General features: G+C 39.3%; 1 protein-coding gene and 2 pseudogenes across 4 annotated transcripts; 2 read left to right on the top strand and 1 right to left on the bottom strand.

Annotated features, from left to right (window-relative positions):
- Nucleotides 1-52,195: 52,195 nt before the first annotated feature.
- MAN2A1 (mannosidase alpha class 2A member 1) lies at nt 52,196-211,906 on the bottom strand. Of its 4 annotated transcripts, none has more exons than XM_059693933.1 (22): nt 211,254-211,899; nt 188,011-188,268; nt 185,116-185,260; nt 168,777-168,948; nt 157,060-157,187; nt 142,052-142,225; nt 139,230-139,416; nt 135,520-135,697; nt 128,824-129,026; nt 125,052-125,234; nt 122,420-122,534; nt 121,111-121,178; nt 101,455-101,620; nt 99,975-100,190; nt 98,897-99,019; nt 96,157-96,271; nt 81,671-81,804; nt 78,309-78,450; nt 74,852-74,985; nt 67,029-67,223; nt 56,752-56,862; nt 52,196-54,898 (listed from the first exon to the last, which is right to left on the bottom strand). In XM_059693933.1, exons 1-22 carry the CDS (start codon nt 211,386-211,388, stop codon nt 54,746-54,748), a joined length of 3,435 nt encoding a protein of 1,144 aa, XP_059549916.1. In that variant the 5' UTR covers nt 211,389-211,899; the 3' UTR covers nt 52,196-54,745. The 4 variants fall into 4 exon arrangements, with proteins under 4 accessions (XP_059549916.1, XP_059549919.1, XP_059549918.1 ...); XM_059693934.1 differs by lacking the exon at nt 52,196-54,898 and adding an exon at nt 56,500-56,634 and having other exon boundaries at nt 211,254-211,906; XM_059693936.1 differs by lacking the exon at nt 142,052-142,225 and having other exon boundaries at nt 211,254-211,904.
- LOC132234033 (U2 spliceosomal RNA) lies at nt 176,645-176,753 on the top strand (annotated as a pseudogene).
- LOC132233373 (small ribosomal subunit protein eS27-like) lies at nt 201,294-201,630 on the top strand (annotated as a pseudogene).
- Nucleotides 211,907-288,358: the final 76,452 nt, after the last annotated feature.

The raw sequence follows: 288,358 nt of genomic DNA on the forward strand, positions 1-288,358 counted from the left end.
TACTCCCTGTTGGTTTAATGCATACTTCTGGGTGTTTTCATAATATATTGACCCAATTAATTCTATTCTCTTAATGAGAAAACTGCAGCTTCAGGAGATTTTAAATTTACTTGTCCCAACACTCATGGACAATCCAGGACTTAGAAGAAACGTTCTAGTTCTAAACCCCAGTTTTCTGATGCCCACTGGATGGCATCTGTTATGGGTTCCCTGAAAATATTATAACCAGATAATTCACCATCAAAACTGTGACAATTTTTAGAGGGAAAGAAGCATTATTCATAATTATGCTGGGACAAGAAGCATAAGTTTGGACCAGCCAGGGAAAACGTGGAATAGCCATCCTAAGGTGCGAAAGGTACAAGATGTAATCAAGGGCCTCCTACAGTCCATCACACATATAACCATGTGTGTGAGGAATGTGTCAAAAACAAATAAAAAGTTGTCAGCTAAATAGAAGTCACTGAACCATTTTTGTGTCCTGAGAAATCATTCCTAAAGAACATGGGCAGAGACAATTCAACCAGTGTGGTCATTCAAAAGAATCATGCTTGAAAGGAAATTATACTCTTGGGATATCATTAAAGACAGAAAATCTTGAAATTGACTTTTAAGATCTCCAAATGGAGGATCAGGCTCCCACCAAGCATAGAGGTCCCTGTCTTATAAAGCAATTTCTTAGTTAAGATGTAAATGCTAGCAAAGTAATCCTTTTGTGCAAATGGCATGTAACAATGCAACACTTCTATTTGCTTCCTTCTCTTCTCCATCATTCCCATCTGAAAGCATAGTGGAATCAGGTGAAAAACAATTCACAAACATTTCTGTTTCTACTGGCAGAAGCTGAGGAGAGGCCCAAGCCAATGGTTCCATTTCAAAGGAAAATTTGCTGGACATCCCCATCAGCACATCAAAGGACCTGGAATCAGCTAGACTTTTAATTAAGCTTGGACAGTATCCACAAATATAAAATCAAAATGTCCCTCCATATTGCCCTAATCAAGGCTGAGTACGGTGTAAGTCTGGGCTAACACAGAAACAGCACAGGTCAGCTTTGAAGTAAATGGGTATCTCAAGGAAACCCTCCAATGCTCAGTGCTCAAAGGAATGCAGGGTCCATCAACTGCCCCCAACCATGGCCTCTGAGCCAAGTGGGTTTTGCTCTCTAGCAAACGAGCCAAATGAGGTTCAGGTAGAAACAGTCCCAGATGGCACTCAGAGACAAATAACCACTGCTTATCGGTAGAAAAGGGACTGAAGCTGTGACAAGGGACAGCCATAGAAGATAAAGAAAAGGCAAGATATCCAAAATGCCCAAGAGAAGGTGAGAGATTCAGGGAAGCATATTTCTTATCAGAGTTTAAAATTACCAGTCTTTTGCAAAGTCTTTTTGCAGAATCAAAACCAATAATCCATGTTAAAGTGGAAATCTCTAGTAGGATCTGCTGGGACTTAGCAAATTGATTGGGTTGTATTTAAATCTATATGTATTCTGGTTCCTGAACAGTAGCTGTGTGCAGTCACTATCTCATCTCCGGAATAGCTGGTGCCAGTTCACTGAGCACCGATGGGCTTATTCTTATGCTTTCTCTCATCACACCCATAAGAGTGCATCAGAAGGAGGCAACATCACACCTGAAAGGCCTGGAGTCTGAACTCAGAGTTCATGATTACAAGTCCCAGTTCCACCACTCCTTAAATTGTGAATTTGCAGGGGTTACTTAATTGCTCTAAGCTTCCATTTTCTCTCCTATAAAAGGGAAGAAAGGGGTAATAATGATGCTTAACTCATGGGGGTGTTAGAGAATTAAGTGAGTCAATATATGTGATATATATGATAGAACAGTGCCTGGCAAATGGTACATACAGTATGAGTGTAGATTATCATTATTAATAATAGAGACACATTGATTGCTCTTGACAATTGGACAAATTGTTCACGCTTCTTGTTGTTTGAGTCCCTTTTGTCCTAGAAAGAATGTGAGGCAGTAATAAGATAAGTAAAATACAGTACTAACAAAAACAAAATACAGTAGGGTGGCATAATTTTCAAGTGAAAGCAAAAGAAATAAAAGCAACTGTGGAGCTAAAATTAGGCTAGGCTGTTTGTTGTTTGTAAATATTTTGTTGTTGTGGATTGACCTTTCCAAAGGAGAAACAATAGCTAGAAGAAGACATGGGGAAGGTGAATCCTCATGTATGATATGCCTTATAGATGTTCCAGCTCGTTCTCAAATAATTTTCAGATTGATGTCTCATTATTCTTTCCTTTGAAGTCAGTATCTTTCCTGATTTTGTTCTCTATCCTTTGCGTTCTGATCCTTAAGGCTCATGCCAGCAATGTATAGCAGAAATGAGGAGCCAAAGAGAAGAGGGAGAGAAGAGAGTGGAGGTGAAAACTAAGAACAAAGGCAGACAGAGCAAAAGGGAAGGAAGAGGATCAGGATGTCTCAGGGGATTAGAACACTCCCAGCCCCGTTCTAGAAAGATGTGCCCTATGGATGTGAGTCCTCTGGTGCTCCTTGGATCTACAGGGAACTCCCAGCCAGACCTCTGCTTCCAATTAATGCTGCCCATTAACATTTTCATGAGGTGATGCATTTGTCTTCTGAATATGATAATGATCTCAGAGTTAGTTCTTCCTTGTCTTGGGAGAATTTATTCATCCTAAGTCTCTGCTCCAAAAACCAATTAGGAGAGTACTGTCTTGAATTTTACAGTGGTTTCAACAGCAGGATTAACTTCAGTGTAGGTCATGTTTATGGGTCACATAAATAAAGATGTCATTGGTGTTCTGGAACTAAATGATTACAATAACAACTCACATTTAGATTCATGAACCTAGAGGGGACCTGTTAGAAATCACTGAATCCTGTTTCCTCCATCCACCCACCCCATTCTTATTACAGTAAGAGCAGATGCCGAAAAGTAAAATATTTGAAAAAATGAGATCAATGGAACACAATGCATGATTTTCTTCTTTTTTCAGTTTTATCAGTGTGTGAGCAAACGGTTGCCTCAGGGCTGGGTGTGTCAGGATAGTGGGCCATTCGGGACCTTCTATTGATTTCTTCCTGGCTTTCCAGCTGCCATCTGTTGGTGTGGCTGTTTTATTTCCCTTGAGAATCAACTATGATTGAAGAAGAGTTGCCACTTAAGAGAAACCATATCACCAAGATTATTATATTGGAAAGCATAATTTAATTCAAAATTTAGTCAGCAAATTCTAACTGGAAGGCCAGAAGGTAATCCCATACTATGTGCTTGAGCTTTATGCCACCTATTTTTTCTCACTTCCTAGATATATGGTGGCAAAGGAGTGTAGTGTCCCCTGGAAACAGACTGCCTTGGTTATCAGCTATATAACCTCAGGCCAACCTCTGTAAGCCTCAGTTTCCTCGTATGTGAATTGGAGACCCTAATAATAGTACCTATGACATATGGTTATTGCAAGATGTAACTGAGATAACCTGTAGGCATTAAATAAAGCAAAAGAAGTATCTCAAGGCTAGGAAGTAAAAGGACACTCACTCAGCCTAATAAAGTAATGAGAGGAGATGCCATGCCGTCGGATTAGTCTTTGTAACTCAAGACACCTGATGTGTGTTTTAGCTGTTCCCCTCTGCGGACAGATCTCTGAGGGGCTTCTTCTCCTTCCCTCCCTCTATACTCATGACTTGATAGGTTCACAGGTTCCTCTTATCCCATACACTGCATTTGAAGGGAAAAAAAATGAGTAGAGCAGAAAATCACTGATCTCCCACGCTTTAAGGCTGGACAAAGAAAATAGAAGAAATATGAGAGATAGAAAGCAAAATGGTTAAAAGCACTCACACACTCTAGAAGTTGGCATAAAGAAGAAGGAGGGAAAGACATTCATGAATATGAGAGCCCCAAGAATTTAGAATATAACTTATGGGAAAAATAAGTAGATTAAGGAATCTATTTCTACTTGAATGACCAAGTATGGGGACAGAAAGAAATTCAGGTTCTTTTTCCACATCCCCACCTCTAATTTCTAGCAAATGCTTGGAATTTACATTTGAAAGTAGGGAGGTAGAGAGAAATAGGTACAGCATTTGACAATCATAATAGTAATAACTAATTTAGAAAAGATTATCAAAGGACGACATAAATAGATGAACAAACATAGAACCAGAGTCATAGAAGCATTGAACAGACTGTACAATCTATGAGGGAAGGTGAGGTGTGAGGAGGTAAGAGATCAACCAAAGGACTTATATGCATGCATGTGAGCATAACCAATGGACACAGACAGGGTGGTGGTGAGGGCATGTGCTGAGGGGTGGGGCAATTGGGGAGAGGTCAATGGGTGGGGGGGGGAAGGAGACTTATGTAATACTTTAAAAAATAAAGAATTTAAATTAAAAAAAATCTTGAGCGAAGGTTTGATGGGAAACGGGATACTGTATAAGTGTCCGAATGTTAAATACTAAAAAGTAAATGGTAACTTTACAGTGGATAACCACACAGTCTAAGGTAACATCACCAGTAATGGGACAAACTGACGCCAGGTGTCAACTGGAGTGATGCATGGAGATGGACACAATATTATGTATGTAATATCCCTACCAAAAGTAAATGAGTGATGCTAGATCAAGAGAAAAGTGATATAAATGATATTAATGAAATGATATCTAAATATGAACTGTATATCAGAGAATATTATTATATCAATGTGAACTTCCCTGAGTATGTAAAAGAATATTTTTGTTTTTAACCCTACCAAACCGCTGTACCAATTTTTCGGTAATTTCCACACAAAGGTGGAATATTGGCGCTAGATGAAAGGTAGATGAAAGGTAGACCTATTTTGTACAATGTCTCCCAGTTCCATCGTATTCTAACCACCTGTTTGCATGTAACTAACATTTTTCTATATCATGTTGGTTCTTTCTCTTTAATGCTCAGGAGCCCAGGTATAGGTGACAGTTAGGTTGAGGGCCTCAGGTCTGGTAGGATTAAGAGATGCACACAGAAGTATTTAGGGGCAAAATTCATGATATCTGCAACACTCAAATCATTTAGAAAGTTTAATAATAAGAAGAAAGAGGGGAAGGAAGAGGAGAGACCGGAGAAAGACAAGGAGCAGAAGGAGTAGGGAAGGGGAAGGAGAAGAAAGAGAGTTGTGTGCATAGTATAAAAAGAGAAAGAGAAACAAAGCAGCAATTGCAAAATTAACATTGGTGAATCTAGGTAAAGAGTATATGGAAGTTCATTATATTATACTTATAACTTGCTTTCGGTTTAAAATTTTTTCAAGATAAACTTTTTTTTGCAAAAATACTACCCAGAGAAAAAGAGAGCAAGAGCTATGTGTAAGAAAAACAGTTAGCACTAGCCGGTTTGGCTCAGTGGATAAAGCGTTGGCCTGCGGACTAAAAGGTCCCAGGTTCAATTCCGGTCAAGGGCACACGCCTGGGTTGCGGCCCGATCCCCAGTGTGCAGGAGGCAGTTGATCATTGATTCTCTCTCATCATTGATGTTTCTATCTCTCTCTTCCTCTCCATTCCTCTCTGAAATCAATAAAAATATATTTTAAAAAATAAATTAAAGGCACTGGCTCTTCAAGGGGGTATCTTTAAAACAAACAAACAGCTGATTGCAAGACAGATGTATTATTGTGGGCACCATCCCCCTTCCATTGGACACACGCTGCCTGGGTCACGTTTCATTTGGGGGTGCTTGGCTAAACTCTCAGATTGTAGCAGTTTCCAGGGTTGTGACCACCTATCATGTGCTTTCACTGCAAAAATATACTGCGTATTTCATGTGGCTTAATTCTTTTTGAATTTCTTAAATTTGTTTTTCGTAGAACTCTTCTTATGCTACCTACTAATCAGTAAAAATAGTTGACTGTATAAAGTTTATCAAAGCAGGAAACCATTTTCAAGAATTATAACATATATAGTTTAAATATTTCTTTCCTTTTGCAACTTTAAGTGTACTTTCTTTGAGTGGGCATTTGCCAATTGGAGCTGCATATTGTCTTTCTTGCATTAAGCACACTCATACAACCCATACATCAGCAATTATTCCCAGATTTAGTTTATTTAAAGTTGAAAGGGCATTGCTTTTAGGTGTTTACTTCTTTTCGATCATTTATGGGTGTCTCACCCACTAATTTAACATACACTTTTAAGCACCTGATTTTATTCAGTTCCATCAAAGCAATAGTCTAATTTTTCATAGAAAAAAATTTCTTTTCTTACATGTATTATCAGTTTGTGTTATATTTCATTTAATTCTATAATTACAATCTAAGGACAGGCCTACAGATAACCAAGGGAGCAAACCATAGGCGTCATGTTGAGTGGCTGACTGGCTATATGCATCCAGTGTGCTGTGAGCTTCAGTCACCACATGTTAGAGAAGAAACAGAAGAGCACCAGTTAATTCCATGTGGAATTAATTAGGTGACTGTTAAGTAGAGGTCATTATGAGATCCTCTGTATTTACCTATTTTCAGCCAGCAGAAAAGATTTACTCTCCTCCAAGTGTGAAAACATCCCTTCTGGTGATAAACATCAATTTTCTGTAATTTACCAGCTATCAAAGAAACTAAAACTAGGAGTGGTGATTCGGTTAACATACAGCAGTTGAACACCTACTATGTGTCAGGCACTGTTCTGGGAACTGGGGTACAGATGCATCTATGGAGCCTGTGTCTGAGTGGGTCTTGTTTTGGGCTTGATCCTGTTTTTCTCCTTCCACAGGGTTCACAAAGACTGTCTGCTTACCTCAGTAAGAAATTAATTCAAGGCCGTCCTTTTTCTCTTCTGAAAGACTCGAAAGATAAAAAAAAAAAGAGAGAATTTTTTTGCCCTGTGCCGAGTTAAATGATGTTATCATTTGCCACATGTACAACATGTTGTTTATGGTACAGTCAATTGATCATGACGCCTCAAACCAAGTGATAGATGGGACATAGTTGTAGTAGAAGCAGAAAAACAAGAGGAAAAATCACCGTAATTAACATATGGAGGCACACTGATGTAATTTTGTATCTCCTTTTATTTAAGCAATTTTCTAAATTTGAGATGATTCCTTTAATTAATCATAGAGCCAAGGCTTTTTAGTTTTCGGTATTTATCTCTGCCTTCAAATTACTTTTAAAAGTCTGCTGCTGCTTTTAGTAGAAAGAACCTTGCCTTAAAGTGGGGAAGTGACTAGGAAGATTCCTGAAATATTTGCGTTAAAGAACGTAGCTGTAGGTCCAAGTGTTGCACTCTGCATTGCCTGCCCCCTACCTGATTCTGTCCATCTCTTTGCCTATAATCTGTACGCACTCCCCTCCTTCCTTGGCTCCCATGCCCAGGAGGCGGGCCATCTCCTCTGCATACACCCACCCACCTCTAGGCCCAAGACATTGCAAGTTTCCCTGCCAAGAGTGGCTGCCTCCTTCTGCTCTATGAATTAACTCTTGTACTTTGCTAAGTACTCAAATCAAGGTTCCCCTCCTCTAAGCAATTTTCTGTCCCTAGTTCTGCTCCATAAATACATAAAAGTGTATTTCATGACTACTCTTTAGCAATGACCAAGTTTAAACTCTTTTATTAATGAGAAAACTCAGACTGGGAGAGGATGAATTGTAAAGCCACTGTCATATGGGGGAACTGGAACAAAACCCAAGGCCTCCTCTCTCCCAGCTAAGGGCTCTTTCCACTCTGTCACACCCTCCTATTTTTATTTAGTATTTTACCACTTACTCACACAGCCGCTCCCTAGCTGTCCTGAATCTGCTTTCCGTCAGAATCCATCTGATCCAGATATGTTGAGTTGCCCACTCCATTAGCATGCAGGTTCCTTGAAGACAGGGACTGCGCCTTTCATGTCCTCAGCATGCAGAGTGAGAAGGCACTGACTAAAGGATAAAGGACTGGTGACTTTAATTAGCCAAATCTCAGGTCAGGCAGCACCAGATCCTTCCTCCAGCAGCCTCCCTGTCCTCCAACAATCTCAGCCAGCGCGCGTCTTCTGATTGCATTCCCATCCCCCCGCACCCCCACCCGCTTTTGATTAACTTCTGTACTTTTCAGCCTTTGCATTGCAGAAGCATCCATTTTGTGTCCCCAGGTGGGATATAGAGCTGTAGGTAACAGGCAGTTAATAAGCTTAACAGGTAGGGACAGAGGCTCATTAATGGTTGCTCTGTGATTTGTGGCCTGCTCCCCCAGCACCTAAATCTTGAAATAAATATATTCAGAGACTCCGTTATCCCGGAAGAGGACATGGATCATTTTTCTTTCATTAACAATGGAGCTGCTACAGCAACGTTTTTTATTTATGTGCACATTTCAGGCCTAAAAGCTTGTCCCTTTAAACCTGCTAGCACTAAATTTTGATCAGCCTGTGATGAAACTTATGGATCAGAGACAACCTGGTAACCATCTGTGCCCAATGCATATTAACGAAAATGTAAATTCACAAACGGCTCCCCAGCATATATCAGCATATCCACCCTGGGAAGCCAGGAGATGATTAGATAATCTGGGACCAAATCTCAGGATTCATGAGGGCCATGCTAATAAGCAATTTTGCTGAGGTGCACAATAGGAGGGTGCCTTCAAAAATTTTTTTCTAGATAAAAGGTAAGTCCAACTTTCCCCTCTCTGGTTATCTATCTGAAGTTTTAAACGCCTTTGGAGGTTTCTACCCCACCATAAGCGCCCCCTGCTCCCCCTGCTCCCACAGTTCAGATAGCTAAGTTCATACTCTATGACCTTCTCTCTACTACCCATTCTTCTTCCCTCCCCTGCCACCCGAGGACCATAGCTTTGTTGCTGCTCTACACCCAGGCTCCTAGGCATATCCCATGATCAGAACTCAGGGAATCACCACACTTCTCCCTCCAAACCCTTAAATCTGCTTTCACTTACTCTTAACTAATCAGATTCCTTTCTCTGACTTTGGAATTGTCCCTGAGAGGACCAGTTAGACTGTTTGCCTGAACTGAGGACTTTGTAAAATTAGGAGCTAAGAGGTGGCCATCTTCTGCCATGTGCTTCAAGAAATAGCCAAGGTTGGTGCAGTGAGAGACAAATAAAGCAGATACACAGCCACACGTGGAGAGTCAGAGCCTGGCAAGCCCCAGAGCAAGACAGAGGGAGAGAAACCGTGTTGCTCTCTGAATGGTTTCCAGCCAGCCCTGGGCCCAGGAGTCACACATGCTTCCCTCATGTTTCAGTCAATAGCCCCATTTTCTTAGCATCCGTTCTCCATTCTGCTTGGTTTGTGTGCAATCAAAAAGAACGTTGAGGAAGACCTCTGGCCCACTGAGGACAGGCCCATCCCAGACCGGAGGCCAGCCCTCTGCAAAGCCATGCTGGGCTGGAGTGTGCCCACTGCCTGGCCTGACCACGCCTGGCCCCATCCAGAACAGGTCCTCATGGTGGCTCTGGAAAAAAAAAATGCTTTTGAACAGCTCTGTCCTAACCACAGGCATGTGGAGCTAGAAGACAAAGGTGCCAGGATGGGGGGGGGGGGATCTCTGGCAGAAATGAGAATAAAACCCAGGATAGCTTTTGATAACTATCACCCCCTGGCTATTCTCAAACTGTTGCCTACAGGGGCTCCCCTGAAGTGTCCCTAAATTCTGCCCTGGGGTTGGGGACAAAGGAGCATGCTCACTACAATGGGCAGTTGGCCACACCTGAAAGCCACAGGCTTGAGTGGCTTTGGCAGGAGCACAGTCCTCCTGCCACAAAGCCTGAAGGAAAGATTAGGTGGGCAACACCCTTCCTCCCACCCCTCTGAAAGCCCGTCCTGTCCTTTCTTTCAGAGACATTGTGTACATTATGCCAATTTAACTAAAAGCTCAATATCCAACTGGTCAAAGTTCTGCCTTTTCTTAACTCTAACATGCGTCCTAGGTGTCTAATTACTGGACTGAAATCAGTGCCCAAAAATTTCACCTCCCACAGACAAAGCCAACCATGTCCAGCCACAGCTCCTTCCATTCCCCACCTGCCCCATCTTCCCTCCACCATTCTTCCTTGCTAAGCCTCCCCATTCGTTCTGCGGATTGGCTGAGCCAGAGGGAGTAATTGAGTAACGCCAGGGATACCTTATCCTTGGAGTGCTAAACACAAGTTAAGATTCGTGACTCTTTACAGCTTTAATCATGTACCAATTGCTCTGATAAAGTCACTCCAGATTTCTATTCAGCTCAGACAGACCTTTGGCATCAGGCCTTGGAGCTGTTCCGGGCAGGGCTGTGCAGCACCTCCTGTGATCTGAGCTCAGGCAGTCATCACATCCCTCCCACTTCCACAACCCACCCCCCCCCCCCCCGCCGCCACACACACACACACACACACACACACACACACACACACACGCTTTGTTGTGATTATTTTAAAGTCCTGCCAAACCCATTAAGGCTAATGCTCAGCTGAAAGCAGCCAGGACCTCCTGTCAGCATTTGGCACTGTGGGGCATCAGTGACAAGAAGGAGGAGGCCAGCACCCTCTGTTTCCAAAGGGTGTGTGTGTCTGTGGATTGGAGGAGGGGGAGGGTGGGTGGGAGGGAAAGCTCCCCTCCCCCTACCTCTCAGGCCACAGCAATCTGAAGAATATGAGCAGATGCAGAAGCAACAGCAACTTCACCATTCAGAAAGTCCCACCAGCCGCTCTCTAAATTTGTAATCAAAACAAAAGTGCACCTGTGTTTTGGCAAGCTTCAAAGGGCTTATGAGTGGGAGCAAATGCAAACGTGGTTAAGAGAGAAGTGCTTTGAGCCTACATACACCACAGCATTCTGGACCATGGCTGCTCAGTGACCTTGAGAGGTCACTTAGCGTATCCTGGACCTGTGAGTGAGTCACAGTGATTTGCCTTGAACAAGTGCCCTCAGGAACTTAGTCCACAGTTAAAAACCCTGACAGACTGGTGTGTACTGCTTTTCTTTACCATCCCATAGCCTCCCCTTTGTTCTTGGCTCCTAGAATGTCCTCCTCCCTCCTTCCCCAGTGCTTTCTCCTACTCAAATCTGGCACATTCTTTAACACCCAGCTTTAGTTACTTTCTCTCAAAGCCTTTCTTGGCTACCTACCATAGCCCTCAAGGCTCCTCCTACAACCCTTTCAAACAGTTGCACACAATTCTGCAGTCATTTAGACTCCTTTCTATTGTTCCAATTACTATGTCTGTGCTAATATTGTGTCCCTCGATAATGTAAGTTCCTAGAGCCCAAGTAATTTTAGCACATTCTTGGATTGCATGATTGATTAGAAGGGGTGGAGGGGTGGGGGTGGGAAATAACAAAATAGTCACAATGCACATGCTGGGCATGGCTTCCCAGCCGCTCTGCCTTAGCATTCAGGCTAGGAGTCAGGAGAACACAGCACTGTAATTTCCAAAGGTCAGAAAAAGGTGATTGTGGTCAGCCAATAAAGGTCTGGAGAGCCATGTCCATCTGGATGTCCCTGCTGTCTGTTTCTGTGTAATCCACCCCTCAGTGAGAGAGCCAGTCATGCAGATGGTGGTGGCTTCCAGTCCATAATTGCAGCATCTTTCCTTTAGTCCCAAATGTGGAGCAGTTCCGGGTCCCAGTCTTGGTAGCCAAAGGCCTTATCCAGCCCTCACCAACTGAGAGAGGTGGTGACAGGACCATGAGCCTCCAACAGCAACAGGGACAAACCACAGGTGACCAGTAACCACCCAACTGGCCAAAGTGCTCTACCTGCTTTTTTCACCTTGAGTGTTCTTGGAGAACCAGGTCTGGTTGAGAGAGGAGCTGGGGAAATTGGAAATGAAGCTTTGCAATGAGAGGCTAAGTACAGCTAGGTCTGTAGACGCTCATGGGTAAAAAGTCCCCAACAACAGAAAGACAGCAATCCCATCCCCACCACATTTCCAGGACCCACACAGACAGGCCCCTGGCTAGGGCCTACTGACTAGTCCTACCTTCCATATGGCCCAGGAGGCAAGGGGCAGGGCACCCATGTAGGCCTTGGAGACCCTGATCACTCTCAAAAATTCATTCAAGGTCAGGTTCTAGCAGAGTCCAAATAAGAGGACTTTTTTTTAAAAAGTCCACTTAGGAAGATCTAGGAACTCACTCATTGGCTCACTCCTGTGCACCCAATCCATCATGGGCAATAAATGTTTGGCTCAAGCGTCTCTAGATCAGCGTATGAAATGAGGGAAATATTGTACTTTTATTTTGCCCTGAGGTGGAGAAGCCAATTCCTAGGGCCAACATTGTTGAGGAAGAAGAGCATAATCATTTTTTTTAATGAGGTGGGAAAAAATAGAAATGAATGCATCCAAAAGTGCCTCTAAGACTTCAGATTACATCTCTGGGGTTCTCTGACTGAGCTACATTTGCCTCTTTGACGTGGGTATGTCCTGTTCTCTGCTCATCGCTTCCCTCACATACCACACTCCAGTGCTTCTGTAGATGCTAGCTCCTCACTACTCCCACACCAGCCCGGCAGCTCCGCGGTTGTCAGGAGAATTGCCTGTTATCAGGTTTATGTGAGATTAAATTTAGTCATTATCTTGGAAGAGAGTTATCTCATGTTGACAAAATCCCTCAGAGTTCACTGTAGAGAACTTTAATTTCCACATTCAAATGAGATTTGAATTTGATCAGGCATCAATTAAACACTGTGCACTACGCAGGGATCTAACTTCGGAGAGGAGGCTGCCTCCACTGTGCTTGTGCAGCTCCAGGATTTTGTTTCCTCCTAAAACCATCATCTCAGGTGATGGGTCAGACTCGGAAATAACCGGCAATACATTTACAATAACACACATGGGTTTGATTTCAGCTTTTAAAAGGAGCCATAACATTCTAAATTACAGGCTCACTTTCCTAGGTCAGCTCAGGCTCGATGAGGACAGCACCGTGTGACAGTGATGGGCAACCGGACAGGCCTGGTGACTCATGTGTTGGAGGCCTTATCCATCTACAAATACCCCAGAGTAATTCGGAGTGCCATATCTTACCAAATCTTACTCCATCACTTTGAACCATGTCAGATTAGACAAGGTGATAACCTGTCCAAGCTCAGCTTCCTCATCTATAACATGAGAAATCACAGTGAGACAAGAACTATAAAAAGCCTAGTACAGAATAAGCCCCCAGTAAATGACAGCTACCACATACAGTACCTCTGTTTGGAAAATAATACTTTTCTACATTTAATTATTTGTTTCTTTATTCAATCACCAAATATTTGTTGAGAACCTTTGGAGGAAGATAATGGGGATAGAGAAATAAAAATATGTGGGTTTTGCTCTCAAAGTGCATGTAGATATGGAGTGAGACCTTAATATCCCCTATTAATTTCTCTGGAGAACCATACTTGCAAGCAGCAGATGCCTAATGAATGTTACCTGAATGACATTAATGAATGAAACATCCCAGGATTACTGTCTTACTTTCAGGAATCAGATCAAATTTTCAGGGGAAAGAGACCGGAATGGGGATAATAGGAGTTCCATTATAAATCTGGTCTAAAGCCTTTGTATTTTCCATCCAGAAAGCCCCAGGACTCTTTTAATCAACTCACACATGTTAGATTATGGGACATACCTGAATACACTTCTCCAGCTCTGTGACTATCATCTGATCAGTGTATATATACTCAGGTAGCATTGGCTCTCTCAGAACACCATCCTTTCCACCCCCAAAGCAGGGAGCACATACTGTCTGGTTTGGGTGTAAGTCAATTTCTCTTGTAGAACAACCCAAACACTTTTCAAAACAAAGGGTTTAGACATATGGTTTAGAAATTCAGAAGAGCCAGAGCCAGTCCCCGCATCTGCAAGCACATCTGATGTGAGAGCAAAAGCAGGGCTGGGCTGGTGGGGTGGGGGATGGAGGAGATCATGAGGGAAAAAAAGCCTTCTGCCAGGTTCCTCGGCCCTAGAGTCTAGGGAAAGGGAAGTAGCACAGACCCAGGTATTTGCCCTCACCTCCTAAACACTGCACTGCTTTCTTATTTCACTACATCCATCATGCATGTCCCTCTGGGCAGAAATATTACCTAAATGTATGTTCTGCACTTTGCTTATTGTTGGCACTCAATACTGAATAATGATGAAAACCTTGCCTATATAAGCACCATAGGGTTGGCTAATAAAGGGAGAGACATAATGCCACACAGAAGGGGCCTTATGAGGTGCCAGTTTTCGAGATTCATCCACATAATCCCTGGTTGTGCAAGATCACACAGTAAATCAGAAAGCGTGAACAACATGCTTTCCATATTCATTGCTTTTGGTAAGCACTGAAAAGTAACTTTAGGATCTAGGTCAGGGGTGGGCAAACTTTTTGACTCGAGGGCCACAATGGGTTCTTAAACTGGACTGGAGGGCCGGAACAAAAGCATGGATGGAGTGTTTGTGTGAACTAATATAAATTCAAAGTAAACATCATTACATAAAAGGGTACAGTCTTTTTTTTTTAGTTTTATTCATTTCAAACGAGCCAGATCCGGCCCGCGGGCCGTAGTTTGCCCACAGCTGATCTAGGTGAACAGGTGAGGTAAGGTGGATGACTCTAAGGGTTCAGGGGGACATAACCTTCTTCATTACGCGGGTGAAGAGCAAGAGTGCTTTGCTCAGTGGGGTGCAGGGCTTGTCAAGATCTCTTTCCCAGAGAAAGGGCAATTTGAATGCTGTTTCCATTGATTTTATTTTGCCTCTCTCAAGGTGAAAAGGATTCTGAACAGAAATTAACCTCAAGGGGAAAGTAGCAGCATTGGCAATACCTTTTTCCCTATAATTTCATTTATATTTTGTCCTTTCTCTGACCTTTGGCATGAATTAGAAGGAGAGAGCAGCAGACGGAAGTACATTTTGAAAGCTGGAGAGTCCTTTGTTGTTCACTTGAAAGAGTTAAGTAGTTAAGTCTGGATCTCCCAGGCTGAACAGATCACCCTGCCTGGGCTCCATAAAATAGCCGGGCTGCCTCTGTCTGCGAAATGACCATTTTTGCCCCTCAACGACGCTCCTTTTTCCTCTGAAAGGTCTCCCTGGCACTGTTAGCATGCATGTGAACTCTTATTCTCACATGTTGGTCAAGACCACGCTTGTTAATTAGATTTCACGGTGGCTTGGGTGAGTGGTCAAAATCACTTTGCATTTGTCTCATTAACAACTTCACACTTTATGGCAGGCCTCCTGTGAGCCACAGCTGCCGGCAGAGTGTAATCTAGAACAATCAGATAGGATCCACTACTCTTGTCCAAAGATTATCTGCACTACCCGGAACCTACAGAGCCAGAAATTGTGCCATTTTCAGTTTGATTTTTGCAGTTAGCTTAACCCTTTCAAGTTCTGTGTTCTGTATTCAGCAAACATATATTAAGCACCCTTCATGCACAGGCATTGGCTGGAGACACAACAGTACCGTACCTTATACTGTATAGAGTCTACATGAAAGATAGCTATGTATTGGTAACCATAATCTAGGATAAAAACTTTAAATGTCTTCAGAGAGTTTCAGATAAAATGCTGTGGGAATTCAAAAGAGGAAGTTGTTGATCACTTCTAACTCTAGGATCAGTTGGCATTTGAGCCATGCCTTAAAGGGTGGTATGATTTGGACCCACCTGGAAGGCATTTTGAAGGCACTGAAATTTGCAAGCTTTTTCCCTATGTTTTTAACAGTAAATATTCAAAATAAAGAAGTAATTTTGTTTTTCTATGACAAGAGAGGTCTGGGACCAGCAAGTGTTTCAAGTATCACACAAAGTGCTTCCAAGAAAAGGGCACCAAAACAGTGGGGAAACACAGGCTGGAGCAATGAACATTTGTATTCACATTTTTACCTACAACAGGCAGAACTTTCATATGTGATAGAAACTGGTGGTTTCAGTAGCTCCTTTGGGGGATATGTGCTCAATGGAGATAAGTTCAAACCCCTCCCCCAGCGAAGTACAAAACCCTCTTTAGGGGTGGGGTCAGGGCTTGGGGAGGGACTGCCCTCAGGCTAGAAGTATACGTAGGAAAGGTGGACTAGCTATGGGCAACAGTCCAGCTCTCCAGAGTCAGTCCAGAGACAGGTATGTTGTGTAAGGGAATCTGGGGTACAAGGTCAAATCTGGCAGTTCCTTAAAATACCGAGATGGGTCACAGAGACCTTTTATTTTTTAAAAAATTTTCTAATTGTGGTCAAACATACCAACATAAAATTCCCCCACCTTAATTATTTTTAAGTGTACCGTTCAATAGTGTGACACACATTCACATTGTTGTACTCCGGACTTCTACTCATCTTGAGAAACAAACTTTATACCCATTAAACAACCACTTCCCATTTCCTCCTACCCTTAGCCCCTGGAAATCACCATCCTACTTTCTGTCTTGATAAATTTGACTACTCTAAGTACCTCATGTGAATGGAGTCATACAGTATTTGTCCTTCTTGTGACTGGCTCATTTTACTTAGCATAATGTCCTCAAGTTTCCTCCATGCTATAGCATAAGTCAGAATTTCCTTACTTCTTAAGGCTGTATAATACTGCTTGTACGCATATACCGCATTTTGTTTATTTGTTTGTCAACGGACTCTTGGGTTGCTTCCATTTTTTTGGCTATTGTGCATAATGCTGCTGTGAACATGGATGTACATGTAATGCTTCAAGACCCTGATTTCTTTTTTTTTCTTTATTTGTTTTGTAGCCTCAACTGTTTTTAATGAATTTGAACATGGTCCTTATAATATTTAAGCTCATGGTGTAATGGGGAAAACGGATGCAAAAGCTAGGCATTTGACACACTGTATAAGATATTATGAGACAATAGAGAGAAAAATAAGAAGATGTCTGATGGAGTTGGAGAATGTTTCACAACCAGAATAATGTTTGAAGTGGGTTCAAGACCCTAATTTCAATTCTTTTGAGTTTATATCCAGAAGTGGAATTACTAGACATACAGTAATTTTATTTTTAACTTTTTGAGGAATGACCATACTGTTTTCCATAGCAATTGTACCATTTGACATTGCCACCAACAGTGCACAAATGTTCTAATTTCTCTCTATCCTGCCAGCTCTTATTTTCTGTTTTTTGTTGTTTTTAAGTAGCCATTCTAATGGGTGGCATAGGGACCTATATTGTGCCCAGTGGACAAGCCTGCCTGGGCAAGGAGGGAGCTATGACATGTGAGAGCTGGTATTGTTGCAGTCACCTAAAAGAGCAATGCTTCCCAGCAAGCCTGAAAAATAAGGCTCCCAATGAAGGGTCAGACAAACTGGGTCCACTCTGAAACTCCTAAAATATTCATGTGCCACCTGAAGTCTGAAACTATTGTCCTGCAACTCAACGAAATAGTTTCAGCAGGTAAGGCCTGCATTTGGCAGCATAGTGGAAGGGGAAAATATTGCGCAAAAAAGCAGTTGTTAGGAGGTGAAGGGGAAATGCCCAACCCCTCCTCGGAGGCCTGCTGTCCAAGCAGAGGGCAGTACCATCACCATTGCCAAAGAATTCCCAACCAGTGACTAAGGTGAGCTGGTTCTATTTTGAGCCTAAAATAATCTGTAGGTCATAGAACCAAAACTTTCTTAGTTGTACTGGATAATACAATGAACCTGTCATATTATACTACAAACTTAAAAGGAGTAAGGTACTGTACATTTATTAGAACACTGCTATGAGTATTTCTGAAGGGGACAAAACTAGTGTTAAACTGCTTTTCTGGCCCATTTAAAGAAATCCCCAGGATTCTGAGTAAAAGCTCCAACGAACAGATGCATGACTCCTTTGAATGTAGCCAGGTTGTTGTTTTTTTGTTGGCATCTCTAACCCTAAGACCACACTGAAATTTCCCCCAAAGGTCACTGCTCTGCTAAACAGGCCACTATCTCTCAGCCAACTTGTACTCAGTCTACTGGTGGCCTCAGCGTCCAGATGCTAGGTTCCATCAGTGTAATCAGAAATCACAAGCTCCCAAGCAATTCTTCCCCTGGTTCATAATGATATTTTGGAACACAATCTGCTATTTAAAACAGCTGCTGTTGATTTACTTGGGACACATGCTGATTTTATGTCAAACAGAATGTCACGCAAACTTCTCCAAGGAGTTGTAGGGAAAAAAGAACATAGAAGATTAGAGGAGCATTTATAAATGTTTACCTACATTCAAATCTTCTGTATTCAAGTCTTCAGACACTCTTGGAAATAATGTGTCTATTCAATTAACTTCAGATTTCCTATGTCATCATCCGTGCTTCCATGCTGATGTAAGTCAAAGAGAAAAAGGAAAAAAAAATCCCCCTATTAACAATGAAGCATTAGCTATATCAATTGATGAAGGCTTTGAGGATAAAATAATAATGAAAAAATAAGAATTCTTTATTTTCAAGGAGATAGCCTACATCCTTAAGTCTTTTTTGTTCAACCTACCTTCCATTTGTCCCCTAACCTCTACCACTTTCCATAATCTTTATCTTTCCTAAAATTAAACCAAGTTTATTTTATTTCAAAAACATTTCTTCTGCACATAGGTTTATTGAGCACAGACAATACATCAGGCTTTAAGCACTTGGAGGACATGGGATGGGTCTTTTAGCTTCCTCTCAGAAAGATTGCAGATGTGGACACTTAATAATTTCTAAAAATTAAGTCCAATAAAGAATGTGGTTAGAGCTCCACAAAGACTTATCTGTGAGTCTCTCTGAGTAAAAGTTTGTCCCTCCTTTACCACTGTCCCCTCCCTTCTGCTGACAGCTATGCACTTCTGTGGCTCAGCCCTGTGGCCATCTCCCTCATCTTGCCATTGTCCATCAGTAGTCTCCCACCTTTTAGCCAGAGGGCCTCTTTGCTTTGACTTGAGGTATCCTGTCACTCTGTGCACTGGGCTCTCAGTTATGCTTTCTTTAATGTGCTGGGACCACCCCCTGACCTGGCTTACTCTTTTGCCAGCTCACTCTCCTCCAATCTCAAGCCCAATTGCATCAACCCACAGTCCCCAAATTGATACATCTGTGTTTCAGAAAGGTAAACAAAAAAACCCCAGATTTTTTTATGGTTTTACCAAAACCCAATTCCAAAGCCCATCCAAGTAGTTCCCTTAATATCTATGAATCACTGACATACTTAGGGAGGAAAAAAAAATCACACAGGAATTATAAAGAATCAGCCATAAACAAACACTACTACTCCACATCACTATGAGAATGAAAAATAGCACATTGGAGTTCGCCAATACAGTAGACATTCACTCCATAAAGAAGACCTGGTTTCCTTGTGCATCAAAGGTTAAAAATGCTAAATAAATTTAAAAGGTGTGGTGGATTAATACGATGCAAAATGAATGAATGAATGAATGAATGAATGAATGAATGAATGAATGAAGGCACTATGGAGCATGTCTTAATACTTTCAAGCTGCTGTAACAAAATACAACAGACTGGGTAGCTTGCAAACAACAGAAATTTTTTTCTCACAGATCTGGAAGCTGGAAATCACTGTCTTGGTTGCGTTCTGGTGACAGCCCTCTTCCTCATTCATAGCCAGCACCTTCTTGTTATGTCCTCATATGGTGGAAGGGGTGGGGGAGCTCTGTGGGAACTATGAAGAGGACTTTAGAGGGTATTCCCATTATCCTATTCATGACGTCTCCACCCTCCTGACATAATCACCTTTAAAGGCCTCACCTGCTAATCCTAACATTTTTTAGGGTTATGATACCAACATATGAATTTAGGGAGTGGGGTGGAGACACAGTCTGGCATTATAGAGTATCTATTGCATGCCAGATCCAACCGCAAACTTAGAAAGTCCTTGTCTTTCAGGACTTTACATTTATTTAGGAAGACAGAGAAAAGCAAGTAAAAACAACAAAAGTACCAAAAGATGTAACTTTAGATACTAATAAATGCTCTGAAGAAAATGTAATCAGGTTAAAGGATTGTGGTCAGACAGTGTAAAGCAAGGACTATTTTAGACAGGATGGTTGGGGAAAGACTCTTCATGCAAAGTCTTTCAAAGACCTGCAAGAGCCCAGCCTGCATGGCTCAGTGGTAGAGCATAGACCTATGAACCAGGAGGTCACAGGTTGCCTGGATTGCCAGCTCGATCCCCAATGTGGGGTGTGCAGGAGGCAGTGATCAGTGATTCTCTCTCATCATTAATGTTTCTCTCTCTCTCTCCCTTTCCCTTCCTCTCTGAAATAAATAAAAAATATATTTTAAAAGAAGATCTGCAAGAAACAGTTCAGACTCAGGAAAGAGTAATTGCAAGACTCCTGAGGAGTAAATAGGCCTGCCTTTTCACAGAACCTAAGAAAGCTCATCTGATCACTGATCATCACAGAGTATGTAAAGAGGACAAAATGGGAAATTAGATTAGATAAATATGTAGAAGCCAAATCATATGGAACTTGTTGGTTATAATAAAGGAGTTGGATATTACTACAGGCATGATGACAACATATTGGAAATTTTGAGTGAAAAGGAACAGAATCTGACTTAGGTTTAAAAAAGAGTGAGACTGCTGAGTGGAGATTGGATTTGGAGCAGTTTCAAGTAGAAGCAAGAAGAGCCATGAGGAGGCTTCTGCATTATCCTAATGAGAAATGATGGTGATACAATAGACAGTAGTTTTAAAATTGAGGCGTCATCAAATGTGAGGTGTAATTTGAAGAATGAATAAGATTTGCTGATGGATGATTTCTAGGAAATGAATGAAGCAAGAAAATAAAAGGTGACTTCTATAATTCTGACCTAAATAACTGAGTAGATTTATTTAATACACTAAGTTTGAGAAGTTTATTAGACTTGGAGATGCCAACAAGACACATGGATGTGAGTTTCGAGTCCAGAGGCGGTATTGAGCCTGGAGACATAGGATACACATAATATTGAAAGACATGAAACTAGATGGTATAACCTGAGGATATAGAGAGGACAGAGATCTGATACATGAAACCCCAGAGCATCCTAACATAGTGGTCATAAAGAAGAGATGAAACAAGCAGAGAAGCTTGAGAAGGAGGTGAGGATGAAGAATGAATATCAAAACATTGTGATGGCCTAGAAGCCAACCAAAGAGCATTTCATAAACAAGAGGTGAAAATTTATGTTGAATGATGCTGAGAGTTCATGAAAGATGAGGACTGTAAGTTGATCACTAGATTTGGCAATAGGGAAGTAATTGATGGCTTTATCAGGATGGTTTCAAAAGAGTGGTGATAACAAAACCCAAGGAAATGAGTTAGAAAGGAATTCAAAGATGAGCATGTAGCAGAATGCAGACAACTCTACTGGAGTATTTTGTCATTAAGATGAAGAGTGCAAGTAAACAGTAGGTGGAGGGAGAAATGAGACTAAGGGTCAAAGAAGTTTTTTGTCTTTGTATTTTGTTTTAAGATGGGAAATATTGAGCATACATGCCAGGATCCAGTAGAGAGGAGAAAACTAATAGATGTTATGGGCTGAATGTTCGTGTGTCTCCAAAAGTCACATGCTGAAGCCCTAATCTCCCAATGCGATAGTATTTGGAGGTGGCCCTCTGGGAGGTAATTGAGTCATAAGGGTAGAGCCCTTCTGAATGGGATTAATGTTTCTCCTATGAGAAGAGACAGGAGAGAAATGATCTCTCTCAGCCATATGAGGACACAGCAGGGAGGCATCCATCTGCAAACCAGAAAAGCTCTTAGCAGGAGTCGAATCTTCCCTGATCTCCGACATCACAGCCTCCGGGCTATGAGAAACAGACATGTGTTGTTTAAGCCACCCAGTCTATGGTATTTTTGTTATAGCATCCCAAACTGACTATAACAATACTGGATGGAAAATGAAGAATTGCTAGAGTTTATGTAAAAAAGGATAAACTCCAGTTGCTAAATGTATAGAGGAGTTGGCTTTGATAGGACTAATTTGTCAAAACTAAGTGCTTTTCTTCCAGAATAAATGTACTAATTGCTTCCTTTTTTTTTTCTTTTTAAATAGAGACAACCCTGTGGGCTATATATGAAAGATAGGTATTAATCCTTTTCTCCTTTACATACCAGGAAACTGAGACAATATGTTAAGCAACATGTCTGAAGTCAAACAGCTAATATCAGTATCAGAGCCAGGACGTGTGCGATGAGATTCAGAGGCCCCACTGTGGTTCTCTCTGCCTTTCTACACAGTGCATGTGTCAATGACATGCAATGCAAATGCATTCCCAGGGGGCCAATTTAAAGCCACTGGTTTAGTATCTTGTGGAAATTAAGTAAGGCAAACTTTTGACAAATTCATTTAAAGCAAGTATTCTCAACTTTGATCTGCACCTGTCTTTTCCCCGATCAGCCTCGCCCAGAGACTCAGAGTAACAGATGGTCGCAAAGGCTTATCAAGGGAGCACTCTTATCCCTTCTTTTCTGCCAGTCCTTCTGGATGCGTTTCTTCTCAAATGACAGTCTTATCAAGGTTATAGTTCATTCTGCTAGAAAATAGCCAAGGGACAGGCTACAAACATATTAGACAGCAGAGGAAAGATGGTCTGGAATTACCAATTTGTTGGTCCTAACGCTCACATGCATAATTAACTGTGACAACTGTTCTGGGTTGGGCACAGTCCCCGCATGGTCAGATCAAGGCATACTGGTAGTCTACAATACTTAAATCTGGATATTTGCAAATCTTCTCCCCTTGATATAAATTAGGAAGTTGGAAGCTTTCTCTCTTAAACAGATTTTTTCTTTCTTTCTCCCCCCCCCCCCCCCGCCCATTTCTACCACCACCTGACTTGCCCTTTAAAAATATGCTCAGATTCTTCCAAGGATAAAACCAGAGTGAGAGACAAAGAAGATATGAATCTGAAAGGTGGTCTTTGCTATTTTGTCGCATCTGCTTGAAATTCCACAGCTAGCACAGAATCCTAGAGCTTACCAGAATGACTAATGAGTCACACGGCCCCCAGTCTTAAATGTGCTTGTGAAAATGTTCAGGGATTTGACCACAACTTTCCAAAATCAAGAATGAGAGGTGTGAGAGCTCCCAGACATCAGCTTTTGCCAGGTCTGGATTTCCCCTTCTGGGTAAGATTCTAGCAGATGCTTTAGCTGGTCTTGTTTTAAATATCTCAAATGATGCGCTCCCTCCTCTCTTCACTGAAAGACTATTTCAGTTTTTCAGTGGATCTCAAACTGTGTGTTCCAGAAAGTTGCCTGAAATTCATCTTTTGTTAATTTCTTAACATAACTCACATTTACTCACTTTGGCAACTCACCTGCGACTCAGCCTCTCTCTCTCATTGGCAACTAAGCAAGTAAATTTACAAATGAAAGACCGTCAGCCAACTGCTCCCTTCTAGTCCTTTTTCCTGCTGGATAGATCAGCATGCTGAGAAGTGTTGGGCACTGAAGACCCAGTGGTTGTGCCTTTTCCTCTGTCTCTTCAATTATCACCTCATTACTCTCAGCCATTGCCGGGACTGTTTCCATCCACCAGGCTTGTCAGGGAACTCAATCCCGGGACTCAGTCATCAACACAATATCCTTATTAGCACTGATCCCTCCTTGGCCCAGACCACACCTGGATTCTGAACAAATTCCACTGTCACTGGTTACAGAGTGGGGGCAGTCAGCAGAAGGTAGACACTGCAAAGACAGCCAAGGAAGAAGACTCCCCCCACCTCCCTCAAGTGGCTCCCCGTTCCCACTGAGGCAGTGCCTCGTCCATTCTCCTGCCAGCTCCTCTCTACCCAGACTCACGAAGGCTTTCTCCCAGCCCACCCTCCTCAGTCTCATGGCTACATTTGCCCCCTTTGCCCTTTACTTCCAAATTTTCTCTCAACCTTCTTCTCTCCCTCTTTCTATCTCACAACTCTCACTTGGACCCTTGCTGCATATTTCTCCATCTGAAATGTAGTAATCACTTTCATCTTTGTTTTTCTTTGATAAAGACATCCCATGGGCTGCTTGAGACAGTGTTTCTTTCACCTTTTTGTTATGTCCAGATTTCAAGATCCCCCAAAGGACATCACCAGGGAGCCCGAGTCCGATGCAAAAGCATAGAGTCTTTATTCAAGCCCGGGACTTGGTCCCTCTGCCTCCCCTACCGACGCAGCGATAGGGTGCGAGAGAGCCCAGAGTTCCAAGAGAACAAAGAATTTATAGGGCTTGGGGTCGGGGGGGAGGGGGGTGGGAGCACATTCTGACCACTGATTTGGCCGATTCCGGTTGGTTGAGTGAGGGCCGGGGGCTAGTGACTCAAGGGCAGGGTGCAGCTAGGGTCTGGTTACACAAAGACAGGGGGGTGGCTAGCATACTTTTGGCCTTGGGCTAGTTTCCCCCGCTTTCCCATTGGCTGAGATAAGGGCAGGCTGAGTAACTGTACATTCTGCAGCTTTTTCGTGGAAGAGGGGTTAGGGACACAGCTATCAGTCCTGTTCTGTCCTTTCATTTTCACACGCTGGGAAACTAAGACAGCATGGTCAAGTGGCTTGTCTGGAGTCAAGCAGCTAATCTCAGTATCAGAGCAGGACTCATCCCTGAGCCTCTGACACCCCAGATGTGATTCTTTCTGCATTTCTACCCAGTGTGCATGTCAGTGACACACAATGGGAGCAGGCTTTGCTATTGATTCTTCCATTTCCCTAGGAGGTGCTTCATACCTAAATACACTTATTTTATACACCATAAAGGATCAGCCTTCCAACATTCCTCTTTGTAAGGATTGTGTATCTTGGATGTTATTTTAAATGATTAAAAACAAAGGAACAATTTCTTGCAAGTTAGATTTTTTTTCCCTTTGCATTTGGGCTAAAAGTGTTTCACTGTCTAGAAATGGTTTAAGTACATTCTATGATGACTGAAAAGCAATTTAATCAAATTTACATCTTGAATCCAAGAAAATTCCATTAGGCTAAAGATTTATAAAGACAACGTTTAGTTTGCTCAGTTCTTGTTTGAACTAAACACCCACCCAGCCACAATCAAAGAAAAAGGTTCTTTGTCTTCATGAACTGATGTCACTTGAGTTATTCTGTTTAGAATCCACAGGACTCAAGCAAAAAAAAAAATAAATCAGTAACTGGAAAGTGAACAAGATCAGGAAGATGTGACTAACATACCTGCATACTGCTTACTAAAATTGCTTTGAATTTCCATAAAACATAAACTATGGTCTGCTTTAATTTCCACACTGTACTTTAAGAGTTTTTTGCTTCACTACTCTGGTTTAATTTGTTTAAAAAAACACACACACACAAAAAAAACGCAGGGTTTCACAGTTATGGCCAACTGCTTATGCCAGGCAAATTAAATTAAGCCCCTGGCATGCAACTAAAAGATTGTCCCGCTTAATTGAGTAGCTAATAGATATGGATGAATTTGAGGTATAGATAAAAATATTGTTTTCAAAAAGCCTTTTTGATTAGCATGCTCTGAAATGGGCAAAGGAAAACATTTATGCAGCCATTTTCATAAGCATGTTCAAATCCATTTGGTAAGCTATAGTAACGATGTCAGGCTTAGTCTTATTTCTATATGAGGTGATGTGCTCATTGCAAATGAGAGCTAAACCCCTTCACCAAAGACATTCCAACATTCTGCTGTATCAACACTCCGCCATCTTTAATACTGCCTGTGCAAAATGTGCTTTTCCCTGACAGCTTCTGTCTTCACTCAAAGACCGAGTGGGTCTTCATTCTGATGAAACGTCATTGTTTCATCTAATAAATGTCCTCGTCTAATAAATGGCCCTCCATCACTGTGCCATTTAATCAACAGTTAGCGAGATGGGGCAGCAAAAAAACAAATAGCTGAGGAAGAGTCCCTGAAATATTAACATTCCAGAATTTGTTGCATTAGTTCCCTATCATTTTGCTGTGTTTGCTTTTGTCTAAATGTCAGGGCTGATGGTCATTTCTCCTTATGAATCTACTTCTTCAATATTGTGTCCTTTAAATATGCTGTCATTAACAGCAACATAGTAGTAATATATGTATTATTTTCCACATCCTACAATAATAATAAAGCCAAAAGAAACAATGCTTATCTAATTCACATGCCATTTTAAAGTTAAAAAAAATGAAACTTTAAAGATAGCTATTTTAATAGACAGCTATATTGTGACAGCTCTGCCTCAAATTTAATCTATTATTTCTGTGCCTATACAAGCTCTGAGGGTCTTATGTCTGTTGGTTTACTTTATATTTGGCTTTATTTATTTATTTATTTTATATCTCCTGCCCATTTATAATGGAATAGTGTGGGTAGAGATGAGGATAACTTGAGGCACACCGTATTCTGTAATGTCACATGAAGTTATATTCCCTAAAAACTGAAATTGGGTTATTGGGAGGATAATTCTCCTGCTGGCCCTCCATGCATTTACTTCATTTGGTACATAGGTGAACTTGTCATATCACATTTACATATAAAAACAAATCTTAATGTTTCAGGGAATTTCTGAATCTTTGGTGAGCTCCTACTAGAAGTGTTCTGGACCCAAATCATGTTTTTTTCATATCTGTGTCGAGAAATGATTGTCAGAGACACAAAAATGACTATCTTTGTATAATTTGCCCCACCCCCACTTTTTTTGTTAAGCCAGGAGGATAGCATCTAGGAAAGATTTTCAAGTATCAAAACTCTTATGAAATTCAGTTGAATTGTATCTCCCACCCCCACCCAAATTCCTAACCCCCAGTGTCTCAGAATGTGACCATATATGGAGACAGGATCTTTACAGAGATAATCAACTCAAATGTGGTCCTGAGTGTGGGCCCTAATCCACTATGGCTGGTGTCCTTAAAGAAAGGGGAAACTTGGAAACAAATACACACAGAGGAAGGCAATGTGAAGACAGAGGGAAAAGACAGGCATCTCCAAGCCAAGGAGAGAGGCCTGGAACAGCTCCTTCCCTCGCCGCCCTCAGAAGGAACTTAGTCTATCAACATCTTGATTTTAGAATTTCCAGCTTCCAGAACTGTGAGACAATAAATTTATGTTTTTTAAGCCATTTTTTGGTACTTGGTTAGGGCAGCTCTAGAAAACGAATACAGATGTTCATGTAATTATCCATTTCCCATACTCATTCAATAAATAATGAAGACTGACCTGAAAGGCTTCCACATCCACAGTAAAAATCCCTCACTCTGGCTATTGAGCTCTATTTAAAAAAGAAATTCTAGTTTTTCTAGGCTGCTCATCAGTCTGCCTCAGATTAAATTCATTCTTATTCCTGGCTTGAGCAGAGCAATTTCCCTTTTGTTTGCCACTTTAAGACTGTAGAACTTTCTTTCTACAAGCTAATGTTAGCCCAGCAAGTAATCTCTCTCCACATTGAGTTCAAGATTCCAATTACATTCTCTTCTCAGTACAAAAGTAACAGATGCTATTTGTCCATCATTTTGTTGTTCAGTTACTATGTAAAAATGCATAGCAAATATAAGCTTTCCTTAAATAACACATGTAAAACCATGAGCCATGTGCACACACATGTACACACATATATGTCAATCTACTTTTCCCCTTTCCACAAATTCTACCTCTGTACTCTGAAGTGGTCCACCCTGGAGGTAACAAGTAGAGTTCTCACCTGGCATGGGGTGGGAATAGGCATTGAAGAGTGGCGGGAACTTAATACATATTTACCAGCTACTATATGTACATAAAGTTAACACATATATTATCTTAATATGACCACCCTGTGAGGTATGTATTATAACTTTTTCAGAAAAAAGAAAATGAACTCAAAGTGGTAACAGTCTCTCACATTTGAGTGTCCTGGCCAGGACAGACACCTTCCTTTTCCCCATCTTTACTGCAATCCCATCATGCACATATATCCAGGTTTCCTTCTCAATCAGAGGAAACTTCTGAAAGATCCAGAAAAAAACACTGTTCAGTCCTCATGACCACAGCAGAGCCTCCTCATTGAAAGTTTACATGGCATTGCCATTAATTGGGGCCAGGAGCACCTGGAGGCGGGAGATCTTTTCTCCCTACCTGTCAGGACTCAACCCACACACCATCCATCTCACAGGCCCAGGGAGTGTTTAATGAAGCCGATTTGGATCAATGGAGATCGGTGTTTAGGCCTTTCTCCAAGATCTCTAAAATGGCTGGGAAATGTGCCCATTTTTGGCCAGGAGTCCAGTGCTTATTGTGGTTCTATTTTTAAAGAAATCTAACGTTTTTTAGGTGTCTGATCTATTGAAAACTTTTTCAATTATTCAAATCAATTCAATAAGAATTTATTGAGCACCTATTCTGTGCCAGGAATATAAAAAGCAGGAATATAAAAAGTAAGCTACTGCTCCACGTATTTGAAAAATAAGGAGGATGCAATAAACCCATAAATAATTTGAAGAGGAGAGGCAAAGAATAGAACTATGAAGGAGTACAGCTAAAGAGCCTCAGAAATTCAGACAAAGGAGACATCACTTTTGGTTGGGAAAAATCAGAAAAGACACCTTAGATAAGGAGCTAGCACTTGATATAGATCTTTAATAATTCATTCAGTCAGTCATTCTGTCAATCAGTATTTGAAAAACATCTACCAGGTGCCATGAATGTGCATTAGAGATACAAGAGGGACACAATCTCTGCCCTCAAGGAATATGCATTCTAGTGATGAATTAGACAATGAGCAAATAAACAAATTAATTAATTATAGCTTTTTATGAACACTGCGAATTGAATGAGTAAACTCTGTCCTGTTTGTGAGAAAGAAGCAATATTTCCTATTCATATTTCATAAAACATTTAACATAGTGTTTTAGATATAGTAGGTGCACAGAAAAAGAAAGTGACCATTCTCCCTTAAAGTTAGGGAAGTTAAAGAAGTCTATCTGGAAACAGAATGAGCAAATTATGGGGAAACTCCAGTACCCTGTAAAACTATAAAGTGGATGATGCCTAGTTCTCCAAGAATAAAATAAGGGAGGGCTTCGAAGGAGAGGGTAAGAAAGAGCACGGGAATAGGAAGGAGAGGATGTGGGTAGATAAAGCATAGGACCTTAAAAGGAATGGAGTGGCTTAGAGAGGAACAGGAGAGTGTAGAAAGTGTCTAGTGTGTTGCCTGCTGTATTAGTCAGGGTTCTTCAAAGAAATAGCACCAATGGAATAATAATGTAAAGATATTTATAATAATGTTATTATGGAGACCAGCTAGTTCCAAGATCCGCAGAGGGAGTCAGCAATCTAGAGACGGAGGAGAGCCAATGAAATAGTGCCAGTCCATGTTTGAAGGCCTGAGAGCAGAAAAACCACTTATATAGGTTCCAATCAAAAGGCCAGCAGGCTCGAGACCTAGGAAGAACTGATGTTTTAGTTTGAGTCCAAAAGCAGGAAAAAACCAATGTCCCAGTTCAAAGGCATTCAGGTAAAGATAATTCTCTCTTCCTTGGGGTAGTATCAGTCTTTTTTTCTATTCAGGCTTTTAACCAATTGGATGAGGCCCATATATATTAGAAAGAGCAACCTGCTTTGCATAGTCTACCAATTTACATATTAATCTCACTCAAAGACACCCTCCCAGAAACTTCCAGAATAATGTTTGACCAAATATCTGGGCATCCCATGACTATGTCAGGTGAACACATAAAATTAACTGTTACACCTGTCTAACATCCATTTCTTCCTATTTTAACTCCATGACTCAATTTTCCTATAGGGAACACCCCTTGTCCACACTCAATCTATGTAGTTGGGCCAAGGCTGATCCCAATCCTGAATTTCTAGGAATGGGCAATGAGACCATTCCAACTCCTGGAAAGAATGACTATTCCAAGACAGACCAATGAGCTTCAGATCCTAGAACAGCCGTGGGCAAACTACGGCCCACGGGCCGAATCCGGCCCGTTTGAAATGAATAAAACTAAAAAAAAAAAGACCGTACCCTTTTATGTAATGATGTTTACTTTGAATTTATATTAGTTCACACAAACACTCCATCCATGCTTTTGTTCTGGCCCTCCGGTCCAGTTTAAGAACCCATTGTGGCCCTCGAGTCAAAAAGTTTGCCCACCCCTGGACTTTTGCTATAAAACTGTTAGGAAAGAGGAAAATAAAATGAAAAGAGAAACTTTCTGATGGGGTTAATATGTTGGCAGGATATAGGGCAGGAACTTCGGGGGACCACTCTTGGAAAGGCCCTAACTAAGAGTAATGCCAATATAGAACAGAGCTGAGAGATGAGGGGAGAGAGAGAGATAGAGGGAGAGAGAGAGAGAGAGAGAGAGAGAGAGAGAGAGAGAGAGAGAGAGATGGAATCCTGGTGATGTGGTTTAATTTGAGCCCCTAACTCAACTTTACCTGGACTTTTTAGTTGTATGAATTTTGTGCTTAAGCTGATTTAAGGTAAGTCCTCTTCTTAAGTTCTCCCTCTCCCTTCCTCCTTGAAATCAATAAAAATATATTTAAAAAACAAAAAACACCGCACCCCTGGTACCATGCCATATGATCAGGAGGGAACCCCCAGCTCCATGTTACTCCCTAAGGAGCAAAGGAGTTGGACCACACAGCTAGTGTGCCAACTTTTCTGAGTGCTGTCCAAGGGACTGGCTTGTATCTTGCCTTTCTCAAAGAGTTGACAGGGCCGGCATTTGCTAGTCCCAGGGATCCTTATAATAGTGACACAAAAGTGCCTTGGAAGCACAGGGAGAGCGTGACTCATTTGCCATTTGTAGGGATGTAATCAAGGATGTTTTCCACCACTTTAGGTCTCAGTATTAGAGGAGCAGTACGTCTCCTAAAAAAATTTCTATTGCTTAAATTTGGAATCTTGTAATTGGTCATTTTTCTTCTTTGCTTTGACCAATAGAATGCTTAGAACCAATATGTAGTCTATTCTAGTTCATTATGACAATCATTTCATATCTAACTTGAGCCCTGAATTTATCTTATTGTTTTAAAATTTCTCATTTTCATTCTATTATGTTGTGTCACCTTGTCTAAAATATTCCAAAATCTTTGGTAATGAAATATGCATAAGTAAATTATGTACAAAAAAATAGTAACTTTTTACTTAAAATAAATTTTAAAAAAAGGATAATTCAAGCATAGATAGTAATTTTTTATAGTAACCCTATGATTCTTGTTTAAATAATCAAAGTAGTATGTACTACTTCAAGAAATTATAGGTAAATCAATAAGACAAAAAAAGTAACCAAGAAACCAATCCTAGTATATATAATAATTTAGTATAAGACAAATATAATATCATGACATAATGGGGAAAAGAATAAATATTCAATAGATAGTGCTGGGATAATTAGATCACTATTTTGAAAAAAAGTTTGCCTTAATCTAATAAAATTTCTGATAGCTTAAAGAGTGAAATGTTAAAAATGAACCTCAAACAAATGAGAAGAAAATATTTATCAGGTCTTGATATTTGTAATGCCTTTTAAAGAATTAACCAATGCAAGAATCAAAACAGAAAAGGGCAGCTCTGTCTGGTGTCAGTTGATTCTAACATCCATGTCTCTCTCTTTGTCTCTTCCTCTTTCTCTTTCTCTTTCTCTTTGTCTCTTTCTCTTTCTCTTTCTCTTTCTCTTTCTCTTTCTCTTTCTCTTTCTCTTTCTCTTTCTCTTTCTCTCCCTTCCTAAAAAAACAAAACAAACAAAAAAAAAATCAATAATAAAAAAAGACCAGAAAAGGACGGTAGAACAGTAGAATTGGTTATAAAATAAAACTTTTCTATATGAAAAAATAATAACCCCATAATCTTAAATGGCAAATGGAAAACAATATACTGGGAGATATTTGAATGAAATATGCTAGTTACACGTTTAACATGTAAAGAAAAAAATAACAAAAGAGCGAAAAGTAGGCCAGGAGCTGTAACAAACAATTCAGAAAAAGAAAAGATACAAAAGGTCATTAAGTACAATATACTAATACTCTCAACTTTGTAATCTCAGTTTTTAGGATTTTACCTGAGGAAAAAGCCAGTGCTGAGTTAGAGATTCATGTTATCAGGATTTAGATGGAGCATCAGGCATGTGAATGGTGAAAACTGGAAATACCCTACATGTCTAATAATAAATGAAAAAATGGACAATTTCAGAGATAATGTAATAAAATGGGAAAAACTCATAAAACTGTTTAAAAAATAACTTTAAAAAACAATAATTTTCAAACGAATTTAAAATTCTGAAAAGTACGATTCCAAGACTATATATGTAAAGACATATAATAAAATAATAGGTAGTAGGAATGTAAATAATTTGTAAAGTGACTTTTTTTTTCTCAGTCATCTACAATGAGTATGTGTTAATTTTACAGGTAACACCAACAATCTTTAAATGGAGAAGGATTTTAAATAAAAATAAAAATATTAATTTTTTTTTATACTTCACTGATCTTCAGAGAGAAATAAGCAGAGGAAAAAATACATCTAAGAGGAGTGTATTTAAGCCTCCCATTTTCTGCCTTTCATTTAGGAGCTCAGCCATTGAACTGGCTCTTAGGCAGCCTGCCTGGTCTTCTGCAGCAGCTTGAGGTAGGGGGGAGGGCAGCAACAACCTTTTCATTGCAGAGGCTCACTTCCCAGGTCTTGCAACCTTTGCCAGCCAGGTCAACCTCATAGAACGAGCGAGGGCCCGAGGTTATATATAAAGGTCAGACTAGATACCGAGGCGCTGGCTACATGTGGGCCTGCACAGCATCTACAGAGGACAGAGCCTGTGCTTTGGCATCTTACAAGTCTGGGTGCCCTTCAGGTTCCCTCTCCTCCCTGTATCCTAGTGGAGTAGCCATAGCCAAATGGCTCCACCTCCTTGAGTCTCAGTTCCCTCAGCTGTACAATAGAGATTGTAAACTCTACCCCACAGCGCTATGTGTGAGCAGCACTTCCATCCAGGCGGCACACACTGCAACAGTTGTATGGATGGTTAAAATATGGAAATTCCTTAGGAAGCTGGCAAATAATCATTGCCCAAGACCCTGCAGGGTTCCCTGTGGCCCCCTACTCATGACTCTCCCTGATTCTCCAATTAAGACACAGCGGGCCTCGGGGGGCCCTGCCTCAGCACTATTCCAGGTTGCCACTTAAAGCATCCATGAAGGTGCCTTATTCCTTGTTAAATGTTTTGAATATCATCCCTGGTTGTGCGGGAATTAAATATGAATGAGGTGGATCACATGGGGGAGATTATGGACTGTAAAGATTTGGAGCTTTTTTTCAAGAAGCATATGCTTGCAGTAACCTACCCAGGTCAATAGGATATTTTTAAGCCTGGCACCAAAGGTAAGAAAGGCTGGAGGAGAGGGTAAAAGAGCAGTGAGTAGTATGACCCAAAAGCAACTCTCTTGACCTTTAAGCATGGCCTCTGCCATGTGCAGAGGAATGGGCAAGCTCATTACGCCTCATTATGCAAGTGCCAGAAGTGACCTTCCTTAGCCTCATTACTTGCATATGAAGAACAGAACTAGCTTTTTTTTTTCTTTTCAATAAAAATAGTTTTTTTCTGACGAGAAAGTACATGGCCTGAGATTTTAATAGGTTATTTGAGAGTTTTTGACACTAAAAGTTTAAGAATCAAACTTCTGGCCTATATTGCTTTAGGGCTGGACTGCCAACTTTTCAAACAGCAGAGGCTCTAAGACAAAAAAGCTTTAATTTTTGATTCAGGTCTTTTCTTGAGGGCATTTTGTCCATTCCTTAGAAAAAACAGGCCTAGGACAGTCTGCTCAGAGATATTTCCTGGGAACGATCACTAATTCTGGTAGCCGCCCTCATAAAGGACAATCACCACTCTTACTCTTCTCCAAAACTTTTCTTTTGCCTTTTTTAAAAATAATATTAAGAAACCTCTAGATGCTGATCATCTGACACAAATTTGTTAAGAAAAAAAAATCACCTAAGTATTCTAGAAATATGCACTTTAATGGTACTAATGTGAATACAACTTATAGAAGAATTACTTTTTTCTTGTTCTTGAATAAAGTGCTACAAAAAATAACATGTAATATCAAAATGGGGCAGTTTCCAGGGGCATTGTGGTTGGAGTGAGAATTATATTAATCTGAGTACATTTAAGTGGGCTAGAATTCAATTACTTTTTCTCACATACTAGATTTCCTATTTAAAAAATATGACTGTCTTAACACTGATGATCTATTCATGCTCAGTCCTTATACAGTCTTGGGGAAAAGAGAAAAATCAAAATTCTTATTCCCAAGTGTTTTTGTTTGTTTGTTGTTGTTTTGGCAGTTAATTTGAACACCTGTTATACAGATTTGGGAACCTAATACTCACAAGGCTTTGGTGCCTCTAAAGACATGAACTATTATTGTTTTTGTTTTCCTCCAGGATCAGAAAACCTTCTGAACCCCACAACCAGACTTTGGATGAGGGCAACTTAGCTCTTTTCACAGGTGTTCTTGTTTGTGACAAAGGACAAATTAAGTCTTCAAAAAGACTCATCTGCTAGCTTTTTCTGATGACTTCTATTTCAAGGTCTTCTCTCTCTCTAATTAGCTTCCCCAAATGGACTGTTTAATGCATAAGTAATCTTGAACTTGCTCTTTTCCCTGACTGAAGAGAAAATTGCGCTTCGTTTTGTTGAGCTATGGTGCTCATGTTGCACATTTATCAAAGAGTGATATTTTAGAATTCTAGATGGCAGCTGTTCAGAGTTTCCTCATTGGCAATATTCGATTGGGAATTACTAATGGTGAATATATAAACTCTCTTTAATATGCAGTCTAATCAAAATTGTTCTAAATATTTAGCTTCTTAAATTCAAATTATTTTCCAAAGAATATTAGTCTAATGTGAACAAGAAAGATTCTTTTTAGGATCAAGAGGAAAGTTGAAAACACTCATAACATATATCATGTAGCCAAATAAAGCACGGAAACAATGCAGTATTTTGATTTTACTATCTTCTAGCTCTGCACCTACATCACCTAAGTGTACAGATCTGTCTCCACTGAATGAATCAGGAAGGTGACTGGGACTTGGTCTCATTTTAGGCTGAGGCGCTAAGACAACAGGGAGAAACTGCTCCCAGGTTCCAAAATTATTCACAAGACACCTACCTCTGCAAGACTCCTAATGGACATGGTCCAAATCCAGTTTTTCCTTTCTCAAAAGTAGGATATAAAATGGTTGAAATTAAATATCTGGAAAATAGCAATTAGAAAAAAAATTTTTTTTTGAGAAAGATTTGTCACCACGCTAACTCTCTTTCTTTCCTCTACTTCATACCTTTCCCAACCCCAAGAAGTTCTCCATGTAGTTAAGAATATTGGTGTAGATGGTTCAAAAGTTATACACTCTGACAAAAAAAAATCTTTCTTTATTCTCTGTCTATTTGCTATCTAGAGATGCCGGGGTCTGGATATTTCAAATTTGGCCTCCCTTTAAGTATTGTCCTATCCTCATTTCTTCACCTCATCTTGCTCAAGTTAGCATCTGGACATAAAGTGCATTTGCAGGTGACACATACAGCCATTTATTATCCTCTGTGTCCTTGCTGGTCTCTGATATGCTATAGCCTGTTTGATCTGGTGCCCAGGTGATGGTGGTGGCAACCACTGACGTGTGCTTTTCCTCATCTGGTTTCTTGAAACGCCATGCTGGCACCCTCTGCTGAAGTCATGGCTCTACTGTAAGGGCTCACTGTGACATCTTCCTTCTAACTTTAGACCTCTTTCTGGCCACTGCTTATTTCATTCCCATTCCTTCCAGGGATATAGCATACGGTAGGATCTGAAGAAATAGGGTGATATCTAAAGCTCAGCTCTCTAGACACCTCCCTCAGCCATTTCTACAGTCCTCTCTGACATCATGTTAGGTGTAAGTCATGCCAATGGACGGATGGCTCTAAAATATATATTAGGATGACCCACTGTTTTGGAATGTATTTCTACCACATACTCCAGCAAAGTACAACTGTAAGGATGTCAGACAGCTGGGATATTCCTGTCTGATGACTTGTGTTTCTTCTACAGCCAGAAATATAAGGAAAGGGTCTGTTCCTCTCAGGTGGAAATGTCTCTATACCAGTGTTTCTCAACCTTCCTAATGCCTTGACCCTTTAATGCAGTTCCTCATGTTGTGGTGACCCCCAACCATAAAATTATTTTTGTTGCTACTTCATAACTGTAATTTTGCTACTGTTATGAATCGTAATGTAAATATCTGATATGCAGGATGTATTTTCATTGTTACAAATTGAACATAATTAAAGCATAGTGATTAATCACAAAAACAATATGTAATTATATATGTGTTTTCTGATGGTCTTAGGCGACCCCTGTGAAAGGGTCATTTGACCCCCAAAGGGATCACGACCCACAGGTTGAGAACCGCTGCTCTATAGCATATATCAGTCCTCTCTGGTTATAATAAAATCCAGTGATCCAGTTTTACTAGGCTTAGCATTTGATTTATAGGAAGAATTTTGGCAAATTTAAACAGCCTTTTTGCCCCCTCTCAACAAAACCTGGATTCTAATACCATGGTCTCACCGTGAATTTTTTTAAAATATGGTTTTTCACTGATGGCCAACAAATGCTTTCTCTGTTTCAAACTTCTGTGAAGTGAAGAAGTCCATTGATTTAATAAGTGCAGAGCCACACAGCAACATGATTTCTGGGAAGGAAAAACAATCAGTTTAATGTTTGCAAAAATATATTCCTGTAACAATCATAATCTAGATAGATCTGCCTTTTGGAAACTGAAAGCTAAGAAAATAATTTATGCAAGTGTAACCATTACATCTAGGGTCATAGATGGTAAATTGCTTAAGACCAAATATTGCTGAGTTTCTCTGCTTTTGGGTCTCTTGCAGATGTTGGAATCACAGAAACATGGGGAGTACAAGACTCCATAGATCATTACAGATAAATCTTGCATAATGAAAAATGACTTTTCCTAGGAAACCAAAATTAATAGTATCCGTTCTTTTACAACCTGACCTCTGTGTAGCACTCCACCCTCATTTCCCACTCCTCACCTGTGTCAACCGTCTCTTCCAACATGTGGACCTTCAGACCCAATGATTGTATTCCTGTATCTGTCTTTGCTCTCACAGTCTCCTCAATTGGAAGACCCTGTAGTTAGGCCTTTAAAGAGTAATCAGCAAATCAATTAGGTTTAAGTGAGCCTCAAAATCTTGCCTCCTGCTTATGTTTCCAAAGCAAGGTGATATATTACAAGAATGGAAGTGCCATATTTAGTTAGGTTCCTTCGACAAAAGAGGAGGAGGAGGAGAAGGAAGTGGAGGAGGAGGAAGATGAGGAGGAGGAGGAGGAGGAGGAGGAGGAGGAGGAGGAGGAGGAGGAGGAGGGAGGGGGAGAACAGGAAGAACCATAGTGCTATCTTTCTTTGAAGAGAAAAAGAGATTATGTCCAATGTCCATCTGCTATGATTTGTATATTCTTTTCTTTTCAAAAAACTTCAGAGTGGGAGTCATAAAGCGAAGTCTGGCTCTGAGAAGAGGGGGAAAATGGGAGAATAAACACTGAGCAGGAAGCAGGGAGACCACGGTTGTTACCATAGTGATGAACATCCAGGCTGGATGGTGCTGTTGCCAGTGTGTGCTAGTGAGTGGGAGAAAACCACCTTCCTTATGGACTAGTGTAGCTGAGGACAGAAAAATCGGAGATGACCAATTTAACTTTCTACTTGAGAGCTTAAAGGGTAGACATAATCAGTGTTTATTAAGCATCTAAGTGGTTGGCAATGCACTGGGTAGATTAGAGGATTTAAAGTATGGAAACCCAGAAAGTTGGGGACTGACATCCCCATTTTAAATATGAAACAAGTAAGGTTTCAAGAGGGTAAATACTTTGCTCTTTAATGACCTCGCTAGTAAAAGGACAGGGCCAAGATTTAAATCCAGATCTTTCATTTATTTCAGTCTAATTTATTTTCAACGTGTACTTAATTTCTGTCAAAGCCCGTGGCAGGAAAGTCACATCCCTTTGAATAATGCAAACTTAGGGAATCCGTAGTGGTTATCTCAAGCTTTGACATTTTATGGTTTTGCCTGTGTTGCAGTTTTCTAGAAAAATAATTGATGTTAAAGCCTTTTTCCTTCATTTATATACTGAATTGGTTTTCTGATAATAGTTTAATTAATTAAGAAATGATCCTAAATGACATCTTTAAATGTATTCTTCATTAATGTGACAGTACCAACAATTTACTGACTGTAAACATTGTCTGATAGGTAGGCAAAGGTCATGGGATTATCTCATACAGGTTTTTTTTCTCCCAAAATAGAAATACCTTTGAATTTTTAACAGCAACCAAATATTACCAGTAAACACAGTAAACAATATCAAAAAATTTAAAGGCCCCTATTCTCATCCCTGCTGTAAAATAATAACTGTTGGTTGTGGGGAGCCGATATAGGGTTAAGCCTCGGACTGACCTGTTGGCAAAGTCACAAACGAGTCTTCTTCTGAGTCTTAAACAACCCAATCCTAGAGGTGGCTGCTGATTTACACATGCTGTCATTTAAAAAATAAAAATGGGGGAATTTGCCAGAATCTGATCCACCCTTGCTGCTTGACACAGTCGCTGCAGGGAAGAAACATCTGCACAGCTTATGTTTCAAAGGACCTGGCGTATAAGGCATATGTTTGCTCCCCTTCTTAGCGTTATGTGTTTTAATGAAGGTCACCTCTCCAAGAAAGGTTGTTTCCCCAGGTGGGAATTTTTTTCCCTGGACTTAGGAATTAACAGGACTAAGGAAGGGAATAAATCTGTAAAATTCCTTAACTAAGTGCCATGCAGGTAGTTAATCATTTTAACTACAAACAATCACCCTTAAACTACATAATCTTTACTTAGGATAATCTCCTTCAGTTACTTCCTTGTAGCTTGATAGAACAATAGAGTAACCTTGGAATGGAGATAAGAAACGCCCTAACCTTTGGAATAGAATGGATAGGATTAAAATCAACTGGTATAAATACAGATGTAACAGGACAATAAAAATAGAACCTGGCTGGAGAACCTGATTAGAGAACCTGGACAGAGCTGGCTGGAGAACTTCACTATGCTGATCAACTGAACGCTGTCTCCATGTCATTCTTTCTTCACCTACTCCGTCCACACTTTTGGGAACCCCTGGACCTGCTGGGGCTGGACCCCAACAGTTGGTATTTGTACTTTTTGAACATTTATGCAGAGTGTCATGGTTAAGAGCATGGATTCATATTTCAGCTTTGTGATTTATTAGCTGTGTGACAAGGAAAATTAACCTCCTGGCCCCCGATTTCTTATCTGTAAAATGGGAATAATAATACTACCTACCACATGTGAATGTTATATGGCATAAATGGAATGAGATAAATTATATTAAGTAGTTAGTTCTGTACTTAGCATACTGTAGCACTTTATAATTGGTTGCATACATATGAATGTTTTTCTCTTTATATATTGTTTACATAAAGGGATCATATTATACATATGGAGCTATAATTTTCACTTAACAAAATATCTTCAGACATATTCCCATGTGTCTATGTAAAATCTACCCTATCAATTGCTGTATAATATTCTATAATATGCTATGTCCTCACACAGCCTTTCTGCAGTGTGTGCCTGTGGAGAGAGAGAGAGCCAGCTCTCTGGTGTCTCTTTTTATAGGGGCACTAATCCCAACCTGGGGTTCATAATCTCATCTAACACTAATTACCTCCCAAAGGCCTACCTCCAAATACCATCACGTTGTGGGTAAAGGCTTCAACATAGGAATTTGGGGGGAACGCAAGGATTTAGTCCATAACACACTAAACAGAGGCACACACTTTAAAATTGCAAATGTTACTCTATATTGTCAGATTTTCTTTAATGTATGCTGCTACCAGAGTATATGAGCATGCCCAACTCTCTATATCTCATCATTAGCAGTCTTTGTTGTAACTCATTTTATTGTTTGGTAATCTGATAGTAAAATATTATATCTAATTTTAATTTGCATATCTTTGATTGTTCCTGGCGATAAACATCTTCATATGGTTATTGGTGAACTATATTTCACCATGTGGGAATTTGTCAATTTTTCTATGTTAATATTTTTCTCATTGATTTCCATGAGTTCTTTATACATTAGACATGTTAATTAACTCTCCTCTATCAATATTCATCTCATACATTCCCATGGCATCCAGACTTGACCTTCATAATACTAATTATACTCAAAAGCACTTGTTCAATGTGGGGTCCTCACTGACTAGATTACAAGTTCCATGAGGTCAGGCCTATACTTGTCTATGTAGTGTTTTGACTACAGTGTTGGGCCCAGAGCTGATACTCCAAAACTGTTGAATACACTAATGAGTAATGCATATTGCAAGTATTTATGACTATATATTGTTTTGATTTTCCTTTCACTCTATTTAAGGCATCTTTGGCCACACCATTTTTAATTTTTATAAGCAAATTTGCCTATTTATTTTTATAATCCTCAAGTTTATGCCATGCATAGGAAGGCCTTCTTCATTCCCAATGATTAAAATACTAGAGGCCCAGTGCACAAATTTGTGCACTCGGGGGGGAGGAGGGGTCCCTCAGCCCGGCCTGTGCCCTCTCGCAGTCTGGGACCCCTCAGGAGATAACGACCTGCTGGCTTAGGCCTGCTCCCGGGTGGCAGAGGGCAGGCCCAATCCCTAGGTGCAGCCCCTGGTCGGGCTCAGAGCAGGGCCGATTGGGGAGTTGGGGCGCCACCCCGTCATGCACAGAGCAGGGCAGATTTGGAGGTTGTGACACCACCCTCAGTCATGCTCATGGTAGGGCCGATTGGGGGGTTGGGGCACTGTCCCCTGTCACACTCAAGGCAGGGTTGATGGGGAGGTTGCGGCGCCATCCCCTGTCACGCACAGAGCAGGGCCGATCAGGGGGTTGGTGCGCTGCCACTCTCACACTCAGGGCAGGGCCGATGGGGAGGTTATGGCTCTACCCCATCACACACAGAGCAGGGCCTGTGGGGGGGGGGGTTGGGGAGCTCCCCCCTATCAGGCACAGAGCAGGGCTGCTCAGGGGGTTGGGGCCCCGCCCCCTGTCACACACAGAGCCGCAGGGCGATCAGGGGGTTTGGGTGCTGCCCCCTGTCACGCTGATCCCGGTGCTGGGAGGCATATTACCCTTTTACTATATAAAATAGAGGCCTGGTGCATGGGTGGGGCCAGCTGGTTTGCCCTGAAGGGTGTCCTGGATCAGGGTGGGGGTCCCCACTGGGGTGCCTGGCCAGTCTGGGTGAAGGGCTGAGAGCTGTTTTCAGGCTGGGAGTGACTGAAGTTCCCAACCACTCCTTTTTTTCTTTCTTTTTTCTTTTTTTATTCTGGGCCAGCTTTACCTTGAGGCTTGCTTACAACGTTGCGAATCTGCTGGCTGAAGTCCGAGGTATTTGTTACAATGTTTCTTAAACTGCCCGCTCAGAGGGCCTGCAGCCGCATGCGGGGAACGTTGGTTTCCTCCAACAATCCTCCATCACTGAGGCAAGCAAGCCTCATGTTAGTTTCAAGCTGCCTGGCTGACAGTTAATTTGCATATCTCGCTGATTAGCCAATGAAAAGGGTAGCGGTCGTACGCCAATTACCATGTTTCTCTTTTATTAGTGTAGATTCTCCTGTATTTCTTCTATTATTTTTAGAATAAAACAAATGAAATTATCTCATACAGGTTATTTTTTTCCAAAATAGAGTTTTCAATTAAATCTTTAATCTCCAAATTAGTTTTCAAGTAAATCTTTAATCTTCAAATTATTTTTGTGTGTGTTTGAGGAAGATGTACAATTTTATTTTCTTTCAAATAAAGAGCTTGCTATTTACTGCCAACATGAAATGCAATCTTGTTTTGTTTTGTTAATCCTCACTCCAGGATATTTTTCCCATTGATTTTTTTTTTTTTTTTTTTTTTTTTTTTTAGAGAGAGAGAGTTGAAGGGAGGGGAAGAAAGAGAGAGAGAGAGAGAGAGAGAGAGAGAGAGAGAGAGAGAGAGAGAGAAACAGCAATGTGAGAAAGAGATATTGATTAGTTGCCTCGGGGATCAGAGCCTGCAACTGAGGTATATGCCCTTGACCAGAATGGAACCCAAGATTCTTCAGTCTACGGGCCAACTCCCTAACCACTGAGGCAAATCGGCCAGGGCATGAAATGCAATCTTGATCTAGATGAGTTACATCCTATGACAAATGGTGGCAAATCACTGAAAACATCTTCCTGTTTTCAGAACAAGTTGTACTCTAAACTGCAGATGTACAACTAATCCCACAAAATGAATCAAATACTGAAGGGGTTCTTTCCTACTGTGGTGCTTCTCTCATTTTGGCGAGGTGCCCAGTTACAAATCCTCATGATCCCCGACCCTTCCTCTCTGACAGAATCCCAGGAGGGTCTGGAGAACGCCCGGTGTGCCTCTCCAGTGGGGTGGATTGGATAAAAATGTTTTGAGTGTTTTTAGTATCCCGAGGCTGCTGTAACAAATTACCACAAACTGGGTGGCTTAAAACAACAGTAATTTATTCTCTTACAGTTCTGGAGGCAGACTGTAGGAGTAACTCCCTCTGGAGCAGTGGTTCTCAACCTTCCTAATGCCACGACCTTTTAATACAGTTCCTCATGTTGTGGTGACCCCCAATCATAAAATTACTTCCACTGCTACTTCATAACTGTAATTTTGCTACTGTTATGAATTGTAATGTAAATATCTGATATGCAGGATGTATTTTCATTGTTTGCGACCCACAGGTTGAGAACCGCTGCTCTGGAGGATCCAGAGGAGAATCCTTCCTGATTCTTCCAGTTACAGCCTCTCCACTTGTCTCTTTGACCTGCAGCCTCTCCACTCGTCTCTGCTCCTTGGTTGCATTGACTTCTCCTTGCTGTGTTTTCTATTCTGTCTCATAAGGATATTTGTCATCTGGTTTAGAGCCCACACAGATGGGCCACGATGATCTCATCTTAAGGACCTTAATTTAATAATATCTGCAAAGGGTCCTTTTCTAGGTAAAGTAACATTAGCAGGTTCCAGGGATTACGATATGGAACCCACCACTCAACCCTCTACAAACGCCTTGTTTCATAAGAAGGGGTGAGGCTCAGTACGTGCAGTGCCTTATCAACTTGAGATCCAACAGGCTGATATTCGTCAAAGGGAAGGAAGTCCATTCCCAAATGATGAGCATGAAGTTCTGAAATTTTGCTGTTCCTAAAATATACATATATCTTCTCTCAGACTCAAACTTGTCTGTGGTTGATTTCCAAGAAGATATACAATTAATTATCTTGTTCCTGCTCCTACTCCAAATTTTCACATTCTAAATAGAAAAGAGTTAAGATGGGATCACGAAACTCACACGTTTCTTGCTTCAAATCACTGTGTTGCACCATGGAACAAGACAGAGGTCCTATCACAGGCCTTCTTATTACGTAAGTCATCTTTGCAGAAGGCAAACCTTAGTCACTGTATTTTTCCTAGGCAGTGTTTGTCCTTTAATCTTTCAGGGCAAAGCTACACCAAGACTGATTTTTAACCACCCATGGCCAAAGACTGGGATTTAACATGATCTGTCTCCATCCTTCCATGGAAGAACCTCCTGTTCCACAGGCCCCTGTGCGTAGGAACCTTTTCTGTTGATTCACAGGTTTTCACATAATCCTCTCAGGATTATTTTTATCTTACTCTTCAATTTCAGGCTTCAGTCTCCCTAGAGAAACTCCAGGCTTAGTTTGTTTATTGTCGGCAGCGAGAACAGCACCAGAAAGACCCATAGGGTCAGATGGGACCTGGGTTCAGCAACCTCTGTACTTGAGTTCTGGCTAGAAAAGAATTCAGAGCCAAGACTCAAACTATAAGAGAAAGTTTATTTATAAAGTCATAGAGATACAAGTGAGCTGTAGAAGAAATGGACTCAGGAAACAAGTTACAGAGGCAAAAGAAGGGTCCATGAGACTTAGGAGAGAGGAAGGAAAAGGTATTTAAGCCCTGTGGGGGCGGGGGGGGGGGCGCATGGAGGGGGACAGGGGTCAGGGGAGATGAGAGGGAGGTGAAAGGCTGGGGTGCTCCCCCCAGGAGGGAGAGGTCTATGGGACTTCTATTCTAAGAACTTTTAAGGCAGGGATCTTAGGAAGGGAGGTCCCAGGGGAGAAACTCAATAGAATATTCATCAGCTTTTCAGGTGTATGTTTTCAGGGTTGTGGTCACCACTGATTGGTCGGCCCCAGGGCAGGTCATTAGTTAATGCAGCTGGTCTAGGCTTCAGCTGTGGCATCACTTGTCTGATTTTGCTGCTTTTCTGGGCCTGGAGCTGAAACACAGCTGAGGCCTGGATGCATTGGATGGAGGTCAGGACCTCATTTTCCTGGGAGTTAATGCGTAAGGGCTATCCTCTGGTTCCCTCGCTTGTATCCCCTCTAAGGGAGTCTAACTGCATGACTAGCAACATGCCAGCAGAGGAAAGGTCAGGGGAGGTCAAAGCTGCATGACCAGTAATATGAAAGGTAGGGGAGAGTCAGAGCCACATGAACAGAGATATGCTAGGGAAGGAAAGGTTACCCTGGGGGCAAAGTCCTTGTTTTCCTAGTTTTGCCCGTTGCTAAGCACCCTGGGCTTTCTGCCCTGGCGACCTTCCGTACCTGGCCTGTAGGCCTTGTTCTGCCCATGTTTATCTAATGGCCTATTACAGTTTCAGAAGAAGGAAACACTGGCATTCACAAAAACAAGCAAACAAAACAGAAATATGTCTTTGCGTTAAACATAATTCTATTCCCATTTTCAAACATCTATCTACCCAAAGATTCCATTACCAAAGCATGGAGAAAAAGGACTTCAAAAGGTGTTTGGCAAGAGCCGTGAGGGTTGCCTTGGAGAACCAGGAAAATGCCTTTCATTTGATAAGCTAAAATAGCTTTTTGCAAACCACAAAAGGTCCTTAGGAAACATTTTAATTTGGAATTAAGGTAGGGTGGCTTTACTTAGTAGGTCAGGAAAAGGTTTCCTGGTGACTTTTCCAAGGCTACTTTCTGACAGAATTGAGACTTGAATCCCGATTGCCAGGCTCAAAGTCGAGTGCTCTTCCCACTACTGATGCCACCTTTTCCATTCTTTTTTATGATTAAAATAACCCCCGAAGTGACAATTCTAGGGGTCCCATGTCCAATGGATTGTATAGTCAGATAGACAAGAGGTGTGTTTGTTTTTTCTCTGAAGGATCATTCGTAAATATTCAGGATTATTCGTAAATATTCAGCTGTCGCAACTATCCAGTTCTGCCTTTGTAGCCTACAGCAGCTATAGAAAGTATTTAAACAAATGGTATCACTGTGTTCTGATAAAACTTTATTTTCAAAACAGATGGGAGGCTAGCTTTGGTTGTGGACTATAGTTCTCAGAACCCTAAACAGAACAAGGTTGGAGTTCAATTTCATTAACCTTCACTTTCCTGTTCTATAAAACAGATATAATAACAGTTCAGGTTTTATAGGGTATCTGTGAGGCTTAAATGACAAGTATGCCAGGTGTTTACAGTGCCTGGCACAGTAAATGTTGTCTACTATTATGATCATCACTAGAGGCCCCGTGCACAAAATTTGTGCATGGCTAGGGTCCCTAACAGCTGCCTGCTGCTGGCTGGGGCATTCCTTCGTTCCACGCCGCCCCCGGGTGGTCAGCGTACGTCATAGTGATCGAACTCTTGCTCGGTGGAACTCCTGAGGAGACACTTTGCATATTAGGCTTTTATATATATAGATTATTTTACTTCTGGCTATACCTCTGAATAAGGAAGAGAAACAAAGGAATCGACATTTAGTGATCCCTTCTTTTTCTATTGCCCCCAGACAAGTCAAGATCTGCTCACTGCCATGAACAACTCCTGCCTCCTGCTTTACAAACATTATCAGGTAGCTGAATGTCACAATCACACAGATGGCAACAGCAAATTCCCAGGGCTCTCCATGCCCCAATACAGTGTGCCTTTCTATTTGAACCCGGCAAGTTCCTAAATTCTACGGCCTCCTGGCTCTGTGACATCAGGTGCTCCAATAAGTAGTTTTCCTTTTAAATATTGAAATATTAAACAGCTTTCATTTCATTGTTTATTTGTAGAGATTTTAATGAAGCAGGTGCATAGTTTTAAAGACCCATCATTTTTGCTGGTGCCACCCTGTGCCTTGCCTTCCCTTCTCATTTGAAACGTTGTACTCCAGAGACCTTCACTTTCCCTGCATGCGTTGAAGCTACAGGAACTGGGGGTACAACTTCACTGAAACCTCACTCATCTCTCATCATGCAAACAGGGTGAGATTCCGGATAAGATGGGTAAGTCTTTCACCACATGTACTTTTTACTGAATGAAAAAAACCTTGTTATCATTACACTTCAATTACACAGCCCTAAGAGATGCCTTATGACAAAGTTCCACTACACTTTAAAATAATAGACCCGTTAAAGGTAAAAGTATTTAAATAATGTATCTCATTGATTCTTTAACCGTGTATCTTGGTGACAAATATTCCTGAGTTTATGGTGGACAAATGGACCCTCAGAGACTGCCCTGAAGTAGATTGACTGGACTAATGGAGGGAGCTAGTTACTTTAATACCCTACAAAATTTTTCTGTCCAAGCTTAGATTAGATGCTACTCTTTCCCTGATAAAATCACTACAGAATTCTGAAGTCAACAGGCTCCTATATAAGAAACTTATATTTCTTAATTGCCTTAATGAAGCATCACATGGCTATAATGAAAAATAATCACAAATTCAGAGATACATGTGTCATTTTCTTCACAATTACTGGCAATTATGTGTAGGTATATTAAAGTTTCCTGAAAACTATATACCTTCTTCTTTCATTTCACATTCTTATAATGTGTTTGCAAGTCAATACTAATGTGCATGCACCCCATTTTATTTTTGCAGAATCCAGAGTCTAGACACCAATTACGGGAAGCATTCACAGTCTAACTTCCAATGATTTCCCTTCACAAACTTCCACCAGACATGAGCTTGCTTCTTTTTGTGATGTTGGTGTCCTGCCACCCTCCTCTCCCACAGCTGGTTGGTGACCTATCCTTCCAGACTCAGCTGAAAGCCTCCCATCTGCTTCCCTTCCGCCTCATCACTCAGATGGAAGTAAAGTCTCCTTCCTCTGTGCTCCCCGTGACTATGATTTGTGCCGCCTACTAAGATGGCCCTGTTGCTCCCTGATCTGATGGCTCCTTAACTCTATGCAGAACTTCTCTCCTTTACTAGACACAGGGTAAGGAATTAAAATCCTCCTCCCAGAGCCTATGCTCAGATGGCGGCTTCAGCTAATGTTTATTGAAAGCTCAGTGCAGAATTTAAAACCGATTGCCTTCAGGCTCTATTAAAGGGAGCCCCATAGATTCAATGAGGATGAATTTCTAGATTTTACCTAAAAAAATAGATTTTAACTTCAAAGCAATCTTGTTAACTGCACTTAAAACATCCATTTAGAAAGACAAAATGACCAAATGAGTCAAGTCATTTTTCTTGAACACTCACTTCCCATACAGCAAGCCTGAAGTTATTTCAGTCGTGCACGAGGCAAGGGAATCCAACCCAAGGCAGGCAAGGGCTCTGATCTTTTGTTTCAAGGAGAATTTGGGGCCAAAACAAAGGTCTCCCCCCAACTGCAGATCATTCTTTGAAAGCCAACCAACCAGGGCTTCATTTGGTTTAGTGAAAAAATTGCACGCATCCAGGCCCTAGAGACATATCTTGCTTGCTAGCATTACTATTCAGGTCTGGGACCAGAAAATGAGCCCAAGGCTAAGCTTGTGAATAAAAAAATTAGGATGCTCTGTAGTACCTGGGAGCCAAGAATACTAGACTCCATGTAAAAGGCCCTTAAAATATGGCCTTTTACATAGAACTGTTGCAATGTCCCTCCTTTACCTGTTTGGAGATTCAGAAATTCACTTAGTCAGTCATATAAATCTATTTGGGAAAATCTTAAAATATTTAAAGAGTATGGTGACATACTCCAAAGAAGCTTGCCCCTCCGACTCATTGCTCCCACCCCAACTGCCGGGGTCCAGCCCCAGCGGGTCCAGGGGTCCCCAAAGGTGTGGACGGAGTCGGCGAAGAAGGAATGACACAGAGGCAGTGTTCAGGTGATCATCATAGCCGGGTTTTCTTGTCAGGATCTCCAGCCAGGTTCTGTAGCCAGTTCTCCAGCCAAGTTCTGTCTAGGTTCTCCAGCCAGGTTCAGTCACCAGGTTCTAGTCAGGTTCTCTTGCCAATTTCTGTAGTCAGGTTCAGTCCAGGATCTTTTGCCACGTTCTCTCGCTAGGTTCTGTCTCTAGGTTCTGAGGCCAGTTTCTGTCCAGGATCTTTTGCCATGTTCTCTCCAGCGAAGTTCTTCTGTCTCTAGAGAACGTTCTCTGTCTCCTAAGTTCTGTGTTCTAAGTTCTGTCTCCTAAGTTCTGTGTCTTGCTGTCTAGTTACATCTGTATTTATACCAGTTGATTCAATCCTATCAATCTCTATTACAAAGGTTAGGGCGTTTCTTATCTCCATTCCAGGGAGTAAAGATTATGCAGCTTAAGCATGATTGTTTGTAGTTAAAGTGATTAATTACCCGCCTGGCACTTAGTTAAGGGGTTTTATTCCCTCCCTAACTTCAGGGGAAAATCCCTACCTGGGGAAACAACCTTTCTCAGAGACCTTAGTTAAAACACATAGTGCCAAGAAGGTGAGCAAACATATTAAGAACAGTATGCCATATATGCCAGGTCCCTTGAAACAGCAAGCATGGACCGGCTCCCGGCACCCAACCCCTTGATTCTCTTCCCCTCAGCCTCCAGATTTTGCTTGACACGGGAAGTCTCTCCTTGCTACATAGGAGCCAGCTCCAATTCCATGTGTGAATTGGAAGACTCTCCTAGTGTATATGCTAAAGGAATGCTGCGAATGAAGGCATTTTCAACTGTAAGGCTAGTATACACGTCCTTGATTCACTTTGTACTTTTAAAAACCCTTCTCACCTTACCTTTGACTAACTCTTTATAATTAAGTGCAGTGTTATTAACCATTTTGAGCAAAATATGCAAGGTGGTAGGAGCAGTAGGGACACAGCGAGAGTCTGCATTCTGAGAAACTAATGTCACAGCCAAGCTTTAGTCAGGCTGTACACAGGCTCCCATTCAGCAAAGTATCCAAACAACAGAGCACGGTGCTGAGGCACTGGTGAGGAACATGGGTTTAAATTCTTTCAGCACTTTGTAACATAACACTAAATCCAGTGTTTTGAACAGTAAAGTGACAATTATTTCATACTGGAGGCTCGATGCACGAAATTCGTGCAAGGGGCTCGGCCCTTGCAGCCCCGGCATCATCTGGAAGGTCCTCCGGACAGTCATTCCGTTGTTTGGCCGTCCGGTCTAATTAGCATATTATGCTTTTATTATTATAGATAACCAAGTTGGAGCTGGTTCATTCAGTAGATCATCACTGGGACCCAAGCTCTACTTCACTTGGTCATCCACTTGACTTTTGTCCTAGGCTTGTCTCTCTTGCAGGGTTGCAAAATGGCTGCAGCTGCACCAGCTTCAGCTCCAGCCTCCATACTACATAGCACTGTCAAGTGAGAGTGACATGCTTTCCCCTTTTGAAGAGGGAGGGGACCTCTCCCAGAAGCCCCCCAACCGACCTCCTATGGCTAAGATTGTGACACATGTCACAATCACCCTAAATCCACCACCCAGCCTAGAGAAGGGACTTAGGACTAATTTAGACCAATCACAATTCATCTCTAGAGGCTCCTCACTGTCTGATACATGAGTAAATTCCGGTTTTATTAGCAAAGAAGGCAGAGGGGCAGTCGCTGCTTGACAAGCAACTACAGTATCTTCTGTAAGGAGGTCACAACTTTTAGGAGACTAGGAATGCAGCTTGAAACATCTATACTTTAATTTCTGCTAATGAGTCCTTCCTGAGGGTTTTAAGCAAGAAAATAACATGAACAAAAAAATGCAATGAAGATGTAAGAGACTTTCCAGCCTTCAATTCTGAAAATGCAATTTTCCTCAACATTTACTGGTGATACACATACTTTCATTAATTTATTAAACATATGTTTACTGAAACCCTGCTTTTCCCAGTGTGGGAATATAATGCTGAACAAATAGCTGGAGTTCTGTGGAGCTTAAATTCTAGTGGGGAAGGCAAACCTACATAATTTCAAGTTTGGCTCTGTTAAGAAGAAAAGAAGAGGGGTAATAAAATACTCAGTGAAGGAGGGGAGGCGGGGCTGGCTAAACTGGCTGGTCAAGGGAGATTCTGGAGATGATACCTGAACTAAACCTGAAGAACAAGGAGCCTGTCATGGAAGATCTGAAAGCAGGACCTTGGAAGCAGAGGAAACAAGTGCAAAACCCTTAAGAGGAATTCTTGATGTGTTAGAAACGCATAAAAACCCTAGAAAACAGTAAGAGGGTGAGTGGTGTACCCTAGAAAACAGTAAGAGGGTGAGTGGTGTAACATAACATGGATTTGGGTCAGGAAAGGATTTCTGAAACCACACATACACATCTCCTGAAGTTGAGGTAGGTGGAAGGGCTAGGGAGCAGGCCATGTAGGGCTTTTGGCCACGGTGAACGTTTGTATGTTATTTCAAGCGTAACGAGAAACAATTTTTAACAGGAAAGAAGCTTTTTCAATTTCACTTTTTGGCTTCTATGTGAAAAAAAGAAACCAAAAGGGGTAGGACTGGAATTACGCAGAGAAACTGTTAGAAGGCAAAGGCAGCAGGCCATGTACAAGGTGGCGGCTTGTAATTGGGGGGGGGGGGGTGGGGCAAGTGGACAGATTTTATGGGATGCTTTCTGGTAGCAGAGGATTCAGGGTATAGGACTTATCACCAAGAGTTACTTAGGAAAGTTTAAGAAGGAGACAGACTCTTGAAACGTGTCCCAGGCCAGTGAGTCCTCGGGATCTTGCTAAAATGTGGGTTATGAACAGCTGTCTGGTGTGGGGCCTGAGGGTCTGCCTTCCTAACAAGTTTCCAGGTAATGCCCATGCTTCTGGCGTGAGGACCACCCCAAGTAGCAAGATTCCAGCAGTGTGATTTTAACTTACGTTTTTAGTTGTATTTCCTACTAGTTAGTATCTTATACATACTATGTGCTGCAGCCACATGTTGCTATTTAAACTTAATTAAACTAGAATAAGATAATTCCCTAGTTGCACAAACCACATTTCAAACGTTCAAGAGCCATCTGTGGCTGGTGGCTACCTTCTTGGACAGCACATGTATGAAGAACCTTGCCATTATGGGGTTGTAAGGTTTCCTGGTCTTTTTACAGGGAACACACATATTGTCTGTATCTGCTAAAATCAAATGCATCTTCTAAGAGCTATTTCAAGTCCTCTCCTATAGAACCTTTCCTAAAACTGAAACTGGGTATGCTTGCTTCCTTAAATCTGCACATTTAGTTTTTCTCTGTAATATATTTCTACTGTATTTTGCCTGCCTAGCATCCAAAGTATCTTAGTATTTAATTCCTGTTTCTCTGGTTGTAGAATCCCTTTTCTATTGGGGGAGGTGGTATGAGGGGAGGGCTATTTCTCACTCATTTTGTCCATGTGGTTTAGTTGAACCCAACTCTACCCTTAGCCAGTCAATTAGCATATAAGCCAGATGACAGCCAGAGACATTAATCCCAGGACATTTGCTGAAAAATTAGATAAAGGTGCTTTTCCCACTGGGGTCACTAAGCTGGCTGGATGCAAATATGGGTCGCTGGTGGCCATGCTGCCATCAAATATGCAGTCTCTGAGAATGAGAACAGCTCAGAGGAAAAGCAAAACCAAGAGAGCAAGACAGGCCTGCATGACATCATCTCATACTTGGCTACAGCTGTATCAAGTGCTCTCCAGCTACCCTTGAACATTTGTTGCTGGGGACCATAAATTTCCTGTTTGTGCTTGCATAAACCAGTGTATGCTGACAGCGTCTCGTCAGTTACAACCTCTTCAGGCTTCTGTGTTCTGCTGATCATGGCAGCAGCAGGGCCTTAGTGATCTCCCTCTACTCCCCTCAGAACCACCCCTTTAATCAGTCTCACAAACCCCCGTAGCTGGTTTCTTATCACAGGTCAGGCATGAGAACATATGCCCACCTAAATTAAATTTTTTCTTTACCAGTTTTAATATTCAAATTATTTTGACATGTTGATAAGGAGCAATTCATTCACAAAGGCCCTCACTACTCCACCCTACCACTCAAAATGTCTTAATATATTTTGGGTACAAAATCAGTTTTAAGAACACTCTAGAGGGCCATGTACGTGATAAGATTTATCTTTTATTAGATATCTTATATTACATGTTCCCAAAAAGATATAAAATCTTCCAAGAGAAAATATCAAAACCTATTGATTCCAAGGTAAGCAACATAAAATGAAAGCAAAGATTTCCTTCCAGACAAAAGGATGTGAAAACATTTCGGCACAAGTACAACAAAGACATGGGAAGGTAATTACAATGTTTTACAACACACTTTACAGCATTTTATTTTAGCCAGTATTTGTAGAAAATAAGGATGCTGAGTTCTCATACACTGCAGTTAAAGTCCCAAATTAAATTTCCAAAAAAAAAAAAAAAAAAAAAAGATAGGAGAAAATAATGAACTACTTGGTCAACTGAACACATGTTATAACTGTAATAAAACCTAGGCACACAAATATGCCACTGAGATCACAATTGAAATGTACGGTTTTTAGTATACACTGGAGACACTGATGATTTAATCAGTTCTTGATCACAGCCCAAAGCAAAAGCATCCCCTCTTCATTTCCCTGATAACTTGCTTGTTAAAGAAAAATTCTGCTTTACCTGTGAGCAAAAAAGTTAGTGGCAATACACACTGAATAAGACCTGACTGACATGGGACAGACCAACCTTAAACAACCATAAGTGGCAAAATCACTGTTATTGCATCAAGATATGTTATTTCAACTGATCAGAATTCCCAGACGACAGTGAACTCCCATAGGAAGATTTTACATTTAAGATGCAATGAAAATATTGATCTTATTCCTGGAACTTGCTCTGACAATTCTAAGGTCTGTAAGGAGCAAGTCCACAAAAAGGAAGTTTTTGTTTCTTTTTTAGTTGTCTATCCCCCCCAAACCAGGAAGGAAACTTACAGTACATGTTTATTGCATGAAACTACTCCCTTTTAATATCTTTATCACCACCAGTAGTGTTTCCTTAATTATTAAAGGTGAAAGAAGTGTATGAATTTAACATAACAATAATCTTAGGAGCTGTATCTTGATGAAAAATCCAGATGATAATTAGACTACCTGGTGAAACAGAAATTAGGTTTTAATTTCTCTAAAAAGATGCTGGAATAACAGGAGGTAAATTATCAGACAATAATCTAATAGTTTAACACAAAGAGAACTTTCAGAAATGAAGATACTCAATCCTTTTTATATTAAAACTGAATAGTCTAAATGTTGCTTATATTTTAATATTAAGTTAACAATGACCCCAAATAAATTTTATAAAAAGTATTGTAGTGGCCCATGGGCTCAGAACTTCACTTGGAGGTTAGCGCACACATACAAAAGTGTGGAATTCAGTGAACAGACATATTCTTGAATATGATAAGTCAGGAAGAGCTACATATAATTGGGTTTCCAAACGAGGTCTATTTTAAAGCATTCTCTCTTCAATGTGGTTAACTCCTCTGAAGTGGAAACTGGGTGTGGACTTTGCACATTACAGAATCCTTGCTTCAAGTTGCAGTCTCCTTGGCAGCAGCATATTTTAATTAAGTATATTTTCCCCTAGTTTTGTTTTCGGAGATTTCAGTACATTCAAATAGTCAAAATGTTTAGAGTAATACCACCACAAATTTAATGCAACAGATCAGAATGTGGCCAGCATTGTCAGGCAAAAATTTTACAATTTGTGTCATAGAAAGTACCCACACTCTCTTCTGCCCCAACCTCCCCCCTTCCCTAAACGGTAATATGGACACTAAAAGATTTAACAAGACTTATACAAAAATAAGGCACATTCATTTTGATATGGTATTTTTAAAATAGAAAACCCCTTCTCAGAACATCTGTATTCAAATGAGCTGTGTAAAAAGACACCTTGTGGTACCTAAAATAGGTTATGGTACCTATGGAATTGCTTCTTCTATTTTAGTGACAATGTAATAAATTGCACCTATCCCACATTGTCAAGTAATGAAAATATGCCTCTTTTTCTACTACTGAATGATTCAAAATCGGATATTTCTGGAAATACTTTACAAAGGATAGGCAGGGAAGGGTTAAGTGGTACATTAGAAAAAAGTGTGAAAATCAACTACATATACCATAAGGGTTGATGAATTGCACTTTTCCACATATTTCAACACAAGAACATTTTCTAATGCATATGAATGTTTACAAACATTTTGGCCATTAGCTATTACCCACCAGCTTTTTATTCCATTTTGATAAAAGTGGGCATTTTTGTAAAATTATCAAAGGACCAGCAACATGAAGACTCGTAACAATCTCTTCACAACCCTCAACACAGATATAATTAGTTAGTATTTAACCTGAGATACAATCTGTTGAGAGGTTCTCTTCAGACATTTCTTTGTTTGTTGCATCAATTCATACAGATGGTAGTAGTTGATGAAAGAAACTTAAAAAAAAACACAAACTGGTTGTAGCATGGCTTTTTTTTCTTATGTAATGGTTAAAAACAAAACACAGAATTCATGTCCTCACAGTAGCCAGAAGCTTAAATAATGTGCTTCTTATTGCACGTTAAATTAAGAAGTGTAGATAAGCCAATGCTTCACAGTCCGAATTTGAAAGCCAGATTCACCTCAACTGGATTCGAAATGTGCTGATTTCCATGGGCCTCAAGTTGATCTCACTTATATTTCGGACGTCTGGAGGTGAATGCATCAAGGATAACGATGAAGGTATGAGATTTGCAACAGTAAACTTGTTAAAAAGTTTCTGTATCAATATCTAAAAAGTAAATGATAAAATGTGCATATTTAGATCATTTTTGAAGATTAGCAACATAGCTCTATAATCAGTGAAAAATAGTATGAGACAGAGTAAAACAGTTTATTTCTTTATTTCAGAGTGAGAAGAAGGGGGAGAGGGATAGAGAGATTGAAACAACAATGATGAGAGAGAATAATATATTGGCTGCCTCCTGCACACCCCTCACTAGGGACCGAGACTGCAACCCAGGCATGTGCCCTGACCAGGAATCGAATCAGTGACCTCTTGATTCATGGGTCAGTGCTCAACTACTGAGCCCCACCAGGCCAGGCTAAAACAGTATGTTTGAAGTTCCTTTTAAGTAAAAGAATGAGGAAGGGAGGGAGATTAAATGTACCTCTGCAGGCTTGAACATACAGACCACCCCTGGGAGAAACACAGGAAAGTGGGAACCAGGAGAGGTCAACCTGGGCTATACTCCTTTATTGTACAGCCTGAGAACTTACCATGTGAGGGGCCCCTTTTCAATAAAAATTAGGGACATCTATGGGCCAGGGAGCTTTAAAACACTTAACACAAGTGGTTCTAACCATTTTTCCTGTTCCAACAGAGCTGAGACAGGAGACGAACCTGCCACAAGGAGGGCTCATCATGTCAATGAGTCCCATTTATAGGGTGGGGAGGCTGCATGAATATGTCTGGATCCTACAGCTCCCATAAGACTCACAGCCTTAATGTTCAAATACAAATGCTCACAACCAAGTATACTTATATCAACAATAAGGTAGGTAGAGGTACAAATATAATAAAGAGAAATAAAGATATCAGTGCTTTCTTAGTACCAACTACACGAAGGGTGAGGTAAACGAAATGGAGAAAGAAGCTTATCTGCATAGATTTAGGTCCCCTACCACATCTCTCTTCTTCTCACTATGTACATGCTAATTTGTAAGGTTTGGAACCAAATCTGTTGAGTCAGGTCTACAGGGTTTATGTGTGAGGTTTTGGAGAAGAGCTGGTTTGGCTGAGCTGCTGGGTGGGGCAGACCTGTCTGTGTACTAGATCCATCCTTACTGTGTTCCCTGAGTTATATACAACCTGCTCAGAGACACAAGCAGAAGACTGAAGTTTTTCTTTCTTCCAGGGAGAGGTTTGATGGAACTGTGAGCAAGAACAACTTAAAGAGAAATAAAAAATCCAGCAGTGGTCAGCCTGAGGATGTTTGGCCTTCACAGTGAGGACTCGCATGCCAATCTGGCTTCATCAGAAGATCTAGACCAGCATGTTTCCATGGGGAAACAACTGATGTGAGCTGAGGATAGTTGCCTTGGGGGCGGTGGCTGAATTCTTCCACTGGCCACACTCTCATTGCTCCTTGTTGCTTTTCCTACTGCTCCCCCAATTCACTTAAGTTATTATAAAACTGTGTCGGCCACCACAGAACTTGGGTTTGCCATCCCTGAACTAGATCAGCGGTCGCCAATCTTTCAGACCTCACAGAAACCAGTGGTCCACGGACCACTGGTTGGCGAGCGCTGAACTAGATCATGCATGAGTATACCCAAGAAAGCAGAAAATATGGTGGTGAGATAATCTGAAGAAGTTTTGCAGGTAAGAAATGGAGAGCCTAAGAATCAATGAGAACATTCAAATATACACACGTTCCCGCTGTGCATTTTGATGTTGACAAGAAGAGGAGACTGAAGGTTGAGAAAGAGCTTTCTTAACATGTGGAGACTTGAGCTAATTTGTAGCTGAGAGTAAACAATCAATGAAGAAGCAATGAAACATTATCTTATTGTCAGGATTATTGCAGAAAGTAAGGATTTGAAAGCACAACTAACTTGGCAAACAAAAACCTTTCCACTCACCTTCCCCTGGGTAGTGGAACAAAGCAGCCCCGTGTCTCTGCTGGAGAAACGGCAATCAAAGCCCTTCCTGTGGAGGATCAAGGCCGCCTCATCGGATTGCTTGCCATCCACCTGCAAAGGAGCAGAGTGCCAACATGCCACAAGTGACATCAAAACAAACACTGTCACTACTGCACACTCACCGCCTTTTTGTTAGCATCCCCAACACAAAAGCTCATTTTATTTAGTAGCGAAGCCAGGCAACTGCATTTCCCCCTAGGTTCCACGTGCACTGAGCCTGTCCTCCTCCCCCAAGGAGTCAGGTGGTATTATGTTCTTCGTTCCTTATTAAGTCATCTCATGTCTTGGTTTCCTCATAGTCCTTAAGGACTTTGGTTTCCTTTTGTGCACTTATTATATACTGTTTTATCAGTTTTTATCAAAGCATTTCACTTTTATTTATTTTTAACATATATATCAGCTGAATAAAGTTCTTGATAAAATTTTTAATGTGTACCTGAATTTAGTCCTTATCTGGTTACTGAATGATGATGTAAACTCCATCTTAAAACTGAAACATGCTTCATTATTGAATACTAATTTTTGCTAATTGCATTAAAACATTTTAAATCTTTAATGTATTGGTTCATTATTTTTATATAAGAGACACTTGAATTAGTTATGTTTATCACTTGCTAGGCCAACCACATTTATTAGGTTGCTGTATCATTTAAATTCACTTTACAGAAGCTATTTTCCTATGCAGACGAAAAGAGAAATATTAAACATGACAAGTCAGCTACAGAGCTCAGTACAGGCACACCTCATTTTATTGGGCTTTTCTTTTACTGCGCTTCACAGATACTGTATTTTACAAATTGAAGGTTTGTGGCTACCCTGCATTGAGCAAGTCTATTGATGTCATTTTCCCGACAGCCTTTGCCCACTTTGTGTCTCTGTGACATTTTGGTAATCTTCACAATATTTCAAACTTTTTTGTTATTATATTTGTTGTGGTGATCTGTGATCTTTGATGTCACTAGGACAAGATCTTACACCAACAGAAAGATTATGACTCACTGGAGGTTCAGATATTGGTTAGCAGTTTTTAGTGAAAAAGTGTTTTTCTAATTAAGCTTTGTACATTTTTTAGACACAAGCTATTGCACATTTAATAGACTACAGTATAGTGTAAGCATATTTTTGTATGCACTAGGAAACAAAAAATTTCATGTGATTTGCTTTATTGTGATATTCACTTTATTGTGGTGGCCTGCAACCAAACCCGCAATATCCCTGAAGTAAAATGTCTTGCATCCATTTAAATAATAATGCCATGAGTGGCTCAGGTCTTTGAATTTTAAATTACACTTATCTTAATAAATTTTATGTTTTCTTAAGTGGAAATATGTTTATGATAATAAACAAAATGAATTAAAACTCCTTTGAAATATGAAGAAATGCGCAGTGATTCAAATGGAGTTGTGGCTGCCTACCTCTGACACTGTGATGAAAATGATCCCTTTTTTCTTCTGTGGCCACAGATACACATATGCCAAGTTCTTGATCATCCTCACTAGGGGATAAGATTTTTAATGTGCTATAGGACATCTTTTCTGACTAGCTGCCAGCATTCCCACCACTGATTTGATTTTAATGTGCCTGAACAATTTAAAGCTGTCCTCACCTCAGATTCTTGGCTGGAATAACCTGTTTTATGACATTTCACACTGGTATTTTGCAGTGGTACTGCTAAGATTTTGTTTGAAGGGAGAGAAAAAAGTCATTTAAGGAATTCTGAGTCATTTCAGGACCACATAATACATATAGCAAGTTTAAATCATAGGATAAAGATTTCTAATAAAATTTCTATAAATTTCACACAGTCTAAAAATAGCACAAAAACAGTACAGATGAAAACACATCATTTACAATAAACATAAGAGCTGCAGGAGAATAACAAAGAGAACTCTGTCATGTGCCAGTGTGAAACCTCAGAATAGTCACATCAGCTCCTCATCTCCAATAAAACAGAGGCCATGCCCTCCTTCACAGAGTCACAGTGTAGGTTAACCCGTTAAAAATACCATGTAGTCACACGGTGTGTGCCAGGAGAGAAAACAGATTTTAAAAGACCTGTTTTTACATTCATTAACATATAAGTAATATCTGGACCTAGGAAAAGAAAAGAGTGAGGGGAAGAAAATTCACAAATTTTGAAACAGTGCCATGCACTATGTCGGGTGAGCTACAAACTAAATGTCTTTAAAAAATAGTTCTGATTACAACTGCAGCTGAATCCATCCTGGAAGGCTTGGATGATCAAGTTACACAGGGGAAAATCCATTACAGAACTTATTCAGGGGATAAAGCAACATGAGGCTCCTAGACTAAGTAGGGGCTGTGAGCTTCTCCAGCAACGGGGTGGAGTGTGGAGGTAGGAGGTCTGCTTGCAGAATGAAGCCATCAGGCTTACAGAAAGCTGGACTAGAGGCAAGTGTTGGTTCCACCATGAGTCTGTTAAGTGACTGCATATATCATTTAACCTCTGAAATTCCAAGAACTAGTTAGACTTGTGAAGAGTCCCTTTGAGGATCAAGGGCCAACTACAGTGACAATAACAGGAACTGTTGCAGTGTCAGACTCTGCAGAAAGTTTTTCATGGATTATTTCATCTTATAACCTTTGAAGTAGTTGAGGTGGTATACAAGTTTGCATTAAAATGTAAAAGTATAGGAATATCCCTATCACAAAGAATCCTCTCTATACTTAATAGTAATTATCTCTAATGACTCTACATTGGCCTTTCATGGATCTTTTCCCATATATAGTTGGTGGGTGTTCCATTATTACTGAATAAACAAGAGAAATAAGTCAGCATATTCCCCAACATACTCCACATTATCACTCCCTGTCTGGCCCCATGCAAGAGGCAGGATAAGGTTCTGGGTAGGGAACTGGAGTCAGAGATGCAGAGCTATGCCTCCCAGCACCACCAACTACTGGCGGTGTGACCTCAAAAAATTACCTACCATCTCTAGGTCAGTTTCCTCTCCTATAAGACAAGATACAGTACTGCTACCTTCACAGCATTGTTAGAGCTAAATAACATTCAAGTAAATACTCAGCATAAAGCTTGGCATAGAGACAATGTTAGCTATGTTCTTTTGAAGAACCTGAGAAATCCTATCTAATAATCCTATGTAATAAAGAGGGAATATGCTCATTGACTGCCACACCCTCAAAGATGGCGGCGCCCATAGCCACAAGACGGCAGCGCCAGTCCCCTCAGCCCTGCCAGGGCGGCAGGCACAGCCACTCTGCGTGCCTACCTCCGGAGACCCCCAGTCCCCTCAGCCCCCCAGCTTCCCAGGGCCAGCCTGAGGTGCAGGCAAGTCTCGGATGTCAGCTGCCCAGCTGTCCAGGCACAGCCCAAGGCATAGGCAAGCCTCAAATGGCAGATGCCCAGACGCCCAGGGCCACCTGAGGCTCAGGTAACCAGGGCCAGCTGAGGCTAGCACTGCTGGCAGTGGCAGCAGCATAGGTGTTATGGAGTGTCGCCTTCCCCTGATTGCCAGGTCACCTCCAGCCCCTAAGGGCTCCTGTATTGTGAGAGGGGACAGGCCGGGCTGAGGGATCCCCCCACTCCAGTGCATGAATTTTCACGCACCAGACCTCTAGTTATTAATAAAATGTACAAGGAATACAAGTAAAATAGCATCAAGATTTACTTTGGCACCCTGACCGGTTTGGCTCAGTGGATAGAGTGTCAGCCTGCAGACTGAAGGGTCCCAGGTATGATTCTGGTCAAGGGCATGTACCTTGGTTGCGAGCACATCCCCAGTAGGAGGTGTGCAGGAGGCAGCTGATCGATGTTTCTCTCTCATCGATGTTTCTCACTCTCTATCCCTCCCCCTTCCTCTCTGTAAAAAAATCAATAAAATATATTTTTTAAAAAAAGATTTACTTTGGCAATAAACTTCAGCTTTCTCTAATTTTAAAAAAATATGCCAGCATCTTCACTTCATTATTAGTAACAATCACAACTGCTCATAACTATCACAATTAAGAACCTTCATTTGTCAAACATGTGATGCTTCCTTGTGCCTGCTGCTGTTCTAAATGCTCTACAAACATCAACTCATTTAATCCTCAGAATGTCTCTATACTGCCACACTATAGATGACAAAACTGAAACTCAGAGAATGAAGTGACTTTGCTCTATGTCACCCAGATGGCAAGTAGAGGGGGTGCACTCAAACCCAGGCAGTTTGACTCCAAAGTCTGTGCTTCTAACAGCTTCATTCTCCTGCCTCTGCTCTAGCTGTGAATTGGTGCTCACAGATGCCAGTGAGGAGGGGGAAAGGGAGAACCACCTTTAACATAACATGACAAAAGGCTTTAAACTAAAGGGGATTGCCCTCTGATTTGAGGCTGTTAACAGAGAGGATTTAACTAATAAATCCAGCAGAGATAAAACCATGATTTATCAAAACATATAAATTCAGAAAGTAAACTTTAGAAATTATAATTTCTAACCATCCACAGCCTACCCGTCCATTCATTCATCCTATTTTAAGCAGAATTTAAAACCATTCTGAAAATTACACATGCATATTATAGTCTTGCATAAGAATATAGGCAAATACTCCTCTATTGAAGTGGTAAGAGCTCAAAATGTGAGAGTTATGCAATTCCTGGCTCACACCAAAAGAAACTTAATTTGCTTATTAGTAACTAGAGGCCTGGTGCATGCATTCGTGCACTGGTGGGGTCCCTTGACCTGGCCTGTGCCCTCTCGCGATTCGGGACCCCTTGGAGGATGTCAGAAAGCTGGTTTCGGCCCAATTCCCACAGGCCCGATCCAGACAGGAGAAAGCCCGACCCTGGACGTTGAGCATCTGTCCCCTGGTGGTCAGTGCGCGTCATAGAGACCAGTCGACCAGTCGTTCAGTTTCTTAGGCCTTTATATATATATAGATGTGAGGTTCACAAACCAGTAAATTCCTGGAAACCACAGTAAACATATGTATACATTTTTTTTCTAAGGATGAGAATGGCTATAAATTTGACCTATTCTCCAGGAGGAATGTGACCCCACCCTCCTCACAGGATGTGTAAGGTGTACATAAATTAAGGGATGCCTAAACACCTGGTGAAAAAATTTCTCCAACCCGCTCACATACTTTGAAAATGCCTAACAACACTCATATTTCCGTGCATTCTGATAGCTGGAAAGGTTAGAAAAGTGCACACTGTGTTATATGTCCTGAGACAGGAAATAACTAGTAGAAATTCATTTTCCAGGGTACTTATTAAAATGTTCAGTAACAGTTATCCTGTTTTGATCAACAAAATAACATGACAGAAAGGGGAAGGTGAATGGTAGTTCTTAGATATGTACAACAAAGAGAATTTCCCCCCACAATTTTCACCTTTCCAGAAGCTAGGGAGATCAATAAAGCACCAATCAATGCTTATAAGGCAAAATAATAAAGTAAAAACTTACAATTGCCTCTTATAAGAAAGGGGTGGTGTAAATAAGTTAGGAGAGAAAATCTTATTCAATAGGTGGTGTTGATGTTGAAATGAATGGTTAAATATTTGCAAGAAACAGTTAAGCACAAATCAAAAGAAATTCCACAGAGTAAATTCCACATGCACATGACAGTATATGTAGTTACAGATATAAATATATACATATCTAAATAAAAATATAGTTAAACATGGAAGCAGTGGGAATAATCTGAAAAAACAATAGTGGAATCACATATTATTCATGGCAGACTGGCCCTATGAAGCCTAGCTCAACAGCTCAGCCACCTCTCTCTTGTCCCCAGGATGTCAGCACCTGTAATTCTAGCCTACCGAACCCATGATGGTCTTTCAGCATATTCTCGACCAAGACTTCTTTCTCCCTTAATCATTACCCTTTCCTGATGACATGTCTTTCCCGTTTAGTGCATTCCTGTTACTCAGTTTTCAAACTTTTACAGAAACTTTAATATTTGAAGCTCCTGATAGTGCAAGAAAAGGGGGTGACAAAAAGAAGAGAGTTGGAGGTGGGACCTATCGGATGAGAAGACTAACAGTTAAGTTCCTACAGCAGTGGCTGAAACAGGCTGGGAGCACATATATAATTTAGAAAAGCAAGACAAGCTTATATAAAACCACAAACTCATTACCAATAACTTGGAGGAAGAGATATAGTAACTCTTAAAAAGTCAAATAACTGCCTCTGGGGCAACATCCAGCATTTGGATTCAGACCGGGGGCGTGTCCAGATTCTAACACTTACTGAAGGGGTAGTTTTATTTGAATCATTTAATCATTAATCATTTAATCTCTCTGGCCTCTAGTTTCCTAATCTGAGAGTTTTAAAGAATTACTAAATCCTGGTCTCTCTACACCAGCCTAATTTTGTAGGGTAAATTTTTAAAAGTCTCTTTTTCTAAAATTTTCCTAGTGTGATCTGGACACAGTGACTCTGAGGACTGGTAGTAGGAAATGAACCACCTCGGTGAGTTAGCACACCTCCAGCCCCCACCACACCTCTCTGACTGTTGCTGGAGCCCATGACTTCTTTTTCCATGAGGAGTAAGGGAGACCAACTGAGGTGTAGAACTAAAGAACCTTGAGACAGTGGTCAAGGGAATGGGGAAGCAGGTATGTCCTTACCACCTTTCTGAAGAAGGAGAGAAGGCAGGAACAGAGACATGCCCTTAATGATCCAAGGTGGTCCTCAGATGGGTTTATCATGGAAATACTATGAGGTGGTGGCAAAGAAAATGCCTACTCAGATACAAGCCATATAGACCTCTGGTCTTGCTTGGAACCCAACCTGTAGGCTGATCCTTGAATAATGTGGCTATGAACTGTGTGGGTCCACTTATGTACAGATTTTGTTCAACTGAGCCACCCAATCTGACCGACTTGCACATTCACACCCACACTGTTCAAGGATCAACTGACAGTTGGAATCTGCATATTTGAAGGGCTGATGTAGGTCACATGCGTATTTTCCACTGCATGGGTCAAGGTTGGCGCCCCTAATCCCTGTGTTGTTTAAGGGTCAATTGTATTTGTATTTCAGTAGGAAAAATGCACTGAAATCTCCAAATTAACAATTTATTATTATACGTTTGGAGCTGACAGCACACAAAAACAGGAACACAATCCCAAATGTATAGGTCAGGTTTCTGAATTTATTGAGTCATTTGTGTTTTTCTTTTAGTATAACCATGGAATTACCCTTGACATATTTTAAGCACCAAGCTTTCTTCAAGTCAATACTATCAGCTTCCTTCAATGATTACCTTCCTATTATCAGAGTTTAGGGGACAGAGAACAAGTCTTTAAAGAAGTGACTTTGAATGGACCAATCAATCCCTTCGGGTTACTAGAGAGCTTAACCAAACATTAGAAATTTGCACTAAGAGTCAAAGGCTAATATAAAAACTGGCAAGAATCAATATGATAATGCAAAATAGCCCCAAGTATTTAGCCCTGATCATGTATCAGCACAGTAGTTATCACTAGGCATTAATATTTTGGTCTTTATTTTTCTGGTTAAATATCTACATTGTTGAATTGCTTTCTATTCCCTCTGCTAAAACTCTAGTTTGCACCTGAGTTGGCATATCCTGTGGCAACATCAGGATAACATCGTATATGTTCACAAAGCACTTCTGTTCTCGAAGGCTTCCACAGCATTATTTCATTTGTTTCTCACAACAGACCTGAAGCAGGCATATCTAATAGCAGCCTCATTTCATAAGTGGTAGCTGAGTCAGCACTCACTCAGCCAGCAGATAGTGAAGGTGGCACACTTGTCCAAAGGTAGGAAGAACAATGGGAGCCAGATGGCTAGTGAGTGGAGGCCAGACTGTAGAAGGCCTGAAGGCTTAAGGGTTTGAACCAATTTGGTGGGTAATGAGGTTTTCATCTGGGAAGTGATTAGATTTGTATGGCAAGAAGGTAGCAGGAAGAATGAAAGGAGCAGGTGATCACTAAAAAGAGGTGATCTGAAAAACAAGTGCCAGCCTTGGACTGTAGAGCAGTGATGGCGAACCTTTTGAGCTTGGTGTGTCAGCATTTTGAAAAACCCTAACTTAACTCTGGTGCCGTGTCACATATAGAATTTTTTTTATATTTGCAACCATAGTAAAACAAAGATTTATATTTTTGATATTTATTTTATATATTTAAATGCCATTTAACAAAGAACAATCAACCAAAAAAATGAGTTCGCGTGTCACCTCTGACATGCGTGTCATAGGTTCGCCATCACTGCTGTAGAGGGTAATCCACTCTCTCTAGTCAGCTGGAGCTGCTTACAAACAACAATCACTTTCAAAAAACTTTGGGAATGGGTCATCTAGTGGTAAGAAAAAGTAGCCACTATGAGCCCCATAAGTCCTTAGATAATTCAGGCTGCTATGGTCCTTTACCATCTATGCTCAGAGAGGGCAACAAGGGGCCCTCCTCTCTATTCTTTTGTTCCTTTAGCCCATGAAATAATAACAGGCTACCTCAGGGAAGTGATCTGTCTCTGGTGTGTTCTTTCCATGAGTTGAAAAGTAGACCCACAAAAACTATAGCAGAATCCTAGAAAGAATACTCACAAGATTCGCTCATTCAACAAACTGTTACTGAGCCCCTATTATGTGCTGGTACTGTTTCAGGCAAGAGGAGACAATAAGGGATCAAAGAAAAGCACAGCTCTCATGGAGCCTCCATTATGACCACACCTTTGTGTTTCAGGCCTTCATACTTGCTCTTAACTCTGGCTGGACCACTTTCCCCCCAAAATCCTCATTGAGTCTCTTATTCCCTGACCTCCTTCATATTTTTTCTCATTATCACCATTTCTGTGAGACCCTCTCCAACCACCCTACTCAAAATTGCATCACCTTCTTACACTTGCCATTCCTTGCTTTTTTTCCTCCATAACATTTATTACAATCTAACATATTACAAGTTTCTCTTATTTTTTCTTCCTTAATTATTTTTTTTCCTCCCATTAGAATCTAAACTCCAATTGGCAGGGGATTTTGTCTTTTTTGTTCATGACAATATCCCTGATTCCTTTAGCAGTAACTGGCACCTGACAGGCAAGAAGGTAAGCTGACAATTTCACTCAGGGATCAAACAGCTGTGGCATACAGAAGCATGCACCCACTTGTCTTCATTATTACAAACTATATGTACTTTCCCATACAGTCAGGTGTAAGTTCTTTATCTTAAGCATATAATTTTAAATGCCATAACCATCCAACTTTGTAGGCATTTATCCTTACTATATTTGGTTTTAGTGGTTTGTTCTGAAACTAAACATTTTCCGCCTCTTATGTTGTCTTCAAACATGAACATTCTCTTCTTTTCATATTCAGGCCACTACTATTTTCAGCTAAGTATATGTCAATTCAGAATATCAGCACGGCTCCACAAAACATAAAAGTGATGCCAAATGTCTAAGCTTTATTCTTTTCAAATGCAATTTCTGATTTTATTTCTCCATTTCTCCTAAATAGTTAGTTCCTCAATTCAAAGGTTTGGGTTGCAATGATTTTCAGGAAAAAGATACAAAAGGTAAAAAGCCTCTGATACGGAATTAATTAAACACTATACTCTTTACTTCTCTAACTCCCCAGAAACACTGGCTAACAATGAGAAATGAATGCAAAATGCCAGGACGGCTGATCTTAACACCTGGTTCTCCCACCTACAAATTATGTGACTCAAGACAGCTTTAGCTTCCTATCCATAAAAAGAAGAAAATGATGTTATTCTCTGACCTACTCACCACAAAGAGCTTTTCTGAGAATGGAATAAATTAGTATTGCAGTATGCTTCAAACTATAGAGAAGCAATTGTTAAGCCCTTTTCATCTCATGGAACACATAAACTAATTACTAAAATTCTGCAGCACACCAAAAAATATATTTTTGCTGATCTGACCAAAAAAATAGGCATAATTTTGATTTCGATTTTTTCACACTGGACGACTATTGTGTCAATTTTTTGACAATCTAAGGAACAAGAGGTCAGTGTCCCCAACTAAATAGTTAGATATTGAATGTTTTAAAAATTCTTCAGGCACATTGGTTGAAAATTGATGCTATAGAGCAATACCCAAATGAAAGGTATAATGATTTTGCCTAAAGGTGAAGCCCTCTTAATCATTTTTTGAAGCACAGTAAAACTTAAGAGTATTTTTTCTTCTTCCCATCCCCTTATATCAGGTATATTACAAATATTATACATAATGTAAGATTTTGATAGATTTTGGGACATACCTTTGATTGTATTGTCCTCAGATTAAGCAAATGAATGTCACAAGGCAGAGATGACAGTAGCGGGGAGAATTCACCCAGAAGCTGAAGGGTGGGCACGGGGCTCTTCTCTGTCATTGTAAAGACAGGGTGATTCAGGAAAGAAGAAGTGATGTGGCTAAGAAGGGAAGGATAACTGACTGCCTTCTTTTCTTCCTCCTATCAAAAAAAACCCCACAAAAATTCTTAAGAGTTACATATTTGCAGTTTTCATGTTATTAACTGAATTATCTGATAGGATTTAAATAGAAAGGAAATATAAAAATATATAAATACTTTGATTTTATTAATAACAGCTATAGAAAATGCATAGCAGATTACCAAGTTCAGTCCTAAGCAATAAAAGAAAACGAAGTGTCCACTTAACTCACATATTAGAAATATATTTTTTTCTGTTGCTTTAATACTAAAAACCCTGAAAACATTTCCCACAAACATTTTAGGACAGGTATAACATTTTACAGAAATTCTTTCCCAACTTACCACAAAATTCTTAAAGTAAATGGACTGGGATGCTCATATATCTTACATGCCATCAAATGTTATCTCTTTCCCCTCAGGTTTACCCATCATATTCTCATGATTTCATCTGTACACTTAACTAGATCAAAGTCATGTGTTGATACAAAGCTATGTTTCACAAATGTTACCAGTGATAGGACTTAAAAACTCTCAAAATAAATAAGGGTTTTAAATAACACAGGTGGCATATTTAGATCATCTGTTTTTTTAAATTGGGTAAATCATTGTCAATTGCTTCACTCTATTCCCGAAACTGGAACTGTTACATATGTTATGTAACACTTATCACACATTTATATGATACACAATTATTCAGTATAATTAAAAATACTTTGGTCTTTGCTATGGTATATACTTGTTGACAAGCATTTCAGCATGTTCTAACATTACATAAGTCTGCCAGGACGGGGACATACATATGGTAGATGACACACAATTAATTAAATCAACGACTAAGCAGAACCATCACCAATGATGCGTAAGGTGTAAAAGCAGACAGAAATGCACTAAAAAGAGAAAATTTATGTAGAAAGATCTTTTGTTCACCAGTGGCATTGGAGGTAAATTTAAATTTGTATCTTATTTCTAAAATGGCTATCTCACTGATATCTTCTGATGTTACATCCTTTTTCAAATGAAAGGCTTGGCTACTTATCTGTGTGAAAAGGTAGGATTTATAGAAGATACAGAGCTTAAAATTCAGAATGTCAGATTAGCATTGAACAGAGGGTGTTAGTGAAGAGTGACAAGTATTGTGTCTGTAGCAAACTGTATATGTCATTACAATTTAGATCAGGGAGAGAGAAAAAAAGATTTTTAAAGGCAGCAGAGAGACACACAATATTAAGATACTGACAAAAAATATGAGGTCTGAAAGAGTTGTAAAAAATGTATCCATTCCACATTTTTAAAGGAAAAATTAAATAAAGCATATAAAAATATTATTCTCCAACAATATTGATATTTAATGCAGCTTGTAAAATAATATGAACAGAGAAGGAACATTTTCAATAAGACACTTTAAATGTGGTCCAAGATCAAAGAACTTCACAATGTAGGTCAGGATGGCTGACAAAATCACCTTTGAGTAATAGAGATAAAAGATTGTGACAGGAAGGAAAACACCTGCCTTATCAGATTCAGGAGCCATTAAGTTCATTTTAGGTCAAGAAACACTCAGAAAAAGCTCTCTGACTTTGTTCTATGCACTTGGAAAAATCCCTGGACACCATAGTGAGAAGACGCGGGACTTCTTGATGGATTATCTATACACATAGTAATGTGCATATTTACCTTTCCTTTGGTGTGCACATTAACACCAAATCAGTTCACCTAACCCTCAGTGTTTCCCCCCTAATTGATCATACACAGGAATGGCTTGGGGAGCTTTTAAAAAGCACAGATCCATAGGAAGGGTTGGGGCCTGGAAAGGTGAAGCTTAATGCCACCCCTTTCCAGGTAAATCTCATGTGGTCGGTCCCACACTGCTCTGTGGACCTGTGCTGAGAACTGCCACCCCAGACAGACACCCTTCCAACTTTCTAGAAGAAACAGAATGCCCTCTGGAACCAAAAGTATAAGCCTCACCTTTTTAACTAGTTTTGGATTAAAAACACACACACAGGATACAGACTCCAAAACAAAATCATGAAAAGTCTCATCAAAGAAACAATGTCATGAATTTAAGTACTCTGAAAATTCAAGAACTGTACCATTTATAGTTCTAAGCAAGATAAGGCAGGAGAATTTAGAGAAGAGAGTGAGTTCAGTGCCATAAGAGCACCATGGACAATGATATGGCTGGAAGCCGGTTGGGTGAGAAGGCCCCACCATCCACACACTCTCATAACATATTCACAATGACAGGTGGCTCACAAAGATATTTAACTGCTGAACTAGCTGAACTACCATTATTTGGATTCATTTCCTAGACAGGCAATCTTTTCACAGTAATGCTTATGATAAACCCAAAGTTTATAAACCATGTTTAAGTGTTTATGCTATAAATGAATTCCTCAGCCTTGTATATAGTAACTAATACACTATTATAAACATTACTAGGGGCCCAGTGCATGAATTTCTGCACCTTGAAAGGACCTGTGGGCTACAAGGCTGTGGTAGGCATCCCTGCCCGGCCACTCCCACCATAGCCCCTGGTCCTGTCTGCCAGCAGCCCTGCTCTCGCTGCCGCTGCTCCCACACTCAGAGTGATTGGGGCCGGCGCTGTCAGGGGGTGTGAGCGGCAGCTGCTGCCTCAATAGCCCCTCAGGAGCAGGGGGAGGTGAAGAAGCCCTCAGGGGTGATTGGGGCCGGCAGCTGCTACTCGCACCTGCTGACAGCACTGAGTGATCGGGACCAGTGCTGGGTACTGGCAGTGGGTGTGAGCTCCAGGTGGGACTGCAGTATGCGGGAGCAAAGAATTTTCAGTAACCACCAGAGCCTTGCCCTAATGACAGTGACCGGCACCCCACCTTGGTCTGGCGGCCCCCGCTCACCTGCTCCACCACCCCACCACGGCCGACACCTGCCATGTTCCTCACGTGCCCTGTGGTGGTCAGCGCACATCATGGCAACCAGTTGTTCAGTCATTTGGTCTATTTGCATATTAGAGTTATATATATATTTGTTTTCTTGTTGGTTGGAAGGCTTCAGACTATACAAGTCTAGTTTTCTCCTTGCAACATGTGTGATATTAAAATATTTTTTTTTAGCACATTCTGATCCAAACCACACTAAGTTGAGATAATCTACACTGGGTTCTAGCTCTTATTTCCTAAGCCAAACTTCTTGTCAGGCTCCTTGCTGCCCTTCATTAAGCCCACTCATGTTACCTAATCCCTAAACACCAAAGGTTTCCATTCCACTTACTTCCAAACTTGCTAAATTATATACGATAGTGAGAGATTGTTTTTTAGTCACCTTTGATTATTCAGTATGATCTGACATAGTGAGAACTTAATAATGTTTGTTGAACTTTATTTATTAATTTAATAAGCAAATGCAATACAAATAAATCAGAGAAAAATATTAGAGGGGAGGAAGTAAAAAGACAGGGAAATAGAAGAATGAAAATATATGGAATCTAAAGATTTAGAGATAAAGTATCATATAGCAGAACTGAAGTTTGGTAGTTTGTGGGTCTAATTTGCCTATAGAAATGTTTTGGGAGGTCAGCATGGTATTAAAAAGTTGTTTGTTTTTCAGGCAACTCTCAATAATAGAAAAAAAAATCCAGGAGATTTCACATTAAAATAGTAAAAAATGATAGTAACAAAAACTCCCCCAAAACGATTAACTATTTTTTTAACCCCAAACACAGGAACTTCAAGTCATACTGGGCTTCAGGTTCCCACGTGAAAACAATCAGTTGGAGCCGAGTTGTGGCTTCCAGGTGGACTATGTGTCATGTTCCCCACAGATCCGCTGGCTGCCTAACTTGAGCCCTTGCCCTTAAACCTGACCAACCTCTCTCATGCCATCACTCTCCTGAGCCCTGTAAGTATTTGAGTTTTTCATCTGATCTCTCCTAACTCCCTTTCCTTATATGTAAAGAATTGATATCCAGAGGCAAAATGATACAACTGTAACCCTTGAATACCTATAGTACTTATAAGTCCAGCTCAATGCCCAGTTTACCATACCAGTTGCCAGCAGGACTATGGTGGGAGTAAGGGTCAAAGAAATAAATCAGACATGGTCAGTGCCAAAAAGATAATTCCCATGTTTCACTTCTGCTGACCATTGAGTATCATTACCAATGGAGTAACCCTGGATGAATAGAAGTGAGTCCTGTTGGCCAGGGTCCCACAGAGAGGACTGTTCCAGTCCTTATTCTCACTGCCTCTCTGTGGAATTACTCCAATGAGGCTCTGACAGGGTCAGCCTTCCCATTAAAATGCCTTCCTGCCCAGACTGTCTCCCCACCTCAGTTTCTACCATCAATTTTTAAGAATTTAAGACCTAAGAAAATAAAAACACCTTTTAGAAAATTTATGCATATGTAACCCTCCTTTATCAAATGTCTTTTTAATCAAACTCACTAGAAATTAAAATGTATTTTCTCTTCTCTAGTTCATTTTTTATTTAAAAGAATCTATTGATTTAAGCCTAAGAACTTATAGCTGAGCAAAAGAAAAATTTAACCAACATAGGATTACAAAAACATTGGATCAAATTTAAATCAATTAGTCTCTAAGTTTTGAATGGGAATAAACAAATTATTTAACTTGTAAGTGAAAGCTTTATAGGTCTGACATGAAAATTCTTATTGCCATAGTTAACAGTTTTGCAAATTAGTGTCTATATAGAAAGAAAAATCATAAAAGCCAGAAACATTTTCAGGAGAAAAAGACAATAGCTGCCAGTACTCCAACATATTTCCTATGCAGTTTTAGTCTTAAAACTAAGCTATTGTCAGTAGTTGATTTAAACCTTGAGTTCCAAGAACTGGTATAAATCTTGACATCTAAAATGGATATTAAAATCTTTTTCCTGAAAAATTCTAGATATTGGAAAAATTCTTTGCTTTAATTAGATGTTGATATTTCATTCAATGGACTAGGATTTTACTGATAGAATGCTTACCAAAGGCAGAGGCCCTGTGGGGCACATGAAAATAGACAAGCTCCTGGAATTTAGTAGGGGGAGTAGAACATGCATACAGTGACAGGAAGCAATCAGTAACTGCGATAAACACAGTGGCACAGTGTTTAGTCACAGCTCACTCATTCATACAATATATACTGGGTGCTTCCTCTGCCAGGAACAGCCTAGAAGCAGAGAGAGACATAGCCTCTACTTTCAGGGAGTGTACTGTCCAAAGGAAAAGAAAGACAACAAAGTGGAAAGTCACAACATGCACACATGAAGGAGACATGCCCAGATCTGAGGGAGCATAGAAGGTGATTGGACCTGCTTCAGCAGAAGCAGTTGACAAAATGAGCTCTGATCTGAAATAGAACTAAGAGTCCCCTGGGCAAAGAGGATGAAAAACATGCATAAGGTGCTGTGGGGGTATGGTGCATGGAAAGTACTTAGGACTGAAAGGAAACCAATGGGCTCAGAGCAGAAATAGCGAGAGTCACGCCAAATGAGGAGAGGGGATAGGCAGGGCCCATATATGAGGGGCTCTGTAGGCTTTGGTAAGGTTTTGGCTTTTATACTGAGAGCAATGAGAAGACATCAGAGGGCTTCAGCAGTGAGGCAATGAAGCTAGCTTTTGTTTTTTTGTTGTTTTGTAAATTAAATTTATTGGGGTGACATTGGTCAACATGATCATATAGGTTTCAGGTGTGGGTTTTTATATCATAAGATCTGTATATTGCACCATGTACCCACCACCCAAAGTCAAATCTTCTCCCATCACCATATATTAGGACCCTTCTCACCCCAACTCCTTCTCTCTGGCAACCACCACACTGCTGTTTGTGCTCATGAGTTTTAGCTTTAGTTTTGAAAAAAAAAAAAAATCCAAAAACAAAAATATTATGCTTCCTGGATTAAGAAAAAACAGCAGAAAAGAGAGCAGCAGCGTGGATGCACAGGCTAGATCCAGGAAATGCGTGATGTTAGTTGAGATTAGGGTGGTTGAAGTAAACAAGTTTATAGATTTGAAATATTTAGTCAATGAGATAGCCAAGCACTGGTGATCACTATTGTGAGAAAGGGCTGGTAAGGGATGTCTGAGAGATGACTCGTAGGTGGCTGGCACTGGATGGAAGGTGGTGCTCATCACCAAGAGGGGGAACATTGAGAAGGGTCAGGTTTGAGAAGGGAGATCATGAGAGATTTTCAATATGTTGAGTTTCAGGTGCTGTTACAAATGTAGAAAGAAATAACAGGAAACAACTAGACAGATGGAATATGTATTTGTGGGTTCCATATGCCGGGGTGGTCACCAAAGCCAGGGGAGTAGGAGAGGTTGCAGAGGGAAAACATAAAAAGGAAAGGGAGGCCTGGGGCCAAGCCTTGAGAGCTCTGATTAGCTCTTGAGAACTAAAGACTATAAGAATTATAGAGAAAGAACTGCCCAAGAGAAAGGAAACAATCCTACTTAGTGTGGTGCCATGGAAGCCCTGGCTGGACAGTGTTTTAAGAAATGACAATGGTCAGTGTCCAATGCTTCTGAAAGGTTAAGTAAGTGAACTGATCAGATAGTGCATCATCTAGATACACTCTGCTGCATATAGTGACATTGGCAAGAGTGAATGATAGAGGCTAACGCCAGATTCAAATAAATTAAGTGTGAGAAGAAAGTGATAAAATAAACTTATCTGATAAACTCTGACTCAAGATGGTAGGGGAGATAGGAAGTGAGATTTGGAAATGAGAATCTAAGTGAGGGCTGTTTTCTGTTTTAAGTTTTAATGGGAAAAAAAAAAAGAGTGTTTAAAAGCGAACAGAAAGGATTTCCTGTGAGGGACAGGGGAAGGTAAAGAGGAAGAATAACTAGTAACAGGATCTTGAGGAGGGGGATTAAGCCAAGTTCCAAGGACAAGCAGAGAGGCACAGGCCTAAGAGGAAAGCAAGGTAAATGTCTCTACTGTAACATGAGGAAAGAAAGAAAGGGTGGGAGTTGATGCTTGGTATCTAGAATAGCGAGCATTGCTGAATGGCTCTCTATAAAGTATACAGTGAAGTCACTGGCTGAAATAGTGGAAGATTTGAAATGGTGAATGCAGAAAGAGAAAAAGAGGAGTAAAAAGACCATCTCAAGGGCCACTTGAGCTGGTAATTAGTAATTTATGAAGGAATCTGAGGTACATTATTGGCACTTGAAGAAGCATATTGTCAGACTGATTTATGTCCAACTGATCTTTGGCCAGACATGGAATGTTGGGCTTTTACTTCAAAGAATGAAAACTGAACAAGAAGACAGACAAGTAAATCCATTTTCAAGTGATGAGTTTAAGACTAAAATAAGTACATTAATGTTTCAAATCCATTTTACTAATCAAACTTAAGCTAAGTATGTTACTAAGCTCTATTCCTTAGCACACACTTTCAAAATAATTTCAGGAAATTTCACCAAAACTGATTTCTTAACCTTACTTTATATTTACATAATAAGAAAAAAATTAAAATGACCTAAATGCAAATCTTACATTATATGTGTGTGTGTGTGTGTGTATAAAACTGAAGTTCTCTTTCTTGTGAATATAGGCTAAATCCATTTTAAACATATCACTATATTGAAAATTGTAAAAAATAAAAAAGTGGAAAGTTACAGTTTCAAATTGTGGATGACACATTATTTTTTCCCCTACCATATTCACGACAGTTCTTTTTTCTAGTAGTATTCGAAATAAATTAGCTGTAATCTTGTTGTCATGGACACCTTGCTCAAGCCCACGATTATCATCTTGCATGAGTCTTCGATCCATGATAACTTCAATCTGACCTACGAAAAACAAACGAAAAAATTGGCCAGGGTTATTTAATTGAGGAACATGTAAGTACAGGCATGGTCTTGATTCAAGTTTCTCCTTTAGTCAAGGAGACAAATCTATACAACTTTTTCTCAATAATGGCTTAAGGTAGCCAGTATAAAAACATGATTATATTTCTACTTTTATTCATTAATGTCTAGTAAAATCTGAAAAGAAATTTAAAAACAGATAAAAATTAAAACTTTAAGTATTAATATAAAATTCAAAAATTAATCTAAAGAGTAAATTAAGCCTCCAAAATTTTTGGTGTCACCATCTGGAATTTAAAAATGTTTATGGGGCTCATTACAAAATGCACAGCACACAGGGAGTAATAAAACAAATACAGATGGGTAGGATCTAACTAGGACTTGAAATATTTAGGTTACTTGATATGTGTTGATCTCTGAAGAAGCCCTGGGATTTGGTAACTACTACCATGAACCCCCTTCACTCCAAGACTATGTTAGCAGCTTTACCACTCTCCTATCTCCTCTAGCTCCAAGAGGGGTCACAGTGGTTCCTTCATTTGCTGTGCAATAATTTCACATCTCCTCTAATTTAAATTGTAAGCTAATGGTTAGGTTATGAGTATAAAAATTAAAAAAAGAAAAGAAAAAGAAATCCAGTCATATTATATATTTGAGATTATACTAAAAAAAGACCCTAAAGTCTATTCATTCATTCATTCATTCATTCATTCATTCATTCACATTTGTTACTTATTAAATGATCATGTAGCATAAAGGAGCTGAATATACATAAAATATTTTAATAACTATTACTCTTACGTAGTCAAACCAACTCTTTCCTTTCTTTCTTAGTTTGGGTATCCAGATAAAATGACCAGGCATTTCATTGCCATTCCTCTATATTTTAGAAGACAACTGTCTAGTCTAGAACCTTTCTTCAGGCACTGGGACTAATTGGCTCCATGCCTATGAAGACAATTAGAGTTTGATCACTTCACACCCAAATTATTACATCAATCTCTTGGCAATTACTAACTCTTCTCCCTGTCAGGAAATGTTAGTCCATATAATAAATGACCCTAATCTAAATAGTTTTCATGTCTGTAGCTATCAAGTAGTAGGGTATCTGGGTGTCTATGGCAGGGGCTGAGGAGGGAAGTGAGAGAAGACTCATAGTTCACAATTGCTTGAGTCCTAATGACTAGACCCTGTTTAGAGCCCACCTTTGAGATTTTAAGACAGGTTTAAAAATGGATAAGTCAAGAGTCACATCTGGCACAAAGATGTTTTATGTTCTGATATTGGGAAAAATTAAGTCAACATTTACAGTTGGGCATCTATATATATAAAAGGCTAATGTGCAAAGTGTCCCCTTGGGAGTTCGACTGGGAGACAGGGAGTTCGATCGCTCACTATGATGTGCACTGACCACCAGGGGGTGGTGCGGAACATGGCAGGCGACCAGCAGCGATGGCGGGGTGCTGAGGGAGCAAGGGAAGGAGGAGGCAGGGAGGTGGGGAGGCAGGGGTGGTGGCTATGCACAGGTGGCAAGGGAAAGAGGAGAAGGGGAACCTGATTGGCCCTGATTGCTGGCCAGGCCTAGGGACCCTACCTGTGTACAGATTTCTTGCACCGGGCCTCTAGTCTTCATATAAAATTCCAGATTTCTGGGCTCTTTAAAAACTGCAGCATTTCAAAACACTGGGCCCCCTCTCCCCATGGAGACAATGTACTGGCACTATGCAGTGGCCACCCCACTGCACACGGGGTTGCTCCAGGTTGCTCAAGTTTCACCATCCAAACCAAATTTCTGACGTGAGGCCATTATTATTTTTATAACTTCATGATGTCTTTATGGGATGATTGCATGATTTTGTCCAGTACAGACCACAAGAAAAATGAGAACTAGTATTTTTTGTGTATATGTGGAAGTACAGAATGTATGCATATGCCTAATATAAAGTGTCAAAGAATACGTCAGGCATCTCAACTCATTTATTTGCCTAGCTCCTTAAGACACTTAGCAATTTTTTGCATGTAATGAAGGAAGAACTGATGACCTATCCTATATAATAAAAGCCTAATATGCAAATCAATTGAACGGTGGAATGACCAGTCACTGTGATGCGCACTGACCATCAGGGGGCAGATGCAAAATGCAGGAGTTGCCCCCAGCCCACAGACCCCAGGCCAGCAAAGGTGGGTGTCAGTGGGGGGCCCCCTGATCGCCCTACCAGTTGCCCCACAGATCAGCCCTGATTGCCAGCCAGGTCTAGGGACCCTACCCATGCATGAATTTCATTTCATGCATTGGGCCTCTAGTAAATGACAATTAAAAATCCTATATAATAAGAGAGGAATATGCTAATTAGCCCTTACGTCCTGAGGCGTAATGACCAAACACATCACGACCAGATCACGGTTCAGGAGGAGGGTGGGCCAGCGAGGTACAAGCGGCTGCGGAGAGCTATAGGAGGAGGCAGCATGGGGCTGGGGGAGCTATAGGAGGACGGCAGTGGCGGGGAGGAAGAAAGGGGGCAAGGGGAGCTACAGGAGGGCAGGGTAGTGGGTGGAGAGCTATAGGAGGGCAGCAGCGACCTACTGGCTAAAGTGGGCGGCAGAGAGCTACAGGACAGGGCAGGGCAGCAAGCAAGCGGGAGGCGGAGAGCTACAAAAGAGGGCAGAGCAACAACTATGAGGGGACGGCGGGGCGGGGGGAGCTATAGGAGGGCGGCAGCGACCTACTGGCACACGGATTTGTGCGCAGAGTTACTAGTACGTATCATAAAAGACAAAAGCATCTCAATAGAAACTTTTAAAAAATTAATCAGTATCTACTACTATTTTCTTTCTCCATCTCATTCTCTTCTTTGGATTCATTAAAGTCATGTCTGTTACCTCTATGTCCCCCTATCTGTATCATCTCTACTCCCTTCCTTCTTTTGGGTGGTGGTGCAAAAGAATGTGATTCAGGAGAGGACTTAAATTTGAACTGTAACCTCCCAGCTTTGGAACTAAGTTATCTACAGTTGGAGTTTCTGCATCCATTCAATCACAATAGCCCATTCTGCAAACAATGGGCTATCAGGTGAGGTAAATTATCTTGAAAAACAATCAGTTTCACAGAAGTTTAGGTCCTTGTTCTTCACCTAAAATTGAAGAAATCCATCATTTTATGTTATTCTCACAAAACCCAAAATGAACTAATAGTCCAGTTCTCAAAAGAAACCTGGTAAGTGGAGATGATAATTTAAAAAAGTCATACACTTGTGTATATGTGAACTGAAACTTACAAGAGCAAAAAGAATCTAAACAATACATACCACTTTCCAAACTCGATACACCTAAAGACTGAGCAGAGAGCAGGGTCAAGCGGTGCTGGGCATCCTGGATATACGCCATTGTGGTCATCGGATACACATTTGCTTGAAGAGGTAACTTGTTCATTGTCATTCTAGGTTGAATCTGTAAGGTCATACAATTATATTTCTTTTAAAAAATTGAGTGATATTTACATAGGACCTTTTAAAAATTAGTATTAACTACAGATGACTTCTTCCAAAGAGGAAAAGAAAGAGCTTCCTTTCTTATTCAAGGTTAGAGCTAATTTAAAACCTGAAACATTCTTCAAAACAATATTTAAAAAAATCACAAAATTTTCAGAAAACAATTTTTAAGAGACTTAGAACTTGTCCAGATTTTTAAAATATGCATTCCTATTTAAATTCAGAATAAATATCCTTAACAAAAGTCTTCTAGCTCTCCAATATTTGCATAAAAATTATAAAGGTATTAAGTATTCATTTCTTATCTAAATCTAACATACTGCTTTTGTAATGAATGCTAAGCATAATAGCTCTTTATCTCCTTTCAAGAAATATCTTATAATTCTTTTAAAATCAGTTTGAATAAGTATCCCAGACCTTCTCATCAAATCCTCTAATATATTACATTATAACAATCAAATGCATATTTATGGTTATAAACGATTCAATGCATACTCTTCTTGTTTAGTTTCAATGTAGATAGTTCCAAATTCTAATTTTTCTTGGTCTAGTATCTGAATGTGTGAAATACAACCCCAACTTTAGTTTCTGAGAGAGACTGACAGTGCACTAAACCAGTCTGGGGCAAGGAGACTCACTCAAACATCAGGAGGAGACATCAAACAGAGACTCTGTTATCAGGAAACTTATCCACAGCACATAAACTGTCATCTCTTCTTTTAAACTCATAAAAATTTGACATGAAACTAAAGCAAAAAAGTTAACATAATAGTGAACATGTATTGAGAACCCATTAACACCAGGCACAGTGCTGGGAATTTCACAGATAAAACCTTTAATCTCCACAACTCTGCAATGTATCTTTCAGTTTACTGGTTGTATTGAACAGTGCCTTCACAAATTCATGTTCACCCAGAACCTATGAATGTGATTTTATTTTGAAATAGGATTCCTGCTGACATACTCAAATTGCACTGTATTAGAGTAGGCTCTAATCCATTGATTGGTATTCTTATAAAAAAAGGAAAATCAGGACACAGAAGGACACGTATAGAAACACAAGGAGACAGCATGTGACTGTGGAGGCCTAGATTGAAGTGATGTGTTTATAAGGCAAAGTGTACCAAGGGTGGCCTGAACCTACCGGAAGCTAGAAGAAGCAAGGAAGGCTATTTCCCTAGAGCATCTGGAGGGAGGTGGCCCTGCTGACACCTTGATTTAGGACTTCTAGTGTCCCTAACCGTGAGGGAATAATTCCTGTTGTTTTAAGCCATCCAGCTTGGGGTAATTTTTATCGCAGTCTCAAGAAATTCATAAACTAGTAAAGAAACAACTATAAAAAGATAAAATAAAAAGCTAGCTTGAAAGAATTCTCCATTTCTCCTTTCCAATCCTGATCTTTCCATTCCAAATAACTCATATTATTTAAAAAAAATATATATATATATTGATTTCAGAGAGGAAAAGAGAGGGAGAGAGATATAGAAACATCAATGACAAGAGAGACTCACTGATCAGCTACCTCCTGCGCACCCCCGACTGGGGACCGAGCCCACAGCCTGGGCATGTGCCCCAACCGGGAATCAAAACGTGACCTCCTGGTTCATAGAGAGATGCTCAATCACTGAGCCACACCAGCCAGGCTAACTCATATACTTTTAATAAAAAGGACATTTCAATCTCACAACTGTGTGGCTGTTACCCTCATTCACCAGTTGTAGGTCTAGATTTCTAGTCTTGCCCTAGTATCAGTCTTTCCAAAGGTTAAAAAAAGAGCTTATTTTAAAAGCAGAAATATTAGGCTATAGACTTAAAAATGGTATTTTCCTATTTATTCAAATGCTTGATCTTTAATAAGAAAATTTTTATTCATTTTTACTAACTTTTTTTCATTCATGTATACACCCACACACATACAAATAATTGCTTCTGAAAATTGTAAGAAAAGACTTTCTTTTGTATACAAAGAAATGAATCACTATAAAGTAGGGGCTTCATTTGAAAACCAAACAGCTGTAGTAAAATTAACATGTTAATTCGAAATGTATGTTGCAATTTTTATGCTTTGGAAAAGGTTTAAATTTAACTTTTGCAGGAAATTGTAAAAGAGAAAATTATCACAATTCTGTCCACTCATTCGAATTGAAAATCAGACAAAGTAAAAGCATTTGTTGTGAAATTATTTCTATTCATAGGCAGAAATTTCTAAAATGTTAATGTCTCAAAAACATGCTAATGTTTTTAATAGTATTATTTCAAAGATATGTCACACCCATTAACGCTGAGTACAGAGATTTAGGTAATAATCAAGAGTTTTATTAAATTAGAGAACTGACAATCTGAAAAATGTTATGAATCAATTTTCTCATTACTATTTAAAGAAAATTTTGATTAAATACGTATCTACTCACATTTCTAAGTAGACGTGTGTTTATATGCATATATACATATATGCATGTATGTATGTGTAATAAGGTACACAACCTCTTCTCCAATAAAGAGAAGAAAAAAGGTTTCCTGAAAGAAAACTTTTTACTAGGTTATACATTTAAAAAAATATATAGAGCCCTAACTGGTTTGGCTCAGTGGATAGAGCATCAGCCTGCGGACTCAAGGGTCCCAGGTTCGATTCCGGTCCAGGGCATGTACCTTGGTTGCGGGCACATCCCCAGTAGCGGGTGTGCAGGAGGCAGCTGATCGAAGTTTCTCTCTCATTGATGTTTCTAACTGTCTATCCCTCTCCCTTCCTCTCTGTAAAAAATCAATAAAATATATTTTAAAAAAAATATCGAATAAGCTAAATATGCATAGGCCAATTTCTTATGAGAAAAAAATATGTAATCCATCAATCCCTAATGATGTTTCCTTTATATTAAATTCATATATACTTTGGCACCATGTTATTTAGCATGCATAATTGTCACCAAATCTTCCTTTGAAAAAAATACATTCTTACAAATACATGATTTACAAAATACTCTATCAGTTAGTTAGTTGTCGTAATTTTGGAAATCTAGTTAATAAAGAACCTACAAGTATCTGTTGAAAATGTTTTATTTCAAAAATAATTTGTGACCTTAAGCCTATTTTTGAAGGGATGCAAAATTAACTGGCCATTACTATATATAAAAGTTACACACACACATAACCATTACTTAGACATTTAAAAGGAAAATTACCTGGTATCCATTTAGGTCTGTATAAAATCTATTTTGGCTGTTTATGTTAGAAGAAATTCTCATTGCAATCTCACGGTTATATTCTTTTCGGATGTCCACAATATTGGAAACTTCCACAGACTGTCCTTCTATTCCTAGATTTAAAAGAATACACACAATAGAAAGAAATTTATTGCCCACTATTTTTAAATATACTCTCCAGAACTCCTTCCAAAGTTGCATATATTTTCCTGTTTTCTATCTCCTATCTTTACCAACTCTCATATGCTAAACAGTGTCACAATTCACCTTTTCTTTTTTTTAACTATCATGGTAGATAACATTCATTCAGGGGCACATATAACTTAACAGAAAGATGAAGAGGTTGGTGGAGATAAATGCAGATGAAATATAACATGCAAATTATGCTCTAATGAGTTCTAGAGGGGAAAGAGGACATTAAATGAGAAAAGGTCAGCTCCAATCCAGGCTAGTCCACCTCTTGTCTGCACCACTGTTCCCCAATAGAATCATTCGAGCCTACTTCTTCACCCTTCTCTCCTCACATACTGGAAATTATGAGCGGTGAAATTTATACTCTGTTGGTTCAAGATACCACATCTAGGAAAAGAGACATGATTAATAGCTAAAACTGATATTTCCATATTACTACTTTAGAGTATAATCTGGAGAGCTCCCCAGAAGTTAAAGCAATTTTAATTGAGTTTGGTATCTCTTAGGACCCCTTGTTTTTTAGTGCTTCATTGTGCCCTTTGTTATACAAACCAGAGGACAGCTTGAAGAAGTATCAGATATGTCAGACTTTCTTTTTATTAAGCCTAAAGTGTTTACAAATTTCTATCATGCTGCCCTAACTGCTTGTCAGGTCCTCAGTGAAGCCTTGGGTCTATTTCAGAGATGCAGGGAGGAGTTATGAAGAAACACAACACTCTTAATACAGAACTAAGTGTGTGTAAGTTATTACAGGATCTTCAAAGAAGGAAAGTGATCAAAAGAAGAAAGACTGACCCTATCTTATTTCATACAGCTGAAGTTTTTTGAGATTCCAAGATACTTACTTGCCTGCAGTTGTTATTCATTACCTGCTTCTCCCTACTCCTCATACAATCTGCCACTCTGCTGATGGCCAGAACTTGTTAGACAAAGAGGGCTGTGTAAGAAAAAATGAGGAGGAGAAGGGAGCAAGGAAGACTTTTTCTAGGAGCCAAGAAGAATCCCCAGAGCTTATAGAAGGTGACAAGAAATAGTGAACGAAAAGAAATTTGAATCTGTGAGATTTGTGGAAAAGAATGAAATGCAGCTGGTCCAGGCATTATAGATTTATGTGAAAATAAACTGGAAATTATAAAGCATAAATAATGTGGTGAAAATACTAAATGGGCTAAGGATTTTCAGAATGCTTACTGAAATTCTTTTTTTGGTAGATGCTGCTCTTCCAACTCAATAATCTCAGTGAGAGCTAACTTCAGTTCCTTACCATGTTCATAAAGCTATTATGAGTATGGTCTACATGAGTGGGGGGAAGGGGTGCCTTTCCCCCCTGCTTTATGGACACAGTCTGAACCACTAACCTCTGCCAGTTAAATATACATATGTATTTCCTTCTGAGAATTACCAGAAGAATCTGCCAAGACAGCTGACCCAAATATATCTCCACTACTATTGGGAAGTTAAATAAAACCACACAGAGTGACGATAGGATAACAGTATCTTCTTTGAACTCGGAAATGTATTACTGTAAATGCAAATTTCATTTCAGTATGCTTAGATTAACCATAATATTTTTCAAAAACCGAAGGAATCGCATATTGAATTTTAATAGGCAAGCTTCTATAAATGAACCAAAAATGTTTCAAACATAAAATGCAGCACTAGGGATGACAGTACTCATGTAGCACTGGGGAAACAGAAGGTGACAAATAAACTCTAATCTACTGGACACATTAGTAGGGTTTTTAAAACTGTTTTATGTATTCTCCTCTCTAGATTGGATATTCTCTCAGAGGTCAACAGAATACAAAAATGAAATAAAGTCTTGACAAAGAAGAGTGTCATTAATTTCAAGTCATGTATCTCTGGAAAAAATTTACAGAAAACACACTTCAGAAAAAAATTAATAATTTCACATCACCTCTAGCAATAACAAATTATTTCTGTTGAGAAAATCATCTTTCTCAAGCTCAATATTATGCTCAGATCCTGTTGTGGCAACAAATCCTTAAAGCTCCTTTAAAAGGAGCATCTATATCCATTCAAAATTCAGCAAGACATTAATTTAAATTCTATGCCCGAAAAGACTTTTAAAATAAGATCAAACTTATTATATGTATATAAATAAACCAAATAAAACCTGTCATAGTAATAAAAGCAAGGAGGTACCCCTGAGTTCTCAAAGGTAATTTATATTGTTATTTTTAAAATATGTGTGAGGGAGAGAGAGCGTTGTCAACTTTTCTTATTGTGTCAAGAATTCCCTAAAGAGTACGTACCATGCCATTCCCAAAGCAGTTCAGAGGATTGAGAGAACTCCCTGGGAAGCAGGGGTACAGACCCAGTGGTTCCAGTGGCCTGCTGGATCCTTGCAGAATGTGGCAGCAAAAGGTATTTTAACCGAAGTAGTTCTACCTGAGCATGAATGACTAGGGCTTCAACCCTGGGAAAGGAAACGGTAACTACTTTATAAGAGTAGTCCATGGGGGTGATAGGAAGATGCCATTTCCAGGTTAAAAGAAAAAAAGTTCCCTCTTGCTGTTAATGCCTCACATTATGCCTTAGAGAAGAGAGAATAAAGATTGTTTATCCTTATTAACATAGGCAATGCCAAGTAAGAACAGAGTCAGTCCACGGGTGAACAGCTATAACAGAGAAGCCAAAAGAGTCTTTCCTCAACTTTTGTTTTCCTCCCTAGAACCTGTTGGCTTCTCACAAACACAGACAGTCCTACACACCATCTTTGCATTCCAGTTTTTAAGAAGGTTTTGGGCATGTGGTAGGTATTGAATCACTTGTCATGCAGAAATTAGCTGACATGGGAAATGAAAAGAATGAGGTAGCTCTCTGTCCTGACCAAGAAAGATCTGATGTAAAAGACTAATGCAGTACTTGTAGAGAACTTTATGCTGAAAACAGACACAAACACCAGAGAGTAAAACCTCAATATAACAGACTATTTTAGGCAAGGGCGTGTCTATTAAAGCTGAAGTCCATTATATAATAAAGTAGGTTTTCCGAATACCTATGTTAAGAATTTGACAAATTAGTTAGTTTACATGTTTTTACTTATGTAGACATGTTTGTTTAATAAAATTAAGCATGTTTGAAAAGTTTACAGAAAAGTTTTTTACCTGTATTACTGTAATTTTAAATTTATACTGAATAGGTTTAGTATATGCGTGCATTCACCAGTCACCATGAGTGAACAAATGCACATGGCTGGGGCTAGGCTTAGAGCATGTGGGAACATCGATGGGCACACATTAAAAATGCTGCAGAAAGTCATGCCACACGACAACAAAACCAATTACCTCTCGAGATGAAGTGTGATCATGTATTAATCATTCACCGAATACTGTTTACGAGCAGTGACTCTTGGATTGAAATATGTAGACTATAGTTGTAGACATGTAATATTTATTTACGTCAGTGAAATTACCACAATGTTTTTTTCCAACATATAGCCTACTCGCTAAAATTTGCTAAAAATAACAGTGAATTAATAACAAAAAAATAACCTGTTAATTTAATTATAAGCAATCTTGGTTAAAAGCATTTTAAAATTAACATGGTGTTAATTTTCACATATGATATACAGACTAGAAATTCTGTCCATTAAATTCAAAGTCCATTAAATCAAGGTCCGCAAAATCGAGTTTACTATATTTTTTACAGGTGTGTGTGTGTGTGTGTGTGTGTGTGTGTGTGTGTGAGAGAGAGAGAGAGAGAGAGAGAGAGAGAGAGAGAGAGAGAGAACGAGAACACAGGAGAGGACAGGTATTACCTCTCCTGAGTAGTGGACAGAGGCCAGGCATAGATTCCAGAGAAATTTTACCTTAGATCTGTAGTGTGTGAAATTTTTTTTCAAGAGTATACATATATATTATTTGTATTTATATACATAAAAATAATTCTGAAGCATTTCTAAAAGAATATTTTCTAAGAAGGGGGGGAATGAAACTAAGTAGACAAGGGGTTGGGTCAGGGTCAGGCTAGACCAGCCGTGGGCAAACTATGGCCCGCGGGCTGGATCCTGCACATTTGAAATGAATAAAACTAAAAAAAAAAAAAAAGACCGTACCCTTTTATGTAATGATGTTTACTTTGAATTTATATTAGTTCACACAAACACTCCATCCATGCTTTTGTTCCGGCCCTCCGGTCCAGTTTAAGAACCTATTGTGGCCCTCGAGTCAAAAAGTTTGCCCACCCCTGGGCTAGGCCCTATCACAGGGAACATGCTTTAGGGGTGCAACAGCCTCAGGATCTTCGAGTTACTCTCAAAATGATCTTGGTCCCTTTAGAGACATCTCCTACTGGGTGGCTCAGGAAGGGGTAGACAGAAAAGAAAGGCCATCACCTTCTTGACTTGGTTGCTTAGCAGCAGTCTTAAGGAAACCAAGAAGGGTATTCTGATAGTGAAGAGAAAAACTGGAGGACAATTCAGATATACACCCTATATTTGAAAGAAGAGGTGGAGGAAACATCAGTGAGGGTGAAAATGATTCAGGAAAGGAATGCAGATGGAAAGTCTGAGGTTAGGGCTCTATGCTGCAACTGATGGTCTTCAGAGAATCTTAGGTGTCATTTCCTCTGCACAATCTACTGTGTTAACCGTTATCCTATATAATAAAAGGGTAATACGCAAATAGACCGAATGGCAGAACAACTGAACAACCAATCAAAGAGCAATATGCTAATGATATGCTAAGGCTGCTCAATTGCTCACTATGACATGCACTGACCACCAGGGGGCAGTCAACTGGCTGACCAGTCGCTATGACGTGCACTGACCACCAGAGGGCAGATGCTCCGATCGGTAGGTTAGCTTGCTGCTGGGGTCCGGCCAGTTGGGACTGAGCAAGATGGGCCAGACACGCCCTGGAGCCCTCCCATGGTCCCTCCCCGGCCCGATCGTGCACCGGTGGGGTCCCTCAGCCTGGCCTGAGCTCTCTTGCAATGCAGGACCCCTCAGGGGATGCCAGAGAGTTGGTTTCAGCCCGATCCCACAGGCCACTCCCCTTGGGAGGGCACCAGACGCAGGGCTCATGTCTGGTGAGTGCTGCTGCAGCAGCACGAGCCTCTCCCAATCGGGACTGATTGGGCACAGCAGGCACAGTGGGGCCGGGATGAGTGGGAGCAGAAGGTAGGAGCTGTAGGCAGTGTTGGACTGCAGGTTTCAGCCCAATCCCTGCAGGCCACCCAGAGGGACCCCACAAATACGAATTCGTGCACCAGGCCTCTAGTATTATTATAAAATCTACCTGAAGAGCCTAATTCAATTCACACCTGTAGAATCTCAGTTGCTCCAGCCCTCTCAACCTTTCCAGATCACCTTACTCTAGCAATTTTGAAATACAAAGTACACTTACCAACGAATATACCTGATAAGTCAGACTCCATCTTCACTATACTCAAAGAGTTATAACAGTGAGAGGCAGCAGTTTGGGAAAAACACCAGAGCAAAAGAGAGCCTCATTCATACCCAAGCAAGAATCGAATACTATTTTAGTGGCGCTCAAAGTGTAATTGGGACAAGTCATTAGATCAAGATGGAATTATAACAGCAAGTGGCCCACACTCACCTAAGAAAATGAAAAGTAATGATGAGAAACAACTATAAGAGAGGTGTTTAAATCTTTAAACAAAAGTTCAACAGGAATTTGACATTAAGATATAAAATAAGTCCTTAGAAAAAACAACTAAGATTGAAAACAAGATTTCCAGTAAGTGGCCTTAAAATGTGGGCTCTTGGGTCTGGCTGCAGTGGCTCAGTTGGTTGAGCATCATCCTGTGCACTGAAGAGTTGCTGGTTTGATTCCTGGTCAGCGCACATGCTTGGATTTTGGGTTTGATCCCCAGTTGGGGCATGTGCAGGAGGCAGCCGATTGATGTTTTTCTCTCTCTCTCTCTCTCTCTCTCTCTCTCTCTCTCTCTCTCGCTCTCTCTCTCTCTTTCTCTCTCTCACTCTTTCTTTTTCTCTCTCCTTTCCTCTCTCCCTCCTTTCCTCTCTCTAAGCATGCCCTTGGGTGAGGATAAAAAAGAAATGTGGGCTCTTGGGAAAAATGGAACCTTGTTATCTATCTAATTGTTTTCCTAATCCCTTTTCTTCAAACCTGTGTTTGAACAGAGGTGACTGAGCCATCACCACTTTATAGTAGAAATAGCACAAGTAGCAAAAAAAAATAGGGGCCTTAATTTTAAATATCCTCCCTCCAACTTTGAGAGAAAATTTTTTTATTTAAATAATCAAAAATATAAAAATATTTTCCCACTATGTATTTATTTTTGTGACATTTTTGTGAACTTATCTAACTTAACTGGGAGTTGACACTTATGTTATGAATGCTTAGTTCAGCACATATACTTGAATAACAATTCTCACAAAAATGATAAATTAAGTAGGTCAACATAAAAATGTTTCTAAAAATCAAATATTATCATGACTATATTTTCAAAATATTGTACTCATATCTGAAAGTACCAAGAATAAAAATGATAATAATTCCCACAATTAGATGACCTTTCCCTCCATGTTGACTTAGTCAACTTATCATCCATTATACGATCTAATTTATCCTCTGAGGTACCTGCTGTTTTCCAAGTCTGTAAATATTCACATTATTTCTCCACAAGTGAAAATTTCAACATCTACTTTCATGAATACAAATTTTAGCAAATTTAATTCCAAGTCTCAAATTTAAGAAAATTATGATGGATCACTTTGTTTTATTTATAAAGCCCCAGATAAATAACCATCACTACTTATTGATCTACTTGAAATAGCTAGACACTAGTCAACATATTTTAAGCTTTTCATTTCAATAATTCCAACAATCACATAAAAGTAAATGCATAATAGGGATGGTATAGAATTTCCATCATATTTTGCAAATTTTAGTGAAAGGTTATAACAATTAGGTATGACATACTTGAAGGACTAATAATTAAGAAATATACTACATAATTGGGAAGCTACCTTTGTTTTTTCTAGTAAACACTGATTTTAAGAAACAACAGGGTTTTTTGGAAGCTCTGATTTAGAGGAAATATCTGCACTGGTTACATTTCTTTAAATTAAAGAAATGGTCTAACTGAAGCCTTTTCTTGGGAGGTGAATAAAACAACTCACAACCCCAGCGATTTCTTTACTTTCCCCACCATCCAGGCATGGGCTGGCCTAGGACAAGGGAAGGAAGAATGCTGGAATAATCAGGATAGTATGTCCTCACACACTCTGACAGTCATTCTGAACTCGCCTACTTCCTGTTCTCCCAAACATGGTCCTTTCCAAGGCACTTTGTTAAGAAGTGTGGCTTCCATATATTCTCACAAGATGATCTGCCTGAAATGGGCCTGCCAGAGAGGCATGGGTTCTTTCTTTTCTTGTTACCACACTTTCACTCAACTTACAGAAAAAAAAAAAAAGGCAGCAATAGCATACCTCTCAAGCACCTTAATTAACTCCAGTGAAGACTGAACAGAGACATTTTGAAAAATATTTAAATATAAAGAAAAACTAGGTGTCAACTTAAAAAATACGTAATGACAAGAGTTCTTCAAATTCTTAGAGGGACAAGGGAATTTTATCTAACCAAACCCACTTCATGCTTCATGATAGTCTTCCTCCTTTTTGCCCATTCAAGTGACATTTCTCTAAGACCTAGCATCTTAACAATTCAATTCCTTAAAAATCTTCCTCAACTCTCCCAACCCTCAATGATGACTCTCTTGTAACACTTGCAGTCTAACTCATCTGGTCACACATCCTCTTAAGGAGATACAACACTAGTGAGTGACAGACTTTATGTTAACTCAGTTATTCCTCCAACACTCCAATGAGGTAGACTTTGTTATTGTCAGGATAATGAAATCAAGGCTAGATAGTTAATAATCTGCACAAGATTATACAGCTGGTAAGCATCAGAACTGGGATGGGAACTGGAATTGAATTGTAGGTTGGCTGACTCCAGAGCCTGAGATCTTAACCCTGTACTTTCCCTGGGTTTCCCTTCCCTGGGCCCTTTTGTACACATTTGTGGGGGGTGCTATTTCCTTGCTAAGAGGATGTGCCTTCAATGCAGCAGCTGCTGTCAAACAGCCCCCAAGATAACCTTTGAGTTCTGAATTTGTGTAACTAGAAAGTGCTTCTAGTTCCTTAAAATAACCTCCTCTTTCATGCCTGTAGGGAATAATCAGATTCAACACATAGCAACTTATTTCAATTTTTAAAAGTTCCAATTAACAGAAAAAAAATCCTTAGCAGTCAATTGCATGATATTCCAAAAATGTCTTAATTACCTAAGCCTGCCTACCCATAACTTACTGAATACTTTTTACTCTTAAATCAAACTAAATATGGAATGTAGTCCAGGGGATAAAATGAGAGATTGATTGCAAACCATTTTAATATCCTCATGAATCTTTTTATGGAAATAAAACAACTTCAGTGAAGCTCTGAGACCTTGTTTACAAGTTGGAAGACCCAAGGGATGGGACCCCAGATTCAAGTGGCCTCAGAAGATGAATTTAGAAGCAGGGGTCAAGCACCAGAGAGCCTTTATGTGACATTAAGTTTTGTGAAAACTCTTAAATGGTTCTACTTAATTGGCCATCTAGTCTTTCTATAGTTTAAGTAATGAGGTCCATAGTTTGCTTAGTGGTGAAACTAAGGATTCGGATCTCTAATTCCAATGTGATTCTCTTATTTGTTTAACTAGATGAAGTTCATTTTGATTCTCTAAAAGTCAAGGGTCATACTAGAATTTGTTTGGGTTATATATTCAAAATAGAAAAAAAACTAAACAAACTCTCTTTGCTAAATATGCCCATGCAAGGAAAATACAAGTCATTTCAGTTAAAGGAAAGTTTTTTCTTCTATACTTTTTGATGGCAGTTCATTATATTTTACCTTCAGGCTACTTGCTTTCTTTTAGCAAGATCCATTACATATAGTACCCTTATAATATGTTGGAGGAAAATAGGCAAAAGTATTGTATTTAAGATATTTCTCATAAGGGGTGAAACATACAGACTCCCTCACAAACACACACCTGCATAGGAGAGCACAGTCCTGGGGGGAGAAAATAAACCCTGAAGGTACATATTATAACAAATCTAGAACCTAAACTTCGTGCCAATGAAAAGTACATGACACACTAGTAACCCACAGCAACCTAATTCTTCAAAATGGCTGTTGATGTCAGAAAACTAGGGCACCAAAGTCTAATAATTACAGCTCTGAAGACAAATGAAGCCACAGCTAGCAAATGTCACTTACTGATCACTGTGTCACCACAAGGCATGTATTTTTTGTGATGGTACAATATCAAATATAACACAAGGGGATACAGGGGCATCTGCTTGTATCATATTCTACCTTCCAATCCATGATTAACAACAAAAGCTAAAGTATCCTATTTGGCAACATTTAAAGCTTCAATTTAATGAAAGATGATTACACTACAAGAAAAATTAACCCCCACCTCTCTCATATTTTCCTCTGGAAAAATGTTATTTGTCAGAAAATAAATAATCTTTTAGAAACCATGAAATAGTTCCAAAAGGGCATTCATTAAATTGTGGTCTCTGTGAAATAGATTTAACTTGACATAAGGCAAAGCATTATGTTTCATTAGAAATCTCTAAAACCACTCTGATCTTTTGGAGCTTTAAAAGCTAGTGAATTTCCTCTAATTTAATATTTCTCAAAACCTTTTGAATGTAATGTCTAAAAGATAACGAAAAGGTAAACACAGTGCTTTTTAATAACTTAGGTGATGTTAAGAAAAAGACTTTAAACTGTGCCTCTTATTATTTCCATCATCCAGAGAGAACATAAAAAAACTAAAGTTAAATAACAAACTAAAAACAAAATCAGCAGGTGGGTTGAGCCCAGGCTCCTCTCACCTTAGTTTGTTTCAAAATCAGTAATAATTCTTTGATGGCTATACCTAACTGACCCCCTACTCTTTCTATAGTTAAAGAAAGTGAGTCTTACATCCTATATAATAAAAGCCTAATATGCAAATCGACCGAACAGAACGACCAGTGGAACAACTGGTCACTATGATGCCCACTGACCACCAGGGGGCAGATGCTCAATGCAGGAGCTGCCCAATCCTGCAGGCTCCAGGCCAGCCAAGGATGGTGCCAGCAGGCGCCCCCCGCCCCCCGGCCCCCATCGCTCCACCTGTCGTCCAACAGATCAGCCCTGATTGCCGGCCAGACCTAGGGACTCTACCCATGCATGAATTTCATGCATCGGGCCTCTAGTAGTTTATATAATCTGGAAAATGTTGTTTGATTTTGTTTTCTCCTGAAGCTTAATTTAGACAAAAGTTACTTTGGGGGAGAGAAGAGTCAAAGAATAACTAAAAGAGAGATTAAGAAATGTAAGGATATTTAGTCAGGTTTTCATTACTTTAGTCTTTTAAAAGAACACTTCAAGTAAGTTGAATTTGACACTCAATAAAGACAGAAAACCCATAATTTTAATTCATTTTGGTTTTTTTTACCCTTATTGATGAAATAATAATGACTTCTGTATAACTAACTGGTTTAGTAAACTAATATAATTATGGTATATAATCATAAACAGTAATAGACTCTCTCTATCCTAACCCCCATTTCTTTCTGGATCATAAATTTGGTACTAACAACAAATAGGCTATAGTCATTAATACTTATCCAAATAACTGCATCTGTTCAGTTTAAAGGAGGCAAAATTAGCATATATTCAGAAATAGTTAAATAAGTTAAATTTGAGGATATGTATTTTTGTTAATTGAAAAAATATTAAGCAAAAACCAATCTATGAAAGCATGGAAGTTAGCTGAAGTTTTCTTTGTACCTGCTAGAAAGATGAAAAGCCTTATTCTGTTTATGCATTTTTTTAAAAATATATTTTATTGATTTTTTACAGAGAGGAGGGGAAAGGGATAGAGTTAGAATCATCGATGAGAGAGAAACATCGATCAGCTGCCTCTTGCACGCCCCCTACCAGGGATGTGCCCACAGCCAAGATACATGCCTTTGACCTGAATCGAACCTGGGACCCTTGAGTCCGCAGGCCAACGCTCGATCCGCTGAGCCAAACCGGTTAGGGCTGTCTATGCATTTTGATCTATCACCCAGACGCCTGGTTTACATGAAGCCGAAGTTTAAAACATTGAAGAGCTTTCAAGTATTTGTTTATACATTTGCTTTGGAGCAGCATAATCAAACCCCTTTCAGGTAGTTTGAACACCTAGAGAGTCGCCCACCCTGAAGACTTCACATCTCTGTTGTAGGTCTTAATTAGTGATCTCATTAAAACCCCAATGAGTCAGGATCAGACCACCTGAGCCCTTCTGCAAAGGTATATGAAAGGAAAGGACATATGGAAGTGGGTCACAAAAGCTACCGAGAAAAGGTATTATGTTTCCACAATTGGGCTTATTTTTTCCAGGAGGGAGACTTGTAGAGACTGGTTCAAATACAAACATGGGGGGTATACAGCTTGTAAGAAAGTCTTTTAGTGATCTGGTAGCTCCATCTCCCACCAACTAACTTCATGTTGGAAAAGAAATGCTCTGGGTTTGACAGTTATATACGCCAGTTTCAGGTTTCAATCCAGGCAAGTATAGTGAAACTGATCTGGAGAGGTGCTATGTCAACTTCATATTATATTAACTTACTTACTTGTCATTTCCCACAAACTTTGGAGCAGTGTTTCTCAACCTTCTGGCCCATTAAATACAGTTCCTCATGTTGTGACCCAACCATAAAATTATTTTCGTTGCTACTTCATAACTGTAATGTTGTTACTGTTATGAACTGTAATGTAAATATCTGATATGCAGGATGGTCTTAGGCGACCCCTGTGAAAGGGTCGTTCGACCGCCAAAGGGGTCGCGACCCACAGGTTAAGAACAGCTGCTTTGGAGGCTTTCTGCTTTCAAGCCACAAAAATAAAGTATCGGGGGGAAATGTTTCAATTCAAGTTTATTCCAACCACTGAGACATCCAGAGGCAATCTGAGGTCTGCATATTTATTTATTATTATTATTTTTGTTATGTAATACTTTAAGTGCCTTATTCAGAGAGCCAGCACTGCCACCATGGAGGGCCAGTTAAAATCTCTTCCCTGCTACTCAGCTGCTGGGCATTTCCAGCTGCCCAGTTAGGAGACAGGAAGAGATGGGGGGAGGAGAAAATACAAGCACTCAGTTCTAAAGAGTGGTCCTTGGAATAAGTACACAGACAAGTCAGAGCCTATTAACTTCCAAAGTGACCACTGAAGCAAGATAGCAAGTGACCACAGCAGTAAAAGCAGGCCTTCTAACATACAGAAACCACTCTCTATTTGAGACCCAGATCCCCTGAACAACTCAAAAAACTAAGACGCTGCAGTGAAGGTCACAGAAACAAATAAAAGCAAAACAAGTAAGCAAATACACTTGATTGAGAAGTTGGGATTTTCTGATGTGCGGCTTCAGCATTCACTCTGAGATACAGCCTATCACTAAATAGAACTGATGCAAAACAGTGGTAAACTGAGCTTGATGGCACAAGCCAGCATCAGTGTTACCAGGTTATACTAAAGAAAGGACATTTCCATTAAAAAAAAATAGTTTTAAGCAAATTTAAAAGCAGGTAAGTATATCTCCTGTATGCTAATGCTATTTTGTACCCAGGAAGTGAAACTTTTGGCTGTAGCTGAAAATATAATTTTAGAGCTCTAGATGTTAAATAATGGCTTATATAAAAGTACAAGGGGATGGTTACAAATATTATTTCTGACTTACTAGCGGTTTTGGGAAAAGATTATTTCAGAACTACAGACTTATAGATAGCAAAGTAATTGCAGATAACTGTAGAAGTCACATTTAGGACACAAAGTTAGTGTCTAGTATAAATTTTCCCACCTTCTAGAAGACCTTTTAGTTCTTGATGTAACCTATGAAGCATAAGTTATTCTGAGAACATATCTCATTATATCACATGGGAAACTTTGTCAATACCTGAAATTCTAATAAAAGGCAAACCCTCTGATGGTGGGGGCTGGGAGTGTTGGGAAGGATTGACCAAAAAAGAAAAAAAAAGAGAGAGCTCATGGACATGGACATGAATGTGGTGATTGCAGGGGGTAGGCGGGTGGGAGAGGGCATAGAGGTGATAAATGGTGATGGGAAAAATAAAATAAAATACACATTTAAAAAGTTGTTTAAAAAGCAAAATTAAATTTAGACACTGAAATTAGACAATTAAACTTCAGCTAAGAAAGTCCCTGAACATTGCATGCCTTTCTGCTTCCCCATGATACTTAAAAACTAAACAGTGCCTGCCTATACATTTTATCACTATTTTGTATAATGCTTTATTGTCTACCTGTATGAAGACTCAAAGGAAAGTATTCTTCCTTTCTAGTTTTTTTCAGCTTAGTTAACAGCAAAGAAAAATTTAAAGTGGCATTTTCATGAGTTCCTTTTCTAAGAGAGTTGATAAATGGTAAATGGCCTGGCTATTAGGATGAAATCTGTAGCTGGAAAAGTACTCTATCCTAAAAACACTGAATTAAAAATCAATTGACATGATATCAGATAATATTATAATCCTGAGAATGTTTGGGAACCACAACTCCATCTAGATCCTAAGGAAGGATTAATGCTAATGCCCACAGTTAAGTTCCTAAAGGGATCAAAGGCTATTTCTATCACTTGGTTAATAAATATGCTTCTTAACACTGTCCTAAAAGTAATAAACAATTGCCTGATCTCATACTCTAACAGCTGAAGAGTAGTGAACAAAGAGAATTAGTTTAGAACATTATTTTAAAGTTAAATTCCAGTGATGCATGCTATTGCAATATATTCTACATTTAAGGCAGTGTGTGCGTATATGTGTATGTGTGTGTGTGTGTGTGTGTGTATCAGCCATAGCTGACATAATTTCCATTCTATGCAATAACATAAAATAAAATAAAATAAGCTACACTGTTTTTAGATCTAAGAAATAAAATTGAGCTCATAACTAAGACATATGTGACAGTAGGAATGAGAAGACATACAGAAAAAAGAACATGTATATGTAGGGTAGAGTTAAATGTTTTACCATTTTTTATTATCAAAGGGTAAATATTATATTTTAAATCATACAGTAGGTAGGGTGTGAAGATGATGTTTAGACCATTTCTAAAACCCAATTTCTAATTTATTAAAAACAACACAAGAAAAGCAAGGAATCAAGAACCATTACACATATATCACAACTGCATTTCTCTGTTTTCTTACCCTGTATGTTGTACAGTCGGACACTATGGGTAACATGTTCAAAAAAGCAAGTTACATCCGAATAAAACCTTCCACGTTGTACTCTGACAAGGGGTTGGGTTGTGTAAACATAAGGCTGAAGAGAAAATGACATTTTTAGAAAAATAGTTTGGCTTTTAACTTTTCCAAAAAATGTTGATTATAGTTTCCAAAATGGCAAATTCATATCACCTGATATTTGCAATTTTAAGTGAAAATCTTACAAAGTGAAAATCTTACAAAACCTTACAAAGAAAGTGTAATATGCATTTGCTATAAAATTAATTTGCATTATACAATAATTACTGAAAATAAAAATGTTACAACTTGATTGGTCTAAATTTACAAACATTCCTTCCAGCTATAAAATTTCTGATTAAAGTCCTTCTCTCTTGTCCATGTGTTACTTATTAAAGAAAGTGCTCGTTCTGCAGCAGTGACATTTTTCCAGGCAAACGTTTATTATAACCATGGCCCCCTAATGTTCCAGGGTCAGGCAGGTGGCAAGGATGACCACAGGGAGTCATCTAAACAAACAGGAAGCAGGATTCAGAAACACAGTTTAATCACAGTTAGGTTTACTACCCTATAAATACACTGCCCTTTTACTTGAAAGAGCTAGATGAATATAAAGCAAACTTATAAACTTGAAAAAGCCCCACTGATTTAGTTTTCATTACTTGGAATCTACATTCAAGAAAATATGGGACTAATACATAGAACTAATGTGAACAAATTTAAAGCATTCATAGAGTTATATTTTCTTAAGTATTACACACCCTAAGTTCAACAACAGTATAAGAAGCTAGGCTTGCAATGTGAACTACTAAAATAGCATAAGATTTTCAGAACTATGTAATTTTCTTCCAAATTTACCTCTTTGGCTAGAGAAACGTTCTGAAATTAATATGATGCTTTAGCTAATGAACACATAGCTTGAAAGTAATGGAGGGGGCTGAAACCTGGGACAATGATTTCTGGGCCCCCGCTTTTTTTTCTGATATATCCAACTGCCTCTTTCCCTGATGTGCTTTAATTTTATCTTCTAACCATATGATAGTTCTCTTTATCTTTCTATCTAACATTAGAGTTATTTAAAAACAAAATAATTTTAAATAAATTAGTTGCTATGATCCATGTATAATATTTCATAGCACAAATATATGAATATACAGTGACTACACTTTGAATAATTATTAATTCAGTGGGTTAAATCTGTAAAGAAAGAAGCATCAACTGAGCTATCAAAAAATGTATGTGTATATATATTTATATATTTATATTTAAAGTACAAGACAATCAAAGCAAAATGCCTATTCAATGACAAAAGCTGATGAGAAAACATGGGCCCACTGCACATCCTGAAATGTCTACTGTAAGCTGTACTTTACCTGTAATTCCTCACTAATTTAAAAAACTAAAAACAAACAAAAAACTAGAATCCTTAGCATGACCCACACAATCCTTTAAAATCTATATTTGATTTCAGTTAGCAGACTTTTCTAAATTATAGAACAAAAGTAACTTTTTCAGGAGATGGGTTCCTAGGCAACAAAATATGAAGAATATTTAACTTATTTTGAAGTGTAGAAAGCAAGTGTAAGTATAAAAGCAAAGGAAGGAAATCTAAAAAAAAGAATATGGAACTGACTACACAAAAATTAAAAAGTACCTTAATAGAAAAATAAAATAAAAATTAACCATTTAAATAACACATTGAGAAAATTATGCAATATATATGAAAAAGGATTAATTTGATCATATATGAAGATCTGTAAGTTATACCAATAGAAAAATGACCAAAGAATTTAAGTAAAAACTCACAAAAGAAATATGAAAGGTAAATAAATGTATAAAAAAGTTTAACCTCACTAATAATCATAAAAATGTAACATTAAAATATTTTTCAGCTATTAATATAGGTAAAGCTTTTAAAATGGCTAATTCTGAGTGCATGAAATGGTATAGAATTCAAAAGCTATTCTCAAAAAACACTGATGGGAGTGAGCATGCACTCTTTCCAGAGAGAAAAGTAGTATGTATCTAAGGCCTTACAAGGTCTCATCCACTAACACAAAATGACTCTTCTGGAAAGTTATTCTCAGAAAATAATCAGCATTGCATAAAAATAATGTTACAGGGAAAGATTATCACAATGTTACAATAATGAAGTATTGGTGGAAAATGTACATATACAGCAATAGGATTTTTTTTTTTTAACATATGCACAGACACTTTTTCTTTTTTTGGGGGTGAGAACAATGAAGCTCTACTTTCAGCAAATTTCAATTATACAATATAGCTATCACCATGGTTTAAATCAGACTTTCAGACCTATTCATCTTACACTAAAACTTTAAAACACAACAGTGTACATTAAAATTGTGTTTTCGAAACCTATACCATCAGATTGTGAGCACTGTTACAATGAAAAATATGTAATGCAGTAAGACAAAACCTGAAGATGGTGGAAAAGGGGTATGTATAAAAGACAATTATACATCAAAATATTGGCATTGGTTTTCATGGGCTTTTATGAAATAGTTGATAAATTATATTGTTTTCTGCATTTTAAAAATGTGTCAAAATTTGCATATACTACCTTTTCAGTGAAGGGTGGGAAAAAGGGTATTATTTTTTTTTAAAGTACTAAAAGTTATGAAGAAATATGACCCAGTGGCCAAGCTATTTTTCTACAATAACTCAGCTCACCAGCACTTACTTTGGCTTCCCCATCCGGCAAGAAGAGGTAGGCACCACTTTTGTCCTTTTTACTTGTGGTTCCATACCATGAAAATTGTACTTTTACCTTATGAGGTTCACCATCTTCTTTATTTATCATTTCCTAAGGAGAAAAAATTTAAAGGCAACTCAGTATTAAGATACTAATGATGTTGCATCTGGTTCCACATATATGTCAATTTAGTAAGTTACCTCAGGATAGATTTAAAAATGCTAATAGTCTCTAATATTCACAATTCTTGGATGAACACTCAAAATGTTATACTTAACCTTAGAATTAAAAACCTTCACAATCAGAACAAAAAGTCAAAACACCCTTTTGTAAAGAAAGAGATACACAAATTAAAATACTGAGACCAGTACTTCTCCAATCTTCTGTAGTGGAGGAGAAGGCTTATTTTTTATTTCCAATATGCATGAACCAATATTTTTGTAAAGTACAATAAAAGTGAATTACTAGAAAATTAAATTTAAAGTAATATACCAAACACATACTCAAATCTTTTATAGATTCAGTAGGCATAAATTGACTCTGTCAAATTGTTTTCAGATTTTTCTAGACATTTCTAAAGAGTCACTGCTTCTACACTTTTGTGGACCAGTTATAAATAGTTCACAAAGGAGCACCAGCCACAAACCATACTTGTGAGGAGCGAGTGGTCACGAAGACCACAAGAAGAAGGTTCACAAAGCTCATTCACCTTTTCTCTCAGAGTATTTGCAAAGTTCTTTCCCCTTTGCATAAGTAATCTCTACACATTATAATAAAACTAGAGGCCTGGTGCATGAATTGTGCACGGGTGGGGTCCCTTGGCCTGGCCAGAGATTGGGGCCGATTAGGGCCCGTCTTGCCCAGTACTGATCAGGCCGATGGGGGCTGGCCGCAGGAGGTTGGCTGTGGGAGCGCACTGACCACCAGGGGGCAGCTCCTGTGTTGAGCATCTGCCCCCGGTGGTCAGTGAATGTCATAGCGATCAGTCGACCGGTCATAACGGTCGCTTAGTCTTTTATATATACAGATAAGCCTTTCATGCATTTTAGAACTATTCAAAACGTACCTCCATAAGCCCAGATTGACCAAACTGAAGCTTAATAAAAGAGTTCTCCAGAGTTATTTCTTCAGCATTTTTCATATTCTTCACATTGAAAATGCCTTTATTTTCTATGTTACCATTATACAGGACATACTCAGCTACATGTGGATATGAATTCGATGATTCCAAAAGTGTATACACTTGCAGTCCCAATGGTGGCATCTGTGCTAGAAAAGAGATCTTTAAAAGATAGAAGAGGGAATTTATTAAAGAAAAATCTGCTCTATTGAAAGAAAACACATTTATACTTGTGGTGAAAAGAACAAGCTAATTCTATAAATATGTTTTGATAACTCAAGGGTAGAGTATCAACATCTCAGCTTATCCAAGTAACCTAATAACTTTAAATTAGTAGGACTATCAGACATTGTTTTCACTGAATAAATGAAATCATGTGACCATTCTCAACTGTCTTACAGTGCTCATCAATGTTCAGAGGGGGAAATTCCCCATAACAATAAGGGTTTACTACAAATAATGATTTTTTCCTAATTACTAGGATCTTTTTACAATACTATATTTCAGTAAATTAAATAGAAAAATGGGCAATGTAATAATATAAATATTAAGCACATTAGTTCAGTCAACACCAGCCACCCAATGCCTGGGATCTAGCAGATACTGAACAAGGTTTAGAGGATGCACATACTGTAAGACAAGACCTTCTAGGAACTACTGTTCTATTTTCTAGATGGGGTGTTTCCTGTAATATCTTACCAAAATTTGTATCATACTTTTCATTTCTACTTAAAGGATTCTGAGTTTATTAGAGCAGCTAGCAATGGCTTTTGACCAACGGAAGTAAATCTCTTTTAGAATTCCTCACTTATGGCTGTGTCTTCAGAAGTAACAGTTAAAACTGCACTCCAGACTCTAAAATTTGAACCTTACTAATGATGTTGGGGTTTAGTTTCATGTTGCTTATTTTAAGAAATCCCCTTCCCTGTCTGTTACTTGGTCCAGATTTTCCCTAATTATATCTTGGAGAAGAATCATTTTAGAAAATAACTCTTTCATGATATATGTCTCTCCTTTGCAATAAAAAAATTAAAAGTACCCAAAGTTATATAGAAAGGTGGAATTTATCTCAATCTTGATATGCATAATTATCATTAAATTGAGTTAGACAACAAAAAAAATCCACATTCTGTAATGATTACTTCAGGAAAAAGTTACAATATACATGCTTACAAAGATATACAATATACATGCTAATATGAACTAACAGTAACATAGAATATACATACTAATAAATGTTCTAATATTTTGGGAAACACAGAATCTATTTTCCTTGTGTCATTTAACTGGCCAGTTAAACCCCCTGGTAAGTACAATTTTAACCACTTCACACACAATGACTGGACAGTTCTAGGAGTCACGTACACATATATAAACTAGCCATACCTTTTTAATGATGCCTCTAAGTTCTGTGGCAGAAACATACCTCATAGGCTGTTTGTGAAATAGTAGTGGCTGTATTCCAAACCGCACTCATCTGAATTTTCACAGGCTTCCCTGAAGCAGAGGACACTTTTACTGTGGGGGAACTCACACAGACTGAGACCAGTGAGGTTCGTTCTTGCTCTGAAGGATTATAGACCACAAGATACCTGCAAAAACAGCTGCTTCACTATTGTGGACTCAAAATACTTGCAATTCTTTAATGCTATTTGTAAACTCTCAGCTCATAGATAGTCATAGAGTCAACATGTGGAGAAATTACATAAAACATTTTGGTGAAACTTTTGGAGAACATGCAATTTCATCACAACAAATACTGCACAATACAAAGGGTAATGAAACAATGGTTCACTTTCTCAGAATAAAATGTTATACAAATAGAAGCCATTAATAGGATTGTAATAAAGTTATTTTCATGTCCCAGAAAAATTACTGATATACATATGATCTGTCTCAAAGAATTAGTTCTATACATCTAATATCTTGATCCCTGCCTAATCTAGCTGAATTAACGAAATATATAAATTATTTGTAATTTAACCATAATTAATTTCAACTAAAATTCTAACATTCATTTAGACCACTAAAACAGCAAAAAATGTATGACTATACGTGTGGAATCACATAATTCACACATATATTTTAAATACACGGGGCCCTTATATCCAAGAGACTTAGTTCTGAAAAAGATATTTGAAATCAATCTACTTAAAATAGGGGATAAAATTTTATAATAAGTAGTGGCAAAATATTTGATTGGGACTTAGCTATAGAAAGGAAAATAAAAACTATTAAATAATTTTAGGCAATATTTGCCACTAGTGTTATTTTTAGAATGAAAAAAAAATGAACTGAGTGGGGTTTTGGTCAGAATTTTTCCAATAGTTTTTATACTAGTACATTATGACATCCTTTCTATAACATTTGTTTTTACAGGATGGTCCTAAACATAGCTATATTTATTTTTTAAAAAGTCAAGGACTTCATCATTTTTCCTAAGTCCTCTCTCCATTCTTCGATATTCCAGTGATTCTCAGTTGAAGAACCTAACATCCTTAGTTTTCTCAGTAGCATGACTTAGCCAGATATTCAGTTTTATGGCTTTTCCTCTGAGTAGAAATGTTTTAGACCATCATATCACAGACTTCATGAATTCTGAAGCCTTTGCAAGATTTATGATTTTAACTTTAACCAAATTTGTATCATATTATCTTTAATTAAATAAGAGGATATTGCAAAGACGATGTTTGACCAATACTATAGCTCACTGATTCATTAGTGATTATTTTCATGATCTGAAATATTGTTTTCCTATATAATCTTTTAATTGCAAGAACATAGAACTAAAATTAGATAGTACTGCTTTTCTCCCTGAGACTTAGCAGCTACAACAAAGGTGGTAGGATCAAGCTAGCATCATTTAGTCAGTGCATCAGAAAGCCTAGCAGGGGTCCTTTATCCTACATATGTGTCCTGTATATTTCAACTGCATTACAGACCATTCATTAAGAAATAAAATTAATACCTATAGTGGTCAAAACTAAAGTGAAGCACAACAGAAAACACAAAGATAAAGGGGATGGAGCATAAAATCTGTAAAGTGTTTGACTTATAAAGTGTTTGTCAAGAGAAGCATTTATGATTGAAATAATATTCTGAAATAATCGAGATTCCTTACACATATGAGAAGAGCAGTAGAAGCCATGCTGTTAAAACATATTTACAAAGGCCATCGGGGCCTCCTAATACTAGATGAATCCTGTTTTATCCACAGAAGCAATTCTCAAAGAGAGCATACCTTGAAGGGTATGCTTAACTGACTTACCTAAGGGATCTATCAACCTTTTTGCACCCTCCCATTGCTTTGTACTAGAGCTAACCTTGTACCTGGCTATTCTTCTATCATGAACACACTGGAGAATCACAATGGCCAAGATTCACTGTTACTAGCAGGATGGTACTCCATTCCTAAGGTGCACTGGGGAAGAAAAAGTAGCTGAGGATCACTCATCCTCAGCAACAAAGATGTTCAAATCAGCATCCTAGCAAGGAATAATTTACTGATTACTATTGAACTCCATGTTCCCTGACTCCAGTCTCCTAATTGTGCAGAAGCCCTGAGGCACACCCTGGTACTAAGCCTAGAATTCCCTGGCAAGTTCTTTGGATGCTCTACTACACAGAATTGGTCATAAAGATTCTGAAAATAAAATGTAATATGTGCTCAAGCAATAAATTAGGTAACAAGCATCCAGAACACTGATTCCTTCCCATGGAAAAAAAAGAAATGACTCACATTTAAAGCAAATAATAACTTTAACCATACATTTGGTTTTGTATAATATTAAATCATTTTTTATAATAAGCTGTGAGCTAGGTTCTGTTTTGTTTCATTTTAGTAGCTAATTAGTATTTGACCATAATGATGTTTCTACTGTACTGAATGATTATGTAATTATCATGCCAGAAATCTATTCAAAAGCTAAATGTGTAGAGTATATAATGAGCATAATGCTGCACTAAGAAAATAATTTTTTAACATAATTAGAGATTCACAGCATGTTTTTCAAGTGAATCACAGCACAAATTTATCTTTTACACACAAACTTCTATCTGTGTATATTTTAAGTATAGAAGAAACATGATTATATATGAATTATACTTCCTTTGGAAATAAGTACACCATCATAAAACAATTAAATTTCACTGTCATTATTATGTTTGGTAACCAAACATTTGTTATACCACTAATATTCCCAAACCTGAGCCCTTTTAAGCCCTTTAGTTGTGAATAAAACCAACGGTTTTAATATCTTATAATATCATGCTCATTTACTGAAAATTAATGTTTTACCCACACTAACAAAACAGTAATATCTATACCCTGAAAATGATAATTTTTTATTGTCGGTATTACAGCTGTCCCCCATATTTTTCCTCCTTTCTCCCCAAACCCTGCACCACCCCAGGCCTTCCCCACACTATTGTCTGTGTCCATGGCTTATGCATATATGATCTTAGGTTACGTTCTCCTCCCATACACTGAGATCTGTTATCTGTTCCATACATTCATGCTTCAAAGTAATGAGAATAATTTCTATTTTACCTTGGAAATAACTGTATAGGAAGCTCAGAACTCTTCCCCCAAGTCCTCCCATATTTGCATTAGCTTCCTACTTCTCATCTGTCACCAAGTCACGTCCAAACTCCTAGTTCTCATTATGACACTAAGCCCCAACCACTTTGGGTTACCAGCAATTATCTCAATTCTCTATATCAAAGAACAACTCTTACCACATGAAGACAAAGCACTCATACGTTACCTGTCCATAGAGTTAGAGGGCAGAAAATGATCTACTTTTGATTAGGAAAAAAGGAATGGAGAAACATAAAAGGCCATCTATATGCTCATGTCAAGCTGGGAATCACTTTATGAAAGAAGTAGAAAGAATTCCACTGTGCACATGGTTCTATCCTTGAAGATTCTATCAAGACGTTTATATTCAGAATTCCCTCATTTGTAGAAATAATTCACATCATGTTAAGAAAGACAACTGTGGCCCTGGCTGGTGTGTTTCAGTTGGTTGAGCATCGTCCCATGTACCAAGGGGTCACAGGTTCAATTCCTGGTCAGGGCACATGTCCCAGTGGGGGCATGCAGGAGGTAGCAGATGGATGTTTCTCTCTCTCTCCCCCTCTCTTTTCCTCTCTCTCTAAAAACCAATAAAATATATTTAAAAGTAAATAAAAAAATTAGGAATAGTAACCTTTGTACAGTATTTTGATATGGATATATATTTGGAGTTATATGTTTACAAAAATTGCAATTTCTAAATTTGAAGTCTTTTTAATACAGCCCACCTACTTTACTAGGTTTAAAACATAATCCTTACCATATTAGCCATTGGGGTGGGGGTAGGGGGAATCAAGATATGAAAACAAAGGGGCCTCTTTGAGATGTATTAGATCTTCAACAATCACACTCAGTTCTGTGACTCTTAGACTCTGAAGTCAGACATATTCAAGCTCAAAACCCCAGTATGGTACTTAGAATTTGAGAGGCTTTGGACAAGTTATTTTATTTCTCCAAGCCTAATATCTTCACAATCAGGAGACAAGATTGTTGTTATGATTAAATGATAAAATGTTTGGAAAAATCACATAGACCAGCCTTGGCACTAAGTAGAATCTCAATAGCAATTAATTTCTCTCCTTTACTTTAAAAAAACCTCCTGGCATCCTCACCAGGGACCATAGTACATGAATCATACTGGATAGTGGAGTGAATGTTTTAATTAACCTACATCATTGAATTGCCTGAATGTTGTGTTTTTTTTTGTGTGTAAGAGATATATAAATCTAAATGAAAGATATTAACAAAACCACACGTGATAACACAGATACCTTGAAACAACAGGAGTTGTGGTGAGAAGGTAGAAGCACAGGTGTACAGAATCTCACACAATGCCTATCAAAATCCCATTAAGCCCTGGCTGAGTGGTTCATTTAATTGGAGCATTGTCCCATGCACCAACGGGAGGCAACCAATTGATGTTTCTCTCTCATCTCTCCCTCTCGAAAAATCAATAAACATATCCTTGGGTGAGGATTAAAAATAATCCCGTTGAAATCCTTTTGTTGGGAGAAAGGTGAGAAAAGGAATGGGTGATTAATGAAGAAAAAAATCGGTATATATAAAAGCCTAAACATCCGGCTGACCAGTGACCAGCCAACTGGCCAGTAGCTATGATGCGCAATGACCACCAGGGGGCAGACGTGCAACGCAGGAGCTGCTGAGAGACAGCAACTTTGCAGAGTGCCCTCTTGCATTCTGGGACCCCTCAGGGGATGTTGGACTCCTGGTTTCGGCCTGATCCCCGCAGGCCAGACTGAGGGGCCCAAATGCTAGAGGGCTCCTCCTCTCCCCCCGCTCACTCTGCAGACGCCCTTTGAGCCCCGGCACCACCCCAAGTGCAGCCAGCCAGGGAGGGACCGCAGGAGGTTGGCTCCAGGGCATGTCCGGCCCGTCTCACCCAATCCCGCCCCACCGGCCACCTTCTAACTAATTTCCTTTCAATGTGCATGAATCCATGCACCGGGCCTCTAGTCCTATAATATATCTATAACAGATGAGGCAAAATAAATGATTAAATGGATACATTAAAACAATATGCCAAAATTGATTCTAAATGAATTTAAACAAAAAGTATACAAAATTAGTAATTTCTGATACAAAAGGTCTTTCTAATTATAATGGGAAAAAATATAACAAAGTAAAAGGATGGCAGATTTGATAATAAAAGCTTAAAACTTTCCCATCTTAAACAATAAGATTAAAGAGTAAAAAAAATAAAAGAAAAGAAAATTAAGGAAATTTGTAAAGTGCTCTTACAAATCAATAGAAATATAAACACTGGAGTAGAAAAAAATGAGCATTTTTCTTTTATCAAATTAAAGTTGAAAGATATACTTTCATTTCCAGGAGAGATGGAGCAGCTGATGACAAACAAGAGCGCTTACTTCTACTGGCCAACTAGCCAGATAAAATATATGTAATCATTTGCTTGAAGGCAATACAATACAGCAGCAATTTTCAACGAGTGTGCTGCAAGAATCGTAAAACATGAAATACTTGACTACTTAGTCAGAAGCACTGACCTTGTTTCCCTTAGATTGACAAATAAAAAAATGACAACAGTTAACACAAAGATACCTGTCTGATGGGGCTAAATCAAAATTATACCTATTTTGTCAGATTGGCAAAAATATATTTTTGGTGTGCTGCTGAATTTTAGTAGTTAGTTTATATGCACCATGAGATGAAAAAGTTGAAAATTGCTATAATAGAGAATTGCTGATAGGAAGAAAAGACTCTAAAGAAGTGAGCTGCCATGGTGGCCATTTCATCCTGGGGCATGCCAGGTCTCAGTATGGGAGAGGCTGAGTTCCATGCAAAGCCAGTGTAAAGACTACATGAAGACCACTGTGAGGACAGAAAGGCCCAAAAGAGCACTTGGTGGGGACTTAGGAGGCTTCAAGTATATGTTTGACTTTCTCATCAGAACATGTGCCACATACTGGGAGCTACACAGAAGGGGAGGTTTTAAATCTAGATAGAAAGCTTGTGAGATCCTTTAATGTCAGAGACAGCTTATGTGATTTCAGGGAGTAGGGCCTTCAGGCTATAAGATGAAAACTTGGTGGGCTAGGTAAACAGGAAGTTGAGTGAATCAGCCTCAATTTAGTCCAATCCTTTCCAAGAAAAGAGGAAAACATAAATGAAGTAAATAAAAAGAGGAAAACATGAATAAAGTAAATCAAAAGATAAAGAATTTTACCACAAAAATTAAATACTAAAATTAAAAATTAACTGTACGAAATTCCAAAAGGATGAATATTAGAAATTAACAATTCAGCAGATATGTTTAACAACATAGATTCAGCAGAAGAGAATTTAAACTATTAACAGGTATACTTCCTCTAGATCAGTGGTTCTCAACCTTCTGGCCCTTTAAATACAGTTCCTCATGTTGTGACCCAACCATAAAATTATTTTCATTGTTACTTCATAACTGTAATGTTGCTACTGTTATGAGTCGTAATGTAAATATCTGATATGCAGGATGGTCTTAGGAGACCCCTGTGAAAGGGTCGTTCTACTGCCAAAGGGGTCGCTACCCACAGGTTGAGAACCACTGCTCTAGATTCTAGGTAAATAATCTGAATATTATCCAACTACTTTTTATATTTCTGGGTGTAAAACACTATCTACAAAGTATTTTTTAAATAAGAAATATATAACAAAAACATGCAACTTTTTAAAAGTAGGATATGTGTGGAGATAACCAGGAAGAAAAGTAGAAAAATACTTTAGGTAGAGTGTTCACAAGAACAAATGCAGATTTTAGAAAAATGATGTTATTTACAGAGCATACAGACTATCCAAAAACACTGGAATCTACATAGTGAAGTACCTCTAAAATGCCAATATATGGAACTAGAAAGGAAAATAAATCTCATGTTATAAGGTAGTTTAAGTCACTGCAAGGAGCTTAGACCTTATTATATAGGTTACGGGGAGTGAGGTTTAATATGATAATATTTTAATTTTTAATACGTATATCTAGTTGTCAGGTGGAGGATGAATTTAAGGAGTCAAGACTCAAAATAGGAAAACCAAGTAGATAGCTACAACCGCCCAGGTAAGTTAAGATATAAATTAGAGAGTGGTAGAAATACAAAAAGAACAAATTTGAGAAAGAGGTAGAGTATCTTATCAGAATTTTTTCATTCCTTGGATAAGACTGGATGGGGTAAACTAGAAAAAAACGTCTTCTGTAAGTCCTGGTTTCCAGTTAGAGTAGGCAAGTGATGGTGGTACCCTTACCAAGATTGAAGGGCAGTGAGAGGAGGTTTCAAGATGAAGGTGATAAATACATACAAGTTGAGGCGCTTGAATTTGAGGTGCTTAAGGAACATCTACATAGATTTATCCTGATGTTTCTCAATCAATTATCCACTTACCCACTGGAAATATAAACTTTAGGTTTCCAGGTATGGTAGGCAGAATAATTATCCACCCAAGATGTCCACATACTAATCCCCAGAACCTATAAATATGTTAACCTTACATGGCAAAAGGGACCTTTTATAAGAGGTGGTAGAAAGGGAATTGCTATACAATACGTCTTCCTCTTGCAATAGTGCTGATATTTTGGAAAATAGTTTCCTATGTCCCAGTTATTGGACAAATTGGTTATTTTTCAGAGTTGAGTTTTCTACCCCCAAAGTTCCTTTCCTGGTGTTTATCCAGATGAATGCATTATAAATGATTTAGGTTTTAACAAATAAGAAAATGTCACTTGGACATGACCCTGGGAACCAGCTATTTTAGCCTCCTCTCTCCTCTGAAATCAAAGTTTCAAAAACATGAGGCTGGTTAGTGATGAGGTGGGACTAGAATGACCCCCTGACTTTCAGTCCAGGGCTCCCTTCACAGTATGTGCCTCTCCAGGCATCTGACAGTAATATCTGCCCAATGCTCAATGATGTGGAAACAAGAGTTAGTATCATCAATGTTATCAGAATTTATAGCTGCAAATGCAACTCAATACTATAAAGTGTTAACCCTAAAAAGTATAACTACATATTTCAGGACTTTCTCCCAGTGGAAAAGCATTTCTAAGGCACAAGTATAACCAAAGTAGAATCAACATGTAATTTCATGACATTTATAAACAAAATAGGATTGAAAACTCATAACTATTCCAGTACATAACAAAAAATAGCAAGTCAATAAAAAGGATAAATATTCTTTTCCAACTACTCAAAATTTTTGATTCTGAAGCAATAAAAGAAATAGATACACAAATTGTACATAATTTGGCTGACCCCAAGAGTCTTGCCACCAATTAAGTTGCTTTCACTCTCAGATAGTTTTGCCTAAAACAAAAATACCATCTGTTTTACCTAAAACATTAAAGTTGTTCTATTTTCTTGTCAATTCAGAAATCACATCTGTAGCCATTTTCTGAAAAGACAGCAAAACACATTATATTTATGGGTGACTGCATAAGGAATGATGTTCAATCAAAATGTAATTTTCATCTACTGAAAGAAAATTTCATTTCTCCAATGATAAAACGCTGTAACTTTGGAGGAATACACAGTACATAAACAGGCTGATTTTCAAAAATAAAAAGACCTTCAAAGTTAATGTAGTAAAATAAGGTTGTTTTGGTTGGTAAAGACAGAACTACCAAATATTCACTTTGTCAACGACTGAAATATATCTTGTGTAAGACTGTTAGGTGAAAAGAAGAGAAAACAACTTTTTATTGGTGCTACATCTTTTCATGCTAGTGAGGCATCATATAAGAGGTAAAAACAGAAAAACAACAAAACACAAAGCCACTTTCTACTTTCAAAACACTTTTAAGACATAATATTGGTCCTGGGAAAGACAATCTACTCTACAATCCAATAAAATGATTGAAGAAGATACAAAACACTAGAGAACACAAACATGATGTTACAAGAGATAAAGAACACATTTCGAACAAAAAAGCACACAAGTTGTCCAATTGCCTAAAATACTATGAGTATATATTAAATACCTACAAAAAAAATCTGAAACCCAGGCATATATCAGTGTAAAAAATAGCCCAATTGCACATAGAATTTTTGCCTAAAAGAATAAAATTATTAAATAATGCTACTTTCCTGATAAGGATGAAATACATAAGTCCAAAGGCTCTATTTAAAATTTTTCTTTTACCACAAAGTTGTGAAGTGTTCTAAAGTCCACAATGGGCTTGAGGCCCTCCCTGACTTTCTTAGGATCAGGAAACCTTAACTAAAATTCTTTTCCTTGTTCCTCTTGTAGTGCATGCTTTATTAATCTACATTTAGAAGGGAAAAAATCTGGTTCAGAAGAATGGAAGAATTTAAAATATGCCATATCACTTCAGTCTATGCTCTGAACTGCTCTGAATTTTTTAGCTTTATGTTAGCAATTTCAGAAGACAGGATGGACACTGAGGAAAAGAAGAGCAAGAGGACTTAGTTTGCAAGAAACTAGAAAAAATAAACAACCAAGGAATCTATCTCATACTAGAGGCCTGGTGCACAAAATTCATGCAGGGGGGAGTGTCCCTCAGCCCAGCCTGCACTCTCTACAATCTGGGACCCCTCAAGGGATGTCTGACTGCCAGTTTAGGCCCGATGCCACAGTGATCAGGCCTAAACTGGCAGTCAGACATCCCTCTCACAATCCAGGACTGCTGGCTCCTAACCGCTCGCCTGCCTAATTGCCCCTAACTGCTTCTGCCTGCCAGCCTGATCACCCCCTAAATCAGGGGTGGGCAAACTTTTTGACTCAAGGGCCACAATGGGTTCTTAAACTGGACCAGAGGGCCGGAACAAAAGCATGGATGGAGTGTTTGTGTGAACTAATATAAATTCAAAGTAAACATCATAAATAAAAGGGTACGGTCTTTTTTTTCAATAGTTTTATTCATTTCAAACGGGCGGGCCGTAGTTTGCCCACAGCTGCCCTAAATGCTCCCCTGCCAGCCTAATAAACATCTAACTGCTCCCCTGCTGGCCTGATCTCACCCCCCAACTGCCCTCCAATGCAGGCCTGATCTCGCCCCCAACTGCCCTCCTCTGCCGGCCAGTTTGGTTCTGATTGGTCGGTTTCTGTGCCAGTCAGAGTCAAAAGCTCTGCCTCCTAGGCAGCCATTGGCTCTTCACAGTTGACCCAGATTTGGTTCTGATTGGTCAGTTTCTATGCCAGTCAGCGTCAAAAGCTCTGCCTCCTAGGAAGCCATTGGCTCCTCACACTTCACACAGATTTGTTTCTGATTGGTTGGTTTCTATGCCAGTCAGCGTCTCTGGGTCTATCAAAGGGGCCTGATCAGAAAGGCGGGGCTGGTCAGCAGCCCCAGTGGAGGTCTGGAGAGAAATGGAGGCTCAGCTGCTGGCCAGGCCCTGAGTGAAAGAGAGAGGCAAGTGCTGATTAACACTGCCACAGAGGCTACAGATCAGACCCTGCTTCTCTCTTCAGGCCCCTCTTCCGGCCTGATTTGCAGCTCCCTCAGCAGTCAGTGCTGGGTCACCTTGCCTGCTGCCGTAGCAGTCAGCAGGACTGTAGGACTGACTTCCAGTTGGTTGAGCCTCCAGTCGTGAGGGACCCAGGGTTTTTATATATTAAGATAATTGTCAATTACTTCCACCCAATACAAACCACTTAAAAAAAAGCACTCACAAGCCAGATATTTAATTTACTTTAACACTGTCATAGTGTATTATGTAACGCCAACTATGGGGGAAGAACCTTTGGCATTACAGCAACAACAGAACAGAATCATTCAAAATTTGCATTATCTGGCATACACACATAAACTAATTCCAGCTCTTCACTAACACTATCTTATCTTCTTTCCAAAGTTTTTCTTAGATTCTACAAGTGACATATTTCTAGATATCTTACTGGAAATTATTCAATCATTCCTAAACTAAAGGTGGTAGTCCCCATGCTAACTCTGCCTTTATATTACAAGGCATCAAAATATCTCACCATATTTTTCTTCCCCATCTTCAGCACTTTCCTGATTGTAGTCCTTGATGGGATAATTGTAAGATGTCATCAACAAGCAAAATCAGTTTAATTTCATTAGACAAACCACACAACTCAATTCCCATATAATGAGAACAATAAACTAGAACCTCATGGCTAGTTAAGAAAGTTTGATTTAAAGTATAAACAGCTAACTGTCAATTGAAATATAGACTTACCAGTCAACTTCGCAGGTACTCACTGAACATACAACTACTGTGCCATTGCTTTTTAAGAAACCTTAAAACTATCATTTAAAATTCAGTCTGTTCAATCACTTCCATAATAAAATCTAAATTTAGTAAAATCTAAAATAATTTTGTACCTAGGAACAAAGTCACAGCAGACTAATTACAAGGGGCCTAGGAAGAAAGACTTTTATGAAGTTCACATAAAATATATAAAAAGAACAACTTGAAAGTATTGAGACAAACTCCACATTGTAAATCACTTAAAAGTCAATGTGTGAGATTTACAGTAGCCTACTGACATTCTCCTGAAACTTCTAAATGACATTAAAAATGTATATATAACTAATATACAATTATATTACTTAAAGCTGCTGATCATAAACATTAAACTGCCTGATGCAATAATTATAAAAATATTACTTCAGGAGGCAGAAGAATGGAATAAAAAATTTTATGAAAAGGCAAATTCTGATAATGAGGACTCTTGAATTAGAGTCAGAAAGTTAAAACACTCAGTAGAGTCAAGGAAAGGACTCTTACAAAGAAAAAAGTCAACTCTTAAAGATCTCCATGCTTAGGGAATGTGGTTCAGAAGGGTGAAGATTCAGCACTGCACAACTAGCAAAGATTTCTTGAGAGACAATTTCCAACAGGTTGTTAAAAAGGATGGAAATCAGGACATAAAAGAAAAGTTAAAGCATAAATGCTAATAATTTAACACCAGTCAGAAGAATCAAGATGGCATCTGCTATAATGTATCTTCATTAGGGAACTTGATAATCATTTAAAATAATTTCATAATTCTTCCAAATCATTACTCTATAGGTCTATTCTACAATATCCATCTTCAAAATCCAAGAAGTTTGAAAATAAAGATTTTTCAAAAACATTTGGTGGCAAAACTGAACTGACATGAAGCTACATTTAATTATTTATCCCACTGGATCTGACTATTCAGAAATGTAAAAGTATTCGATGAGTGAGTCCTGCCTCAGATTCTGAAGTGTTATATAATGTGTATATATGGCATTTTCCTAAAAAAAACCCACAAACTGAATTCACAAATTTATATAACCCTGAAAAGATTTCAGGTAAGGGTTAAGAACTTGTATTTTGGGGCAGGTTATATAGCAGAGTCTAAGTCACAGACCACTTACAGGAGACACCCTGCCTGTTTGGGTTCTGAGCAAGAAATAACTAAGAAATAAAAGGGGGACAAAGCTATGAACACATCCATAGTATAGTGCTACACAAGTCAGGAACTCAAATAGATCTGCCATTGAATGGCTGGCTGACTGAACCAACGAATAAGTACATTTTAACATGGTCTTAATTAGGGCACTAAGAAATAACAAACATTTAAGAATACAGCATTTTCTTAATATGTGAAAATCCCAAATCCCTATAGCATATATATGCTCTTATTTTATGAGCTTTTATTTTATCTCTCTCCCAATTCTTAATTTTGCAATACTCAATTATATTTTGGTTTTGAAATAAATAGAAAAATCTGTTTCTATAATAATTCTGTGTTTGAGATTGTTTTTCTACCTGATAGGAATGCTTGAGAACAAGTTTTTAAAAAATTTGTAACACCCAGTGCTAATTTATTTAACACATAAAGTGTACAGAACATAACTCCAGTTTGAGCTGAAGCAGGCAGGAAAGAGTAGGCAATGATCAGAAAACATTGTAGATGCCCTAGGATCTAGAGTATTACTCATTACTGAGCCTAAGAGTAGATGCTGGTAGTGGCCTACCCAAGAGCCATTCTCAGATTCTCCTTTACTGATAGAAACCCTATTTTACTCAGGATGATAATACTAGCTTAAAAAAAAAAAAAAATGTAACTCCCCGCCCCGCAAAAAAAAAACCACAACAAAAAATGATTCTGCATGCTTGGGGTAGTCATGTGACAGTTCTGGCCAATGAAATGTAATTATAATTCAATAAGTAGAGTTTCCCAGAAAATTGTATCCCTAATTTAATAAAAGTCAGCAAACTCTACTGGCATAACTTTTATTCATGCTCTTCCTCCTTCCTGGTTTGAACACAGGGGTAATGTGTGGAGAAGCAGGCATAATCTTGTCACAGGCAAAGGATGGCAGAGCTGAAAGGTAAAGGGGCCAGGTCCCTTCAATGACACTGTGAAACAAATCATGAGTCCTCAACTACCTACCTTGAAACTTGTTCATAAGAAAAATTATGCTTTCTTATAAAGCCAATGAGATCTGTTATATGTAGTCAAATGCAATTTGCAGGGAAATACTATACACACAAGTGATACTGGGTAACATAGGGAGGCCAACAAGTACCAAAGACTTAATATTGATCTTAAAATAAGGTAACATTGAATGCAAGACAATTCTGCTAAAGCAAAAATTTTCTCATAAAGATTCATCACTGCCGAAACTGGTTTGGCTCAGTGGATAGAGCATCGGCCTGCGGACTGAAAGGTCCCAGGTTCGATTCTGGTCAAGGGCATGTACCTGGGTTGCGGGCACATCCCCAGTAGGAGATGTGCAGGAGGCAGCTGATCGATGTTTTTCTCTCATCGATGTTTCTAACTCTCTATCTCTCTCCCTTCCTCTCTGTAAAAATCAATAAAATATATTTTAAAAAAAAAAAAGATTCATCACTGTAAACAAACTTTTCCTTAAAGGGCTGCTTATTTTTAAATATGTGTTTTACTTAACTACCTATCAAATATTACATGTAACTTCTTTCTCATAATGTTCATCTAACCATCTTAATTAGCTATCAATTCAGCAAATACCTCATACGTGCCAAACACTTCTTCCTTATTTCACTCAACTATCCACAACTTCTTCAATTCAAACAGGTCCTCTGCATTTTCTCCACAGAAATTGAAAGCCAGATTTCATTAAGACTTAAGCTAAAACCTCAATATTTACCAACCCTACAATGCTTTTATTACAAAAAACAAATGCTAATTTGACATCATTTAAAAACTAGCCGAAACCGGTTTGGCTCAGTGGATAGAGCGTCGGTCTGCGGACTGAAGGGTCCCGGGTTCGATTCCGGTCAAGGGCATGTACCAGGGTTGCGGGCACATCCCCAGTAGGAGATGTGCAGGAGGGAGCTGATCGATGTTTCTCTCTCATCGATGTTTCTAACTCTCTATCCCTCTACCTTCCTCTCTGTAAAAAATCAATAAAATATATTTAAAAAAAAATAAAAATAAAAATAAAAACTTCACATAGAATTTTGTGAACACAGAATATTTGACTAATCCATTGATGGTTATTGTTGATCAAAATGTAAAGTCTTTTAAAATATCTGTTCACATGATAAAGCTGAGAGATATATCTTCCAGGGCATTGCCGTTTGAATGCTCCTGGCACATATTACTAGACCACTTTCCTAAAAGACTGCTCCATGTGTCATGGTAGAATAATTAACAAGACCCAGGTCATGACTTCATCAGGTTAACAGGACATCTCTTCAAAGGAATATTATACATATAGTAAGTGAGAAAACATAGTTCTGTGGGAGCTTACAAGAGCAACACCTAGCCCTGACTCAAAGATATTAGGGGAAGGTTACACAGAATGTAACATCTAAGTTGAGTCCTAAAAGATAACGAGGAATCAATCAGACAAAGTGGGGGGGGGGGGGGCGGGTGATGGTGGTAGTTTTTTTTGTTTGCTTGTTTTCTTTCCCAAGCAGCAGAGGCTAGAAGTAAGAGAGAACTTGGCATGTCATAGAATTGATAGGTGAGTACTGAAGCACACAGTGCAGGCTGGGGTGATATGAAAGATGCTACTAGAGAAACCAAAATGCACACATAAGCCAAGTTAGCATTTAGGAGTTTACCCACAGGCCATGGGAGAATAAGTGGGTTTTGAGCTAAGGAGTTACTTATTTTGTTGAGTGCCTACTAACTGCTAGATTCCACAGTATTAAGTTCATATAAATAACCTTATTTAATTTTTCAACAAATGCATGAGGCAGAGATATCTATGACAAGGTTATTGCCATCACAGAAGTAGAGTAGTGGCATTGAAGGTCAGAAGTAGACAGAATTGAGATAAAATTCAATGTAAGAAATAGAATGAAAAGACCTGGAGTTTGTTTGGATACAAGTTGAAAGAAAAGTGACAAAGATGATCAGGGTAAATTCTATAATTTATTGTCTAAATGAATACACTTTTGAGAGTGAGAGGGGACACTAGTGACAAACTGGAACATATGACCACTATAAAATCAAGGCCCAGGTTTCTGGCCTGGCAAGCTGGCTGACAATGCTAAAGTTTTATTAAAGGGCTTGGGACCAGAGAATAGGTTTGAGTGGAGAGGAGTTCAGTTGGAAACACATTGAGGAGGTGAGTGGGTCATCTAAATGGAGCTATGCATCTGGCCTACGGGTGTGTGGGTCTGGAACTCTGGATACTTTCCTCAGAAATATATATTTGGGGAGTCAATAATACCTTGACAATAAATAATGGCAATTGAGTAGGAAATAACACTCTCACCATGAGCATTTATCTTTTAAATCTTCCTGAGGCAAAACAATTATTTATTTAAGATCTATAGGCTCCTGCCTCTCTACCTCTTTCAAATGCTAACATTACCTGAAGCTATAGATCTACATTACTGTGAGTAAACTACCTTTACATTATAAAAGTTCTGCCAAAACTAGATGGGCATTTCTCCTTTCAGTTTGGTGTTACAATTATTTGGATTTTACAATATCTATTTCCAATGTCTTCTCAATTTTGATTCATATACCTGTGAGCTGAGGTTAGACTTGATTATCAAGACAATTTTTAAAAAGAAGGGTGCCTTTCCTATGTTTCATAAGGATTTCCATATTTTAAAATATTTTTGTTGCTTTCACCTATGAAACATAACTAAGTATAAAATGACTTCAATAACCCATATTGTTCTCATCACAGAGAAGAAACCAAAGTCAGTCTAGCTTTTGTTCCATATTATATAATATTTGTCTTATTGTCTGGGTATTTGACAATATGAACTTTTCTTTTTAATTGAATTAAGTTACCAAAATGTACTATGGATGACTCTCTTTTAATTTATACTACCCAGAAATTAGCCCTTTACATCTATAAAGAGAGACTTTCTCAGCTAAGAGACTTTTTATCAATTATATCTTTGATCATTGCTTCTGCTCCATTTTTTTCCCCTAAAGAAAATCTATAATTCTTTTAACAAACTTATGTTCCCCAGAACAATAGGAAGGGGCTTGGGGGATGAATGAAAAAGGTGAAAAAGATTAAAAAGTACGAGTTGACAGTTACAAAAATAGTCACAAGGATGTAAAGTACAGTGTAGGGATTACTGTCAATAATATTGTAATAACTATGTATAGTGTCAGATGGGTACTAGACATTGGGGTGATCACTTTGAAAGGAATTTTAGGGATAAAACAGGCAAGGTTAGGGAGTCTCAGGAATAAAGAGGGTCCATGGGGGAGGAATGCATAGGTGAGGGCTTGGAACCGCCAGAAAGCATACATTCACAGTGAATAGAAAGGTGCCACAGGATAAGGTGAGAGGAAGACATAATTTCATAGAGGATAAAGAAAAATCATAGAGTATGGGGAAAAAGGAAACATACTTTCACAGAGGATAGAGAAATGTCAACAGATGCTGGAAAGAGGGAAACATATGTTCCCAGGAGATAAAGGAATGTTACAAGATAAGGGGAAGAAATATAGGGGGGCACCACATGGGTTTTGGACTTTGAAGATAATATTCTGCAAAAGAGTGACCAATTAGAAAAGCACAGGGTCATAAAATAGGGAAGGGGTCCAATTAGAAGAGAGCATGAAGAGAAAAAGAACTATAGCCTTTATAAACCTTAGAAAAAGGGGGCTTAGTGGGTTACCCCCTTGGGAGCCCCTCCCTACGTGGGAGTCTGTATTTGCTTCCATAAATTTCCACCCTTTTACTAACAAGTCCTTTTAGTCTGTGAATTTTATTCTTCAAACTTCATGAGGCAAGAACCCGCAAGGGGGAGATCTGCTCCCCGCACCCCATGTTTAAACTTCATAAGGTAACTGTCTAATCACTATGTTGTACACCTCAAACTAATATAATTGTATGTCAATGGCAATTGAAAAATTTAAAAATACCTATAGTTCTTTTGTTGAAATCCTGTCCTCTATACCTATAATTGTCTTTCTCATTACCACTCGTCTTCCTTTTCTCTGCATTCTTAAAAGTATCTCAAGAGTTTTAATTTTTTAAATTCATGTCAATGAAATACTCTTTCACAATATCCGTTTTACTCTTCAGAATCACTAATGATGTTCTATTCTAGCCTCCCAATGATCTTTCCTACAGCACTCCTCCCATTTTTCATATCTTGGCCTTTCATTTCAGCCTTTTGCTTTCTATTTCATATTGCTTAGAGATCACGACTCAACCATTTTGAGAATTCCAAAGATTGGGTTTTATTAACATTTTTTTTCTGGTCTCTGTAATAAATAATTTTTAAAGTTCTTCTGAGTCTTCACACTATTCCCATTGTTTTTTGTTTTTTTTTGGTCACTTTGTAGAGCTGTGTCATAGGTTTCCGTGATAACTTTTCCATTTATTTACTCTCATAGAAGTAACATCCACACTGAATGTTAAAGTTACCCTTGATCTTCATGTTGATATTGGCTCGTGACTCTCTCTTGTCTTGAGTTAGTTAATTTGACAAATATTTGTTATGCCAGATATTTGCCTGGGGATTCAACAGCAAACAAGTTCCCTGACCTCACAGAGTTAATTTTTAGTAAGGGCAATGTACAACAAAAAAATAAATAAATAAAATAACCAGATTGTTAATAAGGCCTGAAGGATATAAAGAAGATGCAGACATGGAGAAAAGTGTGAGTGAATAACACATTCAATGCGTAGTTGTAGCCTAACTGCAAGTTACCAAAAGGCTATGATCCAAGGTGGCTGTGCTGTAATATTCAGTCTTCTATTCAGCCCTGGTGCCCTACACATATTGGGGGCTTTTTTCTTCAACAAAGAATAGCATGGTATTCTTCTGTCCCATACTACCGTCAATAATAATTTCCTTGAATGAACACTTCCTTAAGATCAATTGTAAATTTTCTGTAATACTTTGATTCCATTTATTTATTTATTTATTTTTTTAAATATATATTTTATTGATTTTTTACAGAGAGAAAGGGAGAGAGACAGAGAGCCAGAAACATCGATGAGAGAGAAACATCGATCAGCTGCCTCCTGCACACCCCCCACTGGGGATGTGCCCGCAACCCAGGTACATGCCCCTGATCGGAATCGAACCTGGGACCCCTCAGTCCGCAGGCCGACGCTCCATCCACTGAGCCAAACCGGTTTCGGCCATTTATTTTTTAATAACTTAATAAAGTACACCTAGTTAAAATCATGAATTCCTCTTTACAGTTATTCCTTTATCCTATAACTAGTGACCTGTTGCGCGAAAGTGCGTGAGACCCGGGATACACACCCTCCCCATCCCCTGCACCACAGGACCACTCCAAGTCCCAGAGTCCTGCCCTGCAAGGCCGGAACACTGCAGACAGCCCCGAGTCTTGGAGTGCCGCCCGGACGTCCCACCTCTGGGCCCTGCGCAGTGGCTGCCGGGCCTTGCCCCTGTGGTGCGCCATGTGGGGCCGTGGGGCCTTGGAAACCTTGGCGGAAGCAGCCACCAGCCATGCCCCCACTGCCCCACCCCCGCTGTGCGTGCTGCCAACTTTTGATGCCATTACAGCATAAGGGACAATTTGCATATTACCTGTTTATTATATAAGATTTGTAAGAGGTGATATTAAATTTCTCAATTTAAATAGTAAAAAGTTATATTACAAAAATACATTGTGTATCTCAGTATACTGGGTACTGACTGATGGATATGTGGTCATTTAAAACAGATGACTTTTTGAATAATTGCCAATAAAAACATCAAGCATTTCTTTGTAAATCAGAGGCAGCCACCAATTAAATGCACCATTATTAGGTCAACTAAGTTTCTTTCTTCATTTAAAATAAATGGGGATTAATTAAAAGAAAGTAAGTAAACAGAAGTTAATCAGTAAAGAACATACTGTGAAAATAATCAATGTTACAAAGATAAGGTAATTTTTATCACAGCTATATATTTACCATCTCTTGCCAAGTATGCATTAACTATTAGCAATGAACATGACATAGTCATGAGAGGGAATCCATTCTTCAGGAAATATTTTAAAATTAATAAAATGATTAAATGAAATACTATCTGCCAAATAGAAAACAGAATCATGAAAACCAAAAGAGTCAAGTCAGAAAAGTAGTAAAAGTATAAGAGAAATGTATTTTACCTTGGCTCAGCACTCAGCTTTATTATATTTTTTTGTGGCAGGGAACCTTGTGATTTTTGTTTTAAATCCTATAAAAATGTAAAGAAAATTTTATTTTAAAACAAGCTTCGAAATTATCTATGCAATATTACCTTGCAAAAATCTTTAAAAAAAGCAAAATAAGAAAAAAATCCTCTTTGCAGCTACATAATGCCCAACAAAGTTCAAAATAAATAAGTCTTGTGTGTATTGTGCATGTGTATATATTTAGACATCTAGTACAGTCTATATTACTTGGGACTAGAGTCCATATGGGTAGCTCCAATTAGGAACAAAATAAATCTAGTTCTAGAGATAATTTTGCAAAAAGTTTTACTACTTTACTTTTGTATCATTATGTGTCACATTAAGAAATGTATGTCTACTTACTGCATTTTTTAACTTTAGTATGAAAATGCATAATCAGGATCTGATTGTAAGCATCAGTATATGTAAATATCTGATTCCACAAATGTAAATTTAAATTACATATAAAATGTGAAAGTCTATTATTCACAAGATTCTAATGACACATAAATTATAATTTTAAAATATCTGAGTGCCCATGTGGAAATGTAAAGAGGGTTACAATCAAACATTTCTTCCACTGTTCTTCCTTTCAGTGTATGCTCTGTTTTATTAGCTCCTCTGATCCTAATAATAACACTAGACAAGGTAGGTATTATCATCCCACTTTATGTTAAATGAATGAGGGCTCACAGATGTTATAACTTTTTCAAGGCCCATGCAATCAGGTGCAGAGGTTGAGGCAAACAGCTAGTCTCCTAAATCCTCAATCACTGTCCTACTGTTACACATCCCAGCACTGCCCATAGCCCTCATGGACTCATCCTGAAACCAGAAGATAAGTTAAGAGTACTCAAATTAAAGTTTACTAAGAACAGATTAAGGATTTATAGAAGTTCAAATATCAAGGGGATTCTAATTAATGCCCAGCAAAATAGTTATTTGTAATATCTAGTTACCTTACAATATCACCTTAATAGTGTTCTAAAAGAGTGTATGTTTCACATTCCTTGAAATAAGTTTATTATTTTATTTTTCACACTTAAATTTGGTCAGAACAAAGTACACACCATAAATCAAACATAGGCACACTTATAGGAAAGAACACACAAATAATTTATATAAAGTAATACAAATTATTTCAAATAATGTACAAAAAGTAATTATTTTTCAATGTCTTTTCACTAAGCTTCTCACCCCTTTTTTCCAATCAAAGAACAAAAGAATCACATTTTTATAATGGATATAAGAGATATCAACTAACCATGTCTAGGAGAGTATCGAAAGAGTATGATTCATATGAGTGTTTGTCCTTCAAAAGTAGTAGTAGTGTGGAAGATCCAATTATCTTCTTCAAATTCATTAATGAATGAAAGAGTCTGTGAACCAAAAATTTTATTAGTTTGAGAAATAACTTAAAAATCAGTACACAATATTTTCAATTTCTTTCATACTGGTTGAAGCAACATTACCCCATTCCTGTAGTCACAAAGTGAAACCTAGAAAGAACCTTTTTTTTTTTTTTTTTTTTTTGGTAATATATTTTTATTGATTTCAGAGAGGAAGGAAGAGGGAGAGAGAGATAGAAACATCAATGATGAGAATCATTGGTTGGCTGCCTCCTGCACGCCCACCACTGGGGATTGAGCCCACAACCCAGGCATGTGCCCTTGACCAGAATTGAGTCTGGGACCCTTTAGTCCACAGGCTGACGCTCTATCCACCGAGCCAAACCTGCTAGGGCTAGAAAGAATCTTTTTATGCCACCGATTACTAGTAAGTACTTAGAAGAAGAAAAAAGGTTAATCAAAAGATAACACTGATAAGAACTCACTTGAAATAGAAAACTTTCTGGACATACCTGCCTCTTTATTTATAATTCTCTTACCTGTGTTTTGAAATTTCCAAATGAAAATGTCTGTGATAATGACTTGATAATTGTTTATGATGTTTCAGTGAAGTGTGAACTGCTCACAAAGCAAATTCACAAATGTCAATACAATCTGAGAATTATTGTTGTGTGTTTTTCTCTAAGATGCAATTTGTAGAGGAATGTTTTTATAAGCTAAAAGTAATAGCAAACACATGGAAGATATAATGACAGGTATCTGGAAAGTTGATGAGACAGAAAATGTCCTGTAGCAAAAACTCAGTAACCTGTACCTAAATCTCTTTCAACATGGCAGCCAGAAAGCAAGGAGGCAGTGCAGGAGAAGGACTTCTCTTTATCCTCTTAGAAACTCAGGTCTGATTCTAAGTGACCTTATGTTTAAACTTTCAATATACCAAGAAGACAAGTGAAAAGAAAAAATTGAAGATCTAACCTTACTTTCAAAATCTCTTGAAACAAACAAACAAAAAGTTGCTTCTTGAGGGAAAAATACCAGCATCATTATCATCCAGTGAGTGTTTTCCACTTTAAATTCATCTTAAACCTCAAGAGATGGATTCCAAATACATATGCCACAAGAAAATTGAGAAGATATTCAAGATACTACCTTGAAATTGAATATATATATATATATATATATGACTCAAATCAACTAATGAAACCTCAAGGGTATTTTCTCCCAAATTTCTAGAAAGGCAGTCAAAATATTAACAAAACATAATTAACATTTATTTCAATTGGTAACATCAGCTGTGGATCAATTGTTTATGTAAAACAGAGATTCACTTTTTAAATCTATAAGAAAATCAGAGCATATTTTTAATAATTTTAAAGTGCTATCACAGCATACCACTGTTGATAGAAAAAAAAAATCTGGAAGAAATAATAATCTGAACTATAGTGAGGCAACCACCAACATTCCTTCCTGTAAGAATCTCCTCTGCACTGATCCTAATGAATGGTAGTTCACACTCCAGCATATTGATGGAAATCTCACTATTACAAAAAGATAAGCCTTTCCATTATTGGGAAGCACTGTTTACAAGAACCGGCTTTTCTAAGCTAAAGACTGTACTCATTGTTTCTAATTCTGCAATATGAAAATAACTGAGGTTTTCTCCCCTCATTCATCTAACAGCTTTATGATGTTAAATGCTACAAAATGTTGAGGATGACTTTAATATTAATACCCAGGCCTTCCTTTCTCATCCCAATTCCTTATATAATCCATATTTGACAAGGTTTCTAGGTTCTTGTACTTGCTGGTTATGCTTCTAGGCTTCCTCTTTCTTGTCAATATCCCTCTAGAAATATAAGATATCCAAGAACAACTGGATGAAATTAAATTTCTATACAATGAAGTGAACCTCTGTATCTCTCTGAGTTATAACCATGATTTGGTTATCAAATCCTTAGTTATGAAGGTACTCCAAGTACCACTTGGGAGAAAACAGGATCCATTTTATAATATTTTACTACTTCATTTGTACAAATGCACTGTAATAAAAAGTTGAGAAAGCTAGTACGCTGTGAACATATTTCTTGAAAAAAATGCTTTGAAAATTGGTGTTTTATTTTTACAGAAATATTACAAGGAATATTATTATTAGCACCACGCTCTAACCAACTGAGCTAACCGGCCAGTTACAAGGAATATTATTAATGTAGTCTGATATACATTACAAACTTCATCAAGCCCTATTTGGTTTGGCTCAGTGGATAAAGTGTCGGCCTGTGGACTGAAGGGTCCCGGGTTTGATTCTGGCCAAGGGCATATGCCTGGATTGCGGGCTCAATCCCCAATAGGGGACATGCAGGAGACAGCCAATCAATGATTGTCTCTCATCATTGATGCTTCTATCTCTTTCTCCCCCTTCCTCTCTGAAATCAATAAATATATATATTTAAAACAAACACACAGACAAAAAAACATCAAAAGATAAAGCTTATAACCCAAAGTTTTAAAAGATTTTGTTTTACGATCACATTTTAATAATTATATTACCTGGTACCATAATCCACAACCACCCAATCTTTTGCGGTTCCTGTGATAGCATCATGATGTTGAAACAGTCCCACATTCCTTCTGGCTTCTGTAAGCGCCGTATAAGAGGATGATGAAAGAAATGCACTTATCTTGTATTTCTGAGCTTGTTTCAGGGCGAAATAGTAGAGAATTTCAGCAGCCCTAAATGCATAAAATAGTCATTAATTTTTATTTCAAAATAATCATTTTAGGTTGCTATCTAAAATACGTTGCATTGATACATTTTCAAATGTGACTTAAAAATCCACAATTTCAGTACAATTTATAAGAAAGGTATTGATAATAAACATTTCTATTATACCACCAAGGTATCTATCTAATAAATCTATATCCTCAATCATCAAAGAACATAATTTTCCTGTTGATACAAATGGCTCTCATTCTAGAAAGAGACCAGTACACACTGGCAGCAAGATAGGCTTATTTATGAATAACATCAGGAAAAAAATATCTCAGCAAAGCAGTAAGAACGTGATAAATGTTTTCTTCCTTTCTTCTCTCCAAGAGCAGTGAAGACATATGCCATGAACTTCATCACCAGAAAGCTATTTACTCTTACAAATGTACATTAAGAGGAGAGGTGGTGGGAAAACGCACATTACAGGAATGGGAGGCGAACAGTAAAGGAGAAGCAGAAAATGATGGCTTGATTGTTCAGTGACAAGAGCTACTCTAAATGTTGAATAATAACACGCAATATAGAGAATTTAACAATAAAAACTGAAAGATGACAGGCACACTCTGGCTTTTCTTGTTTATTTTAAAGAATAAAACACTTTAGCTTTAAGAATAGCTTTTGAGCAAGAAAATGGGAATTTATAATTTTCACCTTTTATCTTTTTTTCATCAGAGGATATGATTCAAGATAGGTTTAAAAGTTCTTTAAAAAGAGCCATAGCTTGATGGAGTAAAAAATATAAGAAGGTTCTCTATGCAAAACATGTTAAAGATGATGGGAAGAAAACCAAGGTGGCTTGCAAATGTATTAAGATCCCAGGAAAAAGAGGAGATTTTCAGTGCTTTTTGAAAACAATAAATTCCTTTAAATTGTTGAAATAATGAAAAGATCAACACTAATAAAAGAGAAAAATGGTAATTGGCGTACGAGCTACCCTTTTCATTGGCTAATCAGGGCTATATGCAAATTAACCGCCAACTAAGATTGGCAGTTGACTGCCAACAAGATGGCGGTTAATTTGCATATGTAGGCACAATGCAGGGAGGCCAAAGGGAAAGCAGGAAGAAGCCCCCTGCCACTGACAGTGATCGGAAACCCAGGGGGGAGCTAAGAGCTGGGGGGCAGGGCAAAGGTGGCCCTGGGGCCACCTTTGCCCTGCCCCCCAGCCATGATCGGAGAATCAGGTGCCTTTTCCGTCCTGGCCAGTGGTAGCAGGAAGTAGGGGTGGAGCCAGCGATGGGAGCTGGGCACAGTTGAAGCTGGCAGTCCCAGGAGCTAGGGGTCCCTTGCCTGGGCCTAAAGCGAAGCCCACGATCGCGGGGCCGCTGCAGCTGCAGGTCCCCACTGCCCGGGCCAGACGCCTAGGCCAGAAGTGTCAGGCCTGGGCAAGGGGCTGATCCTGTGATTGGAGGGTGATGGGGGTCAACGCCTGAGGGCTCCCAGTATGTGAGAGGGGGCAGGCTGGGCTGAGGGACACTCCCCCCCACACACCCCCAGTGCATGAATTTCGTGCACCGGGCCCCTAGTATTAAATAATTTGTTTTTAAATTCTAACCCTTCTGAAATTTACAGCATAAGAATTACTAAATTTGTCTTATTAAAGAATTTGTGTACATATGTTTATACATATTCTTAGCAACTACTGGTTTTGAAAAGAATATATGTATATATATACCAAAATGTAAGAAAGTGGACTTTAAGAATATTTATTCTTTATACTTTACTTTTTTATTAAAATTTTAATTTGTAAACATTGTATGTTTACAAATGAGCATTAGGATAAAATATTACTATTATGAGATAATAAACTTATTTTCAAATAAATTAAATTATGAAATTCATAATTATATATATTTTAATGATTTTTTTTTTACAGAGGAAGGGAGAGGGACAGAGAGTTAGAAACATCAGATGAGAGAGAAACATCAATCAGCTGCTTCCTGCACACCCCCCACTGGAGATGTGCCTGCAACCAAACTACATGCCCTTGACTGGAATCGTACCTGGGACCCTTCAGTCCGCAGGCCGATGCTCTATCCACTGAGCCAAACCAGTCAGGGCTCACAATTATACTTTTATTGTTCATTTTAAAGCAGCAGAATTTTCAAATTATATTACCCATAGTTACTACTTCACCTTCAATATGTTCAATAAGTTAATACTGACCCAACATTCATAACTCTTTGCTACTAAAAAACAGTTGACATTGAAAAATCTATCATAATCGGGCTCTGTTTTTGTCATAGATAGTTCAGAATACCCTAACAGAGAACTAACAGTCTACTCAGTAAAATGCATAAATCTCTATGAAATATACTGTTTCATTACAAATACAGAAATAATGTATTCATCTGGCGCACTTGTTAATATCCAGTCAAAAAACATTAAGCTTTTGTAATAATAAGAGTAGCACAACAGTAAAATAATAAAAACACATTATTATACCAATGTACAACTCTTTAAGAAATTCATGTTTTTTTTTATATGCTTCCTAAAATGTATTGTTCCCACTAGTTTATAAAAGAGCATAGATATGATATAGCTTTTTATTTTTAATACTGAAATTTGTCATGAAAATTAATCATCATCAATTCATGATTTGAACCAAACTGAAAATGAATTCATCATGAAAATTAATTACTCTCCTGGGTTACACATACATACAAATCCCTGGGATGATTCATTTTTATCAAAAACAAGACTCAGTTAAAACTGTGCTTCTCCACTGTGATAGCCACTGGCTACATGTAGTACATGCATTTGAATTTACTAAAATTAAATAAAATTAAGATTTCAGTTCCTCAGTCACACTGGTCACATTTCAAGCGCTTGACAGTGTGGCTACCACACTAAACAGCACAGAAACAGAGTATTTCTATCACTGCAGAATGTTCTATTGGACAGTAACTAAAAGTTCTACTGGACAAGGCTGCTATAGAACGTTTGCGTGTTTTCTACTGACATTTGTCTTCTCCATGCAAGTTTATTTTTTTTCACTCTGCCTCGATTATTTCTCATCTCTTAAAAGTTTTGTTCTTCTAAGCAGAAAAGTGCACCTATAGAAATGTGTTTCAAATAAAATAAGAACTGAGATGAAGCCTCTAAAGTTCTCCTACCAACAAAATACATTCATTTCAGAGTATGTACTTTGAGGCTCACATTTTGGCTACTGAGAGGCCCTATTTGCTCCTTTTGATTCACGCCCATTTCCAATAATTTAGCCAGATTACTGACCTGTAGACAAATATGACAATGTCACTGAATATTATCATTGTGTGCCAATATAGGCAATTAATTAGAAAAATATAAAATACATAATACAACTCCCAGAAAAAATAATTACATAAACTGCTTTTCCTTCCAGAACAAAAACTCATGCAATAATTTGATTATGCTTTGGAGACATAGCTCCGATTTCATTAAAACTTCACAATTACATAAAATACATCCTGACACTCCATAAATGTTTTATATTACACAAAACTCTACAGAAGGCTATGATAATGTAAGAGAAGTAAATAACTAAACGCATCTACCTAAAGGTAAATGTACCTTAAGTGGGATTCCAATATTCTATCCATTCGTTTGTAAAAAGGTCTGGATGTAAAGTAGCCACTCCAGTAATGATCATCTCGGTCAGCGTAAGTGAAAAAATCTCCACTTAGAACAGGGAACAGTGACTGGCTATTCATTCTACTAGTTGCATCTTCTTTATCCAGGGCATCAAAGTAATCTGATAAAGTTCCAAACTGAATCTAGTAAAAATAAATTACACTTCAATTATTCATAGTTACATTAAAATTACTGTTGCGCTACAATGAAAAGTTTCTAATAAATACTTAAGGTAAGCTTCCAAGTAAAAATATGTAGTCTCAGAGGAAGGTGGGGGTGGGTGGGTGGGAGAGATTAACCTGGGAATTTATATGCATAGTAGAGGCCTGGTGCATGAAATTCATGCATGGGGGGTGGGGGAGTCCTTCAGCCCAGCTTGCACCCTCTCTAATCTGGGACCCCTTGAGGGACATCCCTCTCACAATTCGGAACTACTGGCTCCTAACCACTTGCCTGCCTGCCGACCTGATCGCCCCTAACTGCCACCCCCCGCTGGCCTGATCAGCCCCTAACTGCTCCCCCCTGCCGGCCTGATCTCCTGACTGGCCTCCCCTGCCAGCCTGATTGCCCCTGACTGACCTCCCCTGCAGGCGTGATCGACCCTGACTGTTCTCCCCTGCCAGCCTGATCACCCCTAACTGCCTCTGTCTCAGCTCCTGCCACTGTGGCTTTATCTGGAAGGGTGATGGGAAGATGTCCAGTCTAATTAGCATAGTACCCTTTTATTAGTATAGATATGCATACCTCATCGACACAGACAATAGTGTGATGAAGGCCTGGGAAGGGAGGTGACAGGGTGGAGGAAGTAAAAGGGAAAAAAAGGAGGATATCTGTAATACTTCCAACAATAAAAATAAATTTTAAAAATGTAGCTCAGATTTTACAAAACTCAAAAACAGGGGGGGAAATACTCATGACTCTTTCTTTTACTGGCATCAAGTCCCAAATTACACTAGGAGAAAACTTGTACAACTAACCATTTAGAAGAAGAGCTATTTAGATCTACAAATCTGTGGATCTGAAAACTCCTTACATATCTGTAGAATTTCAAAAAGTTCAATGATCAGGACATGAAATAATTCAGAAATGAAAGAAAGATGGGGAAACATCCTATATATAATAAAGAGTTAATATGCTAATTAGATCAAAGAGCAGAAGGACCATCCAGACGATCTTCTGGATGAAGCCGGGCCTACGAGGGCTGGCTGGGGCTGCAAGGGCTGGCCGGGGCTGTGAGGGCTGGCCAAGGCAGCTGAGACTGTGAGGGTCAAGCCCCTTGCACAAATTTCGTGCATCAGGCCTCTAGTCATAAATAAAAGACATATTTTGAGCAAAATATTCCAAAAGTCTAGAATAATAAGTTTTGTTAGTCATTAAGTACTTCATTATGTCATATACGCATACCCTCCCCTGGTCTCCCCTTCCTCTCAGTTTGAGTTCCTATAAGGGAGAAGGGAGGACTTCAGGAACAGGAGGTCATATTTTGAAAAAGGACTTTATTAGCAGGTAACACAACACTGAATAGAGAAGTACAACACAGTGTCAGGTTGATTGCTCAGATGAATAGGTCTTTCTGACAAATGATTCAAATTTCCAATACATAAATCCATTTTTATAAGAACAAACTATTCTATAAATCAAAAGAAAAGAGAAACATTATATCAGACCTTGTAAACAAATATTAAAACACAGTATTTTTTAGGAATAAACAGAGAATTCAACAGGGAATGTTATCCTTTTAATAGAAAGATGTTAATTTTGTTGTTTCCTATGAGAGAGAGAGAGAGAGAGAGAGAGAGACAGAGAGAGAGAGAGAGAGAGAGAGAGATTAAAAGCTATTTTGATTCAGTGTGGCAGAAAAAGAAAAGTAGTTTAAACAGTGAGTAGCACAGAGCAGAATGGTTAAGAGCACCAAGGAACCTGGATCCAGATGGCATTGGTTTGAATTCTACCTCTAATACTTAATATGTAGCTTTGACCATACTATATAATATCCGTGTCTCTGTGTTACAGCTAATGGAGTTCTAAGTAAAATGCTTACGAATATTGGCATATAATGATGTGAGTTTTAGCTATCATTTCTCCATGCAAATGCAAAATTTCAACTGGAAACACAACAGTGATATTAGTAACTCAAGAATAATTTATTATAATCTTATTGTGATACAGTAAATTTTGTAATAGCAAATCAGATGATTATTTCTAAATTCTTATGTTTACATTAAAGAAAATTAATTTTCAACTGTATTATCCACTTTTATTTTGGCTTCACCAAATACAGTGTCTTAGGCATGTTAGTCTTTTAGGTCTTGGTTTCCTCATCTATAATGGGGATAATTATAGTACCTACCGGAAAATGTTAAGAGAATTAAATAAGTCAAATAATGTGAAGCACTTTAAAAAATTAATAGCAAATAATAAGTACTCACTATGTTTTAGCTAATATTGTAAGTATTATTTCTTCCTTCAATTACTAGGAAGCAGAATATAAGTGTGTGTGTGTGTGTGTGTGTAAAACCATACAAGAAATGAGGGTCACAAATATAAGGAAATACAGCATTACCTTCAGACCCAATAGGTATAGATGACATCAGGGAAGTATACAATGGCAAAATATTAAATAATCTAAATATTTCTAAGTCGTACCTTGCTCATCTAAATAATAAGGGATTTCTATTAGATAACAAAAATCCCTTTCAGTTTCAAATTTTAGGAAACCATGGCATACTATAGAGTTACTAGTAACAACTGACTATACCTTTTAAAAAGATTTAATTTTATTAGCCAGGATGAAAATACTTCCTACTTTGTATTTCCCAGAGAAAAGTTGAAGTAAGTGGCCTAGTAGGCTTTCTCACAAACCTATTTCGGCCTTTAAGAGCTGAAATATAATCCTCTATGCTAGAGTAGTTTCAGAAGAAAATATTTAAAGTAAGTTTTTCTATACAGTCTCTTGGCAGCTCAAATAAAGCAAACATTTGGGACATCTAAAAATATAACCAAAAATATAATTAAATGATTTTTAAATTAAAAAGCAAAATTTTAATCTTAAACATAATCTTAATCTTAACTCCTATATCAGGACATCATATATGGAAAATTAGATAAATTGTTAAATAAATGTTGATGGATAGCAAACTAGCTCTCTTGGCTAGTACAATGTCAATTTTTTAGCTATTCAATTACTCCTGTTTTTCCTTTCATTAAAAGAAAATAATAAACATGTTTTCAGCTTAGGCAAAGTAATTTTAAATATCGCACTGAGAACAGACATAGCTTCATAAACTATAGAGAAAAAAAGGTTTGTTTAAAGATATAGAAGGACAGTCAAAGCTGTCAGGACTTGAGGGACAAAATTTTTGGAAAGAAAGGAAGTGCATCAAGGTTACTGGATACCAGGCTAAAACTCAAAAGCCAATCGCTTTTTTATACACGAAATATACCATGTTCATGGATTAGATGTCCTAATATTTGTAAAGAAGTTAACTGCACTCAAATTGATCCATAGATTGAATGTAATCCTAATCAAAGTCCCAACTTTTTTATATAGAAATTTAACAGTTGGTCCTCCTTAGCCTACATAAAACTTCAAAGAACTAAGAATAATCAATGCAATCTTAATGAGAACAAAATTAGAAGACACCCCAGCAGATAATAAAATCTATAAAGCTGTCGTAATTAGTATGAGATTAGTCAAATAGATAAAATCGAATGAATAGAGAGGTTAGATACAGATCCATAGGAATGAAGTCAGGCTCATCATTAATGTCAAAGATGCTGCTGCAGTGCAGTGAGAAAATTATACTTTTTTCAATAAATAATGCTGGATATCCATATGGGCAAATGTGTATCTTGATCCCTATCCTCACATGACTCACAATAATCAATTCCAAATGGAACTAAAAGTGGAAGGTAAACCAATAAAGGTTCTAGAGGACATCTTCGTAAGAACTGTATTTTCATGATGATCGAGTCAACAAAAAATTCTTAAACAGAACATAGCACTAACCATAAAAGAAAATACTGTAATATTAGATTTAATTAAAATTAAGAATTTCTGTTAATCAAAAGACAGCACGAATTAAACACAGACTACATAAGGGGAGATAATATAGGCATAACTTTTATCTGAAATAAGACTCAATCCAAAATACATAAAGGAACCATAAATGGTTAGAAATAGACAGACAAACCAATTTAAGAGGGAAAAAAAATCATCAAAAAAGTTAAATAGGCATTTCATAAAGGAAGGTACCCAAGTGGCAATAAATTATGAGAAGAGGGTCAGCTCAACCTCATTAACCATAGGGAAATACAAAATAAAATCATCACATCTGTCATAAAGGATAAAAGTGAAAAATAAATCCTGACAATACAAAGTCTGAGTAAGGAAGTGGAGCAACTGAAACAATCATACAATGCAACAGCTCATATATCTATTCTGTAATATTGTTTGGCAATATCTAATTAAAGCTAAACATGTACATAATTAATAACCAAAAAATTCCATCCCATTTTATACCCACAGAAACCCATACACTAAAACATGCATAAAATGTTCAAAGCGTTTTTATTTGTAATAGAAGAAAACCAGAAACAACCCAAATATTCATTAACAATAGAATGACTATATTGTAGTATAGTTATCAAATGGATAGGGATATTATACAGCATTAATAATGAATGAACTACTGCTAAATGCAACAATATGGATGAATCTTACAAACATAATGTGGAACAAAAAACGCTAGATGCAAAATAGCACATGCTTAAGATTTCCTTTTTATAAAATTTAAAAAGAAGCAACACTAATCATGGTGACAGAAGTAAAAATATGGTTACTTTTACAGGAGTTGATAATGATGTGGAGAATTCCTGAGAGAATGCCAGGGTGCTATAAATGTTCTACCTCTTGATCTGGATGATGGTTACATGGAGGTTTTTAAACTTAAAAAAATTCTCTGCATACTTTTGGTTTTTGCAATTCTATGCATGTGATGTTTCAATCTTAAAAATTATTTTAAAAAATTGCTCTAGTGTGCAAACAAAGGAGGAAATAGGTAAAATACCAAAATTAGGATTTAATTCTTCAGAGTCAGCCAGCAGAACCTTTTATGGAGTTCAAAACCATTCCCCAGGAAAATATATTTAGAGATAAGATACCAACATACATACGTGGCCCTCTAATCAAATGTACATGTGTGAGCTTAATCTTTGAGAATATTACAGAGATGATTTAAACAGAATCCTGATGCTCAGAGATCATAATCTGGTAGAAATTCAGTTGTGAGTACCTTGAATAAACTTGGTATTTAAGTTTATTTATCTATGTGATATTATTTAAATTTACTTAATAAACCTGAATTCTCACTACATAAAATGTGGTCCATTGTCAGCCTTTAAATTTCTTACACAGTAATATCACTTCCCTGGTACAGTATTTTCACAGATTTTCTATTGTCTGAAAAGTTAATATGTGAATATAATAAACATGTTGGATAAATAATTTTCTCATAAAGAGTCTATTATATGACTAGTTTGAATCTTGACTCACACAAAGAATCTGTTAAATGTTTTTATGAAATCAGGAAAACTTGAATCTATTATTGAATTGTTGCTAATTTTTTAGATGTGATAATAGTTTTATGATTCTATTTTTATTTTATTTTTTAAAATATATTTTTATTGATTTCAGAGAGGGAGAAAGAGAGAGAGAGAGAGAGATAGAAACATCAATGATGAGAGAGAATCATTGATTGGTTGCCCCCTGCACACTCCCTACTGGGATCAAGCCCACAACCCGGGCATGTACCTTTGACCAGAATCAAATCTGTGACCCTTCAGTCCACAGGCCGATGCTCTATCCACTGAACCAAACCAGCTAGGGCAATGATTCTATTTTTAAACAGAGTCCTTATCATTTAGAGATATACACTGAAATGGTTATAGATGAAACTACATGACATCTGAAATTTGCTCCAAAATAATCCCAGGGACAGGGAGATGACAGTGGGTCATAGCTGAAATGAAAGTGACAGTGATGTCGAGTTGATGAATGTTGTAGCTAATGAATGGATTGCAGAGTGGTGGGGATGTATTTGTATTATTTTCAAAACTTTAGGATACATTTTAAATTTTCTACACCAAAAAAAAGCAAGGACTATAATCAAATGATTAATTTTGGATGTCTTCTCATCTAAGAAAATGCTAATGTATTCTCTGGACACAAGACATTTGCTTGCAAAATTCATGACATGTTCACCTGCACCTGCCTGTCACACCACTAAATCACAAGGATGCCATTGTCAGAGAGAAACAATAACCTGTCAATGCTGGTAGACAAACAGAACATCATTAAAATACGAACATCACAACTTAGTAGGTGCATGTTTTCAACCACATAGAAGTAATCGCCCTCTAATCTTCATGGAGTGATAGAAAATGGAAAACCCTGGAAATGGCACTAGGGTATCAGGTAATTTTCCTCTTCATGAATTACAATTTACATAAGAACTACATATTGTAAGAAATACTACATCGCGGGACAAAGAAACTAAGGCTATTGTGTTTTAGCTTCATTTAATAATGAAGGCTCAACTTCAAAGACAGTATCATGAGTAAATTTTTTCTCATTACCTTAACATTATACCGAGGTTGAGAATTCATATAATCAAAAAGCATCTGATAATTCTTGAACTGATGATCCCATTCCGTGCGTTCAACATAGCGGAAATCATCTCCTAGTGGGGCCAGGAGCACTGTAGTGCGGAAAAGTTTTGACTTCTTTCGGTACTGATCCAGAAGCATCTCAGCCCTACAGAAGTAAAAAGGGAAAATATTAATAGTATTAAGGAATAAACTATGGGACAACTCATTAAAAAGTATTATATCAAAAGAAATGGTCTATTTTACCTATCTCCTAGGTTAGTATAATTTAAGGGGCAGATGTGTTTAAACTACCACACTAATTTTCATTACCCACTTAAAATATTCATATGTTCTTATCAGATGTAAAAACTCCTCATAGAAATAAAGTCATATAATTACATTGGCATATAATTACTGGGGCATCAATGCCCTGCAAAGGCCAGCCATAGATATGGGATCCCAGATAGCTGTGTTTTAAAATAATGTAGTCCAAAGGGGACATATGTAATACTTTCAACAATAAAGATTTAAAAAATAAATCACATAACAAATTATCAGGAAAAAAAATAAAATTATGTAGTCTAGGAAGACAATAGGATTTCTCATCTATAAGAACTTTGATAGTAATATCTCTTTCTCTAATTTAACCTAAAATTGCCAGATTAAACATTAAAAAGTGTATTTTGAATGAAACCAATTATCGAGCCATATTTCCTTTCTAAAGGAAAAACATCAATTCAGTTAACACCTGCCATCAATAACCTGAGTATTATTTTCCATGCTGTCTTCAATACTGAACAACAGATAAAGCTTAAGACTTGAGTGAGCTGTTTTGGTTTCTACCTCCCTGGGCTCTAGCCCATGACTCAAAAAGTCAGTTAACCACAATTCACTATGTTTTATATTTCATATTCTAGTATTCTGCAGAAAACCCTTTGGAAAATGCTGAACTGGGTACCATTTGAGGAAGTCTGAAAATACAAATTAAGACACGGGCTTATGAAAAGGAAATTAAACAAGCAGATGAACCAGAGTAGTTCTCCACGTTTATAATACCAAAGCTCAAGAAATTAATGCTAAATTACAAATATGCTTTTTTACCCAGTATTTCAATTTTCACTTCAAGAATTATCCAGAAGTAAATTCCAATTCACAATATAAAAACTTATGAAATAAACTCAAATAACATCAATGATAGAAAGAAGCATTTTATAGAAATTATGAAAAACCATTTAACTAAATTGAGAATCTCAAATGATTTCTTTACCTTGATACTCAGAAATTGCTTTACAAGTATTAAATTATTAACCAAATTTTAATAACTTGATAAAACATAACCATAATGTTCATAGATAAAACAATGCTTAGTTTTCTGAGATTAGCATTACTTGAGTACTTATTTTTTACAACTAATTTACTAATATTCCAAGTTTACCAAAAACAATTTTAGATTACTCACAATTAAAAAATACATCCAAAATAATCACATTGAAAGAAATAAGAGACTAAAACAAATATATAACTCACAAATATATGATATACTATGATTGACCATTCAACCAGATCCTTCAGTCACAGCATAAAAAAAGGATATGTGATTTTTAATGCATTCCAAGGTTTACGACCATAGGTGTACATGTGTAAAACACATAAAAGGAAAGGAATCAGGAACACTAATGATGTGTCTTTTCCATTCAGCAACTATCCTAACTTTCAAGCTTCTGCTCAGAAAGTGTCAACGATAGGAAAGCCCAGGAACCAGCCTATACCAGCTGGCAGAGTGGATACTCACTAAATATATGGTAAACTAATGACAAATGAATTGACCAACATCACATTTGAAGATGTGCAGCTGCAATTTGCTCCTCACTTTTTCTACCAGGAATGAATGTCAACTAAACTAGAATAAAGAGAAAAAAAAATCCTGCAACATTCCATCTGACATGTAAATCATCATCACATGTAAAATACATGGCACTAAACCAAAAATTGAACTCAATGAAGAATGGCATTTCTTTATTTTCAAAGTAAAGGAACCTGCTCAACTGAATGTATCAAATGTGTCACCTGTATATTATAATTAAACTTCATTTTATTTAGGGTATTAGAAAGTCAAATACCACTAAGCTGGGTTGTCTGTGTTTGATTTCCATCACAAAGTCAAAAGGAAGGTAATATTTGAATGTGAAATAACCAACAGGTTTAAGATTTCAAGATTTATAAGAATTTTTAAATCTACATAAATATTATATAGATACATTCATCTATATGAACCCAGGTATCTGGAAACTACTTTCAGAATCACTGGAACTGAATGAGCACAAGGTGTGTTCCTGAAGGGTTAGAGAACACAATAAAAGGATTACACAAAATGCCTCTCAGGTATTCTCAGCACCACCGAAAAAAGAAAAAGAAGGGGCTCATAATAGCTATGGGTGCACTTGGACTCTACAACTGCTATACCCTTCAAGTAATTCCCCATCCCTGACCACCTGAGCTGAGAGGACTATTGTAAATACCTGATTCAATGACACAGAGCTGTTTCTGAAGTAGACAGGCAAGGCACCCCTGGCCCCACCTCCTCTCCCTACATAATATACTGAACTATTTTCTCATGCCTAATCAGCCTAACCCCTGAAAGTAGGCTGTTCAATGGTTCTCACTGCTGTAGGAACCAAGAAAATGAATCAAGGTTAATCTCTAATCTTAGATAGTTTCTCAAAACAACTATGAAAGTCAGATTTTGATGGAAAGGATCCATGGCTTGAAGGAGGCTGTCATGCTAAATATTTTTATATTTGCCAGAGAGAGAGGTTCACACTGGGACCACAAGGACTTGCTCAAGGCAAAGAAACACAATCTCACCTTCCTCCTCACACACATTTAAAATGTAATTTTTAAACATACATTTTCCAGAGCACAGTACAAAGATCTTACTTTATTTAAAAGGCTGTATTATTTTTTTTTGGCAGAGTTGAGTGGTTTATATTATAACACAACATTTCATTTTAATTTATTATATGCCACTAATTTTTAGTGGAGAAATTAAATTTTAAAAGCATCAAAATAAGACCTATGGAGAACTTATTTATTAACCCCATAATTAGCAAAATTTTCTTTAAAATATGTTCAATCCTTTGATATTTATTTAAATATCTTTAAGTATAAATATTTCTAATTAAGTTTTCTATAATTCAAAAACATCACAAAGGTGCAGAGATGTATATGGATCAGGGCTGGGCAGCATTCACTAGTATTGAAATTGTTATTAAGGGAACAAATAATTACACTTTTATTTGTTCCATTTCAATAAATGTGTTTTTGCAGTTGGGTTGCTTTTCTTACCAATTTATACAATAGGGACCAGAAGTTTTATTATCAACAAAAGTACTAGTATATGAAATCAATTAAATACAGTAGAAGGCTTTTATAAGGAGGGTAAAGGAGATGGTAATAACAGTTCATTATAGGTTATCTATTGTATATTGATCTACTATTGTTCACTTTCCATTAAGTTGTAAAACAGAACAGGCATCGTCAAGGCTCTGGGATTTTTGAGTTGCTTTAATTTGGTTTGAATGAATACCATGAATGAGGACAATGTTGGCTACTAAAGCCCATTTATTCAACCCTTCAGCAACAAGCAACGAATGCTTGCTTGTTCAAGATGTTGTTTATGAAATGCATTATTTTCATACCTGTTTTGGACATTTCCAAGATTTATTGTTTCTGGGGGGACTCCCCAGGGACAACCAAATCTGCCTCCAGGAAGCCGTTTAAAATCAAACTGGCAGCATATTTTAGGATCAGGTCCGCAAGTGTGAGGGATGTCATAGCTGTAGAAGGGCATCATGTGGCAAAAAATATCTGTGATAGATCCCAGATCTAAAATAAAGAGTCAACAGACAAACCTGCATTTATAAACTTTGTTTTCCCAAAACTGTAAAAAATGCCAGTACTTTATACTTATATAATGCAAGCTCTGCCCTAAATCAACTCCTTCAACTACTTGTACATATACCCCAGCAGTACTGAATGACCACCAGCCTAAAGGAAGAGACTCATACCTCAGTCTCTATTTACCTCTTATATCTACACTTAGCAGATACAGAAGAGCACCACCATGAACTAGCATTTGCTGGCCTGGATGATACAAATGAAGCAGAAGCAAAATTTTAACTAGTTCATCCAACATTATGGCCATGTCCATCCCTGGCTGCCAGCTCCTGACACATCTCTTCCCACCTCGGGTAACAGAGAGACCATTAGCTGCAGAGGCTGAATGTGGAGATAGGAAGTAAAAGGGGGAACAGAAATAACAAAGAAAGGGGGGGGGGGGGTAGTTATGAGAATACTGGGCAAATTCCTATCCACTTCTCCAGTAAGAAGTGCAACCAGGAGAATTAGTGAAGTCCTTCCAAAGCTCACCAATAAAGAGCCAATGGGACTTTTCACCCAGAAGGGAAAGGAGCAGTAATTTTCAAAAACAAAACAAACAAAACAAAAAAGATATGGAGAACAAACACTCAAACATTGATTCCTGATGCAGAATTGTTTATAATTAAAATGTTAATGCCAGCAAGGTGTTGATGTAATTGCCCTTGAGTTCAGAAGCCCACCCAGGGAGATTGAGGAGTTAAAAGTGGTTATATTTGCATGAGCCTGATGGGTGGCTAGTTCTCCCCCTTTAGTTAGGTATGGATTTCTGTTTTCAGAAATGGGTATATGTTGCTTTCATAATATAGACAAAAGAAAGCAACATTTACATTTTAAAAAGGAAAATCACTGCTCATTAAGAACCAGAACACACAAAGAAGCTCAATTTAATTCTAAAATATAATTTTAAAGCAGCACATTCAACTCTACCAGATAATTCCTAAAATATTTCAGTTTTACCTCACACTCCATTTAGCTTAAATAATTGCTAATTATTTTCCAAATTTCAAGCTGTTATAATCTGTATTAATTCTGTGTTGTCAGTCCTTTCACTGAATCACATCTTGTGACACCATGGATGTTGGTCACTAATGCTTGCTATCTGCACAGAGGTTGTCCCAAGTCTCAGAACTGATGGAACTTCCCTCTTTCTCCTAGGATCAAGGATATATTCACCCCACTCTTTCTTCTCACACCATACTATTTAGCAGCCCATTTACACGTTTTCTTTTATCTGCTGCATTTGGTGTTGTTTGTTTTTATCAAAATAGACCATAATTTCCTTATAGAAAAGGATGTTTTTTAAACTTTCTCCAAGCAAGTTTAACTACATAATAGTGCTCACTAATTTCCTATTGACTAATATTTACAGGCAATTGGCATGTATGCAATAGTTTAAGTAGGGCTCCTTCAATTACTAATTCTTTTTTAGAAAAATGAATATGCTCCTTTGCATTTGATCAAACTCCCTACAAGTTCTTGTTTTCTCTACAGATTTAATTTTCCAAAATAAAAAAGTATATAGTTAATTATTTCCTTATTGAAACACAGCAGTACATACAAGAAAGTTACTATCTAGATTTACAAATGATTTTTCTGAAACACTTAAGTGGGGGTCTAGATTACACTGGGAAGCAAGTATGCTATAATGCAGTAATTTCTGAACATTGCTTTAGCAACTAAATACTTTTTCAGATGAAATCTGACTAAGAACTCTGTAGTGGGAAGGCAGTATATGCTGCAGGTTAGGAGTTTAGGCTTCAGAACTGATTCAAATCTTATCTCTGTACCTACTTCCTGCATGACTTTTGGAAAGTGGCTTCACATCTCTAAGCCACCATTTCTTCACTATACAAAAGGGATAATAATAGACCCTAATTTAAAGAATTATTTTGAAGATCTAATGAAAAAGTTAATATAATGCACATGACACAATGCATGACCCCAAATAAAGACTCAATAAATATAAAATAAACTTAAAAATAAGATGTTCTAAATTTTAAATGGGGGTGGGAAAGACAAAGGCCTACAAAGAGACCTAAATCTTGTCTCCTTTCACCCAACAAAGAGCTGCAAAAGTATCTCCCTAGAACGTGTGAGTGCCCATAAAACACAGTAAGAAAACAAGCAATATAGGTAATACGAGAGCTGATCTAGGAGGATAGTATTAAGGTTTTAAAAGGCAGTTCTTACTAGATGCAGAGACAGGAGAGAGAAAGAAATACTAGCTGAATATGAGATAAGTGACTTGGTATTAGTTGTAATGCATGTTCAATTGTGATTAAAAAAAAAGGTGCTTTTAAAAATAGAAGTGAAAACATGATTTGCAATTCAAATTCCTTCTATTTATTTATTTTCTTTATGCATAAAAAAGAACCTACAATGTTCTATAGATAAATATCTCCACCATTGCTTAAAAGAATTTCCACACAAGTACTCTGTAGAAATAAGAATGTGTATTTCAGGCAACCTGATTTTCAAGACTGGCACTCTGAATAAAATCCATTATGGCAGGAGTTCATAACCCTTGTGAAATAACATCTAGGTCAAGTGAGCTCTTCAACTTTCATCAAACCCTACATACCCCAATTCTGTCTCCAAAAAAACTCCAGTGTTTTATGCAACGCAAAATGCTTCTTAACTGCATAATGAACTCTCTGGATAAGCATGTGAGAAAATCCAGCACGTTTTAGAAGATAAGCCATTGTTGGTGAATGTCCAAAAGGATCAATAGCCCAACCAGACCGAGGTTTCACTCCTGTTGAAAAAGAAAATAAGCATTATTTTGTTTTAAGTTAAATGAAATAAAAAGAGATCACAGCACATTAAGATCCAGAGTTCCATGGTCTCCCAGATGCTAAGACAAAGGAACTGCCCAGCATTACCCATTAGGAACATTTCCAACAGGTCTCTCTGAAGGGAGGATTCTGCCACTGCCATGCCCTTGCAGGCTGGGGAAGCAAACTGGAAGTTAATCAGTTGGAGCAGAAATAAGCACTCTGTTGTCTTATAGGTAGAGAACTATTGCCATTCAATGCAGCTAGAGAAACAAACAGAATTAAGTCCTCTCTCTAGGATCTCACATTCCTGTCATTGTGAAGCTGGATAACCCAGCAATGTGCTGTTATATAATAAAGATAAGTAAGCTAACTCATTTCAACTTGTACTCCCAAATCCCAACATTAAATATTTAGGCCGTTTTTATACTTTACAACTGCTCCAAATCATCTTATTATACAGTGGCAGGACTGACCAAAATAATTTAAGATTTAATGTTTTATTAAATCTTAAGGGCTTTTTTGCATTAAATTTTTTTCAATTAGTTTACTAGTACTTTCAAGATTTTTCTGTGTATTAATTTTAGATGTACAACATAATGATTACACAATAATGTACTTTAGAGTGATACTCCAATATTTCAAAAACCCACCTGGCCCCATACATAGTTATTATGATACTAGGGGCCCGGTGCACGAAATTCGTGCACTGGGTGTGTGTGGGGGGGGAGTGTCCCTCAGCCCAGCCTGCCCCCTCTCACATACTGGGAGCCCTCAGGCATTGACCCCCATCACCCTCCAATCGCAGGATCGGCCCCTTGCCCAGGCCTGACGCCTCTGGCCTAGGCATCCGGCCCGGGCAGCGGGGACCCGCAGCTGCAGCGGCCCCACGATCGTGGGCTTTGCTTTAGGCCCAGGCAAGGGACCCCTAGCTCCCGGGACTGCCAGCTTCGACCGTGCCCAGCTCCCATCGCTGGCTCCACCCCTACTTCCTGCTATCACTGGCCAGGGCGGAAAAGGCGCCTGATTCTCCGATCATGGCTGGGGGATAGGGCAAAGGCGGCCCCAGGGCTGCCTTTGCCCTGCCCCCCAGCTCTTAGCTCCCCCCTGGGTTTCCGATCACTGTCAGTGGCAGGGGGCTTCTTCCTGCTTTCCCTTTGGCCTCCCTGCATTGTGCCTACATATGCAAATTAACCGCCATCTTGTTGTCAGTTAACTGCCAATCTTAGTTGTCAGTTAACTGCCAATCATAGTTGTCAGTTAACTGCCAATCTTAGTTGTCAGTTAACTGCCAATCTTAGTTGTCAGTTAACTGCCAATCTTAGTTGTCAGTTAATTTGCATATAGCCCTGATTAGCCAATGAAAACGGTAGCTCGTACGCCAATTACCATTTTCTCTTTTATTAGTGTTGATTATTGACTATATTTCCCATGCTGTAATTTACAACTCAAACTATTCTATAACTACCAATTTGTACTTTTTAATCCTTTCACCTTTTTCATTCAGTCTCCCAACCCCCTTCCCTCTATCAATAGTCAGTCTGTTCTCTCTGTTTTTGATGCTGGTGCTTTAGATGTCACTGGAATTTTTCACATATGACTGCCACCAATATTAAGAGCCATCGACTAAAGATCTCAACTTCAGAGGATAAAAAGTAAAATAAATAAATAAATGTTCCAATTAGAATTGGTGAAATAAATTATCTGCAGGTATTATACATATCTGATCAGTTATTTATTCAGGTTTCTTAAAGGCAGCTTCTACATACAATCTATAAATCAATGTAACTAATATTACTGTGTGTATTTTTTCACATTCCTGTCTAGCACCTGTTTAGCACCTTCCATATATTTAAGACTAAGAGGCCCTAGAATTACAAAAATGAATTAATCTTAGTTCTGACTCTAGTTTCAGGCACTATCATGCAAATAGGTGTAACACAGAATAACAGAAAAGACAGCAGTGGAAAGACCTCTATAGAACAACTAGAGGCCCGATGCATGAAATTCATGCCCTGGGGGGTGTCCCTCAGCCCAGCCTGTGCCCTCTCACTGTCTGAGACATGTAGGGGGATGTCCACCTGCCGGCTTAGGCCAGATCGCCCACCAGGGATCCTGCAGTCAGACATCCTTCTCACAGTCTGGGGCTCTCACAGTCCAGGACCCCTTGCTCCTTACCTCCCTGCCTGCAGCGGAGGCAGGAGAGGCTTTCACCACCGCCGCTGTGCTTGCCAGCCATGAGCCTGGCTTCTGGCTGAGCAGTGCTGTGTTGAATGTCTTTCCCAATGGTCAGTGCACATCTTAGCGACCAGTCATTCTATTGTTCGGTCAATTTGCATATTAGGGTTTTATTATATTGGATACTGGAAATGAACACCAAGATGGGAACCCAGCAAATGAGACTGAAAAGGAAAAGTCAGAACTCTCAGAGGACCAAGAGTATGTGTCAGAACTTAAAAAACTGACCCCATAAGATTTGTGTATTTCATATGTAATTTACTTCCAAAAACTGTAAAGAAATTTTGAACTCTGCTTAGCAATTTATTGGTGTGTGGCAGTATTGGTTCAACAATTCTGAAATTACCTTTCATGTATTCAAAGAGTAAACAAATTAGGATGAGGAGGCCAGAATTTTTACTGTTATGAAAGAGGAATATAAACATGTATATGGGAGACTGGAATGCACCCTATGATATTGAATTAAAACAGGAACTATCAGTACTAACTTAGGGTTTTAAATACAAATGTATGTGCACACACTTCCTTGCTCTGTACACTACATGGGCCTAGAAGAAGTTAACACCTCAGTGCCAATGAGCACACTATAGCTTCCAGGTATGGGTCTCTAAATACCATGCTCTATTAAAACTTAAAGAAATGGCTTATTCCAGGGCTGAGGCTGGGAAGTACAAAGTAAGCCTGGAAAATACTTTTTTTTCTTTTTTTAAATCTTTATTGTTCATATTATTACAGATGTCTCTCTTTTTCGCCCCCATAGCTCCCCTCCACCCAGTTCCCACCCAACCCCAGGCCCTCGCCACCCCACTGTCCGGGTCCATAGGTACTGCATACATGCATATAAGATCTTTGTCCAATCTCTTCTTGCACCCCCCACATCCACTTCCCCCTGAGAATTGTCAGTCTGCTCCATTTCCATGCCCCTGATTCTATTCCATTCACCAGTTTATTCTGTTGACCATTTTTTTTTATTCATTTGATTTTAGATTCACTTGATAGATATGTATTTGTTGTCACTTTATTGTTCATAATTTTTTACCTTTACCCTTTACTTCTTCTTCCTCTTCTTAAAGAATATCCTTCAGGCATTTCATTTAATACTGGTTTGGTGGTGGTGAACTCCTTTAGCTTTTTCTTGTCTGTGAAGATCTTTATCTGACCTTCAATTCTAAATAACAGCTTGGCTGGGTAGAGTAATCTTGGCTGTAGGTTCTTGCTATTCATCACTTTGAATATTTCTTGCCACTCCCTTCTGGCCTGCATAGTTTCTCTTGAGAAATCAGCTGACAGTCGTATGGGTACTCCCTTGTAGGTAACATGTTTTTTCTTGCTGCTTTTAAGATTCTCTCTTTGTCTCTTGCCCTTGGCATTTTAATTATGATGTGTCTTGGTGTGGTCCTCTTTGGATTCCTCGTTTGGGATTCTCTGTGCTTCCTGGACTTGTAATCTATTCCTTTCACCAGGTCAGGGAAGTTTGCTGTCATTATTTCTTCAAATAGGTTTTCAATATCTTGATCTCTCTCTTCTTCTGGAACCCCCATAATTTGAATGTTGGTATGCTTGAAGTTGTCCCAGAGGTTCCTTACACTATCTTCAGATTTTTGGATTTTTTTTTTTTTTTTTTTTGCTCTTCCAGTTGGGTGTTTTTTGCCTCCTCATATTTCAAATCTTTGACTTGATTCATGGGATCCTCTAGTCTACTGTTGAATCTCTGTATATTATTCTTTATTTCAGTCAGTGTATGCTTAATTTCTCACTGGTCCTTTTTCCATTTTTTTTTTGGCATTCTAAGATCCTTGAAGGTCTCACTAAGTTCCTTGGACGTTTTTAGAAGATTCTTGAGTAACCTTATAACTGTGGTTTTGAACTCTATATCCAGTAGTTTGCTTTCTTCCATTTCTTTCATTTGTGACACGTTTCCTTGTCTCTGCATTTTGGCTGCTTCTCTGTGTTTGTATCTATGTATTGGGTAGCTGCTCAGTCTCCTTGAGTTGATAGAGTAGCCTTGTGTAGTAGGTGTCCTATAGGGCGAGTGGCTCAGCCTTCCTAATCACCTGAAGTGGACAGTCTTGGTGCACCTCTTTGTGGGCTGTGTGCAGTCTTGTTGTAGTTGAGCCTGGACTGCTATTGGTATCACTGGGAGGAATTAACCTCCAAGCCAATTGGCTGTGAGGACCAGCTGAATCTACAATGGAAGAGCTGCTGTGCAGGAGACACCCTTATGGGGCAGGACTTGTTTCAGTGGGGCTTTGGTGCTCACTGAGTCTGCGCCTTGAGTGTGTCCCTTAGGGATGTGATGAGTTGTAATCTGGTATGGTCTCACACTGACCATTGGGTACACTGGCTCTTGGATCTCCAAGGAAGTGCAAAGTTAGCCACTGCCTGGGGCCACCCAGCGGGAGCTACAGAGAGATCTGCAGATTCCTCCTTTTTGTATGGGGTTTGGAAGTGCCAGTTGGGGCCCAGTTGTGAAGCAAGGCAGGCTGCTGTTGGTGCTGGCCTTAGGCCTTCTTTTGATAGCTTTGGGGCTCCCTGAGCCAGCTGCAGCTTGTTTTAGGCGGAGAAAGGATAGGCCATTCATATGCAAAAGCCTCTGCGCACAGCTTGGGTGGGGTTGTAAACTGGGTAGGGTGGGGTCTCAGGGAATTGCCAGAGTGGAGCAAACAGCAATGGCTGCCAGTCAGCCTTGCGCCAGGTAGGTCCCAGCACAGGAACAATGACCATTGTGAGCACCTCCCTCTGGAAGAAAGCTTCCCCGTGTTCCTGCCGTGATGCCGGATTGTCCAGTTTCTCCCTATGTGTGTCTGGGTCCCCGAGAACTTGCCCAGCACTAAAGCTCAGAGCAAGTGGGAGCTTGTATCTCCCTCCTGATTAAAAAAAGCGGCATACCTGGGTACCAGACCAGCCCGTTCTGCACCTTCACACCTCCTACTAGTCTCAGTGTGCTTTCATCATTACCTCTCTAGTTGCAGTACTTCCACTTAGCCAGCTTTCCTGTGGTTCTGGATGATAGCTGTTCTGTATTTTAGTTGTAATTTTGACATGGTGGTAAGAGGCAGCAAGTATAGGCGTTTATCTATGGCGCCATTTTGGTTCTCCTCTTGGAACATCTTTTTGTGCCACAAATTAAAGAACTGGTCAAAGAATCCTGGGGACATATTAAAATAACTCAGGAGACAGCTTGGTTAAGCTGGGAGCAAAATAAGAAAAGTCTAAAGGAGTCTCCAAAGGGACAGGATAGACCCTTGGATGAAATTCACCTGCTTCTATTCCTTGTGATCCAAGTCTAAGCTGGGCATGGCAGATACTTGGCAGACACAAGGTCACAGTAAATCTTCATGACCTTGAGTTAGAAAATATTTTCTTAAATATAACATCAAAAACGTAAGTGATTAAAGCAAAAATTCATAGAATGGATTTCATCCTAATTGAAACCTTTGTTCATCAAAGGACCCCTTCAAGAAACTGAAATGACAACCCACAGAATGAAAAAAATAACTTGCAAATCATTATCCAACAAGAAACTTGTATAAAGAATATATAAAGAACTTTTCCAAGTCAACAAGAAAAAGACCAAAAAAATTTTTTTTCTTATTGTTTAAAGTATTACATATGTCTCCTTTTCCCCCCATTGACCTCTCCCCAGCTGGTCGCACCCTCCAGCACACGCCCTCACACCCCTACGGTCTGTGTCCATGAGTTATGCTTATAAGCATGCATACGAGTCCTTTGATTGATCTCTTACCCCCTCCCACACTTGCCTTCCCTCTGAGGGAAGTGCAATGCTTCTCTGCCTCTGGATCTATTTTTATTCATCAATTTATGTTCTTTATTATATTCCACAAATGAGTGAGATCATGTGATATTTATCTTTCTCTGACTGGCTTATTTAGCTTAGCATAATGTTCTACAGGTCCATCCATGCTGTTGCAAATGATGAGAGTTCCTTCTTTTTCACAGAAGGGTAGTATTCCATTGTGTAGATGTATCACATTTTTTTAATCCACTCATCTGGTGATGGGCACTTAGGCTGTTTCCAAATCTTAGCTATTATAAACTGTGCTGCTATGAACATAGGGGTGCATATGTCCTTCCTGATTAGTGTTTCTGGTTTCTTGGGATATATTCCTAGAAGTGGGATTACTGGATCAAATTTTTTTGAGGAAACTCCATACTGTTTTCCAGTGGCTGCACCAGTCTGCATTCCCACCAGCAGTGCACGAGTGTTCCTTTTTCTCCACATCCTAACCAGCACTTGTCATTTGTCAATTTGTTGATGATAGCCATTCTTACAGGTGTGAGATGATACCTCATTGTCATTTTCATTTGCATCTCTCTGATGATTGACTTTGAGCATGTTTTCATGTCTCTTGGCCTTCTGTATGTCCTCTTTTGAAGTGCCAATTTAGGTCCTTTGCCAATTTTTTGATTGGATTGTTTATCTTCCTTTTGTTAAGTTGTATGAGTTCCCTATAAATGTTGGAGATTAAACCCTTATCGGTGATAACATTGGCAAATATGTTCTCCCACGCAGTGGGCTCTCTTGTTTTGTTGGTTTCTTTTGCCATGCAGAAGCTTTATATTCTGATGTAGTCCCATTTGTTTATTTTCTCCTTAGTTTCTATTGTCCTAGGAGCTGTATCTGTAAGGATATTGCTATGACAAATGTCTGATAATTTGCGGCCTATGAATTCTTCTAAAATTTTTATGGTTTCTCATCTTACGTTTAAGTCCTTTATCCATTTTAAGTTTATTTTTGTGTATGGTATAAGTTGGTGGTCTAGTTTCATTTTCTTGCATGTATCTGTCCAATATTCACAACACCATTTATTGAAGAGACTGTCTTGATTCCATTGTATGCTCTTGCCTCCTTTGTCAAATTATGAATTGAGCATAAAGGCTTGGGTCGATTTCTGGGTTCTCTATTCTGTTCCATTGGTCTATATGTCTGTTCTTGTGCCAGTACCAGGCAGTTTTGAGAACAGTGGCTTTGTAAAATAGCTTGATATCTGGGATTGGGATCCCTCCAACTTTGTTCTTCTTTCTCAGGACTGCTGTGGCTATTTAGGGTCTTTTTTCATTCCATATGAATTTTTGGAGAGTTTGTTCTAGGTCTGTGAAATATGCCATTGGTATTTTAATAGGAATTACCTTGAATCTGTAGATTGCTTTGGGTAGTATGCAGATTTTAATGATGCTGATTCTACCAATCCATAAACATGGTATATTCTTCCATTTGTTTGTCTTCCTCTATCTCTTTTTTCAACATCCTGTAGTTTTTCAAGTACAGGGCTTTTACCTCCTTAGTTAAGTTTATTCCTAGGTATCTTAATTTTTTGTTGCAGTAGTAAATGGAATTGTTTTTTTTAGTCTCTCTTTCTGTGAGTTCATTATTGGTGTATAAAAATGCCATATATTCTGGGTGTTAATTTTGTATCCTGATATATTGCTGAATTCATTTATTAAGTCTAGTAGTTTTTTGATGGAATTTTTAGGGTTTTCTATGTACAATATTATGTCATCTGCAAATAATGACAGTTTTACTTCTTCTTTTCCAATTTGGATGCCTTTTATTTACTTCTTGTCCAACTTGGATGTCTTCTTGTCTGATCGCTATTTCTAGTACCTCCAGTACTATGTCGAATAGGAGTGGTGAAAATGGGTGAATTTGTTCCTGATCTTAGGGGAAATGGTTTTAGTTTTTGCCCATTGAGTATGATGTTGGTTGTAGGTCTGTCATATAAGGCTTTTATTATGTTGAGGTATGACCCCCCTATTTCCACTTAGCTGAGAATTTTTATCAAGAAAGGGTGTTGGATGTTGTCAAAAGTGTTTTCTGCATCAATTGATATGATTATGTGATTTTTGTCTCTCAATTTGTTTATGTGATGTATAACATTTATTGATTTGTGGATATTGTATCAACTTGCATCCCCGGAATAAATCCCACTTTGTCAAGGTGTATGACCTTTCTAATGTAATGCTGGATCTGATTTGTTAGAATTTTATTGAGGATTTTAGCATCTATGTTCATCAGATATATTGGCCTGTAATTCTCTTTCTTTGTAGTGTCTATCTGGTTTTGGGATTAGGGTAATGCTGGCTTCATAGGAAGAGCTTGGAAGTGTGCCTTCCTCTTGAAATATACAAAGTTATGCAAAGCAAGGGTCTGAATCCAAGAATAATATACCCAGCAAGGCTTTCATTCAAAATTGAAGGTGAAATCAGGAGCTTCACTGACAAAGAAAGGCTAAGGGAGTTTATTACCATCAATGCAAGAAATGCTAAAGGGACTGCTTTAAAAAGAAGAAATAGAAAGGGAAGAAGGAGCATGGCATAAAGAATAAAAATGGCAACAAACAAGTACCTATCAATAATAACCTTATATGTAAAAGGATTAAATGCTCCAATCAAAAGGCACAGGGTAGCTCAGCGGATAAGAAAACATGACCCATATATTTGCTATCTACAAGAGACCCACCTCAGAACAAAGGACTCACACAGAGTGATAGTGAAGGGATGGAAAAAGTTTTCCAGGCAAATGGAAATGAAAAAAACGCTGGGGTAGCGAAACTTATATCTGACAAAATAGACCTCAAATTGAAGGCCATAACAAAGATAAGGAGGACCACTTGATAATATTAAAGGGAGCAATTCAACAAGAGGATATAACTCTGGTAAACATATATGCACTCAGGGTAAACTGGTAAACTAGACCACCAAATACATAAGAAAACTTCTGGAAGATATCAAGGGAGAGATTGACAGTAATACAATCATAGTAGGGGACTTTAATACCCCATTGACATCACTGGATAAATCCTCTAAACAAAAAATCAGCAAAGAAACAGCAATCCTAAATGACTCACTAGATCAGGTGGAACTAATTGGCATGTTCAGAACATTTCACCCCAAAGCTACAGAATATACATTCTTCTCAAGTGTACACAGGACATTTTCAAAGGCAGACCACATATTGGGACACAGGCAAAGTCTCTTCAAATTCAAGAAGACAGAAATATCAAGCATCTTCTCAGATCACAATGATATAAAATTAGAAGTCAACTACAATAAAAACAATGAAAACAATCGAACACTTGGAGGCTAAATAGCATGCTATTAAACAATGATTGGGTTACCAAAGAGATCAAAGAAGAAATAAATAGCATCCTGGAAACAAATGACAATGAAAACACAACAATTCAAAATCTATGGGACATAATGAAAGCAGTCCTGAGAGGGAAGTTCATAGCTCTACAGCCCTACCTCAAAAAACAAGAAAAAATGGTAATAAATTATCTAAACCTACAACTCAAAGAATTAGAAAGAGAACAACAAGAAAAGCCCAGAGTAAGCAGAAGAAAGGAAATAATAAAGATCAGATTGAAAATAAATGACATACAAAAACATTTAATGAAACCAAGATCAATGAAACCAAGAGCTGGTTCTTTGAAAGGATAAACAAGATTGATGAACCTCTAGCCAGGCTCACCAAGAAACAAAGAGAGAGGACCCAAGTAAGCAAAATCAGAAATGAAAGAGGTGAAATAACAACTGATCCCACAGACAAAAAAAAAAAAAAATACTACAAATAACTCTACTTCAAAATACTGGACAACCTAGATGAAATGGTCATATTCCTAGAAAAATACAATCTTCCAAAACTCAAGCAGGGAGAATCAAAAAACATGAAAAGGCCAATATCTACTGATGAAACTGAAGCAGTAATCAAAAAACTTCTAGCAAGCAAAAGCCCTGGTCTGGGGGGCTTCACCGGAGAGTTCTACCAAACATTCAAAGAAGAACTAAAACCTATCCTCCTCAGACTATTCAAAAAAAAATTTTTTTTAAATAGGTAAATCATTTGAATTGGCATTTCTCTGCAGAAGGTATATCAATAGGCAATATACACATGAAAAGATACTTAATATCTTTAGTCTTTAGGAAAATGCAAATCAAAGCCATAATAAAATACCATTTCACACACATTAATATGGCTAAAATAAAAAAGAAGACAATAGCCAATGTTGTTGAAGAGGTGGAGAAATTAGAACCCTTATATTACTGGTGGGAATGTAAAATGGTGCAGCCATTTTGAAAAACAATTAGGAAGCTCTTCAAAATGCTAAACGAAGTTATATGACCCAGTAAATACAATCCTAGGTCTATACCCAAAAAAACGAAAACATATGTCCTCACAAAAACTGAACACAATTGTATAACAGCAACATTATTCATAGCAGTCAAAAAGGGGAATAATCAAAATGTTCAACTGAAGAAAAGATAAATAAATGTGGTGTATTCAAGCAGCAGAATATTCTGCTATGAAAAGGAATGAATCACAATACTTGCTACAGCATGGATGGACCCTGAAAACATAATGCTAAGTGAAAGAAGCCAGTCATAAAGACCATAATGTATGATTCCATTGATGTGAAATGTCCAGAATAGTCAAATCCATATATTTAAAAGGAAATCACTAGTTGACTGGGCCTGAGACAAGGAAGGGAGGAGAGTAAGAAAGTGGTGTGACTATCAGAGTGTAAGTGGTTTCTCTTTGGGATGTTGAAAAAGTCCTAAAAATAGATGGTTGCACAATTCTGTAAATGTACTGAAAACTACTGCACTATGCACTTTAAATAGGTGAATTTTTTAAGTTAAACAATACACGTATAATAAAAAATGTATGCTGAGCACCAGAAGCCAGATCTAAAAGAGTCCATATATATGAAATTCTTAAATAGGCAAAAGTAAAGTACAGTGATAGAAATCAGAGAGCAGCTGGCTGAAGGGGAGAGCTGAGCAGAATGAGGAACTTTCTGGAGTGGGGAAGATGTGGATTAAATGCGTTATGTACATTTGTCAAAACTGAAACTCTACAGTTAAGATTTATATGTTATGCTGCATATAAATTATGTCAATAAAAGCTAAACATAAAGAAAAATCCCGTAAAAACTGAGGTTTAAAAAATGAATATTCTTAGCTTACAATACTCTTGTGGCTTAGAAAATCAAGGGGTATTCAGGTCTACTTCCCAGTTAGTGATTTGCTAAGAAAATCTACAGGACTTGGCACACAGCTACACTCACAGCTATGATTTATTACTGTGAAAGAATACAAAGCTAAATCAGCAAACGGAAAAGGCAAGGGCACAGTCCACAGGAAACCGACACAAGCTTCTAAAAGTCCTCTCCCTGTGCAGTCACACAGGACATATTTAATTCCTTCAGCACCAAACTGTGACAACACCTGAAATACTGTCAACCAAGGAAGCTCTTGAGAGACTCAGTGTCCAACGTTTTCATTGGGATTGGTCAGGTAGGCACCCTCTGCTTAGTATATATTGAGATTATAGACTCCAAGAAGAAAAACAAGTATTTAGCATAAACTACATTGGATTTTACAAATAACTTAAACACAGCAAGCCATTCTTAGCATTTAGGAAATCCAAGCCTCCAGACACCAACCAAGGGCCAACCTTGCAATCAAAACCTTTCTAAGGATAGCAATTTCCGATCTACTATGTTATCTCTTTTCTGCACAGGTATGATATCTTCAACTTACTCTAACAATAACAACAATCACAACAACAATAGGGGAAAAAGAAAAATAATTTAAATATGCTGAAATATTAATAACTGGTGAACATGGTTAAGGAGTTTATGGGAGTACTTTATACCTAGTATTCTTACAATTTTTCAAGTTTGAAATTATTCCAAACTAAAACATAGAGAAAAAAATTAATAGGGATTTTATCTCTACATAGAAAAAAATATAGTATCTAGAAATAACATCAATAAAAACATGTTTGCTTACATACAGGAACTACAAAGTTGTACTGAGAGTTAGTAAATGTTTTGAAAAAATTACATATCGTGCTACAAAATGCAAATATTAGATATCACAAAAATTTCAGTTAGTCCCATGTCCTTTTGAGTCGTAGTGAACATGTGATTTTATTAGTGTAGCGTCCTCTTCCCCACTTCTTGTAATAACAGGACCCTTCCTTTCCCATGGAGGGCCCATCCATTCACATGCTTCAGGTGAGGCTGACCCCACAAACCCCTCGTCCCATGACCATTTCCACCAAACTAGGCCTTGGTGATTTCAGCTGCTATACTTCTGGCCACAGTAACTGGCTCAGAAATAAGCACCTGACTCAAATTGGACCAATTAGGTAAAGTATTAGGAAAAACTCCTCCTGGTTGTTAGACTGTGAAGATGAGTCCTAATTGCCTATGGCCATCTTACCATGGGGTGAGAGCCAGGAGAGGATTGAAACCATGGAAAAAAGAGCAGAGCAAGAGAGAGTGCTCAGACAACATACTTTGAGTCCCCTGGATCCAACCTTACCTGAAGCTACCATATATCTGGAATTCTCAATGATAAAAATAATACTTTTTTTTTAATATCCTTAGATAGTAAATTAGGTTTTTGCCTCTTATGACCAAGTGTGTTAAGTAGCATATAATTAAAATCCCAATGGGATACGTTTGGAAAAAAGTTATTCTAACTATTAAAAATATAGGTAAAAAAATAGATAAAATAGTAGATTAAACAAGGTAGATGACCCTAAAAGACTATATCATGTCTACATAACTCATGAACAAAGAAACAACATAAATTAATAAAATATAAATTATTTGAAAATAATCAGTATTGGGAAAATTCATTATCTACACTAATAAAAGACAAAGATGCTAATTGACAATACCTTCACTATGCCCTAAGCCATGCCCACCAGCCAATCAGAGTGGCTATATGCAAATTAACCCAACCAAGATGGCGGCTGGCGGCCACGGAGCTGGAGCAAGCAGGAGGCTTGGTTGCCCGGGCGATGGAGGAACCCAAGCTTCCCACCTGCCCTGAGCCGGCTGTGGCCCTTCTCATGGCAATAAAGTTTCAATTATAGAAGACAAATAAATCTGATACCTGCTTCCAGCCAGCCTCCCCTGGGAGCTTGGGTGGCTGGGGTTTGTGGCCAGCCTGCAAACAGCCATCAGTCCCTCATCCAGGCTGGTCACACCCTCATGGAGTGAGGGTCCCCGCTGGGGGGCTTAGCCAGCCTGAAAACGGCCCTCAGCCCCCAACCCAAACTGGCCAGGTACCCCAGCAGGACCCCCCACCCTGAAGGGGCTGTGGCCAGCCTGCAAACGGCCCTCAGTCCCTCATCCAGGATGGCCAGGCACTCCAGCGGTGATCCCCACCCTGAAGGGGCTGTGGCCAGCCTGCAAACAGCCATCAGCCACTCATCCAAGCTGGCCACACCCTCATGGGGTGAGGGTCCCTGCTGGAGGGCTTGGCCAGCCTGCAAACTGCCATCAGCCACTCACCCAGGCTGGCCAGGCACCCCAGCAATGACCCCCCGCCCCCCTGAAGGGGCTGTGGCCAGCGTGCAAACAGCCATCAGCCACTCACCCAAGCTGGTCACACCCGCATGGGGTGAAGGTCCCCGCTGGGGGGCTTGGCCAGCCTGAAAATGGCCCTCAGCCCCTTACCCAGGCTGGCCAGGCACCCCAATGGGGAACCCCCCCGAAGGGGATGTGGCCTGCCTGCAAACAGCAATGAGCCCTCACCCAGGCTGGCCAGACACTCCTATCCTATATAATAAAAGGGTAATATGCTAATTGACCCTAACAGCAGAATGACTGGGAATGACTGGTCACTATGACACACTGACCACCAGGGGGCAGATGCTCAATGCAGGAGCTGCCCCCTGGTGGTCAGTGCACTCCCACAGGGGGAGCTCTGCTCAGCCACAAGCCAGGCTGATGGCTGCCTCTTCCACCTCCTCAGCAGCGCTAAGGATGTCCGACTGCAGCTTAGGCCTGCTCCCCGCTGGCAAGTGGACATCCCCCGAGGGCTCCCAGGCTGCCAGAGGATGTCTGACTGCCAGCTTAGGCCCGATTCCCTGGGGAGCAGGCCTAAGCCAGCAAGTGGACATCCCCTGAAGGTCCCAGACTGCGAGAGGACACAGGCTGGGCTGAGGGACCCCCCTGAGTGCACAAATGTTTGTGCACCTGGCCTCTAGTAAAATAAAAGGGTAATATGCAAATTGACCCTAACAGCAGAATGACTGGTAATGACTGGTCCCTATGACACACACTGACCACCAGGGGGCAGATGCTCAATTCAGGAACTGCCCCTGGTGGTCAGTGCACTCCCACAGGGGGAGCTCTGCTCAGCCGCAAGCCAGGCTGACGGCTGCCAGTACAGACATGGTGGTGGGAGCCTCTCCCACCTCCTCAGCAGCGCTAAGGATGTCTGACAGCAGCTCAGGCCTGCTTCCCACTGGCAAGTGGACATCCCCTAAGGGCTCCCAGGCTGCCAAAGGAAAGTCTGACTGCCAGCTTAGGCCCATTCCCCCAGGGAGTGGGCCTAAGCCAGCAGGTGGTCATCCCCCAAGGGGTCCCAGACTTCAAGAGGGCACAGGCCGGGCTGAGGGACCCCCCCAAGTGGACAAATTTTTGTGCACCAGGCTTCTTGTTTAAAATAATAAAATGGAGCCTCATCTCAAAATCCCCCACATTAACTGCCCAAAGTAGTCCAAATGAAGGGGAAAGACATTGATACGTACCTAAATTCTTTTCCAGCCACTGATGTCCTTCAATTAGTTGGTCAATTATGGCAAAATAATGTGCAGCAGCTTCATCAGGCATAACCCAGCCACCTGTTACAATTTCAAACTGACCATTTTCTAGTAAACTAGAAAGAAAATAATGTAAGAATTTACATTAATATATAAGAAAAGTTCAAATAAATTAAAATCAGCATAAACATTTGGGACAGCCTTTAAATAAATTGGTATTTATTATACTAATTGTTAAAACATTTTTTTAAACTAGTGAATGAATTTCAAAATTAGGACCCTTGAGTGTCTGAGGCCCATCCTAGGCCTGCAGGGCACTTTGGAAGTTCCTGTTCATCAGGGTATAATCTCCCTCACAACCTCAAAGGTTTCTGATAGCAGGAGCCACATCTGATTTATTTCTAAATCTTGGAAGCACCTAGCAAAGTGCTTTACTCAGAGTATATGCTTGATGAGTGTTTATTGGAGGACTGTCACTTTAAGCATGGCATTTGTTTCAATACCCCTATATTGAAAAATCAATATTTATTTTGGTCCCACTGACATTGGTAAGTTAATCATACAAGCTACACAGAAGGAGAAGCTAGTAAATAGCACATGCCTCTGGGAATACAGGAAACATTATAAAGCACTTTGCTCAAGATTCAGTTAAAATGTAGGCTACATAAGTTTATTTTTCATTATTGAGTGAAAAGCTCTAACATTATCATTATCTGTCCACTGGATACTCCTTTCTTTGCCACAATATCATAAAAGGTAACTAGATCTCCAGTCCTAGAAATATTCAATTATTATAAGAAGATACTTTCCTTTGATAAGGAAAAAAAGAAATCAAACTATTAAAAATTTGAGGAAGTACCCGAGGAAATATAAAAGTCAAGAATTTAAGCAAACAACTTAAGTGCCACAGACTTGTCGATTTGCAACAAGATGGTTTGGAAAATGGTGTAAAGTTTCAGGAATAAAAGCAACTTTAATAAGGATACACATCACTGGATACCCACCAATAGCAGCCAAGTACCAAGTCAAATTTAGCTGAAGCAGAGCAAAGGCATAAAAGACAGAGAAGTATTTTCCTACAAACCCTTTAACAGAAGCCACAGCATTAACACAACATCTGATTTATTCAAACATATGCATGATCATATACCAGCGACAGAGTGAATAATGGACACAATTTCTAAAAATGAATGAAAGAATGATTCCTTGCAAGAAATTTAAAAATGTTAATTAAATCTGTATTGCCATAGGAATCACCAACTAATATAATTTCGCATGGAAAACAGGATGGCTCATTATACTGTCTAAAGAAAACAAAATGCCCAGTCAAACCTCAGATTCTCACAGGCCCAAATCAAGAACTTATAATTTAAAACTTGTATTTCTTCAAGAATACAAACTAAATTCAAGACTATTTGTACTGCTCTTACTGTCAGTGGACTTAGCCTCTAGTTAGTTCTTTTTCTCATCTTCCTGGTGATTGCCTGAGTTAGCCATGCTCTAGATGCCATGGAGCAGACCCCCACTTCTTACACTTTATGCCCAGTACCTGGAAGCCTGAGATGTTGGACGGATTTGGGATTTAATCTCTAGCCATCAAATACAGAAACTTGACTTCCTTATCTCAGTATTTCCAAACATATCTTTTGGAAAATTTCAGAAATAAATTATTTACTAGTCTTAATTAGAAAAATAAGAACTAAAATGAAAAGTCACTCCAATGGTGGAATTTTTCATCTATATCAATTTTGCTACATAATTCCAGTCCCATAGGCATGAATATGCTCCAAGGAACAGCCAAACAAGCAATGAATAACACATACTATACACAGCAACTAAACTCCTAAGCTCCATTTGTCAATAATCTAGTTCTTACCCCCAACATGATGCCTGAGATGCTACTATAATCATGTATTAAATTATTGTCTACACATAATAATCACTTTAAGGATTATCCTGCCTATTGTTTAGGGGAATGCATAAAAAGCCTCCCACTCATTAAAATGTTTTGCAGAATTTTCTTACCTATAGATTATTTTTCTATCTTCCCCATCTTAGTTGGTCCCTCTCATAACCTAGAATTCCTTCACCACTCTCTGTTACCTCCTGTTTTAACTGGTTAGTTCTAATCACCTTTCAGGTTTCAACCTGAAAACTACCTGTTTCAGGAAGCCTTCCATAACCTCCTTACTTCCATAGAAGATAACACTTTATTATGGTACTGTGTTTAGTTATGTCTTCCATGCTCTGCCCTGAGGGTTGGGACCAGGTCAGTTGCTCATCTCCTGTATCCCTGGAGTCTAGCACAGTAAATATTTGTTGAATGAATGATGGAGTAAATAAGGGAAGGCTTCAGAGATGAGGTTAATATTTCATCTGAGTCTTGAAAAATGAATAGGATTGAGATTGTCTAATGTATAGAAGGGGGGAAAAATCTAAGCTGAATTCATGGACAAATTTCTAAGAAGCGGAAAAAGCATATGCCTGAGGACACCCACATGGCTCAGCAAGGCAGGAAGTGATAAGAGGTAAGGGTGGACAAGTAAGGAGGAATCAGAGAAAAAATGCCAGTATGTGCCAGGCAAAAAAGATTGGGCTGTACCTTCTGACACTGAAGTGTCACAGAAGCAGCATGAGCAGACTCACCTATCAGAAACCTAACTCTGTTGGTGAAATGGAGGATACCTAGAAGTGGCACAGTTGGACACAGGAAGACCAAGGTGAAGGAAATGAGCAACAGGGATTGAGCTGAGGGTTTCGCACAGATACAAGGATTAAGACCTGAGTGGATGTGGCCCAAATGGCAGAGCACACAGTGGTTAAGAGCAATGTTTCTGGGGTTAGGCTGCCTGGCACTGACCCACATGCCACACTTATTAGGTGGGCGACCTTCGGCACATTCCTTAACACCTCTGCTTCAGTTTCTTCAACAGTAGATGAGAATAATAAAGAATCTTAACTCAAGGGAATGCTGCAGGACTGACTGAATAAATACATATAAGTGCTTAGAATATGCCCATGAACAGTAAGCATCCAATAAATGTTAGCTGTTACTATTACCATTAAATAGGGAAGAGGAAAGAAATTGAGGTTGGAACTGTAGGTCTGGAAGCAGCATGAATTAAAACCAGTGTGGATGAGCACACATTGAAGAGAAGAACCAAAGGGTGCTACCCCACAGGCCAGAATGGACTTTTAGGAAGTAAGCAGAGGAGGAAATCAGAGGTGATGAGAAAGGAATGCTCAGCAATGCAGGAAGAGAAATAGGAGACAAAGAGTTCTAGGTCATAAGAGAAAAAAAAAAGAATTCCAAGGAGAAATAGTGGTCAGTGTCAATGCTGCAAAGAAATTCTACTGGAGGACTGAGAAAGTAACCCATGGACAAGGCGGTGGGGAAGGTCCTCATGGCTTTTTCCAGATTCTGTGAAGCAAATAGAAGCCAGCAGTTGATGCGAATGAGAACAAAACTGCCTAGTTGGTGATGAACTAGGATTGGAGAGAATGGGATGGAACACATACATTATAAAATAAATGTATACCACTGCTTCAGTGCTTAGAACTGAAGTTATTTTAGACAGTAGTGCATTGCTTTGATCCCTTTGTGAAAGGGTTTATATATTTAGGCTCTAAACTCATCCAAATCTGCAATTTTCCCTAAACATCACAATACACACTGACTTCTCATTGCTTAGTAAATTTTACAGCAGCCGTTGGTTAAATACCATTAACTAGTACCTGTATAAAATGTATAGGTGCTTTAGAGGTACATTTTTTAGTGAAACTCAAAATTCATATCAGTAAATTTGGACTTGTATTATTAAGAAAGTAAACCTCAAACATTTCTTTGATTTCAATATGCAAACAGCTAAGAGATAGAACAGAAGGCTGACTTAAATATAAATTCAGGAAATATGATGTAAGAGGGTGGTATAACGATTACAGAAAGACTTTGCCTTCTTGGCAAAGTGATAAAACTCAGCAATTATATTAACTGATGGTACCTTTCCTCCCAGTACATATTCAGAACCTATTTCACACCTAAAGGTCCACACAGAGAAGTCTATCAAGACTTGGCAAACACACAACTATTCTAAGTTCTAACAGCTCAGTGGGCTTCTCCAATAAACACTGGTCTCAACACCAGGAACAGATGCAATGTAAAAGCTATTTCAATGCCCCAGAGCCCAGAGAGGAAAAATGAATATGTAATACACCGGGTGCTAGTCAAAGGAAACTCTAAGGCTAATGTTTCAGCTGTCTGGCTCTGAGTCGGGACACACATGTTGATGCATTTTTTTTTTATAAACATCATGCAGTATTTAACTACACTTAGCCAAAAAAATATTAAAATAGAAAACCTAAACAGTAAAAAGAACACCAGTCATTTTCAAAATAAAGTAAACATAAACAGAAAATGTGCTGATTATTTAACGTGAGGCTTATTTTTTTTTATTTTCACTTTTTTGTTAATCCTCACCCAAGGATATTTTCTCCATTGTTTTCCAGAGAGAGTGGAAGGGAGAGACAGAGAGAGATCAATATGAGAGAGAGACACACATCAACTGGCTGCCTCTTGCTCGCCCCCCCAACCAGGACCAGGGTTGAGCCTGCAACCAGAATTGAACCCATGACCCTTTAGTCAGAGGGCTGATGCTCTAACCATTGAGCTAAACTAGCTAGGGCAGTTTCTTTTAAATCCACTGGATATGTGCTACAGGCAGGCACCATGACTATAATTGATTAAATCAGTTGGAATCACAAAACAATGAAAAGACTAGCTGTTTGCATGGATCTCCCTTTAGTTAACTAGATTTTCATTTTTGAAAGTCTACAGAGATGACTACTGCTGCCACAGGGGAAAGAATCAAACAAGTCACTCCTAGGATAGATTATGGGATCATTTGAGTTATGTTTCTGTTAAGTTCCCACAATCAATTGGTATTCCTCAGGGATAGTAAAAGCTCACAGGAAACTCTGCAGGAATTAACAGGTTCTGCTCGGCAACGAGCTTGAAAATTTAGGTACAGACATTTAATCCATAGACTCATCTGAGGAAAAACAAGCCACTGCATGAGCATTACACTAGTCATCACAAAAATTATATCAGCAATGTCACTTAGTACAAGCTCAGAATTTTAAATAATGGGGACAAACCTATATAGCTATTAAGCCTTTCCCCAAAACATACATTTAGGCAAGAACCTCTAAAAATATTTAAGTAAAAGATAATGCTATTACCATAGTTCTATATATAAATGTAGTAAATCAATAAAAGTGAATGGTTATAGCTAGAAGGGAGGGAACTTTAGCTAAGCCTGACCAGAAACAAAATCATTGGCCCTAATGTGGCTATAAAACAATTTTTTCTTCAAGCAAAATGGTATTGAGGATCAGGCCTATATTTCCCACTGTCAAAATAAGAGCTCTCAAAAGGAGTTTGAATAAACTGCTTAAGCATTAGATTCTAATTTGCATTCCCAGCCCTAACATCTTACTGTTTTCTACCTTTAATATTGGGTTGAATCACATAAAACTGCCATTTTTGTACATCAAAAGCAGTCAAACATCAGCAATTCATATGGTCCAACATAAGTAAAATGCCAACAGTACAGAAAAAGAGAGAAACCTGTGTCCAGGAGAATCAGAAGGGGGCCAATCTCATGTCATAAAATTGGTAGCATTTGAGACAGAAATTATGCAGGCGAAACTAAAAGAATTCAACGAGTACTGACCTACAACCCCCTGGAATGAACAATAAGCATTGAATCCCAAGTAGTAAAGAGAGAAGAATCTAAGATAGTCTGGCAGCAGCCCCTAATCTGGAGGGCCAAGGGCTGAAGCAAAGCTGAATCTTGGAACAGACACTAATCACAGTCCCTATCCTTCATCCTCAAGGTGTTTCATGAGCCCCATCTTGCAGAGGCCTCTCCACTCCCAGGCCCTGACTGCTGCAGAGGGTGGCTCCCTAATGTAGCTACACTGGGACAGAGCCAGGCCTGGCCTCACTTTACCAAAAGCAGCAAACAGCAAGCCCAATTTCCTTCTCAGGTGGCAGACTCTTTCCTATAGTCATTGTTCCAAGCCACTGCTCCTACCTGGCCTACAGGCCACCCAAAAGGAAGCTAGATACACAAAGCCAGCGTGGTGCCTCACCTAACAAACAGCAAACACTTAGTGGATCTCCCAATCTTCCCACTGCCCCAGCTCCTCTCTTTCCTTCCACCAGTCCTATTCATAACCCTACCTTCTTTTCTGACCACTGGGTCTCTAACACTCATCTTCCATAACCCAGCTCTCCAACAAAGATCTGAGGAATAATCTATCAGGTTAGGTTTCTTGTTTGTCAGCAACACAAACCGATGCTGAAGGAGAAATGTATGGGAGACTTTCCTGGACACAGAGTACTGAGGACAAGCTAAAAGCAGAGGCTTAACAAAGGGCTGGAAGAAAACAAGAGGCTATGTGCTATTGTGCTATGGGGAGCACAGGGATCATTCCACAGGACAGGAAGAGTCTTTCAAAGGCACCAGTGCTGTGAGGGATGACCTGCAACCTTCCCTCCATGTGTTTCCCTTCTTTCCATCTTTCTACTCTCTCACTTCACTACCTAAAGATTTAAAACCCTTAAAAAATAATTTATTAATTAACTGAGCTCAGGTCATAGGTGGCCCATCTGACCTGAAGCAGAAAGGTGGAGGACCTGATTTATGTGAGAGAGTTTCCCAAAAGGAAATCTGGCGAAATGGATGTTGGCCAGACAGTGTTAACTAAACCCACTGAAAAGAAACAAAGTGTTTTGTAGAAAAGGAAGGGATTTCAGCAGAGTTACACTCTCTTTTGGAACAAATTCCAAGTGTGGATAAACCAGTTATTGCTCAAGGATGAATAAAAAAGGAAAATACACTTGAACTTACAAATAACAATAAAAAGAACACAGAACTAAAGGGTAATAAAAAACATAGTTAAAACCAAGCATTTAAAGCCAGAACAGAACAGACTCTATACCAGAGAGAAGCAAGCTTGAGGGGGGTGGGGAGAACTCTCGAGAAAAAATACTCCCAAAAGCAGTGAATATAACACATTAAAACAACAACAACAACATGTGCATAAAGGAGAGTAGAGACTCAATACTAGATAACTGAATTCTAAAACAAATGAAATAAAAACATTAATTAATTAGCAAGAGCAGAAAACATAAGCTGGAGAAATGTTTGAACTGGTAGATGGAAAATTTAGTTAAGTTATTTATATCTACATAACTGGTGAAAATTTAGAATTTTATGGATAAAATTTTTAAAATCCTAAAAACATCTGACCAGAGGGGCAAAAGGTGATCTTCATAGAAACATTACATAAGAAAGCCTTTTCTTAAAGATAGAAAACATAAAATGAGGCACAGAGCGGTTAACTTCCCCAAAGTCACACAGTAGATGGGAGTTTGCTCTATTTCAACACGTGCAGCCTAGCTCCAGTACCCAGCCATTTGAACGACCTTTCTAGATTGTCCTTAAAGTAAAAGGAGCAGCACAGATCAGGCAAATCCAAACAAAAAGAATAAAAATTGTATAGTCCGCACTTTCTGACCATAAGATATGAAAATTAGTTTTTAAATCTAAAGTATAACTGGGGGGAAAAATTGTACTTGGAAATTAAAAATTATTATCCTAACATATTCAAATCAAGGAAAAACAATAAATACAATTATATAACATTTTATTAAAATACTAGAGGCCTGGTGCACAAAATTCATCCACTCGGTGGTGGGGGTCCCCTCAGCCTGGCCTGCACCTTCTCACAGTCCAGGAGCCCTCGGGGGATGTCCGACTGCTGGCTTAGACCCGCTCCTGTATGGGTCTAAGCCGGCAGTCAGACATCCTTAGTGCTGTTGGAGAGGTAGGAGAGGCTCCCGCCACCGCCACTATGCTCGCCAGTCATGAACCCGGCTTCTGGCTGAGTGGCACTCCCCCTGTTGGAGTGCATTGACCACCAGGGGACAGCTCCTGCATTGAGCATCTGCCCCCCTGGTGGTCAGTGCACATCATAGAGACTGGTCATTCCACCGTTCAGACGATTTGCATATTAGCCTTTTATTATCTATACTGATAAGAGCCTACAGCAGCCGTGGGCAAACTACGGCCTGCGGACCGGATCCGGCCTGTTTGAAATGAATAAAACTAAAAAAAAAAAAAAAACGACCGTACCCTTTTATGTAATGATGTTTACTTTGAATTTATATTAGTTCACACAAACACACCATCCATGCTTTTGTTCCGGCCCTCTGCTCCAGTTTAAGAACCCATTGTGGCCCTCGAGTCAAAAAGTTTGCCCACCCCTGGCCTACAGCCTTCACAACCAGAATGGACGACCAAACAGTGGGCCCCTGGCCGCCGAGGCACACAGGCGGGAAGGGTCTGTGGGCTCTGAGTCTCTGGGGCATGGTGGGCAGTAGAGATCTGTGGGCCCCAGGCCACTGAGGCACACAGGCGGGACGGGTCTGCGGGTTCTGGGCATCCGAGGTGCAGCAGTGGTCGCAGTGACAAGGGTCTTTAACACCGGGCTGCCAAGGCACGCAGCCAGGAAGGGTCTGTGGGCTCTGGGCCTCTGGGGTGTGGTGGTGGGAGAGACCTGTGGGCCCTGCGCTGCCTAGGCACACAGGCGGGAAGGGTCTGTGGGCTCTGGGCATCTGAGGCGTAGCAGCAGCGCTGGCAAGAAGGATCTTTAGCCCCGGGCCGCCGAGGCACATAGGCGGGAAGGGTCTGTGGGCTCTGGGCCTCCGAAGCGTGGTGGTGACAACAGGTCTGTGAGCCCTGGGCATCCGAGGCGCTACTGCGGCGAGAAGGGTCTTTTACCCCAGGCTGCCAAGGCACACAGGCGGGAAGGGTCTGTGGGCTTTGGGCCTCTGGGGTGTGGCGACAGGAGAGATCTGTGGGCTCTGGGCTGCTGGGGCTTGGTGGCAGCAAGAACTGTCTGTGAGCCTTGGGCCGCCAGGGTGCTGCGGAACTCTGGGTCTCATGCTTTCAGGGTGTGGCCAGCCTTCAAACTGGACTGTGACAAGAGGGAGGAGGGAGCCCCATTCCTCGCAGAATCCACTGTTGGAAAGAGGGAGCCTGCCTGCCTGATCGCTCCTAACCACTCTACCTGCCTGCCTGCCCGAGGGTTCCCGGATTGCAAGAGGGTGCAGGCCAAGCTGAGGGAACTCCCCTCCCCATGCACGAATTTCATGCACCAGGCCTCTAGTATAGGATATAATAAAAAATAACAAAAATTTAAAAGCTAGTTAGAGCAGTACTAAAAGGCAAATCCTTATTAAAATAAATGAAAGGGTCCATTTAGCATTAGTAAAAGCAGGTAGAATGAATTAGTAAAAATAAAAGCAGAAAAGTCAAGGGTGAAAACCAGCAACATATACATAGTTCTTTGGGAGTGAGAGGGGGTGCAAAAACCAACCAAAAAAAGTAAAAGCTTTAGCCAAATCTACTCAAGATGAAGAAAATATTCAGCTTCCTGAAAGTACTTTAAAAAAACTGTAGATGTGATAAATAAAATCTTGCAATCTAAACATTTTGAGTAAAATCTCTATAAAATTTTAATTTTAAAAAATATGAAGTATTATATGTATTCACGGAGTAATGTTAGACCTAAACAGACAAAAAAAATATTTTTAATTTTGAAATTCAAAAGAATTACCTATAAAACAAACACCAGTTCCACAGGGTTTTATAGAGCAGTTCTTAATATAAAAGTTTAAAAACTAGTAGGTAGCTCAATTTAAACTAAGAATTCTGTTTTACTCTGTGTGTGTGATTGTGTATGTGTGTGTGAAAAAGAGAGAGAGAGAGAGAGAGAGAGAGAGAGAGAGAGAGAGAGAGAATCTAAATTGCTGCTAATATTTCAATTTAAAGTCAGGATATTTTACATAACATTTTGGAATTCTAAGTTGTCTTGAATAATTGGAGGAGTATGCTGATCACTCTGGCTCCCATGAACTGCCAATGTGGTTGGAGTAGAAGAATGGCTAGTCCCTCTGGGTGGGGCAGCTACTCTTGGTTCATCCCATCACCCCCAAAGTCCATAGCCTTCATTTATGCCACCTTTCTGGCCAACCTTATAAGCATTTTAACTGTTCTACAGGGCGGGGGGGGGGGGGGGGGGGAGGGGGGCGGGAGCGGGGGGAGAGCTCCAACGGCTTGTGATGGATAAACAGTTCTTCCCAAATTACCTTTAAATGTTTGTATCAATTTTCATCAAAATCCTTTTTTTTAATACGGTAGGAAGACTATGAAACATCATAATACTGCAACAATTACAGTCAAACAGAAAAGTCCAGGAAACAGGTCAGAAATTCCAGAAACCAATGCACATTTAAATATAATAAAGACAGCACTTCAAATCAGTAAAAAGAATGGACTATGTAAGTCTTTGAGAAGCAGCACTGCATGAAAGGGAACAGCCTGTAGGACTGGACAGACTGGATGGAACAGCATACCAGTGCAGCACGTCCCAGCCTGTGACCCTGAAAGACCAGTGAGTGCTTTATTTCTAAAATGTGGGTAGTCACTGTACCTATTTCATAGGATTGTGAGGATTATCAGTTACCATTTATAAGCTACTTATAACAGGGACTAGTACAGTAAGTGCTGTAATGTGATAGTAAATAGATAAAAGAAAGCAATATATACTAAAATAATCCTTAAACTCCAGAGAACAGAGGGAGGGAAATATGGTGAACAGAACCTTCCATCATACCACATGAAGAAAATAAATTTCAGGATTTTAAAAAGTGAATGGTAAAAAATGAAACTAGAGAAAAGAGGATTCTACCTGATTTCTAGACTAGAGAATACCTTTTAAGATGTGACAAAGTAAATATCAAGAAAACAGATTAATCAATTTGACTATATAAAAATGTTAAAAATCTGTATATTACTTGTATGCATAACCCATGGACACAGACAATGGGATGGTGAGGGCCTGGTGGGGTGGTGGTGGTGGTGATGGGGAGAACAGGAATGGGCTGGAAGAGGTTAATGGAAGAAAAAGGTGGTCCTATGTAATACTTTCAATAATAAAAGATTTTTTTAAAATAAAAATGGAATTAAGAAACACTTGAGGATAAATGAGAGTTGATATATGTATGTGCATACGTATATGAACGTAATTACAAATTAGTAAGAAAAATTACACGATCAAGCAATTTATAATGCTTTGCCTATATATGAGAAATATGCCATATTATCACTCATGAAAAATATAAATTAAAATTATATTTTTCAACTATCAAATTGGTCAAGGTTTTAGAGAAAAAGTTGTATTGTTGGTGAACAAGCAGAGAAATTGGTACACTATGATATAAGATTGAAGAATAAAGAATACATTGAAACAACCTTTCCGGGGCCCCTATGATTATATGCTTAAAAAAAAACCTTTAAAATATCAAGCCCCTTTAACTTAGTAATTCCATTGCTAGGACAAAGTTAGAACATAAGAATTTCAATGGAAAAGTTTCAAGTCACTTTTTCAGAAATGAACCAGAATCAAGGAAAAAACATATGAAAAAATATTTTAAGTTTCAGATATAAAGTTAAGAATTTTCAACTTCTAAAAATTCAACACACAAAAAAAAATAAAAATTCAACACTCATTTCACACTCACTATACAATTAATGTTTAATTAATTTAATTAACTTAAAAAAATAAGAACAAACCTTTTAACAGCATCCTTCTTTTGAATATCTATAGTATCCCACCACTTTGAAAGGTAAGAGATCTCAGACCATATAAATTTCCTCCGTGAGTCTTCCTTCAGCTTGATGACCATGTTATTAAAAATATACTGAGTCTTCTCTCTAAAGTAGTCATCAAAAGTCTTCAACCAACCTAAGTCAAGACACAAATATACCACAAATGTCTGGTTTATGTCTGATTTCAACTCAGTAATATTCCATTGCACTACCTTTGGATACCCTTGGATGTTTCAATCATATAAAGACATATATAATAATTTAAGAAATGTTCTGAATTAATGAAATTACATTTAAATAAACATGAGACTCAAACAATCATTAAAATTTAAATTATAAAAATACTCTGAAAACTGCACAAATACAGATACAAATGAGAAAAATGATCTCAGGCCAAAAAGCATTTATTTAAACTTAACAATTATAGTATCTATTTATAATTTCTCTCTAATTGAAGGGACTTTCTTATTTTAAAAATGTAAACAGTGTTAAGTTGGCATTATTGTTCTCATAGTATGGGATGAAATTTTTATCCTCTCATGGCACAACTAAAATTCTCCATTCATTAAAAAAGTTAAACTAAGAAAAAGAAAAGCAGAAGTACAAACAGTATTTAAAACCAGCAGCAGATCAATGAGATAATCACAACATTTTTATGAATATTGAGAAGTAGAATTCTGCCAAAAATAAGCATTAGTTCCCAAAGGCTGTTCATATTCCATTTATGGTAGAACAAATTGACATTAATAAAACAACAAATGTATACACATCTATGTAAAGTTTTCTCAAAAGAGAATTATAAATGTTGATAACTTATTTCTCTGCCTTTTCCTACTATTTCCCATATATCCAGAGAATTTTATCTAAAGACATATGCAATCTATAATAATAAAGCGCAATATGCTAATTAGACTGGATGTCCTTCTGGATGAAGCCGCAGCAGCGGGAGCTGAGGCAGAGGTGGTTAGGGGCGATCAGGCAGGCAGGCAGAAGTTAGGGACAATCAGGCAGGCAGGCAGTGTGGTTAGGGGAGATCAGGCAGGCAGGTGAGCAGTTAGAGGCGATCAGGCAGGCAGACAAGTGGTTAGGGGTGATCAAGCAGGCAGGCAGAGTGGTTAGGGGCGATCAGGCAGGCAGGAAGGTGAGTGGTTAGGAGTCAGCAGTCCCGGATTGCAAGAGGGATGTCCAAGATTGTGAGAGGGCGCAGGCTGGGCTGAGGGACCTCCCACGCTGAGTGCATGAATTTCGTGCACCGGGCCTCTAGCTTGAGTATAAAGAAACATTTTTAACAAGATCCACAAGTCCTAACATAGCCCCACCTGGCAGAGTACTAAAGCAACATGATGAGTGACTGAGGCAAAAATGTACAGAGCCACCAATTCCACCTACTGGCAATATGGGCCCTCTGGAAAATAACTTCTTATCTAGGAAGTGTTATTGGGGGGGGGGGGGGGTGTCTATATATCTAGGTTGAACTACTGCTCTATACTTTCAAGTCTCAAACACGTGGGAAACTAAAGTATAAGGACTCCAACTATTTCTTCTGTCTCTATTTAAGTTACTGTTCAATGTATTCTATATTTGCTGGCACAAAATAAAAGCCTGCTATGGCAGAGAAGACAATACAACTGTTTTGACAATGCAAATATGAGCTTCTGAAAAGGGCATGGCCACTGTGACTATATTTCTCCCTTTTGTTTTAACTAAAATCTATTCATTCATTATATGGTTATTTACTGAACACCTACAAAGTGATAGGTCTGAAGCTAGGAGCCAAGGAGGAATACATTGTAAACTATTCCTTATAAGACTTTCTTGATGTAGGGCCGTGGTTGGCAAACTGCAGCTAGCGAGCCACATGCGGCTCTTTAGCCCCTTGAGTGTGGCTCTTCCTAAGCCTTAGGAGTACCCTAATTAAGTTAATAACAATGTACCTACCAATATCGTTTAAGTTTAAAAAATTTGGCTCTCAAAAGAAATTTCAATCGTTGTACTGTTGATATTTGGCTCTGCTGACTAATGAGTTTGCCGACCACTGATGGAGTTTGCCGACCACTGATCTAGGGCATTTTTAAGCTGGTTTATCAACAAATAATGCTACCTGGATAATTCAACTTCTCCATGTTTAAACTAAAATCCTGTATCTGTTAAAAAAAAAACAAAAATAAAAAACTTCAGTATGTTCAAACCTGAGCCTGTCATATAATATAAATACTAGCTGCTATTATTATTAGCTTAATTATCATCATAAGTCTTCAACTGCCCCTTAATCATCATCATAAGTCTTAAATTGTCTCTATAATCAAAGCAGTTAAAAGAAGTACTAAATTATATTTCTAACATCTAATTTTTTAAAATATGCAATTTATTTAAAACATTTAAATAAGCTGCTTCACATCTTAAACATATTGTGAACAAAATGTTCAAACAAAACAAAATCTTAAACAAAATTAGAATTCATTCTATGCCCTTATTAGGGGCTGAATTTTGAATTATGTCCCCTCAAAATTCATATGATGACATCCTAACACCAGTACTGCAGAATGTGACTGTATTTGGAGATAGAGTCTTTAAAGAGGTAATTAAGGTAAAATGAGGTCATGTGAGTGAACTCTAATCCAGTATGTCCTTATAAGGAAAGGCGATATAACACAGACACACACAGAGAGAGGGAAAGCCATATGAAGGCACTAGGGGAAGAGGGCCAAGATGAAAGGCCCTCAGAAGAAACCAACACTGCCTTAATTTTGGACTTCTAGTCTCCAGAAATGTTTGGAAATAAGTTTCGGTTGTTTAAGTCTTCCAGTCAGTAGTATTTTATGAATGGCAGCCCTAACAAACTAATACAGCACTAGAAAAAATTAGAGTTGTTACCAACCAAAAAATAAAAATCACAATGTGGGGAAAATTTATTTTAGCAAATACCATCATAATATTTAATATATACCTATTTCCGTATTGCAAGACTGAGTCAAAAGCAAATGTATGTGGGTAACATCTACTTCTGTACCATACTATTATTACATGCTATGATTACATATGTGCACTAAGGACCATGTAAATTATTTAACGGGTTCTTTTAGAATTTTTTTTAAACATCACACATACCTTTCACCTAAATTTTAAGGAAGGTAAAAACTAATCTCTAATTATTTGGTTATTAACTCAATTAAAGAAAAGTACTATGAACAGTGGAATGCCTCCAAAATTAATTTAGTAAGAAAATTCTAGTAATGTAGCATAAAAGGCAAATTTAGAATAGTCTTTATAAAGATTAATAAGTAAAAGGTTTTTAAAGTACAAATACTTATTTTCATCAGTTATACTTTGTTATGCACTAAGACCATTTCAAAGAATAGTTTATCATGAGTTTTCACAAAAGAATCACAGTGACTGATTAATCCATTTTGCCTTCAACACTTCATTTGCCCTTCAACAATCATTCTGAAAATATGTCAAAGACATTTCAGCGAGCCAAAATACAAGCTCGGAGATGTCAAATTAAAAGCTTCCCATAAAACTCATCTATAATAGAGACTAATATCACAACAATATAGCACAATTAATGAAGACTGAACTGAAAGATAGCCTCTTGCAGCATTCAATATTGAGTAATGTAACAGTAGATTAGTTTTTAGTGCTCTTATACAATAGAGTAATCAAGTATTCCCTTTTACACTGAATTGGCTCTTTCTTTTTCTAAATTACTGTAAAACTACAATTGTATATTATCATGAGCCCAATCAGAAAGATAGTATTTTATTAAAAGTTCTATGGGATAAATTTTTGTGACATAACATTATAGTCTTACCTCTAGATTTAATCATTTTAGGACACTGAAGTTGCAAACTGATTTACTTAAGTGGTCAATTCATAGCCTTTTTCTTTCCCTTGAATGCACTTGGAAATTTAACCATGGCTAGCACAGCGCAAATACCTTCCCATTTAGTCTTTTGCACTCTAACAACACTATCCTCCATAAAACGGCTTATTGCTATTTTAAATAAATGGGGAAATATTTAAAACAAAGAATACATAATTAGAAGTTCTATAAAGCAGGCATAATTCCAAATTTAATATTATTTTATCACAAAAAATAAAGTTCTAAAATATAGAACTAATAAAGTTGGAAACTCTATTGCTTGTTTTTAATGTGAACAAACAAACACTTACTAATTGCTCACTGAAAAAGCACAATTTTTAAAAAATTTGGACTCTTGATCTAGCTTCAAAGTCTAGAGCAGGGGTGGGCAAACTTTTTGACTTGAGGGCCACAATGGGTTCTTAAACTGGACCAGAGGGCCGGAACAAAAGCAAGGATGGAGTGTTTGTGTGAACTAATATAAAGTCAAAGTAAACATCATTACATAAAAGGGCACGGTCTTTTTTTTTTTTTTAGTTTTATTCATTTCAAAGGGGCCGGATCCGGCCCCCGGGCCGTAGTTTGCCCATGGCTGGTCTAGAGACTATGTAGAGATCTGATCCTCTTAAGGAACACTTAGTTTTATTTGGTTCATGGGCATACACAGTATCACACTTAGGATCTAGGCAAGAGTGCCCCACTCTGAGTTCTGGACTTTGGAGGGATCTCCCAATTCATTCTCTGAAAACATCTTTTTCCACAAGATAAATCCACAGGGCAAAGAACGTGCTCATTCAGAGCCTGCCCTGCCCTGCCATAATGAGTCCCAGGACCCAGGAATCTGTGTCTAAATAACCCTAAGCAGGCTTCTGGAGTCTCCCTGTCTAGGCAGTCAACCTTGGAGGTAATAACTTCCCCAGACGGAGCAGTGGCCAAGGGGCTGCTGTTTGTAGGGTGTGGAAAGAGTGTTAGTGTCTCTGCAAGAAGGGGCCCACCTAGTTTGCGAGAGGGCCAGTCTAGAGGGAGAGGGTTTGGGCTGCCCCATAGGCTGACTCCCCCACACACCACCACATTCCTGTGGGGAACTGGAACCCCAGCAATCTAAACCCGCACTTGGCCTTTTAGATCACTGAGCTACTTCCCGAGGCAGATGGAAAGGACCTATTAAATTTGCAATGTATTTGTTTGATTTATAATTATTAAATGTTTAGACATAGAGTCTGAGGGTCTCCATGTACTTTCTGCCTCAGGTCCTGTAAATATTAAATGCAGGCCTTGGAAATATGCCAACCTAAACTTCAAATAAGTTAATTCTCATGAATCTAGCACCTGGTTCGAAGTCTACAACAGCAAGAGTTCAATAAGCACTTGATAGATGAATGATGATGTATGGCCAAAGGGACTGAAAAAAAGGTATGTGGAATATGAATGCAAATTTATTACTGCAACTAGAAAGGAAACCAAAAGTAAAAGATATCATACATTACTAGCTTTATATGTTCACTGACTTTTCTGATCCTAACCTAATAATCTTTGACCATTATCTTTAGGTTTATATTTAATATCTGAAGAGGCTCTGTCAGCCCTAAAATGATTTAAAACACACATCTTGAAAAAGACATGTCCTTCAAATCATTGTTACACTGTTATGGTTTTAACTACTATAATAATGATTTTTAATGAGTACATTAATTCCACTCAAAAGTTAAATAGGTACCAACTGTTAAGGAAACAAAGATTTTGAGTCAAAAATAATTATATGCAAGTAAACATTTTAAAAATGCAACTTAAGCTTCAAGTTATTTCCATTTTAATGTGATATTCTCAAATCTAAAAATAAATATAATAGGCCACATAAAAAAGAAAGCTTCTTAATTTTAGTAATTAAATTATTCTCTATCAACAGGTTTCTTCCATCACTTGTTAAATCCTTCAATATTTGACTGCAACTTCCAGTCTTACACTTAAGGGGTCACATACAACCTTAATTGGTATTAGCATAACTCACATATGTTGCTGATTAATTTAAACTCCATTTCTATTATAAATTAAGCTTTTTTTCCCCAACAAATAAACAGTGAAAGAGTTTTAATTAATGTTCTGATCTAGTTTATTCATTCAAACAAGCATCTAATAAGGGCAAAGCAATAAAGCTAAGCTAATGAAAACAGATTCTATAGTGAAAACATGAACAAATGCTGTAAGCATAAAGAAATGGTAAATTCCTACCAGAAGGAAAGAAGAGAGATTCTTAGATTAGTCATCATCTGGATGGAGGAAAAAGGTGGTATTTCCAAATTGAAGCAAGAGCATATGGAAAAGGCACTAAGCCATGAAGGCACATGTCGATTTCAGGGAGCAGAAGGCAGCTAGGTATGGCTGCATTGCAGCTTACTTGGAGGGAGCATGTTGAAAAATAAAAACAGAAGTGGGGGTCAGATCACTGCAAACCTTCTGAACCATTTTTGTTTCTTACTGAAAACTTAGGAGAAATAAAGTTAAGGTTTTCTGATTTGTGCTTTGAAAAATAACTGTAAATGTAAAGGATAGAATAAAAAACATAAAGTAAAAAAGAAACAGGAAATGAGGCCATTACAATAATTCTGCTAAAAAATATTAGTGAATTGCAATGGAAAGAGACAGAGATAAATAAGAGGCCAAAGAGGCAAAAAGAAGAGAGCGTAGTAACTGACTAAAGTTTCCAAGAGAGAGGAGTAAGATTAAGCTCAGGTTTTCTAAAGACCCATGAATGTTTGGAAACCTATAAACCTGCTGATTCCTCTAAATGCTTTTGGACTTGGGTTTCCAAAATAACCTAACCATTTTTTTCCAGGTAATTCAATGTCATCTAATAGTTTTCAAAGCATATCAGTTTCACTTGCATTAAGTTCCATACAGCACATTCTGAACCTTGGTAAGAGATGCTGTCACTGGAAATTCTATCCCACACCACAAGAACCCACTGCATTGCTGTTAGCACAGCTGGGGTTTTGTTCAACCTGCAGCTGGATATGTGTAATATCCAACTGTGACCCCTTACTATATTGCTTTTCTAAATGCCCTTTAAACGACCTGCATATGCTGATATCTGATATCTACAATTGTGAGATCAACGTCCAAAATAATTTCTAAAATCTGTGCTAAAGTAATTTCCCTCCCTTTTTAAGGACTCACACCAAATGAGGACACTTCAGTCCTAATAAATCTCCTCCAAATAGAGCTTGGTTGTTTGAAATCATGCAAAGTGTCTATAATATGAGACATCATTAGAAGTAAAAGAAAAACTGACTTCCTTTGAGGAGTTACTCTTAGAATATATGAGGAGGCTACTTAGCCTTATGATTGAGCAAAAAGTGGGCAAATTATCAAAGTTTCTGAAAGAAACTATTTTAAAAGCTGGAGAATACTGTTTCTAAGTAACTTTTTAATTGTAAAATATGTAGCAATGAGGAAAACCACTCACCATCTCATATATATTAATGCAGTACTAAGGACAGAAACATCCATTTAAATAGGGATAGACCAGGGGGAAAAAAGAATAGGAAACAGTGCAGGAGATGCCTCCTTTTGCAAGACCCTATATAATAAAGAGCTAATATGCTAATTACACCAAACAGCAGAATGACCATCTGGACGACCTTCCGGATAAAGCTGGGGCTGTGAGGACCGAGGCAGCCAGGACTGCGAGGGCTGAGCCCCTTGCATGAATTTTGTGCATCGGGCCTCTAGTAGTCAAGAAAATGTTTTATATGATTAATAACATAACATAGATGACATCTGGCTGGAAAAGACTTTCCTCCTAGAAGCTCTGCCTGTTGTTTCAGAAGCATTACCTAAAAAGAGGCAATGTTAAATAAAGGTTACAAGTCATGGTTCAAACCCAGCCCTTCCTTAGACATATTACTTATCCTTTCTTCTGCCTCAGTTTTCTTATCTATGAAATGAGGGTAATAGTATTACTTTTTTTTTTATCACTTCTCAGCTTTTTGGCTAAGATCAAATGTAGTATCTGTTCTTACCAGTTTAACAGTATTACTTTTGTCATAAAATTGCAGAGAGCAGTAGTGGATTTAACATATGTGAAATACCTAGGAGAGTGCCCGAAAGAGTAAATTCCAACAAGTACTAGCAATTATTTGTATAATCAGGGCACTGGTGAGCTCTGAAGCATCCAGGCTCGAAAGACAGACAAAAGTAAGTGAAATGGGGGGGGGGGGGGGAGCTGGGAGGTGTTTAATGACCACCTACATCTCTTAAGTGCTACTTGACATATGTGATCCTAAGGGATGCGGCCCCGTCAGAGCCCAAATAGATTTTTCCCCCTCTGAAAAGAGAACCTTATTATATCAATTCTAGAGATATCTTAAAAAGACAATTCTAAAGAGCCATGTAAATATTTATCTTAAATGACACCATTTTCTTAACATTTAAGATCACCAGATAAAATACAGGTTGACAGTTAAATTTTAATTTCAGATAAATAATGAATAAATGTTTAGTACAAACAGCTCTCATGATATTTGGTATATATGTGGTCTGTGTGTGTGTGTGTGTGTGTGTGTGTATACTAAAACATTTTCATTGTTTACCTGAAATTCAAATTTAACTGAGCAGACTTTTTTATTTTTAAATTTGGCAACCCTATTAACAACATAAAGTTCAAATAAATGCACTGAATTAGCGAATGCCCATAAAGAAAAAAAATGAAGTTATTTAAACTAAATAAAGTATCTTAAGATGTGGCATGGTAAACAGAAAGAACATGCATTTCAGAATCAGGCAAATCTGAGCTGCAGTTCAGCAGCCTCTGTCAATTTATAACTAACTGACCCTGAAAGAAGAAATGACTATACTTACTTAGCCTCACTGCCCTTGCCTCATAAATGGGATTTACTTTACCACTTTTCAGGGTTGCAGAATGGATGACATGAAGTAACGCACCCAACACTTCCATGATGCAGAATAGGCAATGAATGCCAGTTCTCAGTTCTTCCTCAGAATATCTCAGCTCCAGAAACTCAAAGTCCCCATTCACAGTAGCCAAAACCAAAGAGCTCAAATTATCCCACAATAGCTAAACAGAACCAAGTACTCCCCAAACTGTGCTCATATACAAATCTCTCCCTCTCCCGATCACCACATTTCACTTGGCAGTGCCCTTGACAGCCAGAGTTCTAGGTCTCCACTGACTCTCACCTTACCTAGGCTGTGCCCCACTATGGCTGACCAGAACTGTTTTCATCTGACTATGCCTAACAATATTTGAACAGAAAAAAACTTAAAATAACATTACTCTGTGATATCCTCACATGTTTTTGTTCTTTTTCACAAACTTTAAAGATTAAGGATATATAAACTCATTTCAAAATATCTTATAATATTAAATGCAAAAATCTGTTTTCTTAATTAAAAAAAAAAGCTGAAAAATCCTAATCATTCAAGTCAATTAAAATTCTGCAAATGATTATTGAAGATGGCAGCATAGGTAAACACCGGGAAATTGCTGCCTCCCACAACAACTTCAAAAATACAACGAAAAGACAAAACGGACATCATCCAGAACTACAGGAAAGCTGGCTGAGTGGAAATTCTACAACTAGAAGGAAAGAAAAAAGCACACTGAGAGCCAGAGGAGCTGCAGAAGTAAAGTGCAGAGGTATGGAGGCTCTCGTGCACGCGCGGCAAGGGGCTGGCACCTGAGGACGCGGCTGTCTTTTAGAATCGGGAGGGAGTCACAAGCTCCCGACTGCTCTGAACTCTGGTTCCGGGAAGTCTCTGGGAACCCAGGACTCATACGGGGAGAAACTGGACTGTCTGGCAGCAGGCAGAACTCGGAACTTGAGGGCAGCTTTCCCTCAGAGGTGCTTGTAGCAATTATCAGGACACTGAGACACGCAGCCCTTCAGGGCAGGGCTGAGGACCAGCCATAGCTTCTTGCTCGGCCATTTGATTCCCTGAGACCCTGCCCCACCCAGGCTGTGGCAGAGGCTTTTGCATATGAATGCCCTGGCCCTTTGCAACCTGAAAATTACCTAACAAATTGCAGCTGGGCCAGACAGACCCAGAATTTCCAAGAGAAGGCCCAAGGCCCCACAGCAGCTTGCATTGCTTCACAGCTGGGCCTCATCAGGGCACCTCCAAACTCCAAAAAAGGAAGGGGAATCTGCAGATCTCTTCGTAGCTCCTGCTGGGTAAACTCAGGAAGAGGCTAAATTAGCACCTCCTTAGATCCAAGAGCCAGTGTACCCAGTGGTCAGAGGGGGACCATCCAGATTACAATTCCTCAGATCCATAAGGGACACACTCAGGGCGTAGACTCAGTGAGCACTAAAGCCCCACTGAAGCAAATCTTGCCCCAGAAGGGTGTCTTCAGCACAGAAGTTCTCCCACTGCAGACACAGCTGATTCTCACTGCCAATTGGCCTGGAGGTCAATTTCTCCCAGTGATCCTACAACAATCAAGGCATAACTACAACAAGACTGTGCACAAAGCCCACAAGCGGGTGCACCAAGTGTCCACCTCAGGTAACTGGGGAGGCTGAGTCACTGGGCCCTACAGGACACCTAGCACACAAAACCACTCTACCAACACAGGGAAGCATAAAAAATGTGGAGACAAAGAAACAGGTCACAAATGACAGTAATGGAGGAAAGCAAACGACTGGATATAGAGTTCAAAACCACGTTTATAAGGTTTTTCAAGAATTTTATGGAAACCGCCAATAAATTTAGTGAGACCCTGGAGGATATGAAAAAAGAACAACTAGAAATTAAGCATACACTGACTGAAATAAAGAATAATATACAGAGATCCAACAGCAGACAAGAGGATCCCAAGAATCAAGTCAAAGATTTGAAATACGAAGAAACAAAAAATACCCAACCGAAAAAGGAAAAAGAAAAAAGAATCCAAAAATATGAAGACAGTGTACAGAGCCTCTGGGACAACTTCAAGCGTACCAACATCCGAATTATAGGGGTACCAGAAGAAGAGAGAGGGCAAGATATTGAAAACCTATTTGAAGAAATAATGAGAGAAAACTTCCCTTACCTGGTCAAAGAAATAGACTTACAAGTCCAGGAAGTGCAGAGAACCCCAAACAAAAGGAACCCAAAGAGGACCACACCAAGACACATCATCATTAAAATGCCAAGAGCAAAAGACAAAGAGAGAATCTTAAAAGCAGCAAGAGAAAGACAGTCAGTTACCTACAAGGGAGTACCCATACGACTGTCAGCTGATTTCTCAACAGAAACCATGCAGGCCAGAAGAGAGTGGCAAGAAATATTCAAAGAGATGAATAGCAAGAACCTGCAACCAAGATTACTTTATCCAGCAAAGCTATCATTCATAATGGAAGGTCAGATAAAGAGCTTCACAGATAAGAAAAAGCTAAAGGAGTTCATCACCACCAAACCAGCATTATATGAAATGCTGAAAGGTATTCTTTAAGAAGAGGAAGAAGAAAAAGGAACTCTTACCATTTGCCACAGCATGGATGGAACTGGAGAGCGGATAAATACCACATGATCTCACTCATTTGTGGAATGTAGTGAACAACAGAAACTGATGAACAAGGACTGATCCAGAGACGGAGAGGCATTGATTGGACTGTCGGGCCCTGGAGGGAAGGTAGGGGAGGGTGGGGGTAAGGGGGAAAGATCAACCAAAGGACTTATATGCAAGCATATAGGCCTAACCAATGGACACGGACAACGGGGGGGGTGAGGGCATGAGTGGGGGGGGGGGAGGAGGGTAGGGGGTAACGTGGGGATAAGGACACATATGTAATATCTTAATCAATAAAAAATATATTTAAAAAAAATTCTGCAAATGGCCTGGCCGATGTGGCTCAGTGGTTGAACATCAATACATGAACCAGGAGGTTATGGTTGGATTCCTGAGTTGCAGGCTTGATCCCCAGTAGAAGCCATGCAGGAGGCAGCCAATCCATGATTCTCTCTCATCAGAGGTGTTTCTATCTCTCTCTCCCTTCCTCTTCCTCTCTTTGAAATCAATAAAAATGTATATTTTTTAAAATTCTACAAATGCACAAAAGAAAATTATGTTGAGGTATGACTCCTGAACCTAGACCTTCCTTCTATTTTGGAGTCATTCCACATGAGGAATTATTTTCCGATGTTCATTTTCACAAATTGCTTAACAAAATGCTGTCCAACTTTCCATTTAGTAGTATACCTTATCTTCTCTCTACACACTATGATTTCTCTGAAGAAAAATTGCCTAAATATTTCAGCAATTTAACTAGTAGAAAGCAAAGAATTAAGATTATAGATACAAAGGTGCTATAATTGTGTTTTAATCAGCTTATTAAATACAACATGAACATGTATCAATCAACTAACATTTAATTTCATGGTCCATGATTCAAAACTGTCAAAAGTGCAACAGTGAAAAGTTATCAGCATTTACTTAACAATTTGTTTCCAATTTTCTTTGAACTAATGTAAACCACACAAAATATTGTATGACAATTGTTACATGTCCTTATGGACAGAAAGAAGACATAATTAGAAATTGAATTAAAATACAAACATAACTGAAATTTATCTTTCTTGTGAGGTATTACCAAGGTGGACCAAATAGAAAAATATCTACATATATAAAAAACAGAGCAACATAATTATTTAAGTTGGGGAACTAAATACATGAATCTTTAAAATACTTATTTCAAATTTCTATCCTCAACAGATAAAACTTCACTGATGAAACAAATTACTGAGCTAGTTTGTTTTAAACTGTTGCTGCAAAAAATAAAAATAAATCTCTATAAATCTCATTTAGGAAGTAAGCTGCCTAATTGCACTTCCATTTAGGAGTATTTCCCAAAGTCCTCCCCATTACACAGTCACATTTGACTTGTGATGCAAGTACACTTATCTTCTGTCCTCCACAGAAAAAAGTGGTTTTTCATGATCTGAATGATTCATAATTTAGTTTATCTAAATTCTACATTTGTTAAGAAGCGGTGAAAATTATTAAGAAAAGTAAGCAGTTCTTTCCTCTAGAATTTTGCTTGGTAGCAAAAATCACTTTACTGTTTTTGTTTTTGTTATACAGGTATTTTATTCTAAAATTTTTTAAATTAAATTTATTTTTTAAATTTAAATTCTTTATTGTTTAAAATCTTACTTAAGTCTCCTTCCCCCCCCCCCCTTGACCTCTCCCCACCCACCCCCAACCCCCAGCACATGCCCTCACCCTCCCTGTCTTATTCTAAATTTTTTTTGGGTGACATTGATTAATAACATTATATAGATTTCAAGGTCTGTTTCTCACTATTATTTTTCCCTCAGGTAGAGAAGGGCCTGAGGGTAAGAGTCATTAACATCATTTACTAAGACAAAAAGATTCAATTGTGATTACGAGGATACCTTTTATTGCAGTCAGAAACAGTTATTAAGGATGTTTTCTCACAAAACAACATACTAATTACAGTGCAAATTAAACAAAGTCTAGAAGGCAGAGGAATCCCTGCCCTTGATGAAGTTGATATAATCTGTTTCTAGTATTTAAAATTACAACGTTTATTCTAAATAAGATATTTTTTAAATAGAAATAAGTAGACAATGTGAAGAAGGGAGTTAAAATCGTGAGCAAAGGTTAAATATTTCATCCGAATCTGCAGAGTCAGATTCCTTAATTCATTATCTTATTTAACTAAATGAGCTGTACTGTGTGCTGGTTACTGTTCTAGGCATCAGCCACCCAGTGGTTAATAAGACAAAGTCTGAGTCCTCATTGAACTTACATTCTAGTGAGGAGACCCAGAAAAAAATGCTATAAATATTTACGTGTGCCTATGTGGAAACTGTGTGTGTGTGTACAATGTGAGAAAGCTGTTCAGGGGCATGGAGGTAGATCAGAAAAGGCCTCACATATACATAGCAATTATGATATGCCGAGTGTAGGCTGGCAATGAGAATAGACTATAATAGAAAACACATACTAGTATTCTGCCATTCTAGTATACTCACATGGGAGATCCAGATAAGCTATCAGGAAAATATTCTGTTGCCGCTACCTACGTAAGCTTGGCAGGTTGGTAACCCCTCATCATGAATAGTGGCACCAACCTTCCAGGGTTATTGGGGGCATCAGCTGTTTATAAAACATTTGGCATAGTGCCTAGTAAACTGCTAATTTTATTATTATAGTTAAGTGCCCATGTTGTAGATAACAAGAATGAGATTTATGGAAATTGAAGATAGTAGAAAGGGGGAAAGGATAATAAGGGTCTTTAAAAAATAAAAAAAAAAGGGGCCAAAACCGGTTTGGCTCAATGGATAGAGCGCCGTCGGCCTGCGGGCTGAGGGGTCCCAGGTTCAATTCCGGTCAAGGACATGTACCTGGGTTGCGGGCACATCCCCAGTAGGAGATGTGCAGGAGGCGGCTGATCGATGTTTCTCTCCCATCGATGTTTCTAACTCTCTATCTCTCTCCCTTCCTCTCTGTAATAAATCAATAAAATATATTTAAAACAAACAAACAAACAAAAAAACACCCTACAGAAAATAGACAATGGAATCATGTCACACACTCAATTAAGTGGCAAGAATTAAACTACACATAATCGACAGAGAATAGATGAGAGAACAATCCATTTACTACAAGTGTCTCTGTTGCTATTTGACTCACCAAGAGAATATTTCAGAGTGAATGAGGTTTATAGAAAAAAATATCTATAGTCTACAGGCAGTCGCAGATCCCATATGTGAAGTTTAAACACCTCACCTCGCTGAGTGTGTCTAATATAGAAAACAAACAAACAAATAAAAAAAACAGCCAAGGGTCCTTATGACTTTTATTAAATTGAGTTTTAAAACTTAGCTCCAGAAATTCTCTCCCTCTCCTTCTATCTCTCTCTTGCCACCTCCCAGACATAGCCTTTCCTCCCCAATAATCAGCAACCTCTGAGGCAACAGAAGCCTGGACCTGACTAATAGTCACATGGTCTGGATCTCTGGCAGACTAAAGACAACATCTTGACCTAAGTTATGTTTTAGTTCCTCAGCCCTGAGTTGGAACAACCTCCTGGCAACCTGCTCATGAGACCAGACAAAAAAAACACCAGAAAAGACCCCATAGCTCCTGCAGACCTTAAGAAATGATCACTCATGCATGTGGGGTGCATGCTTTCATGCTATTTCCGCCAAACTCTCACTCTGCCATCTGCATGATGCAACTGGAAACGTGATTCATCGGACCACATGACTTTTTTCCGATGCTCGACTGTCCAATCCTTGTGTTCCTGTGCGAATTGGAGATGTTTTATCTTGGTAACTGCAGACAGCAAACATGTTCGAACAGGCCTTCGGCTTCCATATCCCATACAATGCAGTGTACGGCTAATTTGCCTACATACGTCAGGTGGTCATAATAATCTGGCCACTCATGTTCAAATATATCCCACATTCAAAGGCTGTTAAATCGCGTTATTTACCCATATCTTCAGGAAAAAAAATCACTTCCACTATCGTGGTAAACAACCGGCTTCCCTATTTATAATGGTCTGGCCCTCTAGCAACTTCAGCGCAAAATTATAGCTAATTTGCCTACAAATGTCAGGTGGTCATAATAATCTGGTAACTCAGTGCAGAAGTATCAATAAGTCCTTCCAAAAAAGAAGTCTTTGGAAGTACATTCCAAAAAAAAAAAAATTCTACAAATACATTCATTGGGCATTTACTCTGTGCCTCTGTATTCACACTAACAAGTATACACACAAAATCATATTTCCCATTATAATTTTAGGATTTCCACTTACCTTGGGGAAAAAAATATCTGGCCCCAATAAAAAACAAAAGTCATCATATGGAACAACAATTACAACAATGATAATGATAGCAGTTAATTTTGGGCTGTGTACCATGCCTTTAGACTTCCTATGAAGTACTTTATCCTGATTCTACCTGCAAAAAAACTTACTCTTAGATTAAGTAATTTACCTGAAGATCTAACACTTTGGACATGATGAGGTTGGGACTCACCCATGTCTGTCTCTTAATCATTTTGTACTACTTCTCCATTTTAAAGACTCAAGCTTTCCCATGTGCATTCTGACTTTTTAAATGTAGAATTTATGGGCACAAAATAATTCTCCCATGTAGTATGTTACACTAAGTAACTAAAATGAATGATCAGTGCCTTAAATGTGTGCAACTTTTGTCCTCCAGGGCTAAAACCTTCTTTGTGTTATTACTACTTCATACTGCACGACTTTTATCTTTAAATGGTACATAAATTAATCAAGTAAGAACTCAAAAATACAATGACATATAAAAGGAATATAATACTGTTTAAAGTCAGGGAACATTTCTCAAAAATTTGAGAAGTGGGTGCCACCAGATTCTCATTAAACTAGTCTGTGCCTACAGTGGGTTTAATAACCTCCAGTTTTTTTGAAGTGCAAATTTTACCTGGATCATTATGGGAATGAGGCACCACAAAGACTTGAAGGGGCTTAGTGTCCCAGTCATTAAGTTTATAGGTAATGTCAAATCCTTGTTTCCAAACTCCACCATCTGGATTGTCAAAAGGAATTAAACTGTAAACATCCAACATCTAAAAATATAAAAGACAAATAAAAGATTTAATTATGTATAACCATTATTAATTTAAACTTAATGCTGAAAAATATTTGTTCAAAACTACTTATTGTTGTACTTTAAGTATATATTTTACAAGATAAAGCTATTTCTGTAGACATGAAGGGTTCAAGGCAGAAAACATTTAATCACCATTCAAAGGCTTAAAATGCTACCTGGATTACATAACTATCCTGATCAGTAACCCCCTTCCCCATCTGCTTCTAATAAAAAAATAATTTCATTCAATTCCTCTTCCCCTGCTTTATTTCCAATACAATTTAATAGGAATAGGTAGTAACTAAACAGCAAACCAAAAAAATTAATAATGACCAGATTAAAAAACAATTTACTGAAAATTACTTTTACTTCAAGTGGTCATTATTTTATACTCAATCTCTTATATTTTAAAATCTGTATCTTAATGAAAATGCATCTATTTATATTCTTTCATTTAGCATATGTTATGTTTACCTTTTTTATTCTAAAAATAAAACTACAACAAGATTGACTAGGTTAAAAATGGAAGAATACTTTTAAATTGAGATTTAGCTTTTAAGTGTTCAAACGCTTTCTAAGTTTCCAAAGCAGTATTCCTTCTACATAATAATATATTTTGAACACAAGGGAAAAAATATTGCCCTCTCCCTCAAAATAAAAACCCTAAAAATTTTTATTCTCCATACTCTCTATAATATTAAATATGACAACAGAAACACCCTTTGGTAAAATTTCACCCTTGCCTTACCTCTGACCAACATGTCTGATATTTTGGATATATATATAAATACATATAAATAAATATATTAGGACATATATAAAGCTCTCGCTGGTGCCAATTGCACATGTGTGTTTTGATCTGTCATTATCAATCGCGAATTTGGTTGACACTTCTATTATAGAGAAAGGGCGAATAGCAATATTAAAATATTTCTTCTAATTAATTTCCTTTCAATGTGCATGAATTCGTGCACCGGGCCACTAGTTAATACATAAATGAGTTAGAAAACTTTTTAAAGATATCAAGCAAACTACATAAAAGTGAATACAAAGTATTTTAAGGCAATAGTATATTTCTCACTTCAGAATTTATGACTTTAATAAAGTAAAATACAATGCTCTAAGGATAAGTCAACAAATCTTTGGGAACCAGCTGGCCAAGGGAGGATGTGTTAGCAGTCTCTGCTATTTCTCCCAGTTCTTTCTTTAGTCTGCAGAACTCCCAGTCCTGCTGCCTCCCTCTGCTTGCATTCCATGGTTGCTCCTACCTTCTTTCTGTCCATCCCAAATTTAGACCCACCCCTACCAAAAAAAGTTTTTTTGTTCCTCTTTAAAAGGAGTGAGTTAAAACCTGAACAAAGCCAAGCCTCACAAAAATAGATATCCCTTCAAATCACAGGATAGGATCCTAATCCTATCTGAACCTGGCCACACACTAGCTGATGAGGTTGCAGGCATAAGACCTGGCCAGCTCCACTGTTCCCAGTTTTCAGCTTGGCCTGTGAGCCATGTCCTCAAGGTCATACCATGTTCTCTGTCCCCAGGAGTTAATAAAAATTCCTACTTAGAAGCCAGGACACAGCCAACTCATTTTATCCAAGTTTAAAATATTCACCCCATAGGGTCCTATCACCAAGTTCCAATTTCTGGTCTAAGGTATAAGGTTAAGTCTTTAGCTCTCTGCTATTTTGCAGAACTAAAAAATATGAGTGTCACACCCGAAGTTTAAGAAAGGCAAACGTTCTTTCTTTCCTAGTCTTCAACTCCACTATCCTCTAGAACAGCCGTGGGCAAACTACAGCCCGCAGGCCGAATCCGGCCTGTTTGAAAAGAATAAAACTAAAAAAAAAAAAAGACCGTACCCTTTTATGTAATGATGTTTACTTTGACTTTATATTAGTTCACACAAACACTCCATCCATGCTTTTGTTCCAGCCCTCTGGTCCAGTTTAAGAACCCATTGTGGCCCTCAAGTCAAAAAGTTTGCCCACCCCTGCTCTAGAACAATGTGATCAAAGAGAATAATGCAAGCCAAATATGTAATTTTAAATTTTGTAGTAAAATGGGATAGGCAAAATTAATTTTGATGACATATTTTATTTTAGGCCAATATATTCAAAATACTACTATCTCAATATGTAATCAATATAAAAATGAACAAAATACTTTATAGATTATTTTTTTTCATACTAAATCTTCAACACTTTGTGTGTAAATTATATTTCAAGCACGTTTCAATTCAAACTAGCCACATTTCAAATTCAGTAGCCACATGTGGCTGCCATAATGGACAGTACAACTCTAGAATATTTCTCTTCCTTCTCATAAAGGCATATTCAGCAAAAAGAATCTAACCCTACACTATGCGAAACCTATAATGTATAACAGTGACATAGTAAGAGGAGGGCTCTTCTTGTACTCTCCAAAAGAAGGTAAGAAAATTTCTTTGGCCAAATTTAAACTCTAAAGATCTCCAACTGTTACAAAAAAACAAGACTGAAGAAGTATACAAAATGGCCATATTCACAAAGTATAAAATAAAATAAAAAATTAGAAACACAGAATTATGGAATTTTATCACTAAAAAAGAATATTAATGATCTTGTAATTAATCAAATCACAGAAACTAGAATCCAGAGAATTTAAGTAACTTACTAAGTAAGAACAGATACCAGATCAAATCTAAAAAAACAAAACCCAGTGATTATTAACTAATGCATACATTACCTGCACATCTGCATTCTGACTTCTGCTTTGTGAAGCAAATAGACAGTCTTCAGGGTCAACTGTGAGGGACAATTTTTTCGATGGCAGAAAAGGTGAGCCAGCACGTTGGCTGAAATTGCCTTGTGAACTTTTTGGCCCATCCTCCACAGACTCGCTTAAATTGATGACCGAATCTCTAATATTTGAGATGATCTCATTATTCTCAGCTAGCAAATGCTCCAAATGGTCTATTTTTTCTTGCAACATTGAGAGCTGGCCCTACAATAAAAAAAGAGGCAGCTATATGAAACTCTAACATAGCTCTAAGACACCCATATTTTTTTTAAAATTATGTGCCTGCTCAAGAGGGCAGCCACTCACGCTTTACTTTCCACTTTTGTAAGTGAGGTCATAGAAAGCATTAATCGCTGAATGGTTGAAATACAAATTTACAGCAGAAAATCTTCTCCATGGCTGCAATCTTTGTTTAATCATATTTTAAAAAGAGCAACAGATGTACAAAAAATATTGGGGGATATATTTCCTATTACTCCCACACCCAGCCCTAAAATATCTTTTGGTCTCTAAAATCACTAAGTACAATAACATATTATACTCAGGTATAAAACTTTAAATTTAACTGTAAAAGATTCTAGTTATTCCCAAAAGTCAAAAAGTGACCTTTAAACCTGAAAACAATCATTTCATCTCAATCAGTTAACACTAGTGGACAATCCTAAATAAGAACTGTGATCTACAGAAATCAGTTTGTCAACTGTTAATTAGCCATAAGCTTGAAAAAAAACTGACATGAATTGCCCACCCCCCCCCCCCCCAAGTAACCACACATTATTAAGTCATTTAGACCGGTTATACTACATTGTGTGACTGTAGGTTTTTAATTGATCCTCACATTAATTATAGAGGCTTGTCTCTCTATAACATAAACCTTGCTATATAGAATAACACCTTAGCTTATGAGAGCAAGGACAATCTCTGTCTTGCTCACTCCTATTCCAAGGGTTCCAAATACAGAGTAGATAGTCATAAATTTTCCAAATGGCCTTCATATTTCTGGAAAGCAACTATAATTTTTTAGTGAACACCCACTGTGCCAGGTATAATGCTACATGCTGGGAAGGCAGGAATGCATAAGATATGAGTCCCTATGTAAACACACACACACAAAAGGACATTGTAACTAGAAATAACCTACCCTTTTCCCCAAAAAGTCCATATTAGACCTTAATAAAATAACTATATGGATAGTGAACAAACAACTCTAGATACTCAGAAACAAAAAATTATATCACCAGTAAGTAACAGAAAGACAGAAAGGAGGAAGGGAAAAGAGAAAGGAAGCTAAAACACTAAATGTCCAAAAATGAAGGACTGGTCAATATCTAATATCACAGAACAGTTTTCAGGGACTGAAAAGTTAGGGATATAATTTTTTAAATAAAAATATATGAGAAGGTACTTTCAGGAGATACAGTGGAGAAAAGGCAGTTTTAAAATAGTATGTATGAATAAAATAGTATATATGACATGATGATCCCCTTTTGAAAAATAATACATACTTGAGATGGTAAAAACTGGTTATTAGCATTTATATTCCTTTAAAAAATGTTTTTTATTTTACAAAGAAAGTAAGGGAAGGGAAAGAGAGAAACATCAATTGCCTTCCCCCTGCACACCCCCTATTGGGAACTGAGCCCATAACCCAGGCATGTGCCCTGGCAGGGAATAGAACTGGCGAACTCTCAGGACATAGGATAATGCTCAACCAACTGAGCCACACCAGCTAGGCTTCATCTTTTGTCTGTTATGAACAGTTGTTTTTGTTACTGGTCAGCTCAACAAGGGAGAGAAGTCAACAGACTGCTGTCTACCAAAAGAAGGCCATTTTAGCAAACTGTGAAAACTGACATAAGTCTGAAGGGACAAGGGAAGACATTTTAGAATAAGAAAAAAAAGTAGCCAAAATTAGAAGCAAATCAGCAGCAAATTACCTTGGGAGGTAGGTGGGAGAGATAACACTGGAGATGAATACTCAAAGCCCTGATGTACGAGAAACAAGGAGCACAAGAAAGACATGTACCTCCTCAGACTTCAAAGATGCTCTCATAAACCTCTCTACTTAATAGAGACAGAAATAGCCCCACACACATCAAAACTGCAGTCCTTTAAGATATCTGTCATCTCTAGGTGGGGTGGCATGTCTCCACAAGGTAGAACTCTGAAGCCTGTTCATCAGCGTATATAGAAGCAGGAAGTGCGACATTTTAGCACAGAACTCATCCTGAAAGATAAGCCCCTAGTGAAAAGCAAGACAGAGAATATAGATCAGTTCATGACTAGAAATGGCAAAGCAAAGGAAACCTGATGATCAGTACAACACTAGTTCACGGTTCAAAGAAAAACTAGTTGAATCATGTAGACTCCAGGTCAGCAAAGCTGTTGAGTAGTGTTATATATACTTACTACAAGCCCTTTTTTATAAGCACACATTGATGTTGGTTGAGCGTTTCTCAGAAGAAAGGCCATAGAGGACTCTTGGCATAACCCAAAGTTCACTCAGAAGAAGCTAAAAATATTTGAGAGCCAGGTACACAGCTGACTAATCTGTACCTATTTTCTAAAACAGACAAAGGCTATCTGAAATAAGGGGAAAACTTTTCTTCACTCATTTATCACACCACCACAGCTTTTTGAAATCACTCCTGATGAATTCTATTGAATATTTCCAATGCTAAAAAGTCTACTTCAGTGATGCTTGCAATGTCTACCACAGCAGGTAACAACAGTAAATCAAGTTATTCTGATTGCAAGCAGAATTAGAACACATTGACTTATTATGCCTGTAGTAAAGCTACACATCTCCATAAAATAAAGCCTTAGCTTAGTCTAAAATATCACCCCAATAATATTGTTATTAGTATGTATGATGACAGATGGTTACTAGACTTGTGGTGATCACTTTGTAAGGTTTATAAATGTTAAATCACTATGCTGTATACCTGAAACTAATATAATATTATGTCAACTATAATTCAAAATAAATTCTTAAAAATGTTAAAGGGAAAAAGACATTGATTCCAATGAAAATTAAAAGTTGTGCTAGAAAGGCTAAAAATAAATAAATAAATAAATATCACCATCCTAGAGCTTTGAAAGATGCCACATGTTTTATCAGACACTTAATAGTGTATAAAAGAATATATGAACACCGACTTTCTCCAGATCTTCCTGTACTTTCAGAAAAAGGTAATTCTGAAGCCATGCACACAGCAAAGCTGCCTATAGCTCAACAAACCCACATTGAGAAAGAAGAGGGCTCCTTCCTGGTCCCATAACCCATGGAAGAGAGTATTATTCCAAACAAACATTATAGGAGATGGATGTTTCATGAAAAAGGATCCAGCAAGCACTAAAGATGATTTCAGTATCATTGTTGCTTTAAAGATACAATCAATGTTTAATACCTGGAATACTGTACTGAATGAAGTTCATGGAGAAAACTGTGGCCTAGAGATATGTCAACATAGTGGTTTAATGGAAATAATTTTTTAAACTATATTATGCAGGGAAGTAAAGTCTCCCTCCAAATAGCTGAAATTTTTGAGATGCATACACTTCATAAGCAAATTCTGTATAAGACAGAGAAGAGTAGTATGACCTTAAAAGGACATGCTCATAGTCTATATTAAAATAATAGAAATGATAGGTAGTGTTTCATATGATGACAAGTCAAAGAGTACCAATGGTGATACTGAAAAAGACAAGTTCCTATAGTACAAAAAAAATTACTTATGAGAAAACCACTTTATTTTTTGATTTGCTAATCAGTTCTCTAGGGAGGCCATGGTGTTGCACTGCTGAGGAATGGGGAAGGAGATCATGGTATTTGATTTTTTTCTGCTTTTGGTGAGAGAAAAACTGAGCAAAAAAAAAAAAAATCACTGATATCAAAGACTTTTGAGAGAGAAAATTTAGAGCCTACTACAAGGCAAAATAGGATCAGTAACCACTCAGCCCTCTGAACAATATCAATCAATGTGTGTCTATAAATTATCTGAAAAAAGTCTTATGTAATTATTTGCCCCTGGGTAAGACATGAGTTGCTGGGGCTGGCATCACTGTGATCACTGAGGCATGCTGAATCTGCGCACCTTCTTCTTCCGTCCTGTTACGATGAAAAAAACATGTGCCTTCTCCTCTCCCTACTTCAAAGGCCAACACTGCTGGTGAGCTACAACCCCATCTCTCTCGGTTGCTCAAAGGCTGTATTTTGTGGTTAAACTCTCAACACTGCTTCATCAAAGTCCCCTTCTAAAAGCAAGACATTCTCAATAATATAACATGTTTTATTAGGTCAAACTATACGAAACTGACATACTCGTAAGTCAAAAGTAGTCATATGTCACCAATTTCTTTTTTAAAAATATATTTTATTGGTTTTTTGGATTTTTTTTTTTTACAGAGAGGAAGGGAGAGGGGTAGAAAGTTAGAAACATCAATGAGAGAGAAACATCGATCAGCTCCCTCCTGCACACTCCCTATTGGGTATGTGCCCGCAACCAAGGTACATGTCCTTGACCAGAATTGAACCTGGGACCCTTGAGTCCACAGGCTGATGCTCTATCCACTGAGCCAAACCGGTTAGGGCTGTCACCAATTTCTTATGGTTCAACTTAACATCCTATCCTATCTTAAAAAAAAAAAAAAAAAAAGTCAAACTCCAGTGCTTTTCTTAGGCCTATATTCCCTTCCATGTCCCTATCCCCTTCATGGACATACTGGGGTTCTCAAGAGTCTACACTCATTATCCCCCTTCCTTACAAACTCCCACTCACTCACTTGCCCATTCCAATCAGTACCTGCCCACAACTCCACCAAAACTAGTCTTGAAAAGTATCCAAAAACTTCCATGTTGCCAAGCCTGATGAGCAAACAGTCTTCACCTTATTCATCATCACAAGAAGCATCTGGCACTCCTCCTTCCTATAAACTGTTTCTTCATTAGCTCCCAGCACAACATACTCTTGGTTTTCCTCCTGCCAACTGTTTATCAATCTCCCTCTCTCATCAGTATCTAAACTGTGGAGTTAAGGTTAGTCCTTGAGCTCTCTGCCTTCTCTATACTATCTTAAATTATCTCATCCACTCTATGACTTAAATTCCATATTTTTGTACTGATGTTTTCCACATTTATATCTTGATCTGAAACCTCTTCCCTGAAAAAGGAAGGAAGGAAGGAAGGAAGGAAGGAAGGAAGGAAGGAAGGAAGGAAGGAAGGGAGGGAGGGAGGGAGGGAGGGAGGGAGGGAGGGAGGGAGGGAGGGAGGGAGACACATGTATCCAAATGACTGACTTCTCAACTTGGGTTTCACACTTAAGTCCAAAAGACATCTTCACAAAAAAAGCTTTCTATAGTCCTTAAGTCTTCAGTAAGAATCTCCACCTTGTTGGTCATACATTCCCAAAATCTTGGTGGCATACCTGATTCTCCCTTCCTAACCCTGCTCACACATCCTACATGCTGTTTTTATCTTATCTCCAAAATAGTTATTGAATCAATTAACCTCCCTCCCTCTCAAATGCCACCACACTGGTCCAAGCCACAGATACTCTCTTCTAGCCTAGTAAAACAGTCTCTTAACTGATTTCTCATGTCCACATCTTTTAACCATACCCTAATACGATTCAATATCTTTCCTACATGCCAGTGTTCATTTCTCAATATACTGAAAATACCTTGCCCCACAATCAATAAGGACCTGCATTTCTATCATTCCATCCTTTGCTTTCTTGTCTTCCCCAACTTAGCTTCACACTGTGAAAAAGATAATTCTAATTCAGCTCCTCCCCACCTCATCTCAATACCCTGGTACATACGGTATCTACACTAATAAAAGACAAAGATGCTAATTCACCCAGGCTGGCCACACCCTCATGGGGTGAGGGTCGCCGCTGGGGGACTTAGCCAGCCTGAAAATGGCCCTCAGCCCCTCATCCAGGATGGCCAGGCACCCCAGTGGGGACCCCCACACTGAAGGGACTGTGGCCAGCCTAAAAATGGCCCTCAGCCCCTCACCCAGGATGGCCAGGCACCCCAGTGGGGACCCCCACACTGAAGGGGCTATGGCCAGCCTGCAAACAGCCATCAGCCTCTCACCCAGGCTGGCCAGGCACTCCTATATAACAAAAAGGTAATATGGAAATTGACCCTAACAGCAGAATGACTGGGAATGACTGGTCCCTATGACACACACTGACCACCAGGGGGCAGATGCTCAATGCAGGAGCTGTCCCCTGGTGGTCAGTGTGCTCCCACAGGGGGAGCTCTGCTCAGCCACAAGCCAGGCTGATGGCTGCCAGTACAGCGGTGGTGGTGGGAGCCTCTCCCGCCTCCTCAGCAGTGCTAAGGATGTCTGACTGCAGCTTAGGCCTGCTCCCCACTGGCAAGTGGACATCCCCCAAGGGCTCCTGGGCTGCCAGAGGGATGTCTGACTGCTAGCTTAGGCCCAATCCCCCAGGGAGCAGGCCTAACCAGCAAGTGGTCATCCCCCAAGGGGTCCCAGACTGCGAGAGGGCACAGGCCAGGCTGAGGGACCCTGCCCCCCCCGAGTGCATAAATTTTTGTGCACCGGGCTTCTAGTTCTCTATAAAGTTCTTCAACTCTCCCTCAAATGTCTGCTCTGCGTAACCTTCCCCAGCCATCCTATCTAAAATAGATAAGTCTCTCACATGTTACACTCTATGTCAACTTATTTTTTGTTTCTTTCACAGAATTTCTATTATTTTATTCAGGTATTGCTTCCCCATGTCCATCACTAAATGAATCTCTATATTGGGAACAGGAATCATTCATTATTGTACCCTAATGCCTAGCACAATAACTGGTGCAAAATAGGATTGCAAAATACTGGAATGAGCAAAAGCACGCTTACAGTTGTAAGTGAATTAGAGTTTATTCTTGTATTATTATTTAGTAAGTATTATATTTTCCATATGTACTACTGTAAACCTGCTTTTGCTCACCCCTATATTTATTGAGGGGGGAAAGTTAAAAAGAAAAACAGTGACATTTTTTTCTATGGAAGTATTAAATGTCTTTTTGGGGCACATAAACCTACACCAAAAATAACACAAATAAAAATAACACTAACTGGCCCTGGCCAGGTAGTTTGGTTGGTTAGCACATCATTACAATATGCCGAAGTTACAGATTCAATCTCTGGTCAGGACACATACAAGAACAAGCAACCAATGAACGCATAAGTAAGTGGAATAACAAAAGCGATGTCTCTCTCTCTCTCTCTTCCTGTCTCTAAAATCAAGAAATTAAAAACTTAAATTTTAAATAAAGATAAAAATAACAATTTTTAAAGGGAAAAAAAGAATCTTTACTGTAAACCCCAAAAAAGTAAAGTCCTAAATAATAGGGTGACAGTTTAAGAAATGACAAAAACTGATCCATTCTTGGCCACAAGTGACAATCATGACCTCATGAGTAGGGTAAAATATGTGGCTCCTTTTCTTGGGAAAAGATTGTGGATTCTGTACAGTCAGTCCACATTCACTACCATCAGTAACCAATGGGCTACAATTGATGCAAGGGAGAGACAGACTTTGGAAAAAGAAACTGTAGATGATGCTAGAATCCCTCATACCATGCTAGTGATATAAGATCTTCATTCAATAAAATCTAGTTTCTAGTTAAGAAAACTTTAGAGGAAATGTTATTACACATTTAATATAACTGCCAATGGCAGTATTCAAAAGAAATAAAACCTTACCACAATGTCTGTGTGGGTATGTATCTGAAACTCCAAATTTCTAACATCTTTCATCATCTTTCATTTTTACCCTCTTCAAATCTAATTTTGTTAGAGTCAGCCACATCAGGACTTTTCTGGACTTTGATTCTATCACTGAATGTGCCATGTCCACCATGTAGTGGTGAGGTGAGCAGAGTACAACAAGAACCATCAGAATCATATGCAAGGCTGGTCATCATAGCAAATTCCAGAATCCATCCTGAAATCTCAGTAAGAGCCCCAGCCAAGAGAATAACCACTAAAATGGCAGCTTCTGTCCTCCCACAAAGATAAAACAATTAGCTATCCATGAACAAAAACAGTCCTGGGAGATCTCTTACAAAACTTTAGCAACAGAGTTAAACAACAAAATCTGAGAATGACCATACACACAAAAGAAGGAAGACAGCTTCATTTTGCCTGCATCATCCCATCCCCCAAGCCAGTGCTGCTAAACACCAAAGGGAACTCCCCAGCTAGAAAGAGTCCCCTTTGCTGGGAAAGAAGAATGGGTAAGTGACAAGCTTCCCCAGCCTTCACTGCACAGAGACATATAGACAGCTCAGAACAAGGAAGAAAAGCAAGAGCTACCAATAGCAGCCATATATAGAAAGAGCAACACAGGTTCACAGTGACCTGCTCTATGGACAAACCCTGCTTTCACCACCAAAGAAGGACCAACCCAAAAGCCAGCACAGCTGCCGTGAAAGCCCTGCAGATTTCACCAGTTTTAGCCCACATTTATTGGCATTCGCTAATGCCAGCTACCTATGTTCCACCCTCCTCCCTCCCCATCATCTCTGGAGACAAGGAATCACACCAGCAGCCAGCCCAGGCCTCTGAGGCTGCAGAAATCCAAGACTCCAGGCTTTTTATTATTTTTTTAAATATATTTTATTGATTTTTTTTACAGAGAGGAAGGGAGAGGGATAGAGAGTTAGAAACATCGATGAGAGAAAAACAACGATCAGCTGCCTCCTGCACACTCCCCACTGGGGATGTGCCCGCAACCAAGGTACACGCCCTTGACCGGAATCGAACCTGGGACCCTTGAGTCCACAGGCCAACGCTCTATCCGCTGAGCCAAACTAGTCAGGGTGACTCCAGTCTTAAGTCCCACAGCTAACCCCCACTGCCATGGGGCTAGCTGTGCACTTACTTGTATACCATGAACCTGAACCCTGTCATCAGTCTCCACTTTCTATGTATGCTCAGGAAGACTATGCAGCCATGGGAGAACATTTCTATAGCTAAGGTCCCACAGTTGCTTGTGGTCCCAGATGAAGCCCTGTCTTGTCACTATCACACACCTGCAGCTAGACCCTCCAGCTGTGCACCTGCACACCCCCAGCCTAACCCGTCATTAGTATCCACTACCGTGTGCCCATGTGAGACTGAGCAATCACAGTAGTGCATATCAACAAGTGCCCCTGCAACTACCAGTGCGCCCACAGTTGGCCCCAGCCTGTCTCCCACTACTTACATGTATGTTTGCAACCAGACCCTGCCTCTACAGAGGGCCATAGCAGCTAACCCCCAGAGCTGAATGTATACACACCACCTGTTCTAGCAACCAGGGCTGTCTGGCTTTCATCCCTAGCCACTGGACCTGGAGGTGCCACTGAGGACCCTTGCAGTCACTGCAGACACTCTGCAACATTTGCCAAGGACCACACAGTTGTCAATGCTGTGGAGGCCTGTGGACTGAGTAAAAAAAAACCCACACCAACCCTGAAACCCGTACAGTAACACATCCTGCACTGGGTGCCCTGCAGGCTAGGCTAGACATAGGGTCACAGCGTGCTCCAGCATCCCTCACCCACAGGTGAAAAGCTTCCCTTACTGAAGCCAGTTCACAAAGTTTAAACCGCTGTTTGTTGTGATTTATTACAGAAATAGAAAATTAATACACCTGGCAAAGAGTTGGACCAATATAAAGCTTAGAAAGTATCCTTACACTTAAGAGTCTCTGTCAGAGGAGGCTTCCCAAGTCCCCATGCAAAGTAGAGAGCTGTAAGCCTGAGGAGCTATGGCACTGGAGCAATGGAGGCTGAGACCATGCCACTTTATATGCTGTTTCCCCAGGGGCATATTTTGTTCTAACAAGCTATAGAATAAAGGTGGCAGGAAAAAACTTTATGGTTAAAAATATTTTTCAGAGAGAGAAACACCAACATCTCCATTTTCAACAGTTTGGGGACTAATAAATAAAAAGTGTATTTAGCTGTTCTGGAGTTATGGTAGGGCAAGTGGAGTAAGAGGCTACTGAAGTTGGCCAGGTAAACACCTTGGTGTCTTGGGCCACGGTGGTGGAAGTGGAGGAATGTGAAAGCATTTGACTGGACTGATGAATTAGGAAAGGAGAGGGCAAGAAAAATGGCCTTTTTCTTGCTAAGGCAACTGGCAGGATGATAAGGTGGCATTTTAGGAAAATAAATGCTGGGGAAGGAGCAGAGTGAGAGGCAAAGGTTCTGTTCTGGAACTACTAGATAGCTCAGTGGTGTTATGAGGTAGATATGAAAGTCTGAAAATCAGGAAAATATATAAACTTGAGTGGCCACTATAAATATGAATTTAAAGCAGTGGGAATGAATGGGATTACCTAAGAGAGAGTGCACAGAGCTGCTTTTTATAATTGTAAAAGGCTCACCAGGCAATTCTCACACATCTGCAGTTAAGAACCATTGCATTAAAGCTAAATATAGGGTCTGTGATTTGGTAAAAGAGCAGATGCTTTCCACTAGGGATTTTCACCACTAGTGCAGTAGTTCTCAGTCAGACGCTATTCAACTATATACAGGAAAATCCTACTTTTCAGTTAGATCTCAAGCACTTAACAGCAAAGTATTTTGGTTTAATATAATGACAAGTAACCCCTCAAGTGACTGCTCTACCCCTTAAGATGTGTAGTGTTGATGCCAAAAAGAGTACAAACTGGGGCTGTGGCCACAGTTAGGTATCTAACTCTACTTCTGCAAGTCACAAATCAACAAGGCACAAATCACAGTTACAAATGACTTTTTAATGATATTTTCCAGACCCAGGGCTTATCATGCCTGAATCTCTTCCAAGGTATTATCTTTATACTGTGCCACTTGTTCATTCAAAGAAATAAATGCCCTCACCATGTGAGCATAAAGAATACTTAATTATATAATACCTTGCTAAAATACAAGCGCAATGCATTCTTTGCCCTGGCAAATCATATTCATAACCTCACACATGCCTAGATGTGACAGTAACAGAGGCTGCTAGATGCAGGATACAGATATATGACAAGAGTCCCTGCACTGGGGTTGTGAAGGGAAGAGCTGGGACTCGCAGCTCACCATCCCTTGCTCTGGTGGGGTACTCAGTACTCAAAGGACTGTGGCTGCACCTGGGTAAACACTCTGCAGCTGCAAGAATCACTATAGAAGATGCTCAACCCGCACCTAAAATAACAACAGGCCACTCAGGTTTTCCCCAACTTTGTAATCCCCACCCTCTCACCACCTCCAAAAGCATGGTCATGATTCCAGTTGCTGGCACTTTCTTCTTCTCAAGGACACAGCTCCATCTCCACGCTGTGAGCTTCCAGATGTATATTTAAATTAGAACCATATAAACCCTACCTGCACTAGCCTAATGCAGCATCACAGAAACCACTGCCTATTGAGGCAACATTTTAGGCACCACATTGCTATATAAATGAGATTCTCCCAAACAGGTATCTTTTTAATAACTATTATTAGAAAAAGGACCTGTAAATAAGGCAAAATGTTTGGATTATAAAATATTTTCATACAATGTAGCATTATTACTTTCAAATACATTTAATAACTGCATCAAGTAGTGCTAAGCAAATCAAGTGTTGTCTAATAGAATATTTTTTTAATTCAATACTTGTCAAATTGTTCTGTGAAACGTTATTTTCTTTATACTTTTTGCTAAAAAAAAACGTGGGTTTTTTTTAACCATACTGATTTTTCTTCTAAAATGTATTTTCACTGTATTTCTCTTCTGAGATAATATGTCAACAGTATATTTTACCTAAGACTACTCATGGAAGTTTATGAGATGTACTTTTATACCGCAACAATTCCCAGAGAACCACAGTCATACTGTCATATGTCATCTGGCCAATGATTTCTGGTCTATGTTGGTCATCTTTCTTATATTCTTTGACATATGCCTGTCTTTTTATACAAGTGTTATTATGCACTATCCATTTATACTATCTAAACTCCCATGGATGAATGGCATATATTGTGTTTTAGGACCTGTTGTTAAATAAATGCAACTGACATGTCTAAGATGGTTTTTCATACAGAAATAGTTTTGGGGAGCCTCTGAAAATAGAGTTGTATTAAGTAGATAATTAGCTTATATATAGTAATCATTTCCTCAATAAGCTCCTTCTACCCCTCTCTAAATTCTGAATTTCCTAACTAACTCTTTACAAGCACCAAGGATTATATAGTTTTACAAGTCCTTCCCTACTGACTTTTCTTTATAAAAATTCATCTGAAGCAATTGCTCCCCAAGGGTAAGGTGGGACCTGGTAAATACCACAGAAGCAACAATGCAATAGGAAGGCACTATATAATATATAAAATTACAATAATAGCAAACGTCTAAATGTCATACCATCTGCCTCAAAGAAGAGTTAAGGATATAAATTCTTGGGTTCTCAAACCTTTTTATTCTTCTTTTAAGAAATTATTGGTTAGATCTTCTCCACAAAAGTCACAAAAAATACCTTGAATCTCCAGTGTTGTCCTCATTTGGCCCTACAATTTTCACAAGTGGCCTGGGCACAAACACAGTTCTTACTTCTTCAGTTTATGGGGGGGTCAGAAACCAATCAAAGAGTAGGGACTCTTCTTCACCATAAACAAGAAGCAGTTGGATTTCTGATATTCTCAGAAATCTGACTTCAGAATAACCTTGAACTTTGAGGTCCCTACTTCGGGTATTGCCTTTTAATATTTAATTAAGTATCTATCCTTCTCCATCTCTCTCTCTCTCTCTCTCTCTCTCTCTCTCTCTCTCTCACACACACACACACACACACACACACACACACACACACACAAGAATTTTCTTAAGCCTAGAAAAAATGATTTCCTATTGAAATTATTCTTTGAAATTTTTCCTTATGATATATTTATCTTTTCTTAGGTGTGCTGATCAACGATCTGGCTTCTGACAATTTGAATACAAGCTGCTTAATTTATTAACATCTGCTACACAATAATCTTAATATAAGAAGCGGAGCTCTTGGCTATAAGAAATGTACTTGGCTCTCTGCTCTCTTCTCACAAAGCATAGTCCCAAGTGAGCTCATTCACTCTCATATACTGATGACTACCAGATCAGCATCTCTCTTCTCTGATCTCTCACTCTGGCATTCCAGCCCACTTGGCTATTTCTACTAATGTTCACATCATCAGAAATGAAACTGAAGCCTTTCTGGCGATGACGACCTCCCCACTACAATATGCCTCTCACTAAGGATTCCTCCGTCCTTCTCCAGAAGAGAAGAGGAAACACAGGAAGAAGCACCTGGTGCAGAGCCCCAATTCCTACTTCATGCATGTAATATGGCCAGGATGCTATAAAATCACCACCATCTTTAGCCATGCATAAATGGTAGTTTTGTGTGTTGGTTGCTCCACTGTTCTCTGTCAGCCACCAGGAGGAAAAGCAAGGCTTACAGAAGGATGCTCCTTCAGAAGGAAGCAGCACTAAAAGCACCTCAAATCAAGATGAGTGGGAAACCATTCCAATAAACACATTTTGGATACAAAAAAAGAAGAAGAAAAAAAGAAAAGAAACTGAACTTGGCTTCCAAACCAGCTTATCTTTCAAACTATACCCTTCTGCAAATAGTACAGTCTCCTAATACCCCAAAGGAAAAAGGTGGAAGAAATGTTTGACTCAAACCAACCCTTTATCAAATCTATTAGAAAGACTTGCTGCTTCTTTTTACACAATGTCGCCACTTACTTCCTCTTCCTCTTGACTCTAGCCAATTCAGTACTAGTATAAGGATTTACTGCCTTATGTCTATACTAGAGGCCTGATGCATGAAGATTTGTGCAAGAATAGGCCTTCCTTCCCCTGGGTGCTGGCACCACCTTCACTCCAGCCCAGAGCCGCCTTTCCACATTCGCTCCAGCCCAGAGCTGCCTTTCTGCCTTCGCTCCAGCCCAGAGTCACCTTGCTGCCTTTCCACCTACCGCCTTCGCGCGCTGCCCAGAGGCCCGGACCAGGTAGGGTGGGGCGGAACACCTGCGCCCCGACCCGGCTGCCACCATCTTTGTCACGTCAATTTGCATATTTCCTCCTTATTGGCTGTGGGCGCCATCATCTTTGTCGAGAAGTGACAGTCAATTTGCATATTCTGTCTTTATTAGATAGGATAACCTCAACAGATTCTCAGCTCCTTACTGCTTCCGAGTCTTCCTACACACTGCTACCAGAATAATCTAGATTGAATATACTCTTAGCTGTCTTCTGGGTCTAAAATTTTCTATGAAATTAATTTTCCAGTCCTGCTTTTCTCAAGCAGCTTTCTGGTATACTGAGTAACTTCAAATGGTTTACTTCTGTCTAACTCATAACTCTTCAGAGTGGTTCTCAGGGTAATTCACAATCAGATCCCAAACTACCTACCCTGTTTTCCCAACTACTCTTAACATGCAACAAAGATTCCAAGTCAATCTCCTCACTTCTTGTGATTCCAGGTTCCTTCATGACTCCAAGCCTTTGAAAGCATTGTATTCATATTCAAGAACGTTATTTCTCCCTTCAAAGCCTTACCCAATCAGAAAAGCCTAGCTTTTTTCCCAAGTCCTTTGGTCAGCTTGGCCTGGGCCATAACCATAACTTTGTTGCTTCTAAATTCCCTTTAAAACCTTTGCCCTTTTATCAAGAGTATGAATTCATCCCTGGCTAGTGTTTCTCAGTGGTTGGAGCATCCCCTTGTGCACCAAAGGGCAGTGGGTTCAATTCCCCGTCAAGGGCATGTACCTGGGTTGTAGGTTCAATCCCTGATCTGGGGCCAGGGATCGTGCAGGAGGCAACCAATTAACATGTCTCTCTCATTTCGATTCTCTCTCCTCCTCCTTCACTTCCTTCTATTCTCTCTAAAAACCAACTAAAAAATATCCTTAGGTGAGGATTAACAAAACAAAATAAGTGGGGGGATATGAATTAAGATCACAGAGTCTTATTTCATTTTTTGCTCCTGTATAACCAGAACCTACAACAGTGCCTAATACATAATAGGTAAATCTCTGTTCATAAATATTTGTTCATTGGTAATAACTGACATTTACTGAATGCCAGGCACTGTTTTAACTTCTTTAACTCTTACTGAACCATTAAATGACACTTAACTGTCTCTTATTGTTTCACAATGGCAGTTATATCTCCTCAAATAGCCAAGAAGCCTTTTCAAAGCAAGTAATGTATCTAATATGTCTATTGTAATCTCCATAGTGCTGAATACATAGGAAGTTTTCAAATATATGTGGGGTATAGTACAAGATAAGGGCCACTGAATTATAGTGTCTTAGGTATGCTATGACTGGTTCTGAAATCTGGGGCAAATTTCTGAATTTTACATGTCTCAATGTCCTTATCTGAAAAACCAAAGACTAAATTACCAGATCTGGAAGCACTCTCCCTACTCTAAAATTCTATGTCTGATTTTTTTCATATTACCACTTTTCTGGGGTTCTGGTGAATATTAAAAAGAATACCTCATTGGGTTCTAAAAATGCAAAATTTTTTGTGTAGAAAATAATTCTGAGAATGATTCATACTCTCAGGCTTCCATCCTCTAATGTTCCACAGGATTTTTTTTAAAAAATCTACCACAAAGGCAAGGCCCCAAAATTCCACATTTCTCTACATCTTTGGTATGAAGGAACAGAGGGGAACTGCTCAAAGGACATCTTCTGCCCCAAAGTACAGCCTCACCCTGAAGGAGAAGAGCTTCCCACCACAAAACTAAACACTAGCTGTGCTAGAGGAAAGGTGTTTAAAAGGAAAAAAAAAAATCAGCAAATTCCCTGGCTCTCCAGTCTCCTGATTCAGAACAATGAGCTCACTGGTGGAATTGGAACACATTTTGGGGCCTGCTCTGCCTTGAAAAAAGCACTTAATTTCTCTGAACCTCTTAAGGCACCGACCTGAAAAGGAAGCCAGTGGGGAAACCATTTACATGTGAAAAATAAATACATTTAAAAATGGGAAAATATACTTAGAAGTTGTAACACCATTCAATGAGAAGAATTACCCCCACTTTGTTCATACTAACTCTACAGCAAATTAATGATGACAGCAAAATCTCTGAGGACAAAAAAGGGATGGTGGCCTCTGCCACAAGGAATGAAGAAAGTCACACATTATCTTTAAGAAGCATAAAGGAAGATTAAAATGAGCAGAAATTAATTACTCTTTGGTAAGTAGGATAGCAGTCCAGTGCCCTTTCAGACATCCTTGCAGTTCTCTGCCTCCATGCTGAGCAGCCCTCAGGGTTCCAGAGAAGACTGCAAATTCTGGCCCAGATCTTTGGTTTATGAGGAAGATACCTAGACACTGGCTCTCCCTCTATAGATTACTAATAATCCCAGTAGTCAGATTAGGTTCACAATTCAGTCTATCTGTAAATTATTATAAATCCAAATATTATAAAGTTAGGGTTTTCAATCTTGAGACTTGATTAATCTTGTATAGTTCATGCCCTAGAACCCTGTGTCCCAAAGCAGTCCTGCAGTGAGAAACCTTCAGGTGATAGGAAGAAAACAAATTAAACATGTCAAACACGTCTGTAATCCAGCATGAAAGTTCTCTGTGGATACCTAGAAATCTATGAACATGTAGATAACACTAGTTTCAAACCACACTCCCAAAAAACAAACTAAATTTGATGAATGCTTATATAACGACCAGTTTACTAGTATGAGACTTTTGTTTTTAATTAACCCATCTCTACTTCAAGGTCAAACCACACTACAAGTCTCCAATGTTAATAACAGAGAAATACAGTTTAAACCAATAATTAGAGAATTATTTTCTGTAAAGGGCCATTTTAAAAATATTTTTGCCTTTGTGGGCCACCTGCCCTTATAGCACAATTCATAGAAAAATGAGTTGTGGATATGACATGAAATGTTTAACCATTTAAAAACATAAAAAGCATCCTTACCGTGTGGCCCTACAAAGGTGGCAGTCTAGATTTGGCAGCTGACTTAGGCAGAGTTTAAGACCAGAGGCCTTGGAGACAAAAGGGAAGGAAGGGAAATATTTGCCAAGAACTTTGTTCTTTTCCTAACCCTACCTTCATCCCCCTTTCTTTAAAGAAGGCTATTTAGAACAAAATGAAATGAATAGAGGAAGTCTCCACACACTTTATTTTCCACTTTCCCTGCTTTTTCTCATCTCAAGAAAGGATACAAAATGCAGTAACCAGAATCATTAGAATTAACATAAAACAATGATACACTGAAGAAAGGAAATAATTTGCTAAGAAAATTTTAGATATCTCCAATTATTTTTACATATGACTTTTATACTACCTTGTTACTAATCAATATATCTTATCTTCCTGTGCTAAAAAGTAGAGGGAATACAACCTGGACTACTGCCAATCTCCAATTCAGCTTGCAGAAAGTGAAAGATGATCTAACTACCATCACCTTTTCTCCATAATGCTTTTCTCAGAATAAATATATCCAATTTTTTAAAAATTAAATTTCATTATAATAATCTTCCATTTTTTCCTTAACTTGTATATGAACATAATCTACCCTCATATTTCCTGTAACATATTGCAATTAGATCCTAAATATGTAAGTGAATTTTAGGCATCCAGACAAAGGATACATATCAATCATCCAAAAATGCTAGATATCTTTTTGAGTATTAAAATTAAGCCTTTTGATCACTCCTTCCTAAAACACAAAATGCTAACGAAGAGCAGTGTATAAAGAATAGGCTTTTGGATAGACTGCAGCCAAACTGGTTTTCAATAAGGTTGATTTTTGCTCCATAGGACATTCAACAACGTCTGGGGACATTTTGGGTTGCTACACCTGAGGGAAAGGAGGGAAAAAGGTGTTTCTGGCATATTCTGAGTAGAGACAAAGATGCTGCTACAACACACAAGACAGCCCCCACACCAAAATGTTACAATAGCAATGATGATGTAAGGCAGACAAAGATAGAATTTGTACAATTTTAAGCTGAAGTGCTTCAAGGTTGATATTTTCTTTAGAAAACAGCATGTTAAAGTTAAAAATTTAACGTAAAATATTTACTGGGTTGGTGTGGCTCAGTGGTTGAGTGTAAGCCCATGCACTGAAGGATCACAGGTTTGATTCCAGGTCAAGAGCTCTTACCTGGGTTGCAGGTTTGCTCCCTATCCCAGTTGGGGCAGGTGCAGGAGGCAACCAATCAATATGTCTCGCTCAAACGGGTAGTATTTCTATCTATCTCCACCTCCTTCCCTCCTTCCTCCTCCTCCTCCTCCTCCTCCTCTTCCTTCTCTCTCTCTCTCTCTCTCTCTCTCTCTCTCTCTCTCTCTCTCTAAAAGACAATGGAAAAAATATTCTCAGGTGAGGAGTAACAAAATTAAAAACAAACAAACTATTTAATGGATAACTACTATATGCTCATCGGCATAAAAGTACTAACAACATTAAAGCGTCTCACAGAAAAAAACTATGTTATGATCTCAAGAAACTGAGTGTATTTAAAGCAAAGGATTTACTTCCTCCTATCATAAGGCAAATTTAGCAATACTCAAACTAGGTTTCATATACTAGGTTTGAACTCTATTTCAATACAATTAACCCTCGCACTTATTTGATCCTAAGCATGATTTCAACCTTAAAATTAGCAGCATGGCTTGAAATCTGCTACTGAAAGAGAAACCCCTTTTAGCTAAAATAGTCTGCTTCCTCTTGACAACTATGAAAAAAAAAGCAAAATTCACTCTTTCAGAGTTCCTCCTCCCCTCTTTAGTTCTTTATGTACTGGAAAAGCAGATGCTATGCTACTATGAACTTGACCACCAAGACAGACGGGGTCAGAATGCAATGACTTTATGATCCAGCAACCAGAGATCATGTCTCAGCTGCTGAATATCCTTCCGTTTTCTTAAAGCTATCTATGGAAGGGAGGGAACAACAAACAAAAACAGACTGTTGGACTAAAAAAAAAAAAAAAAGCTAATAATTAAGCAGGGGATCAGAAGCAGCTACTGAACTACTCCTTCTAGGAAAATCTCAATACTTATGCCATCTGTCAAAAAAGGCCAAAGTTTTAACAGCCATCACAAAAAGCAATAGCTGACTCAAAGTGAAAACAACAAATAAAATTGGTAATTTTAGTCAATGCTTTTTCCACAACTCAGAAATCCCTTAATGAGTAACAGAAAATCTCCTGCAAAACAGGATTGCAACATCCCCAAATAAACGGACTTGTTTAGGCCCTGACAGCAGTGCTGATCTGGGAACAGCACATTCAATTCAATTTAAAAATAATAAACTGAAACCTTCAGACCAGATGCAGTCACGAGTGTTTGTCCCAGGGGTGTATAGGAAGTAAGTTGAGTGTTAGTGAAACGTGCTGGGCAGGAGGAGTCCTGTAGGATTGTTGGATGCGGGGCGGGTAGAGGAGACCAGCCTCACCAGAGGCTTTCAAGTTCTTGCATTCCTCCTAAAAGCCTGGTTGCCACCGCTGTCGAAGTTCCACCCCTCCCCCAAAGTCACAGATCTCAAACATTGTACCCCCCAAAATGAAACAAGCTCCCACATACACCCCTGCCCAAACACCAGCAACAAGTGCTACAGTTTAGATAGAGTGCACTGGAGTGTGAAGAAGCAGGGAAGATCATGTTTTTCTACCTATCATTAAAGATTCACAAATTTCTTAAAGCGAGATAAAACAACTGGAGAGTGGAGGTCAAATTTTATTAAACATCATCTATGTTGGACTCTTTAAAAAGTACTAGAAATGTAAAGCGTTTAAGCTTATTTTTATATGTGTATTACACTTTTACACTAAAAGTTAAAAAACCAAAAGGCACAATAGTCCCCACTTTCCAGTTTCTTTCAATGGAATACTTATGTAAAGACAGTCTCACTTTATCTGGGTACAATAATGAAGTTTGAAACTTCATTTTCATATTTCTCATCAGTCCCAAAAGTTACTATTAATCCTTATGGTCCTATGCTATATTCGTTATTTAAAGATTGATCATTTGTTATACAAAACCTGGCTCATTAATTTAACTCTCCAGGCCCAAACAAAAGACATCATATTATACACACAGTTGATCCTATGTAACTTGAGAAATATGCTTGTAAGAAGTAATAAAGCATTTCAGAAAGACCTTGACAATGTTTCTCCTTTCTAGCTGCTGGAATTCTTACATTACCTCAAAACATCATCTTTAGGGCATTAGGCCCTTGCCAGCCTTTCATTCAGAGTTGAATTTTCATTAATTTTTCTAGCTGAGATATATTAACCCTGAAATATGTACATATGCTAAAACAGACAAGGCCACCTGTTGCCTCCAGGCCTCAAAGAAATTCCTCCCAGGAGCACAGGGGGAAAGCCTTCCAAAGACTATCTTAGAAGCAGGCAGCTGCTCTAGGGTGGGAGAAACTGAAGCACCCTGAATTGGGCCCACTTTTACCCCAGAGTCTGGCCAAGTGGTGGGAAACACAGAGTTGTGGGAGGAAGGAAGGAGTGGAAGCCAGAATAACAGCAAAATAGACTGCTCTTAATCTAGGATGGTTTTAAAACATATCTTATAAAATGGACTATATATCTTCCTGAAGGTTCCATATTAACTGAAAGAAACTAAAATGGACAAATCAGAGGAGTTCAATCCCTTCCTAGATAAATCACTCCGCTTGCCTCAATGACATATAGTGCCTGCCTACCTTGGCTCTAATATAACTAAGGAATTCTGTAGCCAACCACAACAAAGTACTACAATACACTGCAATCTAAGTTTTGCTGTTTGGTGTTCTCATCAAATTAAGGTTACCTGATAGTAGTAAAAAAATAAATAATCAAGTCAAATGTTGGATGCTGGGCTACACAATGAATGATTTTCATTACAATGTTTAGCTCTGAAGAGAGCTAGAAGACACTCTGGGGGAGGTATAAATCTTAAGTATTACGTGTTCAGTAAAAGGAGCATATTAATTAGGGTTTCATAATAAAAATTACATTTTAAAAATAACAGTCATAAGCTAAGGAGCAACATGTTCTCTGGCTTCCCCATCAGGTCTTTCTACAAGTAGGCTGGGGCCTAACAGTAGATAAAGGATTACTAAGAGACAGTACAGCCAGCAGCTGACAGCATAGACCCCAAAGGCCGCCTATTCAAATCTCAGCTTTTAGCTGTGTGACTTTGGACAAGTTCATCTCCCTGTGCCTCAGTTTCCTTACCTACTGGGTGATGGTAAGGAAATAGAGTTTATCATGGAAGACTGATATCAGACACACAAGTTAGGCTTACATCAAGTTTATCCTGTCCATCTGCTTGGGGATTTAGTGGCTCTCCGAAACTAAATCAGCAGAGAAATCCAGTACTGAAAATCTGAGAAGCATACCCTGAAATACAAAAAACTCCACCTATCAAACCCTCTCCTCTTGCACACAAAACAGAAAACACACAGGGCCTTCTCTTCTAGCAGCCATTGCCACTTGCCATGAAATGCTTTACACTCTAAGCAGAAATTCAGCCCCTTGACAAGGACTAGGGCTGTGTATTAAAATATTGGATTAACTTTGCCTGAGATGTCCCAGTAACTGAATGAGTCATTCACTTCTTCAGTAACAGTAAAATGTCAAGGTTGTCAACTGCAGCCCCAGATGTTTGCAAAAATCATTTCCAAGTGATCACCAAACCAAACCCAAATACCTAATTCAAGATAACACTTTAAGTTAAATATATCAGTTTTTATAATTTTTTCCTGTAATGAAAAAAATTTTTTAAATAGGGTTACTGGGGGTGGGGGGGGGAGGAATTACAGTAAAATGAGCCCCCAAATTATTAAACAGAATATTAGACAAGGCCCAGAATTCCTCCTTTTGCTCTTGCTTCACAGGGTGTATCCTTTTTAAAACTTTTTTCCAATCTTAACAAGCACTAAACAAACTCTAAACTCAAGATTTAAAGATACCCCATGTATATATATCTCACCATATTTTTCCCTATCAGACTACTGTACTTAGAAGAAACAGAAGCTTTAAAATTTTTTGATACATCTGTTTATAACAAGATTTTCACTACCTCACACCTGCAAAATACTTCGCGTGTTCTAAACCGATGGTAGCATCCACCTGGAGGTCTTTTTCACTTCTATAATAATTCAGGTAAAGTCAGTAGTTTAATTTGAAATAAAGTCAAGCCTTTTGCCCTAACGTATCACAAGAACAAATGACAAGGATACGTATTCTTTGGTCCTTTAAAGTGTTACACACACACACACACTAACACGTCAACTTGCTCTTCCACGTTTCTCTATCCCTTAGTCAAGTGGTTGTCGGATCCGTTTGTGAGGGTTTTGAGTTTCTCGGGTTCATTCATTACAGGGGATACTACACAATATTCAGTTCAACTAAAACTTCCTTGGCGTCCTGGTCAGTGGCAAATAACTAGAAACGAAATACACGCGGCACGGCATCCTCCTCCGTTTGCTTATTCTTAGCAACTTTAAATAAAAGACTGAAGAGGGGTCCTTTCCCCCACTCCTTTGACAACTGGACCACCAGGCACAGGGCTGAGCGCCCCTCAGCTTCCGGCTGGGGTATAACACGCGCTTCCCCGCTAGGCTCCCACGTCTGCTTCGAACCAACCCGATGTCATAGCTGAAGAATGACGACACTAAAACCAACCCTGCCGATTCACCTCGACGAGGACTGCAACACCCACTAAACTTTTGTCTATTTCTAAAGCGTGGGTGGGGTCCAAACACCTCGCCGCCGGGGTCTGCGGGATCCACTTCCGCGACTGGATGCGCGCTCGGGGCCTGTGCAGCTTCACCACGCGCTGGCCGAGGGGCTGCCCCGGGGCGGTCAGACGGCGCTGCGCCAGCCAGGGAGCGCCCCACGCCGCGCCCGCGCTCCGGCCGGCAGGTGCCCGAGGCCGGCCGGCCTCAGGGGCCAGAGCGCGAGTGCAGGAGCCGGGCCACTGTCCCCGGTCCCGCCGGCGCACGCCGCCCGGCACTTTGTTAACTCGGCGCGGCCGGGGAGGAGCAGGCTCTCCGCCATCCCCACGCGGCAAAGACGGGCTGGAGGAGTCTTCCTCCATCCAGTCCGGGCTCGCCCAGCCCGGGCGGGGGGCCTCCGCGGGAGGGAGAGGGCCTGGAGCAGCGGGTAACTACGCCCCCCCCACCCCCTCGAACTCAGCACCCCCGGGGCTTACCTGGGGGAAGGAGCCCTCGCGGCGCTGGCCCTTGGGGTAGTCTAAGTGACCCCGATCCAGCATCAGGTAGAGCGAGAATATCACCACGCAGAAGATCGCGCTGCCGAACACGGTGAACTGGCGGCTTAACTTCATTTTCCCCGGGAGACTCGGGGCCAGGGCACTGTCTTCACCCAAAGGAGCCGGGCGGTGGACGCTCTAGGAAGCGGCCGCCGGAGATGCCCCCACTTCCGAGCTCGGGCTCTCCTCGCTTTCTATTGCGGATGCGGGTCCCGACCACGCTCCGCACCTTCTCGCGGGCGCCGCCACGCGCCCTCGGCCTTTGCCCCGGCCCACCGCCCTCCCTGGGCGTCGCTCCCCACGCGGGCCCCGCCTCCAGTCCGTAAAAAGGGCCCGGAAAACTTAATCTCGAACTCGGTGCCGGCACCCGGCAGGCCGAGCGGGGCAGGCGGTGGAGAGGTCGCCGCTCGGACTTCCTGCCTCCGCCGCCCGACCGAGTCCGCAGGAAAAGTTTTCTCCGCAAAGGGCAGGGGTGTCCTCCTCGCCCAGAAGGAGTGGGTTGGGCGGCTCCGGGGCCGACTGCGCGGAGCTGGGTCCCAGGAGCCGAGGGGTGAAGGTTCGGGTCGGGAGGAGCCTAGCCCCACAACTTAGCACCAGGACAGCCGGCCCCGCCTCCGCGGCACCGCCCCCGCCGCCCTCAACTAAGCCCCTTCCTGCTGCAGCGGCCGCCGCAGCTGAGGTCGGGTCGGGAAGCAAGCGGGGTGCGAGGACGCGGGGATCGGGCAGGAATTGCCCCCCAACGGGCCCCCACCTGCCTGCCTATCCCGCCCCCCGTCGCCCCTTCCTCTCCGCTCCCCAAGTAGGGCTGCGATGAGAGGGCGTAGGGGGCGGGCGGCGGTGGCGCGCGGAGGAGGAAAAGGAGAGCAAGGAGAGGACTATCCCCGGAGAGAAGCCTGCTCCAGCTGCAGCCGCAAGTCCCCTCCTTCCTTCCCGCTCCGCAAACGTGGAGATGGCGGCGGCAGCTGCGAAAGGAAGCGCTGGTTTTCCAGCGCCCCTCGGCGTCCCTAACCGCCCGCCACTAGCAGGAGGAGACGGCGGCGGCGGCGCGGCTGCCGCTGGGTCAATAGGCGCCCGCTGCCCGAGAGCAGGAGCAGACGGCCGGCCCCGCCCCTAACCGACGCGCCGGAATGAGGAGGCGGGGCCGCCAGCGTCCAATCACCGCGCGCCTCCGTCCGGGCCCGCCCCGCGCCTGCCGCCCTGCGCCGGGGCTGTGGGGAGACCTCGGGCAGCTCTCGTCACTGCGAGGCAGCGCCGCTGGAGTTGAGGCCCTCGGAGGCTGGCTTCCAGGCGCCCGCTGCCCACGTCCCACGGGGCCTGAACCGTCTCCCCAGCGCCCTGTCGCTGTTCAGGTTTCCCGTCCTTGAAGACCCGGTCCTGGCGTGCCTTGGACGGGAACTCTGGAGCTGTAGGAAAAGAAGAGGAGAAATGAGTTCCAGATTCTGTGCAGACTCATCTCTTCTTGCCTTGCTTTTGGTGCCTTCCTGGCGAACCCCGAGGGGCAGCAGGCTGCCAGGGCACGCGCCAGGCCGGTGTAGACATCCGACTACAGGATCTGTGCGGGAAGCCTGCGAAGTGCCGCGTAGGCCAGGTGTTAATGTATTCCCTTCAAATTCACCCTTTTTTGACTGGGCTGTGTAAATGCATCTGGGCCTTTTAAAGTAAGTTTCCCTTTGCCAGCAAGGGCTGAAGCTGTGTCAGTAGAGGGAACTGAAGAGGCAGTACAGGAAAGAAGTGGGGGGGGGGGTGCTGCCCGGGTTTGGTGTATTGGCAGGCAAACTCTTGCAGCCTACCTGACTTGTCTTATGCCGAGGCAGCCGTTTCATCCCGCGTCCCCAGCTCGAGTGCTTTTGTACTGTCTAGCAGCGGTTCTCAACCTGTGGGTCGCGACCCCTTTGGGGGTCGAACGACCCTTTCACAGGGGTCGCCTAAGACCATCGGAAAACACATATATAATTACATATTGTTTTTGTGGTTAATCACTATGCTTTAATTATGTTCAATTTGTAACCATGAAATTGGGGGTCACCACAACATGAGGAGCTGTATTAAAGGGTCGCGGCATTAGGAAGGTTGAGAACCACTTTACTAAAGTGAGACTCCACAACCACCTGTTGCCACAAACACCGGCGCTGGTGAAAAAGGAAAGCGACTTGCTCAGGTGTCAGCTACCTGAGAAGATGTCAAGGTCCTATCTCAAAGGCCAGCCTAACATCTCAGTGCAGACAGAGGTTTTTATAAGGAGGGAAAGGGAAAACGGAACAGAGATGGAGGGAAGGGGGTGAAAAGCTCTCCGTGTGCAGAGCAGCACAGCCCATTCTGATCAGGGCCTAGAAACTGGCCCAGTGACGGTCTGGCGGCCGCCTCCTGGTTTCTGTAATCCTGGAGTTACCCTGAAGGTCAGATTCTCCTAGAGCTGGGACGACTGAAGGTCGGAGTCTGTACCTTCTGAAGTTAGGTCCTAAGATTCCGATTCAAACATTCTGTGTATCTATAAGCTACGTATTAGTCAGAATCAGCACTTAGAGAAGCCATGTCAAAAGGATGGGGGTTTATAATTTCCCACTGTTACAACACTACCCCATGAGGAGCTTTCCAGGCACGCTAGAGACAGGCTTTGAAGCAAGCTCCAGAGGGCAGCTTTTCAACACGTTGTGCAGGTGTGACACCTTAGTGCAGTGGTTCTCAACCTTCCTAATGCCGCGACCCTTTAATCGAGTTCCTCATGTTGTGGTGACCCCCAACCATAAAATTATTTTCGTTGCTACTTCATAACTGTAATTTTGCTACTGTTATGAATCGTAATGTAAATATCTGATATGCAGGATGTATTTTCATTGTTACACATTGAACATAATTAAAGCATCGTGATTAATCACAAAAACAATATGTAATTATATATGTGTTTTCCGATGGTCTTAGGTGACCCCTGTGAAAGGGTCGTTCGACCCCCAAAGGGGTCTCGACCCACAGGTTGAGAACTGCTGCCTTAGTGAGTTCTCTGCCATTCAGTGAACCAGGCTGTTCCCTTTCCAGTGAAGGCTGGCTCTTAGCCTGGGGAGGGAGGGAGGCCTGGGGGAGTTCTTTTTTGGGGAACTCTCTCTCTCAGCTCAAAGATTAGTTTAAGGTTAGCTCCTTGTAACTGTTATTTCTATATTTTCTATGGTTCTCTTTTTCACTAGTGAATGCCTCATTACTCTAACCCCCTGTTATAGTTAATACTTATAAGATTTTCATTTTTATTACGCTTTACCTGTAGCCACTAGCTTGCTTGGTTGATTGAAGGCAACTTGGACTCAGTGATGACCTGGAGTTTGTGAGGTTGAGATATCAGAGCTTCCTGATATAATGTGGAACAGGGAATCCAAAGGCTTTGGGAAATGTTATACTGGACTTATCCTATTCAAACTGCATCCCCATTGCCCATCTGTTCCATGCAAAGGTCTATAAGACATTCCCTTCACTGAAGAATGAGAAATTAGTGAGGGAAAGATACGCACCTTTGAAAATTTCTGTGATGTTCCCCTCTGTAGGCCATGTATGACTATAGAGGATGCAATTACTGAGATGGGCTCCTTAATTTCAATGGGAATGACAGGATCCAGAGTAGTGACAGTACATTGCAGACAAGGAAATACACAGATTTTTAAGTTTTACTAGGCACTGGCTCTGAATTGATGCTAATTCCTGGGGATGTAAATGAAGTCTTCGCTCGTGTTCAGCTCACAGTAGGTTTTGTTAGTTCAGTTGATTCACATAGCCACGGTGTGGTTATTTTCTCAGTTCTAGAACTGACAATACACCAACATTCTAGAACTGACAATACACCAACATTAGCTTTCTTACCCATGGGTTGAGGTCCATTACAATACAAAGAGCTAAGTGGAAGCTCCTAGAACTTTCACTTCCTTGCAAGATAGTAAACCAGAAGCAATTAATGCCTCCATAAAAGACTTACCAGCTTGGCCAGTGCAAAAGACATATAGATCTTGGAGGTGACTGTGGACTATTATAAACTTAATCAGGAGGTAATTCCAATTGCAGCTGCTGTTTCAAATGCAGTATTTTTACTGGGACACAGTACCCGGCAATTGTTACATTACTATTGACTTGGCTAATGCTATCTTCTTCATACTGATTTATAAAAACCACAAGAACCTGTTGGATTTTACCTACTGGGGTCAACAGTGTGCCTTCACAGTATTTCCTCAGTGGTATAATTAGTTCTCCTTAATATCATCTACAAAGATGTTGATTGTCCTGACATTCCACAAAACACCACATCAGTTCATTTTGGTTGTTCATAATGACAACATTGTGCTGATTGAATCTGATGAGCAGGAAATAGCAAGGATTTTAGATGCCTTGGTAAGATATATTTGAACTAGAGGGCAGAAGATAATAATCTTGAATATGATGTGACAACTGTTAAGTGGTCCTGGCAAGCCCACACACCTCAGGAATGGGATAAGTTCAAGATGGTACACACAATATAAGGAAATGGCCACTGAGAGAGGAATACAAGCAAATGGTGTGGGTTAGAAATGATGAGAATGGGTAAGAAGAGTGAAGTGATTGCCACACATTGCTCATACCAATCATGTGGCTATGCTAGGGAAGCAACAATCCAGATCATAGAAAAGGAACACCCTAAACCCAGGGAAGTCAGGAGTTGGGGGAACAATTATTTTCTCCTTTTTGCTCTTACCTTTAGGACACTTGGCCTGGCCTGGCATCTCAGGATGCTTTCGTAGCTATAAATCCCCATTATTAACTACATCCTAGGTCTTTAGGACTTGGGTCCTTACTCCTTAGATCTTAAACTAAAGACTGTTGGCCTTACAAGTGGATGACCTTCACCCAAGATGACAATAAGTTTAATTTTCTGGACATTAATATGTCCCCCCTAGCCTAATATCATTGTCAGTCCCCATGGTCTCTCTCTACCTTCTAAGAAAAAAAAAACTTTTCTTAGATCATAGCTACTCTCTGAATTTAATTGATTGCTGCATCTATCACTCCCTTCTGACCCTACTATCAAAAACTTAACAGCTGTTCCTTTGAACACTGAAGAATCAAACATTGACCCCCATGTCAGCAAAATGCTGTTGCTGAAGTCACTACAAATCTATTAGCAGAATACAGTTCACCTGGGGCCATCGTACTATACTGGCAAGGCTAACTGGCTCTGATAGGCAGATTGTTTCTTCCAAAGCACTCCAGCCTGCTATGCAGAAATTATTTAGTTCTGATCAAGGAGTTTGTCCATCACCAGGGACACAAAATTGACTCACTCCTTGTAATAAGTGATACTTAATACTCCTAATACAGTTTATGCCTCTAATAGAGTACTACTTGTTATGTGGACATCAGGCCTATACTTGACTGACAAACAAAACAGTCTAAACCAGTGGTTCTCAACCTTGGCTGCACATTAGAATCACCTGGGGATCTTTTGAAAATCCTGATTTCTGGGCCTCATCCTCCGGAAATTCTGTTTCTTTGTTACTAATGTTGTGGCCCCACCCCTAACAAAGAAACAGAATTTCCGGAGGATGAGGCCCAGAAATCAGGATTTTCAAAAGATCCCCAGGTGATTCTAATGTGCAGCCAAGGTTGAGAACCACTGGTCTAAACTCTCTGATGCAAGTAATCATAATCACATTGTGCCAGGCTTCCTGCTGGCCAGTCAGGGTAGAATATATTTAAATGCCAACACCTGTTGCTGCACTCATATTAATTAAGACAGCAATCTATTTCCTACCTTAGAAAGAAAGTAGCGTGGCTCTCTAAGGCAGTGATGGAGAACCTATGACACACGTGTCAGAGGTGACACGCAAACTCATTTTTTTGGTTGATTTTTCTGTTAAATGGCATTTAAATATCAACACTAATAAAAGAGAAAAATGGTAATTGGCATACGAGCTACCCTTTTCATTGGCTAATCAGGACTATATGCAAATTAACTGCCAACTAAGATTGGCAGTTAACTGCCAACAAGATGGTGGTTAATTTGCATATGTAGGCACAATGCAGGGAGGCCAAAGGGAAAGCAGGAAGAAGCCCCCTGCCACTGACAGTGATCGGAAACCCAGGGGGGAGCTAAGAGCTGGGGGGCAGGGCAAAGGCGGCCCTGGGGCCGCCTTTGCCCTGCCCCCGAGCCATGATCGGAGAATCAGGTGCCTTTTCCACCCTGGCCAGTGATAGCAGGAAGTAGGGGTGGAGCCAGCGATGGGAGCTGGGCACGGTCAAAGCTGGCAGTCCCGGGAGCTAGGGGCCGATCCTGCGATTGGAGGGTGATGGGGGTCAATGCCTGAGGGCTCCCAGTATGTGAGAGGGGGCAGGCTGGGCTGAGGGACACTCCCCCCCCCCCACACACACACACCCAGTGCACGAATTTCATGCACCGGGCCCCTAGTATAAAATAAATATCAAAAATATAAGTCTTTGTGTTACTATGGTTGCAAATATCAAAAAATTTCTGTATGTGACATGGCACCAGAGTTAAGTTAGGGTTTTTCAAAATGCTGAAATGCCCAGCTCAAAAGTTTCGCCATCACTGCTCTAAGGTCAATCGCAGCAGCACCTGAGACATACTTAGCTGGCTTGGTTCTGGATGGGGAGCCTTTTATCCTTCAAGTTGGCCTGATCATCTTGCCAGGAGTCACAGTCATAGTCACTCTCATTTGACGTGGCTTAAGACAAACAGAAAAGGCTTGATCCAAGCCCCTATAATTAATCAGTACAATTAATTAGATAATCTAATGGGTAACTTGAACTCCAGGAAATAATTGTTACTTGGATATATGGAAAGTCAAGGGGTAGAGTTACTGAGAGACAGCCACCACATAACTATACATGTCTTAACATAGGCCAGACAGACAAGTCTGACCAGATTCTTGTTGGAATGCCCTGCAATTTCTCCTTGACCAGGGAGAGATAACCTTCTTGTGAAGGGCTTTATTGCAGAAGACTGCCATAAAATTTATTCTCATCCATCTCCTTAGTATCAGTTGAGCACAGGACTTTCCATCTTACTCCACCCCCGCCCCCCTTCAAATACAGCTACAAGCTTTTTTTAAAAAAAAATAATCTTTATTGATTTTTTACAGAGAGGAAGGGAGAGGGATAAGAGAAACATCGACGATCAGCTGCCTCCTGCACACTCCCTACTGGGGATGTGCCCGCCACCAAGGTACATGCCCTTGACCAGAATCGAACCTGGGACCCTTGAGTCTGAAAGCTGACGCTCTATCCACTGAGCCAAACCGGTTAGGGCACAGCTACAAGCTTTTATGTAAATCTAGAAATTGTCTGGCTTTAGTTTAGATGACTTCTCAGTAGATTAACCCATTACTCCTGTCTCTGTCATCAGGTCCCTCCAGTTAGATCATCTTATGGGGCTAGAGATGTGGGGAAGTGACACCATGCTGATATTATTTTTGTTGTATAAGTAGTAATTGTCTGAATCCAGTTGAGCCTGTTACCATCCTATTGGCTGAATCTCTGCAACTGTGGCAAACCAACATAGCAACTCAGTAGTGATCCCTGTGGCTGTGCTAGCCACCACAGTGCTGCTTAGAGGCTGCTCGGCCACTTATTAATTAGAAAGGGTAAGATTATCCTAATCTGAAGGGTTAATAAAGCCATTCTAACTTAGAGGAAAATACTCATGCCAAAAAATAGGAGTGAGCAGAAGTGAAACTTTGACATATTAGGGTAACCAAAAGGTGCAGGAATGGAGTAAGGAGTGAGAGGGAGATTGGAGACACAAATAAAAGTGAAAGATCAAGGTGGTAGAGAAGATAGAGTGAAGGGAACAATAGCTTTGATGGAGAGAATCACTGTGTAAAAGAAGAAGACCTCCTTCCCCTCTGAGACAGAAGAAATCAACCTTCTCTCCATCCTTTCCAGTTCCCATTATCATCTGGTGTATCTTTACTAGGTCTGCTGACTAATCTTGTCCTACTGTCACCACTTTCCCAATATTCCATGTTTGTGATATTTTTAAATTGTCTATCACATGTTCTTGCCTAAAACCCATCAATAGTTTCCCAGCACCCAGGTTTTATTCTAATCACATTATTATGGACCCTAAGTTTCTTCACGTTTTGACCTCTGTCTTTTTATGTAGTCTTTGTCTCCTACCACTCTTTCATACATAATCTTCACTCTAGTTATGCTGAATAACTTGCTTTCTCTGTAATGAGCCAAGCAGATAGAGTGTCTGTGTATGGTTGTATAGACTGCACTTTGAACATCTCCTCGAGGTCAATTTGTATAGTTATTAGAACTATTTTCTAGAATATGGCAGTAAAGTGTCTTATTCTAATGAAATCAATATAATATGACAATTTTGTGGCATATAGAAGTAAATTACTTTGAAGGAAGGGCCAATTTTATAAAAACTTGAACAAAGGTGCACCCCTGATCCTTGGTATAATTACTTATGTTTAGAATGTGTTCCAGCTGTCTTGTCCACCAGCAAATTACTTCTCATTCCACACAAGGAAGCTCAAACATTATATCTCTTCAAATATTACCAGGTATTTGTTATAACTATCTCATGGTCTGGAAATATTTATGTTATCACACTTTTCAGTTGCCTATTTATGTTATCACACTTTTCAGTGTTGTGTTTTCAATATTCATCTTTATTCATTTTATCCATGAGGTGTTCTGGTTCAGAAGAAGATTTCTTATTACCTCACAGTATTAGTAAATAATAACTGTGTGCTTGCCCTCTTCCTCTCTTTTCCAGAGTGATTGTCTCCACCAGAGCTATTAATCCCCATCACTATATCTCCCCCAGGCCTCACCTCTGAGGCAAAGTGAATTTTATTACATGAGTGGCTAGATAACTCTATAGACAAGGGACAAGGAAGAATGATTTTTCTATGCTTATAAAGGTGAAGGAGGCAGCTGTCTATGGCTTGAGAGTCCCAAGAAAAGTGGATGTGAGGATGATCCAGGAAGGCCTCATTCACCAGCATGCAAGAGCAATGGTCACGCAAGAAGTGCTCAGGGCTGGGAAAATATCATACTGTGTCCTTTTCCCTACCCACATAAATACATGGAGGTTTGTTAGAATAAGCACTCACTTTAATCTTGAACAGGAAAAGAGCCTGGGGTGAGGTTTCTATAAGGCAGAGGTCTAGCTCCATACTTTTAGTGATGAGAGGATCTATATAAGAGTGTCAGGTTATATTTGGTAACAATTGAAAAGTTGGAAATTGGTATGGACAAAGTTCTAAGAACTTTACAAAATTTTATAATTATGATTGAATAAACTATAAAAGATGGAAAGTTCAAACATTTTCTCCACTCTAACTATTTGAAAAAGTGGTCTACCAAGGGCCCTGAGTATTTCTACACATTTCTCTGGGTATGCTAAGAATGCAAGGTGTTAAATACTCATTACTCATGTTCTTTCTGACAGTTGCATTTGCAATGAGCAACCTTGAGCAACCAAGTAGTATCTTCTCCCAAATAAAGAGTAGGCTTGGTTAACAAACACTATAAAAGCAGTACATTCCCCAAATTTAGTATTTCTTGTCTATGACAGAAATGCACTGTATATGCAGCACCCACCTGGACTTCTTTTCTTAGAATCAATGGGATTTGGGGGATATGGGAAACTAGTGTCAACATCATGCTTATGCTGCTTTTACATGCTTCATTGTCTCTAATCCAGGCATGTTATGTCTTCTGCTTGCATCCATGAAACAGTAATAAGTCCCAGACTATTCACAAATCCTGAAACTACTCACCTACATAAGAGAATCTTGACATTGCCATGCACAGGATGAGTCAAGTAACATAAGAAACTGCTGAGAAGGTAAGAGAAAGAGAGCTGAAGAAGGAAGCATGCCTTTTCTTTATGGTTTTCACTATTTGAAATTATTGATTTACTAGAGGCCTGGTACATGAAATTCGGTCACTGGCTGGGGAGGGGGGTGTCCCTCAGCCCAGCCTGCACTCTCTCCAATCTGAAACCCCTCGGGGGATGTCCGACTGCCAGTTCACCACCAGAAGTCAGACATCCCTCTCACAATCCGGGACTGCTGGCTCCCAACTGCTCACCTGCCTGCCTGCCTGCCTGCCTGATTGCCCCTAACCACTTCCCTGCCAGCCTGATCAAAGTCTAACTGCTCCTCTGCCGGCCCAATTGCCCCCAACTGCCCTCCCCTGCCAGCCTGGTCATCCCTAACTGCCCTCCCCTGCAAGCCTGGTCCCCCCTTAAATGCCCTCCCCAGCCGGCCCAGTCACCCCTACCTGCCCTCCCCTGCCAACCTGGTTGCCTCTAACTGCCCTCCCCTGCAGGTCTGGTCCCCCACAACTGCCCTCCCTCCCCTGCAGGCCCAGTCACCCCCAACTGCCCTCCCCTGCTGGCCTGGTCACCCACAACTGCCCTCCCCTGCTGGCCATCTTGTGGCAGCCATCTTGTGATGACACGGGCACGGCCATCTTGGGCGAGGGTGTGATGGTCAATTTGATTATTACCTCTTTATTATATAGGATTATGTCTGATTCTCCCAATATAATTCAAGATCCTGGAAGTCAGGGACTTTTTAATTCACTGCTGTATCTTAATGAGTAAAGTAGTGTCTAGCAATGCTGAGGCTTAATAAATATTTGTTGAATGAATTAATGACTATATGGGTCTTGAACCACCAGGTGTGGTGAATTGGTAGTACTCAGAATGGGTTACACTGGCTCATAACAGAAGTCTGCTCTCGAGCTGCATTTAAAGTTACTCCTCTTACCTTTGTGAATCAGCATTAAATATTTATTCCTATAAGGTTGTTGTTTTTTTATATAAGTCCTTTAGAGAGAATTTTCCCCAAAATTATTTTATTAATCATTTCAGTCACTAAAGGAAGTACAATATGGGTATAGGAAGAAATGAACGCTATTGAGTGACCAGTCTATTCTAGATAATTTACTTGTGTTGCCTCATTTACTTCTCACAACTCTACAAGATCAATATATTAATATTTACTTTGCATGTAAGGAAATTTAGGTACATAGAGGTTAAATAACTTGCTTTAGGATACATAGCTATTAAATGGTATAACTTTCTTTTTCTGGCTTCAAAACTCCTCTCCCTGCTACAACATTCTAGAGTTATGGTATTTTATTCCTGTGTTACAGTGAATGGGTTTTTCAAAATAACATTTAGGATGTGTAAGAGTCATGGTTCAAAATAAACAGAAACAATTTTAGGTATTTTAAGTATGAAAGTATTAAATAGAGGGTACTTATAAAAATCCATGTCAGGATTGAAGAAGTGAGTTACAATCTGACCCTCCAAGAATCAATGATACCAGTTCAGTACAGAGTTGGTGTATCAGTAGAGCTGAGGACTACTGGAACATGGGATTCAATAATTTAACCTCATGATAGAAGGTGGAATCAAAAAGCTACTGCTGTCACAACTGCTACAACTGCTTACTGTTTTCCAGGGGTTAAATAATGAACCATGGAATACCATGCAGAAAAATATTCAGATGACCTTTATTATAAAAGAAATACAGTGGGGCCTTGATTTACGAGTGTCCCGACTAACGAGTTTTTCGAGATACGAGCCGTCTCTCGGCCGATTTTTTGCTTTGAGTTGCGAGCTAAAATTTGGGTTACGAGCCAGCTTCAGATACCCCACCACTAGTTGGCGCAGCGAACGTCACAGTGAACGCCACAACATCAGCCCAGCATCACGTGTCTCACTCGTTCACTGTTGATTTGACATACGAGTAATTTGAGTTACGAGCTCCATCACGGAACGAATCAAACTCGTAAGTCAAGGCCCCACTGTACAGCCAAAAGTGGTCAGGAGGAAAACTTCTATTATGTTTTCTAAATCTTGCATGAGTATATCTAATTGATAAACCTAATTCAAATCCATAGCTCTAGGTGCAGAGGTGTCCAGGGAATGTTTTAAGCTTCTAGTGACTAGAAGTGGTTCTCAACCTTCCTAATGCCGCGACCCTTTAATACAGTTCCTCATGTTGTGGTGACCCCCAACCATAAAATTATTTTCATTGCTACTTTATAACTGTAATTTTGCTACTTTTATGAATCATAATATAAATATCTGATATACAGGATGTATTTTCATTGTTCACAACCTACAGGTTGAGAACCACTGTAAGGTCTGCATTATGAAGTCACCATAAGAAGAGGGTGGAATGGACATTGAGTAAGACAACCTGCAATACTTACCAGGAACAGTATGGGATAAATACCAATACTTATACAGAATATTGTAAATATAATACAGAGGTTATAAAATGTTCAAAACTGACATTAAAATCTTTGTGGCTATGATTTATCCGAGGAAAAACATGCTCTACACACATAATAAAGCCGATAATATATCTAAATGTGTATGTATCAGAAACAGGAAAATCGGTTGTAATGTAGTATCATTACTTTCATTTTTCTATAGCCCTTTGTTTGCTGACATGATTATTGACATGATTTTTTGGGAAAGGGAGGCATATTTCCAGCAGGCCCCAGAACTTTCTCTGGATTCTCTTTGTCTCTGATTTTTCATGTTAATCAAAAAGAAGGACTTAACAATTTAATAATCTAAAACTTCAAAGACACTTAACACACCCAGACATTTTACATGGAGGCCCCAAAGAGGCAAAAAGATTTACCCAAGGTCTCATGGAAACTGGACTGAAACCCAGGTTTTCTGACTTCCTGTCCAAAGCCTTTTAATTTTTTTAACTTTTATAATAATTTATTTGAGCCATATTGACAACATGCTGGGAAGCAAGATCTCAAATGCTTGCTCCCCCAAAGCTTTTTCATCACAACAAAACCAAGCCTTAGATTGCATGCCTCTTAATACAGAGTGATACATGTGCATGCATGTGTGCATGTGATTCCACTTATATCAAATTCAATAACAGACAAAACTAAGGTATATTTTTAGGGAAGCATACTTACATTTGAACTAATGTTTGGTTAGTGGTGGGTGCCAAGAGTTGTTATTGGGAAAAACCAAATGGGAACTTCTTAAGTGATGGGAACTCCTTAGGAAACTCACATTTTTGAAATACTTAAGCTTTCTTTTATAAAGAAATATTAAAAACCCAATCTAATGTATATGACTTTTTTCAATAGCACTTAGTTTTAGTACTTACTATGTGACAGAGCCAGGCTAAATGTTTTCCATGGATAATTTCCTTTAACTCCCACAAGAGCACTCTAATAGAGACACTTTTATTATTGTTACTTTATAGATGAGGAAACTGAGGCCCAACCTTTCCCAAGTTGCCCAAATCTATAGTTGGGTAGAAGAGCTCGTATTTGATCCATCTGGCTCCAATTTCAGAAACGTAAACCACTCTGCTCTGCTAGTCACCAAAACTTAGTAGGTAAATTATGCTCCCTTCTTTTTATTATTATTTTACAGTCATAAAGGTAATGTTATATATCTATATTAATAAGTCATTAATATAGTTATATTAATAAGAGAACAAACAGGATGCAAAATGATACACACACATCTAATTGTGATTACAGCTATGTTAAAAATACATATGCATAGGTATAAAAGACTAGAATATAAAACACAGTAAGTTAGGATGATGAAAATATGGGTACTTATTTTCCCACTTCTGCTTTTCAAATTTATTTTAAAGTGGCCATATTAAATTTACAATGAGAAAATGTGCTCTAAAATAAACTTCCCATTTCCCTAAAACATAAAATTTCATTTCCACACTCTTCTCTCCTACAGCTTTGTATAATCTTTAGAAATCTATCCTGCTCAATGAGTGACTTCATTACTAAATTGATGGCACTGGATCATTCTAGCTATGCAAATCACAAACCCACAGCCAGCTGAGGGAAAGGCGGATAAAAGATTGCATTAAAAATTAAAGCAACATGTGGAGATGTGGAGATAATGTGCTTACAATTACTTCTACATATTTAATATTTATGCAATTACAGAGCCAGTCATGACAAATCTTAAATCCTGAATCATATTCTTTTTGCCCTCTGATATTTTTGACCTTGAACTGAGACTGCCAAATAACACGTAAATAATGGCTTTGTGAGAAACATTTTCTTGGCCTATAATGATAAGTGCTTTTTTTCTTAGAAAGTGATCTCATTTCTTCCAAGCCTTTGTTTATTTTCAAAGCCTTGTATTTTTTTTCTTTTACTCTGTTTTATTTTAATAACCCTTGCAAGCACTGAGCCTTTAGTCTTCCACAGTTTGGTTGTGTTGTTTTCTGGTGCTGCTGCTGTCAGAGGAAATTTACAGGGACATTAGCCTACTTGACAGGCACAATGAGCCACTAGGCTCTCCTAAGGAGAAACTTCCATGTGCTGTGGTGAGGGTTTCTCTGTCTCTCAGTCCCACCGTCCTTCACACACCTTCATATACCACCATCATTCAGATACAAATCCCAAGCACTTTCTCTTAAAGGCAGTGCACTGCATCCTGGATTTAATTCTCTGGTTTCTGGTAACAACATTGCATTAGTTCTGCAGTAATGAATTCATATTTCTGGAACAATCTGACTATAGCAGTTTGTGGATAAAACCAGTATCTTTACTTACAGGGATATAGATACCAAGTAAGGAATGGGTGGGAACCCTTTTTCCCCTCTAATGGTCACTGAAACGAAGGTAAAATGGCAACCAAGAACTGTACAAATGAAATATACAATATAGTTAAATTTTATGGAAGGTGTTTAGAGAAAAAATTCAGAAACAGTTAATTTACTTTTTTCAGTGTGTCATAGAAAAATGATCAACAAGAATCAATAAAATGTACTCAAAATTAAATAACATAAAATGAGCCATAACTGAAAGGGTAAGCTATTTTTTGGCAAATCCCAAATAAATTAGAGTATTTCCCTAAAGCCATTGCAGAACCAAAGGCCTGTGCATTTTCTGTTTCATCTATACTACGCAGACCCTCAGGAAGTCAATTTACTAAGACATAGCAGTTCTGGTATATTCAGACCCTGATGCTAAGTTATCTCTTCAATTTAAACATATCTAAGCCTTTTAAATAATTTAAGGTTTTTAAAAGAATATTCCATTTGCTTTGGTATGTTTAAATTATAAGCATGCCACTGTGTAACCTACAGAAATTATTTAGAACAGTCCAAATTCACATTAAGTTTCTTGCTAATTCTCTGTAAGAAGCAGATATATTTACGAAGCCAATCCATAATATAGGTCTGAGCTGCCCTGTTTGTTGAATGAATAAATAAGTGAATGAATCTTGCATTGTCTGGAAACTAGGAATAGGTGGCTTTCAGGTGGGCTTACTATTTAGAGAAATAGCTGGGAATATTATTTGTTTGCCCTGTCTTAGTACAGGCTATTATAACAATACTAGAGGCCCGGTGCACAAAATTCATGCATAGGTAGGGTCCCTAAGCCTGGCCAGCGACCAGGGCTGATCTGTGGGGTGATGGGGGGGGGCCCTGCTGACACCCACCTTGGCTGGCCTGGCACTGCCCACTCACCAGCCCTGCTCCCCCTCCCTCCCCCCCCACTGCCTCCAGAGGCGACTGGCAGGGCAATCAGAGGAGTGCAGGGGGTGCTGGCCCGCCCCGTCCCCCGCCGCTGCCGCTGGTCGCCTCCCTCTGTAGGGCGACCGATGGGGCAATCGAGGGGGCCCCTGCTGGCACCCTCCTTGGCTGGCCTGGGGCCTGAGGGCTGGGGGTAGCTCCTGCATTGAGTGTATGCCCCCTGGTGGTCAGTGCATGTCATAGCAACCAGTCGTTCCACCATTCAGTTGATTTGTATATTAGGCTTTTATTATATAGGGTACTATAGATTGGGCAGTTTATAAACAGAAACTACTGCTCACAGATCTGGAAATTAGAGATCAAGGTGCCACCATGGTCAGGTGAGGGCCCTCTTTCAGTTTGCAGACTTCTTCCTCTTCACATGGTGGAAGGGACTAGGGAGCTCTGTGGGGTCTCTCTTTCTGAGCACTAATCTGTTCACGAAGACACCACCCTTATGACCTTCCAGAGGTCCTGGGTCCTAATACCAGTGGGATTCAACATATAGATTTGTTGAAAATGAAACATTTCAGCCAAAATAGGGCCCCTGCTCTCCAAATGTTTTGGAATGGCCAACTGCAGCTGTCTTCTCACCTATGCCCTTGGTCCCGCCTACCTTTATGAGGGAAAATAAAAGTTTTTCAGTCCTGGCAGCCTGGTAGTCCTTGGAGAGACTGACTCATTGCTCAGGCTTCCTAAAAGGGAGAGCAGACCACAAATTCCTGTCTTTGGAGTGGTTCTTCCTTAGTTTGGTTTTCTGCAATGACAGGACACTCCTCTCTGCCTTCTGCTCCTCTGTAGTGACTTGAAGGATGAGGAGGGGGACCAAGTTTTTTAGGCTGTTAGGATGACTAGAGGTTGTTATAGCTAGTCCGGTGCAATGGCAACATGTGCCATTACCAGTAATCTTGCCCATTATCTGGAAAATACAGAAAACTTGAAGAACAGGAATTATTTACTCTCGCACAAAGAAAGCGAAGGCACCAAACACTGGACTTTATATACAACCATTTTCCATCTTAAGGTCTTTAGAAATAGAATTTATTAATTTATTAATTATCTAGGGTGACTTGAGTAAGATTCTTTCTGAAACAGGAGATAATTTAGATATCTCCGTTTCCTGTTTCCATTTTCTTAAAAAAAAGACCCCACATATACTTCATACAAAGTGTATCTAAACTCATTTTGTGTTTGTTTATTTTTAGTTAAAGGGTCATAAAATGGATTAAATTTCATAAACAATACAAGTTTCTGTTCACCTCTAAATCAGTGGGAGATTTTCTCTAATTTTAACACTAGATTATTTTAACATATAATTATCAAATGCCCACTATATGCCACGCAGGTAGACATACAGCATAATGTATATGTTAAACCTTTAATGTGCAGAATGCATATAGGTACTGAGAACTCTTTGGACCCTCTGATGAATCCATTCATGTATTCTGTACACACTCATAGTTTAAACTCTACTTAGGTGACTGCTACAAATCCTGCATTTCATTTGCTTCTTTGATCTCCTAGGACTAAACCAAAGACATTGAATTTCAGCTCCAGCACCCCCAACCCCAGCCTAGTGGATGTATTTTCATTGGCATGGGTGTATCCAGGAGTAGAATTATATCACCTCCCCTAAGTCCTGAGGAGTACTAAGGGGAGGAGTACTAAGAACTCTTTACTGAAAGTCAGTGCCCAGGAAAATGAACTGCCAGAAAGGAGTGTAAAACATTGAAGCATTTGCCAGTCTACATGTCTGCACTCACAGCTAAGAAGCAGCTACAAGATGGATGGACAGGGAAAATGACTCATTTGGAAGCCTGGCAGTCAAAAGAAAATCCAAACCCAGGAGCTTTTCTCCTAAGAACCCCTATGACATTTTATTCTTTAAATAAATCTTTTCTTCCTCTCCTTAGGTGAGAGATTGACATTTTAAGATCAATCATGCCTCTGCTTTGCAGGGTTGGTAGACTTAGAATAGGATAAATGGAAATTAAGCAAAATTTCCATTTTTTTTAAAAAATAAAAATGTCCAAAATAGCAATTTTCTAACTCAGTATAAAAGAAGGATACTCTTACCCCAGTGGTCATTCCCATTATTATGGTTATCTCAAGACCTTTTGATGTCAAAATTTCACCCTGTTTTATCTAAAAGCCCCACTTTGAACATACACAAATGTATTACATAAAATGTTTTAGATAATGCATCTCAGTTTGCAAAATGTGCAACAGTTGGTTATTGGGACCTAGTAGATTATTTGAAATTTAGCATGAGTCCCCAATTTCTGACATAAAGAAGTAAGGGGAGAAAAAAGGAAACATCTTGATTTTTATATCTCATCTTCCTGCATTTGTGGTTAGTTCATTTTAATTTATTTTATCAAAAGAATATAGTATCTTGCCATACACCATTGATCAGAAGGAGCACCATTTCCTGTTTCCATTTCCTTAAAAAAGACCCCACATATACTTCATACAAAAACAAACAAACACCAAAACTTTGTTTTAAATGAAAGACAGGTAGTAAGGTAGGAGTTATATTGAGTAGCTCTCTCTATTTCCCTGACTTCCTAATTGCCAGGAGTCGGTCCATCCTTGCTGTTTCAAGGGACCTGGCATATATGGCATACGGTTCTTAATATGTTTGCTCACCTTCTTGGCGCTGTGTTTTAACCAAAGTCACCTCTCCGAGAAAGGTTGAATCCCCAGGTAGGGATTTTCCCCTGAAGTTAGGGAGGGAATAAAACCCCTCAACTAAGTGCCAGGCGGGTAATTAATCCCTTTAACTACGAACAATCATGCTTAAACTACATAATCTTTTCTCCCTGGAATGGAGATAAGATACGCCCTAACCTTTGTAATAGAGATTGAACCTGGCTGGAGAACCTAGCGAGGGAACATGGCTACAGAACCTCGCTGGAAATCCGAAGCAGAACCTCTCTGGAGATCCGGGCTAGAGATCCTGGCTAGGTTGCTGATCAACTGAACGCTGTCTCCGTGTCATTCCTTCTTCGCCGACTCCGTCCACACCTTTGGGGACCCCTGGACCCGCTGGGGTTGGACCCCAGCATCTGGCGCCCGAACAGGGGCCCCTAGGTAAGCGCCCCGCACTCGGGACGGATCGGACTCCACCGTAGGAAGAAGGTGGATAGTCTTCGCCGACTCCGTCCACACCTTTGGGAACCCCTGGAACAGGATTCCCCTAGGTAAGCCCCCCTCCCCCATTGAGAACCCCCACACTCGGGACGGATCAGACTCCACCGTAGGAAGAGGGTGGATAGTCTTCGCCGAATCCGTCCACACCTTTGGGAACCCCTGGAACAGGATTCCCATAGGTAAGCCCCCCCCCTTGAGAACCCCCACATTCGGGACGGATAGGACTCCACCAGGGTGCTGCAAACCCCCCTATAGAGGATAAGTAGGGTAAGAAGGTGGATAGTACAGAACTTAAATTGAGAAGATGTGCCATACTGAGTCCAAAGAAAGAAGACTCTGTATTGATCTTTAGATTAAGAAGATGTGCCATACAGAGTCTAAAGAAAAAAGACTCTGTATTGATCTTTTAACACATATGCTTGCTAGCAGAGGAATTAAGGTTACTCCCAGTCAGACAGAAGGTTTTATACAAGAAGTATGTCCATGCTTTTCTGAGGAAGGAAAGGTAAATGTAATGGCATGGGAGATGGTAGGCCCAAGGAGCCTTATCCTTAACCCCACTGCAGCCTTTCTACCCTGGGAAAGTGCAGGATTGACAAGCTCTCCCTGGGGTGATAGATCAGGACTCAGGTAATAGCGGAAAGCGCCAATCCTACTCTTAAAATGGATACAAGAGAGCATTTGAGGTTTTTCTTTTTAATGCCTGCTTTTAAAAAATAAAAAAGGGGGAATTTGCCGGGAGCTGGTCCATCCTTGCTGTTTCAAGGGACCTGGCATGTATGGCATACGGTTCTTAATATGTTTGCTCACCTTCTTGGCTATGTGTTTTAACCAAGGTCTCCTCTCTGAGAAAAGTTGTTTCCCCAGGTAGGGATTTTCCCCTGAAGTTAGGGAGGGAATAAAACCCCTCAACTAAGTGCCAGGCGGGTAATTAATCACTTTAACTACGAACAATCATGCTTAAGCTACATAATCTTTACTCCCTGGAATGGAGATAAGAAACGCCCTAACCTTTGTAATAGAGATTGATAGGATTGAATCAACTGGTATAAATACAGTTGTAACAAGACAGAACTTAGAACACAGAACTCATGAGACAGAATTCAGAAGACAGAACCTACACGGAGCCTGCAGACAGAGGAACTTCGCTGGCGAGAGAGCATGGCAGGGGATCCTGGACTGAACCTGACTGCGGAGATTGGCAGGAGAGCCTGACTAGAACCTGGTGACTGAACCTGACTGGAGAACCTGGACAGAACCACTCTGGAGATCGAGACCAGAACTTGGCTGGAGATGCTGGCTAGGCTGCTGATCAACTGAACGCTGTCTCCGTGTCATTCCTTCTTCGCCGACTCCGTCCACACCTTTGGGGACCCCTGGACCCGCTGGGGTTGGACCCCGGCATCTGGCGCCCGAACAGGGACCCCTAGGTAAGCGCCCCACACTCGGGACGGATCGGACTCCACCGTAGGAATAGGGTGGATAGTCTTCGCCGACTCCGTCCACACCTTTGGGTACCCCTGGAACAGGATTCCCCTAGGTAAGCTCCCCCCCATTGAGAACCCCCACACTCGGGACTGATAGGACTCCACCAGGGTTCTACAGACCCCCCCTATAGAGGATAATTAGGGTAAGAAGGTGGATAGTACAGAACTTAGATTGAGAAGATGTGCCATACTGAGTCCAAAGAAAGAAGACTCTGTATTGATTCTTAGATTGAGAAGATGTGCCATACTGAGTCCAAAGAAAGAAGACTCTGTATTGATCTTTACATTAAGAAGATGTGCCATACTGAGTCTAAAGAAAAAAGACTCCGTATTGATCTTTTAACACATATGCTTGCTAGCAGAGGAGTTAAGGTTACTCCCAGTCAGATGGAACATTTTATACAAGAAATATGTCCATGCTTTTCTGAGGAAGGAAAGGTGCCAGAAAGGTAAATGTAGAGGCATGGGAGAAGGTAGGCCCAAGGAGCCTTATCCTTAACCCCACTGCAGCCTTTCTACCCCGGGAAAGTGCAGGATTGGCAAGCTCTCCCTGGGGTGATAGATCAGGACTCAGGTAATAGCGGAAAGCGCCAATCCTACTCTTAAAATGGATATAAGAGAGCATTTGAGGTTTTTCTTTTTAATGCTTGCTTTTAAAAAATAAAAAAGGGGGAATTTGCCGGGAGCCGGTCCATCCTTGCTGTTTCAAGGGACCTGGCATATATGGCATACGGTTCTTAATATGTTTGCTCACCTTCTTGGCGCTGTGTTTTAACCAAAGTCATCTCTCCGAGAAAGGTTGAATCCCCAGGTAGGGATTTTCCCCTGAAGTTAGGGAGGGAATAAAACCCCTCAACTAAGTGCCAGGCGGGTAATTAATCCCTTTAACTATGAACAATCATGCTTAAACTACATAATCTTTTCTCCCTGGAATGGAGATAAGATACGCCCTAACCTTTGTAATAGAGATTGATAGGATTGAATCAACTGGTATAAATACAGATGTAACAAGACAGCAAGACACAGAACTCAGAACACAGAACTTATAAGACAGAACTTCAGAGACAGGGCTTGGAAGACAGGACCAAGAGAGACAGAGCCTAGGCACAGAACCTACACAGAACGTTCTCTAGAGACAGAAGATGGACCCCAGCATCTGAACCTGACTACAGAAATTGGCAAGAGAACCTGACTAGAACCTGCTGACTGAACCTGACTGGAGTACCTGGACAGAACCTCTCTGGAGAGCCTAAGCAGAACCTCTCTGGAGATCCAGACCAGAACTTGGCTGGAGATCCGGGCTAGAGATCGTGGCTAGGCTGCTGATCAACTGAACGCTGTCTCCGTGTCATTCCTTCTTCGCCGACTCCGTCCACACCTTTGGGAACCCCTGGACCTGCTGGGGTTGGACCCCAGCACCTAATAACATTTCATGGCTTTCTTTTCTTTCTTTCCTCACTCTCACTATAAATATCAGAGCTGGTGACTGACTTTTACTGCTGCCTTTCATGCAAACTTCTCAGTAAAGCAGTTACTGATTCTGGGAGCCATCTCCCTGTCTCCCACCCTCACTCATACAGTTTTCTAATGGGGCTAAGGGGCCACAAAGAATATAAAAAACATTGTAGAGCACATTGATTTAAACAGTGAAACTCAAAGGTTTGAGTTTGGACTCACTGCATCAGCTCATACCAGTCCCCTTGGTGCATGGTACAAGGCAGCCACCCACTGAACATTTTACTGATTGAGAAGATGGCAAAAGGGCAGCCTAAGAGGGACACAAAGGAGAATAGAAACGTTTGCAGCAAAGCCTTCCCACAAACAGGAATTCTACTCCCTACTTCTGCCGGGAGCCGGTCCATCCTTGCTGTTTCAAAGGACCTGGCATATATGGCATACTGTTCTTAAAATGTTTGCTCACCTTCTTGGCACTATTTGTTTTAACCAAGGTCTCCTCTCTGAGAAAGGTTGTTTCCCCAGGTAGGGATTTTCCCCTAAGTTAGGGAGGGAATAAAACCCCTCAACTAAGTGCCAGGCGGGTAATTAATCATTTTAACTAGGAACAATCATGCTTAAGCTACATAATCTTTACTCCCTGGAATGGAGATAAGAAACACCCTAACCTTTGTAATAGAGATTGATAGGATTGGAATCAACTGGTATAAATACAGATGCAACAAGACAGCAAGAGACAGAATTCAGAAGACAGAACCTACACGGAGCCTGGAGACAGAAGAACTTCGCTGGAGAGAACATGGCAAAAGATCCTGGACTGAACCTGACTATAGAACATGGCAAGAGAACCTGACTAGAACCTGGTGTCTGAACCTGGCTGGAGAACCTGGACAGAACCTGGCTGGAGATCCAAACCAGAACTTCGCTGGAGATCCAGACCAGAACCTCTCTGGAGATCCAGACCAGAATTTGGCTGGAGATCCTGGCTAGAGATCCTGGCTAGGCTGCTGATCAACTGAACACTGTCTCCGTGTCCTTCCTTCTTCGCTGACTCCGTCCACACCTTTGGGGACCCCTGGACCCGCTGGGGTTGGACCCCAGCATACTTCAAACACTGTTTCTCTTTGAATATAACATTTCAAGATACTTTATCTTTCTAAAATGAGCAGCCTTCCCTAATAAAGTGAAGTTTAAAGTTCTATTATACCTTTCCGTTAACCTTCTTATATCACTTTACACTCACATCATTATTCTCCTGATTAAAGGTTATAAACAAATTTAGAGGATATATTGATGTGTGTGTATGTATGTATATGTATACATACTAGAGGCCCAGTGCATGAAATTCATACATGGCATGGGATCCCTAAGCCTAGCTGGTGATCAGGACCAATTGGGGCCAGGCCAATCAGGGCCAGGCCAGAGAGGAGGCGACAGTCGCTGGGTCGAAGGGAAGGACGCAGACGCTGACGCCGCCATCATCAGCGCTGCGCCACAGCGCAGTTCACTGACTCCCCACTCCTCCTTCCCTCGCCACCGCCACCGTGCTCCACTGCAGTGGGCAGTGGCAGGCCAATTAGGGCCTGCCAGCTGCAGGGAGGGAGGGACGGAGCACAGGAGGTTGGTCACCGACCCCAAGGAGGGAGCCAGCCCTCAGGCCCCCGTGGGAAAGAGGCTGTGTCCACCGTCACCCACCCTCGGTTCCCTGTCCCAGCCTAGGGGATGGCACCAATGGGGCGATCGAGGCCTGCCAGCTGGGGTGAGGGAGGAGGTTGGCTGTGGGAGCACACTGATAACCAGGGGGCAGCTTCTGCACTGAGCGTCTGTCCCCTGGTGGTCAGTGCACCTCATAGTGACTGGTCATTCTGGTTGTTCCGATCGCTTAGGCATTATATATATATATATATATATATATATATATATATATATATACACACACACACACATATAATCAGATACTATAATTTAAAACATAGAAGAATGGAATAATTAACCATGGTGATTAGCATTTTTGAGGACAAAATATGTGCCAGGCACTGTACTAAGCTTCTCAACTATTATCAGCTCTATTTTATAGGTTATTATAAGCTCTATCTTATGGGTAAGAAAATGGAGACATAAGATGTAAAGTAGCTTGCTTGGGGTCACATGGGTATCAGGGCAGGCATGCATTAACCTAGGCCCTGCATTCCTTTGCTTAAAATTGGATGCTCAGTATCACCCAATAAATAATACTATGTGTTATTCACGAACCTGGTTCTAAACATTAATTAAACTTGATGTTACTGCCAAACTTCTGGATTTTGTGATAATTCTATCTTCCTCAAAAGTAAAAGTTTCTAAGATTACAGCTCCTGGAAACACACTTTTAAACCCCAGGCTCTTGGGCTATGCTGGCCAATATAATAGCATGCATAGCTTTTTCAATTTCAATTAGATTAAGTTAACAAAAACCTCCCAGTTGCACTAGCCACATTTCAAATGCTCAACAGCAGCATGTGGCTGGTGGTTACTCTGTTAGCTGGCATAGCTATGGAACATTTCCACCATAATTGCTGTGCAGCTCCAGAAACAGATAATTGAGGAGCTACAAAATACTAAACAATCTTTGATCCGCTTCCAGAAAAAGAATGACATGCGTTTTAAAGCAAGGACATTTATTGAGCACCTGCTCTTGGCCAGGCACTGTGCTAGGTGCTGATGGTACAATGATCAGTTTGATCAATGAGGCAGACATGATTTCTGCCCTTCCTGGAACTCACAGTCTCTGCCAGAGTGACCCTGTAATGATAAAGGAGGCCTACATTCTAGGAGGCATAGAAGACCTAGACGACGCAACATCTAGCCCCAGCTTCACGGCAGGGATCAAGGCAGAGCTTTCTGGAGACAGAGGAATCTAAACTGAGGCCTTGATTGTGAGAAGACTCATGAAACAAATATGAGAAGAAAGATGTTTCTGATTGAAGAACCAGCCTGTGTGAAGACTCAGAAGGGGAGAGATCATGCCATGCTTTGAAGGAGTTCAAAGAAGTCAATAAAATTACTTTCTGCATTCTTTTGTTTCTTAGCATCAGAACTTAGGTAATTTTCTCTAATTCATTTATTTATTTATATATTTTTGCATTTTGTCCACACAGAGGAAGGCAGAAGAGAAAGAAAAAGCAGAGGACATTTCAGAAGATGTATGCAGGAGCTAAAAGTAGCTAGTAGCTACCCAGCACCACCCAATGTGCTCCAATGTGAAGAATGTAGGTGGACAGCAGCCTAGGGATGACAACAGCAACATGGCAGCCACTTTAGATGAAGGACATGTGCCCAATACTATGCTGGGTGGTTCATTAGTATTATTTTACTCAATCCTCATCATAAATGTGACTGTTTTCCTATATTTACTTTTAGATAATTAGAAATTAGTAGAGCAACCCATTACATTGAACAACCCAAACTCATGAGCCCTTTATCTATCTTCTGAAATCACAGGTTATGAGGATCCCCAGTTCTTGCTTCTTCTCTGCCCCAGGCTAGTACTACCTAAGATGATCACATAGAGGGATGGTTGAACTGACATGAACACATGGAAGGAAAGTCAAAGAGTGGAGCTAAGAAAACTTGTGCTGCAGAGAAATTAATTTTCACCAAATTAAAACTAAAGTACAATTCAAGAGAAAAAAGTAAGGGAAATGCCCTATCTCTTTCAGAACCAACCTGTTAACCATTTACCAATATTGACTTACCCCAACAGAAGAATTTTGTGTTTTAGAATTTTCCCGAAAAGTACTAACTAGGAACACTTGTATCAGACAGATTCAAAACATGTATGACTTACGGTGAGATAGTTCAAGCCAACTTTCTTCCCTTTAAGATCGCCTCAATCTGTTAAAAACTCTTTTGTAACTCAGCTAAGATTTCAGTGCTCTATATCTACAGATAAAACTCTTTGTTCACATCAAGCAGTAATTAAATGTTCAGGGCATGAAATAAGCAGCAAGTTTGGCTTCAGAGCCATCTTGCAATTTGTAAGTGATCCAAGATAGACCATATGCCTTTAAATCTAGATGACTGCATATGTATTCAGGAGAAAGCTAGCTGCCATTTCTGCACAAGAGTCATCAAAAGATGGAAAAAGACAAATTTCTGTAGCTTGTCTGATAAATGTATATTAATATATGTCCACTGAGAAGGTAAACTGACCTTAACTTTTCCTTTTGGGTTTAAAATTCAGTTTTACTAGAGAAAACATTCAAACTGACAACTGAAACTGGCATTATTCTTCAGTAACTCATTGCAATGGACTGGGGTAGCCATTTGGACAGAGTTGTCTGTTTAGCAAGGGCTGCCACATCGTTTGTTTGTTTTTGTTTGTTTGTTTTGTTTTGTTTGGCTCTTTAAAGAAATTCCTCTCCTATTCCACACTGGGACTGTTTATCATTGTTCCACCCTGATTCCTGAACAGGCTCACCATGGCCTGTAAGTGCGTGTGTGTGTGTGTGTGTGTGTGTGTGTGTGTGTGTGTGTGTGTGAGAGAGAGAGAGAGAGAGAGAGAGAGAGAGAGAGAGAGAGAGAGAGAGAGAGAGAGAGAGGTTGGTTCATTAATGAACATGTGGCATAGCCACATCAATCTGAATCTTCCTTGGGAATGCTTATACAGACATGGGAAAGATAAATCTTCCATCCACCGGCTTGCTAAGCTAGGAGGATGTGAGAGTGAGGCTGCTGGTGGTCACCTTGCCACCATGTGAAGAGAACCTGTGTGAGAACAGTCAAGCAGGGGAAAACAGAACTGGGAGATGACAAAACAGAACTGGTAGATGACAATCAGCTTTCTGACCACATTGCTTGGGCCCCAGATTCTGTGGTGTCTGATGTCACTTCATGATCACTGAATGAGTTAAACGATGTCTGGCAACCAGCGGGTACTTAATAAATATATTACTTCCCATCTTTTTTCCTCCCTCTTTGACTTTGGCAGCTGCCAGAGAATTCAAACCATCTTCTGTTTCTGGCATTTAGAGGAAAGCCAATAAGACAGAATGGAAATGACGAGCACAATGTCAGTACCCCAGAGCAATGCAGGCTCCCTCTGTCTCTTACAGATAGCTCTTTGGAAATAGCCATTCTTTGCTCCATGCACTCTTATAGTTCAGACAACAGCCAGCCATAATCATGGTGGCACAAAAAAAAAATGATACTTTATTTCCTAGGGTAGGAAGGAGATGAGTTTGTCAAATTCTAAAGTGGAACCTACTATAGGAATCTGGCTGCATAAACACATCAACAGGCATGCAGTTTTCCACTGGTCAGTTGTAGAAAGGTGCCAATCCAAGCTTGTTGGCTGTTTGCCAGTGGCACCATTCAACAGAAAGCAGGCAATCCAGAGTGTAAAAATATAGAATTTATCAAGTTGACACAGTGTTTAACCTCATGAAAACCAGACAGCATGGTGGTAATTGTGCTAAATATTAATAGTGATTTAAAATGCAGCTATGATAGGGCAAGTAAAACCATTGCTTCTGAGTGGTATTTGGAAAATATGCAGCATTTCACCCCTGCTGTGCAGATAAAACATTTACTTGCATAATAAATCCTGGTTGTTGTTGATCAAATTGGGTGGTTTATGTGATACAAGCTGTGTAGCATGAAAATCTTAAAGGTAATTTCTGAGAACTTATGTTTGTGATATTTTCAGACTCAATAAGCAATATCATAAAAATCATAGAATTTAGAACTGGAATGGAAGAAACCAAGTCTCAGAAAGGTTTAATGAGTTGTTAAATGGCAAGGTAAGGACCTCAAGAACATGTCTTCGGTTTTCAGTTGGACATCTCTCCATCAACCCCACTCTCTCATAGATGATATCACACCACATTAGAATTTGGAATGATCCTTTAAGTCATCTAGTCCAACTGGCTCATTTACAGGTACAGAAATGGGGCCCAGAGAGATAAGGTTCTTGCTAAAGGTCAGAAAGGAGTTAGACTAAAAAGTATTGACTCCTGGACCCATGCTCTCTTCTTTGTGCCATGTCTAAACATGCTTTATCAAACTTAGTTGTAACCACAAGTCATCCCACCATTTAATTCCTGTCAAAGGGCAAACAAACTAACAAACACCCAGTCATCACCAGAGAGATCTGGTAGCACATGAGGTCTGGCAATAAAAAATTTGGGATCTGTTTCTGTTCATCAGTTTATGTTGTTCATTATAATCCACAAATGAATGAGATCATGTGATATTTATCTTTCTCTGACAGAGACAGAGAAGCATCAATCAGATGCTCAAACCTCAGAGGGAAGGTAGGGGAGGGTGGAGGTTAGGGGGAGAGATCAACCAAAGGACTTGTATGCATGCATATAAGCATAACCAGTGGACACAGACACCAGGGGGTGAGGGCATGAGCAGAGGGGGGGGGGGGAGGACAATGGGAGGGTAAGGACACATATGTAATACCTTAATAAAGAAAGGAAAAATATATAATAATACAAACATAAAAAGAGTTCAGAAAAAAAATTTTTTCCGGGAGAAACGGTCTCTTAGTCAAGTAAATGCAGAGTGAAGTATAAATAACCAACCAAGCTGAAAGACTATAGTCTGCCAGATGTGTTGTGGTATTTTATTTTCCTATAGTCACTGAGATCTAGAAGCTACAGCTATTTCTGATATTGAAACCTCACTGGCTTTAGCGAGAAAGCCCTTAAATAGCCTCAAACATCAACTCTTTTCTCTGTTCTTAGTTCCTACTTTATTCTGATATAGAAGACAGGGTTAAGCATAGAGTATTTGTGTTGTTGTAATTTAAAATTCACTGCTTTCTAAATTTCTGTAGGATATGCATATACCAGGTAGAGTCTATATAGCTATAAATAAGTGTGTGTGTGTGTGTGTGTGTGTGTGTGTGTGTGTGTGTGTGTGTGTGTGTGTAAAAAGGAGTTAAGTCATTCTATCTAAGGAAGAGGGGGAAGGTGAGAAGCAAGCCTCAGTGTGCCTGTCCACCTACAGAATATTAACATTGTTAATCAGCATTACAGACTTAGCTTTGCTTCCCATGGAAATAGTTAGTAGAGATGCAAAATGTTTTACTCCTTTCCAAGCAATGTTGTCCTGGGTGGTAGCCAGGAAGGAGAGATTTTTTTTCTTTTCATTTATACCTTTGAGCAACGTTGTGCAGTTTGAGTTACTAACAATAAGAACCAAGCTAATGTCAAATCAGGTTAATGAGGAACTATAGCTGCTTGCCCTATGCCCAACATAGTGGCTAAGCCCTACCAGAGAGACAAAAAATAATATTGCCCTTGCCCTTGAAGTTCACTATCTTTTTAGAATAACAGTATTTAATAACAAAAACAATAAAAAGTTGTTGTCAGTTGGGTATAGTGAATTCTGGTAGGGCTCTCCTTCATCCAGTGGGGAATGACCCAGAGAATTAGTCAGAAGGCCAGCAAGGAAAAGAAGGTAGTTTTGAACACTGAGGGCACCCCAAGGCTGAACACTAGGGCTGTCTCACAAGAATTCATAAACAGCATCATCTCCTTTTATTTTTCTTGCTTGCTTTGTTGCCCTGTGACAAAGACTCTTGAGGCTGCAGTGTAAAGGGTCCCTCACTCCACACTCTATCCCTTGGTCCTTATGCGGTCTATTATGTGACTCAGAAAGTGATGTTCTCAAAGCCTCAGAGAAATGGTGTGAAAGAGCCCCTTCATTCTTGCTCATAACACCATCGACCTTGGACCAGGACTGTTATGGATCTGAACAGGTACTTTCCTCTGATCTGGAGTGACAAGCCTTAGATCAAACCTGCAGTCTCAAGACTCTGTTATTATTGAGAATAAGAATGTGATTTTGTTGTTGTTGTTTTTCTTATTTTCCTAGCTCACACATGTGTTTTTTGTGCAAATAATTCCCTTGATGGGTGTGCCCTATTTGTTCTTCAGTTATATTCTGATTTATCTGAGTCTTGAGAAAAACAAAGAAGAGGCAACAGCCACAACCCTTGAACAAAGAATAATACCCAATCAATCCTTTAATCCTTGTTGGAGCAAAGTAGATGTACCTGCCAATTCTCCATTCTAAACTGCTTATCTCAGGCTCCATTATGGTTACTAGCAAGGACTTTGGAGACAGACCCAAGATAGTGGCGTTTCCCAGACTTTAAATTCTCCAAGTCTCTACTACCTGATCTCTAAAATAGAGACAATAATAATTCTACCTCCTAACAATGTTGGGAGTATTAAATGAGATGCTTCAAGAAAGGTGCTAAGCACAGGGTGGGATCAAAGTAGGTTTATAGTTGTTCATAAGGAAAATTATACAATAATTAATAAATACTAATATAAGAATAAACTGTGTTTCATGTAGTCACAAAACTGAAAACCTACTTTTGCCTAACCTATACTGTAATTGGCCAATGGGTGAATAAGCAATGTTGGCTTTTATTTTTATCATTATCCTTATCATTCATCTGGATGCTCCTTTCAGTTCAGTTTTACTGTATCAAAAAAAATGTTGGGAGTGAGTCAAAGGAAGTCCACAATGTGCTCTGCTATCAATAAAAAAAGGTGGGGGGGAAGAATACTGAATTCAAGACAGACCTATAACATAAAGTTTAACAGAACTTTTTATTGTTCAATCAGCAATATAATGTCACACAATAAAAATAGCTGCAAAGTGCCAACTCTTACCCCACCCTAACAAATCAATTATTATTTTTCTATGTTTTTTTATTTTGTCCATCTTCAAACATAATTTTGCAGTTACATTTATAGCAGTTTGGATCCATTCAACAAGCAAATAAATCCTCCAATGAGAACTTATTAATGGCCTATTAAGTACCAGGCACTAGTCTAAGGTACTAGCAACACAAAGAAGAAAACACCTTGAAAATTTACATACAATCTAAATAAAATATTGTTTTTGTTTTGGTAATATATATATATATATATATATATATATATATATATATATATATATATATATATTTTCCATAGCATAAGGATTTTCACATATTGCTGCAGAAGAATATAGGAATAGCTAGGAAACAGAGGAAAATAGATATTTCAGAGCTAGTAGTAAAACAGAGAAGTGACTGGAAAATGCCTAATCAATGTTCATATAATAGCTGGGCTCATTCTAAGAGGCATAGGAATATCCCATGTTACGGATCAATGACATTGCAGAAAAGGTAAAGGTAAGAATAATGAAGAGAATGAAAGGACTTCAGATAACCCATGCATCATGGGATATCTGCAATAGTGATGACTTGGAAACAAATAGAAATAGACAACAAAAATATGAAAAAAGACTTTTTATGAAATTGAGGCTATTAAGGAAATGATAGAGAAGAAAAAAGACAACTCAGAAAATTAAAGATAAAATTGTTTGTATTTAGTATTAGCTTAATGTTGGTAGGTACCACAAAGTGGAAGTTGTGAACCAAGTAAGAGAAATCTGTCCATTAATAGAAAAGTAAGAAATCAATTGCAAATAAAAAATTGTTAAACACTCAAAAGCAATAATAACAAAAACAATATAAAAAATAAATGAGATAAGTGGGAAGCACTTGATGCATTTTGTAGAATTTGTGAATCCTCTTTGATTTATTTTGTTGCTATTAGTGCATTTCTTGTGAGAATCACACAAACAAGAAGTGTACATAGTCTCAGTTGAGATCTTACTGATCCATGGCCTTGCTGGTGAGCATTTATTGTAATCAAAAAGAAAATTATATAATTATCAAAATAACCAACTTTCTTGAATTATAGCAAACTCTCACCCAGAAATAAAAGTGGAAGTGTATTTTACTGACAAAAGTAATCATTCCAGGAAGGTTGTTACTTTAATTAACTGGTTTCCAGAATACTGTTAGAGAAACACAGTGAGTCATAGTTGGTACAGGAGCTGGTATGGTTTGAATATTGGTGAATTTCAAGTCTTCCCTTTGGTCAGTTGGTATCCATTACTCAATAATAGATGGATAATTTAATTGATGTCAATCATTTTATTAAAAGTAATCAAGCAAAACAAAACCCTCAAAACGTCTTAAATGCTCATAAATTGGAGGTAAAAAATTTTAATATATCCAATGCAATGGAATACTAATCAGTGATTAAAATAACATATACAAAAAAAACATATACACACAAAAATATATTTAAATAGTTTACAGTAATTATATAAGCAATTGGAAGATAAATATATATGGAGATATTTTTATATCTTATATATAAAGATATTTTTGTCATTTTATATTATGAGATAATACATATATAGATATTTAAGATATGAAAAGATATTCAGATAGGTATTAAGTAAAAAAATTCTAGTTATATAGTGACATCTTATGCATAACCTTTTAAAGGGAAATTACATATATATAATTATTTCTTGAAGGATACACAAGAGATTGTGAACAGCGATTAGAAGTGAGACTATGGTAAGAGGTGTATGTGTGCTTTTTAATTTATACACCTTTATTGTCTTTGAATTTTTAGTCATGAGCATGAATAACCATAATAGTAAACTATTTAAAACTAAAATTTATTTAATAAAACTGTAAAGACAGTTAATATCAAATATCAAATATATCAAAGAAAAAATTGAAAGCTTAATAAAGGGGAATCATTTGGTCATAAGTAGGATAAATAATTTTCAATGAAAATAAATTTATATCATGATTTTATTTTTATTTTTTTCTTTATTGATTAAGGTATTAGAGAGAAATGTTCATCGGCTGCCTCCTGCGCGCCCCCTACTGGGGATCAAGCCCACAACACAGGCATGTGCCCTGACTGGGAATCGAACCGCGACCTTCTGGTGCATGGGACAATGCTCAACCAACTGAGCCACACCAGCCAGGGCGATTAAGGTATTAGATATGTGTCCTTAGCCCCCTATTGACCCCCCCCTCCACTCATGCCCTCACCCCCCTGGTGTCTGTATCCATTGGTTAGGCTTATATGCATGCATACAAGTCCTTTGGTTGACCTCTCCCCCTTATCCCCACCCACCCCTACCTTCCCTCTGAGGTTTGACAGTCTGTCATGATAATATATCATGATATTAACATAAAACAACCAGAAAATAAATGCTAAATAATAGAAAATGTGAAACTAATGACTCCCTTTCAGTTGATTGCTTTAATTATCAAGAATCAAATACTAGCAAGAAGAAGATGGCTGCTGATGGGAAGACAGACTGCAAGATAGTGTGTGAGTGAGAGAATGAAGGAGAGTGTGTGGACATACGGAGAGTGAAAATTTGTGGGTGAGTGATAACTATACTCCAGGGGACTGTTGGAGACTGCCGGACTGGCTCCCCTAACCAGGCAGCCTCGACTACTGCTGAAATCTCTCCCAGAGTAGCCAGCTCTGCCGTGGAGACCACGCCATCTTGAAGGGAAGAGTGGCTGTTATCAGAAGTGTATACATCCAGGGACCCTGCAACCACGGCACCCAGGGACCAGCTATGAACCCAGGAACACCAGATCTCAAGCAGCATGAATATGTGGACTTGGATGAGCCCTGCTCCTCCTCACGGAAAAGTCAGATTTCACCAAGGGAAAGGAGAGAGAGAGCTGCATAACCAGACACCCGGAGAAGAGAGATCATGGGGAGACAAAGAAACAGCCCTCAAATGAAAGAAAAAGGAGGCATCACCAGAAAAGGAAGTAAATGAAAAGAAGGCAAGCAATATGTCAGAGAAAGAATTCAGAGAAATGGTCATAAGGTGGCTGAAAAGACTGGAAGACAAATGCAATTATATGTGTAAGAACCAAGAGGAAATGAAGAAGAACCAAGAAGAAATGAAAAATGACATTGCTGCTATAAATAACTCAATAGAAAGCATCAAAAGTAGACTAGAAGAAGCAGAGGACTGCATCAGTGAGCTAGAAGACAAGGTAGGAAAAAATACCCAAACAGAGCAGCATCTAGAAAAAAAACTTAAAAAACAGGAGGAGAACCTAAGAAAACTTTGGGACAACACAAAACGAAACAACATCTGCATAATAGGGTGCCAGAAGGAGAAGAAACTGAGCAAGGATTAGAAAACATGTTTGAAGAAATAATGACAGAAAATTTCCCTGATATAGGGAAGAAAAAACTCACACAAATCCAAGAAGCTCACAGAATCCCAAACAAAATGAACCTCAAAAGACCAACGCCAAGGCATATTATAATTAAATCGGCAAACACCAATGACAAAGTAAGAATCTTAAAAGTGGCCAGAGAGAGACAGAAAGTTACCTACAAAGGATCCCCCATCAGACTAGTGACTGACTGCTCAACAGAAACACATGAGGCAAGAGGGGAATGGAATGAAATATACAAAGTCATGCAAAAGAAGGGTCTGAATCCAAGAATAACATACCCAGCAAGGCTATCAATCAAAATTGAGGGTGAAATCAGGAGCTTCACAGACAAAAAAGGACCAAGGGAGTTTATTACCACCAAACCAGCAATTCAAGAAATGTTAAAGGGTCTGCTGTAAAAAGAAGAAATAGGAAACAAAGAAGGAACACAGGCGTAAAGAATAAAAATGGTGACAAACAAGTACCTATCAATAATAACTTTAAATGTTAATGGATTAAATGTCCCAATCAAATGACATAGGGTAGCTGAGTGAATAATAAAACATGACCTATATATCTGCTATCTACAGGAAACCCAACTCAGAAAAAAGGACTCACACAGACTGATGGTGAAGGGATGGAAAAAGATATTTCAGGCAAATGAAAATGAAAAAAAAAAAAGCTGGGGTAGCAATACTTATATCAGATAAATTAGATCAGCGTAAGCAGAAGGAAGGAAATAATAAAGATCAGAGTAGAGATAAATGACATAGAGACCAAAAAAACAATACAAAAGATCAACAAAACCAAGAGCTGGTTCTTTGAAAGGATAAACAAGATTGATGAACCTCTAGCCAGGCTTACCAAGAAGCAAAGAGGGAGGACCCAAATAAACAAAATCAGAAATGAAAGAGGTGAAATAACAACCAATCCCACAGAAATATAAACGATTATGAAAAAAATACTATGAACAACTCTATTCCAACAAAATGGACAACCTGGATGAAATGGACATATTCTTATAAAAATACAAGCTCCCAAAACTCAACCAAGAAGAGTCAAAAAACCTGAATAGGATGATAACTACCAAAGAAATTGAAACAGCAATCAAAAATCTTCCAGCAAACAAAAGCCCTGGCCCAGACAGCTTTACAGGGGAGTTCTACCAAACATTCAAAGAAGAACTAAAACCTATCCTCCTCAAAGTATTCCAAAAAATTCAAGAGGAAGCAACACTTCCAAGCTCTTTCTATGAAGCCAGCATTACCCTAATCCCAAAACCAGATAAAGACACCACACAAAAAAGAGAACTACAGGCCAATATCTTTGATGAACATAGATGCTAAAATCCTCAACAAAATCCTAGGAAATCAGATTCAGTAATACATTAGAAAGATCATACACCATGACCAAGTGGGATTTATTCCACGGATGCAAGGATGGTTCAATATCCGCAAATCAATAAATGTAATACATCATATAAACAAACTGAGAGACAAAAATTACATAATCATATCAATTGATGCAGAAAAAGCATTTGACAAAATCCAACACCCTTTGTTGATAAAAACTCTCAGCAAAGTGGGAATAGAGGGATCATACCTCAACATAATAAAAGCCTTATATGACAAACCTACAGCCAACATCATACTCAATGGACAAAAACTAACACCATTTTCCCTAAGAATAAGAACAAGACAAGGATGCCCACTTTCACCACTTGTGTTCGACATAGTACTAGACGTACTAGCCATAGCGATCAGACAAGAAGAAAAAATAAAATGCATCCAAATTGGAAAAGAAGAAGTAAAACTGTCCTTATTTGAAGATGACATTATATTATACATAGAAAACCCCAAAGACTACATCAAAAAACTACTAGATCTAATAAATGAATTTGGCAATGTAGCAGGATACAAAATTAACACCCAGAAATCTATGGCCTTTTTATACACCAATAATGAACTCACAGAAAGAGAAATGAAAAAAAAAATCCCATTTACCATTGCACCAAAAAATTAAGATACCTAGGAATAAACTTAACCAAAGCCATAAAAGACCTGTACTCAGAAAATTACAGGACACTGAAAAAAGAGATAGAGGAAGACAAACAAATGGAAGAACATACCATGTTCATGGATTGGTAGAATCAACATAATTAAAATGCCTATACTACCTAAAGCAATCTATAGATTCAATGCAATACCTATTAAAATACCAATGGCATATTTCAAAGTTCTAGAACAAACTCTCCAAAAATTCATCTGGAATAAAAAAAGACCCCGAATAGCCACAGCTATCCTGAGAAAGAAGAACAAAGTTGGGGGGATCACAATACCAGACATCAAACTGTATTAACAAGACACGGTTCTCAAAACTGCCTGGTACTGGCACAAGAACAGACATATAGACCAATGGATCAGAATAGAGGACCTAGAAATTGACCCAAGCCATTATTCTCAATTAATATTTGACAAAGGAGGCAAGGGCATACAATAAAGTCAAAACAGCCTCTTTAATCAATGGTGCTGGGAAATTTGGTCAGATACATGCAAAAAAATGAAACTAGATCGCCAACTTACACCATACACAAAAACAAACTCAAGATGGCTAAAGGACTTGAATGTAAGACGGGAAACCATAAAAATTCTACAAGACTCCATAGGCAGCAAAATTGCAGACATATGTCAGAGCAATATCTTTACAGACACAGATCCTAGGGCAAGAGAAACTAAGGAGAAAATAAACAAATGGGATTACATCAAAATAAAAAGATTCTGCACAGCAAAAGAAACCATCAAGAAAACAACAAGAAAGCTCACTGAATGGGAGAACATATTTTCCAAGGTTATCGCCGATAAGCGTTTAATCTCCAACATTTACAGGGAACTCATACAACTCAACAAAAGGAAAATAAACAATCCAATTAAAAAATGAGCAAAGGAACTAAATAGAATCTTTTCCAAAGAGGACACTCAGAAAGCCAAGACACACGTGAAAACATGCTCAAAGTCACTAATCATCTGAGAGATGCAAATCAAAACGACAATGAGGTACCACCTCACACCTGTCAGAATGGCTATCATCAACAAATGACAAATGCTGGCGAAGATGTGGAGAAAAAGGAACCCTCCTTCACTGTGGTGGGAATGCAGACTGGTACAGCCATTGTGGAGAACAGTAGGGCATTTCCTCAAAAATTTAAAAATGGGACTGCCATTTGACCCAGCAATACCACTTCTAGGAATATATCCCCCCCAAAAAGAAACATCAATCAGAAAGGATATATGCACCCCTATGTTCATAGCCGCACAATTTACAATAGCCAAGATTTGGAAACAGCCTAAACGCCCATCAACAGATGAGTGGATTAGAAAACTATGGTACATCTACACAATGGAATACTACACTGCTATAAAAAAGAAGGAATTCTTACCATTTGCAGCAGCATGGATGGAACTGGAGAGCATTATGCTAAGTGAAATAAGCCAGGAAGTGAAAGAAAAACACCACCTGATCTCACTCATTTATGGATAATACAGAATATTATAACCTGATGAACAAAAAGATAGATATAGAGGCAGAGAAGCATTGAACAGACTGTCAAATTACAGTGGGAAGTCTGGGGAGTGTTGGGGGGGGGGGGAGGTAAGAGATCAACCGAAGAATTTGTATGCATGCATATAAGCATAACCAGTAGACACTGCGTGGGTGGGATGAGTGCATGTGCCGGCAGGGTAGGGGAGGCCGGGGGAAGGTCAATGGTGGGGAAAAAGGAGACATATGTATTACTATCTGTAATACTTTAAATAATAAAATAAAATTTAAAAAAAGAATCAAATACTAGTATATAAATGAAACTTTTGTCAAAGAACTTTGAATTTCCCTATGAATATGTATATAAAAGACAGAAGGTCTCTTCCCTTCTTCCTAACCACACTCACACATACCCATAGCTCTGCCATGCACTGTCAACATATGCTCACTACTGAAGGAAAATTTAATTTCATGACCCACCTAAAATATCGACATCTAAATGCAGACATATACTTTTTATTGGAATAGCGATTGCAATCATACCCTTACACGGTAAAGAAAAATTCAAAGGAATATATACATTTTTGGAGTGTTTCAAATGTAATTTACATGTGGGACTTGCAAAGGATAGGCTTTGGGATAAAAGGACCTGCTTCCTTGCTTTACCCATTCTGGGCCAAATCATTTCTGTATCATCAGATGTGTCTACTGCTTCACTCCTTTCACTATTCATGTTATGATCACAGGGAATTCTTGTAATGCCAGACTTTGAAATGATGATGGATAGGGCAAAATAAAAGTGGGGAAAGAATATACAGAATCATAAATAGGTAATTATACTGTACAGTCCTGACACCAACCCTAAATCCTTCTCAATAAAGGATTAGTGAAGACTTAATTAAGACTGGTCCCATTTAGATTCTTACCTTTTTCCATATCTTCCACTGATTCTCTGCCATGTCCTTTAGCTGTTATCAGTAACTGTTATTATTAATGACTAGTGGTCCAGTGCACGAATTTGTGCACATTGAAAGGAAATTAATTAGAAGAAATATTAAATATTGCTATTTGCCCTTTCTCTATAATAGAAGTGTTAACCAAATTCATGATCGGCAATGACAGATCAAAACACAGGCGTGCAATTGGTGCCAGCAAGAGCTTTATGTGTATTGTGCATGCGTGAGTCAACCTAGCCATATATATATATATATATATATATATATATATATATATATATATATATATATATATATATATTAGAGGATTAGAGGCCTGGTGCACGAAATTTGTGCAGGGAGGGTGTGTCCCTCAGCCTGGCCTGCACCCTCTCCAATCTGGGACCCCTTGGGGGATGTCCGACTGCCGGTTTAGGCCCGATCCCTTTGGTATCCTTCTGTGAAAAACATGGAAGGATTTATTCTAGGTGACCACTAGAAATGATTGCCTGGGGTGGGGGACAGAATGACCATTGATGAAATCAAGCAAAAAAGAAAAAGAAAAAAAGAATTAAAAAAACATGTGTGTGGGTGTGATTACATTTATGTATTTATGTAAAGTTGTAATATGTAATAAAACTCACCCCAAGTTACGGCATTTTTTCATAGTAAAAACTGGCAGTCGGACATCCCTCTCACAATCCGGGACCTCTGGCTCCTAACTGCTCGCCTGCCTGTCTGCCTGATCGCCCCTAACCGCTTCTGCCTGCAAGTCTCATATCCTCCTAACTGCTCCCCTGCTGGCCTGGTCGCCCCCAACTGCCCTCCTCTGGAACTCCCAGGCCTTACTGTGTGGAGCGGCTGCCAGGCCCTGCCTCCACTCTTCGCGCGGCCATCTTGTGATGGCCATCTTGTGGTGGCTGTCTTGTGACAACATCGCTCGCGAGGGCCACCTAGGCTTTTATTAGTATAGATATATATAGAATAAACTTGCTTAATTAGACCTGTTTTCTGATTTAGCTAAACTTTTTTCAGCCCAGTGAAGCACCCCAACTTCTCTTTCAGGTAATGGTCAGCAACACAGCAGTAAATATCAACATGAAGCAGATTATTATTATTATAGATCACGCAGGGAGAACAAAGGGTAAAATATTTAACTGCATCAGTGTTTGACTATATTCTACACAGTGAGAAAATCTAAAGTCATTTTCTAGGTCCACCATTTCTTACTTCTTTTCAGTCAGGTCAAGTTTCTAAACTTGTTAAATCTCCGTTTTTCAGCTAATGAAAAGAAAATAGGATTCCACTGAGTCTCCAAACTACCTGCTCCAGGACTTCTGTGAGGATCAAATGAGATGAGGCATGTGAAAATGCTTCACAGACGTTTGGTTACAGTGTGAAATGTTTCCACCTGGCTATAAAGCAGGTTGTGTTCCTGGGCTGAAGAAACTGCAAGGAGGCTAGTTGCTAGGGAGAGGTAGCCAGGCATTGCTATGTGACGTCATTACCTGGATGGTGGGACACTTAGCATATTAGGCTTTTATATATAGAGATGATTTCTTGTTACCATTTATTGAGAGCCTACTATATGTCAAGCACTGTACCAACCACATTGCACATATTTTCCAAATTCTTATAACTCTACTAGCATGTAAGGGCTCAGAGAGGGCACACAGTTAGTAATTAATAATAATAATAATAATAATAATAATAATAACAAAGCTAAGATGGGAATCTTGGTATACCCATTAGGGTTCTGGGTTGCAAAGGATAGATTCTGATTCTGGTTAAATACCAGAAACCTCAAACCTCTATGTGCATCCTTCCAGAAATTATATATGTATTTTTTCCACTTAAAAAGATATCATATTATGCTGGAGAGTAGGCTCAAAACTGAGCAGGGAAACAAAGGAAAGACTGGGTAGGTCAGAAACTCAGCCCAAGTCGTGCCATTTGTTCATAGTAAAAAGAAAATGGAGATAGTGAATCAAGGAGACTGGCTGAAATAAATTATAATGGAATTAATGGAATATAGTGCAGCCATTAATAATGATGAACAGATCACTCCCTGGTACCTCGGAGAGATTTTCATAAGCAGTTGTTGAATGGGAAAAGCAAGATGCAGAAAAGTAACTACAATGTGGTCCCATTTTTATAAAACATAACAAATCTAACATTTATATATACTAATATGATTATGTATGTGTTTACATATAAATACATGATATGGAAAAAACATGGAAGGATTTATTCTAGGTGACCACTAGAAATGATTGCCTGGGGTGGGGAACAGAATGACCATTGATGAAATCAAGCAAAAAAGAAAAAGAAAAAAAGAATTAAAAAGACATGTGTATAGGTGTGATTACATTTCTGTATTTATGTAAAGTTGTAATATATAATAAATTTTAGATGCCAGAAGAGGGCCCGGTTAGTATTCTTTTACTTCTGCTGCTGCTACCACCAGCATCATGAGCTCTCTGCCTCTATGCCTTTTCTCTATCTTTTGCTCCAGAAGTAGAGCATCTAAAGATGAAGAGCCTGGGTCTGGTCCTGTGTAGTAAATCTGCTCAGCTGAATTACAAAATACCACAGGCTAGATATTTTCTTCTCACAGTTTTGGAGACTAGAAGTTAAAGATCAAGGTCCAGCTGTTTCAGATTCTGATGAAACCTCTCTTTCTGGCTTACAGATGACCACCATCTCACTATGTCCTCCATGGCCTTTTCTTTGTGCCCTGCAAGAGTCTCTCTCTCTCTCTCTCTCTCTCTCTCTCTCTCTCTCTCTCTCTCTCTCACTCTCTCCTTCCCTCCCTATTCTTATAAGACCACCAGTTCTATTACATTAGAGTTCCTCCCTTATGACCTCATTAAACCTTAATTACCTCATAAAGATCCTATCTCCAGATATAATTACATTGGCGATAAAGGCTTTAAAACATGAATTTTGGAAGGACACAATTAGTCCATAGTAGTGAACTAGCTTCTTTATTTTCTCTTCCATTATTGGAATCTAGGCCCTGACTTCTACTAGGCTCACATATGCAGTGACAGATTCTCTAAACATCTAAATGTAATTTGGCTGAATGACCAAAGACACTTGACAAATATGCATGACTCTGAAACCCAGGCACACTTCTTACTGTTATTCCAAGTTGTTTTTCTTGTAAAGAGACTCAGTCTCTCTGTTTCAATGATGTACTAGTATGTTCAGGCTTCAGATATAGGGTCCTTGGCAAGTATATCTCTATTGCATTAGCTACCACTATTCATAATTTATTATTGCACAGATTCAAACTTATTCTTCAGTATAATTGCTTTTAGTTTTTGTGGGTTTTGGGGGGGAGGTGGTAAGGGTGGGTTGAAGAATATCTTTTATAGTTCTGTGCTTTCTCTCCTTTACTGTGTTAGTGAAAAGGATTATATAGAACTAGGCATTTTTAAAGAAAATATTAATTCATACTTGAAAAAAACCAGCAAGAATTCCTTCTGAGCAAGAATGATTGGCTATAATGCTTCTTTTAATGCCACACATCAAATACCCCCTGACTCAGTCACTTGCAATTTTGCTATTTAATTTCTTCATATCCACCTTAATGAATTAAATCACTCTTCTTAGAAATTATTGTTTTCAGGACCCCTTGGTAAGCCAAAAATCCAAAATGACTCCTCACTGTCTAGTCTGAATGCAGTTTATATGAGGCTAGGATTGATGCACTCACAAATGTATAAAAATTCTTGAATCTTGGAACTATTGAACATATTCAACTGATATTATATAATGGATACTAAAATTCAAAACCATGTTTAACAAAAATGCCTCTGAAAAAAGTGAGCCAGAAAAGTGTAAAAAACTGTAAGTACTATGCTATTTGCATAAGAAAAATGAAAAATAAGCAAACATTCACATATCTAATCCTATATAATAAAAGGCTAATATGCAAATTGTCCCCTTGGGAGTTTGACTGGGAGACCAGGAGTTCAGTTGCTCCAGGGGGTGACACAGAACATGGCAGGTGACCAGTGGGGCAGCAGGTGCTGAGGGAGTGAGGGAAGGAGGAAGCAGGGAACCAGATCAGCCCTGATTGCTGGCCAGGCCTAGGGATCCTACCCACTCATGAATTTCGTGCACCAGGCCTCTAGTTATCTTTATAAAAAGAAACATAGGAAGGAATTATGGACTGAATTGTGTTCCCCAAAAATTCATATGTTGAATACCTAACCACCAGTACACAAGAGTGTGACTTTATTTGGAGATAAGACCTGTAAGGAGGTAATTAAGTTAAAATGAGACTTTGAAGGTGGGTCCTAATCCAATCAGACTGGCATAACCTTATAAGAAGAGGAGAAAGGATACACAGAGAGACACCAGGAGCCTGTGCACAGAGGAAGGAGAGGCCATGTGAAGAAGCCACAAGAGGATGCCCAAGCAGAAAGTCCTAGAGGAAAATAAAACTGCTGGCACCTTGATCTTGGACTTTCAGACTCCAGACTGTGAAAAATAAATTTTTGTTGTTAAATCACCCAATTTATGGTATCTTGCTATGTCAGCCCTAGAAAACTAATATCGACGGATAAACAAGAAAACAGTGCAGTTGGTTACTTACAATGTGAACAGGATATAGGGAAGAAGGGATATGAGAGGGAATTTCTTGCATAGTTTTGACTTTTGGGAGCATACTAATGTTCTACAAATTAAAAATAACATTAATTCAACAAGAATGAAAAGGGAAAAAAACTAAAATGGAAAACACTGAGAGAAAAAAACAATTTCAAAAATCTGCCATAACTATACTGAGGGGTGGGGTGGGAAATTCTAATTCAAATAATTTACAAACACAGTGTTAGACTATATCCCTCTGTCTTGGTTGGGAATTGGGATATAGTGAGTACTGAAAGCAAATCCTGGCCTCTCTTTCATAGTTTTATCTGTCATTTTTTAGTTTTATAGTTAAACTAATTTTGAAACCATTTAAGATACATTATAAAATTAAGCAGGTGAATGTATGTATTGATGTTGTTGAGAATTAGGATTCTAACTATGAGAGACGCACAAATATAGAACTGAGAAAAACAAGAAAGAATCCCATGATGATAAATTAACATTGGAAGTACAGTGTGAATTCACAATTTCTAAAATATGTATATGTGTGTGTATAGGCATATCTAAGTGCATGCACATGTGTATATGTGTACATGTGGTATATAATTATGTCTACATACATGCATATATTTTCTAGAATGGCCTGGAAATAAAGAGAACACAGTAGCAATGAGCACCATTACCATGCATATTTTGGTGTTGAGTATTTCTAAAGGAACCAGGGTTTTTTAGAGAAATGGCTGATTATAAGATGAAAGCAGAATAGGTATAAGATGGACCTACAACATTTTGTTGTGGTAAAGATAAAGGAAAAAATTTAAATTTCCAGTTTGAAAGGGCTGCCACTACCAAATCTGGGACAATTTTAGTGCCAAAATAACTGAGTATAGTAATGAATTATAAAACAATTATAAGATAAGAATTCATGTGTTGATTTGTTGATGATAGCCAGTCTGACAGGTGTGAGATGGTACCTCATTGTTGTTTTGATTTGCATCTCTCCGATGATTAGTGACTTTGAGCATGTTTTCATATGTCTCTTGGCTTTCTGAATGTCCTCTTTTGAAAGGTGTCTACTTAGATCCTTTGCCAATTTTTTGATTGGATTGTTTATCTTCCTTTTGTTAAGTTGTATGAGTTCCCTATAAATTTTGGAGATTAGGCCCTTATCAGATATGACATTGGCAAATATGTTTTCCCACGCAGTGGGTTTTCTTGTTGTTTTGTTGATGGTTTCTTTTGCTGTGCAGAAGCTTTTTATTTTGATGTAGTCCCATTTGTTTATTTTCTCTTTAGTTTCCAATGCCCTAGGAACTGTATCGGTGAAGAAATTGCTTCGGCATATGTCTGAGATTTTGTTGCCTTTGGATTTTTCTAGTATTTGTATGGTTTCCCATCGTATATTTAAGTCCTTTATCCATTTTGAGTTTATTTTTGTGTATGGTGTAGGCTGGTGGTCTAGTTTCATTTTCTTGCATGTATCTGTCCAATTTTCCCAACACCATTTATTGAAGAGACTATCTTGACTCCATTGTATGTTCTCGCCTCCTTTGTCAAATATTAATTGAGCGTATTGGTTGGGGCTGATTTCTGGGCTCCCTATTCTATTCCATTGATCTATATGTCTGTTCTTGTGCCAGTACCAGGCAGTTTTGAGAACAGTGGCTTTGTAATACAGCTTGATATCTGGTATTGAGATCCCACCTACCTTCTTCTTTCTCAGGATTGCTGCAGCTATTCGGGGTCGTTTTTTATTCCAGATGAATTTTTGGAGAGTACGTTCTAGGTCTGTGAAATATGCCATTGGTATTTTAATGGGAAGTGCGTTGAATTTATAGATTGCTTTGGGCAGTATGGACATTTTAATGATGTTGATTCTACCAATCCAAGAACATGGTATGTTCTTCCATCTCTTTATGTCTTCCTCTATCTCTTTTTTCAACGTCCTGTAGTTTTCTGAGAAGAGGTCTTTTACCTCTTTAGTTAAGTTTATTCCTAGGTAGCTTAATTTTTTTGGTGCGATGGTAAATGGGATTGCTTTTTTAGTCTCTCTTTCTGCACATTCACTATTGGTATATAGAAATGCCATAGACTTCTTGGCGTTAATTTTGTATCCTGCTACATTGCCGAAATCTTTTATTAAGTCTAATAGTTTATTGATGGAGTCTTTAGGGTTTTTTAAGTATAATATCATGTCATCTGCAAATAAGGACAGTTTTACTTCTACTTTTCCAATTTGGAAGCCTTTTATTTCTTCTTCTTGTCTAATTGCAATGGCTAATACTTCCAGTACTCCAGTATCAACAAACGACAAGTGCTGGAGAGGATGTGGAGAAAAAGGAACACTTGTGCACTGCTGGTGGGAATGCAGACTGGTGCAGCCACTATGGAAGACAGTATGGAGTTTCCTCAAAAAACTACAAATGGAACTCCCATTTGACCCTGTGATCCCACTTCTAGGAATATATCCCAGGAAACCAGAAACACCAATCAGAAAGGATATATGCACCCCTATGTTCATAGCAGCACAATTCACCATAACTAAGATCTGGAAACAGCCTAAGTGCCCATCTGTAGATGAATGGATTAGAAAACTGTGGTACATCTACACGATGGAATACTATGCTGCTATAAAAAAGAAGGAATTCTTACCATTTGCAACAGCATGGATGGAACTGGAGAACATTATGCTAAGTGAAATAAGCCAGTCAATGAAGGAAAAATACCACATGATGTCACTCATTTCTGGATAATAAAGACCATTATAAACTTATGAACAAAAATAGATACAGAGGCAGAGCTGCCTCGAACAGACTGTCAAACTACAGCAGGAAGGCCGGGGAGGGTGGGAGGGCAGGAGAGGGGTGGCTAAGAGATCAACCAAAGGACTTGTATGCATGCATATAAGCATAACCAATGTACATAAGACACTGGGGGATATGGGAGGCCAGGGGATTGTCAAGGGTGGGGGGGGAAAAAGGAGACATATGTAATACTTTTTGTAATACTTTAAACAATAAAAAAAGAATTCATGTGTTCATACTGATAATAAGTAGATAAATTGAGGGTGAATGAGGGCTCTTGCTTATAATACAATGCTGTGTGTCAGTGGCAAACACGGAGGCAGGGCTGGAATTGGGTAAGTATCAATTTGTAAAAATTGTTCCAGGCTAGAGTCACCAGTGGATGCTAATTATAGTGATAATTTTGATGGGGAATAGGATATTTGCATGGTCTTCAAGAAATCACATAGGAAAAAGTAATAACTATGTAGTAAACACATAGTACTACACCTTCACCATGTAATCAAAATTAGCATCACCAAAGAAGGGCAAATAGACATTATGTACTTCCAAATATGATACCTTGAAAAGGGTACAACATTGCTCATGTGATATTCTGGCCAGTAACTTATAATCCAAATTGAATCAGGAGAAAGTATCAGACAACTCCAAATGAGGGGTAGTGTATATTTTTGTATACTTAAAAAAAATTAACACAAAAAACAAAGAAAGCCTGTGGAAATATTTTAATGAAAGGCTGACAACTAAATGCAATATTTGATCCTAACATGGATCCCAAACTGGGGGGAAGTAAATGCTATAAAGTGTGTTAATGGAAAAAATGGACATATTGGATGGTGGACTAGATGGTATTGTTTCATTGTTATACTGACTGAAGTTGAAAACTATATTATGGTTATTTATATAAAAGAATATTTCTAATATTAAATAAACACTGAGGCATTTAAGGGTAAAGAGTGTGATGTATACATAAAACTTTCAAATTATTCACAGAAAAATATATATATTCATGAGAGAGGGAAAGAGAGAATACACAAATAAAGCAAATAGAGTAAAATATTAACAACTAGAGGCCTGGTGCACAAAATTCGTGCACAGGTACAGTCCCTAGGCCTGACCTGTGATCAGGGCCATCTTCCCCAGCTGCCAGCAGCTGGCCCTACCCCCTGCCACCACCCACCCCCAGTTCTCCATTCCCCATTGGGCCATCGGAGCCTGCTGGCCAGGGGAAAGGACTAAGAGGTTGGCTGGCAGGTCCCAATCAGGTGATCAGGGCCTATGGGCTGGGGGCAGCTCCTGCATTGAGCATTTTCCCCCTGGTGGTCAGTATGCATCATAGTGACTGGACATTCCATCGTTCGGTCGATTTGCACATTACCCTTTTATTATACCGCCAGAGGCCCAGTGCACGAAATTTGTGCACTGGGGGGGTGGGGGTCCCTCAGCCCAGCCTGCCCCCTCTCACAGTCCAGGAGCCCTCAGGGGATGTCCTACTGATGGCTTAGGCCCGCTCCCCATGGGGAGCGGGCCTAAGTCACAGTCTGGCTGTGGAGACTTGGAGCAGGCGCCCTGTGTGTGTGTGTATGTGTGTGTGTGTGTGTGTGTCCACTGGGGGCTTGCCCCCAGCTGCACCTCGGAGGCTTGGAGGAGGCGCCCCGTGTGTGTGTGTCTGCTGGGGGCCTGCCCCCAGCCGTGCCCCAGAGGCTCAGAGCAGGCACCCCTCTATGTTGATCTCTCAGGCTCGGGGCTGTGCCCAGCCCCTCCTCCTGAGCTGGTTGTGACCATTACGGATTCCTAACCTCATTTGCATATTACTTCTTGATATATATATAGATAGATAGATAGATAGATAGATAGATAGATAGATAGGATAGGCGAATCTTAGTAAAGTGAATATTAGTATTTAATCTTATTCTTGCATCTTTGCATAAGTTTGAAATTACTTCCAAGTAAAAAGGTTTGTTTTGTTTGTTTATTTGCTGGGCTTGTTTATGTGTCTCCTCTGTCTGGAAAGGCTGCTCTTAAAAAAGGGCTTTTTTTAAAGAAAAAGAAAAGGTTCCTGTTTATGAATCAGTTTTCTCTAAGGGACTTATTTTCCTGTCTTTTAGAAGACACTGATCTGTGGAGAAGATGGCAGAAATTAGGAAAGCAGCTAAAGAAGCTGGTTGTGAGTACTATTTTGTTCTAGAATAAGGTATTTTTTTATTTTTTTATTTTGTTAATCCTTGCCCGAGGATATTTTTCCATTGATTTTAGGAGAGTGGAAGAGAGAGGAAAAGCCAGAGAGAAACATCCACATGAGAGAAACACATCAATTGGTTGCCTTCTGCACTAGCCCCAACCGGGCCTGGGCTGGGGAGCTGCCTATAACCAAGGTAGGTGCCCTTGATCAGAATCAAACCCGGACCCTTGGGTCCACAGGCTGACATGCTATTGACTGAGCCAAACTGGCAAGGGCTATAATAAGATATTTTTTTTCTAACATTGAGGAGTTGCTAGCTCAAGAATAAACAACTTTTTACTAGAAGATTGTGAGTTATAGCAAAATTATATCTTTAACATTTTATGTTAAATAAATGATAGTGTGTAATGAGAATAATAACATTACTATTTATAACTTAATTTTTGTTAAATATTTTGTGTCTTGGTGAGAATGACAGATCCTAGAATTTCATTCTTTTATTTCCCTTCAGTTTTCCTTCCTATTTTAAATCTAACCTATTAGAAAAATAATCATATGCCATTGATTACCTACCAGTTATTATATCAATCATTAATGTAAAAAGTGATTTTTCACTCTTGTAAATGGTTTTATGAGACTTGACCTGAAAGAATAATTCAGATTTCAAAAGTCCTGAAGGAGCTAATAAAATGAAGCATTGTTTAATTTTGGTTATATTTATTATCCAAAAGAGTATTAGATGGGGGAAATAGCCAAGCTACTATTATCATGCATTTACATCAATGAGTTTTATGTTAACCTATATTTTTTTCCATCAATATTAGATATAATAATAAAGGTACAAATGAATAAATATCTGACCTTGTGAAATTGTGAGGAATTTGTTAAACTATGCTCTAAATTTAATTCTCACTAAATTCTTACTAAAAATATCACTTATTTTTTCCTTGAAAATATAATGATTAGAAGTCTTTATTTATCTGTGGGATATTGATATTACCTTAGGCTCTTGAAGAGCTCAGCAAAGTCATGACCTCTGTCCTAAGTTTTATATTTCAAATCCCTTTAAGAAGAAAGAATGGCTTCAAGATCTGGTCCCCATTTCTCAGCTGTCAAGAATGTCTTTTCTTTCTGGTGGTAAAGAAATATCACATTGCAGTGCTTTGTTTCAAGGTCATCTGTCAAAAGTCTCAATTTATCTGCAAGTCTTAATGGATCTTAAACATCAGTAAGTGGCTCATTCTTACCTTGCAATATAAAGTTGAGTCTGTTCTTATGTCATCTAATAAGACTATGAGTGCTTTTTAAGCAGTGTTAGGAGTAAATGCATAAAAGAATCACATCTAGTTCTCTTTTCTTTCTTTCTGGAGAGAGGACAAAGATATCTCCTCCTGAAGAATAGAAACTCTCTGGCATCATCTCTTTGTTAGTTCACCTCAGAATGAAGCAGTAACCTTTTTATATATAGAATCTTTTTTTTAAAAAATGTTTTTGTCACTATTGTGAAAGAGACACTATCCCTACCTGGACTATCTATAAAACATCCCTTTTGTGTGCATCCTTCCTGTTTTCATAGAATTTAAAGCATTCTTTTACATTGATATACCAAATACAGCCATCTGGATTACACAGTAGAGGGCAGTTTATTAAAGGGAAGTTTTAAATAGAAAACTATAAGAGCCTATTTTATTCTTTATATTGTAAGTGTAAGGACATCAAATGTCAATTAATTTATTTGTGTGTAAACCTGAGTACTGCTTTGCTATTCTGTGGAACATAAGCTAAACAATTCCTCATGTTCTTGTTGTTTAATGGGTATAGAGTTTCAGATTTGCAAGAAGTTATGGAGATGGTTCACAACAATATGAATACACTTAACACTACTGAACTGTACATTTAAAAATGGTTAAATAGTAATTTTGTTTTTTAACCACAAAATAAATAAATTTTGAGAAGAAAAAAAATATCCTCATGTCCATATCCAGGAAGCCTACACAGGCTAGAATATGACTGAGTAAGTTATTTAATGTATTTTTCATAATTATGCTAATCATTATAACATTTTGTCAGGGCACTCTATTTTAAGTAGACTGGCTCTTTCCTTCTCATCTTCCCCTATGCATTATGTTTTATCCAACAGAGGGTCAGAAAATTTATTCATTTATTGATTCAGCCATCAAAAATGAAGTTTCTACATGCCAGGCACTCTTCCTAGTATTAGAGAATATTCAAATAAGTTTAAGAAAAGGTCCTTGCTTTCAAGGATCCTATGCTGTTATAGAGACATTAAGACATGCTCTCAAAAACCCAGAGTAGAGAGCAATGCTATCTGAGTGGTAAAAGGAACGGAAATATGTATTGATCATCTAAGTGCATTCACGTGTGATCTCATATAATTCTTTCAGCCATCCTCTCCCAGGAGTTTTATCATAACCTCCCCCCTTTTTGCATAAAAAATGAAGAAACTAACTGAAAGTCATGGGATTTTAAAATTGACCTGTCTGAGTCCAAAGCCCATGTTCATTCTAGTGGGAGCACAGTCTTACACTTTCAGGAAAGGAAAAGATCACTTCAAAATTTAGTTGAATGGGAGAGAGGATGTTCCACATGTAAGGCACAGGGCAAGAGGTGGGGTGAGAAAGGGAAGAGTTCTCTTGGGGAACAGGAAGGAGTATTGCTGATCAGTAGTGGAAAATGAGGCTAGAACTAGCCACTGTGGGCTGAGAAGTAAAGACATTTAATGGTATACTGGGAGGCTGAACTTTATTCTGCAGCCAACAGGTCTTCTGGAAAATTCTGATCAAGGACATGGGATTATCAATGTCATCTTTTAGAAAAACATTCTGCCGATAGGGTACATATGCTTCTGTCATTTCCAGCACAAGCCACACTTTTGGTTTCTGGGTTGGCCCCAGAAGCTGCCAATCATGCTTTTTGTGGTCTGTGGCCGATACATTCCTTCCTTCCTGTGTGAGACTCACAGTTCCTTCTTAGCTCTAAGCATGTCATGGAGAAGTGCTTCTGGGACTGATAAGAAAGAGGAGAAGGTCAAGAGAAAGGGGAGATTCAAACTCATTATACTGCAATTAAAATAATAATTTTACTCCTTGATTAAAGAAACAGAGTAAGCTTTTGGTACATTTTTATATCTCACAATAAATAAATGTCCATTCTGGGAGGATGAGTGAGACAAGAGATTCTAGGGTCATTGCTACTTCATAAGTACCCTTCACAAACTCATATTAATAAAAGTTCTAGAAGGTCTATGTGGGGAAGGGTGGAAGGGTCATATCCAGCTTAAAAGGGAATGGCATTCTTGAAGCTTCTGTGGCATATTAGAGGCTGAGGGTACAGTGCTAGGAGTTGCAGATATGCCCAGATATTATAGGAGTGCCCAAACCCTGCACCCAAACTCTCCTTGATTTTCCTGTACTAGAGGGTAATGTTTCTTACCCCTGGGTACACATTAGAGTCACCTGGAGAGTTTTGGAAAGTATATCCATATCCAGAACCCACCACCAAGAGGTTCTGAATTAACTGGGACAATTTTAAAAATTAAGTTTCATTTACATAGGGTAACATTACAGATTTTGGTCTATAGTTTAATGAGTGGGTTCATTTTTTTAAACTTGAGATGCCATAAAATTCAGAAGTGCACAACCTATGACCTACATGAAGCAAATAAATTGAGCATCAATAGGGAAGGAAGAAATTCAGAGACTTAGCAGAAATGGAAATAATTATTAAAATTACCTTCAAGATATATTTTGGGCTGCATTTACTCAGAGGGTACAGCAATTTGGCAAGAGTCACTCTGTGTGTGTGTGTGTGTGTGTGTGTGTGTGTGTGTGTTTTAATTTCTTTCTTTTTTTTTACTATATGTCCTAGAATAATGAATTCATGATGCACATCAATAAAATGGGAAGGCCATGCATTATGAGGCCAGGATTTTTTTTTACCTTTGTGAATCATCCCACTGGTATGACCTGAAGGCCATGAAAAGGGATATGTAAAAAGAGTGAAAGCAGAGGGCAGCTCTTGGTGGTATGATCTGGGCTACTTAGCTTTAATAGAAACACATAGTTGGTTCTGTTCTTATGTACAAGAAAGAATATGGAAGAAGGAACGGCACGAGGTATTCTGCAGCACCAGTCTGCCTTAAGGAAAAAGGCTTGCCTGTGTCATGCTTCCAAGGGTAAGATCCTCTGCATGGAAAAATACCAGAAAATACCAAAAAGTAAATCCAGATGAGCATGAAGGAAGGGAAAATAGAACCAGGAATTTCAGGCATTGTTCAATTTTCCTTATCACAATTAAAACTGCTTCTGACACACTGATAGATAGAAGGATCAGGAATTTTATCAAATAATAAATGAGTGATTTTGGTAAACATGTAAGCAATTAAACATGCAAGATATAACTTTATTGTTTGATATTCATTTCTGGCATTCTGTCTGGGAGAACTGATGACACAGTAAAACCTAATTTCTGGAACCAGTTTTTGGAAGCTCAGACTTTAAATTCTTATTGGTTTTTGACATTAAGCAAACAAACTCTTAACAAGGCAGAAAAACTACACATGATCTCCATGTCTAAGCATTAGGCTTAGAAAAATATTTAGTCATAGTTTTAACATTCTGATTTCAGAGAAATGTTAAAAATGAGTGAATAAATCGTGTGTACATTTAGTTAGCTAAAAGAAGATTTTAGTACATGGAAATGTAAGCATAGCAATGAAGCAACATTGTAGAGTCACCATTTCCCCCATATATAAATGGGTGCTTAGGGGAATAACTATTGAATGTTTGCCGTATTTCAAGCCAGGCGCTGAGAAAAGTTCATTTCATGGATTATCTCACTTAATTCTCACAACTCCTTCCTGTTGTTATTTCTGTTTAACAGAAGAAGGAACTGAGAAGTTGCATAACTTACCCATAATCACCCACCATGCAGGGGCAGAGGCAGGACTGATTTCAGACCCAGGAGAAGCACAGAATTAATACATCAAGTTCTTACAATTGTGTTCAATGTACAGCATCAAAAATACAGCCCATGGTCCCTGCTGGAGTCTGCTCAGAGCAGGATAGAAAAGGTGGGGAGCTGAAACCTATCCCTGGCTTCACCTCCCCTAACCCTCCATGCCTTAGCCGTTCCTCACAAGATGCATCAAATAATCAAGTGGTGGTTTTCCTTTCTTCTCTGACCTTCCTCCGCCCTTCAGATAGCAGGTTCAAAGTGACCAGGACAGTCACCGTAGCAGACAGGAACAATTGTTGAGACAGCTCTTCTCCACCTATCACCCTGTAATGCTGAGGATGTTTCAGAACATTGTCAGCAGTAGGCCTGAGTTAGGCAGGACCTCGGCTTAGCTAAGTGGTTCTGAGAATGCCTCTCTATCCATGAGTGTCTCTGCCACAGTTTGTCACTGTGCCATTAAATCTCACTATTCAACCACCGAACCAAAGGCATGTATCTGGAGAAATAAGAATGATAACAAAGTTCTACATAATACTAACTGCAAGTTGCAGTTCTAAGCACTTAACACACACAGCTCTCTCCTTGCTCATTCCAGTTCTGTGAAGTAGGTTTAGAGGTGACCAACCAACTTGTCACCAGTTGCTTGGAAGTTCCTTGATTTAAGCAGAGTGCCCCAGGAACCTCCCTAATCGTAGGCAAACTGGAATGGTTAGTCATGTAAGATCCTTACCTGAGAGATTTAAGGTAGTGATCCATGAATGTGGGTCAGTATATCACACTGGTCAGCATTTTGCTGAGAATGTAGCCTTAAATTTGTTGTTAAGTGGTTTGACAGAGAGCAGGAGCTGAGTTCAGAAGGGGAGCAACTTTCTGGGAGAGAATGTAGATAAGAATTTAGAAAGTAGAGAGGGAACCTAGAAACTAAACCCTCATGAATCCTGCTTCATAATGTTGACTAGAGCTGGTGACAAGCACATTTTGAGCTGTCAACAGATTTAAAGTGGTAATGATAATAAAAGCATTATTATAAAAAAAAAAGCAAGGTAACTTAGAAGGGTTTTTTAACCTCCTATCTTTTCTAATAACCCTACAAAAGACATTTGACAACAAATAAGAGTTTATAGCTATTGTGGCTCCCCTAGAGATTTAAAGGGTAGTCTTGGCAATACCCTGCAGAATTTAGCAGCATGTGTGAAATTACTCATGGCAACACTTCTCATTTTGTGCACTTCATTTTTTATTTTTTTAACCATGGAATGAGACTGAATTCTTTCTATGTGTGGTAAAGTCAACCACCAGATTGCTTTGTGGTGATAGTACATAACTTTCTACCCACCTAAGGAAGAAAAAATATTACAAGTGATATTTGGTACTACATCAAAGTTCCTGAAGACCTGCTCAAGTGAAAATTATTTACATAATGCCTGAAGGCATTTGGTAATCAGAAAATGTGGCACGTTTATAATGAGAAATTGGTCATTATAATGAGTTGATGGTGACATTATATTTAATTCTTTCATTAATACAGAATATATAAGCAAAACTCAGTACTTTAAGACGTTTACTTGTAAATAATGACCAAACCTTCCCCTCCCATCCCCCAATAACTGGGATGTGATTGGATTTTGGCTGGTTAGCTCAAGGAAGATCCCTTGTCAAACAGAAGCTGCTAGTCACACAGGTGAAAAGATAGTGATGAAGGAGAGTAAGCATAGTTTCAATGTAGTGTTAATACTGTTAACATTTCAATACAATAGTTTATCACCATCTGTTCACCAATAATTTTCACATAATGTTCAACTGGTAAAATAAACCAACATATGCATACAGACTTTTTTGAAATATTATAGGAAATATGGGGCAAATTATGATGTCTTCTAAAACAGTCTCAGATTCATTTGAACAAAAGAATATATGAATATTCTTTAATGCATGGCCCTTTCTTTTTTCTAATTCTTGCTTATGAGACCTAATTTCTTTGCTTTTACTCCTATTATTGGGAATTACAATTTGACAATATAATATTTGGACATCAAGAATTCAGTTAGGTGTTCCTTTTAGAAACTAGTTTTGAATCTTCTTCACAGGTTTATTACTACACCATCTCCAAAAATCTTATCACAAATGAAATTGAGTTTCAATATTCAAGAAAACTAATTAAACTAGGTGAGAAAAATCAAGGAATAACAGACCCCCAAAAAAGTAAAAATCATCAAGCAAATGCTAAGGTTTAATTTGACTTTATTTTTTGCTTTCTTTAAATTTTAAAATAAATATAAAATCAATAGTAAAGAAAATTTTGGAAAAACATATGATTATCTTGGACACCGGCATAATTACTTTCAATGGTATGTTTACTATTGCATTCTTCAGCCTAATGCCCACATTATATAATTGCAACTGAAGCATATACTCAAATTTGTATTACTTTGATTATTTTCATGAATGTGTTTTAGTGGTTACTTTCTGTTTTATTTAATTGTTGGCTATCCAGTTAGTACCTAAAACAGCGCCTGACACATAATAGGCATTGTAAATAAATACTTTAATAAAGAATAGCAGGAGTTTCAAGGTGCCCAAATGCTTTTTAAAAGGCAAGATGTACTATGTTTGTTATTAAACTGGATCCTCTCATGTTCCAGGTAGAGTAGAGTAGCAACTGTTGCTCAGGGGACAGGGTGAGTGAATGAATCACTCCATCCTTTGCACTTTCTTCTGAGAGCTTTCAGAGTGCCACCGCCTCTGGTCTTATGTGAGCTTGGGGTTCTGCCAGTATGGCTGTGGGCTTATTTTTGAATACTATGCACACCATTGATTTCCATGGCCCCCAGGGGATAAGAGGATGTTCTTCCTTTGCAACTATTATGTGTTCTTCTGATAGTGAGATTAAGTACTTCTTGATAGCTAAACATGGCAGTTGATGGGAGAGGCAGGTCATGGTGAGGAACAGCAGAGCTGAGAGAACTCCATCCCATTTCAGAGGGCTGTAGCATGGAAATTAGAGATGGGCTTCACTTGAATGGGCCACACTGTCCAAATGTCAATATCACTCTCTACTTCAAGGTGATCTCCTGTGGAGGCTGCCCAAATTCAAGTCTCCTGCATTGCAAGGTGTATAAGTGTCCTAGAATCACAATCACAAGAACAATCCCGAACACTTTCTCTCCTTGCCTGATCAACAGTTAGAGATGTGAGTAAGAAGAAAAATGGTAAACTGTTCTGAAACTTTCTATTGAACAGACTAGCTCAAGAGCATTTCAAATACCATCTTAAAGGACTGACTGAATTAATGTAATGTTTTGTGGTTATTTAGTGAAAAGAGCCTAGACTTCAGATTTAGACAGATCTAGGTTTGAATTCTGGCTCTGCCATATAAGACATTGTTTATATAAATGAATTTCTTAGCACTGGAGCATTCTATCTTGGGAAATGGGGAGAATAATTCCAACATTACTGGAGTTTTTGAGTATTATATAAGCACTTATATTACTATCACTTCTTAATAATTGCATTTTAGATGTGATCATCTAAAGTAGTGTAACAGCATGTAGGAGGCACTCAATCAATCTGAGTTCTCCACTCCTTTCCAGAGATCAGCTAGGACCCTGGGACAATCTGGTTCTTAAGCACAGCTCGGCTTTATTCAGGACAGTAGTCTTCTAGTTTTAAAATAGACAAGAAAAAATAGAAGTCGACAGCCATTTCAGAAATTTTGCTACAAGTCTCTGATGCCCACTGTCACTTTGTATTTATATGAGATCAATTTGGAGATTTGATTGTCCTTACTGTTATGTGTGCAGATGATCTAACGGAACACTGGCTTTCCCAGAAGACAGATCTTAGGCCTTAGGTAACACACACACACAGCAGCCCAACAGCAAACACACACAGCTCAGATTTCCACTGATAAAATTCAACCGTAGGCATAAATTACAAGGTGCTTACAAGGCCAATGAAACACAATCTATGAAGATGGAATCACCAAGCTTGCACCTCACAGCCAAAATGGATGTGATTGAAACAAGTTTCTTCGCAAGTTCTTATTTTGGATCATGACATTTTCCTATAGTTTGTTTAAAAGTTTTCTGAAGTCACTGAAAAGTAATTGTATTTTTTGGCAACAAAGAAATCCTAGGAAAATACATACAACGCAGCAGCTGCTCGCATAGGAAGAGGAGACTTTGCTTGATTATAGATATTCTGCCAGAGATTTGAAAGTAGTTTTGTACACTGAAGAATCACAACTGAATTATCTCACTTTGCACAGGTAACATCTTCTTTGCCTTCAACACAAGTTGTTAATAATTTGCCAGTGTACCAAAAATTCTTGACCAGTCTAGTCTTCTCAGAATACATAATATGAGGCTTTAAGAAAATGAGTGAGTATACTTGATTATCAAACTGTTTTATCTTTTCCCATCTGATAGGTAAAATATTGCCATCTCTTTGTATCAGCTACCCTACCGGGTCTGAATGGGTCCTCAGCTCTCCTCTACAGCAGCCCTATAAGTCTCTGTGGGAGGCAGGTGCTTAGCTTGGCAACTGGCATCCTGGCAACTGATGTTGGTTCCTTATCATGTCTGCAGCTTCTCTGTGGAACAGATTATCCACACTGCCTTCCAGCAGTGGTCCAGATGGCCTTCATACTGCCATGTGGGTGAGGGAAGTGCTGGAGAAAGGGCAGCAGGTGTGTAGTGTGGGCCCTGTTGAGTCTAAGAGCTGAAAAAAGGGAAGAAATGTACCTCCATCAGACTTTTTTCTCTCCTCCCACCAGCATCTATTCACTAAGGGTTATAGTGCAATCACACCTGCTTCACCTTTTTGTGCGCTGCAGGTAAAATAGAAGACAAATAAGGAGATACTCTACCTATAGGCAGGCAAGGGAGGCCTTTAGGTCACTCTCATCACCAGAGTACAAGTGGGTAGAAGACATTACTGTATAGAACTAATTTTCAAAAGTGTTATTTATTGAGTTTCCTGTATTAAAATAATTCCACTGTTCTATTAGATGTGTGACCCACTGTATTCTTATTCCCTGGCATATCACTTTTTTTTCCTCTTTTCTGAATAATTCCAAGTTTTGCTATAAAACTTATTGAGTCCCTCATCAGGTGACACATCTTAAACTATTTCACCTCCTTGCTACATAAGTATTTACCAATAAATCTGAGGAATTGCCTTAGCATTGACTAATTCATTCAGTGAACATTATTGAATACCTACTCCATGCCAGGCATTGTATTAGTGTCTAGGAGTAATAATAAGGAAAAATGAAATATTGTTTATGTTTTCAAGATTCTTATAGTCTGGGGCTGCATTTCCCAAATTTTGTTACAGAGAAAACATGTTCCTGCAGTTGTGCACCTCTCTCTCTCTCTCTCTCTCTCTCTCTCTCTCTCTCTCTCTCTTTCTCTCTGATCAAACACACTTGAGAAATGCTGTGCACAGGGTACCTCATACATCTGCATATTAAAAGCTCTGGCTGTTTGGTGATAGAGAATCTTATTTAATTTTATTTCACTCAGATAAACTTAGACATACCTTTTGTGGAACACCTATTGACGCTATTCTTGTAAATTTATACTACAAACCTTTGTGTAATCCCTGTTGAGAAACTAGCATTTCTCAAAAAGCCAATGCAAGATCCTTTTCTGAACATCTTTCCTATTTTAGTGGAGGAAGAACTCAAGGAAAACCCTAAGATATTAGAATTTCCAAATGGGTTTTTGAATTCAGAGCATTTGAAGGAGAGAATGTATCTATGTATATAAAAGCCTAAGCAACCGTTCAACCATTCCACTGGTAGCTATGATGTGCACTGACCACCAGGGGGCAGACGCTCAACACACAGGCATGGAAACATGGAACAGACTGATGAATCTCAGAGGAAAGGGGGGAGGGGGAAGGGCAGGAAGAGATTAATTGAAGATCTTATATGCATACTAGAGGCCTGGTGCATGGATTCATGCACCGGTGGAGTCCCTCGGCCTGGCCTGCGGGGATCGGGCCAAAACCGGCAGTCTGACATCCCCCGAGGGATCCCAGATTGTGAGAGGGCGCAGGCCAGGCCAAAGGACCCCACCGTTGCACAAATCTATGCACCGGGCCTCTAGTATTATATATTTGAAAGAGTTGTATATACGTTTAAGGTATGCATTATTATAACTTCTTAATAATTGCATTTTAAAATTCTGAACTCCTACAAGAGAGGGATTTAAAGAATTAGCATAGCAGTCCAGCTTTCCCTGAAACTTTATCACTGGTTTCCTACTAATTTTTGTAGGTCTCCAGGCACTGAAAAGTACCGGGGCCTTTGTTGTAATTAACAAGATCTCAGGAAGATCATATGGTTTGTGGCTTAGCATGAGTTGGAAGCAGGAGTCTCCATCCTTTTGGGAGAGCAAGGCGCACTGTTTCCTAATGCCCTGACCTCACTAAGGGATTCCTGAGAGCATCTGGCTCTGTCACTTTCCTGCTTGAAATATTCTTGAGCAGCTGCCCCTCACAGCAGGGTGGCTGCAAGTGACTGGCTTTGGATCCCTGTTGTAAATGACAGCTGCAGGGTGATTTTGGTCATGGCTGCCAAGAGACAGAAGTTGAGTGAAAACATTATAGAATTTTCATTATTCACAGTGGCAGTATGTTGTTCGTGGCCAAACAAAGAGGATACCAGTTGAATACAGAAAAAAAAAAATTGGATCTGCTTTCTGGAAAGCCTCACTAATATTCTTTCATTGCCAGAAAACGGAACAAGGAAAACAAAACTGAAGATACACTGAGTATTTCAGCACTTCCCTATTCTGGCTAGTTTATACATCCTTGGCCTGAGAAACTGAATAAGAACAACACAGTTACTACTACTACTACTACTACTACTACTACTACTACTACTACCACCACCACCACCACCTAGCATTTATGGAGCACTTACCAGGTGCCAGACACCACTGTCTGTAACAGTTATCTGAATTTCTTTTCCCAGCACACTTATGAAGTAGCTTCCTTTTTATAGATTTTAAAAAAATGTATTGAAAGGTGCATAATCTGCACAAGGTCACATAGCTAGGAGCTTGTGAGACAGAGACTCAAACTGAGACCAACACCAACAGGGACTTCATGGAAAGTCCATGCTATTGACTTATGACTTAGTTTCTAAAGTCCAAGAGCAGTGACTGTCATTTAATAGACGTGGCTTTTCCCAGCACTCTGATCAGATCGCAGCACTAGTACAAGGTGGCATTTCCAAGCAAAGGCAAACAACAGGAAATGAATGTAGTGATTGAATTCCATTTTTCACGGCTACATTTCAGTGTAAACAGTGCCCGCTTTCCCCTTCTGTAAATAAAGCTAAAGATATCAAGTGACCTTTGTGGCTATGGACATGACTACCCAGCATATTCCAATTTCATAGCTTCCCTTAAGATCAAGGTGATTTGATTTTTGTTTGTTTCTGTATCCTGAGCACCATCTTGTCCCCTGATGACACTGAGTGAAATGTGGATCAGTCCATCCCTCATCCCCTGCTGAGGGGACAGGTTTGGGGTGTGGATTTTATACATGAATTTGGCCTAAAGTTTGTAGAATATAGTCATTATGGGAGGCAACACTAAGGAAAATGCAGTTCAGGTCTCCATCTGTGTTGAAAGTATTGTATTAGTGCTAAGAGGTGCATTTATTAGGAGTGCTTTTCTCTCTGAACACATCTTAAGGTTTTCTTTGTGACTGCTCAAAGATTTTCATTCTTTTAAAGATTAAAAAAGTATTTTATTTTTAAAGAGCTCAGTTCTAGTGTGAGCAGTACAGTGATGCACTATTCTCTTGCACAAGGCTTTCAGAGAAAAGAGAGATTAGAGGCCATTCTATTCATCTTCCAGCCACTATAGAGAAGTTGATGGAGGTATCAGAAGGTCTTCAGAAGACCTTCTGACTGAGAGAACAGAAATTACTTCTCTGAAGTTGTGAGGTAAGGGAGCTCCATTCAGATGTCATTCTATTTTTGTCATCCTCACAGTTCCCACAATTCATCCTGATTTCTTCATCACCAAGTTTTGACAAGTTTCTTTTTCAATAAGGCTGAATGCTCTGGGCTGTAGCTCACCATTTTCACTGCAGCCAGTGCTAGGATTGTGGTCAGTCTTGGAAATAAACTTTTATTGGAATATTTCCATTAAGAAGCTTCAAGGCCATTATATCAGGAATGAGACACATCTATCTTGTTCTGATTTAATTGCACAAAGCAACATTGGTTTTATATGCCATAAAGCTGCATTCGGGCAAGATAGAACTTCATATGTAGTCACAGGGTCTCATTTTGTTGAAACCCTCAGTTTCTCTTAACACTGCTAAAACTATAATGCAGCCTCACTTTATGAGGCTTCTGAAATGGTGGCTGCAGTCATTGCCTGGTTTACTAAATTGACAATGACATGTACAATATGAAGTGCTAGGATCCAACTCAGCAGGATTCACAGCAACAGTTCACAGGATTTGCACACTCTGCCTGAGGAGACTGCTTCATAAAGGTTAATGCTGCTGCCAAGAGCATTTATCTCCCTTCTTGACCAAGCTCCATTCCTCCTTAACAACAGCACCTAGAGGCCACCCTCACCCCTTTAGTCAACCTTCAGTCCTTGACCAAGGTGCTCTGATGAACTAACCACCTCATCTTAAGCCCTTTCTCACTCCTTAGCCCAGGTCAGCATAGTGTTGGCCACTTGGCAAAGGATAGACCCAGGTAAGAGAAGTTGGTATACTTGCTCCTCTCCCATTTATCCAGCATATTCATCTGGAGTTCTACCTAAGCCCAGGGACTCTTGGAGGGAGGCTGAATTGAGGCAGCCAGTGCTGCCTCCAGTACATGTACCTCCAGCACCATCTTGTTCCCAGACTGCGCTGACTGAAATGAAATCAGTCAGTCAATTACTAGGCCATTGGTTTGCTGAAACAGAATTACCAATTTTTATTTTCAAAGGGAATTCGCAACCAAGTGAAGAGCAAACAAGTACCAAAGCACAGAACCTAACAAGTTTAATACCTTTGTCCTGACCTTTTGCAGTTTAGAATCAGTGTTTCCTATGGGACTGGCCACAGAGGTCTGTTTCTTCAGGTACCGAGAAAAGATAATTACCATATATCAAGATAGGTAGTTTTATTCATATCCCAAGTTTCTCTTAGTGTATTCCTGAGATGCGCTGGGGAAAAGCCCTTTCCAAATCCACCATTAATCATTAAATGGCAAAATTATACATTCTTTAAGTATATCAAATGTCATTTCAATCTGGGTATTTAAAAGGGAGTCCTTCTCTCCCACCCACCCCAAACATGAGTCTTCACATCTTATTTCATTTAACTGGGGTTCTCTAACACTTTGAAATTGGTTCTATTTCACCCTTTGCATCAACAGAAATTCCAAATCTTTCGTAAGATTTTGTTTGGTGCCAAGCCTGTATTAAGTAGGTTTCAATTGATTGGTCCCAATAATGGAAGAGCCTTTGAAGATATTTATATCCCTTATTACTTCACTAGAGGCCCAGTGCATGAAAATTGTGCATGGGGTGGTGTTGAGGGTCCCTCAGCCCAGCCTGTGCCCTCTCACAGTCTGGGAGCCCTCAAGGGATGTCTGACTAACAGTGGGGAGTGGGCCTAAGCCGATAGTCAGACATCCTTAGTGCTGCCAAGGAGGTGGTAGGTAGAGGCTCCTGCCACTATTGCTGCTCCTGCCAGCCGTGAGCATCTGCCCCCTCATGGTCAGTACACGTCATAGCGACTGGTCGTTCTGCCATTCAGTCGATTTGCATATTAGCCTTTTATTATATAGGATTCCTGAAAATAGGAATGAGGGGACTCCATCATACATACAATGCACATGTCTGTTCATATATTTTTCAATTGTCTACTGAGATTTTCCACTCCTGAAGACAAGGATTGTGTGTGTTTAACAGGTTTAGAGCTATGACCTATGGCCACTTAGAAAACACTATTAATGTTAATGATATGGAATTTAATAATTGGGAGGTACCTTGGCCATAATTTGGAGTCAGTACTTCAGAATAATGAGTTATTTCCTTTTAGGCACAATAGATTGACTGTAGGAGGTTAAGTTATTTAGAGATATGCCATTTTGAAAAGGAAGCATCACAAGAGCTTCCTTTTGAAGAATCAGTGTGATAATCTATCCCTTTTATGAAATTCCATAATATCAGTACTTTTTTATGGCAAATATTACTTTTTGCTTTAAAAAATAGTTGAAGATATACACATAAGACCCGTAAGGGCAGGATCTCTATTGAAATCTTCATATATTCCTTATATTTACATAAGCCCATCTCTTACAAACATTAAGTACTCAGAGAACTTCTAGTGAATTAATGGAGAGGGGGTTGGCTGTAGAACCATAATGGAAGAGGTACTGGTGGAACTGGCTTTACATGATATGCCATCTGTGTCATTGCTTTGGGCCTTTTCATAGGCCAAGGCCTCTGTACTACACTCTCTTGCTCTCTCCACACACTTCCTGAGCTCTATCTGAAGGATCAATTCCTATACAAAAATTTCATGAATGTTATTTTCAACTTATTAACTCTAAATCACATGGTGTGGAACTAATCCTTACTTTATACTATTGTTCTGTTCTCTTTATTCCTCTCCTTTTGTTCTTTCTTTCTCCATCTCTCTTTGCACCCCATCCCTTTCTCTTCTGAAACTGTTCCTCTCACACTGATTCACTTTCTTTCTACAGAGATGAACATCAAAGAGATAAGAAAGAGATAAAATAGATAAGTACATATATGGAATGGGATGAAATATTGTAACACAGATACTGGTCCTGTCTTTATTTGGTGTATACTTTAATGCCTGTTTCATAGGCTATTTAGTTAGGTAATTTTTTTTAAGACCAGTTCATTTTCAAAACAGGCTTTCTAGTTGAGTGATTAAATACAGTATAAAATGTTAAAAACAACTATGGAATGTTGAGTATATTCCTGAAAATTTAAAAATCTGAAAAACTTAATTCCTTCTTTCCTTTCATAAATGTTTATTAAGTACCAACTATATGCCTAGCAACATGTAGGACACAAAACATACATACATAGCTAGTTAAGACATGATCCTTGTCCTTAATAAGCTCTACCAAGTAGGTGGGTGAAAAAAATGACACAATTGCACCTCAACAAAGCCCAGGACAATATTAGCTTTTCAAGTCAAGTTTTCTAGGAAATTTTCTTTCAGAAAGTATTGTATGAATCTTCTTTTACAGCACTTCAGAGTGAATGAGAAAGAATAACACAAAAAGAAAAAGAGACCAGCTCTCCCAACACCAGTGCCATTTCAAACTTATGACTGTTACTATAATATCACTTGCTATTATTATTTTTACTAATCATGCAGAGAATAGAAATGACATCATTAGGCAGTTTCTACTCTGCTACAATTTTTTTATTTTATATATATTTTTTATTGATTTTTTACAGAGAGGAAGGGAGAGGGATAGAGAGTTAGAAACATGGATGAGAGAGAAACATCGATCAGCTGCCTCCTGCACATCTCCTACTGGGGATGTGCCTGCAACCAAGGTACATGCCCTTGACCGGAATTGAACCTGGGACCCTTCAGTCCCCAGGCCGACGCTCTATCCACTGAGCCAAACCGGTTAGGGCTTTTTTAAAAAATATATATAATTTATTGATTTTTTTTTTACAGTGCGGAAGGGAGAGGTATAGAGAGTTAGAAACATCGATGAGAGAGAAACATTGATCAGCTGCCTCCTGCACACCCCCTACTGGGGATGTTGCCCGCAACCAAGGTACGTGCCCTTGACCGGAATCGAACCCGGGACCTTTCAGTCTGCAGGCCGATGCTCTGTCCCCTGAGTTAAACTGGTTAGGGCACTCTGCTACAATTTTACCCAACTGTTTAGTTAGCTCATTGGGCCTTAATTCTCACAAGCATCAGAATAACCTGGGCAGCTTCTAAATAGACCAACCCCCCAGAGATACTTCTAACTGAATTGTCTGGAACATAGGGAGATGTTCAATTTCCAGGTGATTTTAGTGTGCAGTTTAGGTTGAGACATACTGAATGAATTGGTTGGATATTAAATAGCTGGATCACCTGTCCCCCGGGAAAAAAATCAATTTATAAAAAATAACAATAACAATAATTAAAGAAGTTTAAATAGAAGGGGCTGGGGTTTTAGAATTAAAGCTTTAATTCCCTAAAAGGAAGAAACAAACTAGGGCTTTCAGAAATCAAGTTCTTCTTGGCACAAATTCTGAGGGAAATTTTTGTGCTTGATGACAAAGTAAGGGAAGTTCTTTATTTAAAAAAATAAAAACAATTTATTGAGGGTTTATTGAGACAGATTTAATGTATACATCTTGATGGGCTTGGAGATAAATATACACTGTAAAACAATTACCACAATGAAGGTAATTCTTTAAGAGATTGCAGAGATGTTGTTTTAATGTGTAGGTCTGGGGTCTTCAAATAACACATAGATAGAACTTAGAATATGATACTACAGGAGTAAACAAGTGCCATTATCCCTCCACCTCATCACACCTCATACCTTGAGGACATTACCATTACAGCTCTTCATAAAAGCTAGCTTTAGACACATCAAGATTCTACTCCCTAAAGAGGGCCTGAAATGAAATGATCTTGTCACTGCTAATTTATTTGCTTTTGAAACCATGAAGATGACTAGGGGGTAAGGATTTTTATAATAAGACTAGTGGCCCGGTGCACAAAACTCATGCACATTAAAAGGGAATTAATTAGAGGAAATATTTTAATATTGCTATTTGCCCTTTCTCTATAATAGAAGTGTCAGAGATGGAAGAAAATTAGTAAAATGTATATGAAAATTTTCCTCCTGTCAGAGTCTGGGGCATGTCACAGGACCCAGAATCAAGTCCCCACCCACCCATGTGAACCTCGAAGTTGTGCGAGATCCAGACCCGGCCAGCCCCACTCCTCTCAAGCCCCACCGGGCAGGGGGCACAGCCTCAGGTCCCCCGTCAAGCCCTGCCGGGTGGGGGCACAGCTTTAGGTCCTCCAGCCCAGTGCTGGGCAGGGGGCGCAGCCTCAGGTCCCCCAGTGCACCCTCAGGTCCCCTGGCCTGGCACATGGGTGGGGAGTATGGCCTCAGGTCCCCCGGTGCACCCTCAGGTCCCCCAGTCCGGTGCTGTCGTGGGGGGCGCAGCCTCAGGTCCCCCAGCCTGGGGTGGGGGGTGCAACCTGAGGTCCCCCTTCAAGTCCCACTGGGTGGAGGACGCAGCCTCAGATCCCTGCTGATCACTCGTTATGGGAACCCTGCCTCCCCTGTGGACTCAGCCATCTTGTGTTACGGGAACCCTGCCACCGCTGTGGGTGCAGCCATCTTGTGACAGCATGGTGGAGTGAGGGTCAATTTGCATATTACCTCTTTATTATATAGGACTAGAGGCCTCATGCATGAATTCGTGCATGGATGGGGCCCCTCAGCCTGACTGGCAATCAGGGCTGATTGGGGTTGTCTCACCCAGCCCCAATCAGGGCCAATTGGGACTCGTTGGCCCAGGGGAGGGACTGCAGGAGGTTGGCTGGCTGCGGGAGGTTGACTGTGGAGCACACTGACCACCAGGGCGCAGCTCCTGCATTGCGCGTCTGCCCCTGGTGGTCAGTGTGCATCATAGCTACTGGCCAGTCATCTGGTCGTCAGGTTGTAACAGTTGCTTAGGCTTTTATATCTATAGATTAAGGCCTATTTTTCTCTATGTGGGAAGGCAGGGATGTTTGAAATTCAAATCAAGATATTTCTTAGGAAGCAGTTCTGAATTCCCTGTATCACAGTGCTTAAGACTCCATTTTCCACACTGGATGATAAGCTAAAATAAGTTTGGGCCTCAAAAGTATTTAGGCCCATGCTAATCAGAGTATTAAAAAACTATTTGTTGTATCTATGTAAAAAGTGCATTCAAAGTAATAAAAAGTCAAAACACAATAGAAATGGGGGTCAAAGTTTAGGTACAGACAGTTCACAAAAAGAAACATATAAATGGCTCTTTAGAAAAGATGAAAAATGATCAACTCACTTAGAATAACAAAAATGCAAATTAAAATTAATCTGATGTGTCATTTAAAAGTCTATCAAATTGATAAATATTCAAAGATTATAAAGTCTGTTGGGAAACATATGCTCTCTTATACATTATAGTGAAAGTTAACAATTTGTCAATATCTAACAAAATAACAACCTGCATAGCATTGGATCTAGCAGTTGACCTTCTAGAAATTTAACCTGTGGAATGTACAGTGTTAGTGCTGCAGAATTATTTTAACATCAAAATTTGGATAAACCTAAATATCTACATAATAGTACAATTGTATGACACATCCATAAAATAGAATACTATGAAGCCTTTAAAAAGCATAAGGAACTGTTCAACCCACCAATTAGGGATGATCTTCAAGATATATTGTTAAGGAAATAAAACAAGATGAATATATAATGTGTTGCCTTTTGGTTCTTCCTAAATTTTCACCCACTTACATTTATATAACATAAAAGATGTTTAAATGTTTCAGACTGGTTGTCAGTTGTTAAAAACTCACAGTAACAGGAAGCAGTATTTCTGCATGAAATCCCATCCTAAGGCAAAATGGCCCCCTTGGGTGCCTACCTCCATGGGTATAAGTTCAAAACTTATTTTCCATATTTACATGCTTTGTAGAAATGTTAATTATTGACCACTCTTATACTGGCGAATGTGAGCAAAGATAATAATTGTAGTTTAGCTGCTCTAATTAATAGGAAACTCACTCCTCCCCACCACCAACTAGGATTGAACACATTGTTTTCATGAAAAGCTCTCCTGCCGGGAGCTGGTCCATCCTTGCTGTTTCAAGGGACCTGGCATATATGGCATATGGTTCTTAATATGTTTGCTCACCTTCTTGGCGCTGTGTTTTAACCAAGGTCACCTCTCCGAGAAAGGTTGAATCCGCAGGTAGGGATTTTCCCCTGAAGTTAGGGAGGGAATAAAACCCCTCAACTAAGTGCCAGGCGGGTAATTAATCCCTTTAACTATGAACAATCATGCTTAAGCTACATAATCTTTTCTCCCTGGAATGGAGATAAGAAACACCCTAACCTTTGTAATAGAGATTGATAGGATTGAATCAACTGGTATAAATACAGTTGTAACAAGACAGAAAGACTCAGAACTCAGGAGACAGAATTCAGAAGACAGAACCTACACGGAGCCTAGAGACAGAAGAACTTCGCTGGCGAGAGCATGCCAGAGGATCCTGGACCGGGACTGGCCTCGGAGCCTAGAGACAGAGCCTAGCGGGAGAACATGGCAAGGGATCCTGGACTGAACCTGACTACAGAGATTGGCAGGAGAACCTGACTGGAACCTGGACACTGAACCTGACTGGAGAGCCTGGACAGAACCTGGCTGGAGAACCTAGCGAGGGAACATGGCTACAGAACCTCGCTGGAGATCCGGGCTAGAGATCCTGGCTAGGTTGCTGATCAACTGAACGCTGTCCCCGTGTCATTCCTTCTTCGCCGACTCCATCCATGCCTTTGGGGACCCCTGGACCCGCTAGGATTGGACCCCGGCATATGGCGCCCGAACAGGGACCCCTAGGTAAGCGCCCCGCACTCGGGACAGATCGGACTCCACCGTAGGAAGAGGGTGGATAGTCTTCGCCAACTCCGTCCACACCTTTGGGAATCCCTGGAAAAGGATTCCCCTAGGTAAGCCCCCCCCCATTGAGAACCCCCACACTCGGGACGGATAGGACTCCACCAGGGTGCTACAGACCCCCCTATAGAGGATAAGTAGGGTAAGAAGGTGGATAGTACAGAACTTAGATTGAGAAGATGTGCCATACTGAGTCCAAAGAAAGAAGACTCTGTATTGATTCTTAGATTGAGAAGATGTGCCATACTGAGTCCAAAGAAAGAAGACTCTGTATTGATCTTTAGATTAAGAAGATGTGCCATACTGAGTCTAAAGAAAAAAGACTCCGTATTGATCTTTTAACATATATGCTTGTTAGCAGAGGAATTAAGGTTACTCCCAGTCAGACAGAACATTTTATACAAGAAATACGTCCATGCTTTTCTGAGGAAGGAAAGGTGCCGGAAAGGTAAATGTAGAGGCATGGGAGAAGGTAGGCCCAAGGAGCCTTATCCTTAACCCCACTGCAGCCTTTCCACCCCGGGAAAGTGCAGGATTGGCAAGCTCTCCCTGGGGTGATAGATCAGGACTCAGGTAATAGCGGAAAGCGCCAATCCTACTCTTAAAATGGATACAAGAGAGCATTTGAGGTTTTCCTTTTTAAATGCTTGCTTTTAAAAAATAAAAAAGGGGGAATTTGCCGGGAGCTGGTCCATCCTTGCTGTTTCAAGGGACCTGGCATATATGGCATATGGTTCTTAATATGTTTGCTCACCTTCTTGGCGCTGTGTTTTAACCAAGGTCACCTCTCCGAGAAAGGTTGAATCCGCAGGTAGGGATTTTCCCCTGAAGTTAGGGAGGGAATAAAACCCCTCAACTAAGTGCCAGGCGGGTAATTAATCCCTTTAACTATGAACAATCATGCTTAAGCTACATAATCTTTTCTCCCTGGAATGGAGATAAGAAACGCCCTAGCCTTTGTAATAGAAATTGACAGGATTAAAATCAACTGGTATAAATACGGATGTAACAAGACAATAAACAGCAGAACCTCTCTGGAGATCCAGACCAGAACTTGGCTGGAGATCCTGGCTAGAGATCCTGGCTAGGCTGCTGATCAACTGAACGCTGTCTCCGTGTCATTCCTTCTTCGCCGACTCCGTCCTCACCTTTGGGGACCCCTGGACCCGCTGGGGTTGGACCCCGGCATCTGGCGCCCGAACAGGGACCCCTACGTAAGCCCCACTCTCGGGATGGATAGGACTCCACCATAGGAAGAGGGTGGATAGTCTTCGCCAACTCCGTCCACACCTTTGGGGACCCCTGGACCCGCTGGGGTTGGACCCTGGCACTCTCCCACACACCCCAATTTCCCACTCCTTTCTCCTAATTCCTAATTTTTCCAGTCTTAGTCTACACATCTGTTCCTCCAGGGAGTATTCCCTGACCCCTTCCCCAGGCATGCTTGGTTGGACTTTCCTTCCATTTGCTCCCATCAGGTGATTCTTACTAACCATCAGGTTGAGCCTTATCCATCTGCATTGCAGTCATCTGTTAACTTTTTCTTCCCCAAGACTCTTGAGTTCCGTTAGGGCAGTGGTTCTCAACCTTGGCTGCACATTAGAATCACCTGGGAATCTTTTTAAAATCCTGATTTCTGGGCCTCATCCTCCTGAAATTGTTTCTTTGTTACTAATGTTGTGGCCCCACCCCATAATGAAGAAACAGAATTTCCAGAGGATGAGGTCCAGAAATCAGGATTTTAAAAAGGTTCCCAGGTGATTCTAATGTGCAGCCAAGGTTGAGAACCACTGCCTTAGGGGCAAGGACTGGGTTTTACTCACTCATTGCTGTATCTTTAACATTCATCACAGAACCTTCCAGTAATTTTCACTCAATAAATATTTGTTGAATAAAAGAATGAGGAACAGTTTTGTTATCAATGACCACTCCTAAATGGGATTAAGAAAATCATGCTACCAGCATAAGCTTTTATTAATTTTGGGGGAGCAGGGAGGGTAGGTAGGGAGACATTGAACGTCTCAAAAAATAAACTTTGCACAGCCATTATAATGTATATTTATCAAAAGATAACTCTAAACATGTCTTTTTTTAAAAAGTCCTATCACTTTTTTTATTGAGGCACTTGCCTTTCTCTGTTTCTGGGGATGAATGTTGATAGTGACTCCTGCTTACACTCTTCTCCCATTCCCAGGATTACCTAGACCTGTAATCAGGAGCCCTGAGCTGAGTGTTAGACTACTGTCCTCATCATTTTTTTATTTTTTAGTTAATTCTGTTCAAACAAATGGACCATTAATTTGAAGGTTGGTGTTTTCAAAAGTTAAATAAATCTATGAGAAGCACTTAAAAATTTACGTTCAGAATTATTTTCAGAGGACCTATTTTTCTCCAACCAAAGTTTATGTATAAACTGACCAATTGCAAGTCATGATAGGGCATAGAGCCAGTTTCTCATCCTCTCAAAATTTAGTGCTAATAATAATACTTGAATTTTATGTTCATATCAACATGCACACTGCCCTATTTGGCTTCTGTTCCCTAAAACGCTAGTGAGTGTGTGTGCCTGACCAACGACTAGGTATAACCAGAAAAGAAGAAAGACCTAGGCAGACAGAAGCTATAGTAACCAGAGCAGAAAGTAAAGTAACACTCATAAGCCCTCCTGACATCTACTTTTATCATTAAACTATATTAGGGAGGGGAAGGGCATTTTATTATACTGACAACATCTTGCTTTCCTAATAATAGAGTTAGCTTGAAAGCCTTACACTTGGTGCTTCAATATAAGCATGGGGTTTATTTAACTCTCATTGTCTTTGAAATTTCTGTTCCCTTAGAAAGAAACTTTTCAAACTAACTTAACTTTCCTCTGTTGGTTGACTCTTTTCTTTGCGGTGAAAATGCAGTGGAAAACATTTGGGATTAATATAAAATAATCAAATGATCTTTTGACCAACTTTACTTACTTTGTACTCTCTACTCTCAACCAACTTTTGGTATTGATTTTAGCTACTGCCAGAGGGTAGGCATGGGACAAATGAAGAAAATACCTAGCTCTTTCCTCTCTGTTCTAATTCATCCCTCAGGAGAGGTTGGCTCATGCCCTCTAGACCTTGGCAGGCAGGATTGTACCTCTCTCTTTTTGCACTATCCCTGCAGGAATTTGTAAGTTCTCTAGGAGTTGAATAAGTGTTTTTAAAACAAGCAGTGTGGTGGCTGACACTTAGAGTAGAGCCCATTTTGAGTTGAAAAGAATTCCCACTTGTGTTTCACTAGTCCTGATCCCAGCTGCAGCAGGGCCCAGGAGACTGTTTCTTATGCCCTGGATGTATATGCACATATTCACCTCGGTGCCTTTGAGTGCATGATTTTGAAGCAGTAGGGAAGCCCTGAATCTTAGAGATGAATTAATTTGTGAGACAGATCTGAGAATCTATAGGTACAGAATAAATGCACCATAGTTCTCTGCTTATTAAATTGTAAAGATTTTTGGCATGATTTCAAACATCAAGGGCATGAAAAGAAATCAAAAGCATGGGTCTTTCTGTCAAAGCAAGTAAGAGCATGGAAACAAAAATGTAATTCGTGGTAGATAGAGAAGTATCATCATGCATTGAAACACAGAGCAATGAGGTTTAAAGTAGATTCAAAATTAGTATATAATGGGACTTGTTCTCTCTGGTTTGGAATAACATAGTAAGTCAGAGTTCCTTCCTGGGGGAACTGATCTCAAAAATACATGGTGAATTTCACCTTAAGATTTTACTCAAGCAAGAGGGAGCTAATTGTACTGAAATGAAAGGCAGAATTTTGAAGTGTGTGGAGAAGTCTCTTCTAAACAAATTAGAACTTTGGGTATCCTTTGCTTTTCACTAGATTAGTAGCCAGTGAAGCTCAGGAGCATAATCCAAAGACAGTCAGAATTAAAGAAATGCAGTCTTCCACTTTCTTACACAGTGCTTGGATAACCAATAAGGTCCATCATTTACTACTTTGGTCACAAAGTATAAACAGCCAAAATATAAGCATCCAACACAAATCCCCTATCATCATTCAAACATGATGCCATTTGTATCTTTTTTTATATATATAAAGTTTTATTTATTCCTAATATGCTTACCACTATAGAATTAGATATATTTTTTTAAAAATTAATCTCCTCTGAGATTAATGTCACAAATCTCTTGATTTTTTCCTGAGCTAATTTTATTTATTTTTTTATTGCTTAAAGTATTACAAAGAGTTTTACATATGTCTCCTTTCTTTCCCCCCGCCCTTGACAATCTCCTGGCACCATTTGTATCTTGACCTGTGTTCCTCACCATGTGGCACTGACTGTAACCCATGTTGGGTTTCTGAGAGCCTGATTGAATGATGTCAGGCTTCGGTTCCCAGCTTTGAATGCCAAATTTGCCTAGACCTTCCCTGGGCTTCATTCTTGCTTTCTTGTTTACTGGCTCAGATGAAGTTATCATTCTGTCAATTGAGAAACTTTCGAAACATTGTCCTGCATGGGATTATTTACATCCTCCTTGAAAATGCCAGTATATGGAAGGAGTCTTAACACTAAAAGAGCAAACAACAAGCTCCTCAACCAGTAACAAGGAACAAACACAGCAAAGGCTAAAATGGCCAAATATCTAAATGTCCTCAAAAAACCTGGGCAGATAGAGAGGAAGAAAGCAGTTAGGAAAGGCGTTACTGTGCCTAGAAAGACAGGGACAGTGTTTAGTCTTAATTGCCCACAATTTTCTCTGCATTCATTATGCTCATTCACAAGCCTGGTATTATTTTGATGTCATTATTCTGCGGATGGCCTTGTTTTTATTTTTTAGAATACAAGAAAGGGACAAAAAGAATTTCATCATGAGCCTGTCAGGCAAACCATTCTCAGAGAAGAGAGTGGTTGAATGAATGAATCTATGTCAGCAGAACTATTCGTTACACACAATTTCCCTAGAGCTAGGAAAAAAAAATGTCCAGGGTGTGAATTGCAGTGCTCTTGTCCTCAAGATAGGCAGTGGGGTCAAATTTGAGGTTTGATTCCTGAATCTGTGTTGGGCCACAGCTCCTTGGTGGCAGCATTTTTATGATGAAAGGCAAACACGCAGCTGACTAGGATTTAAAGCTTTGTTCAAGGTCGAAAGGGGCACCTCCACATGACAAGCTTCCTATAAAAAGCCCAGGGCACAGGCAAATTCAGAGCTATTTGTTAAGGCATATCAGGCAACCAAGAGCATCCATTAAGCTCTGTTTGTAGAGAATTTAGAGAATTAAAATTAAATAGAAGATATGGCCCTTCCTCTTAAGAGTGTGAAATCAAATGGAGGGAATAAAATGCACAGGCAAAAAAATGGGACAGTTACAAATGAAAATAGAAACACAGGAAAGCAGCAGAAACATTCAAAGACAATCACTGCTAATTGGACATGTACAGAGACCTATACTTGTGTGCTAAAACAGCCTGGAAGTCACTGGGGAAAAACAGTCTGTGAAGTTGTAACCTTTATAGTGTGAAAAATATGATTTTTAGAAAGATATTTCAGCCTCAGGTCAGACCATTTAATGACCCACTCCCTCTCCAGGCTCTGTCTGGGTCCTATGTATCCTCCTCCACTCAATCTTGTGTTGAGAAGGACTAGACCTGGTACCAGAGAATACAATAGGACAGGAGCCAGACACTTGGGATGCAGGTGGAGAAGGGGTTAAAAGAATGTAAAAGAGGTTCTCCGGTGCAGAATATGCATGCAATTGATAGGGTAGACATGTGTAGCTTCCCAAAAAGCTAGAATTGAGTCCCATGCCTATAGATGAGGCATGGGAATAAGTTAGCCCGACTAGAGATACCCACCACACTTTGGACTCTGTTCAGTAGGTTATATTGTTTGCATCTTAGCTAAAAAAAAAAAAAAAACCCTAAGAATACTAGTTTTAGGGATTCTTTGTAAACATTTGCCTGACTGAAGGAGGGGATAAACCATTTTGTTACAGGCCCTCCCACTGCCCCACCTTTGGTTATAGATATGCTCAATTCTTCCAGAGTGTAAGATGGAGAAAATAAAGGCAGGCTCTAAAGGATCAACCAGTCCACTTCCCAGAAAAGGGCCATCTGACTATCTTACCTGCTCCATCCTAAACATGTTGCTTCATCCCGTGTACAACCCCCCAGGAATCAATTTCAAAAGAAGAGGGGGATAGCTAAAGATTCCTCAGATGATGGGTCTCCTTCTTCCTGAGGCTTCATTGTGAAGTGACATTCTTTGACTTAAATTCTAGGTGCGAAAATAGTATAAAGAATCCCATGAACCATCTCCAACAAGTTTTCATACAAACTCTGCCTGATAAACCTTCACTGGTTTGCACTGGAGTAGGTAAGAATTCTGATATGGCAAAAAATATACATTAGCTAGTTGCTAAATGTATTATCCAAATTATCTCCAAATAAATACCCCAAAGAGACTGCAGGAACAGAATTTTTCCTCTCCCATTGCCTTTTCAAATAAAGCCAATTATTTTAAACTACAAACATAGATAAAATTAATATCAAACAAAATCAGGAAAGATGTGCTGAAAGACTTAATTGCACATCCTTTAAAGTTTAAAGATACAACTATCAGTACTTCTTTTTATAAATTATTACTTGAAAATTTGTATGTTTTCTTTCATGATGTCTATGTTTCAGAAAGCAACTTTTAGTTAGTAATCGTCTCCTCACTAGGGATACCATGGGGTAAAGAACTTGTACAAGCAATAAATGGGAGTTTTGCGACTTGTGCTTTTGGGAAAATGAAGCATTATAAGTAACATCTATATATATAAAGAGCCAGGGGCTGTCACATCTGAAACAACCAAACGGATGACTGAACAGGCTGAGTGGGGCCACAAGGCCGGCAGGGGGGTTAGTGAGGGACAACCAGGTTGGCAGGGGGGGTTAATGAAGGACGACCAAACAACTGAGCAGCAGGCTGTGTGGGGCTACCAGGCCAGCAAAGCGGGCAGTGAGGGGCAATCAGGTCGGCAGGCAGAGGCGGTTAGGTGTGATCAGGCTGGAAGGGGGGGTAGTTGGGGGCAATCAAGAAGGCAGGCAGGTGAGCATTTAGGAGCCAGCAGTCCTGGATTGTGAGAGGGATATCCGACTGCCAGTTTAGGCCCGATCCTGGCCTAAACCGGCAGTCGGACATCCCCCGAGGGGTCCCGGGTTGGAGAGGGTGTAGGCTGGGCTGATGGGACTACCCCTCCCATGCACAAATTTTGTGCACCGGGCCTCTAGTCATAAATAATGAATTGCAAAACAATAGTGGCCAAAATCCTGGAGATCTTACACCAGAAGGGATAGAATTACTGCAAACTTCCCTCCTTATCACTAGCAGGCTTCAAAGGATGAGAGCTTTGCCGAGAATTGTGTGTGCAGTTGATGTCAGGAAGTAGCTCAGAATTTGTGTAATTTTCTTTACAATTAAAATTTCTTGTTAACAGTTTATAGGTGGATTCACAAGATGTTAATTCTATAGAGAGCACAAGGGAAAAAATAACCATTAAAAGCAAGACAATCACAATTCACTATAGGAACATTTGTCAAAATTTTGGCCCAAGGTACTAATATTGAGCTGTGAATTACAGCTTTTAGTATGATTTTGGCCATCTAAATTAATTGAAAGGATATCATTTCCTAATTAGGATTGCTGTCCATCTAGAGCCTGGGGTTAAAAAATAGGAAAGGAAAAAAGAAAGAAAAAACCTCTGCACGCTAATTTGATGATCTTTTCTAGTTTTAATGCTTAGCCAGCTTAAAGTAGTTCTAATAAAATGAGATCTACAGCCTAAAAATTTAAGTTTGGCCTTAATTCCCTTTTTAAAAATTAGATTATTGAGTCACTAAACATTTAGTTGCTAACCAGTACTTGTCCCTGGGATTGAGTATCCTATATAATAAAAGGCTAATGTGCAAATTGACCGAACAGTGGAATGACCGGTCACTATGACGTGCACTAACCACCATAGGCAAATGCTCAATGCAGGAGCTGCCCCCTGGTGGTCAGTGCCCTCCCACAGGAAGAGCACCGCTCAGCCAGAAGCCGGGCTTACGGAGAGCGCAGAAGGGGTGGCTGGAGTCTCTCCCACCTCTGCGGCAGTACTAAGGATGTCTGACTGCCAGCTTAGGCCTGCTCCCCATGGGCCAGGCTCCTGGACTGGGAGAGGGCATAGGCCGGGCTGAGGGACCACCCTCCCCCAAGTTCACGAATTTCATGCACCAGGCCTCTAGTCTAAATATAAAGCACTTATCCTTTGGGGCCCTATCTCTACCCTTGGGGAGAGGTAAAAGTTGTGGTGGAAAAGGCTCTGGTGTCAGAGGGTGGAGGGTTCAAATCCACCCTAACTATCTCTAAGCCTTGGGAAAATCACTTTATCACTCAATCCTAGCTTCTACATTCATACAAAGGGGATAATAACTGTCATGGATATATCTATTTTAAAGGTCATAATGAAGGTTAAATAAAGGATATTGCACATGAAAAACTGACTAACAAAGTGTAGCCGATCACTTGGTTTCCCACATTTGTATTTAAAAAGTTGTTTTTTCCCTTGCTACCAAAAAACAGTGATCCCAT

This window comes from Myotis daubentonii, chromosome 4 (assembly GCF_963259705.1).
Source record: "Myotis daubentonii chromosome 4, mMyoDau2.1, whole genome shotgun sequence".
NCBI lineage: Eukaryota > Metazoa > Chordata > Mammalia > Chiroptera > Vespertilionidae > Myotis > Myotis daubentonii.

Coding starts and splice junctions, on each gene's coding strand:
- MAN2A1 (XM_059693933.1), bottom strand. CDS start 211,388: ATGAAGTTAAGCCGCCAGTTCACCGTGTTCGGCAGCGCGATCTTCTGC. Junction 157,188..168,776: donor AAGAAGGATGCTGTTAAAAG/GTTTGTTCTTAT, acceptor TTTTCTTTCTAG/TTTACTAGAAAATGGTCAGT. Junction 135,698..139,229: donor CTTGGAAATGTCCAAAACAG/GTATGAAAATAA, acceptor TTACTTCTGTAG/GGCTGAGATGCTTCTGGATC.